Raw genomic sequence first — 288,358 nt, 5'->3', positions numbered from 1 at the left:
ACTGAAAATATTGCTATATTTATTTCACAACCCTGTCTCAACTCCTAGTATCTTGTTTAATTATTTCTCCTTATGAGATGTGTGTTCAAACATGGAATTTTTTGTTGTTAATGGAAAGATATTGGTTGAACTTAAACTTCGCGAGTATTCTTTCATACGAAACATACATGAGGATGGCTGCACCGTAGACTCTACAAGGTTCATATTTATGTCGCTGGAGTGAAAAGCGTTTTCAATACTTAAAATTGCGTCGGTTAGTCCAGAGGAAAAGCATGATCATTCCTTTCTCCATTTGCGCGACTTAGCACCCATCTTAATTTATTGTTGGCTGATTGAGATTTACGGTGATGGTGTTATGGATGTGAACAATGTGTGCCCGTGGACGAGACTGTTCTAAGAAGGCCGTTAGGCGACCGACGCAGAGCTCCGTATTTCCGGGGGCCGAAACAAATTCTTACGCATTCATTCTCAGCAGCCATTGAATTATGACGTCTTAAAAAGTGCACGTTTACAGAGAGATTATGTTGGGAAGGAACAGCATTTTCAACTTTTTGATGTAAGTTGTTTTTGCCTGAAAAAATGAGAAAATGTTGGAACTTGAACGTTCCACGTTTTTATCGGAAAAGGCATTCAGGTGATATACTCACATAAATAAAATCACTTGCGGATCAAAAGCACACGCAGCTTGTTTGGTATCGGATTGCGTTTTATTTTTTTTGTTGCTTCTTATTTCGTCATGAAATTTTGATTCCAAGAATCTTAGTAAGAACTCCACTAACTCTCTACGTCTGGTTCAAGATATTTTATTACCCGTTTAGCTTTTCATCTTAAACTTAATTATCTTATCAGTCAAATACACAGTCGATCCGCTTTTTATTGTTGGAGGATTATGTAGGTAGGATAAAAGGGAACCTTATATCAGAAAACAACTCTTATTGAAATGGCTCCTTATTTCTTTGACCCCATGTATTGATTTCTAAATTGGAAAATTCTTTTGCCTGCCGTGCTCCTTGAATGTGTATGTCTGTTGGTTTGACTGAAATGATTAATATTGAGATTCTCAATGGCTCCTTCTATTCTTTGGATGAATATTTCCAATAAATCTTTTTTAAGGGATATTTTGATTCAAAAACATTCAAACTGGTAAAAATAGAGGAAAAGCATTCACGCATTGTTCACCAAAGTTTGTGACTAATTGTAAAAGATAATGTAGGTACAGTTTGAGGCTTACTTTATATGATTTAATTTTTACTATGGAACTTCATGGCCTATGAGAAACTTAACCGCTTTATTAAAATTTTAGAGGACATGGAAAAAAAGAGAAAGAAGGAATGAGACGACAAGATTTTTTGTAAAAGAAAGGAAATAAATACAAATTTTATGCAGATAACGGAGTGCACAATAAGTGGTCCTGAATTTTCTATCAAGCCATTAGTAAATTTTATGATAACGTTCCTTGTATGTGATTCCTTTAATAATTTAAATGTTTAGAGTGAAAAAATATTATATCAGACACTGAATTACACGGATACATAATGAAAACTCACAAATTTTAAAAACCTCAACACGCGTAATAAAAATTATTGTGGGAAAGCGATATTCAAGGTTCTTTGATTATTTTTCATTTATTGAACGTATTTAATTTCAAAAAAGTTGTCTGCCTATCTGAACCATAATTACGGCATCATAGTGCAAATTAACCACTCAATTTGCCTCTTCAAAAAAATATTACTTCAGCCGAATGACGTTGGGTTGACGTTTTTCATTCTACTAACCTTATTAGGCGTGCATTTCATTTATAAAATACTTCATGCCCAATACTATCATGTAGAATAAACTACCTCTTATCCGGCCAAATGTAGACCTGGACCCACGTCCTGATAATCGAATGACCGGTAAGCCATAATGCAAATGCAAGAATAGAATTTCAGGGATAGAAATCGAAGGAAAATAATTTGTCGGTATTTGGTAATGTGTATTATTATAATCGCAAAGAAAATTAATTATTAATCGTCGATTGACCACTACCTAAACCTTTATTTATTTACCTACTAAATTAAATGCAAATATTAAATATAGAAGATAAATGATGGGTATAAAGTCGCAGAAGGGAGGATAAAGTCCGACTCTGTTGCGCCGATAGTCGGGCAGCCAAAAGCTCAAAACATTTCTCCACGAACATTTGAATCACCAGTAAAAATATTTGTGTACAATATTTTTTCTTCTTTCATCATTCAAACTGTTCTCGAAAACTCTTGAAGCTTTTTGTGCCGTGAACCGAAGGATCGAGACCTGTCCGTTCCTTCCTAACGAAGGCATTTCCCCGTTTCATTTCCCCTAGATGCAACACCACTTCACGAAATGTCGTTCCCCGCACACTCCCTCATTTCTCCTCCTCGCATCCGACGGCCCCTCCTCTTCCCAACATTTCGGAAAGGAGCTCTACTCCTTTCTTAATAAACCATGCCTCGCCACTTCTGCTCTCTCCGAGTCGAAGGAAAATCTACCCGGGGAAGAAAAAATAAAGACGCCGCCTATTTCATCCAAGCGTCCTCTTTTTGTCGCGCGCTCTCTCTCCGTTATTTTCCATTCCGTAGCCCTAATATCCGCCGTCGGTGCGCCACAGTTTGGCCCGGTCGGATTCTCTTTGACCCCCGCGGCCCGGCGAAGGAGAAGGGAGCGAGCGGGGTGCGAAGGCTTTCGGCCTGTTAACGAGGAAGAGGAGAGAATGAGGCAAAAACGAAAAAAAAACTATTTCTGCGCGTCGTCATTCCTAATCGAACGTGACGCATTTCCTCCCAGGGGAATTTTGGGAAGCTTCCAGAGAGCCATGGAGTCCATGGGGGGGACCTCCTCCCTCCCGCTCTCCGCTCTCTCTCTCTCACTCTCCCAAGAGCCTCCCCGGGTTATCCTGCGGCGCAGTTCTGCTTTTCGCTCATCAAGTGGACGAGGGGAAAAAAAAGTATCCCAGCGATAGGAAAATTTCGATTCAAAGATAACTCTCGCCTCTGACGCGATCGCTACGTCAAGAAATGAGAATTCCGTGACTTTGCCTTGGCCATTCCTTTGTCCCGCAGCTTACGAAGGGAGCGAAATCTAGTGGTGTCGGTTCACTGACCGGATAATCAAACTGTCGTCGGATCTCAACCCGAATCGCCGACCGGCTCTTTGCGATCTTGGCTCGTGTTTCCTTGGACGAGAGAGATTTTTTTTATGGTGTAAAAATATTCCGGAAATCATGGACCATAGCAAAGCTGAGAATGTTGTTATTCGGTGGCAAAAGATTTAAAGAGCATCGTGTTTTGCCGCCGTATATGTATTGTAAAAGTCCTTCATTCGCTGGAAACGAGAGTCTTAAAGTTATGGAATCGGAGGCCCAGAAGATGATGGTCGAGTCGAGAACTGAAATATGTTATGAAATGGATGATGTGTTTTGCCGATCAAGAGATGCCAAGAAGAATTTATGCACGGAAAAATTACATTTTCGTATATTCGTCTGGTGTCTCAAACAATAGAATAGCCCATATTAGTCGTCCTTATGCAGCATTCTGGAAAATCATGCTGCGTATGCAGGCCTTTTTGTTTCCTTGAATAATCTCCCGTCAGTATTCCAATATAAACTCCTGTTAATAAATGGAGGCTCGACATCGAGTTTCCACATATCTGAAATTAACATAATAGATGTATATTTCGCATCAATTGATTTGCTAAATTGCAAATACATGGCTAATACATTCGAAAAGGAGTATAATTTGGCTTTCATGACTCGTGTATTCTGTTTTTTTTAATAATATTCTGGCGGCCCCTTCCTGCCATTCTAAGATTTTGGCTTTCAACTTTTATTTCATCCAATTTTATTTTCATTTTATTTACCTAACAAACGTAAAAATAATTGCGTCTATTTTATGGAAACGAGATTGGCTTGAATCTTCCGATTTTATATTGACATTGACCCTGTGACATTGATAATGAATAAATATAATTTTGAACCAAATTAGCAGCATCTTTTTGCCAATGTAATGGTTGACTGGAGTGGTATTAGGTAAAAATTCTTTAGTTCGCAAAAAGTATGTCGGATATATAATGTTATTTACCATAAAACAATGAAAAGGTAACTTTTGTATGGCAGTTCAAGATTTTCTTAATTCATACATTTCCGTGAGAAATTGCTTTTATAATATTTCGGTTTGGATTTGATTTTGATTTTTGCTATAATTTGTCGCAGTCACGCAGTGTAGATGCGGGTGAGGAGTACAGGGAAAAGCATCATTTCATAATATTTTTAATCTCTGTTAATGCACTCTTGATGCAGCGGGTTACATTATTTCTCTGTAGACGAATTTCGTGATTAGAGTAGCGCGCAAAATAAAGGTATTACAGAGAGACTTTATTTTTTCAACATTAAATTGATTTTGTTTTGGTAGACGCGGTCGTTCCGCCGTTTTATTTATCCTGGAACTTTACCAGAAATTTAATTTTGGAAATGTGCGTTTCGTTCCATGAGTTGCAAAAGCCCGATTAAAGGCCTTATCGGAGCACGCTCTTCGGAAAATTTTTAGGAACAGCGGATTGATAGATTGATAGAGGAATGAGTGAAAGAAGGGCAAAAGGAAAACCTTTCGCAAAGTATGGGCCTTTGAAAAACAGGAAATTTTATTTCCCAAGTCGTAGAGGATGAAAGCCGTTCTGGCCTTTTTCAACTGAAAGCTTTGATAGTTCACTACTCCTAGGCCATTCTGCGGAAGAAAAGTTTTCAAAAGTTCACTTCTAAAAATACTTTCGAGAAGAAGCTCATCATCGTTTTACGAAAGTTCTGTGATACATATCAATTGTTTTTATTTTATCGGAAATAGAGGAGGAATTCCTCCCCTTCAAAGCAGAATGTTGACTTATTGGCAAGCTTAAAACGAACACACGAATCCTACACGACAAAGCCACCATATATCCGTAAGTAACGTCAGTGCACCATGGGGTAATTTTAAGCGTCTGAATTGTAAACATTACCGAAAAATTCAGTTCGCTGAATAAGGAACACTTAAGCAGAGCTAGTTTCTCAAACTTCATTTATTGATGGAGCTCTCAGATAAATTTCAATGAGGACCTCACAAGTTCCACGATTCAATGAACTCAAGGAACCAAAGGTGGAAATGAAGATTCGAAATAAGTGAACTTTTTGAAGAAAGATATTAGAGTGATAAATGCACGCGCCTTTAGTTAAAGAGGTCGAACAAATAAAAAAAGCAAATAAAAACCCACTCCGGGAGTGCAAGAATTATTATTAGACGCAGGAACACATTGCAAAGTTTCCTAGGATATGGAATTTAACGCTTTTATATCGTATCCTAGTGTTATTGACTCTCAACATCCCAATCACCTAGTTTCTTGTCTATCAAGAGGATCGCATAGTTGAAGACCAACCGTCCTATCGAAAATTTGCGATGAAAGGAATAAAAAAAAACTTCGCATGAAACTTAAATTCCAGTGAAAGGCCCATCCGGGGTTTCTCAAGAAAGCATTCATCCTTCCAACCGAGTGGAGAGCACATGCTTCTGTGATCCACGGCCAAATATTTTCAACACTTGGCCCGCACTTCCCCCCCCCCTCCTCTCGTTTTCCTTCGCATTCTCCGCAATTGGTTCGATACTTGTCTTGTTTAACCTCAATGCCTACGACGTGTTTGTGATTGTTTCTTGAATGTATGTGTGTGTGTTTCTCTTTTTCGAGTGAGGAAATTCGACTCAAGGTCGCAATCAATCCCCGGCCGGCTTCACTTTCCGCCGCAGCTGCCCCCACCCTCTCGCCACCCCCGCCTCGCCCTTTATCGCCCCTCCAACCCTTATGGATGGAACACGACCGCCTTCCTTCCTCCCCGTCCTCCGACCACTCGAAAGTGAGAGGGCCTTTGTGGAGCCATATTGTTATTATGCGCGTGGTGGTGTTTTCGGAGGTGTCGGTTTTACGAGGCTTGGAAACTATTTTTTAGCGTTCGGAGTAGATCCTATGTAAAGCTGCTGGTATTCTCTTCGAATTCTCTGCGCGAATAAAATTTTAAGCGTAAAATTGTCAGTCTTCTGAATTTGCTGAACGAAGTGCTGCGTCAATCTTTATGCATTTGAACTCCGGAGAGAGTCACTTTTCTGTGAAAACAGGAAATGCGATGATGGAATTATCTATATTATTAACACGGCTTTGTGTATAGAATTGAGTTTTATTTGATCTCAAGTGTGATTATGCTTAAGTGCTTTCAAATATGGGAAAATAAATTCCTGTGTATTTGTGCATATTTTGATTAAAAATATATGGGAATATTCGGTCGTTAACCATGTATTAAGAAACCCTCTTTCAGAAATGGATATAGCTACAACTCTTGCAAAACAGGAAATGCCTACAGCAAGGGCGTTATGTTGTGGTTTAGTTGAGGTTTGTCCAATTGGCTGTTCGTTAGTTCAGTTTAGTTAGGGATTTAGTTGGGGATTCAGTTAGTTCGTTAGTTAGGGATTTCTCGATTTTGATGTCTGTTTTCAACCTTTCCTTATTATTAAACAGATGATTTCTTAAAGTATGTAATATACTACTGTACCTAGTCTAACGATAGTGTGGATTGATATTGATAGCCGATGGTATTAAATTGAAAGAAATACTCGCGATGACAAATGTAATCCATAGCAAATCTTGTTAATTGAAATCATTTTAAATCCATTAATATGGAGAATAAATTATGTTCCTGATGATTAACTATTTGTAAGGCTAGAGAAGATTAAGGAGCGATTCTTCGTACGTACCCTGGCTCGAAATATCTCCAAGTGCCAGCGAATTGATTCGAAAGGCTGCAATCGAGGATTTTACGAAAATATTTTCCGATTTCCATTCCAAAGAAACAAAACAAGAATTCATTGAGCACTGGGTTAAAAAACTGGAGTGATCAATTGGAAGTTTAGTCTGATTTTACACTATTAGCACCATGACATTATTACCTCCAAAGTTCGCAATCAATGTTTTTTTCGTTAACTTTTACTTTGCATTTGCTACGAAAGTAGTCGTGTTTTGGAATGAAATGACCCATCACTAATAATAATACGAAAATTTAAGTTAGTCATTGAAAGGAAAAGACTTTGAACGAAGAGCGATATGCTTGGCTTCTAGAAAGTACTTCATAGTGTGGGAAGAGAGTTGTTGGCGGAAATCCAAATAAACAGGGAAGGTGGATGCAGAGCAATTTAATTGGCGATAGAATGTTGATGACTGTGATGCTTGAGAGAAAGTTAGTCTAGTGTGGTGGTAGGAGGAAAAGGATAGGGCTTTTGGACCGAATGAAGAGATATAGAATGGGTGTGGAATTGCAGCAAGAATTATGGTAGGGTAGGGTGTAACAAGGTGTCATAGTAGGTGAATATTAGAAATGTGGCTGCCCCTGTTCACCCAAAACTTATCTTAAACGATAGACTAAAGAAGAATAATAAATCGCATCACATTTCACGGATATCGGAAATATTTTAAAACTAATACTTTTTGAGAGCACTCTTTAACAGAGCACTTATAATGCGTGCCAATATCAAAATAACGAAAAATAACTGACTCTTCGATGATCCTGGATGGCCTTGATTATCCGTAAATCCTAAATGGCCTGGACTTAACCTTTTCAGGAGCAGTTTGTATGGGTTTGTCAAATTAATGACTCTCTCAGACCGTGAGCTCTTTGTGTTGAGATGTACCTGAAGTAATCTTATAATATAAAAATTAGAGAAGATAAAATAATTGGAAAAATAAATCGCGGTAGCTTCAGGGCCATATTTAATTATGCGTATGATATTTATTTGCTCCAGCAGCCAAGATTTAAATCTGCAATGTCATTAATGTCAAGTGAAATCTCATTATTATACCAATATTAATATTACAGTTTTTTTTTTATTTTCTCTGGATTTATTAACTCATTGCTTTAGTTTAGATTTTAAATCTCACAAAATGTGTAGTGTAATATAGTTTCGCCAAATAAATATTTGATAGGATGGACAGCAACCTTCATCCAATAGAGAGCGAGAAAGTGTTTTAAAGTATTTGTTTAACTTCATGCGTATATACCTTAAAATAACCAATAGTAAGTTAAAGACAATCCAACTGGTTGCTTTGAATAGGGACAGACTGGTGCTATGGCGTTTATTGAGTTTTGGCTCCCCATTCCAATGACCTAAGTAATGGATCTGGGTCATGTTTTTCGATTATTTCATGGCTGCAATTTTATATTTTTTGCTGATAGGAACAATAAATGCATGTGCATCGGACGAGTCATTGATCAATCCGCTTGAGGACGCTACCTTCGTCGACTGTCATTGTGGTCAAGCTGCCGTGTTCACGGGTTTTCTCTCGCCACTCTTTTGCATTACCTTTTCCTTTTTTCTATCGATATTGCTCGCTAATCATGAACCTTTTATTTGAATACAGCGATAAATTGTTTCAAAAGATAAACTCAATTAATCCTACCCTGGATAATACAGATATCAAGCTTGATTTATGAGTATCCTACCCGCAATGAATTAATGCGGCACTAACATCCGCATTCAAGTTCGGCGGATGTATGTACAGGTACCTGTACGTCTGTATGATATTATCCACAACTTCTTCAAATCATTTATACAAAGGACTCGGTTAACTCAAAAATGTATGCAATGAAAAATAGTGCACATACGACCGGGTTTAAAAAAACCTACTCTTGAGTAAATCCTGCTGATGCGAATTGCATTTTGATCGGCAGATGCGTGTCTTCGAATTAGACCTGTTAAATGATACTATTCTGTTTCCGTGAATTTCGTTCTGACATTCATACCTACCATGCGTGATCCTGGTAAGGTGGGATCCGAGGGAGGCCCGAATGAGCTAAATCAGTAGGGGTAGGTGAATCTTTTCGTTGGTTAACCCCGCCCGTTACTCGTACTCTCTCGCCGTATTACTTCGTTTCAGAAAGGGTATGTTGGCCTTTTTGTGAGCCCTGATATCCGATTCGTCATATTTGCCGCAATGAGTGAGCAGTGAAAGGTATCTGTTTCACTAATTCCCTTTCTCCCTCTCCAAACCTACCCCTCCTTTCTCTCTCTATCTCATGCTGCCTTGTTTGGCCTCGCGATAACTTGGCTCGAGCGAAATATGGTAGTGCAAACAGTCTCCATTCCCTCTCGGGGAGGAAAGAGGGGTGATGGGAAGAAGTATGTAGTGAAGCGTTTTGCATAAAGAGTACGAATATATATATATATATATATATATATATATATATAAATTCGCACTCTCTATGCAAAACGCTTCACTACATAAACGCTATATATATAAGTATGTGTGTGTGTGTAAATATATATATATATATATATATATATATATATATATATATATATATATATATATATATATATATATATATATATATATATATATATATATATATATATATATATATATATCTCCAGTATATATTTTGGGCGAAAGGGGAGCGAGGAGGAGTCGAGGCGCCCTGTTTCTGCGCGATCGAAAGGGTCTCTCTCTCTCTCTCTCTGCCATGTTTCGCATTAATTCACTCGCAAGAACCCCGGCCTCAGCGCGCGAAGGGTCTAGGAGAGCACCGAAACGTGAGCGATATTCAAGGCGGGTAGAGTGGGATGGGTAAGAAAGTGTGAGGGAGGGATATATGTAGATAAGAGGGAATGGAATGAGGGATGCTTAGGGTTACCAACTCCGAAGGAGTTAATATTCCGAGAGGCATCCAGTCCACGAGCAGTGAGTTCCTGAGACTCAGGGAGATCTTCCTAACCGAATGTTTTTCTTTCTTAAGTAAGTGAATTGTGAAAAATTTTACCCTCTATGGTGTTGAAATTGCAGTGGAATGGTTTTATCACGAAATACTAGCATGGTAACGGATAATATCCGGTGATATTTCCTCACTCATCGTAATACTTAAAAATATAAATGACGTCACATATCCACTAGTATCTAAATTTATAATTATAAATTATGCCATTGGAAAACCTGTATTTGTATGCATATTAACCGGTGTCGCTTAGTTTCCTCTTATTTTCCCCTTCGGAGGGTTGAACTCGCGTTGGAACTTTTTTATTGTGTATATGGCATTTTGTCTTCTTTTGCATACCTGCCCAGTAATGAAAAGAAGTCGCAGCAGCTTTAGACTAGACTGGTGGGAGAAAATAAAGCTATTCAGGAAACAAAACAAAATGAATGACAAATAAGAGAAAGCCATTGCATCAATGAATATTTTATCGGTCGAGGGCATTGAAAAAATTTACGCCCCAGCAATCCATATGCCTGAAACTCGTGGGGATTTAAGGGTTTCAAACATCCTCTTTTAAATTGCGCCCGAAATTTTCCTATGAGATATTTTTACCATTTAAAGACCACAGTTCCGTTTCCTGAGAAATGGAATCGCTAAAACGAAGAGATTAATGGTGCTAAAACTCAAGAAATAATAATAAATTGCAATTTAAATATCAATTCATTCAGCAATCGTAGGTGTTTATTATAATATCCTGATGGGACTTCTTTAAATTGGAGAAATCGATCTTTTAAAATTAAAATTGTCCTGATGATCATTATCAGTACTTAAGTCTTAAGGTTGGTTTACTCCAGCCCTCCATTTTACTCGATTCAGTGTTAATTCCAACTAATAGACTCTCTATTTTACGTCCATTTTAATTTTTCCTATGCACGTGTCTCTTGGTCTTGGTCGCGGGATCATCCTTCAATTTTTTCTTATATTATGATTCTAACTAATATATTTACAGCTAATTTTATAAATAAATTTTTATTTAATTAATAATAAATAGAATTTTTAAACTTGGTACCCGTCTTAAGGTGAGTTCGATCCATTTAGTTCTCTGCAGTAGAGTACTCCTTCTGGTTCTTCTATATACTTCCTCATTCCTCAATTAGTCTACCCATTTAATTTTCAGCATTCTCTTCCAGAACGATGTTTAAATGGCTTCTATGTTCACTTTTCCAGTGCTCCATGTCTCTGATCCGCAGAGTCATGTTCCATGCGAACGGTTTGACGGACTGCTTCTTTTGCAACATTTGGTTCTTTAGGCATAGTAGTGGTCACTTCTTGAACGTCATCTTATTTTGAGGTACTATTCTTCGATTGACACCCATCGAAATCTTTCCATACCAAGTTACACTCCTGTTCAGGTAAATAAGGGATTACATTTTAACTCAAGTCTCACAAGTCCTATGGTAGTCTCCATTAATAATAGCCATCTTTGATATATTTCCAAAGAGGGTATCCATCGCTTTAACCTCGAGTGCCTTCATTATTTCTCCGTTAATTTTTCCAACTCCTTGTACCTCGCTGTTCTTCAGGTTTCTACATCCCGCATACCCCTAATGACCCAGCGTTTCATGCCCCAATCCCGCATTTATCCACCTTGACTGATGTTCCCCTCCCAATAGTCCCCACCTGGAGATCCAATTGAGGCACTATTTTACCTCCGAAGTGTTTTAAAGAGAGAAATGCCATCTCGACACATTTCAATGAAAGGTTGAATCTTTTAGGGTGACTAATTTAGTTGGCTTCCCTTTGGCTCCCACATCGCAGCACTGCGGCTTATTACGTGAATAATGACTGTCCTGTTGGTATAAAGTCCTATGTTTTCTATTTAATTTGAATAATTTTTTATGTAATGTCGTTTTTGTATTTTTTAGCGTTTTAAACATCAGTGACTCAATTGAGACTCGATTCATTAAAAGTTATGGGCCGCGGAGGAAAGATAAAAGTGTGATTATACAGAATAATTATGAAAATAAAATGAATAAACAAAGATGAACTAACGATAACGACAATGAATAAAAATGGATGTATCAATATAGGAAGTACTTCAAAGAGCGAGTGAAGAGAGGAGCGAGAGAATCTTAAGTAGAGCAATTCTTAAATGAATGAGGAAACTAATTGAACACATTTTCTGACTGTAACTGGAGAAAACATCGAGAGGAAGAATTGATGAGGAAAGTCAAAGATGAATAACGATAAACAGTCATTGGAAAGTTATGGTGCTAGAAGATACGACTGAATTAAGTAATTGACAGGGAACAGGAAATTTTGGTGAGCACCAAAAAAAATTCTCTAATTGATACCCCATGATGACGAAGAGAAAAACAAAATTGTTGTTTTAGAAAAATTAATGCAACTATTCCCTATTACTGAAGCTACTTCTCCCATGGCGATTCCGCACATAAAATCCACGCGATGAAAAAAATGTATTGATTCATGAAGGGCATTTATGATATATATTCTTCATTGTGCGATCACTGTCTTCATATTATGCTGGGAATTTCTTCATATAAACTTCTATATTTCACAAGTAATTAGTTAATTATTAGCTGAGGCGGCCGATAGCTAAGGTAATTTGCCTAATTTGGATGAGGTGAGTAATTAGGTAGGGGTATGATGTTTAGGAATGGAGGAAGGGTGGAGAGAAACCAGGCATCGGCATTAGCCCAAAAACTTAATGGTAGGCGCCAAGGGTTCCATAGATTTAAGTCCCATCCGACGGACGGGACTTGCTTAAAGTGCTCTCCAAAAATCACCCAAAGTAGGGATCGAGAAACCAATGAAAAATCCTGCCACCTTTGGGATTTGAACCCAGGGCTCAGGGTGGGGAGTTAGTACGCTAGCCACTGCACCATTCCGTACTCTCTCATTTCACGACCAGGTTTCTTCAGAGAGGAACATCTTCAGATGACAACATATTGCGCCCAGAGTTCACACCCACTCAAGCCAGGTGGGGATGATCGAAGATGGAAGTACCTTCTGGCTTGAGTGTGGGCGAAATCTTTATATTTTGTCACCTGAAGATGTTACTTTGTAACGAAACTTGGTCTTAAAATTAATAAGTTGATATGTGGAGACACAAAGTATTGATTACAACCCATTTAATCGTTGAGCTTCAGAAAGTAGGGCCCGAAACATTTTTTTAAAATTACCTTCAGACTGAAAAAACCCTTTGAAAGCTGGTGCGAATAAACACTTGGGTTGATTACCCAGGATTATAGCGGAGTGTATCTATGATGATAGAGTTAGCAAAAGTATTGACATTTTAATGTCAGTGTTTCAAATGAAACTCCAAGGCCTTTACTTTACTGGCGGTCTGTGCGAAACCAAATACCTTACTGTTTGTAAGGGAAAAGAAAAATGTCCGCATAAGAGGAGTCTTGAGTTGGAATTCATGGTAGGCTGTCAAACTTCAGTGGTGGATCGAGGAAGGTTTGGCAACCCTGGGTGGTTATGGGGGAGGGCGGAAGGGGAGAGAAAGGGGTGGGGGAGGAGTGACGACAGATCTGCCTCCAGCGAATTCGCGCTATTCTCCTCCGACGATGAGCGCCTGTCGATGCGTAAAACTGAAGATTACGGATTGTCGACTCCCGACCTCCACAGACGAGGCTTCGCTTCCCCTCGGCACCCACCCCAAACCCTCCCCACTCAACCTTCCTCTCCGCGTTCATCCCCGTGAGTCGGTTTCGGTCGGAACAATTACAAAAGATTAAGCCGGTGGCGAGAAATCGCGCGCGGAGCCCCTCACGCGAGTGAGGGAGGCTCTGTTAGCGTCTCGGCTGTAACGAAGGAGACGGGAACGTCGGCCGTGGCGGAGGGAAGCAACTTGAAAATTTAAAGCGACCCCGACGAAAGTTGGGATTGGGCGTTGGATGCGCCTTTGCTCTGGGGCCCCGTGGAAGGAGCACCGGAGCAAGTAAGCGGCGAGCGAAAGAGATAGAGAACGATCCACCGCCCTCGGCACGAAGGCGCGAGTGTGGATTTTGTCGCGGGAGGGGTTAGGGGTGACTGAATAAACACTCACGCGCAGGAGGCACCGGATAGTGAAAATAGGAACGCCTAGCAAGTAGGTAGAATATTTAATCTATTCGGCTGTAAAACTTTGTTCAGAATGTTTTGTGAAAACTCTCGCACCCGAGAAATCAAAGGATGGGTTAACCGAGCTCTTTATTATGTCAGTGCCTCATCTCTTCGTACTTATCCAACGTTCATATTTCAATTTCCTTTCCTTTTAAAAAGCAAAAACGTAAAGATGTATCAAATTGATAAAAATTACCTCAAAATTTTACTACCTTCTAAATAAATATTACTTTTGCATTTGAACCAGCAATATATATATATATATATATATATATATATATATATATATATATACACACACATCAAATTCGTGGAGTTTTCTTACAATTAGTCTTCATGGAAATTTTCATTGCAGATATTTTCAACTGGCCAAGCAGTTAAATATTGTTGGTGATTCGCAAAAACATCATAGAAATAAATAGAATATGAAGGTAGGATTGATAAGGACAAATAATTCACCTCTCAGTGAACACTAGTTCGGAGTTCATCGTAAAAAGTTATCCATACAAGATCTCATGCAAATTTTTGTTTTCACCGATCTTTGAACTGATCCATATCTCGATGAAACTACATTTTCTTATTCATACTGATTATGATGCCAAGAAGTTTACCTGTATTTAATATCAGAGGCTTTTCTTTCTAGACAACCTTTAAGAAAGTATGGATGCCTCGCTTCATAGATGGATTCGTGTAGTAGTGCATGGTAGTTATGAAGGGAGACGACCGACAGATGAAGTCATTTACGCCATTATTTATAAGTGGATTATTAGGTAGGGGTAGAATCTTCAAGAAATGGGAAAAGGAAGTTTGGAGTTATTAGAGTTTTTGAAGAGAATGAAAAGGACCCCGCGTCGGTATTAACGTACTCTTAACGAAAGACGCCATGGGGTTCACAGTGTAACGTCCAATTCGATGGACGGCATGCTCCACTTGAAGTGATCTCTACAAGACACCATAAGTGCAACTAAAGTGTGGGGATTGGATGAGTGCACAGCTGAAAAATTCTGCCACTGCTAGATTGGAACCCGGGTCCTCCAGTTTAGGAAGCCGGTTGTACACTTGCCACCTCACCAACCCGATCCTCGTTGGATTCGAGCCCATCGTTTTCGGGTCAGTCGGCAAAATCGTTACTCAACACACTGTCATGAATGATGTTTCAAAGAGATTATACACGAGCAAATGTGGAGTAGATAGTCACTTTGACACGAATCCATTTATCCGGAAAAAAGGAGCCACCCGGGCAATCCTGGCGCAGTCGCCGGTTGGAGTTGGAGCCCCGCCGAGAGAGTATGGGCGTCGAGTAGCGATGGTTGTCTTTTTGGTTGAACTGCACATGTAGTGCAGAGAGTTCCTTCGGTCGTCGGATCTCATGAAAATGTTGCGAAGTTATTTTTTTTTACACCTCTGAATCAGCCTGGCGTTTAACGTATGATATTTTAGTGACACACGACGTTTTCCACTGTCCGCCCAACTAGGACAGACGATGGGAGCGTGGGGAGGTACGAGTATTCCAATGCCTCGCTTCTTCCTTCGCGAGTATCGTTTCATTTTCGGTGCCGAAAAAAGTAGTTCATTCCCTGAGAGTGGTGATGCGGAAATAGTTGTACTATTGAAAGGTGAGTGTGATGTAAAGAGATTCGCTTGTAGCAGTGGAGAGAGGGAGGGAGAGAGCGAGAGCTCTGCAGACGGGAGTGGAATGGAAGGTAGGGACTGAGAGATGGGCCGGAGCGTACGGACGCGTAATGAGCTCTCCTCTGCCGGGAATGCCCGTGCAGCGGCCCCTGTTCATTATGCTGCCGCTGAATATTATCTCTCCGGGTGAGAGGGATGCCGGGGTGGAGGTTGGTGGGGGAGAGGAGGGAAAGAGTCAGGGAGACTTCCCAGGGATAGGGGAGCGGTTGGTGGGGAGGGGAATTGGAAAATTTTGCCGCAACGAAGAGAATATTTTATTCCTCGACATTTGCCCAATTTCCCGTTCGGATCCCGGCGTAAGCTCCGACCGGAGCGTTTAAATCCTTCGGCGCACTGGTTTCTAATTTGCGTGCACCCCGCATTCCCATTAATTGTGAAGCTCCCGGACGCGGAAGCTGGATCTGCGTGCATTGAAAAATTGACATTTTTGTCATTGAAAATATTTCCCCTTCCGCATACCCGTTTTCGAACGAGGGTGCAGGCGCGAAGCTCTGCGTTTGACGTTTTAACACGCCCCGTGGCGGGCGTGATGGGACAGGGAGGGGAGGGAGTTACGCCGCGTTTAGAGGCTGCTCCTGACGCTTCCGACTGGAAATTCGCTCCGACGAATCCTCAGCCTCCCCAAAGCACTCAGGCCGATGAAACAGGATTTTCCCTCGGTGACTCTCTTGAACTTTTTGAGCACGACGGCGGTCACGAGACAGCTGAAGAGTCGAGGGAAAGAGTGTCCTGCGTGCAAATGATAAAAATGAGGGAGACATTGCGGACCCGGCAGCAGAGGAAAATGCTGAATATCAAAAGGGTATATGAATAAAGAAATTATGTGCTATTCAGAATAATATAGCAGTTGGAGTAGACGTTATGTAGGATAAGGAAAAGAAGAATCAGATGGCTTGGGAAAGCTTTGAGACATAATGAATTTGCTAGGAATGTAATGTAAGAGAAAATGAAATGACTGATTCACGAGGATGAACACGGGGCGAATCCTTTAGGCCAAGTAATGAGAGTTATCGTGCCGCAAAGTGATCAGGGGATGAGGGAATTGGAATTAGAAAGGAGAGTGTGGAAATACTACAGTAAAACAATATTCTGATTGAAATTAAAATGATAGTCCAAGCTCTATCTGTGTACCACGTGATCTGACCGCCTTCCAACGCATTTATCGCGGATTTGAGTCGCATCTCAAACATCAATGCATACTGTACCATTTCTAACCCCTGGGCTCTCTTCGCCTGACGAGCCAAAGCTTCCTGGGATCTGAGGGGCAGACGCGATAGCTAAAGTGTCCCGAATCTGCCGAAAGCAATTCATTTGGAGGTATTCACTGTTGATAATGTTATACCTATTGATGTCTACTTAGTCTACATAGAACCCCGCAAGCTGCCTCAAGGGCGTGTGGCGGGGGTTGGTAGGTCACCACCCAAAACTTGAAAAATTGAAACTAGCACACATCATTTCCAAATGTATTTCCAAACCTATCTAATTAAGTGAGTGTAGTATTGACTGGAGTTTAAGGTCAGGTGTTTACCTGCTATACGTAATTTCAGTCGCTGACCTTGCCATAATTCATAGGGCGTTGATTTAGCTAATTTTCGTGTAATTAGATAGAAGTTAGCTTATTCTTTTTAGTATTTGAACAACTATTGAAGTTGGAAGCGTAGATTTATTTTACAATAGTTTTAGAATGAAGGATATTGATAAATAAATTAATAATGCTTACGCGATATTGTTTTTCCCATGTCGATTGAGGACTTAAAGCACCAGGATCACGTTGCTTCTCAGCTCGGTCGGGTTATACCGATGTTTTCTCCTAGACCATTGAAAATTCTTCCCAAAAATATGAAACTATACTTGCGGGTAGTTGGGAAAATTTAAAGTTCATTGAATTAGATTTTCATTGATTGGATGTTTAAACTTGTTTGTGAATAAAAGTTGGTTAGTTGATATTTTTAATTTTTTTATTAATGAATATTACCATGTAACGGGATTCCGGTTTTTATTCAGGAATTTTTATATTTTGAAAATATTCTAGTGGAAAACGGCACAATGCTGAAAATCTTTCCTTTTGAATTCTTCGGAAGCCTTTGAATCCTTTGTGTAGTGATCTCTTGATCAGACATGGAAGAGGAGATTCATCTCGAGTGGCTGCGAAGAATCTCCGGTAGGGTCTTTGGACACTTAAGAGTTATTACTCAAAGTAAATTAGAATCAACAAGGAGTTTATTAGAGTTACAGTAGAGTACAATGGCTGCCCTCTGGGTCTGACGTGACCCGTCCAAGAGCTACAAGTCTAATAATCAGAGAATGCCCCTTCTTTCCCTTTTTGGGGCGTTTAAATACACTCATCCACCGTGGGGAGAGATGGGGTGGGGGTGAAAGGAAAAAAGGGGAGGGGAGTGCAAGGTCTCTCGCTCCAGGGTGAACTTTGGCCTGCTGACCCCTCCTCGCGTCTGGTGATAGGGGAGTATGGTTTATCTCTCCCAACATATCGCTTCTTATCTGCTGTCCCGTCTCTTGGATATATATGTCGACACTTGGATATACTGTATAGCGAGAGGGGAGAATGGTTTACCTCTCCCTCCATATCGCTTCTTATCCGCTGTCCTGTCTCTTGGATATATATGTCGACACTTGGATATATAGCTGTCCTCTGTCAGAATGTCTCTGGGTCCCGTCATCGTAGCTGGGCGGCGACCAGTACACCTCCCTCCTCAGAGAAGAGGAAACACCTATTTCCAGGTGTTTTCCTCTGTATCATTAGCGTTTCCCTCGGGCAGGTTCGGAAACCGATCGTCTCTCTCTCCCAGGGGATGGTAGCACAACACTGGAAGTTAGTTCAATTTCCTCTTCTATTTGAGGCAATCTTTCATCAGACAGGTTAACCTTATTCACAAACTTTGGTTTAAACACTATGGCCTTAAAAGGTTCACATTCTTTACAGGATTTGAAATGGTTTGGAAAACATCTGTGACAACATTTGCAGCAGTAACATAAAATCATCAATCCAATCACCACTAATCCTAAAATTGTTAAATAGGACAGATGCATCACTCTGTCAGAATGGTGTAGTTTCCATTCTTGTTCTGATATTAATTTCTCTACTTCATCCACCTTATGGCTAGCATATTGTAAGTCTTCTAAATTATTAGTGACATGTTTAAGTGGTGCATATAATTTCACTTGTTCAAACTTTAGTTTGACCCCATCGTCCTCACAACAGTCATATATAATGTTTAGATCAGGTATCACATCCTTGTTGGTGGTATTTGAGGCTACACGTATTTGAGTTTGAAACATTACATTGTTACTATATCCTCTACACCTGTTCAAGAATTTCAATTTACCCGAACCTTTTAACAATACATCAGTGGCTTCCTCATTTTCACAAAGTATGGTTAATCTTTCAGTTTTTGGTGCTACAAATAACCACTCATTACCATCTAATTTGGTCCCTAGGGTCTCATTTAGCTCTACAATTCTTTTAGAACAATCAGAAGGTATTTTTCTGATGGGTTGTAGTAGTTGAGCTTCGCATTCTTCCCTGAAGTGGGTAGAATGCACGGGGAATTCTTGCTTGCACATCCTCCAATGCTCACTCACTACCTTGCACTTGGCAAACACACTAAGGGAAATTTTGCAGTAATACTGCTTATTAACATCCATAAAAATATACGGTTTCTCCGGTTGAATAAAAATAAATTTAGATCCTAAGGCTATGGGAAAGGGAATCACACGATACACATTGAACTGTACTCGATCCGTCAGCGGGATCTTCAGAATATAGGCCAGCACATTATGGTTTACAAACACATCAAATTCCACAATTTTTTGTAAGACACTGCCTATAGTCACACCCGAAGGATAGGGTAAGGATAGGTCTTTAGGTATTTGGGTATCCTCAGATTTCATTATCCTTACTATTTCGGCCGGACTTATTATGTGAGGTTGCATTATACCCTTTTGTGCATTTATAATAGAGGTCAGCAGTACCTCATACCTTCTCCTTATTTCCTCCATTAGCCTATTCAGCTGGATCATGTGTTTGTTAACAGTGATCATTACAGAAACTATCCCGAATTTCCTTCGTATTTCTTCCTCGTCTTGACTAATGTGTTCCTCTACTGATTTTAAATTTTCCATTAGGGATTCCTCATTCCGCTCCAACCCTCGAATGGTCGTGTTCACTGTTTTCAGGGTGGACTTAACTACCGTCATTTGTTCTTTTGCCAATTGCAAAACGTCTTTCTGTTCTTCCTCTAATTTCCCTATTTTTTCGCTGTAATAGCTAGCGTCTTCGTCATCCATAGTCCCAAACAATACCTTTCCCAATTCTCCTACGAAATTGAGAATTCCCCTTTTGATCCTTAACGGTTCTTCAGTCGGTTTAGCTATCTGCGCTATCAGTCCCTTAATTTGTTTGATTTCCTCTAATTTGTGCGCAGCATATTGTATTAAGGTCACGCAGTCTGTTAGATTCGCCCAGGAGGTATTTTGATATCTATTGCAAAATCCCTCCGTCGCGCTGACATACTGTTTTACTTGATTAAACTGTTCATTTAGGTTTTTTAAATCAACGTAACAAACTAACTTCCACTCAGAATGATATAACTGAGCTTCTCCCTCGTGCTCATAATATAACCCAGGGGAAACTCGGATGTGGGTAACTGTATAATCGAATCCCGCCACCAGGTAAAAGATCCACGTTGTCGTTATCAGCACGGCGGCGATCCCTTTCATTGTTCCTGCAAAACATTAGAAAAACAGTTTCAATCTGTTCGCGTGTACCTTCACACATTTGCCCTGTCTAGATATTACTACATTCACCCCTTCCACTTTAGTGACTAGATACGGTCCTATCCATTGTGCGGATAACTTTTTGGACCTACCTCTTCTGACCGACTCATCGAACAGTAACACCTTGTCACCGGGTTTGAATATTTCAACCTTCGTTGATCTGTCGTAATATCGCTTATTCTTCTCCTTTGCTTCCAGCAGGTTTTCTCTTGCTTTTTCATTCTCATCATCTTCCTTCTCTTCCCTTCCTTCTTCATTTTCATCATCTTCCTTCTCTTCCCTTCCTTCTTCATTTTCATCATCTTCCTTCTCTTCCCTTCCTTCTTCATTTTCATCATCTTCCTTCTCTTCCCTTCCAGGCTTATTCGGGGTGGAAACATGATGAACCCTACTGAGTGTGTCCGCGATTACATTTTGAGTTCCCTTTCGGTATACTATATGGTAATCGTACTCTTCCAACTTTAATCTCCATCTCATAAGTCTCGAACTCGGATCCTTCACACTGAAAATCCACACTAGGGGTTTGTGATCGGTCACAATGGTGAATTTCCTTCCGTATAGATAAGGACGAAAATATTTTGTCCCCCAAACAATCGCTAGCAGTTCCTTTTCTACGGTCGAATAATTCTTCTCGGCCTTGTTGAGCGTCCTGCTTGCGTAAGCCAGCGGTCTGTCCTTACCGATGACTCCTTGCGATAACACACAACCCAATGCCTCGTTGCTGGCATCGGTGGAGAGTATGAATTCTTTTGAAAAATCGGGGTATTGGAGAACAGGTTCATTCGTCAAGAGATGTTTTAATTTCTCAAAACTCTCCTGTTGCTCCTTACTCCATTCATACTTTACTTCCTTCTTTAGCAATGTGTGCAATGGCCTGGCGATCTGGCTAAACTCAGGGATGAACCTGCGGTAGTATCCCGCCAATCCAAGAAATCCTTTCAGTTGCTTGGTGGTCTTGGGTTCAGGAAACTCTTGAATTTTTCTCACCTTGTCTGGATCTGGTTTAACACCTTCCTCCGTGATCACGTGACCTAAATAGTTTACTTCTTTCCTCAGGAATTCGCACTTGTCTGGGTGCAGTTTTAGGCCATGTTGCCGTAATCTCTTCAATATCTAGCTCAGTCTCTCATTGTGATTCACCAGGGAATCTGCATAGACAATGATATCATCCAAGTACACCTGACATTTGATCCCTTGTAGCCCACTCAAAACAGTATTGATAAGCCTCTGAAATGTGGCTGGGGCTCCTTTTAATCCAAATGGTAGCCTCAAGAATTGATAGTGATCAGTGGGTGTGCTAAACGCCGTCTTTTCCCGGTCGTCTCGCCTTAGGGGTATCTGGTGGTACCCGCTCGCTAAATCAAGGGTGGAGAAATAGCGTGCTTTACCCAGCTGATCCAATATTTCCGCAATGTTAGGGAGGGGGAAAGCATCGCCCACCGTAACATCATTCAGCCTTCGGTAATCTATCACAATTCTCCATTTCTTCTCTCCGGAGGCGTCCATCTTCTTAGGGATCACTATTATCGGGGAATTCCAGGCGCTACTGCTCTTCTCAATTATCCCATCCTTCAACATCTTTTTCATTTGGTTGCTCACCTCCTCTCTATGGGCCTCAGGTAGACGGTAAGGTTTACTTTTTATCGCTTGGTTAGTTGCAAGGGAAGGAGTTGGAATTGCATGCTCCACTGCTTTCGTGCATGAGAGAGTGTCTCCCGGTAGGTGGAATACATCACTAAATCCTTCCAAGGTTTTCAATAATTCCATCTTTTCTTCCGCGTTCAAATGAGTCAGTCTAAGAAGGGAGATCATTAAAGCCCTCCGCTCAGACACTTGGTCAGCCTTTTCTAACCGCAAAATTTCCTTTTCCGTTTCTACCGCTTTCAGCTCTATTTCGGGGAGCACTATCTCCTCGTCTTTCTCGTTAATATTGACCATGCTAGTGAGACACTCGCCGTCCTTGCCCATGGTGAGCGACTCGGCCAAATATATCCCAGGAGCAACTGATTGTTTTTCGATAAGTCCTTCCCCAACACTCTCAGTCGGACACTTCACTATTACTTCACTTCGCGCTGGCAGCTTTAACCGTCTGACCGCTTTTACCCGTATCTCTTTGTTTATTTCCGTATCAAACGGTATCACAACATTCCCCATTTTGATCATTCTTTGCGCAAAGTTTATTTGAGCTCTCGTCTCCTTAAAGAAATCGCTACCAATTATTCCATCGTTTTCTAGGGCGACTTGTTCATCCACTAATTGAAAACGGTGGCTTCTTACTTTTGCTCCGGTCATCAGCCCTAATTTAATAATTCCCAGCGTCTCAAATTTTTTATCTGTAACCCCCTTTAAGGTTACCCTTCCCCCATAGAGGTAGTTTGTGCCCTTCTTCAATGAGGTTTCCTTTACTAAGCTTACCTCCGCGCCCGTATCAACCAATAATTTGAGCCTTCCATTTTTACTTTCCTTGGCTTCGAAAGTGACAGTGCACCCTCTTTCAATATTAACGGACCTCACTTGGCGCACTTCGCCATACGATTGGCGCGCTCTTTCACCTTGATTCTCCCATCTTTTCCTATCGCCATTTTTCCTCGGCGCCCTACAGTCTTTCATTAAGTGTCCCATTTTATTACAATTAAAACATTTAATCCCATTTAATGCCCTAACTGCTTTATTTTCAACTTTACTCTTCCTTAAGTAGCAGTCCGAAACTACGTGTCCCATTTTTCCACAATTCTCACATTTGGAATTACTTCTCGGATTAAATTTATTCCGCTCTTTTGCTGAGAGTATGGCACTCTCCTCTTCTAAGGCTACGTCAGTGGCCTCGGGAAGGAAAATTCCATCCCCTCTACTTCTTACAATCGTCTGAATTCTTTCATTTTCAAGCCCTTGCACAAAACATGCTTTAGCTAAATGATTTATAAAGGATATGGCTCCCGCAACATTTCTACTCCCGACTACTTTTGCCGCAGCATCTCGCAAATCTGTTTGCATCGTATCCATTCTACTCGCCCAATTAGCAATGCTCTCCTTTGCATGTTGGCGCGAATTGAACATAGTGCATGCATAGTAATCAAGTGTCCGCCTGGTCGCATAGTTCTCTTCCAAAATGGCCCTAACTTGCTCCCAAAAATTGGACTCGTCTCTCACCATAAGTTTGGCTCGAGCTTCACCGGTTATTTTAGCTTTAACAAACTTCAATAATTTTCCGTGTTCCTCAGGATTGACTAATTCAAAGGCAACGTCCGCGTTCTCTATAAATTCCTTCAATTTCTTTTTATCTCCCTCAAATGGAGAAGCAATTAGTTTTATTGCGTCCATTATGCCACAATACGACTCACGGCTTGCGCTAACGTGGGCTTCCAGAGGAGCCATCACTAATCAGTAATGAAATCTGAGATGGAGCAAAAGGAAAGGAAAGTTAGGGTGTGACTTACCCTCTCTATCTTTGCAGTCTTCTGCGTTCCCAAGCTCCTTCCTCCGTTCCCTTCTGCGTCTCGTGGTCTCCACTTGCTCTCGGTCTGTCGTTCGGCTGTGCAGCGGTCACCTGCCGGGGCTCTGCGTCTTTCTGCCGTCGACTCTCCGGGACTCCGCCTTGTCTCTCTCTTTGTATCTTCCTTGCTCCGGTCCGCCGGTACTCAATCCTAGTTTACTGTGCCAATACCCCACACCTGACACCAAATTTTTCCCTATGTAGTGATCTCTTGATCAGACATGGAAGAGGAGATTCATCTCGAGTGGCTGCGAAGAATCTCCGGTAGGGTCTTTGGACACTTAAGAGTTATTACTCAAAGTAAATTAGAATCAACAAGGAGTTTATTAGAGTTACAGTAGAGTACAATGGCTGCCCTCTGGGTCTGACGTGACCCGTCCAAGAGCTACAAGTCTAATAATCAGAGAATGCCCCTTCTTTCCCTTTTTGGGGCGTTTAAATACACTCATCCACCGTGGGGAGAGATGGGGTGGGGGTGAAAGGAAAAAAGGGGAGGGGAGTGCAAGGTCTCTCGCTCCAGGGTGAACTTTGGCCTGCTGACCCCTCCTCGCGTCTGGTGATAGGGGAGTATGGTTTATCTCTCCCAACATATCGCTTCTTATCTGCTGTCCCGTCTCTTGGATATATATGTCGACACTTGGATATACTGTATAGCGAGAGGGGAGAATGGTTTACCTCTCCCTCCATATCGCTTCTTATCCGCTGTCCTGTCTCTTGGATATATATGTCGACATTTGGATATATAGCTGTCCTCTGTCAGAATGTCTCTGGGTCCCGTCATCGTAGCTGGGCGGCGACCAGTACATTTGAAAGCAGGATGAAATCATTATAATGGCAGATGCTGCAAATTACCCGGAATAAATTTGCCCATTTGTTTACGCTTGTTTACTCAAAGCGACTCAAGTTTTATCTAGGTCAATGTGCTCGAATATGACAGAGCATGCAAATATAGCGTTAACTTACAATGAATTATTTACGCATCACATATCCTTTTCAAATTTAATTCACATTTACTAACCTCGATGATGCCGAAATATTGTCACCGTATGCCAGTGCGAAGGTGTCGAGTTCGACTCCTTGGTGGCTTCTCCTAATGCTTTGGCGTTTTATGGATTGTGTTGTTATTAAATATTTATATTGAAGAGTAAAACTTGTCTGCATTTTGATTAGTTAAATAAAATAATGTTTTTATCCTAATACAAGTTTTAGTTTGTCAGACTAAAGACAATATAATTTTCGAATAATTATTTATTTATTGTCATATATGCCTTCCTTCAAACGAGTAGATTTTCTGTGTGTAATTACTCTCGGGGTAATAGGTTTTATTAATGGGAATCTTATTTTTATAAAGCAACAATTTTTCTCTTGAATTCTGTCATGCATCATAATTTTTTGCATATTCTCAGAATAATACCCTGAGGTACTTTTCTTTGAATGTAGAAGAGAATAAAGAGAAAAATTGCTTGATTTTGATGAAATTTGGAGAGTAGGTATTAATTGAATCATGATAATGGCGTTAAAACTTTCGAAATATTCTAATATAATGAATGCCGAACTTACACACCACATCGCCAAGTTCCCTCGTCTTAAGCGTTTTTCATGCATTGAGAGAAATCATTTTTGTTTCTTAATTAAGTCCTTCGCAACAGCAAGAGGTACGATTTGAAATTCGAGAAAAATGAGATCCAAAAATGTCATTTTAATTGAACGAAAATAAAGCCACTAGTTTTGATATCCCTTGAAATAATTTGACCATTTCTATAGCTTGAGAATTTTTCTGAAATAACTTTATTTCAGAGCTTTTGGAGCCATAATTAAATAAAACCGAAGGAATACAGTCACTCACATATTTGAATGTAAAAATCAGATTCTCAAGAGATTCATATTTATGGACTCAATTTTATTTTTTTTAAATTAATAATACTTACTTTAACAAAATAAGGAATATCTTGGTTGACAATTCCATTGATGCGCCAATACATAAAAATGTCTTTTATATCTCTCATCGAAGCATCACAAATTCATCCGGTTCTAACACCTGCAATGAAACCCCTTTAAGTCGTGTTCATGCTTACGTGCATGTGTGTATCCTCATACAATTTACACTGACCCCTATCTTTAAGTAGGAGAGAGAGAAATTTCCACTTATCTCATTCCTGCACTGAAGGGTTAGCAAAAGCATTTATGTGGCCATCGTACAAGTTTTATCAGAACGGAGAGATCAGAATTTTGACGGACGTCCAAGCGGAAATACCAGGCCCAAATTAGAATCCTTTTGTGCTGGGACAATGTTTCCATTCATTGCTGACAAAAGAGGCATTTTTAAATCTTGATGCTCGCGCGCTTTGCCAACTCATTTACACTCGCCGAAACTTATTTTTTTGTCTTTGTTCCCCGTGTTACGTTTCCCCACTGCGCAATGTGGCTTCTCTATCCCAGTCACTCTCCTCCCCTCCTTCTTTCTCACCCTCTCCTCTCTTCCCCTCTCCTTTCATCTCACCCACCCACTCACTCACTCCCTCTCTCTCTCTCTCTCGTTCGCATACCGCTCAAATTGGCGCTACCGAAAAGAAACAAGCTAAAGCGCCTGAGCGCAAAAAGTGTGAAACGGAGTGTGGCGTTGGAAGAGTGCGTCATTTTTTTCCGACTGTCCTTTCGTACCCAACCGCCAATGATGCCGAATCACGAGCTGACGTCATGGAGCTGGGATGTGTTTCCACGGCGGTGGTGTAGAATGTGCGGCGATGATGAATGAAAATCTTAATGGAAGCTTGGTGCAGTAACGTAAAACCCGAAGGCACACCCCCGTGAAGGTTGTAAATCTTTGGCCACAAACGAAGTGGAATGTATGCCGCACTGTATGTGGGCCAATGCTGTCTATACATCGTCCCTCACGAAACTAAAAACTAGAACCGTATTTCATGGCAGAAATGCAGACTAAAACAATCCATTTCGAAATTCATTTGGAAGCAATTTAATCATTACCGCGCATTACTTGGATGAAAGGGACCCGATTATTATTAAAACTAAATTTATTATTAAAACAATAATTAAGAATTCACCGCTAAACATTATGCTCAGTTAATTTAGGGAAAGAGTGTATTGTCAGATATAATAGGCGTATTAGTCATAATTTTATATGGTATTTATTACATCGGATAATGTTTTGAATGAAATATATTGTAACATCTGAAGTTTGTCATGTCGAAAACAATATTCGCCTAATGACGGCTTTCAGGGCATATTGAAGTTGATATTCACGTAAACCTATAAACTCTAAATGATGCTGATTTAATGCTATAATTTGTCTTTCACTGAAATAGCTTCATAGAAAGACCTTAGCTTTAGGACCTCCTTTATGAAACGATCCTTACTATGTGATTCACAACCGGTAAATAACACCTATTGCGTACGGCATGAGATACCAAATAATTTTAAATACACAATTTCAATATCATTAATATCCCCCACTTTTTCGAGAAACGAATTTCGCGAGATATGACTTCGAGGAATTTTATTTCCGCGTCAAAGAACGAGATGCCGTTTCTTTAACAAGTGAAACACTTCCGTAAACAGTATTCGAACTTCGCCCATCGGTTCCTGTTCCTTTTTTCTCCCCTCGCGCGTGTTATACGGAGTCAACCGGGCCTCTCCTCCCTCCCTCAAGAAGCTAGCAATCCAAATGCGGGAGACTGAAAATAAGCCCATAAAATTTTATTGAGCCCATAATTCTATTTTTTTTTTTTTTAAGATATCCCCCTTACGATGCGAATGAGGAGTTTCCGTTTACTTTGACGCCTGCGTCTTCATCATTTTTTTTATGAGTGCGCGAGTGGCAGGAAGTGTGGAAAAGAGAGAGAGAGAGAGAGGCCGTAGCAGAGGGAGAAGTGTGGATGAATGATGGAAGCAGGACGGGAATCCGGGGATGTTGGTTTTGCGACGAGCTTATGGGGCGACGAGAGATGCATACGAGAGAGGGTGGGGTCGGTATTGGGTGAGATTCGTCACGCGGGGGGAGGGTTGGGTCGGGAGTGTTCAGGCGAGGAACATGGAGGGGAGGGAGGCAAAGTAAGGGTGGGGGAAAAATTTTGGGGACGGAAGAGTTGGAGGTCCAAGCCTTGGAATTTAATGGCCACAAAAAAGGGCAAGACGCCATGTGGACGTGTGGTTCTAGATAGCAAGTTATGGACTAAAGAGGTTCATAGTACCCATTTCTCTTTAAGGCCCTCTCTTGTCTTCTACGGACCGAGCAAGATTCCAACAACAGCCCTGTGTTATTTTAATTCCTGGTGGGCCGCATGGTCTTTGCTTCATTAAAGTGCTGTGAAACTCATAAATTCGATGCCTGTTCGATTAAGACTTGTGCGTGCAGGATTTTTCATTCCCTTGCCATAGCTCTCTTTCTCTCGCTTTGTCGTCGCTCTTCGGTACATTCACTTGATTCTCATATATGTAATACATGTATGTAGAGATATACTGATGTTTAAAATAATGAGCCGACAGCTGGGATCTATAAATGAAATTCTCTACGCATACAATAGAATAATCGTCCTTCAACCGTAATAAAAAATTTAGAATGAGTTTTCTATCAAACAGGGTTCGTCTCTTGGTCTCAAAAAATATTCAAACTGATATCTATAATCTATAGTCTTAATATTAGTCGATTATTAGAGTGATTGTCGAGGAATTTATGTGACGACGTGCCGTAAAGACAACCAAGTTTTTCTCAGGAAAACTTGAAAGCTTCTAAAGTGCTAAACAGAATAACATCATATTTCAGATAAAATTGGACGGGTAGGTTTCGCATATCATTCTTTTGAAAAAAGTCAAATACCTCGGAAGATTTTAAAGAGTCTAGGTTCAAAATAATTCACAGGACAATATTTTTTGTTAATTCATTACTTTCCATACATATGGGTTCTTAATTTTTTCAAATTTATATTATCATGCATCTCTGGAACACGTCATTTGGCGTTTTCTAGGCTAAAAAAGAAATTGCTTTAAAAGCATGAAATAGAAGTGATGTTCATGGCATCTAAAATTATGGTGGCACTCCACATTTACTTGCAAAAATCACGATGATAGACGCGGAAAAAGTAATGATGCTCTAAAGCCGCAATTCCCCTGAACTCTTCACGAATTTCATAATATAGAAGAGAAATTTGGACAGTAAATTTGATTGCCCGTTGTCTTTTTGTGATGAACTGAGGCACTAAACTCCTTTTGGTCGTGCCCACAAGGGAATATGAGAACTGTACGGAGCCAGCTATTTTAACGCGTTTCCACTAACGCACTGTGGCTAGGAGAGGTCTTTTTATCCGCCTTTCCCTTACTTCCATTTTTCAGATAATTGGAGTGCCTAGAATATCCCTTGCGTTCATGCCGCAAAGTTGTCGCCCGAAGGCAACTAACTCACGGGCGATCACAAAAGAGAGAAGGTGCGGGTTCTATTCAAGAGGACACCGTTGAGGAATATTTCGAAAAAAATGGAAAATTGCAAGTTTCTAATTTTCTCTTTGCTAAATTTATCCAATGCAACATAAAAAATTGTCTGTAGTAATAAAGGAGGAATGCATATCACATCCATGAATTTGAGGGTATTTTTTTCCCCTTCCTTACCAAATATTTTTATTTAGTGCTGTATCACTGGCCACTCTTTCGATGAGTTAGATGGATCAGAATTCCAATTTTGATAATGGCCATATTCAATTTTGTATTTTGGTGAAATGATTTTCTATCTGCTACATCATATGATAAAATAACTACATCCTGATCGGTTGTAAAAAGGACAAGGATCGAACTTATTGAGGGTGTAATTCATATGGAAATATGACATTTGTACCAAGCCTATACTTTGTGGAAACGTTTCATTTCGTAAAATTGAATTTTATCTAGTATATACCGCGTAACTATGATGATGACCTATTTTTTAGAGCCTCCTGTCATTTTTAAAATACTATAAACGGCTGGAACTATGGTCGCTATAAGAATAAATAAATACTAAGATTTTTTTTATTTTTCGCCCCGGCAAACACCTTTTTGATCTGCGACCCGCTTTCAAAAATGCATGCAGATAGGAGGGTAGGAGGTGTCATCAAAGTTCTTTCGTAATTAAAAAAGGACATACCGTGAGCAAGCAAAAAGGAAATGTGAAGGCTCACATGGAGACAAGAACCTCGGTGGGAACAAAATGTAGGGAATATGTGGTGAGCCTAAGTTAGGAAATCCATTTAAATACATTGTGATGAATTTCTATGCTGCATTCATGACCATATTTACGGAAATAGAAATCGCATATGCAAAGGTAGTTGAACGTGAATTGACTGTCAAAAAGAGAATTTTTCAATTCCCTTCATTCATCCCAGATGAATTTTAATTTTTCTATATTTTTGGGTTAAGCCTCCCAGCTCTATCGAGTTAATCACGAGGAGAAAAGTTCTACCTCGTCCGCTCTGAGTGGTGGAGATGATTACATTTTTTTAAATGTTATTATTAATAGTTATTTTACTGGTAAAGGCAGGTTTTGGATGGACACAACAACCAAATAAATATCATGTTTCTTCTAACAAAACACAGCCCAACTGCTCTCATTCTCCTATCACCAATTTAACAAATATAGTACCTTAAAAGTCTACAACAAGCCCCTCTTCCTCTCTGTATGCTTCCTTCCTCCCAACCATTTTTGAAAAAATAGACCTATATGCACGATGTTTGCAATAAATGACCAAATTTCTCTTATTTCCTAATCTTGTAATAAACAAAAGCTACATGGACTCAAATACGAATACATAAGGCCTAAATAAAGGACACCTACTACATATTTCTTCGTTCTTAAAATTTGATAAGCACAGCGTAATAAAGGCAAAATGCAATGATTCTTGATATCACTAGACCAAAGGCACCCACTTGGTTGATAATGATCAAATGAAATCCATGTTGTACAAGAAAAAAAGCTTTCCAATTTATTTTTACTGGTAATCGCAATTTTAGAATTTCAAAAAATGCTTAAACCGCAATATTATTTCCTCAAGCCTGACTGAATTTGCGAGGTTAGTGTGTTTTTATTCTAATTTAATTCTCGAACAGACAAATTAATTAGGCCACCGAGGGAAGTTAAACAAATGGTTGCATTTGGATTAAGTAAATTAACTTGATATAACACTTAGTTCGAACGTGAAGTTTCAGTCACCTTCTGATATCAGATGAGAATTCAAAGGCTTAACATTTTAGTGTACCTGCGTGCAATTCTGCAAAATTCGCGGAAACTGCAGAAATGCCTATCTTTGATATTGGAATTTTATCGATTATGGATAGTGTCGCCAAAACTTCCTTGGTTTCTTATCGGATCTTATCTGAAATGAATTTCTTTTTTCCCGATTATTTATGGGAAGAAAGGTCTCGCCCTAATTTCTAGTCCCCTCCTACTATTCTTTTTCAAAGCTTCTGTTCTCTTCACTTCCCGTGTCATGTCGAGGAAGTTTCCGCAGCAATGGCATGAAAAAGCTTTGCATTACGAGCTCGTATTTCATCTTCTTGGTACGTAAATTTAAACATTTGAATTTACTTTTTTCTATAATGCCACCCAATTCATTTTAATTCAATTAGTGCGTAATATTTAAATAAATTTCAATGATGGGAAATGTTAATTAATATTTAAATCCAATCATCACTTTTTTTTAAATTGCATGTTTCGTGTAAATAAATATTGATCTAATTCGTTTGGTGGCAATGAACAAGGTAAGGGTTAATTTAAAAAAGTGACTTATCTCATAAAGTTTGGAAAACTTTTTAATTTAAATAACATATTAAAATTAAGTTAAAAGGAATAATTTTATTCCCTTGTTTATAATCCATCCATCATGGTGGTCTCCCGTGGCCTTCCTCAACGGTGGTTTTAACGTGACACCGTCACTAGCTTGATAGATAACCCCATTAATCAACACAAAGATTGGTTTGATAGGTGACAGTAGAACTCACTTATTACTAAGCCCAATAGAATCTGAAATTCAGCGATCAGGGGAGGGGGGTCAGTCTTTTCCATATGCCGCTTCTAGTTTCCCAGACAGATCTCGTAGCCGAGAAATGGCATAGCTTGGATGAAGTTGAAGGGGCTCAGATACGTGTCCGGAAATCGTAATCGGACCCTCGGCCATTAGTTGGTTCGGTTGAATGTTGCGGGAACCTTCCCTGCTGCGATCCGAATTTGCTTTACAAAGATAGAGAGCGATCCTATGGCATCGTAATATTACGCCCTGAAGCGCGAATACCTTTGCGGTAGCCCTCGAAATTGTCTCCTTCCCTCTATCGCCGAACAGACACAGGTTTGTCAAAACGGGTCATAAACGTTTCCCACAGATGTATCGTGCTATAATCAGTGGCGAGATTAAACGCGGGTCAAGTGGATGTTTTGCTCGCAATATTCGTGTGCCGTGCCAAGGCCGTCCTGTGTCTATATTTATGTGCATGTTTGGCACTTACAATTTTGAATGCAAGGTCCTCGAGCGTGTTTTTCGCAAGACCATGTGCTGTTTTCTCCCTCGGTCACTCATTATGAAAGCCTCGAAGCTGCCTGCCGAAGAAGCGAAGGAGAAGAAGACTACACCGGTTAGTGGGCGAGATCAGCACTCTCCTCACACATTCCCAATCGATATTTCAGGTGCCCACCGAAAACAAATAAAGAGGCAATTTCCGTTCCAGAAGGTCCTGGTAGCTCAGGAAGTCAGACATTGATTTGTGCACAGAACCTCGCTAAATATTTTATTAACGTAGTCTGAAGATGAAGTGCTACAAGGCAGGGATATTTGGTCGTAACTGCTGTAGCCGCACATTCCACCAGCGAATAGGATATAAGCAGAAGTTCCATCACCAAAGTCACACGTTACCGCCTCAGTTAGGAAATTCTACTGGTTGACGTTGTAGAGCACTCATCCTATGTCTCTATACCTGTTGCAGAAGGCACTGTGTACTGCCATTGCAAGGTCTATAGTAAATACGGCATACAGATATTCTCCACTAGTCTGGACCGAAATCCTGTCCTTCATAATGGAAGGCGTGCATTTGAAATCCAGAATTACCTATGACATTCTCGTCATATCCAGAGAAATTCTCCAAAACTAGTATTACCTATGGCTATTATTTACCTTTTTCTTTTAAATCTTAAATCAATAATGTGATTTTCTCACTCATTTCTCCGGATGGAGCACATATGTAACCAATAATCTGTAATCGCACAATCTATAATTCGGAGACGACTACTTAGGCCGCTAAAACCCCTTTGTGGTATCGGAAGAGTTTTCAATCCACATTTCCAAGTCGTGACTCGGTTTCAATTGATGACAAGTTTTCCTGTAATTCATAGGAAGTTAAGTGGACGTAATGGTTAATTCTTTACGCGGTAAAATCGATTAAAAAGAAGTTAATGAGATCTAATATATATTATTAGTCACTAATTCGTCGTATTTCCCTTTATCAGTCCTCAAGCGGGTGGCACGAACTCGTGCTTCCGGTGGAAAACGGTGACTTCGCTCATTCCAAGTTAAATTACATAATTGAAGGCCTGAAAGCAATAATTACAAAATATCCATGGATAATTTGCTAAGAAAAAGTTGGCACAATCTAATTTCCTTGCTCGGAAAGGGAGCGACTGAATCTTAACCAGTATATGACGGGAGAAAGGAAGAATAATTGTAAAGAATGAATAGAGGGCGTGACTGCTTTAGGTGTACATCTCACCAACGAATTGAAAATAGTTTCTTCTTGTAATACTCGGCATATCTTGTTTCGAACGAGTGAGGTACCCCCTGACTTTACATGTATTTACAATGAATATGGCTATCCACTGCCTCAGAATCATATATATCTGATATAGAAAAGTGTAATACAGGTAATAACTTCGAAGTGTTAGATAGTAGCAATACTATAAGTAGTGCTCAATAAAGTTTGGATCAGGTACACTAAAGGATATGAGATTATTGTGGGGTTTATAAAGCAACATATGCTGCCCATCATGAACTATTAACATTTTTTGTTTGATTTATTGTTGAAAGTTTCAATCGACGAATCAAGTAGGATTATCTGTATCATGAAATCCAAACCCACAGCTTAATAACTTATTGTTTAATTGATTTTATTGAACCAAATAAACCTATGAATATATATATATATATATATATATATATATATATATATATATATATATATATATATATATATATATATATATATATATATATATATATAGTGAGTCGTGGTAGTCCAGGGATAGTGTTGGACTACTGACCGGAGAGCCAAGGTTATTCCCGTGCAAACCTCTCTGGGCACCCTCAACTCCACCCAAGGTATGACATTTTTCGGGTACCAGACCTTCCTGGGATACCATGACCGGCACAGGGAATGGCACTGGCTCCCCTACCTTCCGGTTGATAACTATGTTTATGGTTACTTTGATATATATACCAGATTAACCATTGATTCTAATGTTTTAGCGTTACATTTTGAGTACCGCGGAGAAGTAAAGATATAGGGAAAAGATGAATGCAATATTCAGAAAATACGCATATTTAATTTTTTGCATTTGATTGACAGATAAGTATACATATTTGGTTGACTAGTCAAATATTGTTTTTTTTAATACTCCATGATTTTATTGAGCACCCAAGAGTTCTCATTTATCATTAATTTTTAGCATCAAAGTAAGAGCCCATCCGAATCATCCAAATTTAGTCGCAAATCACAAACTACGTAGTTACTCTGTAAATAATTGCCAATTCTCAGATTAAATGAATTTACAACTTTAGGTGAATTTAAATTTAGGGTTATGCAAATATTCATTTAAAGATGAATGGCCTCAGGAAATCGAATTCTGAAACAGTATTAAATAAATGCATTTAACTTGCTTCTTTTTCCATCAATGGTGTAACTGAATAATAAATTTTAGAAAATTCACGAATCTTTATACTTTAATACCGAATTTTTCACGTTATAACTAGGTCAAATTCATTGCATAGCTTGTTTTACGGGGCACCACAGCTGATCCAATGTAATTTAAATATTCACCTGCAAACGTCCGCACAATGGAATTTTTTATCCGCAATAAAGAATTGACAGATATTAAACTTCCTCACAATAAATATTCACGATTCCCGCAGGAATGTCTACCAAGTTAGGTCATATTAATATGGGCGGGCAGAACCCTTTGATCAAAATTGTCATTGTTTGTTTATTCCTCGCCCTTTTAAAGTCTGCTTCAGTGTAATTACCTACTTGAAATACTATCTCTCACTTTTAGAAAAAGTTGATACCTGGATTATTTTATTTCAGCCTAATTTTGTTTTCAAATGTATCTACCAATGTAATAACTTACTAAAAAAATAACTATTTCAATATGAAATTCATGAGTATTCATCACTCATAATGAGTGGTATTCTCAAAAAGTGCTCAGAAGTTTTCTTTTCGGAAGAAAATAATAGTAATTGTTGAGAGTTGATTTGAATACATATGTTTGTAGGCCTCAAAGTTGCACTCGAAATAACCGTTATCATACTCTGGTTGAAAATTTGATCGCCCAAGAGTCTAAACCGCTGTGCTGTCATGGTCATTTATTTCACAACTGTCGCAATCTAGTTAAAGAATACTGATAATGAAATATTTGGAAAAATAGAAAAATAATTTAACATTTTGTTCTCTTTGGATTAGATAGTTGTAGAACAGAACATGTTGTGCGATAAGTCCATTTTAAATTAAACTATCCACTTTTAGAAGGAAATGACAGAGGTTACATGGCAATTTTTACACGGGATACTGTGGGAATAAAAAAGAATAATTTCATGCTCAACTCCAATTTCTCTGTTCCGACTAAATATTCCTAGCACTACCCGAATGGGACTATATGTCAAAATAGAAAATCAGTAGTCAAAGTGTCCGGGAAGTTAAAAATATGACATCGGTTTTATTTTTAAATTCATTGTTTTTAGCTGTAAGTCACCGCAGCCGCACGGAATCTTTTTTTCCCCTAGTTTTTGAAACAATTATGTAAATGAAAACATGAATTCTAAGAAAGTATATGAGTGATGTATTAAGGATAAGGATTAGTTCATTATGCGGCAAAGCCGCACTGGAATGGAAAAATATTTTCCCCCTAATTCAGAGACTGGAATCCCATGAATTGGGACACACCTACAGTTTTACTTGATTAAGTAAGTTTTGTTTGTTTTTAGAGTGACGGAATACTCTCATTTGGGCACAGGATTCATTCATCAGCATCAGAGCTGTTCACTGCAGCATCCATGTATCTCACGCTACTGTACTCCTTCCGTCTACAAAAAGCCTTATAAATACATAGATCTATAATATATAAATACATAGAGATCCTCCGTATTTTAATTTCTCTCTCTTCCACTCATTCCTTCACCCTTTACCGTGGCCTCCGGAAAAACTGGGAATTAAGAGGCATCATGAAATAATGCATTTTCTTTTTCGATCCGTTCCGATTGTGTTGGTCATGTCTTGTTTCGCCTACCCTTCTTAAAGCCTCCTCGTTTCTTCTTTATCTCGTATAAATGAGATTCATTGAAAAACGTGAATATATAAAACCCGCTTTTAATATCATATTGAGCTCCTCACTCAGTGAAATCTGATCCAAACGTCCTCTATTCTTCGATCGAATTTTATAACCTTTCCTTCCATGCTTTTATTTGTCCTACTTATTTGATCGAACGGAATTCTTTTTAATGCCGAAGGTTCTTCTTTTTTCCTCTTCCTTTCATGAATTGTTCCCAAAACTCCTGTGAGTTGCCTCACAATTTTTTCGATTTATTTTGTCCTTTGCAACGAAATCCATGTAAAGAGTTACTTCCGAATTCCATTTAAGATACAAAGACGTAAATCGTATATCCCGGAAGGGAGATATTTTCGATTCCGATGACTAAAGGGAGATTTTTTTTACTTGCACAACCACTTGCGAGAGTACTTACGTCACTGCTCTTGTACATTGTGGGTTCACGTTTTAAATTAGCCAGTTTTAAATTGGAGCTCTCAGTCCTCCCTTCGTCATCCATTCATAACATTTCATTCAATCCCTCTCGAGTTCCTGGCGTTTCGATCGATTTCTTGAACCTTTGAGACGCTGTAAGTACTTTTTTAACGTATCCGCTACCCATTTGTTTTTTAATTTTGCATGACAATGGATTTTCATGAAACCAATATCCCAGAGTAACTCATTTTGCGTAAATTTAGTTGGCATAGGTATAGTTCGATAGGAATGAATATTCCTCCCATGAATCCAATGTTCAGGTTCATTGAAAATAGGAAATCTAGGTCCCTTTTTAAACATATTTGTATTACATAGAGATATTTCAATTTTCAAGCTGGATTAATATGGAAATACTGACATCATTAATTTCCCTTGGCTGCTAATTTTTTTGCTTGATATGTAATTAACCAAATGGAAAATATATTAAAATTAATTTAAAAAATATCCATATGAGCTTTAATTTGTAATTCAGATATTTTTTTGCCTCTAAAAGCATTATTAATATGGGAATTATATCATCATCTTTTTTAATTAATATAATGGCTTGATGAACAAAATAGATGAGCCTCCCAGGCGGACACATGAAATCGCTCGAAATTGTCTTTAAACTCACCCGTTCAATACTTTAATTTTCAGAAAGCTTTTATAGATTATATGCTTGATTATATGCTTTTCTAAACTAAAATTATGCTCCATTCAAAGCATGCTTTTATAGATTATATGCATGATTATATGTTTTTCTAAACTAAAATTATGCTTCATTTAAAGCATGGTTTCAGTTAAATGATAGACCTTGAGTGATAATTCATTGAAACATTTTTATTGCAATGTATAACAGCAGGTAATCGTTTCTAGTTGACATTTTACATCATAAGAATCAGTCTTCTGTGTTTGCGTGCACGCTGTAAATAGAAAGCAAGCCTGGTATAAATAAATGAGCGTTAACATAGCTGAGGAATGATATGCCAACTTAGCACAAATATGTACACTTCAGTAATACCATTTCTATATTAAATGTGTGTGTATATTTGAATTTTATTTCGGCGTCACGCCTGTGACTACTTATATTCACTTCTGTGAACAGTTTTCGTGTATATTTATGAATCAGTAACAGCCGAAGCTCTAATGCTGAGGTCTAAATGTAAATACTCTCCTACCTACCTTTGATCGAATACTTTACCAAATCATGGCAGCGTAGGAACACGAAAAAAGAACGCTTCACCAAAACATAATAACAAGTAAAATAAAAGATTAGTAATGACCTGTCGTTTAAGTCTTGTATCTTAATTCATATTGCACTATGGTTCGTACATGCAGAATGAATGCAAAGGATGCCACCATGGTGTTTGACAGGGGGTCTTCAGCCAAAGAGAAACTGGTAAAACATGTAAATAGAACCCTCAAAATATGCAATATTTTAATGAAAATGCATTACAGTATTTGAAAAAATATATATGTGATCATTGAAAACATCATCAATTTTTACAATGACTGAGAAAAATGGAAATATATGCATGTAAGCTTTACAAGCTTGTGTTGTAACAAAATTTGAAGGAATAATTTGATAATTATTATTTATTATATTTGAGTTTAACGGGCTTAAATTTTAGCAAAGATATATTTTCCTAAAAAATGGAATCCTTCTATGAACGTTAAGATCGTGCCTCAGAGGGGAAATACGTGTAGCGTTAATTTAAAACAGGGGCATTTTATCAGGGAGCTTGCAGAAGTGTTTCTGGGTTCATTAAGGCCAAGTTAGATCGCAGATAATTTCAAAGACATTCAAAACCATCCATTACCATCGTAACACCCCAAAAAAGTAGATACATATCAGCTTAGGAGTCAATTTATTTTAATCAATGACCCTTTGGCGAGCCTCCGATAGCATCTTACACCAAATTAACACGGCCCTCCAAACTGTTAAATACATCAACTTGACTTTCCAAAAATGGGAAGAAGTATTGAAGATAGAACATTTTTAGTATTTGATGTAAATTACTGTACCATGATCTCATTTTCCCCCCTAATGTTTTGATGGAATAGTTAATTAGCTCCCTTCTATATGGCCTTCTATTACATTCCCTCAATTTCAAAACCTTCCTAAGTAAATGGAAATGTGAATTTTATAACCCCACAGAAAATTCCTCTTTTATATTCAAATTTGCTCCGTTGATGGGTCGCTGGGAAAGTCAAATCTCTACAGCGAAGGTTTTTCAATGTTTCCCAACTTACTCAGAGGTATTTCAGGCACGCGTTTTCGTCTCTAGTGAGGGTACTTAACTGATCTTCCTGTTTTTAACAGAACTTGCTTCAATTTCGCAAATGAACTGCACGAGAAGTGGTCCTCTTCAGCTCCGTTTGCACTTGTCTTTCGTTCCAGCAGCAAAAAATGTCGTTGTTCTGATTGAGATCTCCAGCGAATCTAAACGTTGGCTATTTTAAAAAACTCCAGCATAACCGTTCCACTCAGGGTATATTTTCCTCGTTCACTTCCCACTTTCAAGGAGGCGTGGAAGGCGCATAAATTCATTGCCTTTTAGTTGGTAGACCCCGAATTATTTTAAGTTACTTCAGGGTAACTTTTAATTCCAGAATAAGCCTTCATTTTTAATCATTAGCTTTAATTCTACAGTTTTTTAAATGCTCAGCATTTTTTTATGAATAGTCGGTCATATTTCGTGGCGTGATAACGTCTCTCATAATGATATATTGTACTAAAAAATATGCCATACAGGGTAGATTTTCGTCGTACATTGATGATAGAACAATGAATCATTTTATTGAAAGGATCTGATAGGTGCAAATAACGTGTTTTTTGACCATGCATGCCCTTTACCTCGAACTGCCTATCAAATCTCATCACTGCATATTTGATTTGGGCACTGTATTATATTTTTAACGGCTCTGAAAAACTCCAACATAAATCTAAAGAAGCTTATCTAATTTTTTAATAGATGATATTTAAGTAATTTGTTTTAATACTTTGACTTTGTAAAGCAGTCAATGAATATCAAGCCAGATTTACTTCAAAAGACCTGCATTTCGTAAATCCGTCACGATTATATACCTGTATAATAAATCTTAGACATTTCGCTTCCGTATTAGCGAGGAGACGTATTTTAGAAAATAAAATATCCTAAGGTACACATAATTTCAGCCTGGAAACAGGACTGGTTTTCTATTATATCCTAGCTGCTGTCTTTTTGATTTAAAGAAAACGGCATCCAAAATCTAGAGATATCAATTATGCGGGTATACATGTAATAATACAGAAGCTACGTATTTTTAAAACTTGTAATCACCTGTAATGATGGTTAATCACGTTTGATTATGAATAAATCCATAAAATAATAAGATGAGACAATATTCTATGGTTGACAAATATCAGTGTGATCAGTGCAAATTTTTCTCCCACTGTTTTTCGATCTTCGTTTACTTCTCTTACTCTTGTGAGTGAAAATAACGACGATCAAGTGAAAGCCAAGGTATGGTCGGGACCTTGTGATATATACCAGGTCAAGTTAGCCACGCGCGTGCTTAAGATGGTGTCCCTGAGTAAGGTCTAATTAATTTATTTCTTACCTGCCATTTTCGAGCCACGCGGTATTTATTCTCCCACGCTTGAACCGCGCTCGTGTTCGTCGAGGAAAGTGGTTATTATGCGATTGAAGGCGCGCGCGAAGTTTCGCTTATTTATTTTTTTCCCTCTTCTTTCTTGACCGTCGTGAAACGCGGGCTCCGGCGCAAGAGAGAGAGAGATAGCTGGGTGGAGAGGGGTAGGTGGGAGAGAGGAGGGGAAAGTACGAGTGTCATGCGACAGCGAGTGTGAAAGCCGCAGCCTCCATCTTGAGTTCTCTGGGTTGAAAGCGAAAGTGGGTAACGGGCAGCGGCAAGTAGTGGGTAGGTATGTCGGCGAAGGTCGCTGCTCGAAAGTAGTGCCAAGGGCGTCGACACGCGATTCCCGACATGAGTCGTCTTTTAGTTTTCTTTCTTGCCTCGGGGAATCCTTGCTCTCGGGTAGTCCATTGTTCACCCTCCTACCGAAGCGACGCGCTGCGAACACTCGGCGATGTGCCCGCGACCCTTTAGCCTGCTGATGAGCTTTACCCAGGTGCTTCCTTGGGGGGAGCGAGGGAGAGTGGGAAAAATTCATTCACCACCCAAGAAGAGTTCATTTCGAGCAAGTTTAAATACATTTCGAGTTTGCTCAAAGTGTAATTTACTCGACGGCGTTTGAATTTCCGTGGTCCGGGAAATTAGATTTCATATTAGTCAACATAAAATAGGTATATCATTTTAGTATCTGTAATTGAAAAATGTATGTTTAAAATACTATGTCGTTATGTCTTTGATGAACATTTCAAGGGACTCTGAGGTTTTCAAGTAACTTTGTAATGAGATTCTAGGAGGAAGCAATAGTCGAATTTGTTTCAATTGATCATAATGATGTATTTAATATGTTGAGCGAATTTAGAATAAAAATTTCTTATGAGTATTTAAGAGATGATACCGTAGACTTAGATTTTTTTAAATTTCCTCAAAATAAATATTTTTCTTTCCAATTGCAATGAACCTTGGGGCAATTAAACTCTAAATGATTTAAATGCCCTATCCTATTTTAAATGTATTTTTTCTTCAAATATTTGATTTTATTTTATTAGTCACGAAATACTGCAGACAAATACCTAAACTTCCTTGGAGTAAAATTAATTTGAATATTTGAAGATGTGTTCTTAACTAAACCCCTCTTAACTAAAATAAAATTGAAGAGGGACGGTTTCGGTTGTACGCATTTAGAGTATTTTCATACTTCACGCAATTGTGACACTTGTTCATTTTCCTGCATCTCAACATTGAAATATGTAGTTATAAATAAACAAGTAAAAGAAAATAAAAGGTTTATAAATAAATTCACGTCATCATAAATTGTCATTAATGATTTAATAACTGTGGGCCCATCAAAACATCGATTTTAATTAATTATTCATCTATTTAATAATTGATTACCATTGAATAAATAACAATATAATGATTTCATTTTTAATGCTTATTAAATAGCCTGCAGAAAATTGTGTCCGAAATAATAATCATAAAAATCATATGGCAAATACTTTTCCTTAAATTAAAACATTTCCTCGCACATTTTTTCCCATTTGTTTTACATTCTGTTCATTTTCATGTACATTTTTCCACCATGACCAACACTATTCCATGTGTATCACCCGTTAGTAACAAGGAGTTGTATTGATTGAGGCATGAAAATTCAATGAAAGAATGAAAGTATATTTCAAAGAAATCTCACCCTTAAGCCCCAGCCAAAAGCGGAACTTTTCTTTCATTTTCCAGTTCAATATCAAGCACGTCGTGGCATTTAATTTATTTCAATCCTAAGAATGAGCTCATTTGAAAGCAACTTTCTTTATAAAAAAATCTCTTCATTGCAATGAAAACACTTCCTTTGTCTCCTTTTCAAACGCTTAATATTTTGGTCATTTGCTCTCTTTTCCCTTCTCTTTGAGAGCTTCCGTTATAAAAAGATCTCTAACAAAGTGCTCATGGCTTCTTCGGGCAATTTATCCTCAAAGACCTTTCCTCCAGCCGTGAAAATTCTTTCCTAACGCCTCCGGGTTCCAATACTGCCGATGAAAATTGCCGATGCCCTCCGATCCTCATATTCACTACCTGCTGTGTAATTTGAATCAGTGCCTCTCCCCTTGAATTTCGTAGCCCTACGGTTTCCCCGTAAATTAGCTTGAGTTTTGCGGAAGTGTTAACGAAAGCCGAGATGTAAATCGTTGATTAATATTCACAGGGTTTCGCGAGCGAATATAAATTCTAGACGGGGGTAAATTAGTTGAGCGCAAGAGTTAATTGATAAAATAATTTTGCTGAAGCGTCACCTCCTTAATTGCATTACAATATCGACGGTTAATTTAATCACAACAACATTATAAATTACGGCAGTATGTTTGCAGAGTATATCATAAAGTGCGCCTCTCGTTGGATTTATAAAGATTGACTGATTCTCAAGTACCTAATTTTAATACTGAGACGAATTTGAGCTGAAAATTTGTATTGAACTCGCTTTTTGTAACCAGCGTCAGAAAAATATTTTTTCAAATGTAAATACTTTATACAAAATGGCTGTCTTCGTGGTTTAAAAATTATTTTTTTTTCACATCTATTCTAACAGTGAAAACATCGTGTTAAATGCATCAACTACAACCTTTGATTCATTAAAAACTGTGTTAGCAGAAAATACGATAGTGGAAACTGCCGTACATACTGTACTGTATTGCCCACTCTTCCAGATGCTTTGGGTTTACAATTTGAGTTCAGAATAAATATTTGGCCTCTAATATCCAGTGTCAGCTTTTGTTAGAAGTTCGCTTGATAGTAAATCTCGTCCAATGCTGTAAACAATTACTCAAGCATGGACGGGTACTGAATGACCACTCCGGGTTATGTTATTTCCAAATCAAAAATATCAGCGACAAATCAGCAACTCTCAGACGTGCTGATGTGTCTATCTTTTTACTAAATATCTTATATTCTTTCAAATATCCGACCTATTCCTCATAAAATGTTTTTGTCCATTTGTCTATAAGATCCATGTACTTATTATACGCACTATTTTTTCCGATCCGAAAAATGTCATGAATTTAGAAAAAATTCTTCAATATTTCATCCTTAACAGATGGTAATTTGGGATAATTTGTTTTTATTAGTCCGATAATTATATTTTTTAATATGCTCACCCAAGGTTGTTTAATACATATTTGTGTATTTACAACCCGATTACAATTCATGGGGCTTGAAATTATATTGGCAATATATGCTTAAGTTCTGTATTTTTAGTAATTTTCTTTAAACTAAAGGGTTTCTCACTGTGGGAAATACTTTTCTTGAATGTAATGTTCTAACGTATTGGCGTCTCTAATGGATTGGTCGAAATCAATAGATACTCTTTCTCAATATTGAAAACAACCGTCGATAGAACTTTGTTACTCTCTCGATGTTTTGGCAAAGGTAACATTTGGGCTTTCCTTCTCGCTGAAATCACGTTATATTTTGCATTTCGATTTCATTAAGGCACATCAGGTTGCTCACTTAGATCGGACAGGCGTGACTTAACTGTGAAGTTATGTAGTCGATTTGGAATGACTTTATCTAAAGTCAATCTTAAAGAAAAAATTGCAAGTATCGAAAAATTTTACTTAGGAAAATGCATTACGGCATATGTTTCATTCTTTGAGTGCATTTTACTGGGATGAAAATAGACTCATACCCGTTGAACCGTTCCTCCAGTACTACTGCGGCTTTCCTTAGTCTATTTAAAAATTTGTTTTTTGAACCTAAAGGGTAGTTTTCACTTATTGACTGCTGAAATCAGGACCAAAAATGACATATGTATGAGACGTAGTCCACATGGATGTTTTCAGGAATGAAATATCGATATAATTCTATATCTGGAGAAAACTACAAAAAAGAATATTGTTTTGAATTTTGTCATCGCTGAAGTAATTTTCGTATATCCGAAAAAGATACAATGCGGGAACATGGGAGGAAATCAGAAAAGAGACTCAGCTTAAACAGTCACATCAACCTTAAAGAGAAAGCTAGCTGGGAGTCTACATCACACAAGGACTGTCTCATGGATCATGCAAGGCACTGGAAATATTCCCAGCGAGAAAATGAACCACCGTTGAATCGCACGACTTTAAAGAATCGAACTGGGTTCATCGGTTATGGAAATCCTTGCAAACTAGCCTCCGAACTGTCTCAAACAACCTACGCCACCGATGTCGAAATGTTGGCATTCCTTCCAATGCTTTCGTCGAGTAACCCATAGGACAATGAAGAGATTATTGGAGTATTATTGTCCGTGGAAAAGACTCCAACACCGGCTTAGTCTCTCGGTAGTCATATGTATCATTGTAGCAAGTGCGTTCCCTTGACCTGGATATGGCGAATGGGCACGCCCACATCCCACGAATCACCCCTCACCTCCCATACCCTCCGTGTGCCGCCCATCGTCGTAGCCAGTGCTTTACGATATTCGAATTTGATGTTATCGAAATATCGAGAACAAGAACAAAATCCTATCGCAAGAGGATGGATAAAGTGATAAATGAGGGAGCTGAGTAGAAGAGGCGAAATGAAATCGGGAACTCATCGTGAAGCATTGGATTTGTTGGCAACGTAATAGAAGGAAAAATGGTGAGAAAAGTTCCGCAAGGAAGACCAAGGGATAAATACTATGATCAAATATAGTGGGACAGTTCGTATAGGAGAGAGGAGGATGAAAGGCTAAAGTAAAAAAATCAATGGATTTAAACAGTCATGGCTGCATCTCGCACTCTGTATCAAGTTTACCTTACGTATCGCTCTAACTCTCCGTTATGCGCAAGTTTAAAAACACGTACCTATTCAAGGTTCCGATTTGCAGTCCATAGCTCAATTTTTTTTTGTCGGTGAAATATACGTAAGAGATTAATGATATTGATATAGGTGCCACAGTCGTTCTACTAACCCGCGATATATACTAATGATAACCATATTTTTTTCACCGTGATTAGATGAGTATATCGATGCCGAGTACGGTGGTACGCAAATGCATAAGAAATGCAATAATGCGTATCCACAAATATTAGCTGAATCGAAATCGCATAGCTGAAATTAATATCGCATATCGAAACCGAAGCTTTGTGTTATTGAGCAGCCCTAGCCGCATCTCCACCCTGCCATCCCCATTCCCCTCCCAAGCTCGTTCCCGTCCTCCTCCATCCCGCTCGCCGCCCTCCACTCCTCTGGCAATTAATTTCTTCTCTCCTTTCCGATACCACACCACTTTACTCCTGGATCTTTCGCTTCCTTTTCTTATCTTCTTCGACATGCTCTCCTCTCCCCTTCTCCCGGAAAACCCCGTTATCCCTTCCTGGGTTTCCTCTTCCGGCTCCAAGCACCCTTTAACCACTCTCCCAGGAAGCGCCAATACCTCCCAATGCTTCACTCAAGCTTGCGTTCATCAAGCAGTCAAGTCACCTGGAGCCAGGGCCCAGGTGGCCTCTTATCTCATCTAATAACCAATTCCGACTTTGGCAGGCGATTGGACGTAACGGAAAAATAAGTTTACTCATTATTCTTTTTTTTCGAGCTGTTCTTTTATTGATGTCAAGTCACTGTGTTGTTGCCCTATTTCTTTCTGTTACCCAGAGAAACGGGTTGCTGGGCGGAAGACTGGAGAATTTATTTTTATGGAATCCACGTTGCTTCCCTTTCCATGCATCACCCACAAAAACGAGAGCAATAAATCACAGACTCGTGTGCTCAAAAATTTAGTCCCCTTCTATTATGTTCCATTTCTCTTAGTTCAAACCACATACCCATTATTTATTTCCGATAACTTGTTAAAATATTTCATTTTCTTGCCTATAAACTTATGCTGGTGATTTCATGAGTGGAAAAACGGATTACTTGGGTTTCAGTTACATGCAGGTTTAATTTCAATAGTTCAAGAGTCCGCTTAAAATATATTAAAACTGTTTAAAAATAATATATATATATATATATACATATATATACATATACATATATACATATATATATATATATATATATATATATATATATATATATATATATATATATATATATATATATATATTCGTCAAGCTGCCGTAACGTGCCGTCAGTTCCATAAATCGATATCAATTTCGTAAAAAGCACTGTCAGAAAGCCAGCTCGATTAGATTTGCCATTTTATCATTGACATATATAATCACCACTGACCAATTGGTGTTCATCTGACCACTCACAGTCATCTTCAAAATAAATGTGTAAAAAAGGCGAAGTGACCTATCATTTGCTACCGCTACGTGTGCTGATAACTGCCGGGCAATTACATCAGCGCCCAAAAGGGCCAAATAGTAATAAACCAACGTACTAGAGGAAACCAATAAAATATGAAATTTTTTCCCTTTTGTGGCTGACCCTCTCCTCATCACGCAAAGTTTCCGGAGAGAAATGGCATCAAATTTTAGGTTTCCGAAATGGTCCCTCGAACCTTATCCTCTCGGCTCTCCAGTCCGTGAGATATTTCGAAACTTTGAATGAGAGCACGTGATGAAGAAATATTATTTAGCATTTCATGCCTGGTAACAATTTACATATGAAACGAGGAGAACAATGGCTGAAAATGAAGAGAGTCTCGTAATTATGCATCCGCTTTTATCAGCTCCTTTCATTTTTTTTAAATATAATCAAATTAGAGGGTAATTTTTTCACGCGGACCATTAACTCATATTTCCACCAAATTACACGGATTGATCCCCTTCCCCCCCCCCCCGCCTTCTCGACATAGCCTCTGTCAATTCGCTTGGTCGCATCGAGATGGCCCGGTTCTTCTTCGTTGACCTCCTCAACATCCCAAATCCGCCGCCGTGAAGTTTCTCGATTTCCCAATATTGCATCCAGCGAAAGATAAAATGAATTATGCTCTGAGACATTTCTTTGATTTTTATATTCATTGGGGAACAGTATTTCGATTCTCCAGTCCAGCCCAACTCATCATAAACCCGTCGCCGCCGCCATTCGCAAACCTCGAGAGATCTTGGTCATGGAGAAAATACATGTGCATCATCCAACACTAGATCTTGCATTTCGTGCATTTTCCCTGAGCTCTTTGTGTAGCTCCTTGGGAATTTCTAGCTACGTTGATCTGTGCTGGTTAAATGAAATGTTGAGTAACCGACCATAAATAAAATCTGCGCCGACTAGAAATTCCCTCTCTTTCCGGTGGTCCTGGGGTAGATCGAACGCGTTCACGAAATATTTTGAAAACATAAGTTTACCATATTCTCTAGGTCTGAGATTCTTTCTCAGTCCTGGATTGGGTAGCTCCCTTGGATCCAGTTTCCCCCAGCCACCGAGTCTGTTCATCTGTCACCGGGGGAAATATTTGGGGCAATGTTGTTTGTGTTATGATGCCGCCTGCGTTTGGTCTGATTATTGTTGCCTTGCAAGCAAGAAAGGAAAAGTGGAAAAATTAGCAATAAATAGGGTTTGCCCACCATTAATATTCAGTATGAGCTAAAGTACGACTCGATAAAGACGTGTGCTCAGAAATTATTCAACAGTTACCCGAAAAACATAAGGCTAAGATCTTTTTTTTTAATACGAAGTTAAAAATACTTTCTAATAATTAAATCGAATACCATTCATATTATTAATATTATTCGTCACCATCCCAGTTCACCAAGTTCGTACAAATTATTTTTTTCCCCTTTACCAAACTTCATCGATGAAAAAATCTCACAAAAACAAATTGAACAAAGGACAGTATAAGTAATTTGTGAATTTAATATACCCAAGTTAATTGTGCGTTCCATTTAATTGTTAAGACAATCTGCGAAGTCTCCTAATCTTCATGAAACGTAATGCAATCGCCAAGGAATATTTGAGGTAACTTAAATTTACTAAAATGATGTTATTTCTGGATTATGATTGTGTCGAATGTCATAAATGTGATAATTATGTTTTCCACTCAAAAAAGTTCATTACTTCATCTGAGTTTGCGAAATTTGTGCGATGTTATCCTATAAAAATGCAAACTTCCTCCAAGATATTTCAGTAAATATAGAATTTTATCAGCTAGGGTTGGAAAAAATTATAAAAATAGGTTCGAAGGGGAAAGGAATTTGAAAATAAATCGAAATCATCCGTGACCTCTCATCAAAATACCGCATATAAAATACTTATCATACTGGTTCGCGTCGCGACTGGATTGACGACCTTGTGAATTGCATTGACCGCGCGCGTGTTATTGAAGCGGTGAAAGTGAGGTGAGCGAAATTTCTTGTTTCACTAAATAAATAAATGCGGTCAAATATGCAAATTATTGAACGATGGCGAATTTCATAAGTATGCTAATGGAAACGGGATCAGTTCCATCCGCCGTTCTGTTTGCTGAACATCAACTAAGCCAGGGAATTTCTCCTCCATCGCAGTAAGCCTTGCATTATACTTCATCCACCGGTGAATGCGATTTAATGGCACGGAATATTAAATTATTGAAAAAAAATATACTATCTAATTGAGGAATGTTTGAAAAGCGGTTTCGATCTTACACATACGCATATTTTCATTCGCACACCTTTTTTCCTACCACTTGGATTGCTTAAATATGGCACTGTGACTTTAGGTAAAAGGAGGGGCTAGTTAAAAACTAAAAATGAACTTGATCTGAATTTTCTTAAAACATAATGTCTTAATATTCGGATCTTGACTCGATCTAATATTTTCTCGTAGTAAATTAACAACATTTTAATTCTCTCTCCTGAAAATTCCGGATGAGGGTTGAAACCCATGCTGGGCTTTTTTTTCTAATTAGACGATGAATGGCGTGGACGAGAAAATCGGTAGTATCTGAACTTTTGCTAGTTATACAGCACATTTTACTTCATCAAATTTTAGTTTTCATGTAGAAATTTCAAATGGTACTTTCCCTGCCCCCATCACCCGACCCAGAGGAGAATGTTTGGTGACAAGGATCGGGAAATATATTAGCCCTAGAGCCTTATGATTCCTTAGATATTAGCTTGAAGGATATGTGAAATTCGGGGAGTTTATAACCTTAGGATTTTGTCCAAGAATTTATATTCGAAATTTCACAAACATCTATCATCCTCTTAGCCCGTTTGAATTGCTCTGCAGGGCCCAGAATTAACCAACCTCGGAGTTGGGATAATGAAAAAGACAGATGTTCCCTGTGGAATCAAGCGTATGAACATGAGATGATGATTTAGAGACTTTATAGATTTTAAATATTTTCTTGGGTTCAGAATAAATCAGATATATAACCAATGTCAAAATGTCAATATTGTTTGCCCTGCGTGCTTTTCGCAACATATCTCTTTGAAGTGGATATGGATTTATCAGCCTATCCATCTTAAAATTGCTAAAAGTGTTCACTTAACTTTCGAAAAATTAAATATATTTAAGTTCAATGTTTAACTAATTTTGGTGAGCCTCCCGTTCATTTGGCGATTCATACTCTGTCATGTCTGTCTCGTTGAGAAACGCACCGTTATCAGATGTGAGATAATTCATCCCGTCCATTAAAAATGTATCAATTTTATATCTATTAAAGACTTGATGAATCAGCTCAGGTACATACGAAAATATATTCATCAGAAGCGAAAATAATGGTGAATAAAATCATAAGAAGACCTAATTTGATTAAGGAGATAACTAGATTTTGAGGGATGTTGCCCTGGGCTGCTGTAGTGAAGAATAAACTGCAAATGCAAATGGGGATGTCAGTGGAAAAAAACTAAACATTTCGGACGATAAGAGATTGAATACAAACTAGAAGGAGAAAACAATTACATCAGATCCAAGCATTTTAGAGTTTAAACTGTGCAGAAGTGATGAAGAAGTTCATGTTATTAATAATAGTATCATCTGCATCTAAATGCAGGTGATGCGTTTAGTCAGCGATGCGTACTGTGGAATTAATATCTTCTCTATACCCCAGCAATAGCTTGCTGGGGTATAGAGAAGATATGAATTCCACAAAAGGTGTGAAGCATTAAAATCAAACATTACTTAAATATTAATTACTGATAAATATGTCGTAAAGTTAAAAAATGGAAATTATTTTTACAAAAACTACATTTATCACGGTATAAAATGTGAATAAAATTCTTCTTTACGAATGCAAGGCTAAGTTCTAGTAAAAGCCACAGTTAACAAACCAACCTTTGGGTTGATGGGTGAGGGTAGGGCTCACCTAGTACTAAGCCCAACGGCGTGTGAAATCCATATATCAGGATATTGAGGGGTAGTTTCTTTTCCTGTGCCGCCTATGGATTCCCAGGATAATCTGATACCCGAAAATTCACGCAATTTGGGTGGAGCTAAGGGGTAACCTCGAATCGAACCCCCTGGTCAGTAGCTAAGACATCTATCCACAGGAGTAACACGTCCTCCGCTGCTAGAAGGAAGATCAATTAAATTAAGATTATATAATAATTGATAACTTATTAAGGTACTTAGAATGAATGAGTTTTCTTCGAGCCCTCGTTTGCAATAATTCTGATCCTTTATCATCACTGAAAGAATAGCATTGTAAAATCGGTCGATTTTACACTTGATATCTTTTTACTATTGACCTTTTAATGATCCATAGTACGACCTCGCAACTATTACCTCTGTACCACGAGGTTAATGGTTCGTTTTTAACATCACCGCAGAGATATTGTAATTGATGCAAGGTATTTAGTCTGTAATTTAAACTTCTCTCCGTGAGTGATTACCATTCTAGTTCTAATTAACTGGATACGCTAATAAGTTTATCATAACAACATTTTTATAAATGCATCCCCTCTTCTCTGCACATGATCAAATTCGACCATAAAACTTACTTGATGAGGATTCCATTAACTTGCTGCAATTCATAAATGAAGTATAACTCATGAAAGATAGCATTGCTCTTTTGGATAGGTGATCCTCGACGCATTCCCTCAGTACCCTTTCAATAAATCGTAATTCTACTGGCTTGTTGACATATTCCCCGTATTTGATATTACCTCGTGAGGTCGTCAGTGAGAGTAATATTTATGTTATTCAATCGAGTCAACGCTTGCAAATTCGGTATTTTTCACAAATTGTTCAAAAACTAGTTCCATGCGGTCAATTTACTTTTATCAAACATGATCGAAATTAATGAAACTGTAAACATTCCAAATGAAATGGATTGCTTTTAAAGAAATCGCAGGGAGATTAAGGGTTTTCGCTTGGCAAAACATCATTCTTATTTTGTAGAACGTATATTCTTTACGATTCATATCTCTTCCGGAAATACTCCTTCGACCACCCGGTTAAATGCATAAAATATGTGGCGCGGAATCGGGGACTCCTCTCTCCTGGGCACCGGGCGATTGCTATTATTCACGAGCAGCCTTAAGACTACGGTGTTCCTTTTGTTCTTCCCCTTTCCTCTTGTCTTCCCAAAGGAGGAAATGGTGCCTAATAAAAATTTTGTACGATGTCGCAAAGAGCTTCCAGCCGCTCCCCTTCGTCGTAATCTCTCGTCATTTGTTTTACGAAAGGGGAGAATCCCGGGAAAGTCTCCCTGAGCGCTTGATTTCTTGTATCTCGTCCGGGGTTTTTCCCTCGCTACGCAGTCTTCTGCTGTTCAGGAATCTCAGGTTCATTCGAGACGAAGGAAGCCGGCTCATCGACCGGCGTTTTATTTCCAGCGTTTCAAATCAGACGAACCACTCAGGAATGCCGTGAGCAGGGAGCAGGGATCCCTCGTAAAGATTGGCGATATCGAGAGAAGTATCGATGCATTGGTAAACCATGTGCGCTCTGATTATTTTGCTATTGTTGTCTTTGGCCATATAAAATTTAATTATTCTCCTTATTTGAATTTTTTTCTCATCTTATGTCGTGCAGCGCCAGGCCAAGAGTAGGCAGAATATTTTGGGTCCGTATCCTCATCCAATGCTCTAAGCGGGTGTTATCATGCCGCCCGCCTAGTTGGCGCGAGGAAAACATAACTTTAAAGAACAGATAGCAGAAGACAGCTGGTCCCTCGGACGTGGAGTCATCATATGAGGATTTGAGCTTTTAACCCCTGACTTTTTAAATGGACGCACTGATTCTCACATAGAAGATAGATATTTATTTTCACCCAAAAACTTTCTGAATGCTCCTCTCTCACGCAGTACACAAAACTCAGGCTGGTCCAAAAATAATGTTTAAATCCCCTGGAAGGCTCTCCCCTGAGGATTATTTCATTTATCAGCGGAGCCGAAGTGGAATGCGCTCTCCTGATAGGAGCCAACTCCCATTCCCACGCTCCTATGTCCCATGGGTCCTCAACTCCCCAGAGTCTTATCCCATGGAGGACCGACTCTGTCACTCACTCTTTCTCTTAAAGACTCCCCTTCACCGAGGAATCGAATCATCAAGACACGATACCCTGAAAAGAATATTCTCTTCTCTCGAAAACCGTTTTCTTAGGGTAAGCCACAGTTATCGATTCGAAGTTTGGTTTGAACGATACTTCTCGAGTAATCAGGGACTAATGGGTGCAGGTTACTTGATTTGTACGACACGTATGTCTACGTTTTACCCTGCAAGTCATCACGAGGGCGTGTGGTAGCCGTAGGTAATTGGGTCAGCAGGTATGCAAGCAATCATTATTCGGTGAGTCTAATTTTATGTTTCCCGCTGTTTAGGTCTCAGGTCGTGTGAGAGACAAAAATGATAACTTGATAGCGATCGGTTTCCCTGAACTTGTTCACTGTGGTGTCGACTACAAAATTAATGCGACCAAAGGATTTTTCCATCCGTGTTTGCGTTAAAATCGACACTATCCTAAAATTTCAAGTCATGCTTTCAATTTTTGATTCCAATGCCGCCCAAGCAAATCCTTCTCGTGTTTTAATCTTTGGTATTTCACACGCTCACGATACCTGGGCTCTCTCATTCTCTTCGCGGACTGCAGTTTCTCAAAAGATTCTTCCGTTTCCCAAAAATAGTCACACCTTGAGCCCGGCTGGAAATATTCAAAGGCATTACCGGATTAAAATACAAGCTATTCCGATCAGCGGCCGTACATTCTACCCACTAGGCTACCGCGCATCTTATTTTTTAAATCCAATTTCTCAAATCAAAAAGGCCATTCATTTAATGTATACGACTTCCCCACCTCCACAAAATATCCTAAAAAATTAGATTAAAATTGGATCCATTCTTATTATACCTAAATTCATTTTACTATCATATATTATTTGTCTGAATGAATTATGAATTGCATGTTAAAATTAATGTAAAATGTAGTTTCTATTACGTATTCCACAAGCACTATTATTTCATTGAATTCATAACTAAAATAGAGATAAACGCCACTTACCCATTGTTTCTTTCGATGATATGGTAAGTGATATGATTTTATTGCCTATAAAATAATTTTGGTGATTTTTTTAAGTGAATACAGGATTTCAAGTAAAACCAGGATTCCTTGATTTTAAGTTGCATGCTGTTTTTAATTTTCATTGATAAATTCCGTCAAAAATATATTTCAACCATGCAAAAGCTAAAATATTTTCTCTTTTAGTTTTTTGCGTGATAGACGCAAGTTTTTAAGATCTTATATCTTAAGTAGTTCGTTGTCTTAGATCTTAAGTTGTTTGTTACCCCTGAACGACTTGTCATTGTTGCGCCTCTTGTGACCGAAAAATACCGTTAGTTCCAGAAATAAAAATACTTTCGGAAAGAATACCATTGGGGTAGCTTAATCTGATTTGCCATTTTATCTGTCAAATTTGGCATGTACAAGCTTGCATAAGTAATATCGACTAAGTGTTCTACTGACCACGCACTGTTATTTCCTAAATTAATTTTTACAAGTGATACGATGTTCTGTCATTTACTACTGCTGCGTATGATGATAATACTCAGGTAATCACATCAACACCAAAAGGGCCAAATGGATGGATACAAACCATTAAACACCTAATGCAGTGATTGCTAACGGCTGGTGGATAGGAGGAGGTGACCCAACACCTCCTTCGGTGGCCTGCTAGGTCAAACGAGATTTCGGAAATAAACGCAGCATAAGGGAATGGATGAGAAGAAATGTTTTTGTTAGAGTAATAAAAGGAGAACTCACACGGCTGGTGTTTGTTTTAATTCTGAGGTCAATTAGTTAGTTTACTCCACCTCAGGATATTTATTTACTCACTACAAGGAACAATGCAACTCGAGCGGTCGAAACAAAGAGGTGGAAGATTACTGGGAGAGGAGAAGGGATAGAGACAACTTGAAGTTGACGTTGGCCTTTTTCGGGCGAAAAGGCATGGAGTGTCTCATTGTTGGGTCTCTCTCCGTTCTGAGTGGTGAGCGTAGTCAAGGGAGAATCCGTTTCCGCGTCCATTGAAGTGTCTAGATACGAATTCAGTCAAACAGGTTTTCCTTTCGGTGACCACCTGATAGCGGAGAACCTTGTGTATGCAGCAGATGGGGATTGAGAAAGCCTTGCCTCTTGAATTTTGTTTTCGGACGTACCTGCCTATCCATGCTTGTGATAGAAGACACAGGAGAATTCTCTGCTAGACCCAAGTGTGCGTACATACGTACCTGAGCGTCAAACGTTCTCCCCGTAGCGCGAGCATAGTCAGTCTTGACTGAGAATGTGCATAGGAGTTCCATCGTATTGTGTGATCTTTTGAATGCAAAAAAAGAAATTTGTGGTATTCGACTTGGACGTTTTAATGACAGCTCCCACCAATTCGTCACTTCTTTTAACCCATTTCAATCTCGCTTCAGGAGATTTTTGTGGAAGGTGCTCATGTAAATCAGGTTATATCGAACCGCTAACCAGCGGTCACAGCACTTAGTCCGTGGTCTTTAGGACTGGTGCGTTACCGATCTGCCTAATACAATTGGTTTTCTGCTTCGTTTACAATATTATCAATGGTTCTCAGTGGATTTAAGTTCGATTCATGCTCTCCGAAATATGTTGAAATAATTCGCACGATTGTCTATGTCAATAAGTTAATCTGTGGCAATTTCTAATGTAAATATTAAGTGTTATTAAAAGTGCAATTCCGGTTTAATTTGATGGAAAATAGGCAAAAAAACGATTAATTAGGCATTTCAAATACGTTTAGCAAAACTATTTTTTCGGGGGTGGAAAAATTTGGCCAATTGAAAACATTTACATTATGCTGCTATAAAAATAGCGTTTAATCGCCATCAAAATTGAACCGTCTAAATTAATTTAGTTTTTACTATCACAGTTGCAAAGCTTCTGTCAGGCTGGTGGTAAATTAACCTTATACATTTAAAATACGAACTTAATGTTCAAAATTTGCAATTCTGATTCATTGGAGATCGAATTCATTAATCAAAAGAGATTAATAAATTCCAATTGTCCCACGCAAAACGGTGACCCGTCTTATAAAAGCAGGGGTTTCGGGGACGGAGAACATATAAATCAATCAAAAAGAGAGGGGACGGAGAACAGATCAATCAAAAGCATAAAAAAATTCAAGAAATTAATCCGCGAATCGTGATATCTCCTCCGCATGACGTTTTGTTTTCATAGAGTTTTCGTCCAACTTCACTGCTGGTTAATTATCCCAGGATTAATTTCGAGAATTTCTCCAATACGATCTATTTCCAGCTCGTTAAATCTTTTAATCTCTTTATAAATCCTCGAATATTCGTGTTCATTGTTACTGTTTCACGAATTTAACCTCCGACCTCAACCCAGTGATTCCCCTCTTCCGCCCTTCTTTCTGTTTTCTTTGTGATCGTTTTCTGAAGCATTTAGAAAACGATCACGAAGAAGAATACTATGATCAATGGATTCCCCATTCATCCTTAACGGCGTTATCATAGGGCCGCCGCATTCACTCACACAACTTCGTGGGGGAGGAATTCCTCCTTCATTATTCAACTCTTCCTGCCTAGCAGTAAACTTCAAGGTGTCAACATTTCCCCAGTTTCAAGAGGGATCTCAATGACGGATCTTTTCCTGGGGAAAGGGGTAGAGGGGGTTTCTAAAGGGTCGTCCCGGCGTTTAAAGGGTCCCTCTCAGAAGTGCGAACACTCATCCTTCTTTCTCCCCCACTGAGAAGAGCGTCCACTTGGGCCCCGGTGTCGTCAAGTCGACGCGGCTCGGCGTTCGATCTGAGCGCCGGCCCTCTAGAGGGTACGATCCCTTTGTCGTTCTCGGTTGACGACCGTTTGGGGAAAGGGGGAGAAACGTGGCATCAGGGTACTTACCCACCACCTCCTTTCCAACCCCTTCCCGTCGGATTCGGGTAGATCTTCCTTGCTCTCTTTCGTTAGCGCTCTCTCATTTCCCGTAAATGAAAAACGACCTAAACATTCCTGAACATTCTCTTCTCCGTATCTTCGGAATTGTTTCGTTCGACACAGTGTCTCTTCTTTCCGCTTTCCCTAGAAGTCGGTTATATAATAACTTTGCGCCGTAAATGAGGACCAAAAGGTGGACATTTTTGTTTAAAAAACAAACGCGCGTTGGTGCCATAACATGCCATTTTATTCTGAAAATATGAAAAAAAATGCATTAAGATAAAACTTTTATGGAACATCAAACTTAGTGCCTAGAGACAATTTTACCGGAGACTGGGCGTTACTCCAATACAATCAAATCAAAACTGATCATTCACCTTTGTTTAAATGTTGATTCTTATTTAATCTCTGATTCGTCTTACATTACAGCTACAGATAATTTTTTATACAATATGCTCTTCGTAAATAGCATATCAAAATGTAATTTTTATGAACAATAATTTTATCAATCATCTATTTAACATATTTATATTGTATATGATTAACATTTTTGTCATTTTTATAATACTTTGGCAATATTTATCTAATACTATTCTACAAACAGTAAAAATAATTTGGCATAGGCTCCCTACTAAATATAAACTGGATATAAAAGCGCTTATCAAAAACTTACAGTTGCTGGAAGGTAAAATGGGATCGGTGTTTATAATTCGCTGAGTTAATAGTGTGAGAATAATTTGTATGACTATGGGCCCAGCCCTGCTGCAGCTCAGCAAATATGATTATTATAAATGTTTTTGACTTCACATTTTATGATTAGTGATGAAATAACGAGCATATCCAAGGAGAGGAATATCCTCCGCACCCTTCCTCTCCACTTCCTCTTCATCCTCCCCCCCTATACATAAATAAGAAAATTTCGCGAAATTTACTTTTTCCCATTCCCAATGGAATTGTTCTTCAAATCTTTTAAACCTTTGAGTTATGTGAAAGCAATTAATGAATAAATGTTCATCTACCAACCCCTTGGCATTGAAAAAAAACAGTCAACATCACCTTGACATTCAAGCAAAATTGTCCAGATTTTTTGGCGCGGAGGGATGTCACACCAAACCATTTTGAAGATTACACTTTTGCTTCGATTTAATATCCATAGAGGCTTCGGTGCTGAACATCCTGACTACTACTATGAGCATTTTTAGCATCTTCAAAGGTGGGAAACCTTAACATCCAATACCAGGTGCACTGAAACCATATAAACACGCCAAAAAATTGAAATACAATCAACAATTTTAGTGGGATATTCGTCAAAAGTTGGCCTTGCTAATATAGTATGTCTGCGCGTATGGCAGCGAGCATTGCAGCGCGTGAAAGAAACTCGGTTTGGACGTGTCTCAAAATATCCATACCGACTTTATTTTCAGCTTTCTACTTGCTCTCTTTTTCCTTGTTATTTTCCTCCGATCTGAAAAAGTTTCCTAAATGAAACAGAAATAAAAATGGCTTAGAAACTAAATTCTTAATTTTCCTCTAAAAGAATGTCAAGTAATGCTCGTAATTACTCAAAATTATTATTGTACGTGAATCTAAATTATCACTGAAACTGTTACTGTCGTAATTATCTTGGAATTTATAATCAGGGCCATGAATCAAGTGCAGCCTTTCTTGGGAATTCATGACGTGTGAGTCCGCTAATCGCGATTTGACCGGTTTTTATTGTCAATTCTCACTTTCCCAAACAACCTCTTTATCAAAATTGAATGAATAACCTTCGATCTGCGATTCGAACACCTTCCAGGAGAAACGACACACCTCGTATAAATATTGTCTTAATCAGATTTATATTTTTTTAAACTCATATGATACAATATTTTGAAAGGAATTGTGATTACCCTATGGGTCCCTATGATGAACGATTGTTAAAATTTTTTACTTTTAATTGATGACATTTCCGTATTCCAGAATAATTTTATTTAATCCTACCTTCTTTGCACCAAATTTTCTTGTTATAGCTAGCAAAAACCAACTCTGTAGTACATTTTCAAACCGAAATGGATTGCAATTAGGACGGTTTGAACATATACAAAATAAGAAACCGAAAATTTAAAGGTAACCTTTGCATGTTTTATATTAGAAACTAATTTACTTTTCCATGTCTAGAAATAAATATGTTTATTTGTTAATATGTTTAGTTAATAAATAGACGTATTTATTAATTAACAAATTAAATTTTCGCTCGCGAAGAAGGGAAAAATTTTCCCAGTTCGTTTCTTTCGGAGAAACGAATTTAAAAAAAGATGAAATGAAAAAAGTACTTTCCGCACTTTGTTCCACACGCCTATTTCTGAATTGTCTCTTTGCCCCTCAATGTTCTCTCCTCAGTGAGGAGACCATTGTAAAATATTTTGGACTTTGCTGTCACATCCACTAAGATTCCCGCCCCTTTGTCAAGCAGTGTCATTCTTGAACGAACCCCTCCCCTGCATGGGCATAGCGTAATAATATATGGACTGCCTGTCACCTTCCGCCCCCGATTACATTTCGTCAAACCCTCTTCCTTACCTTCGTCCCATCTGTTCTTCACAGCCCATCGCCCACCCAGGGCAGCATTCACCCCTGCAGAGGCGAGACGCAGCTGAAGAGACGTCGGCCACACTCGGGCATCGACACCGAGGCTCCTCCCCATACCGTCCCTCCCCCTACCCCCAACCCCGCACCCCCGCGGGATAGACTGCAGCCGCCGCGTGGTGTAATGTCCCAATCCCGCGAGGCCCTCGCCATGGACGCCTCCGGCACAACCTTCGGCAAGAAGAAGGGCTTCCTCGTCAGCCGGTGTACGGCAACCTTCCTCCTGCTCGCCGTCCTCCTCTGCATCACCGCCACTGGCCTCCTCGTCTACCACTTCGCTCCATGCACCCGCGTCCCTGCGGGCGCTAGCACTCTCGCCGACTCCTCTACGGAGGAGGGTGACTACCCCTTAGGGGGCCTGGAGGGAGGCGCTGGCGGGAGGCTGAGCCCTCACGCCGGCGACTCCCTCGGCTCCGGTCGGACGCCCAAGAGGCTTGACGTCCGTCTCCCGAGGAGCGTACTGCCACACCGCTACGACCTGAGACTCGTGCCACTGGGTTTGGCGTCGGCCGCCGCCAACTTCTCCTTCCACGGCGAGGTGCGGATCCTTGTGAATGTGACTATGCCGACGAGGAACGTGACGCTGCACGTAGGCAACGACATGAAGGTGGACGAGGCTTACTCTGCCGTCGATAGGGTGCCGAGGCTGGGCGAGAGGATGAAGAGAGTGACCGTGGTGCGCCACGAGACGGACGTCGAGAGGAATTTCCACGTGGTGCACCTAGCGGAGAATCTGGAGGCAGGGAGACAGTACGAGGTGCACTTGAAGTTCTCGGGGATACTCAACGACCTCCTGCAAGGGTTCTATAGGAGCTCTTACACGGAGAACAATAGGACGAGGTTTGTTTTTTTGGAGGGATTTTTGGTATTTCCTCCCTTATTTATCTGCGGGGAATTCCGCAGGTATTATTCGAAGGACATCGCCGTCGACAAATTTGTACCGTTGACTAAGTTGAGGCTTGAAGTAGATTTGCTATGATATTCCAAAGGAGGAAACGAAACAAATTACTAGCTTAAAATTATTTTTGCGATTAATCACTACCGATGAAGTCGCTGCTTAAAACATTTCTGAGGAAACACTCCAAGTGAAAGAAGAAATAGCTTTGGGACTTTTAACCTAAAGACTAAGTAAATAATATCATATCAGTGAAAAATAGTATAAAAACAATTCATCATCTATTAATGTTGGGAATATTTCGATGTAGCTGCTGAAAATGTTTCTTGAAATATGTTAATAATCGTTCTCTTAAATATGCCCCATTAATGACATCGATTAATGCGGAAGAAACCCTCCCGGCGTTCCCTCATTGTTCCTCAAATTAATTAAATTTCATCGGTGGACACTTCAAAGGGTTTGCCAACTAGACTGAAATTACGAACGTACAATTTATTCATGTTCAAATTATATCAAAAAGGGCTAAAGAGTAACATTTTTATTGGCTCTGAAAGTTCTTTCCTCGTGTCAGAGACAGAATCACCGTGTGGATATTGTTTAAATATCCTTCCTGGTCTTTGAAAGATTCCGAATTTAATTACATCTTACTATTTTGTTACTGAAATCTCCAGCTTGATCAAGAGTGACTTCCAAAGGCCTAAATTTTTATTTTTTATGAAACTTTCATCTCTGGAAATGTTTTTTTCTTACCTCAGCCACCTTTATACGTATAAAATATCAATTGTGCCAATTTTATTCTCATTGGAACGAGCTGCATACTTTTCCACTGTTTATAGCACTAACATCCGCTGTTCCTCATGCTTGAAATATTTCAGGTGGATCGCTACGACGCAGTTTCAGCCCACTGATGCCCGGAGAGCATTCCCCTGCTTTGACGAGCCAGCGCTCAAGGCGAGGTTCAAGATCAGCATAGCAAGACCACACGGAATGTCTGCCATTTCCAATATGCCAAAAATTCAAGGGGTTACCGAACCTGTGTTAGTGGTGAAACTCCTTTGTCTTTCCACCCCTTAGAATGAAGTGGTGTCCAACCTTTACATGCTCCTGGTCACATTAAGTGTCCTCAAAAACATTGCCTATGCCAATTGGAGACAGAGGCGTGAGCCTCAACGACCGATTATTTATTTCTCCGTGAGTGGCGAAACATGAAATTTTATAAATTCCCCGTGGTTCTCCGGATATCCACGTAAATAGAGACTCACCCAACATTTCGGTGGTTTCCCTGGAGGACGACAGTGACAAAAGTTCTTTCAATTTATTTCTATCACTCCGTTTAATTTTCCTGAAAGAGCGATTTTCCCCACTCTGATGAAGACAGCACTCGAGGCGTTTCTCAGGAAAAATTATTTCCGTGGCCATACTTGGGCAAGTCCACAGAGAATAACTTGTGACTGAACCTGTAAAACTACTCAAGTAATATTCCGCCAAAATGCGTGAATTGTTCCACCCGCTCCAGTTTGCTCCGCCTACTTTGTTGTTTCACTGAGCCTTCTTGAGAATCCCAATACTTTTGTCCTCTTATGAATGATATTTGTGCCACATTTCATACTAAGGTCCTGTAAAGCACTCAAAAATGACTAAAATCTCATGGTTGAATTTTCCTTGACCCTTGGCAAACTTGTCAGAATTACCTTACTACGATTTTTTCCTGCCTGCTCCAGCCCTTACCATGCTTCCCTTTAAATTTCCTTAACATATTATTTCAAATGCACTGGAAACAATCAACAATATCCTCATTTCCCTGGCCATCCCAATTCTTCCTATGCCACCCTTGTTTGTTCCAACAATCAAGGGTGGCATTGGCCATCTGATTCATGTACAGGCTTTGAACAGGATGACTATCCTTTTAGTCTTTTCCTATAGTTAAACTAATATGGTTAGGCAAGGAGCGTTTGCATTAATTTTACCCACTCCACTCCTTGGAACACCTCCTCAAGATCTACAAAGCACACATAGATATAAAGGTTGTATTCTATATTCCTTTCTTTGAAATCTTATTAATGCAATGTGGATGCATGGTTGGTGTGCCTACATTATTCGGAGAGGATAAATCAATCTAATGTTTTACAACCCATGAAACACAGAATTCTGCCTTTAGCAGTATGCTAGAACATGTGTGGAATATTACCAACTCCTACTGCCTTATGTGCCTTGATTCATCTAGTGATCTTTCTGCCTCACTTGCTAGTATGTACTACTTGACCCATGCTATCTTAATTCCCGACCCTTTCTATGTGTATAGTGGTTGTCTGTTTGCCATACTTCATGTATTCTTTCCACCTTCCCTGAATCTTTTTCAATTCCACTAATAACTTTCATGCCTCATATCATTATGACCTTATGGTCTCAATTTTGCCCAAATAATATGGTTTATCTATCTATCATATGGTTAGTATAGCTTTCTCATTGTTACATGCTGAAAATGTCCATACCTTATTTCATTGTTTACTTTTTTACTTATAACATAGTTTACATTGTATTATTTATTTTATTTATCGACTTAATTGGGCAAGGTTGAGGCTAATAGTCCCTTCTTCCACCTAACCCTACATTCCAGACATTATTTTCCAGACAGTCACATACAACCAAGCCCTAGAACACGCGACCTTTGGGTTGGTAGGTGAGGACGTTAACCCGCCGCCACTGAGGCCGGCATATTACATGCATACAAATGTCTACTTTTCTCACTCTCAGGAATTTCAATACTTCTTCACATTGCCCTTTCTCAAAATCATTTGGTTTCATTTACAGAAATGATTGATATTAAGCAAGTATAAACAACATAGATCTTGCTAGGATTGATTCCAGCTTTTAATATATTTTATCAGAGTTGTATTGTGAACTATGATAGTCATGGCAATTAAATTGCAAAACTTTTAACAGAAATTGATACAGTGACACCTAGTTTAAAATTTGTAAATTTAAATGTTGGGTTTAATTTAGAAATACCTAAATATTCAGCACTTCAAAGCAATAGACCCTTTTTATCAGATGGAAAAGAGGGGATTACAGAGGGATTTTAGTGCTTTAGGGTCTATGAGAGAGTTGACTTTTTCCTTGACACCCTCCCTGGTTCTGCAAATTTCCTTGTGATACCTATTGATTACCAACCTGTCAAGCATAGTGTATACATGTAAGGTAGCTAACAAGTTTAGCAATAACTTAATCATCTTCCTCTTTCCTCCCCCTGTAAAATAAAACATCCATCACTGTCATCGAGGTGCATGCATGAATGTATTTGATTGGTGTTAGAATTGAGAATGAAGCTTAACTCGATATATCACTTTGGGTTAAGTTGTGTTATGTGAATTTAGATGTGATTATGGAAATATCAATAAATTTACGAGGTATTCAAGTGAAGATCTGACTTAAAAGTTGCTGGATACGAGTTACATTATCTGTAGCATAAGCTTCCATTTTATTTATGAATGGTGATGTGCTATGATGATTTGATTTTTTTAAATACATGACTGGAGTGGTGCAATTGATTAAGTGCACATATATGATTCAATGATGTGAGTTTCTGGTTCAAGCTCTTTCCTTCCTTTTATGCCATTATTCAGCCAGTCCCTTAGAAACTTATAAGGATTTGAAATTGCTGGCACCATCACCTAGTGCATTGAAATAGACCATCAGCTATATAGCATTACTGTCAAAGTATTATCATCACATTAATACTGTACTTTACGTAATTTATTTCATGAAAATATTTTACAGTAGACTAAAAACCTTTTTTGAAGGATATTCTGATGATTAGTTCTGAATTTTTCAGAGTGGACATGCCTGGATGGATTTGGGATCATTTCATGGAATCAGTGCCAATGTCAACATATCTTGTTGCTTTTGTTGTGTGTGATTTTGAAAGACGGGCAAATGGATCATTTTCTGTATGGGCTCGTCGAGAGGCTATCAACCAGGCAGATTACAGTCTTCATGTTGGTCCAGCCATTTTAAATCACTTTGAACAGTATTTTGGGGTGACATACCCTCTCCCCAAAGTTGATATGGTTGCTCTACCTGACTTTGCAGCTGGAGCAATGGAAAACTGGGGACTAATCACCTACAGGTAATTTCTATTCTTAGGGGTCCCAGTGCTACAGGTGACTGCTATACTTAATCGCATGGCTGACACCAAATTGCATGAACTTTGGTGGGAAGATTATTTCAACGTCATTTTTAAACATCTTCTCCCTCTTTCTAATTTTTTATCATAAATAGTACATTTTAGTCCTAATAATTAAAAATCCATTGAATGTGTCTTGCACTCAATTGTACCTAGGCATTAAATGAATCCATATTGGGGATAAGGTCTTGAGGAAAAAAACATTTTTAGTTTTAAATGAATGACAGTGCATCTAAACGCAACTAATTGTATACAATTCTTTAAAGTACTTATTTAGTGTAAACTTGTTCAGACAAAAAACTAAAGCATAGTTGAATGTGAAATCTAATGTCATTGACTAAGGCCTAATGAAGAATGAATGATTTGAGAGTACTTCTTTCCTTGCCTGTGTTATTAGGTGAGGATACAGTAAAATCTTTCAGAATGGTAACAATAAATTCTGCATACTGATGTTTGTTTGAGAAGGAGGAGCTACATACTGCTTGAGATAGCATTTTAAATAGATGTGTTCATTTGACGAAATTCTAGAATTTGGAAATGCTTCAAACTGAGGGTAAAGAAACTACATAGATGAAGACAAACATGGATGCATATCCTGAATTGAGCAAAGCTATCAGTAATTGAAAGTTCAGGAAAAAAATAATACACATAAAAAACCTTTTTGAAATTAATTTCAACATTGCTTCAAATGTAAATAATGGGTATTATTACACATATTAATTAAGTTAAAACGACTGAATTATTAATGGTTTTACATGCCCAACAGTGAGTATCAGGTTGCTTGTATAGAGAGTATTTCAGCATGGTCATTTGCTGTCATTCATGAAGTGAGGGCCATTGGGAAAGTAGTACCCAAATAAAAACAAGGTTTGTATAAAAAGTATCGGGAAAGGTTTTGGAAATGGTTTATTTTAGATATTACTGCAATCAAAGTTCTTCACAGGACATCCCTTGCGCATCAACACACTTTTGCCAGTGGCTTTTCCTCGACTTGAAGGCTCCCTGGTAGGCAGATTTTGGAAGGTCCTTTAGGGTACGTGTGCAAGCTTCTTTGACTGCACTTGGGTCCCATGGTGGTGACCCTTGAGAGAGGATTTCACTTTTGGGAGTAGGGAGTAGTCTGCTGGTGCCAAGTCAGGACTGTCCAAAATGTCGGGGTCCTCTCCAATGCCTTGCAGGTCTTCACTAGCAGATACTCGACTCTCCTTTCAGTCGTCCATCAAGACCTTCGGTATGAGTTTAGCACAGATCTTTTGGATCGTCCGATTTCGGTGACGATTTTGTGAACTGTCATCTTATCAATGCCAGTGCAATCTGCGATCATGGGCACACTAAACCAATGGTCTGAATTCAGCACTTCATGCACGCATTGCACATTGTTGTCGATTCTTGATGTCAACGGCCATCCAGCATAGGGTTCGTCCTCCACACCCTCTCAGCCATCTTTGAAGAGTTTTTGCCTCTTAAAAACTGCGGCTTGTGACATGCTTTCATCCTTGAACACTTGGTGAATCATGTCCAACATCTCCGTATCCGATTTCCCTGGTGCAAAACAAAATTTGGACGCACCGCTGCTCAATCGTTTGCTGCATTTTCCACTTGCACTGAGTCACTCGACAGGCTCCACTAGATTAGCAGGTGCTTTCAGGTGCATGTTGAAGGTCAAACCTCCCACCACCAAGCCTGTGCGGTGTGATGTAGAGACACGTCTGAAAAAAATTGTTCCTGATATTTTTTATCCAAAAAATCTAATCTATAATTTCTTGAGAACATTTTTTATTTTTTAATTAAAAACCTGTGACTACTTCTTTTTGTAGCCACCATACAAAGTAATATATTTGTCATAACTTGTGATGAATTATTGTATTCCAACTTCATATTCCTCTGCTGTTTACCCATAAAGAAAATTAGTCACCTCTTCATTCAGTTTTTAATACCTTTGGGACACACCTCGCACGAGTTTTCCCACACTTTAGATGGTCTTTGGCAATTTAATGAATAATTGCACATGAAACATCTGGTAGCTGTTCACTGACTTCATCAAGCATAATACATTGATCATTCTTTATGAGTTCGTCAGCTAAACTCTGCTGGTCATCCATAATGACAGACAAGCACCTAGAGTATTCATCCTCATAGTAGTTCTTCATCCCTAAGTTGGAATTTTAACATAAATGCCAAACAGATAACTCATCAACTACATTGTCTTTATAAACCTCCTTTAATTTTTGTGAATATTGCGTAGTCACACATTTCTTGTGTTGGGAACTCTGATCTCACATTTCTTGTGTTGAGAACCTTATCTTCACAGGTAATGGCATTTTCAAATTTATTAAACAATTAATAACACTCCAAAAAACAACAAAACAATGAAAGCATTATGGAACTCCACAAACAATGAGCAGATAAACAATTGAAGGTTCTTGAGATTGCATGGCAGTTACCTGGATCACAAGTTCTCCATATAGAGCAAACAGGTACTAGATTTCCAGATAACCCTTGTATTTCCATATAACCCTTGTATTTCTGGCATATCCTCAGGAAAAACTGTTATTAGATAAGTCCTGTCCACCGATGTGGTATTTTGCCATTAATTAATCAGCAAAAATTTGAATAAAGTTATGCTAATTGAGTTTCAGCATAAAAAACCTAATCACGTGCACTACCTACCTATTTTAAAAATAACAACAGGCAATGACATCAACAAAATATGGTGACTATCCATTAAAAATCCCACTTGTACATATGCAAATGATCCATATTATCCCCTTGAGATATTTCTGAACCCATATAGTTACATTGTCAATTTTAAATCAAATGTAATTATTCAAGCTTATTTTGGAAAATAACTGATTTCCTAACAGTATTTTCTCATATAATTTGGATGGCTACATACCTCTCCTATCACATTCATTTAGCAATAAATGCTAATATATACCTGATTAGTAATGGGAAATTTCTGCATAAGTAGCCAACTTCATTGGATAACACATTTCCATCTTTATGAGTATTGATGTATGCAACAGTGTTGTCTAATATAATTTGGTTGGCTCTTCCATCACATTTATTTACCAAGAAACGCAATATGTAACTGATTAGTAACAGGAGGTTTCTGTATAATTATTCAAATTTAGAGGATAGCATACTTCCATTTTTATGATCAATGGCAATAGGAAAGAGTGCCAGATTTTACCTAATGACATAAATGACAAACATTTCATACATGAGTGGTGTATTAATTAGTAGTTGAGTGCATATTTAATGAGATTCATAATGAAATCACTAATTCATTATATATATATATGTATATGTATATATATATATATATATATATATATATATATATATATATATATATATATATATATATGTGTATATATATATATATGTATATGTATACATATATACATATATATATATATATATATATATATGTATATGTATATATATATATGTATATGTATATATATATATATATACATATATATATATATACATATATACATACATATATATATATATATATATATATATATATATATATATATATATATATATATATATATATATATATATATATATATATATATATATATATATATATTATCTGTTGTAATATCATGCAATGAGATTTCCAGCAGGTGACTTAATTCAATGTATTATCTCCTCAGGGAAACAGCTATGCTTTACCAGAGGGGAGTCTCTACAAATAGTAACAAACAAAGAGTGGCAACAGTTGTGTCACATGAAATTGCTCATCAATGGTTTGGAAATCTTGTAACGCCATCATGGTGGACAGATTTATGGCTGAATGAAGGATTTGCTAGTTATGTGGAATATCTTGGTGTTGAAGCAGTAAGTAGAATCAAATAATTAATAAATAGAAATATTTTGTTTCACTTTTATCGCAAAGAAATCAGTTTTTAATAAGGATTTATCATAGTTGGTAGTTATGTTACTCTTCTAATTGGAAAAATTTTCTATAGCATTAGATTTAGACTTTACAGAAAAGTATGTACCATATTTCCTGGCCTATATAAGATGCACCAGTGCATAAGACATTCCGTGGTTTTTCAGGCTGGAATTTATGAAAAGTACTTGGATCAGACAGAAAAGGTCAAAGTATTTTGATGTTGACACTCAATATGAAGAAAATTGAACATACATTAAAAAAATAAGCAGCTTCACATTTGTCAACATTGGTTCCACATAGAATTGCAAAAATTCGACATCACTGGACTAAAATGCCTTTAATTTGCCTTTTTCTGTATTCAGAAGTGTAAGTCACAAATTCAAGTTCTAATGTGCATCTAAAGTAATACTGTGCGACCATATTCTATCTAAAGATCCCATGAGGCTATTACCAATTTAACTTTTTTGGCACCCATTAGTTTCTGTCATTATTTTAATACTATCAAAATTTTCTTATAGTTCTTATAGTAATTTTCTATTCCTTTACGAAACTATCATACTAATTGAGGTCGGAACCCTGTAGACCACAAGTTAATCAGGAGAGATACAATGTATGTATGTATTAGCATAGGGGCAACATCCCCATTAGTCCTTTGTGTATTAAGTTTTACAGTAGTTCCACAAGTGAGATGTAACAAAACGCACCACAGTGTCCGTATACATCTACAGTTTATTGGATAATTTTTCAGGAAGTACTTTCAATGATATATTTAAAGTTTGTAGTTACCTCTTACTCAAAACAATGGTATCATGAAAATTTTCAATAAAGGTAACCATTTTGTATGCCTTATGTGCAAAAAAAATTAATAATTAGTATTTTTCCAGCCAATCCGCTTGTGCTTATAGGTCAAATTAATGCTCATGTACCCCCAGCCTCTAAGACAGGCTGATTTTAGGGCACACTTTGGAGTAAAAAAAGTGTCTTGTTGGCCAAGAAATATGCAGTTGCAATATATATGCAATTATTGTTATATGCCAAGCGGAGCCTTGTTCCCCCCATAATTCTTAGGTAATGAAATATGCTAAAATTCTCTTGCAATAATTTTTTTCCTGCATTATACCTAATCCTTCTCCTAGGATTATCTTTGCCATTCCTATTATATATAATTTATTATAAATTTTTACCTACTGAATAACATATTATAATGTTTGGACGGTAAATACATTTCAAGGTTTAGCTACATACATTCTCTGCATATATCATTTTTTATCTCTACCCGCATTATTTCATCACATATCCATTTTTAAAATAGCTATCATAAATCCACTTTTTAGTTATAAAATTTTAATTCTCTATAATTGGGAAGTGGTTAAAAATTATAAATTATGTTTGGAAATGTATTCACTTCTTCCAATATCACAGATAATTAATAAAGTTTCGTAAATGCAACATTAATGTATTTGATGAATTTATTTTGATTGTTGTTCTCAAATCATTATTAATTAGCTGGATTGTTATAATTATCTTTGCATTTTGGTTCCTATTTTGCGATTCATTCTGCAAAAGAATGGCTATTTCTAAAATATAATAAGATGGCATTACCAAAAGATTATTACCATCCTATCAAGGAATATCAGAAAAAAATACATTATTTTGTTCAAGATTTAGTGTTGTATTTAAAATACAGCAAACAAATATATGACTACGAATGCCTGTGACATTGTATGTATGGTATTTTGTTGCAACGTCATGTTCCATTAAAGCCCCCAAAACTCTGAGCATAAGACAATGCATCAGTAGTGTAGCTGGCTGAAGCTCTTGGTCAGACCTCATGAAATCCAGATTCAAATCCCAGTAAAGGTTAATGATTTTTACGCTCTAAAATTGTTGCTTTTAAAAATATATGTCATTCAAATTTTCAATTTTGTCCCATTTGGTGATAACCACTGCTACCTTTTTACAGTAAAAATTTATGTTTGTTTTATTATTAAATTAGTTAAACTTATAATTAGGTTTAATATTCTATTCCAAAAATTTCAATATTCCTTAAATAAAATATTAAATATAAATTAAATTAATAGGTTGAGCCTTCTTGGAAAATAACTGAACAATTTGTCGTTGATGAACTTCAAAATGTTTTTGCTTTGGATGCCTTGGAATCATCTCATCCCATATCAGTTGAAGTGGGGCACCCTGACGAAATTAATGAAATATTTGACAGAATATCTTATGGAAAAGGTGAGTTGATGAAGATTATTGAAAATAAAAATATTTACTAAAGCTCAAGTCCATGATTAAATACTTTACAATAAAAATGTGAGATACTTAATTACTTAATTGACATAAATATGCATATTATGGAAATAGTAAATGCTACCAAAATGTTAATAAGCCAATTCTGACAACTAATTAGCATCACAGATTATACGGTAATTTAATTGCACTGCTGCAGACCTTTCTCCTTGAAAGTTGGATATTGTTGTAACATAAAGAATCAAATTTAATACATGAGATATTAGATTAATACGTGGAAAATATGCAGGTAAACAGTTTTAGTAGTTTTAATTCTATATCTTTAAATGAGAAAATCATATATTTTTCTCTTATGCCTATGTTTTAAAATATTTTTTTCATTCTTAGGATGATACATAAATATATTTAATAATTTTGTAATTTCAGGAGCATCCATAATTCGAATGATGGATCATTTCCTCACCACTGATGTCTTCAAACGAGGATTAACAAGTTATCTTAAAAGCAGGTGCGGAGTATTATGTATGAGGGTACAATTATTCACCTTCATCGCATTGAATCAAAAGAGAATAAATTCCAACTTGGTATATAAATACCTAGCTAACACACCTCCATACATTGGTTTCTGCTTTGTTATTTATGCTTTTGAAAATGACCACTTATTTTATTAATCAATAATGGGATTATTACTAATATTTTTTAAACTTTGTCCAAATTTTTTGCAAATTATAGAGAATAGAATTAGTAGGATATTATATGGTTGTAATCAATCATATATACTCATAATACAACCATTAATATTTACTGTAATCAGTATACTATTTCTGATGTATTACTTACTATATTTGATATACTAAAGCATAATTAAAAAGGCGAACATTTTTGACTAGTTATTAGAACATTATGAACAATACTAGTACAATGACTAATGATATTTTCATCATAAGTTTTTTTAAGTAACAAGGCCTCTGCTCTAAATTAGCATGTTTTTCTTATTCCACCTTCACATGCTACACAATATCCTACTCTTGGTTAACTGTGGCAAGTCAGGGCGTACCAGAGTGCAACACAAAATGATCTTTGGGATGCATTAACGGCTCAGGCGCATCAAGATGGCGCTTTGGAAAAAAATGTAAGCGTAAAGTTAATAATGGACACATGGACACTTCAAATGGGATTCCCAGTCGTGACAGTGAAACGAGATTATGAAAAGGCAACAGCCAAACTGACACAGGTAAGGAATAACTACTCATATTCATTATTCCCACCAAAAAGTTTGAATATTTTAAATGTTGTCATTTTTAAATATTAAAGCATTGATAAAAAAATGGAGCAAGAAATTGTCTCATAATATCACCACTAGCAAAGTTAGACATTTATTACTGCCTAACTAATGCATTACAGAAAAATATTCTTACTAGGTAGATACTTATTTAAAATAAAAAATTACTTCATTTGTATTTATTTTTCGTGTCCAAGAACCAATATAATTGTTAATTTAATGATTTGTTTTTAATACTTTGCAAACAATCGTAAAAAATTCCAATTGTGAGTGATCATCAGGTAATAACTCAGTTACATTCACAATTTTTATCTCAATGAAATGTCTGCTCAAACAGTGATGGGCTTGAAATAGCATTACAGTACTTATCCATTAGATGAGACAGCATTTGCAGATACCTGACCATATGGTTGTACCTTTAGAAATAAGTACTAAATCTACCATCACATGGGATGTACTTTTGTCCCACAAAATATGCATAAAAATGGGGTGCATCTAACATGTTGGCAAAAAAATTATTAGTTGAAATTTCAGTCTATCTAAAAGCACTGGTTTATATTAACATATACATATTTCAGTATTCTACTGCATTTTGTCCTTTTGCTGGGTGGTTTCTAATAATCATTTCCATTATTTTTCTTTTCTGTAATATTAATTAGTTACATTATATATTTTATGCTTCACTACTGAAAGAGGGAGCATTCCATTAAATTAAGAGTTCAGATCCTCTGGTATTTCAAGGTTACACTTCACCTAATGTGTGTATATATGCTCACAATTCAACAATGCGCTGTAACCAATCTGTAATTTATCCACTATATATGTAGAGGATGCTGGCTGGCCCAGAGCATTCTGATTCCCTGTTCCTTGGCGGTAAGGAGGAATTACCCTTTTCCACATAATTCCTGGAAGCAACATGAACATTTAATGCACTTTAACATTTAAACTTGGATTTTGGTAGATTTTTCTAGAACATCATCATTGTTCTGTGATATTTTGTATTGAGATTTTGCTCTCAATAATAGATGCCTCCTTGTGGCTGGGAGTGGGCAGGTGCTTTGACACTGGTATAAGTCCACTAAGCAGTGCTAAACACTAAGCTAACTTCCTCACTTGTTTTGCTTTCTGTCCAATTCACTTTTCCCATTCTTCAGATACCAACATTTCAAAAGTCTCCAATCCATGCCCATACTTGCTTCAATTACCATATTTCCACGCCATATAACTCCATATTTTTTTAAGAAGCCTTATCTTAACAATCTTTCTCAATGTCCCTGTCATGATTTCCCTCCTCCTTGAGAAAGCTTCTTTGTTTGACTCAATCCTTCCTCTTACATCCTGACTACTTTGGCTATTTTGATCCAAAGTAATTCTGAGGTCGGTAAACTTTTCCACCTGCTATAGCTCTGAACTCCCACATTTATTTTACCTTTCCTCTTTCTGGGAAACCCCAGGACCTTTGTTTTGTTTACATTTATTCTCATTCCATATTTTTAAGTCAATGAAGCGATTCAGGTTAACAGATCATATTTTTTTATTTCAATCTATGAGTGTCTTTTGCATAAGAAGCAATATACTTCTGGCAGAAACTATTTTTTTAATAAGGCAGAGGACAAATGGGCTTCTATTTTAAATTTGGAGGAAGGCTATTTCATTGGTACTTCTTGCTTAAAGAAATATTCTCTAGAGATGAATTTTTTCTTTTTTCATTTATAGTATTATTATTAGTTCTAACTACGACCTGAGTAACTAACTAAAACAAATGCATTAAGCATTGATTTTCAAATATTATTAGTATTAATTTGAGACTAAATAGTATTTAATATAAGTAAAAATAATATCTTCCATCAATAATTTCTAATATTGAGTAGTTATATGAACTATTAAGCTTACAATTGGATATATGTGGTTAATTAAATCAATGTATGATGCTACATGTTTACATATAGCTGGGTTTTTTAAATGAAGTGGGCAAACCTTCTTCTTTAAAGATGCAATAACAAATGATATATTCTTTCCCTTAACTAATATCATTTATCTGTTTAAAAAATTAAAGGAACGGTTTCTGCTCCGAAAACAAGGAGCTGGAAAATTTGTTAAAAGAACTAATCCCAGTGAGGGTCAAGAAAATGAAAAGGACAATGATAAATACCTGTGGTGGATTCCAATAACTTTTACATCACAGGATGAAATTAACTTTGAATCTACTCGACCCCAACATTGGATGAAAATGGAGCGCTCAATAACTTTAACATCAGGACTTCCCCCTGCTTACCACTGGGTTATTTTTAACATCCAAGAAACAGGTAGTTATATTCAAGATAGTTTATTCTCAATAAATTCTTGACTTTCAGTGAAACAAAAATGTTGCATTCATAGAAAAATATTTATTGATACTCATGCTCATCAAGTACTTATTACCTGCAGCATTATTTGTCTCATGTTCTTCTAACTTACACCAATAGAGACAAAGATAGTGCACATATGTCTTTGAGAGACCTTTGAGTAGTGCCTAATGGTTTAGGGATAGTAATTAGGTTGTCTAAATTCCAAGAGATTATTTTGCTGATATATTGAATTTTTGACGCATTGTTTCAATGATGTTGAGTAATGTTTTCCAACATTACCAAGAATTTACTACCTTGGGTATTCTTTTATATCACGATAATTGTATGTCTGCTTGTAGAATGCTTCCAGGGTTTCCTATAGTGGTTATTGCATGTCACAAAAAAATAAATATTCATATTGCAGAATGAATCGAATGATTATATTTCTAATGATGCATTTAGTTAAAATTGTTTTTCTTTTTTAACTAACCCAGTGATTGTATTTTAAGAGACATACATTTTGATATGATTTTGAAACATTTCAGGAGAAATAATTTGTATCTTAATGGCAGAGGCTACATACTAAATAAATAACATATTTCACATTTTATTTTTCTGCTATTTTATTTCAGGATTTTATCGTGTTAACTATGACCCTACCAACTGGAAAATGTTAATAGCTCAGCTTGAAAGTGATCATTTCACTGACCTAAACTCAGTTAACCGGGCCCAACTATTGGATGATGCCCTTAATCTTGCTAGGGCAGGGCTTTTAGATTATGGCACAGCATTAAGTGTCACTCGTTACCTCTCACAAGAAACAGAATACCTACCTTGGAAAGCAGCATTTTCTGCTCTTGGGTATATTGACTCAATGTTGGTGAGAACAGGAGGATTTGAAAAGTTCAAGGTATGAGAGTATGTGGGATATTCGATTTTTTAGAATAAATTATTACTCATACAAAAACTTTTGAGAGAGTAATGAGGAATTTAAATTTTCAGAGCTATATGCTTAGTCTTATTGATAACATCTACAAGCAAACTGGTTTCACTGATTCTCCAAGAGATGAGCAGTTGACTGTTTATAAAAGAGTAAGTGTATTGGGATGGGCTTGCTCATTGGGTCATGAGGACTGTGTTCAAAACTGCATCAAGCAATACAATAATTGGCGAAGGCTGGAAAATCCAGACAGGAACAATGAGTGAGTCTTTCAATACTATTCTTGCAGTGGTTTAGAAAATTAGCTAAACAAAAAAAAATTGAAAATTGTGAAAATATTTCATCGAATTTTTCAACAGAATTTCACCAAATTTGAAAAATGTGATTTACTGCACTGCAATCAGACATGGTAGCCAGGCAGAATGGGATTTTGCCTGGGAACGATATCGAGCCACAAATGTTGGCTCTGAAAAAGATCTACTTCTTGCTGCACTTGGTTGCAGCCGAGAAACATGGATTTTGGGCAGGTAAGGATTTTAATTTTTTCTCTCTTAAGAGATGAATGAAATGGGATTTATTTCATAATGATATGGCATTTGCTTTAAAATGACACAGGCAACACACACTTTAAGAATTCCATAGCATTCTTGTTAAGGACTATCAGTTTTGCTCCGAGATCATCATCAGGTACCATGTATTCAAAAAGGTAAAATCTTGCTTTATGCAGTCTCCCATAATCAAGGAAGGGTAACCTCAGTGGGGTACGATAGCTGTTGGACTAGATGATGCTGTGTTGTTTGGTTTTACAGTTGGATTTGAAGGCAGGGGATAAACAGTGGTGAAGGGAGCAGGAAAATAAGGCATCATGAATTAGATTAGAATTGGATGGGAGAAGGAATTTGTTCATTTGAATTTTTGGGGCATTATAGATCCTATCCCAAAACATAAAAATTCCTTATTGGAATATTTTGGTTTTAAAAATTCCACCTATTTTTATGGGGAAAAGAAGATTTTATTGATGAACATAAGAACTCCTACAATTTGTCATAAAACATGCACTCTATTTCCAAGTATTTCATTCTTCTACATGGATGAAAAATAACTATGATTCAAATAAGGTTTGTTAATGTTATTGATTCTCTGTTTACTGATTTTGTTTGACAATGTTATGGTCAGACACACCCTTTGTGTGTCAAGCGTAATTGCTTAAATTCATGCAAAAATTGCCAGGGCATTTTATGGAAAAATACATAATTTATGAAATTTTGGGAAAACATTATTTTTATACACTTTTAAATTCATAATTATCAGAAAGTTAATAAAGCTTGTGTAATGAGATACACAAAAGAGAATAAAGCATAAAAATAATTATTATTTTGCTGTTATTTACCTTTATAGCCATCAAGAAAAGAGTCATCCAGAGCAACACTGGCATTTTCGGGAAAACTTGTCAGTATCACTCATAGCAACTTTAACACTTAAAGGGTTAAGAAGAGCTAATTTTGTTAAATTGTCTTTGTGAAAATAATAGGCTGATCTGATAACAACTTCTTAATAGGGATTAATTCAACTTCATAACAATGCCGATGAAATCATAAGCAGTGAATATGTTTTAATTGGTTACTCTTTCCCAGCCTAAGGAATAGTGTTAACAAATCTGCATTAGGCAACTTTGCATGGTTTAGAATGTTCCTGCAAATTAATATGACATAAGTCTTGATTAGAGACTTCATTCACATGTGACTTTACATTGAGTCAATATTTGACTTAACACATATGATATGGGACTCAGTCACGAAAATGATAATTTGAAGACAATATAGTCAACTTGTAATACAAAAAAGAAAATGTTATAACAATTTTTACTTTTAGAGAGGTGAAAATCCATGCTTATTTAATTAGGTACTTACAGTTAATTTTAATTAATACTACATATTTAATGTGCTTCCTCCTTGTAAGAGTAAGATTTAAAAAAATGTTAATAGCATTTAATGATGGTGTATTTTTTGTAGATACCTTGAATGGTCAGTGACAGAGAACTCTGGCATCCGTAAACAAGATGCAGCTAGAGTGTTTGCTGCGGTTTCAAGCAATGTGATGGGACAACCACTAGCATTCAATTTTCTCAGGGAAAAATGGGATAGAGTGAAAGAATAGTAAGCAAAATTTTTATTCATTTTCTTGTTCTCATTACGCTAATGTGGTCCAAAAACTACCAGTCATATTTAAACATGCAGATTTTATACAGCTTAGTGATAAGTATTTAAATTCTCTTTTTATGTGCGGTTTTTATACCTAAGTCATAATTCCATAATAATAAAGTAGTTTCAGAGACTTTCATGGTAAATAGCTGCATTATTTAAAAAATGATAAACTTGATAAAAATGGTGACATAACTAACTTAAGGCACTAATAAAAATAGTATAAAATTAATACAAGATAATTAAATTTAAGCTAATTGGTGTTTTCATTTAATTTATAGCCCAAGATGACAAAACCATAACTGTGCAATCAACTTTATCATGATTTTCTTTTCAGCTTGGGCTCCTCATTATTTACAATCAACAATATTGTTCGAAGTTCTACGAAACGCATGAATACCGCATTTGAGTTAGCAGATGTAAGTATTATAAAATCTGTGGGTGGCTTTTTCCATATGAAAATTAATAAAGGTTGATATTAATTCATATATAACTGACAAGGCACTCAAGGATATGGCAGAAGAGGAGATGTGAAAATAGATTTAAGGGATTGGATTAGGTATGTGAAACTTGATGCTGTTAGTATATGTATTGTTTAAGGGATAAACTTGTTCCCTGGCTCTATTCTCTTTGGTATCCATCTCAATTATTTTCATCCATAATTCACTTTGCAAACATAGCTAAGGTAAGGGATCAATATTTGATTTCACTTCAGATATAAAACTGACAACCAAATAATTTCAATTTTTTCACTCTTAAAAAATAGGATTCAATAATGATTTAGGAAAATAAGATTTTTCCTCTGAGGGAGGGAATATATTATTTCCTCTCTTCACCCCTAAGCTAGGTCTTAGAGCATTGCAGTAACAGTTACTATGGCAAACAAAACAAGCATAACGAGGAAGACTCCCCTCTGAAAATTCTCTGAACAATGAATTAAATGTTTCTATACCAGATACAATATTATGGACATATGTCAAAAAAGGCACCCGACAAGATAAAGATGGCAGTATCCCCTTAAAACCTTCTCACCTATTATACTATGCATCTAATTTTAGGAAATTTTCACAAAAATAGATTGTTAAAATATGTCATTTTACATTTCGTACCAAAGAATGATTTTATTGAGTTGACTGAAAATAATCTCACTATGTTATCTACATTTACATTGTACCCCGCAAACCTCTGCAAGGGCATGTGGCAGGGGTATTAGGTCACCACCCATAAAAAAATGAAACTACATGCAAAACCCACAAATTCATAACAACTTACACACACAAAATTGTATACATTCATGCAAAACTTGTACAACACATGCAGATACAGAGTTCAAACGGCTTTGATTGAGTAGGACCAATGCATTTGATGTATTAGACAGAACCCATGTGTAATTGATTCTAGGGATAGCCTCAGGTTATTCTTATGTATGCACATTTCACCAAAAATATTTGAACATACTAATCCAACAGACCTTATTCAGCAAAGGTGCAATTCCTAGGCAATGATAAAAAGATGTAATGTTAATGCTCAAACTTACCTCGACTTGCTACACACTTCCATTCTACTTGTCATACATATACTTCATGGAATGGATCAATTTTTCTACCAATAAGATGGCATTAAGGCAGATTACCACAAATAGAGGTGAGTATATTTAGATGCAAACTTTCTAAGACACTGGTTAGGACAAAGAGGTGCAGTTTAGTTCCCTGTGCATTTTTCTAATAAACACCTGCAGACTTTATTTATGGGGAAATTCAAAATATGTTATGCATCATGGTGTGGTCCTTAAAGAAGAAAATTTTAGTGTAGAAATTCAGAAAGTGTACTTTAGTCAACATTGTCCAAGCAGTAGTTCACCATACTGATGTGCAAGTCTAGATGTTAAAGGCCATCACTCCAAGTAACTCCTGCAATTTTAGAGGCCTAAGCTAACTCAAGATGTCAGAATTAATTTAATATTAAAATATTATTTCTAATTTTTCTTTTCCTTAAATGTTTATCCATTTTTGGTTGACTCTCTATATTGCCCACAAGTATTACCTTTGGGCTGCTCTTTTGAGAAAGAGCCAAAGCTGTAAATAACATCACACATGGTAAAAATAGATTCTAATACCTTCCCATATAAATTGTGTGTTTTAATGCTGTGAAATTATCAGAAGTGCCAAGAGGCATTCAATGTACAAGAACTGCTCTAAGATTTTAATACCTGCCCCCTCCCTCAGTCAGCATCTAGAGCACATGCCTTATCTGATTTTTTCTCAACATTCATGCATGTTATGCTTTCTTGTCAGAAGGAATAAATAGCAACCAGAGTGTTTACAGATGATACCCATTAGGACTAAGCTATAAGAGCACAGTAGAATGCAATAAATGAAGTTTGACCTTCACCCTTTGCCAAATGTTGTTACAGCTTGTCTTGCTCATGGAGACTGTTTGTTATTAAGCTTCCAAACATAGTCATTCCACTGAAATTGGAATTTAAGCATAAATAAATCATTATTACTATAATGAGACATGAAATCATCAAGAAATTTTATTGTTTTCATTGATATTCAGGTTGCATCAGAATTCCATTTTTCAAGTCCCCAGTTTTATTATGTTCCCCAGTTCCCACAGTGTTCCCCGGTTACCCAATATCCGTGGCAATGAATAGTATTCTCATAATAATAAAAATTTTCTAAAATTTGGTGAGGAATCAAGTATACCAAAGGCAGTGTTTTCTACCAAATTGTTAATAATGCACATGAAACTTTTTAATTGTAATGTGTAGACTTCTAAGAAAATGATTGAATAGGTATCCTCTAGTATCAAAAATAAGCCTGAATAGATAAATGGAATCTATACAAGCATTATTATTTTTTGAATGATGTCATTTAAGTTAGGTGTAGCATGGACTAAATCTGAGCAGTAGATTCATATTAAAATGCTTATTACGAGAAATGTCTCAATATTTAGTAATCCTGGAGGATTAAATGAAGAATTATCTCATTAGCTTTCAAATATCAAACTGAAATCACCACTTTTTTGTGTAGCCTAAAACCTTTGACCAAAGATTGTATAATAGGCTATATTTTACCTTTTTCTTTTAGCTCAAAAAGTTTGCTGCTGATCATCGAAGAGACCTGGGAACAGCAACTAGAGCTGTTGAACAAGCACTGGAAAAAGCTGAAGCTAATGTTGAATGGATGAAAACTCATTACCAAGTAATCATTGAGTGGTTATCAAATGCTACAAACATAAATTCCTTGAATAGCTAATACCAAATGCAAAGTGAACTTAAATCTCATTTTAAAATAAATGAGAAATGTGCTAATTGTATCTGAGCCATAATACCTCATCAAATCTGTGCAATTACAAGTTATTCAAATATTTGATGAATTGATTCAAATTTTCAAAATGCAAACAGTTGGGCTCAAACTTTTGGTAAGCAAGAAGGTAAAAACGAGTTGCACAACTGGACTTTGGGTCACAAATCATATTCAAGAGAAAGTTATTCAAAGTTTCAGACACCAAAGAGTATTTATTTTAACATTATGTACGTATTAAGCTCCATTTGGTTTCTTTTACGACTAAATATATTCAAAATTTTATACTTTTATAGGTGCCTTTAACCAAATACACGTTTATGTAAACGTTAAAAGTTTTGTGATATGCCTTTAAATATGATTTAAAATCAAAAAATTACTCACATTCACTTTTTCTGATGGAATTACAGAATTTAGCATATTTAAATAATATTTTGTTGAAAATATGCTATACATTCCTTTATTTAATGTAATTACTTGAAAATCATGAAATATTCAAATTATAATTCACTTTGGGGGTCAAAGATTTTTCCCTTTTTGGAGTACTTGCCTGTATTCAATTATGCCACTGTAGAAGTATTGATGATCGAAAGAAATTTTTATTTGAAAATAATTTGATAAGTGTGTACCTAACACTTTCCATGCACGTGAAAAGTTTATCCCTGAAAATCTTATATTTTGGAAATACGAGCAGCCATCCATAGTTAACTTGAACACTGCTTTTGTGATGCTTAGGTATATCTCTTTCTTAACTCAGTCCTCTAAAACTTGTTATGATTATTATACTTCTTATGAATTTAAATTTGTATTAAGATATTATCAACATTTGAGAAGGTTTAAGATTTTTATAACTGCCCTCCAAATTTTTTATTCATATTAAATGAATTCATCCATAATAACAAAATCGAAAATCAGTTAAACAAATAAACAAAATAATGTGAAAACATTCTGTATTTTAAAGAGATCCATACTGCTCATAAGTTGTCTTATTTTGTGACCAATGGAATCTAATTTTTTTTATTGAGTATGTGTATTTATTTTTTTATTTCAATAAGTATTAATAGTTATTTGCTTTGGAGTCATTCCTTAAAAATAATTTGCTGTTGGGATCCATCACAATTAATTATTTAAAGCAGTCACCTATGAAATTGAGAATACAAGTCCAAATTCTAGACCTAATTATGGCCTAGTCTATCTTTGCTAATAACAAATGAATTGTTTTCATCAATAATTACACTCAACCATCCATTTAATCGTAGACTCTATTGTCCATTATCATAAAAATCCATTGCATTGCAACTCTTACTTCTTTCGTAACACCAAGTAACTACTTAATATTCATTCAAAGGTTTTTACTGACTGAAATAATCATGTAAGGCTCTTTGTTTCATCTTAAAATGTAGGTTAATCAAAGATAACTCTACCTGAAGCCAGAGAAATACTTGTAATGATAAAAGAGATTGATTGTTACTTAAAAAATGGTGTTAAAATTACAAGGCATAACATGATTGTAATATTAAAACATTATTGTCATTTTTTTTGAGGGGATTATGTTTCTTTATATAGCTAATACCACTGAAAGAGCAGGGGATTCAATCTTTTTTGTAATAAGTAACTATTCTTGCATGAATGAAATTTTGACCTACCATGAAATTCCTATAATTATGTAACCTGGAGTCTCCTTCAAATATGGTGATGCATTGCAACACAAATCAACAAAAGCTAATTTGATTTTGGGAATAAGAAATGTTTGTAGAATAAATTGATTTTTTATTGAAAAAACTACTAAAGCATCTGATTTGATGCTTTCAAAATTGTATTCTACCTGCTCTTCGTAGCCAGAGCCTTATGTATGACCATTATTTCAGTAAATATTGGTGAAACAGGAGCCAATTCATCTTATCTTTTCACATTCTGTATTTATTTTACATTATCATGATGAAGTGAAGTCTCCATTTGTTGAAAGAATTTTGATCTTTTGTACCATATCACTCATAATTGCACTATCAAGTTATTCTATTTGGACATTATATGGCCGTAAATAATTTTCTTCATCTGTAAAAATAGCTGATTTGTTCATTAACAATAGTGATTACTTCTTGCTTTGGTCTCTTAAGAAGGAATATGTGAGAAGACAGTGGTGCAGCCAGGATTTCAGGCTGAGGGGTCAACCAGTAGAATGCTTGGAAAACCAAAGAAAACACTTAATTATCATGTTTTCTTTGTCATGGGTCATTGTTAAAGGTTATGTACCATGACAATATAGTCATCTTTGAAAGAGTCATTTGCACCAGGTGGGCTAATATCCCTGTAAACAGACCATTACATTGAAAAATGTCTTATATTTTCATGTAAATGGTTCCTGGCATACATTTTCCTTTCCATCTGACATTGTGTTTGAGCCAGATGGTGTAATATATTATGTAATTTAGTTATTCGTTACATATTACTTTTGGTGAATCTTGAGCAAAATTTAAACAATATTCTCCTTGAGTAATGCATAATTAATATCATCTTACTTAGGTGTATTATATTTATTTAGTTTTCATAAAGATTTTATATTTTTTTTGTTGGTTGTATGTGACCATAATATGGTAGGATCATATGATGTTGAAATGCACAAGTGTTTAAAATAGAAAGTCTTTACACATGCCTAGGTACTTAACGCTTGGACAATCATCTGAAAAAATATGATAGGTACAGTGAATAACAATTTCTAAGGAAAATTAATGTGGTGCAACTACTCATATATATTCATTTGTGGCTAATTTTATGAAATATGTAATCTTATATCATGTAAAGTTGAAATGTTGTTCAATTTGTTGAATTTCTTTATGATGGTGAGCTATGGTAATATTGCTAAAATTTTGGAAATGATGCCAAGTTCCAAGTGTTTATGGATGAACTTGTTATTGAATTAAGGGTTCTGCAAAGGTTTATATTGAAATTTGGTATGTAAGATGTTAATAAGAATTTGTTGTGTAAAACAGGTTTTCTAATTTCTACATCTGTCAATGCTCGAATAAAAAAAAAATTAAGGGTGCTAAGAAGAAGGGAGTTTCACGGATCAGGTACTTGCCCTTAAACACCTCCATGTCTTGTTAGTGAATTTAACAAAAGTAACATAATTTTTCTCAGGAATAATAAACAATCTAATGGAAGAAAGGCTAACAAACACTTCCCATCAAAACTTAACACTGATGGTCAATGAAAATTGCTATTGAGACCAGTAATAATATATATTTCTCATTAGAATATCCGTGATATGATTACTGAATATTGGTCATAAAGTCAGAGTGATACCTGAAGTAAGACTAAGATTATCACAGTGACAGCTATCTCTATAGATGGCATTTGCCTTCCAAAAAGGAATTGCCTAAAAATGTAGTGCCTGTGACAATTAGCTCAGAGAAGAAAGCTTTCCTTATGTAACAGATTACAAGTATGTCAGTATGTCTGTGTACTATCATTCAACCCCATTTTCACCTTAGATAATTTGTAGAAATCAAAAACATTTCTGACTCCGCCAATTATCAACATCCTCTGGTCAATTTAATGTGAAATCACAATAATGTTCTCAATTGGTAGTCAATCGGCCATTAGCTTCAGTGCTGATAGGAAGTAGTATATATCTACCATGAACCTCAGTCAAAGTTGGTTTTCTAAGCTCTCTCAGTTGACTTGTTAATATGCAGGTGCAAATGTAGGCATAAAGATGAAACAACTTGACTAGCTGACTGTTATAGAAGACATGAGCTAATTATCACCAACACCATTTAGGCACCACACAAGGCATAGCTGTACATGGAAAATGCCAGGTAACTCAGAAATGTATCAGCTAGATTATATTATGGTTATTCACAGAATTAGGAACAGCATGATCAAGTCACACAGTTTCCTGGGAGCACATCTGTGCAACATGTAATAGTTATGAAGTGTAGCATCCGGTTTAAAAAGATAACAGGCAGAGGAGGTGGGTTAGGTAATGGAATGTAGAAGCATTAATTGGATTGACCAGGAAGAAGTATCAGCAGGCTCAGCACTCATGAGTGAGTGAAAGGAGGTGAGTACTATTGATAAATAATGGTAATACTACCCTACCCAATAAATACACAAACTGAGGCAATAAAAACTTTATACATATACACGTATATCAAAAATGGGATAGCAAAATCTGCAAAAGAAAGTATAGGAACTGTTGATAAGAAAATGACGAGTAAACCATCAATCACAGATGAGATGATTAGAAAAATAGATTGGAGATGGAAATAGAAGAAGGTTTTGAGAGCAATTGGAGGCTTTTGAGATGTGAGCATGGAGAAGGATGGAGGTGAAGTGGACAGAAAGGAAAACAAACAAGGAAGTTCTACGTATGGTGGGAGAGAAGAGGGGATTGTTAGGAGAAGTCATAAGGAGACTTAAAAAATGGATGCAAAGCACATTGATCGGCAGTGGGATGTTGAAGACTGTTATAGACGGGGCGGGAGAATATTGGGCAACCAAGGAAAGAATAAAAAGTATGATTGGGATGTTGGACGAAATAAAGTTAGGAATGATGCATATGTAGATGAAGAGGGGCTTGCTGTAGAGTAGAAGGTTGGTTTGTATTTTGTTAGGAGAAACAAGATATTTAATTGGTTAATCAAATCCATCCAAAATCTACCTTAACCGGTAGATTACCTAATAATAATAACTGTTATTAACCAAGATGCTATTGGAATGTGGTTTTTTTAATGAGTTCATAAATCTACAGGTAAGTACTGCTTTACTTTGGCCTAGACATATTAAATCAAAAGTCATATTGAATACAGAAAAACGTTCTACTTTCTCGAGAATAATGAGCTAAATAACCTCTCTCATTGTATTGCTCTACGGAGGGAAGGCCTAGGATCTTCATCAGACAGATTTGTTTCACTGTAACTTCCATAGCTTCTACTCTCGGGGGGAAGAAAATTTTGCGGGAACAGGGGTGGAAGGAGGAGTGGAATCGACTGATCAAAGGGCGAAAGGACCAATTATATTTTCATATGTATTCGATGCTATCGTCAATACTCAAGTTGACAACCTTGAAGGTTTTAAAAATTTCCAGCTCATCTGACAATGAATGAGATATTTCCTTCATAGAAATAAGCTAGCTCACGGCAGTAGAGGAGTGGTAAACATTTAGATTAATGACTGAAATTATGATAATGTATTTAATATGGTGAAGGGGAGTTAACTGTAATACAAGTGTGCAGCTATTTCAGTAAAATCGTATATAGTGCGTTCTAAATGTATCTAAAAATGTATTTGACGTATATATAGATATTTTAGTTGGTATAGGTAGTGCAGCATTTTTGTCATTTTTTTAACGATCTTTCAAGTACTTCAAAGTTTTTCATTAATATTTTTCCTCTAAACCTGTAAGAGTGAAGGAAAAATTAATTCGAATTTTGGCGAAATTAATGAAATTAAATTATTTATAAAATTATTCATGTTTCATTGATATCTTGACAATCTTCTGGCTATGACTTTTTACTGTTCCTATAGTTTAATGATCGGCTTTTGATATCCATTATTTTATATGCACCCATTTTTTCTCTGTGGTTCATAGGTCCCATTCGTCATTCATGATTTCCTCTTCAGTCCATTTCCGGAGGCACATTAATTTTAGTACTCGAAAGAGAAGTCGCCAATTAAAATTCCCATTTTCAAAGTTGGAGAGTTATAACCGGAGAGAATTTCAATCTACCATAAAAAGAAAAAACTGCAATTTAAGAGTAGGAGATAACGGCACGGAGCCAAGCGAGTCACTGCTTCGTGCCATACATCACACTCGTCTAGCCAGTTAGTATTAACATCTAGCAGAGGAAGTACAGGATCTCTTGGCAACATATTTATACGAAAGTGTCTTAATGCAGCAACACTTAAAGACATTGTGACCACAGAATAGAGCTTGTTTATGTTAATTTGATTACTAAGAAAAATTAGAAACTCAAAAGAAAGATTTATTTGTGTGTGAGTAAACAATAATAATGAAACATTCGGTGAATATTTGGACAATAACCCTAAAGCATTTACGTCAATTGTACGAGAGGTTCAGGGAAATAAGTCGACAGTGCCATCACTGACTAGTAGCGGACAAAAACTTACCACCAGTTTAGGAAAAGCTTGTAGACTAAACCACCATTTTCACAGCGTTTAAATAGTCGTTCACAGGAATAATGCGAGTTTCCACTGGATCGCTTCCATGGCCCTCTGTCTGAAATCGTAATATCTTCTCCTGAACACTAAATTAAGGACTCAGTCCAAACAAATGACCAGGCCCCGAATAAATCCTTATCTGTGCATGCGAAACAATGGCTTTAGAATTAATTCCTAATTTGGAAATAATATTTAATAAATCCCTAAATGGTTGCACAGGATCCAAAAACTGAAAAGTAGCTAAAGTCACGCCCCAAAAAAAAGGCGACAGAGAAGATCCGCGCAACTACCCATCTCTCTCACATCCATCTCATGCTAAATCTTAGAGTAAATAATTGTAGGTTCAATCATGATATATCTTGATTCTCAGTTTACTTACAAAAAAAACAACACGATTTCCGAAAGGCTAGATCTCGCAAGATCCAACTGGCAATTTTTGTTCATGATATGCCAGTCCCGGGTGATAATAATGTTTAGATCTATGCTATATTTCCGGATTTAAAAAAGGAAATTGGCAAGCTCCCTCTTGGAAAGCTGTTCGAAAAGTAAGGAAACTTCGGGAGAGATAACTGTGTAATTAGACTGGATTCATACATTTTTAACAGGCCGCGAGCAAAGGGTTGTAATTGACAGAGCTTTATTCGGCACAGTAACTAGGGTTGTTCGACACATACTCAATGTGTGTCGAACCACCCTTCCTTGATAATGTCCTTCTTAGAATCACTTATATCTCATCCCTCAAACTACCTCTATCCCTTTCATGTCCCCTTGCCGCTTAATGCATCTTTATTCTTTCCTCCGTCCTACCGCCAGAATACCAGCTACCGTCCTCTCAAATTATCACCACAAGTGCTTATCTCCCCCTTCCTTCTTTTTACCTCTCCATTTCTTTAGTTTCCCTGTTTCTTTGGGATTTCCATATTTCCTTCTTTGTCCCCGCCTACCTTACTCCTCACTATTTTCTTCCCCCAGCCCTTTCCTCAAACAGGTTTAAATATGATGTATCACAATTTGAATTTTATCTTGTTCCTGACGATGGTTCGATGAACTGAAACGTGTTGTAGGTTACAAATAAATCTGTTGAAAAGTACAAATTTGTTTTTCTTATATTGTCAAAAGTTGTATGAACAAGGTAGCAGTGTCACAAAAATATCGGAAGAAATAAGATGTGAGCCACTAGTTGACCATGGGCTGAAATACAGGTTAAATTGATTACGTACATTTGAGGCTGGTTACTTATCTGAGGATTTTAAAGACAAATTACAGGCCCTGACGTACTATAAAACGGATTGCTTTAAAATGCCATTTTTTCCCCGTACCCTTGAAGATAGATCATTAAATTTATTTTTTGAATACCTCTCCCCAATCCTGGAAGTATCTCTTTCCTTCACATATAGTATAGACCCAACAACCCCCCGCCCCACTGTGAACCCACCAATCTCCTTTCCTGACGCTTAACCCTTCCCATCTACGCGGATCGCAACCCCACCTTTTCCCCTCCTTTCCCCCCTCTTTCACCCACCCCCTCTCTCCCACATGAATGGTATATAAATGTACCGCGACTTGATTTGACGTCTAAGCGTTGAAACTAGTTGTACGTAAATAATGACAGAGGAAATATACATTAGGTTTTTCATCAAATGAACATGAACTTCTACAAAGTTGAGCCAGGAACAATTGAATCAAAATAGATATTAAAGCAATCGCGAAGGAGATGATTAACATTGGCAGTGTATATATTTTGTCGATACCCTGTATGTTTTTTATATCATTGATTCATCTTTTTAACAGTTCTCCCGCATGATTTGAATACAATTATCTTGCTATTGAATATTGCTGCATGGAAATACCTTTCTTCGTATGATTAACTTTTTCCAGTGCATTATCAAACTAATACTTGTGTAGAGGTGTCATGGTTGGGTTCGTGTATGCATGGCTGGTGATCTAACATGCCCCGCCACACGCCCTTGAGGCGGCTTGCGGGATATTGTGTAGATATATACCCTACCTACACTTCTTACATTTTATCTGGCTCCTACCCTTCGACCTATCGGAATTTGGTGACCATACCAGGATCCAATATGTAACACCTCCAGCCAGCACAACGTTAGTGTTAATCACAAAGCGCAAGCACTTTTGCCTTTCACCACGTCAAGCTAGTAGTTCAGATAATTGTGATTCAAGCATTATCGTCAAAGGGAACCCATCATGGCCTTCCAAGCCTAAATGATTAGTTATTCTTTACACACTGGTTGAAATAATACTTACCGATCGACTGCATTTTCAATGAGAGTTTTCATTGAAAAACATACGTTTTCCTAACACATTTTTGTTTTTGAGTGGTTCAACAACAGGTAAGAGAATTGGGTTCAAACAAAAATAATAGGTAGTATTTTGAAACAACTCAATGTATCCTCGCAATAATTGGGTTAAGCTGTCTATGGTGAATGTTATTTACAGTGGAGAAATAATACTTATTTTTGTAAACTCATTACAGCAGCGGATGTCATTAGAAATATTATTCTAAATTTCTAAAAAAGCAATCCTGTCTCAAAGGAGGATAATGAACCCTAAACATTAAATTGTGATAATTTTAAAGGAATGGAACATAGATATTAAAATGCTCAATATAATTAGTACTATTAAAGAAAACTATGGAGTGCTAAATGGTTAAATTAAATAAATAAAATCATTCCTGTATTTCAAATATAACTCTCCAGCTTTCTAAATCTGATCCGTGGAAACGAGTAGAACACTATGAATAATAATAATAGTAGTAATGATAAGGGCATGAAAAATCAAAAATAAAATACTGCATCTACTTGCATGTAGCAGAATTCCATTTCTGAACATGAAACTCTTTTTTATGCCAATATGCTACGTCCTTATGACCAATTACGCTTAAAAATGTGAGAACGGTTTGACAAGAGAAAACGATATCAATGTATTAAAGTAAGTAAACTCAAACGATCTTATGAGTGACTTTTAGCCACGCTATGACAGAAAGTTAAAGTAGGTTAGTAAAAGAGAGAATACGACAAAAAATCAAAAAAGATTATAATTTGCAAGCGTCAACTTTACCGAACCTCACTCTAACCTTTCGAACTTTGAACAGCGTAGGCATGATGTAAACGTAAAACAAACGTACCTACGGTCATGGAGCAATGGAAAAACGAATTAGCCAAGGCGGTAAACTTGATTTGCACTGGGCTGGTTTTAGGAGTTAGGTGAAAAAAAGGTGACAAGTTAGGGAAAAATTGAAAATCACACTCTTAAATCACTCAGGTGTGTTTGGGAAACAGTGACCCTCGTCAACCTCAATCACATACAAACAATGCAAAACTAAATAAAAGGAAACAGGCTCACAATCACTCGATTACTCGGACCAGTGGATCCATTTACACTGCCCTAATTACGAGAATTTTCGGCAAATAGTTGTTCAAACTTCTTCATTTTCCCCAAAAATATTTACCTTCGTATAAGAGTACCTTGGTTACCAGTCGAATCCCATCCCATTGGTTCGCGGTTGCGTAATATTACCTTTATTATCGCGAATGAAAAGTGTAAAGACGGTTTGATTGACTCCCATTTCACTCCAGTTTGTTCTCGTCAAATTATTATTGAAAAATATTTATTAATTTATATCCTCTCGTATTGACAAAATGAAGGTTAATGCCAAGACTAAAACTGAGGCTAGACTTAGGCCCGTTGGAGCGGATCCAGCTTAACTATATTTCCTTCTCCCGTCTTCTCCGGAGGGAATGAAACTAGAGTGTTTTTCTTACGACTTGGTTGGTTGTCGGGCGAAAATCAATTATTCAGGTTTGCAGTATTTTTGCTCACTCGAACAAACCTCTAATGGTTCGTCCGTTGTGAATATCAATGTGTTGCAGGGAACGATCAAACATGAACAGACACCACCCGTTTAGGCTCATTAGTTTCGTCCAAAAGCGCTCTGGCCGAGGGGTGCAGGAAGAGGAGGAATGCGGAGATTCGAACGCGCGATGATCGCCGGCCTTTGGCCACGTGAAGAGTCGTGGAATGTGAAATGTGCAATGATCGACGATAATCCCATTCAACGATATTGTTTGCACGCGTGGTATGAAACGCGAGTTATTGTAGGTAAACCATTTTCCATGAGCCCTGGAAAATTGCCCAGTTAAAAATTGTTGAATGTAGTGTATTCTCGACAACCGGCCGATTGCACCTCATTCAATTGAATTACCGATCTAATACCAAACCCAGGACACGGAGTATACTCTGTGCCCCGGACGCCTGGCCAGACTTTATCCTCAAAGCCCCTTCCCACGTCCACTAAACCTGTGCTCCTCCACCCTCCCAAACCCTAAAACTGCTCGTTTTCTTTCGCGCATAGATGCTCGTTGCACACTCATCAAATGCAACCTCTCTCATGGCGGATGGATCCCTAGTACATCCCCGGAACTTTCAATTTCACTGGTGCAGTGCCACCTTCTGTCTGTCGAGGAAACCATTCACTTGGTCGCTCAAGTCGAGGCGATGGGGATCGTGAGGGGCATCGTAAAAATTCTACGGTCCGGATTTCCCACTGGAAGCTAAAAGTAAGTTTATCCTCGTGAAAAATACGATTACAATAATATATATAGAAAAACAGCCATTTAAGGATATTTTTTAATAATAAATAACCCCAGCCTTTAAAAAAATTTAGATACAGTAATTCAAAGTTGGTCAAATTGGTTCTCATTTTTCGTTTTCTTTTCTTCCATCCACACATTGGAAGAGGGGGAGACTTCATGCAGTCGTGCTGAAGTCATCAGTCACCGATCCGCGGGGACGTTTCCTGCCGAATGCCGTCGGTGAGTAAACTGAAATGCCTCCCTCCGCCCTCAGATAACTAATCACACATTCACTCGTTTTTTAGGTCATAATCAGAGGGCGTAGTTCTGATTTAAAAAATTGATAATGAGTCCTTGAATTTACCAGGCTTAAGATGAAAGATTTTGCGTATATCAATTGACGTCAAATATAAGATAATCCTACTTTTCTCTTTCTCGAACTGGTTTCCCCTAGATGACACGAAGTTTAAATATCTTTTGACCATCAATTTCTAGGTCACTATAATTTGACGTAGGAATCAGAAGAGGGAAATCACCGCAGTTTCATATTATTTTATTTATCTTAGGATATTTATCCATTTTAACTTGTAACACAAAGGCAAAAGAAGGTAACACAACTTAACGAAAACAAAGTTACCTTCTTAAAAGAAGGTAACTTTGAATTTATCCTCTACATAATATTCACATAATTTGTCTTCCATATATACTATAGTCACAGGGTTCATAAAATTACTATGGTTCCATTTCCTTTTATGTCGATATGTAATCTGTGGGACACTAATTTTTATTCATAATTCCGACCTGTTTATGTGTTATATGTAAGAGTATTTGTCTCTCTATAAAATTCTTTGTAGGGTTCGATTTTTAGACATTGCTACTTGAATCTAAAATTACTACAGCAGCTGCTTTGACTCCGTAGTAAAAGGCAAGGATATTAGGAATGTTAAAAATTGACGTTAAATCTAAGAGGACATGTACAAATGTGAAATCTAGAGTACAGGGAAGGAGTCGAGGTGTGATAGTTTTCTAAGGGCCGAGAAAGAATGGGTCAATGTATGTAAGATACCATTACCAGTGTATAGTTATGCGTGAGTGTGAGAAATAATATCCCTGGATGGACACTGGTTAATGAGAACGGTGGGGAGATGCGCTGTGGTCTTTTTACCCTGGATGTTTGGAATGAGTAACTGTGAGACATGTTGAATGGCGTAGTTGTGTCTCAGATGGAAGGTGAAAGAGAACATTTGAACAGAGAAGGTAAAGGAAAATGCATTAGGAGGAACAGTTTTATTTCTTCTCACCGAAAGGCAACTACCTATGGAGTGCTGTTTGAGTTCTCTACTAGTTTGAAAAAATGGAATTAATATTTTCTTTCTCCTTTTAATTAATGCTATATTGTTCTCAGCTTAAAAAACATTTTCGAATTATCTGTAATTTGTTTGGTATGTGGTTGGCGGCATCTGTACTGCTATAAATAATGTTTTAGGCAATATAGAAGGGTTTGAGAATGAGTTCTAGAGCGCTCACTGGCTAAAAAGTCAGCGCTCCAATTATGAGCGTAATAAAGGTGATAGTAACACTGTTGTGTCCTCGTTCACAGAATGCTCTTGCTCGGTCCCGTGGTGTGTAGAGTGTATATCGCTTTGGACTGCCTTGCATTGTCATGCTCATAAATGAAAACCTCAGGGTTTCGTACATGCCGATGTCTGTTTTCATAACTCACCAATTGATTCCAGTGAATAATTCGAGACCACGTTACCTATACGACTGAATATGCAGATAATTGTCCCCTTAATTAAAAATTACGACATCGTCAATTATCTTTCCAATGATGCACATGTTCTTATTGTAGGTGATATTTAAGTAATTTTTCGTTAACCAGTAATAGAAATGAACAGAAACATTTAAATGTGATTTATCGTGGTCAGTATTATGGCGTAATAATAATAATAATTAATTCGTGCGCCGGCCTCGGTGGCGGCGGGGTTAAGTCCTCGTCTGCCAACCCAAGGTTCGTGGGTTTGATTCCCGCCTGGGTGGGTTTTCCTCCTCCTAGGGCTTGGGTGTTTGTGATCGTTTCCGATGTTTTCACTGTTAATAGTAAGATGGAAAGGCCAAAAAGTTCTGTTTTCGGAATAAGGCTAAATAAATAAGTAAAGCATTGCATTTCTGAAAGCAATTTATAGTTGTTTAGCCAAAAATGTTTACTTGTATGCATACATTTTTGCCTGAGTGGTCCGTAACAATATATGTATACATATCTTTACACCAATACCTATATGTAATATGCGTGTTCATTGCACACTAAATGAACGCCAAAAAGGTGTTATCCCTTTAAAAGCTTTATCCCTTTCAGCTATAAAACAATAGTTTTTCCAGTCTGTTGGTGGCAAATTGATATCCACTCCGATTGTAACTCTCGAACTGTGTAAATGGGAATTCAAATTAGCAATTTCTTGTTCTAAAATTGATGTATCTCCGTAATAGGGAGGTTCGTAGCAGACCCAAATATAGGCTCTTCTCGACCTTGGGTCTTTATGGAGCACCAAATATTTCCAAGTTACTATTAGAGAAATAATCACTTCTGCGTTCGTCGATATCTTTAACAGCTATTAACACTCCACCTCCAATCCTATTTTCCTTGTCCTTTCTCTAAATTCTAAAGCCTGTCGGTAAAATCTCCTTGTCCACAATGTCTTGCTACAACCAGCTTTCGGTTCCTATTGGATTATATCGGCTTCGGTACTTATCATACAGTGACATTCAACTATTTTGGTTTTCAAATTTCGGCAGTTGATTAACACTACGGAGATAGCTTTATTATTGTGCAATTCTTTGAAATTTCCCTTTCCAATGGTACTTACTCTAGAAATTATTTTTTTCCTGCTCATTCTCGTGCGCTAAGTCTAACCTTTCATTGCATTTCCCGTGATTCTTGCTGGATTTTTAATGTGAAGGAACCGTGTAATACTTGTTTAGTGAATTCCCACTACTTGACAGACTCTCTAACCTACTAAATGCACTAAAATCTCCTTTTATGTTCCTGAATCCTACTCGCTACCTTCTGCAATGCCTCATTTGTATATGTACTCCCGAACACTTGAGGAGCTACCGACACGATGCAAGGCCGCAAGTCTACGATACATTATAAGGCATAATCACGTATGCTCCTGAAGGGAAACATGTAAAAGTGATGGGAGATGGGAACGCGACGGTAGACGACGGAAAATATGGACGAGAAATGGCCATGGTTTTTGTTACAGTTTGCGATCAATTAGTATGAAAATCTTCTTCGCGACAAAATTCCCTCAGCTTAGCATCGCAGAGTATTTCAACAAAGTATGAATAGAAAAAACTCAGTCATAGGGTATAATACTTGACTTTAGGAAGGGTACTAATGTAGGAAACCTGCCATTTTCTTCACCGTCTTCAATGGAAATATCAATGATTATGTTGTCCCTTGCCTAGGTTTTCATAAACACCTTTTAGAGGGAACAATATTTCTGCTATGAAATGAATTACACCATTTTCTTCAATGAATTCTTAAACAACACATTTATTTTCTGCAATAAATGTTGCCAGCAAATTGGAAATATACTAGATCTGAGAAAACTCAATCTAATGGGGAAGCCAATGCAATGATTTTTTTATGTGGAGATATTGATGTGACCTCTTTAGCATGGATGATCAATGATGATTTTATATGTTTACTGCAAAATTAATAGAGGATATTAGTCTGGCTTTGGTGATAGATGTAAATGGTTAATTATTATGAGGTAGATTATAGTGAATGGATTATGCTAAATGGGAATGTTTCAGTGAGAGCAGTTTGTAGGAAAAAAAGATGTGACAATTATTGAAGAAGTAGACGAAAAATCCTGATTCTAAATACTTACATTTAAGCTTGGAAGTAGTCAATTTATTTATGTTTCTTCAAGACAAAAAATTATGGCAAGGATGAAGTATTTTATAGGCCTACAAATGTTATCTTTGAATATATATTTCCAAATATCTGCACAGGATGAAAAGGTCTTGTGCTATGCATCCAATTGTTAGATAGTCTTTTATAAAAAAAATAATGACACATTCTAAATAAACAATAACAATATTACATCCTAACTAAATATACAAAGGAGCAAAAATTAATAGCATGGTAATCACACTCCAGGATAACTGAAATGCTGTCGAGTGGGCACTATATTTTTTCTTCAACCACGACTCAATTTCTGGTCCATAATTTTCAATCCATGCTAAGTTGCCAGCAACTGTTTTCATGGCTACCTGGGCACTGGTTCTTAATGGCCCACTGTCGATCTTCATTAAAAAGTTCCTCATCTGAAATGAAATGTATACAAAAAGAGAGCTGTGTTATCTGAACATTGGATTTTTCACTAAAAAGTGACCAAAGTTCTTAGGGATCTAATAACAATAATCACAACTACAAACTATGTGTTACTGTATATCCTTGCCTTATCAGCTTGCCCTCGAGAAGATATACGATTTGACACTTCTTTAATTATTTTTCCTACTTGCTTTGCACCAAACCTGAAAATCATTTTCAACACATGTGTTACTCATTGACAGAAAAATGAATATTTAAGAAGAAGCTGCTCACATACATTTTTGGAAGGTTGATTCATAGCTCAGAAATATTTTTGATGTTTATTTTGGAATATAACTTGTTACTCCTTGCCTCTTACCTTTTTATGACAAATAATGTTTTTCACATATTCGTGCTAGAATACTTATTGAGAATACTAAGTAAGAATTAAAAAAAATTACCCTAAAATGTTTCCAAATGTTTCTTTTAAATTCAATAATGCAATAAACTGAAAAAATACATGTTTTCAAATTTTAACTTCTGAATTAATATGTAGAAGATGCTAGGATGGTTTTGGTGATAAATGTAATTGGTAGACCATGACAAGGTAAGCTCAGAATTTGATTTTTCATGGGACATGGAATACACATCATTTATAGGGTTTATACTATCATTTAAATTTTCCCTCTCAGCACCTTTTCTTAGTCCCAGCATTGGTTTATAATTGAGTATCTCATCACCATAGGTATATTTCATTGGTCTACAATTCTGTTTGAGAATGGGAAATTTAAAAATTTTTCATGATAACTTGTGCAAAATTCCTGCAGTATAAGTACGCTTATGGAGAAACTATTTACAACTGGAATAATGATGAGAGCCAGGGCATATCTACTTAGCTACCTTGAGACATACTAAATTTCCACTCACTATCAGATGAAAATATTGTTTATTTTAAATGAATGATGAAGTCTATCTGCAGTACATGCTTATTAACTGTAAGATAGGGACAGTGGTATTAGTAGCCCATGACCATGAAAATATGATATTTTTAAGCTAATTATCAATATCAATTATCTTGGCACATTATAAAATGTACTCCCTTTTCATTGAAGAAAATCTTGGCCAAGTTGTGTGAGGTGAAAATGAGAATAAATTAATGGAATGTTTACAAGCTACAATGAGAATGAATGACATATTCACAGACCCAGTGAAGGGGAGTTAATAATAAAGCAGTGTCAAGTTTCATTATGCAGTGACAATATGCTAGAAACTTCTACTATATGTATTATTATCATTGGAAGTCAGTATTATCAAAATTGTAGGCAATAGCTTCCTGCTCAGAAGTGACTTTGATTCTGAATCGGAGATGTTGACTAAAGTGTTGGGGATATGATAGTCCAAATGGACCCACAAGTAATCCAAAGATTATAGAGTATCTTCAGGTCGTTAAGGGAACCTTCATGATGATGTACATATTGCATACATAGTTTATTTACTTTATATGGTATAGACCCAAAGAAGTATTAATAAGAAATACAAATCTATTGGTTTTTGATTCCCGTGTTTAAATCCTCCACATTGTGGTATTAAAAATTCTAAATCATTGGTCTTATGATTCTACATTATACTTACAATCTCAGCATCTCTTCCCATCTATTTTCTAAATATGTAACTACGGTGTTTAGGCCTTCAAGTGAATTACATACTGAAGTGAATACAGTCAATATGTCATGTTTTCGAATTCCAGATGCAGTATTCATTGCCATCTCCAGAAAACTGAAATAATTATAAAAAAGAGGATTTATAACCAACTTATGGGCATGCTCATTCATAAATAGTGTTTATATGGAAATGATAATACCCATCTGGTCAACATTTTGTTCATCATTTGTTTCAGGTTATTTAGAATTCAATCCAATCTATCCCCTACTGCTTTTAATTATGGGCATTTGTTTTTTCACAATACTAAGAAATATTATGCGAGAAATTTACTAGTCATACTATTTAACATTATTTTTCTATTTTAAATTAAAATGGAAAATCCACAAATAATCTATCTAAAGTTTTGAACAATTTTTTATTGCATTTTCGTAATTTTTATCACTTCAGTATTAATTAAAACATCATCTTTTCTCAGGTAACATATTTAAATTCTTTCTTTTATCAAAAGAGTGTATTTATTTAGGGTTTCCAAAAAGATACCAGAAAAATTTCTTTAAACCTCTCACTTTTATGTACATTACATTACATTTTAAGTTAGTGATTGACTAAAAGACATTTTTTTCATTTTATTGTAATATAATATTCATTTTCATTTTCTATTTTTCAATCAAAATAAAGTTTGTTCTTGAATCATGGGCATGAGAATCTACGGGAATTTTGAAAACAGGTCTGATGAAGGTTGATATTTCTCAATATAACTGCGACTTTATACATTTTGATGCTAGAAAACTTGTGCTTAATGCTTCTAATTACGTTCATTAATTAAAATACTATGGAATTATCCCAGAAACAACACAAACAGGGACATATGGGAATTTTGTGACAGAATTCATGTGGTTGGCAAGTGTATAACAAATTTAAAGAATGTCTGTAAAACTTTTACATTTTACAGTTTAGAGCTTTCTAGTTATTCTAGAACCCTTTACCAATAATAACTTACCTATGAATTGTGGTTTTGTTTTTGGTGCATCCAAGGGATTTCAATAAAACGTCTTTTTCGGTTGCGACAAAAGATGTCTGGTAAACCTTCAACAGGTAATTCCAATCCCCAATTCCTCCATTTCCAACTCCAAAGCAATAAACCACATTCTTTAAGTCTGAAGGGATACTAAAGGGACAAATAATAGGGGGCTTAAATCCAATAGTTCGTCCATAATATTATTGTATTAGAGATTCCACATATTTGTAAAGACAGAGTTGCCACAATTAATTTATCACTTCACCTCAAAAAGTGTTTGTTGGCATCAATATTAAATCAGCTCCAGTGAATGCATTGCTTCTTATAAGATGTTACAATCATTGACAAACACTCAGTAGATAGAATTTTTTCAAAAGTTGATATTTTTCAATTCATAGATTGCTCTTTGAATCAATATATGAACATTAAATTAATTTAATTTGTGATTTGGCCAGGCTTTTCTTTGGCTGCGGTATTTGTTAACATGACGAACATTTCTAAACTTTTCTAATATATATCTTGAAGAGAGATGTCAGGAGATAATTTTCCATTATGATTTAAAATTCACCAATGTTAAAACATAATGATAAGAAAGCTTCTATTGATGTTCTACGTACCTCTTTGTTCTGTTTTCCTTCCACTCTTGGAACAATTTTGATGCCTTTGAAGCACAGTTGCCATAATTATATTTGCATACCCAAGGTAAGAGGGATGTTCGGCTAAGTTTAGTTATGTGGTCATCTTCAGGTGATTCTTCGAAGCTCTGAGTATTGTAATAAGTTTTCATAATATGCCGCATGTGTGCCTGAATTATGAGAAAAGTATAAATTATATTAAGTTAAAGTTTCTAATCACTTCAACCATGAAAACACATTGTAATAATGATTTATAATAAGCGGTTTGGATATACTGACTTTGGTTATTAATTTTAAATCATAATTTTCTGAAATTTTTCATATTAGGTGCATGCTGTTTTTCATATGGTGTTTGTTGTTTGAAGTTGAAATAATTTCATGATTTATCACCCATATCTGGTTTTCCTGGGATCATTTATGTCAAATTTAAAAAATGTCAAATTTTTTAATATGGCATCTCTGCTGTATCTCTTTTCCTTAAATATGAATGTGCCAATTGCATGTCATGGGATTGATAATACACACCCAAGGGCCTTCCCCTTTCTCTTCATTGAAGGTCAGGAACTGAATGATTAAATATTATCCGGAAGAACCCACACAATCGAGGAATGAGTATGAAAATGTACATTTTCTATTTTGTTAACAATCTCTGGATAAGATGTTATGCTACACGTGACATTATCTCAAGTTCTCAAATTAGGTTTTGATTAAGTTACTGTTGATAGCTTTGTAACCCATCAATTCTCACACCACCCACATTTGCTGATTTAATTTAGAACTATTTATTCGATGAAGAGAGTACCCACTTTCTGTGTTCAAATCTGCATGCCATTAGTGTGAGTGTGAGGTCACATCGCTAGTGTAGCTAGTGATGTGACCTCACACTCACTTCTCCCTCCCTCATTGGCCCTCTTGTCTATTAGACCTCCAGAAACGTCTCCCGTTACAAATGGACTGGTTACTTATGGTACACACTCTCTGAATTGCCTGATTTCTATAATATACTTTTGTTTTAGTTAACTTTTAAATAAAATCATTTTCGAGGTAGACCAACAAAAAAATGAATGCAGTACTGCATTCATTTTTTGGGATTGAACTTTTTTTTTAGTTCCATTTTTTCGTTCTGTTTGTGTTTTGGTTTCCATTACCATGCTTTTCATTGAATTACTACCTCTGATTTGTAACACAGCCCTTTTCTCACGGGAATATAGTGTAGATGTTTAATTCCCCCTCAATACATGTATATCTGGTTATCTTCCCTAATATCTCATCTAAGTCTATCTTAACCATGCATACTCATGGTTGAATATGCACTAATTAAGTTTATCTTCAGTTTCATCATCATCTTCTAAAGGCATAGCCTTTTCATTGCAGCCATTTTTCTCTCTCAATTGCCGTTTCTCAGTTTATTGCATTTTATTTAAAATAGAGCATGATTATCTAGCATGGATAAGGACATATTTTTTCTCGAAACTTAAGTCCTAGCATTTACCGTAGCTCAATAAATGTTATAAGAATTAATAATATTATTTTATAGACATACTTGAACATTGTAAAAAGTGTTTACCTTGAAATTATCCAATTCTATGGATTCTGACATCCGGGTTTCCAAGAAGCTGAATCCTTGGTAGGCAGAGTACAAGGGTATGTAGTCCGATTCACGGTCCAAGTAAGACGTCAAGTTAAGAGCCACGCTATAATTCAAGTAGCCTGCCCTAGCCAAATTGAGAGCGTCGTCAATCAACTGTGCCCGATTGACTGGAGGAATATTATGGTAATCATTTGTGCTCAAGTAATCACTTAAGAGTCTCCAGTTTTGCTCGTCGTAGTTTACACGGTAGAATCCTGAAAGTGAGAACAATGGAAGTCAAGGTACTTAGTATGAAATCGATTAGAAATTTCCGTAATAGAAGAATAATTTTCCGTGTAAAGCATGCTACCCAGACAGGTAGTCAGAGGTGGAAGGGGCCTCTTGAAATGAAAACCAATAGAAAATACTGTAATATTTGTATTAATATAAACTTTTTTTAGCAATGAAATTACTCACTCATTCAAACGAATGACCTCGTCTCACCTGACCAGTCATTTTATTTCTTCCCTCCCCTTTTTTGTTCCTCGTATAGATGCGGGTAACCAATCGGGTTTTCTCGAGATTTCTAAGACCAGCACCGGTCATTATCTTCAACTTATCGTCTACATATTAGGTTTACTTCTTCATCTACCAATTACGTTTCGAATTCACTCCAGCCCCACACAACCGTTTACGCAGTATATTATCAGCTGATACAGTTCCCAAGTCCCTCAAAGCGACCACTAGCACTGACCGCTACCTACTTACCGGCTGTCTTCAGCACGCAGAGAGTACGCGTTACGCTAGAGCTCGGCCAGATAATTTCCAACCCCTCTACCCCTCTGTGTACGTTCATATTAACGAAGGACCACATTTTTGCGACTGTTTGCGTTGTTTCAGGGATACTTCCATAGTATTTCAATTGATGAAAGTAATTAGAAGCATAAACCACAAGTTTAATAGCATTGAGATGAATAAAATCGCGTTTAGATTGAGAATTAACAACCTTCGTTCAACCTTTTTTCAGACTTCCCATGGATTCTCATGCCCACGATTCGAGAACATTCTTTATTTTGATTAAAAATAGAAAATGAAAACGAATATGTTATTACAATACAACGAAAAAAATGTCTTTTAGTTAATCACTAACTTAAAATATAACGTACCGGAATGTTGAAGATTGAAAATAATCCACTCATTGTCAGAGGAAAAATCTTCCAGCATTATGGAGGCAGTAGGTGTCTTCAGCCAGTACGTAGGTTTTGTCTCATTGAAATTCCTCGAGTGCATCCAAGTATAGGTAATTGGAACCCACCAGATATCAGTCTGATTAACATCAGTTGACGGGTGTAATGAGAACCTTTCCTACAAAATTTTGCAAAAGTACGCGAGTTTTTTTGCATTAAGGAAATACTCAAAATGAAAAAATTAAATACTGAATGGAATAAATAAAATACAAAATTTTTAGTCTTAATTCCAAGGGAAAATGAAATTTTCATCAAAACTATGCAATTTTTTCCAATTTAAACATAAAGCATTAATCATTGCATCGCATTTTGCATTAACTTCACCAAACTTGTTAGAAATTGCAATTCTACTCCTGACGGTGTAGGATTATTAAAATAATTTGTTATCATTGCATATCTAAGGTGATATTATACGAAGCGGCATGTTCTTATATGAACACATGGTGGCATCCAGTTTTCTAAAGGATAAACAGGGATGGAGGAAATACTTATGTATTAGAGAAATCAAAACGTACCTGCTCCAATCCGGCTTTGCCGCCGACTTTCCTTTTTACAGTGACGACTGGGTATCCGGCTTGATTCGTCCAAGAGTTCATAATATCCGAAACTGTGTAATTACCTGGCAATACTTTGTCAATTAATGCCTGGGCATCCATTGCTTCGAATAATTCCGCATCATTTGCTGAATTATATTTCCTAGGAATGGGGAAAAAATGGAGAATTTTCATCGCTTTTTTTATGAGTGACCTTTAGTCATGTTACTTTGCATCCACTAATTTTTGAGTATGTTGACAAGATATTACTGGAGCAAACAGTGTCATTAGTTAGCATTAAAGCAAAGATAACCCTTAATAATTACGGTATTTAGTTGTTTATTCTTTTTAGGGGGAATATTTCAAGCTCCCATTTATTCCTCTTGAACCTGAGCCATGAAACAATTAAATTTTCGCTAAAATATCACAGGTACAAAGTAAAGTTAGAAGCACAAATATTCAGAGTCAACGAATGGTATCCATCGACCAATTGTTTATGTGTGAGGACCTGATGCAGTATGAAGTGATCATAATTGCAATAACACAGCCAGTGGTTGGAAAGAGCAATTCTGAATCTTAACTGGGTACAAAATTGAAATCGACAATAAAACTCACTTCCTTCCATTTAGTATATTTTGAGTAATATTAGTATTAGTATGGATATTGCTAAAATAAATGACCTGTTATACTATATACTCATTGGAAATTGAGAAAACTTCTACATGTAAGACAATTTTATAAAAAATAAAAGTAAAAAAATATTGTTGAAGGAATTAACGTAGGTGGCTGACCTTCTGTCAAAATAGGTGCGGAGGCCACGGGAAAAAGTATACTCAGAGAGGAAGTTGGCCATCATCCTGATTACGGACCCAGCTAAACGGCAAAAATAAAATGTATCCATTAATGGCCTAATTAATATGGGAAATGCTACAAATACTATTTCACTTAATGCTATTTTCTTTAGCACTTTCATAGAAGCTTATTAACATTTTATAATGGAAATACGAGTACTTGATCTTAAAAACTAGAATAATATGCCGATAAAATTTTAATATTAATAGCTTTTGAAAATTAAAAAATGAACTAGACGATGCATATTTAAAACACAATATTTTTTATTGTCAAACGTAAATACTGGATTTCATCAGCTTCATCATGATATATAATACTAATTTCCCGTATTTAAAATCAATTTTATGTCAGACAAATGAAGAGTGGCCGTAGAAGATGAGGAAAAAGATTACAAGATAATGAGAACGAATGGTATTACATGACTTGAATAGTGTAAGTTCCAAGTGATCATTATTGAATGTGTAGTATACTGGCTTCATTACGAAGGCACTCAATATATAAAGTTACTGAATATGGTATATATAAAATTTATAAAATTTAATGAATACCTTGCGCATAAAACATTCCAAATCAGAAAAACTGATTCATTTGACATATTATTGCTTAAATTTTAACGATACGAAGATGATAATATTATTGGTCTCTGGTAGACCTAGGAAAACCTAGAAAAATGCTCAAATGCGTTGATTACACTAAAATATTCTATTGTGGATTACAAATATATTTTATCGAGTCTTTATTTTTCCTTCCTTACCTTTTTTATATGCAATATCATCAAAAGATTCAACTATATCCGTAGGATTTCTAACGTCGTAGTTCATTGGGTGGGTATTCTTTGAATCGGCGAGCAGTGCCGGCTGTAGGTCTTCGACAACAAACTGTTCCATCATCCTCCAAGACGGTTCGATCTGAAATAAAACAATTGGTGTGTCAAAATTTGTACTGGGTCAAAGAAATGGGTGCCACCAGGACTCTCTTACCTCATCTACGGCTGCCTTGGCGAAATATGTCGCAAATCCCTCGTTCAGCCACACCCAGGTCCACCATTCTGGGCTCACCAGATCACCGAACCACTGATGGGCCAACTCATGTGCCACAATGGATGCCGTGCGCTGCTTGTTTGCCGATGATGACGTCTCATTGTTGAATAGCAGTACCGACTCCCTGAAAAGGTCAAATGCCATTATTTGCTTCCGAAAATCAAATGTGATAGCTCAACGTTCGGTCCTACACCTAGCTTATTCTGGAGAGTTTTCAGATGTGACCTGGGTGGTTATTATTTTACTGATTTTATAGGTAAGCCGACAAACATGAAAATATTTTCTTCTACTTTTATCTTAATTCCACAACCGGAAAATATACAAATTTTGATAATACTTGGCATACATAACAATGAAGGCTCAGTAATGGACATACTGTTCGAGTCGTACCTTTATCTTTCACTGCCTGATTGGCTCGTTTTATCGCATCTATCCTAACCGGTCTTGATACCTCGATGCTCCCTTGGCACTCTTTTGCGGTGTTATTTCATGTTCTTTCTCATTTTAAACTTTTCGCATATTCGCCGCGTTCCCTATAAATGAGCTGTTTAATTGTTCACTTTCACACCGCTTTATTCCCAGCTTTTTCTGTTGCAATCTTATCCCCTCAGTTTTCAGAATTTGTCTCCCGTAGAGAGACCATTCGAAGGCCAAGACCCCAGCCTCTGTAGTGAACTCAGACATACGACTAATGAGGTAATCCGAACCGTTTAGTTCATAGGTACGAGTATGTGAGCTAGTGGATTACGTTGCAACAGTATAAAGAGGAAGCTAAGCTGCAGCGTCATAATAACTCATTCAAAATGAAGACTGATTGATTACTTAAAAACTGTCTTCCCTCTATTATACCCCGATAGCACCCCTTTCTTAACACCAGGGTTTGTGTAGTGGGGAAGGCTCGCATTATGTCCAACAGCGTGAGAAATTCACATTTCACTCACGGAGTAGAGATGGATCCGTTCCATGCTCTGTTCCATCAGTGGTTTACACAGGCTCCACCTTAGTAAATCAAAGGTTTTGAAATACCCAAAAAATTAAACAAATCCGCTCAGATGAGGAGGTTCAGGGGGACAACCAGGATTGAAACACCCAGTTGTCTACGCTGCTCCTTTTCGTTAAAAATCCTCATTAATTTGGTCGCTATTTATTTTCCATCATCCTATCTTATGCTAAGTGGTGTTTAACGATTATGATTCAATACTTTTCCCTCTGTATCTCTTGAGTGTTCGCATTTAAATTGATCAGCCCGACAAACAATACATAGTCCTACAAATGTTCTCATACTTATGTATAATGTATCTTCCAATAATCAGGAAATACATTTTCTTATATCACTTGAAATCGTTTTAATAATATTGTCCGCTTTTACTTCGAGCACCTATAATACACTTGTCAGCCAATGTGTCTGTACTCAGCGGGATAGGTATGCCTACTGAAAATTTGCACCCTGAATACGTAAACGAAAAACCGAATCTTAGGTGGAGCGGTTGAAACAATACTCTGTATTTGGAATTCAGTACATACATGTGTCAAGGTTTGATTAATGTTTGCAGCCACAGGTCAAGTGGGAACTGGAAAGCTTCAATTTTTATATCGTTTTTATTGAATAAAATAGTGCCAGTTTTATCATAAAATCATTTAAAATCATAATGATTACAAAAAATTAAATTGAATAAATTAATAATGAATTCTCATAAGTTCAAAAAACAAACCTATTAGATAGTTTAGGATAAAATTAAAAATTCCGACAAACGTTGCGTATTTCAAAATCGCAACAACAGAAACGCTTCACGTTTCTTCGATTTGAATTATTTCATATTTAATTATTATGATTCGTGGACGTAACTGTATTTGCACTGTCACAAAACTAATTTTGAAGCCTATCTCGGTTGAGAATTCGTTCTTGTCTTGAGACAACTCATTCACCGATGAGTTTGCTCCTACATTTTTTGCTACTACATGATATGCATTGAGTTTTGCGTAATTTAGGTAAATAATAAGTAAACATATGTCAAATGACCTAATCACTTTTTCAATTAAGTTTCATCTCCACCACCCTTGTTTCTCAATGTCCCCCTATCTCTTAGAGGCAACCCGCCAATCTTCAAAATATTCTGCTTCACCACCCTCTTTACACAATTCCTTCCTCCGAAACCCCAGGGTCTTATCCCTTTCTTCGGCCACGTTGTGAAGCATACCCCCTCATCCGCTCTCTATCCGTTTTCACCAGGTTACAATCAGTTTCAGTTTACATCAGGGTTCAATTTCATCACACAAAAACTGCACTAGAAAAACGTCGTTTACGTATTGCAGTGTACCTTCTTTGATGTAGTTGAACATTTTTAAATTTTTTATAAAAATTTGAGATAAAGGATTGAATTTATTTAAGGGAGAAATAAATATCCTTCGTGCAATTTTTACGGAAAAGGTGATTTTAGTAATTATGATGTTACTATAGTTTTTCATGCTCATTCATTATTTCATGCTTACCTTAATGGAATATGTTCCTATTCAGTGGAAGCACAAACACAAAGTTATTCCACAAAATTTTAATTTGGATACGACCTGAGTTCTGGTATAAATCATCATGATCGTAAAACGTCATACCTGATGATGAATGCTTACATCAAAACTCGGGTTGAGTTCAAATTAACATTATGTGAAATAACTACGGAAATACTACTATAACTACTAACTACTCATAGATAACTTCAATGCGGTTTGCATTTTCAGTAAAATACACGGTGCTCTAATCTATTAGAATTAAACCGAAAAATGCCATTCACAAACCTGTAAGTAACTAGTCCCCAGTTTTCCATGGCCCCTCCATTGAAGTCCGGTATGGCTATCATGTCCATTTTGGGCAGTGGATATTCCGTCAGAGTGATATTGTGCATTACTTCTAAGACTTTCGGACCAATTTCCAGGCTATATTCTGCGTCGTGAATGTACTCTTCTCTTGCCCACACCCTAAATTCTTGAGCCTTCGCTTTCCTTGACTTGAAGTTGGACACGACAAACGCCACTAAATATGTGGGCATTTTCGGAGTTTCCTCGTAGTGATCCCAGACATAATTTTCGGGAAGGTTTGGGCTGGAACATGGAGAGCACATGAATGAGGTTGAGACAAAATTAAAAGGCACACGAAGGATATACTTTCTTCACATTTCATTATCTCTGGCTATTTTGATTGTAGATATTCCATCAAATGTATTGTGCAAATGTGATGTAAATATTGCAACCATTTCAAGATTCCCGTGACCTTAAATATTGCTAAGGTGTGGACTATTAGAGTATTCAAAAACAACATTTATTTTGTTTGCGATAAATCATTTGCGCAATATCGTTTCATACATGTTGGGACAACAAAATATGAATCGAAATAAAACTCTCTAACTCCTAATTAACCACGAGCATGAATTGTATTGTCACGCACTCATACTTACTCGGCTACGGGGGCCCTCTTGGTGTTCATATTGCTCAGTGTGTTCATTCCTCTAGGTCTTGCAATGCTTATAGAGAAATTTGCTTTCAGCTTTGGCTCATCAAAACAAGGAAATGCCATCCTGGCATTCTGTGACTCAAATTGAGTCGTAGCCAGCCACCTGTTAGGAGAGGTGAGGAACATTTCATGAACATACATGTATGTACAATGGGATTCCGGCTATTTATGAAGATAATACTCGGTTCACATCAGGGTTAACGTTTTAGAATATAAGACACGTCTGTTACTGGCAGTATGCCGAATTTTTACTGGGCCATAAAATTAATTATGGCTGATTTAATTCAAATATCCTATAGGAGCTTTGCGTTGAATTTACGCAATCAATTCTATTTCTATTGCATGTGCCCTAAACTAATTTTTATGATGAAGATACTGCGAGACAAGGAGATTGAGTTAAAAGAGAGAGAGTTCGCCGTCAAAATTACAATAAGATTGTTGCATTGCAGGGAAAAGATTCACTTACTGTAATTTTCCCTCGCTGTCTAAGTAAGAGCTTCTGTAAAATCCGGCATTGTTTCTATTAAGTTTTCCTTCAAATTCCATGTACAGCGCGTATGTTCCGTTTTCACTCAGAATCATTTTTGATTCCACTACGAGTAAGTCGCGGTCCTTGCAGTGGTGGAAGTTATCAATAGGGATTTCAACCTTTGGTCCAAACTCAAAAATCTTAATTTCAGAAACATTTAAACCCTTAGAATGTAGAGTTATGCTTCTTGTGGCGGAATGGACAAGTATTTTTATGGTAACATCCCCTTTGAACCTCATGTTCTCATTTTCGAGGAATGGAATCATTTTTAGATCGTATGTTTGGGGTGAGACTCCTTTGGGAAGCCTATAGTAATCGGGGCCTTTTTCTTCATCCGCTCCACTTGTTTCCCCAACAGTCGCCAGCTGCCCTTCGGTCACTTTCTCCGACAGCCTTAACCCCCATGCGTGGAAAATGACTAATGAACCCAACACACAAAGAAAATATGCTTTATCCATGCTGCTCGATACTTCCTTTACTGTTGCCACCTGCAAATCACGAAACATGAATTAACTACAAAAATTCCAGTAAAGACTTCCCGTGATATGAACAAAATTCAGAACCAGTAGGAAAAATGAAATTACTTAAAAAATGTTACGATATCGAAACAATTTTGCAGCAATAGTTCATATAGTGAATAAATAATGTGCTTAATCTCGTGCTAAAAAACTTCTAGTATATTAAATAGCTAAATACAACCCACCAGTCAAATGCGTAAGAAATTTCATGCACAGTGACAATAAATTACGGTATTTAAAATAATAAAAGCCTAGGGTGAAACAAATGCAAATCAAGTTAAAGAAGCAAAAATCACATTAATAAATATCCTCAGCAGAGCATTTTGTAAAAATTGAAGGAGTTATTGTACTTACAAATAAAGAGTTTAAAACGGCTACCCTTTACAATAAATGCAGTATTGCTATCATTTACGTGGTGTCAACCTTCAGCTTTTGGCATCGCCGGGTGTTGTATTGTGCCACCTTACCTCAGCACTAGTTGTAAGGTCTGACAAATTTCCCTTTCATTCCCGATATGACACTCGAATCCGCGGCTCTATTCGGCAGTCAGGTGTGCTACGGACTTGGCACCTGCGGCAGACACTTCTCAACTTCCCAGATGGGTTCAGGTTGTGACGATAGCGAAGAGTCATAAATTTATGTTGATTGAATTGTAAACCCGGAAATGTCTAATTTATTTTCCCCCGCACATTCTTTTTACACGTCACAATCAGTGTATCACTATCACTTTACTCGTTCACCACACTTATTAATGCGATTTAAGGGATACTACCCGTTTTCAATTTCTTGTTCTCTACTCCAATATTCGGGAACTGCAAAAATGAGTATCACCTTTACTCGGTACACATTATGCAAATTGTACCTTCCACTGTTCTTGTACAGGAGAAGCACCCGGTCGCTTCCATATAGGCCGAGAGGTGAAGTGAGAATAAACGGATGCACTGCTTCGTCACTCGGCTGTCTTCCTCGCATTCGTCGCCGAGTCTCGCAGTCAAACGCGGCCGTTTGCTCGCTAGCTTTTTGGCAAGAAGCCATTTCGTATAAAACCCCCATATCTATCCTCGGATCTCTGCCACTAAGTCATTCCCTAAAACCATCACGTACACGCTTTCACTATCTCGTGCGCCCAACATAAAATGTGGTAGGTTAGAAATTATCGCACGCCTATTAATTGCTTGTTTCCAAGTCTATAATAAGTACTAGCGCCTTATATTACTTATATTATTATATTATATATTATTTATTCATAATGGTGGAGAAGAAGAAGAGAGCGTTTATGGGGAAAGATGCAGTATAAATAATATGTATCCTTTTTTGCGATTAGGTATCATGTTCACAAAGTTTTTTAATGCCACTTTTTTAAATATTACTTTCTCTCGGAAAAATACCTCGTTAGTTACGCGTGATACTCCCTCGAACTGAAACTTAACGTTTTTAAAATTCATTCTTTAATATCCCTCATAAAATACATATCCCATATGTAATGCCCTTAATCCTCGTCAATAAAAATTAATAAAATTACTCAAAGAGGCTCTCGTTAACCTTCTCATCTTACCTTTATGAGACTTTGCTGCCAATTGGCGCTGGAAACAGGAACCCTTTTCCAGGCACCAGAATTCCTTTCTCATTTTAGGTCGGAACTCGTATTTCCTCCTTATCTCCCCGGCATTAAAACTTTTGCTGCATTTGATAACGCTGTTTACAGTCGGGAACCGGCAACGATGTACTCTCAAATCCCGTTGATTGCCATGGAGAAAAATCAACAGGATGTTATTAAAGAGGCTTATTTTTATGATTTTTAACATTTGGCGTAACACTTGACTGACTTTCGAACTGGCTGTCAGTTCCTTTTTTTCTCAAAGTGTTCTCACGATTTCGATAATTCGCCCGATGTAAGAAAATGATGACGCCTGTCGTCTGTGTCGTCGTCGTTGCCTGTGTCTGTTTTTCACATGAAATTTTCATGCACCTCATTCCTCCTAGTCAATTAATTCGATTCTTCCGACCATCGCTTCTCGCCTCACTTATACCCTCCCACCTCCAGTACCACCGCTGTTAGAAAAAATTGTTGGCCTTCTTCGCCATTGGGCGTCTGAATGCCTGCAGCTGCGTCCATTCTCACGTGGAATCTGGGTTTCGGGTAGCCTGTAACGCTTCCATTACTCGCTCGTCTGTATCTATTTTGAGTCTGTCGTGTTCAAAGAATGAGTTTACAGTGACAGTGAATGGAATTACCTCATAGGTATGTTGAAGAGCCCGATTCGAACTTAAGGGGCCCTGAAAAAATATTTTTTTACATTCAATATTATTTACGAATTAATTCGTTTCAGCAATATAAAATATCCCATTTACCCTAAATGATCGCGATTTCTTGCAAAGGTGATACGATATATATTTCATTATGCAGTTTGATACATAATTAAACTGAACTCATTTAGTATAATTACAAATTATCAGGTTAACTGACATGTCGTAGATTCACATGGAAAGTGCGTGTAACATGATAGAGGGCGATAAACAGACCGAGCTGTAAAATGTTTATTTTTAATCATCATGAAATATATTTTTATTATTTGCCCAAGAAATGTTTCACCATAATTAATTTTTTCATTCGAGTGAATAATTTGTAATGTATATGATTAAATCTTGACGTGGTCATGGCGTAATTGTAACAACTTTGACGTTTATTTGGACATTTTAGTTCAAATCACTGTCACTTGACAGAAGTTAAATGATTTTTATTGGTGAACCAAGCCTACACTAGACTGTATTAACCTCAACAACGCATGGGGCTGCATCCCACTGCTTCATTTCATTTACCCATTTTACCATAGCTAATGGAACGTGGTAGCAAAATGGGTAAAGACGATAAACTACTGAGGTCTAGTGCTTGGTTCTCAGATTCCCCAGTTTAATTCAAGGTGTGTAATTTTTCGGGTACCAATTCACTTTGGAAACTAGAGAAGGCGCTGGAGGAGGAGCTATGCCACCATACCCTGAATGCGGTAATATGTGCATTTCAGACGTCGAAAGACTCAGTAAGAGGTGAGCTCTATTATCACCTATCAAAACATCCTCCATGTTATTATTTAAGAATTGACGAGAAAGAAATAAGTTCCAAGTAGAAGAGGTTGGTGCCGCAAAACCGAAGCAGAATCAATAATGATCTGTATATCCATCAAGAATGCGTTTCCGTCCCTTGCTTTCTTGTGACGTGTACTGGTCCCCGTATAATTGATTGACCGTAATTACTCGTGCACAAGAGCAGTCAGAGCCTGCTCAACTGCAGCTCGAAGCAGGGAGTCGCTTCATTCGTTGGGAGTGAATTCGCGCTCGGCCCTGCGTTCCTCCGTGAAATCTTTGATTTTCCCCTTGGTCCAAAGATCCTTGGGCACAGGATTTGGAATCGCTAACTCATCTAATCATCGCGCTTCCCACTTTCATTTCCAGCTCAAGTCCTTCCCATGCTCTTCTTAATGTTTCCTAAGCATATATGTTGAAAACGCATCCCGATTTCCCTCTGCTATCTTTATCTTTGCCGTCTGATTCTTACGAGTGCACAATTTGCGAATCAGTCGCCTAACACTCTGGTGAACTCCCATTTGTCGCAATATATTTATTAACTTTGGCCATTCTAAACGGTCAAACATCTTCTGAAAATCCCCGAAATACGCAAAGACACTGATTATATTCGATCTTCCAATCTAATAATATTCTCATCATTTCAATGGCATCACATGTTCTTTTTCCCTTTTGGAAGTTAATTTGTTCTTCGTCTTGTAGTTGTTTGCATTGTTTCGTGACCTCCTTTTAATGATTCTTAGAACTACCTTCGTTGAATGTGAAAGTAAATTTATCGTCTTATAGTCCTTACATACAGCTGCCATGCACTTTTTCGGGATCTGGATCGAAATCGGTCGAAGGAAATCTTATGGCCCTATTCCGAAACCCTTCCTTCCATTTGTCACTGAACTTTAGTAACTCTGCGAGGCTAATATTTACTCCTCGCCTCCCTTCTGGACGTAGTTTCCATTAGTCCCTTTTCTATCTCGCTTTCTGTTTTTGAATTAGCAAAAATTAAGGAGTGCACCATATAAAGAAAGAAATAATTTTCAAGTGGATGAAATTGAACTTTTCAACGAGTTTCACTATTTTATTTGGATTTAAGTAAATGAGCGTTTTTTAAGTAGTGCATACGCAGTGAAGCAAAACAAATAAATTAAGCCTCACTCAGTTATTATATGGTTAATCAAAATTTTTCAAGGGGCATTCATTTTTGTTCTCTTTGTTGAGATGAACCACTTAAATAGTCATATAAAATAAATATGCAATATAAATTAAGAAATGATTTCGAAAGTACATGTATTAAATATGCTATCTCCAAAGAAGTTTTTTTCTACCTAGTTTTTCCAAATTTGGCTTACGGGTTCCACAGTTACTTCGATTGTAAATTTTGGCAGGTATTTCGACATTTGCCGCGACTATATGGAGGTCTTTATGACTCTCTAGAGGGGTCGTGGATTATTTTTATCGCATTCGGATGAGAAAATCACCAGCGGTAGACAATTTGTAGAGATTAAAAACTAGAGCAAATCAGAGATAGCAAGAGGCCTCTTTGCCGACAAAGAGTTTACAACTATAGTATAGCATCCTCTCCTTTCCAAAGAGACACCTACGAGCGATATTTGCCTACCTCCGCGTTTTCGACGTTTCTTTCTCAGGGTTACGACGGATTAGGACCGTGGTAAATACTGCACCCAAAGAAAATCCCTCAGCAAATGCATCTTTACCACTGCTCTTATCATCGAGGAAGAAGCCATTTTTATCGAAAACTCAATTCGTAGACAGCTAACTACCTGCCTGGTTAACTCCCGGGCCGAAATAGATATTTAAAAATATTTGAACAATCTTAAACTTAAAATAAATACTAATTTTCATACCATTATAGGTTTCACGGAGTTGATTTTTTGCAGATTTGATAGCGTAGGATTTTGTTTATGCTGGTGATGCTAAAGTCAAAATAACAAATAACAAAATAATAATTACAAAATCATGTTCAAGGGATCTGTTCACAACGAGTATCATGTTGACTGTGCAGTGAGGTAGTACTTCTCTATAACTTGGAGTGGTCTGTCAAAAAAAGTAATATTTGCAGTGAAGCATAAAAAAGCAATCAAAGATTTAACATAAACAAAAAAGCAACCCAAACAAAACATCCCTCTGGCCCCATCTCTGTTTCCACAAGTTAACGGGGTCAAGTACACTTTAATCATTGCTTTTGTCTATGTTTGCGCCGTCTGATACTTCGGTTTTTGCGCAAATTTCCTATTTCTAATAACACGGGAAGAACGTCTATTCATGACGTGAGCGTATTAATCCCATCTTCTTCGAGGGTTAGAACATTAGAAGTAGGGATTTATGACGTATTCCTCATTATTCTATTTGGTGATCACCCTATATTTTGAGAGTCTATTTTAAAATGTAAGTGGATACTATTTCACCCTTTGTGTAACATTTTGTTGCATTCCGACTTTAAACCAAAAAACTTTGACTTTGGATAAACTAATAATAATTTGACTATGGACAAATAATTTAATTATAAATCCGATTCAAGTGGCGTGTATGTTTCTCTTGATGTCCTCCTCCACCCTCTTTCTCCACAGGTTTCTCTCAAATGTGATTCTAATTGTAGAATACACAATGAAACACGCACATTTAGATTAAATGGTCTTTCCCCATTTGAACGTAACTGAAAAAAAGCAGACTCTGAATTAGGATTATATTTCGAGGCGAATACTTCTGATACTTATTTTTCTGGACCGAACAATTTCGTTTATAAATGGAATACACACTATAATGGATGGATAGAAAAATCACGATTCTCATAACTTCAAGTGAGAGAGTTTTAGTGCCGAAAACATCAGCGCCTAAATTTGGCATTACCGCCAATTAATTTCAAAAGCAAGATATCCGACGCTATGGCGATGCCGAGCTAATGCAGAGGTAACCTCATGTAATCAATTTTCATGAGAACGAAACTAGATTGACAAATCCATAGATAACCAAGTAAAATTCTAGAAAGCCCGCACTGGCATTGGATTTAAACAAGGAGATAACACGTTCGCAATTGTAAAGCTGCATTGAAAAAAGTTTGCTTCGTCAAAAAAAATAATGGAGAGATACGGGAACAGAAAACAATAAAGAGATGGATTATTTCACGGTAGTTAGACCTCATTTTGAATACGCTAACAGAATTTTTAAACCTATGGATGATATTATTATTGCAATGAAAAGCACGCAGTGAAAATATGATGGTTTATTTTTAAATCGCTACGAATGAACAGAAAGGTTGCTGGAACAGATGCTGGAAAGCGTGGGCAGGAGTCACAGGAGGTATGGAGATTGCACGTACGCCTAGACACACTGAATAATTAAAAATAATCATCAGTTTAATACTGTGCTAGAGGCTATAATTCTAGCTCGGCTATCGATTGCCTATAGAACGTTAATTAAATTGATTGTCGAAAGAACCGAAATACACAATTCCTTGGTTTCCCAAAAAATACCTGACCTCAACAATAGGAAAAAAACACGTACATTAATTTGATTAATTGAAAAACAATCATCGGTCAGTGGCTGGTGTGATAAACTGACCAATTATTCTAACGGCTAATGACCTAACACCACCTGCCATCAATCCTTATGATGGTTCGCAAGGTAATATGTAGATGTCATTAGATTAATGATGTTCCACTAGAAGAATACCTAATTTTAAAACGCCCACGTCCACTTTTTAGTGTCGTAATTTTCAATTTGTTCACTTTGTCATACTTTTCTTGTAAATAAATCGCGAGAGGGCTAGAGGATACTGTAGTCACGTGGTGTCTGCATCAAGTGTAGTGTGATGATCAATGCATTTTTCAGTCTGAAAATGTTGATCGTTTTTTTTAGATATGCATTAAAAAAATTGAAATGTGATTGTTTTTATGTAACGAGATTAAAAATTGTGTGGTTTAATTATTATGCCATAATATTATTATTGTTGTTTAAAAATGCCTGAATAACAAAATTTGAACCTTTTAAGTTAATAATATATAATGAACATAGTCGCAGTTACAATTTAAAGCCTCCGCTTTACAGCAATGAATTGGTTAGGGAAACGCAGTTTACGTAATCACTAGTTTTTGTGATGTGAGCAGCCTACTCTCTGTTAGTGGTTTTAACTGTTTGAAAGCCAATCAGGGAATCCTAATGTTACACATCACCTTAGGGAAGCGACAAGTAACAGTACGGTTTCTATCAAACTTTGAGAAGAGTACGTGATGTCTGAAGCTGTTTATGACACAAGTATTAAGTGGAGACGCTGTTTTCATAGCAATAATACCCTAAGGCACCGTACTAGTCAATTCGTTTATTGTTTCTCACATCGCCTTTCAAAATTGATATCAGTGTAGCAACTTTCAGTATAAATGTGCTTATCACAAAAATATTAGTTGAATATTTATTTTGCTCATATAATCGTAGATGCTTGAAATATCGAACTTAAATACCTTTGGGTGAGTTAACGGTAACTTTTACGAAATCACTCCGGTGATTCACAAGTGTTTTTAAAATAGTTTTTGCATGGAAGCTAGCATATCAGGAGGGTCCCACACAAATAATAGGCAACTATTGAGACTTAGGGGGCCCTAAAATCAAAATTAGTGTACCATTTAATATAGAAAATGAGTAGATATGCTCTGAAAGGAAAATTTAGAAATACTCCCTGGTTATTTAATTCTGTCTAGCCATAAAAAAATCAGTTGCCTCTAACATACAAGTTTATTAAATATGTTTAAAATGGTGGTGTTCGCAGGCTCGAGCCTTACCAGACTTGGTAGCCCCCAAATGGAAAGAGTCCTGAGCTCTTTAGTAGCACCGCTCACGTCCCTTCAAACACGATCCATGGTTTGTTCCGCTTGTTATGCTTCCGCCCGACACTTTTCCTTCATTTATAGGCACATGCATACTACCTTGATCAAAAAGTTCCCGGAATAACCACCGTGTGGCGCTCCCATCGTTCCGATTTGAGTTCTGTTTTTTTTGTTAAATTGGTACATCTGTTGTTGATATTCCCTTTAAATCTTAGTGTCATAACTTGACATTTGCAAAAGTTACGGTCGGTTTTCGGTATGTCCATCAGTGCTTCCTGCGATTTTTCCATTACTTCCTCTCGGCTGCTAAAACGCGTTCCCCGTAATGGTTTTTTAACTCGATTGAACAGAAAGAAGTCACAGGGAGCCAAATCAGGTGAATTCGGTGGCTGTTGGATGGTATTTGTTGCATTTTTCGTCAAAAAATTACGAATAATGATAGCACTGTGCGACGGTGCGTTATCATGGTGCAAAATCCACGAGTTTTCTGCCCACATTTCTGGTCTCTTTCGGCGAATTGCTTCACGCAAACGTCTCATAACGCCCAAATAATACTCTTTGTTTACTGTCTGGCCTTCTGGCAAAAATTCATGATGCACTACACCGTTGTAATCCATGAAAACCGTCAGCATTGCCTTCTTTTTTGACTGAAAACGACGTGGTTTTTTTGGTCTCGGCTCATTCGGTGAACGCCATTCACTTGCCTGATGTCTGGATTGCGTGTCGTACTCATAAACCCACGTCTCGTCTCCAGTAATGATCCTTTTGATGAATGTGGGATCGGATTCAGCCTCGCAAATCATGTCTTTTGCGACGTCAACACGGTCTCTTTTTTGCATGAAATTGAGGTCTTTCGGCACCAACTTTGCTGCTACACGACGGAAACCCAAAGCATTAACCACAATGTCTTGGGCGGATCCATAGGCAATGTTCAAGTCCTCCGCTATTTCTCTGATGGTTAATTTGCGGTTATTGACCAACATTTCTTTTACTTTATCAATTTTTTCACCGACTTTCGATGTCGATGGTCTGCCACTGCGTTCATCATCTTCGATTGACTCACGACCACTTCTGAACCGCTCGTGCCACTGGTAAACGACCGTTTTTTTTAGAGAATCGTTGCCGAAACACTTTTCCAACATTTCCAACGTCCGTGCGCCACTAAATCCGTTTTTTACGCAAAATTTAATACAAGTTCGTTGTTGCAAATTTAAATCCATTTCTGCAATTGTAAAAAATCGCCAACACACACAGAGATAGATGTACTCTTGGCTACGTAACTTTTGCAAATGTCAAGTTATGACACTAAGATTTAAAGGGAATATCAACAACAGATGTACCAATTTAACAAAAAAAACAGAACTCAAATCGGAACGATGGGAGCGCCACACGGTGGTTATTCCGGGAACTTTTTGATCAAGGTAGTATGCCTATCTTTGGCGTCCCGTCTTTCCCTAACCCAGCCGTTTATCGCGAATTTTCGACTAGCAAGCTCTCGGAGGGCTTTGATCTCAAGAGCCGAAGCATTGTCTCGGCCTACACGGGAGGTGAGGAGGAATCGCTGTCACAATGGGTCGGTCGGCCGGGCTCTCCTGGTGGTAGGGAGAGGGGCAGAGTGGAATTTAAGTGCGCCAGTTCGAGCGCCCATTTCATCGAATGGGAAACGTGCCTTCCGCCGGCCAAACTTCGGCAGAAAGGAAGACACCCTCCCAGTGGTACGCCACTCGTCATCTGAGTCACGTACCTCTCGTTGCGTCCCGAGTTCGATTGTGCGATTGGAAAGCTTGTGGTATGCTGTGAGAGTAAATTTCCTACGCGTCATTTCTTTCAAATCACGGGAGTTCTCACATTAGCTGCCTCAACCTTCAAGAATGATAGGTATTTTTTGCATTTAATTGATTCATTGCATCACGCAGACACGTTGAAGTAAATATCTGCGGCATACGATCCGCTGGTGGCATCATACCTGCAAATAGCTTCAAAATCACACGCCAAGTGGCATTAAATCCCAATGGCTTTTCGTCGTATATTTTGCTACAGTGGCGAGGCAATAGGCTTATGATGCCTGCCAATGTTTCGGTGATTTTTTCTTTACCCTGTGGATCGAAAAGGTTTCCATAATAACATAATTATACTTTCCCGCTAGTTCCGGATAGTGATACAGTATGGTAGAAAAAACTTTCCCCTTGTCCGTTTCTTTCCCGGCACAGAAAGTCTTAAAGTTATTTCATCTTATTTACAAAACTTTGGGTATTTGAGGTTGAGGAGCATAAAAAACCGGTATCTGCTAAGGTGGTTGCAGTCTATTTTTTAATCAGTTTACATGTTGATGATGTGGGGCATGGAATGAATAACATCTTCCTCTCTTGCATGGCTCCAGTCTTTCAGGAGATGCAACGCGTTGCGCCCACGGGCGAAGTACCAAATATCTACGATGATTCGACTTGCAAAATGTATAAAACATGTCTTGCCGATTGTAATACGGCCCGTGACCATTGAGAAAAAGTGGGTGACTGTGATATCGTGTTGAGAACGTTGTTTCACTGCCTTATTCCCTTCCAGACGTGGGTATTCCTCAAACTTGCAAGTTACCTGGTGTTTTCTTAAAAGGATTCGCCCCCCTTCCTCCCCTGAAGCTGGGACGAGGTTGCCGTCGACGCTCTTCCGAGTGTGATGGAGAGATTGCATAATCCTTCGCAATGTATACTTATCCAGAGAGGTTAGTTTTGCCACTAGTTGCTAATTGTGTGCCCGCACTTCGCTTTCTATGTTTTTCCGTTAGTGCCAGATGTAGAAAATGAAAAGTATTATCTGAAAGAAAAATTGAAAAAAATACCTCTTAGTAAAGTAATTTTGCCTTAAATCAGAAAATGAATTGCATCTTCCCACGTCCTCCACGAGCAGCAACGCGATTCCGGATTTTATTCTAATGCTACATATTGATACCCGGGAAGTTTATTCATTACCCTGAAGAATATCAACATATTATCCATGTGAATCCTTCATTAGAATCTCGCGTTTCTTGTTTATGTAAGGGTATTGCAATGTTGAAGAAAACAATGAGCCCTATTCACTTATGTGAAGGGAAAGATTTCGAATCTTAATATTTGTTGGCTGTGCGTTATTTTTTCTAAAAGTTTCCATCGCTTCCTTTCACCGAACTGTATTTCTTAGTAGATGCAAGTGCTTTGGAATAAATTTTGATGCCGATACATGAGAGTTTGAGTACCATCGTTCCCTGTCATCGATGGCGGTGGATGATGAGGTACATGTACATAGGCCCCAGTAAATGATAGAACAAAAGGAGGTGAGGTGAAACCGAAAACCGAAGCAAAGTTTAACGTTCCATTTCAACAGGAATGCGCTCAATTTGAAGAATTATTCCATCCCACAGCCTCGTTAAATATGGCACCAAATTGTCCCCGTGTAAGAAATCAGTTTCTGTTCATGAAACGCAGCCTCTTAACGTGGGAAGCCGATGTGATAGCCAGTGTAAAAATAAGATCTGCGGAAGTAAGCGCCTTTTGCAGGGAGAGGATCAAGACAGATACTCTCATATTTAATTACTGGGTTAAAATCACGCCCAATTATATATGCTCATGCCAGTTGTTGCAGTATGTATGGTGCCCATCTCTTCATAAAATATTAAAAATAATTTTATTTTTTCGACTTGAAAATACATCTTATTTTTTTCATTTTCCTGTTTCGCTTTCTTTTCTCTCCTACCATGGATTTGGCAAGAGAGTACGAGATTATTTTTTTTAAGTTTCCACATTAAATTGCGTAATATGTTTCAATGTTTTAAAGAAAACAAGGAGTTAGCAATAAATATGCATGTACTACTTTGCGCACAATTTATGCTCCGATGCCTTTGTTTCTTATGTTTGATGAGCATTTATGGCATATCACAACATGAGTAGCCTTAAATGCTGCCTTCCAAATGCCCCATTGACATTACCTACTAATTCTTTTATCCGCCAGTCTTCAACAATTTCACCTTTCACAGCACTTCCTTCCGTTTTCTCCCCTTTCACTCCCTCCCTCTCCGCAGCCCATCTCACTCTGCCTCCGGCGCCGAAACCATTCCACCCACGCTTCCTTTGAAAGCTGGGGCGAGAGAGATGAAGAGGAAAGGTTGAATGTTAATGTCAACTCTCTCATCCTACCTTCACCACTTCTAGACTATTGATGGAAAAATCTGTTCAGAAATTCTTGTTTCACGTGATCCCTTAGTGTCCAGGAGTCTTAAATTGGTCACCTTGAGCGCTGAACATTGCGCACAGTACTGTACTTGCAGCCTTGTTAGGCTAAATTGACCATTTCAGCTCACACCTTGTTCTTTATTTGGTAGTATTGAATGAACCAATTATGCCAACATAGTATTTAATGACAGTTTTTAAAGTGATGTAAATATCAGGAATGATAACTTGTGAACATTTCTCAAGTTACAGTAGTCCCTCATAATATACTTTGACTGCAGACAGCGTGGATGTCTTACTGTCTTATGGGCAAAAATTATTAACCCAAATGAGTGTTGTACGACTTTACGAGGCATGCGTTTAAATGTTGAAATTTGTCGCACTGGCTGATAGCCGATTACGGCTTGTTCAAGTGAACAGATATGAACGTGTGATTTTATTTGGTGCTTGATGAAATATAAACGCATATAAACGATTCCTTCAGGAACAATAACGTCTTCATAATAATCCCATTAGTACAATGCTAAAGACAGTGGCTCTAGGCCCACTGCCAATGAAATGCGGTAGTTTTCACAAAGTCAGCTAGATTTGTACAAAGACAATATTTATTCAATCAATGGTACTCCTGGGATGGTAGTAAAATATGCTTGTATCTATTATATTGCAATATATCTTCCAGCCAAGAAAACTACTTTTTAGGTCACTGCATGGAGAGGGTCCTTGATATTTTCTTTATGAAGGCAGTCATTCTCAAATATTTAATTGAAATTATACCTCTAATTCCAAAATTGTCTCATTATTACAGTGTCTCTCTGCTCTCTCATAAATTCATTTGTATTCAAAAGAGTGCATTCCTTTATATTTACAGTTCATTTTATTTGAATGAAATGATTTTGTTTACATTACATTATAACCCTATTATGTATTTCAAGATATTCATGTACTTCTTTGCATAGTGTTTGAAAAATTCTAGAAAAACGCATTTATTTCATTACCGAATTCTAAATGCTAGTTTAAAATTAATTACTAATAGTATTAGAAGTAGTAATTAAGCACTAATAGCACATCAGTAGATGTACTATTAGTGCTTATGTATATGACAGGATTAACCAAAGATTTGATGAACACTTCTCCATCCATTCCCATTATCAGTATATTTCCTCAAGATAAAAAAACTTCACATTCACCTTTATTGCCATAGTTATTTTAAGACTCTGCATTCTTTCCAGTATACTTCTCCATCTTTCATTCATAAATATCGAAATTTTAACATAATTACTGTTCAGATTTTCACCATCAGCAGTTCCCAATTTTCTTCAAACTGCTAAATGCAGTCATTTTGAATGATCTTCATCATGTAATTTTCAACTCATCTATGTCTGTTTCTTCTGAATTAAATGCCTAAATTCAACATATTTTTGGACTAGACTTAGACGTAGACTGGACATGATCTATGTAGGCACCGATATTATTTCAAGAGAGAAACATATGTTTAGGTAAAAAAAGAAAGGAAATAACTTAATGCTTTTGCATTTCAATTGCAGTTTCAAGTGAAGTTATGCCTAAAACTGCTAAAAGTCCAGCTAAAAAAGTTTCTGTTCAGCATTGACATGTACGTAAATAAAAACTGCTTTGCACATGTCTTTCAGAGTACATGTACTGTATCCAGATTCAAAGTTTGACTGCATAAATAGGGTCTGTCCCAAAAGTAAGCTGAATAAATCAGGAATAAAATCTATTGCAAAGTACAGATTACTAAAATTCTTCAAAATACCTGTTACAACCTTGTGTATCAACACATCGATGTCAGTACCTTTGCCAGTTGTAGTATGCTTCCTTGAAGGCATCAATGGCAATCTTCTTCGGGCACTTCATCACTTCCACTTTGGTATTATCCAGCATTCCAAAATGATTGCTTTTCAAGCTCCATTTTATTTATGGGAATAAAAATAGGTGTTGTAGTGACACTGTAGGGCAGCTGGAGCTGTGTTGCAACCTTTTGCTTCACCAGGTACTGAGTCACCCAGAATGTGGCGTTGGATGGCACGTTGTCATGGTGCAGCCTCCAGCTGGCAAAGCTCTCCTACCTAATGGGTGCACTCTTTTCCACAGCTTTTTCGGGACTTTCACATAAAACTGACTCTTTACTGTCTCTCTCTGAGGCACAAACTTTATGGATAGTGCCTAAAAGATAAAAAAATATTAAAAAATCATACTTTATTTATGGAGCAGATCCTTTGCTACAATTAACACTATCAGCAAGCATTAAATCATCTAATTTAGATTAACAAATAAGAGAAACACAACTGATATAATTAATTTTCTACTAATGAAACTATTTTGCTGATCGTAAGGACATGTCTAGAGGAAAAGTAATGCATGCCAATCAAAAAAATTCTCCCTAAAATAAATTATCACCAAATTCTAAAATGTATTAAAATCAAAAAGTCATGATGCGCACAATTTTGATCTTTTTAGAATATTTAAAAATGAGCTGTCAAGAGAGATTTAAAAGATTATATTAAAAAATAAGGTTTTAGAGAGCTTTCATCATTCATGAAACCGTGTCTGTTTATGTTTTTGTGTCCTTTAACAAGGAGTGGAAGAAACATTTTGTAAATAATAGGTTCAGAGATAGAGAGATGTCCCAAAAGTCAGATGAACTTACAAATTTCTAAAACTTTGATTGGAATTGGAACACTGAAAGCAATGGGTACGAAACCTATATAGTATATGGGATGATTATATTGTACTTGAAACTGAATAACTCAGTGTTAAGTAGCAATACTATGTACAGGGTTCGTCCGGAAAATAAGTGTACTGAGCTCAGGAAAAAAAAATTTATTACACTTTTACATATCTTTAGCTAATATTCCTCAAAATAGGACCCTTGTGAGTCGATACACTTGTTCCAGCGGCATTCCCATTCCTGGAACGCTCCCGCGAAGGCATCATCGGGAACCTCTCGAAGACTCGTCATCGACCTCTTCTCTGCCCTCCACGAACATCTTGTGCCACCAAAAGATCATGTTTCTGGACATGGCTGACTCCCCGTAAACCTGGTTAATCATACCGACAGTTTTGGTAGACAATTTCCCAAGCTTTACCGCAAATTTGATGGAATAACGCTGCTCCAAAAACTTTGGCATCGCGTTCCATGACGTGGGTCGAGTGTGGAGGTTCGCGTTAACAAAGCTCCTCACTACACCACAGTTCAGAGCCGACTGCCTTTTTCAGCGTCGCTTGCCAGCATACCCCGCTCCAATGGCAGCCCGTCAGAGCAGTGCTGGGTGCGCCTGGAGCGGCATGCCCAGCCCAGGAGTCAGTACACTTATTTTCCAGACGAACCCTGTACGTCTTCACTGTAATATTAAAAAATAATAGGCTCCATTTTCTGAGATCATATTTTGCTTCATTTGGAAACGAGGTTCAATGCCAAATTTTTTAAAAATAAAATGCAAGTCAGTTTGCTTGGTACTTGGACAACCCCATCTTATTATTATCAGTGAATGAATAGCAAAATTTTCCACTAGGTGGATGGACTAGTGTGGTCCCTCGCCACAAATAATTGAATTTGAGCATGGAGGCGGCATGAAACTGTAAACCATCCATCATGGAAAAGATAAAAATTTAGCCTTAAGGCTTAACTTCATAGTAGTAATACATGCCCATTATATCAGAAGGAAAAACATTCTTTTCCACATAGTTTTTATTGATAAAATATTTCACCATGATAAAGCATCTTATGATGTACTATCATAGTAAAATCCACAATGCCAGTTGAATTTCTTTGGGAAAATCCATCGTATCTTGTTGTGTTTTAGAAAATAAAGACAAGTCGATTATTCAATATGATGCTGGATCCAAAAAAAGTCTTAAGCCTGGATCCAATGATAAATTGGAGTTGGGAACAAATTGATCTCGAAATACCCTAGCATTAAGTTAGTGATAAAACAAATCAAACGATTAAAATGGAGAAAGGTAAAAGAAATGTTAGATTGGACATGGAAACTGAAGAAAATGGTGGGGGTATTTTGAAGAAGAAAAAATAATCTGTGAAGAGGAGATATTTAGAGTTGAAAAGATGTTCAAAATTTATTCGGATGAGGAAATCAATAAGTAAACATGAAGAAGGAGATTGTCATTATAATAGATGTCATGTGATAGTAAGTACAGTCCATGCATTATGGCCCTTACAGCAATACATAATTAACTGATTAAGGTGTCATTTATTTTAAACGGGTCAATTTTTTCAACTTCCATGTCACTAATGCTGCCATTTAGCATGAAACCTAATGTAACAGGAATAAATGAAATAGATAGAATAGGGCAGTGGTGCATTACAAAATCTCAATACTTTCATGAATGACCAAACAATTGCTTACTTTCTTCATACTAAATGAAATATTTCACCATTTTAACAGTAAAAGTCATAAGAAATCACAGAAATTCCTGGAGATATTTTTGAATTCTTGTACTTGCAAAATTTATTGAGAACCAAGTATGTAAAAATAAGTGTGAAATTACATGGAAGGAAGTTTACAAAAACCATAACTGTTGGCCATTGTTTGCACAAATGCAAGTTGTATGGAGGACTTTGATAGGCCAAAATACAAAGTATTCCATGAAAAAGTAATAATATATACCGGTTTACTATTTCATTTAAATTTTTGTTGCCATGAGAATAGGCCGCCAAAAGCCAGTAGATAATTTGGAAATGACCATACACGATGGTACTTTTTCCTCAAAATCCATGAAACCAGAGCTGATTTAAAGGAGGTTAATGCTTTTACGGAGGTACCCAGATTTTTTCTTCGCTGAGCTAATGTGGCATATAGTAATAGATGTGTGGTTTATACCCTAGTAACTACCATAAAACGGTCCTCAGACTTCAATCCAACTACAAATAAGGAATATTCCTTATTCAATGTTAAAAACATTTGCATTACGCTACACTCATATAGTTGGAATTGCCAAATAAACTTAGGGTAGATTTCCCATTGTAACTCATAGCAGTGAGGGAAAAGAAAAAAGATGGTCAATATTTAAATTTATGCAAATATATTTGTGTTTTCACAGCACAAAAATATTTCATGATCTGCTTGGTCATGTTCCATTGAAAATAATATGCACTCCACTTCTAACAAGATAATTTTTCATTTCCTGCACCTTCTCATAAGTGAAGGCTGGTTTCAAATCATATAGATATTTTCATATGTGACGTGCTATCACAATGATGAGTGCAATTTCAAATATCAGTTTATGGAGCAAATAAATGAATTAACTGTCTGGGTTATGACCAATTAAACATAAGAAAAATTAAAAAAACATTATATCTCAACAGTGGTATATACACAGAAAACTGACATGTTCAACCAGTCTCATTTAATGAATACCAAGATATTTGGAGAATTTGAATCAGATGTAAGCTTGCAAAGAATCAACATACTTCTAGTCCATTTTAATTCATCTTTGGTATACTATACAAAGGATATTGAAACTTGGAACAACTGCAGAATCATAAGGCGCAGGTTGTAGCTAGAATTATTTGAAATTAACATCATTTTTTAAAGGAATTAAGTGGAGGAAGAATTGTGATAAGTAGGATTTCCAGGGGTGAGCTGGATTGCTAGATTTTTTCCCACTTTGCCTTGCAGAACTTCTGACCAGATCATATCGACACTTTCTCTTCACCCTTTGAATCCCTCTTCCATTATGGGCTGCAGGTGCATACCAGCGTTGACAACTGAGATTGAGAAACTTGGATTCCATAAGCGGATGATTAATTCCAAGTATATGCAAGTTCCAATAGCAGTGAATGAGACAATGAATTCAGTAATCATGCTAGAGGGACTCTAGAGAGGGAAAATAGTGAATAGTATCTCCATTTAGGACTTGGATCTTTGCAATTCTTTGCTATATTCTTGTTAAATAATCCAATGTAAAGGTAAAAACATGGCTCTTTTTCCATTAGCACCAAATTTTAAAAATAAAAAACAGTTTTATTCGATAGATTTTTGTGCCAATTAATTCAAGTGGCCCTACATTAAAATTAAAATACCCTAAATTGCCATTGTAAGTTATCTCATTGGTGAAGAGACATTGAATAATGATACAGGAGAGGATGTTTGGCAAGTAAGGAATGGGAAGGAAAAGGATAGGTGTGCTAGTCAGAATGAAGGGAGGAAGTAGGAATCCAGAATACCAATACCCTATATTGCTAACAAAAGCAGTAAAGAATGATTAGAAGTAGTCAAAAGTAATGAGAGACAATCAGAGTAATTTATAATGTGCTACAGAGGTTGAGATCAAAATACATTGAACAATAAATATAATGGAAATCATTACATGACTATAAATCATCAATGCCTAAGTGGAAATTGAGATCATCGCCTATTGTTTTTCAGGCAATGTATGGTAGGAAGCTGTGAAGTACATTAAACACAGTCCACAGCACACATTTATGGAGAATAAAATCCTATTTAGGAACCCAGACCTTCAGGATTTAAAGAAGAGCCATTGATATTAGGAATACTCTTTTACAAGGGCATGCAATTAAGGGCACATTCATGGCACGTGCCGCCATGAGTACCACCATGGCACGTGCCACCATTGGCTTTCAGAAAAAGGTTTCAAGAACATTAAAATGTGGCTTAAAACAGGTTTACCATAGATTAAATATCCTAATGGTTTTCCTCATAAATAATTTGCTGGCCTGGCATAGATTTTATCAACCTCTGTTTCACTCTATCAATGCCCTGCATGAATATGATGGTAATGATATCGCATAATTACATTTTCTGTCATTTTCATCCCCAGGCTGACATGATAGATTAGAAATATGCATTTTAAATAGATCAAACTTATTGTTTTTAATAAGGAAAAGTTCTTGCGGTTAAAGTAGAAACTTGAGATGAACAAACTCAAATGCTGTATGTCACAGTTGCAATAATCCCAGGAATCTGGAAAATGACATGCAGCTTAACATCATAGGAAAAGAATTCTTCTTCAAACAGTAGGTATTGAACAAAAACTGGGCAGTATCACAAGACTTTAATTTCAATATTAATAAACGTACCTATTGGGTGATATATATTAAATAAGTACACAAATCTAAGTAAAAATGTCATTAAATTGCAATAGAAAATAGTCTCAAAACAAATTAACATTAATTGTTATCAATTTTTTCAATATAAACCAAAGAAATTAGAAATAGATGATGTGACAAATTGCTCAATCTGATTAATCAAGTAGTATAAAATAAATAACTAGTACTTGACCATTTATTCCTACTTCATCTCTGAAAATGAGTAACGCTCCATATCAAAGTTTTAACGAGCCTTTTCTTAGCATCCTTATCCAACATCCCTGCCATCAACTCCCTCCTCCTTGTGAAAGCCCCTCTATCTAGATCAATTCTTCTCCTTACGTCCATACTACTTTGACCGTGTTGGTCCAAAACACTTCCAAGATACGTAAACTGTTCTATTTTTTGCCCTCCTATTTTAATGTTTAGCTTAGACCTTGTCTTTATGGAAAATCGCATAGCCTTTGTTTTGTTTCTTTTGATTCTCATCCTGTATCTATCGCATTGAAGTTCTGTTTCACTCAGTAATGTTTGCAACCCCTTGGCTGACTGGCAAGCTAAAGCTTGGTCCTCAGCAAACCTAACTGAGTTTACAAATTCCCAGCCCACTTTCATTCCTACCTCAGCCTTCCCATGCCTCTTTAATCATTTCCTCTGTATACAGGTTGAACAGCAATGGTGACAATGGACAACCCTGCCTTACACCTCTTCCTAAAACTGCCCATCAGGACTCCTCGTTCCCCACTCGCACCCGAGCAGTCTGAGGCATGTATAGGTTGCAGATTAGCATCCTGTCCCTCCAATCTATTCCTATTTTCTGCAATATACTTAATAGTTTTTCCAATCCACTCTATCAAATGCCTTTTTGAAATCTACGAAACAGGCAAATATGTCCTGATTTTATTCTATATTCCTCTTGATTTGTGATCTGATTACTGCAATGGCGCTGTGCGTGCCTCTCTCCTTCTTAAACTCAAACTTATCATCCCCTAAGTAATCATTTGCCTTGCTCTCCATCCTTTTGCTGATGATCCTGAGAACCACTTTAGCTGCAAGGGTTATCAAACTTATTGCTCTTTAGTCCACATATAATGTAGCCTTTATATATTTCGGAATAGGAACTAACACAGATGTCACAAAGTCTTCCGGCTAGATTCCTTCCTCATAGATAATACAAATCAGTCAATAAGGATGCTTCCCCCCACATTTTCCTAAACCTTTCAGTAGTTCCACGGGAATGTTCTCTTCCCCCAAGGCCTTTTTTAATATCATCTCCCTTAAAGCCCTTTCTATCACATCGTCGAGTATGCCTGGACCTAAGCTACTATATCTCCCTCTACATCATGTTTTCTTTCTATGTCTAACCTAGTAGGTCTAAGTTCTTCACCATAAAGCTCTATATATTCCTTCTATCTCTCTTGGATATTTTCTGTGTTAACCTGTGTTTCTGTGTTGTGTGATAGTTTCTGTGGTGTTTCTGTGTTATTATCTTGCCGGATCTATCTATAAATATTGGCACAGAACTTCCCTTCTTAATACCCGGTAGTGATTTAACCTTGCTGTATAGCACACTAATTTCACCCCTCTTCTGCAAATTTTCCATATCCTTGCTTGGCATCTTCCACCATACTTCTTTTGCTTTATTTGTCGCCTGCCTCAATTTATCATTTAACTCTGTGTACTTCCCTTTGCCTTACTCTGTCTTTACTTTCTTCCATTTTCTTATCTCATCTATCATTTTTATCATCTCATCCGTGATCCATGGTTTCCTCGTCCTTTCCCCATTTATGGTTCCCATAGTTTCATTTATGGCTTTCGATATCCCTTTTTTGATCTACTACCATTTTTCCTCGGCAGTACTCGACTCTTTACCATCATCCAATGTTTTCTCTACAGCCTGCTGATACTCCTTCTTTGTCAATTCTTTCCTCAATAGTGTTTTTAAAGTGACGCCATCACTCAATGGCCGCCCAACTCGGGTCACACGCATTTGAAACCTACCTTTCGTCTGGCTCCTAAGCTTCGACCTATCTGGAATGGGTCTACCAGGAGCAATTTTTATTACTCCCGCCAGTACATCTCTAGGGGTCATCGGAGCGCACAAGCCCCTCCACCACGTCAAGGCTGTAGTCCATGGGAGGGTCCAATGTAATGAATTCGAAATTATAATAATTCTTTACGTGTGATTCATATGTGATATCACTTCCAATAGTAGACCCCTGATTGAATTTACTTCGATTTAATAAATGTTTAATTGTTTATGTGCTAACTATAGCACTAAACATTTTAGGAAAAGAAAATTGGATTCAGCAGGTAAAAGATGTCATCGAATAATTTTACCTATCTGTCGTGCTTCCGTAGAAATAAATTATTTATTAAGGGCCAGCCATTAAAGAGTTGCGACCACTCGCCAACGCCTAGGTTACCCCTCGGTCGTCGCGGAGGACCCGACGGAAGCGAGGTCGGTCTGCTGGGCTCTCCTGGGGGGAGGGGGGGGGGGCGTAAATTTGTTCGGGTGGAAATCAAATAGGGTTATTTACGAAACTCAGCCATATCCTTGGCCGGCTTGTGAAGTCCTGCCTTTGTTCCAGCCAACCATAAAATCCTGCCCCGTGATTCTTTCAAGTGTGCCAGTTCTGTCATGCTTTTCATTCTGTATCAACCCTCCATCAAATGTGACTTGGGAATTCGGTAGCGCGACTCCGTGGATCACCTCGTACTTGACCAGACAATAAGCTCGACTCATCTATTGTGACAGGAATCAGATAAGCAATGCTATCAACAAGTTTACGTAGAACAAATTGATGTCTTGTTTTGACCACGTTGGCGAGGAGAATGGAAGTTTCCCCTCACCTCTACCAACTATGGTCCAAGAGTTTCGCTGAATAGATTTCATTTTTTCTCGTACATACTCGTTAATGCGTTTTACTTTCCATTTTCATCGCTGGAATGTTTTCCTTCTCACCCATTTTTTCATATGGAGAACAGCGTCTGAGGAGAAATGAAATAGCTAGATTACGGAATATCCGAAATTCAGGAATATCACATTTAATTTAGCAATATAAAATGAATACTTGTGCTTTAGAATAATGAGCGGCTACGAGGGTAGAGGACGGATGTACCATAAGAGCATTTCCCAAATTTGCATCGCGTACGTATGATAACCCATTGGAATGAAATTTTCGCGCCGAGAGCAAAATTTTACTTTTGACCGTAAATGTGAAAGCCCCTCCTCTCTTCCTGCTATTCCTAAACTTGTAAGAAATTATATACTAAAGCTGGACCATAGAATAAACTGGAAACTTATTTCCAATGCTTTCTAACTATAACTGTTAAATGAAGGATGCGTCGTTTCAAGTACGTAGTGAGACAAGTAATAACTATTTATTTCCGAGTTGTAAGACGGCGGGTGGATAATCCATTCAGAACCAATCCAATTTGAACAGGTTATGTGACAAAAGTACATAGCTAACGTGAGGTATGGCCATGAAAGAATGAATGAGTGGACGAAATGAATTTTCCGGTACCAAATCGAAACGTTCCGATGCAAAGAATCTCGTTGAATAATTCGTTGCAGTGTCTCTTTCCACAACACTGCAACCCAAGAACGTAAATTTGGTGGGGTGAAAATCATTTAGAGTTATCCACGAAACGCATCAACGTTTTTGGAAATTGTATTGACAAAGGAATTGCCTTCGTTCCAGTTCACCGAAAGTTGTTTCACCGTCCGTGATTCCTTCAAAAACTCCTGTGAAATGACAAAAAATGCTGGTATGATAATAGTTGGGAAAAGAGATAGCGCATCCCTCCCATGCTACCCTTGTCCATCCAACTATGTACCTACCGAAGTCAATGTGCTAGGGATTACCCAAAAAAATGTCCATCGGTACGCAAAGAATCTTGTTGAATAATACGTTACAGACCCCTTTTTGCAAACAAACATTTCCTCACTCCAAGGCCATAATCTCGATCATAATTCTTTCAGCGATGCACGTGAGCCGACCAAGCAATGATTGCTTCCTTAGGGCGACGCGGAGTGGGGTACACTGTACGCCCACTCGAAATTTTGAAGGATGAGGGTATCCAGGGGTTAGGTATGACAGATATCCAGAGGTTAGGTTTATGTTGGGAGTAGAGAAACAGAGTTTCGACCATTCCCATCCTCTGGAGAAATACATCAAGATAAGAAGGGAAGTGAGGAAAGTAAAGAAAGCGAAAGGAGGGGAAGGTGGAAAATAGGCATAATGCGGGAAAATAGATCATGGAAGATGGTCAAATGGGAAGTAAGGAGATGTGGACTGTATCCTGAAACTTCAAGCGCGGTCACCCCTTCCCTTCTGACCTGGAGTTGTCTTTTCTAAGCAAATGAAAGCAACGCTCCACTTTCAGTATCAGTCCTTTTAAAAGGCCGGCCTTTAACGACGTTTTTTTCTCTCACTTTTTAGTTACCTCCCCCTGCCGAAATTATCGGCGCTTTCAATAATATCGATCTATAAAATAGGAAAAAAAAACATTTTTGTCTGAAGAGATTGTTTTCTTTAAATGTGATAATGATAAGTTCAATCCCATATTTGTACTGATAAAGTGCCCGACCTTTGAATGCTATTTGTTCTGTTTTATTGGAAAACATACAATGGAATGATAAAAATCTATTCGAAAATCTTTTTATGGGTTGGTCATTGCTGAAATAATTCCAAAGGATTAGCTAGTTTAGCGAATATTGCACCATGCGTTCTTTGGCGATCGAGGGTAGTGACATTTATTTTTCCATAAACAATTGGAGAAATAATGCACGAATAAACATAGCCTAACATTATTTCATAACCTCACATCTTTTTCATTTCCCTAATGTAACAAAAAATCCCCCTGAGACACGTAAATACGAACTTCTCGAGGGAAACAACTGAAGAGACCATTTTAGAGTATAATGTCACTTCTTTAAAATTTTTTCCATGCTTATTAATCATGTTAACCGAGCTATTTACGCTCCCACGGAAATTTTCTCGAAGATGGGAGAGTTTAATACAATCCAGCAATATAGTGGTCGTATCTGGGTAGTTGAGAAATTTATAACTCTAAATTGTACTTCTCTTCTAGTTTTTACTTTCTACTGTTTGAAAAAAAAAGGAAGTTGGTTCGTCCCCCAGTTAAATCACATGAAGTAATACAAAAATACCAGTCGCATGGAAAACAGAACGACGGATTAAAATGAAACTTGGATCCACCTCAAAGGGCATTGCAAAGCGGTACCCGGGGATTATACGAGTGTGCGCGTGATCGCACACTTAACCGACCGATCGTATTGGCATTGATAAGAAGATATTGCACACCATTATCACTGAAAATTTGGAAATGCAAAAGATCTGGGCTAAACTCGTTCCGAAGATCTTGACGGACAACCAAGAGCAGAGTCGAGTGTCAGCTTGCGAAGACCTGCAATGCGTTGGAGAAGACTCCGACTTTTTGGACAGTCCCGACTTGCCACCAGCAGACTACTCCCTACTCCCAAATTGAATTAATTCCTCAAATGACGCCACCACGGGACCCCCAAATGTCGTCAAAGAAGCTTGCATACGTACCCTTAAGTACCTTTCGGAATCCACCTACCAGGGAACCCTCAAGTCGCACGACGCGGAAAAGCCGCTGGCAAAAGTGTGTTGACCCTCAAAGGATGCGCTTTGAATAATTTGGAGGGATTGTAGCAATGTCTGAAATCAATCATTTTTTTCGAAACTTTTCCCGTTACTTTTTATAGATACCATGAAATATTAATAATCAATAAAAAATGCATTTAAGACGCCTAATAAGATAAAACAATAATTTAGATGTCAATTAGTGCATAGATATTGCAATGGAGTACACCGGAAATCTTCAGTGGAAACAATCGTAAATCTTCGCAGGCAAAGGTGATAAATTGGTGAAGCGATCACCACTCCAGTTCATCTCAAGTCATTGTTATTTATCGTACACTGAGAAAGTGAATAAGATAACAGTACAGATAACTAAGTGACTCTGCTTCCCACAAACAAGCGAAAAGAATCAATGAGTCTAATTTCATGAGGGTTCGTTTTCTGTAGCCGCCGCTTAATCAGCATTATCTCCATTCGAGTTTACACTACCATTATTGGTCGCGTCATCAGGACCACAGCAGAATTTTACCATTTCTCACTGCGCAAACAATTAAGACTTCGTTTCTTCCCAGTCAGGCCAAGGTCGGGCATCTCATTTCTCTTTTATTTCATTTATCTTTCCTGGCGCGTGCCATTCCCGTGACACGGCAGTACATGCATTATGAGAAGACAAATGAAGAAACATCATTGAATTTTACCCGACTATATTTACTGGTATGAGTGGCATTTCGTGGACGTCCTCCAGATTGTGGTCCGCGAATTTGAGAACTTAGGTTTTCACACCGTTGATAGTAAGGAGTTCGAGGATTATTAATTCGAGCTAAAACTGATAAAATTCTGTTCATTACACTCCACCTTCCAATCTGTCGAATGAAATAAACCCTTTGTTATGCAATCTCTGAATAAATAGGAGTCAAGGGAGTCAGAGGAATATTCACTACACCACTGATCGGAGGTACAAAGTTTGATTCAGATTGAGGCATCTTTGTACCCACAGATTTTAACAAACTATGTCATTTTTTGGCTAGAGGAACTACCTGGGAAACCACAGACGATACAAATAAAATAACTGGACCCCCTTAATCTGATGTGTAAATTTCATAAGTTGTAAGGCTTAGTACCTTAAGACGTACCAAAAGGACCTTCGGGTTCATTACTGTAGTTTTTGGGTGTGATAATTCTTTTCATGCAAAGCCGTTAGGTTTAAATCCAGATTATCCAAATCCGCCACGACAGTAATGAGACATTCATCATCAGTATTTTAATCTTAGGATTGGTTTACTGCTGTCCATATCTTCCATTCTACTATATTTGAATGCAAGGCAAGGCTGCATTTTATTGGGAGAATAATGTGGTGGCTTCCCGTTGCCTTCCACATCGCAGTACTGCGGCTGACCGTCACGCAGGTCGCGGGAATCGAACCATAGACCTTCGTCTCCACAGACATGCGCTACGGCTGGTCTACCCCCCCCCCCCCAATGAGACATTATAGTTGTTTAAACCAGTTATTAAGACCTAGCAAGTTCAATGCCGCAGAACTTGCTAGTATTTTATATTCACATTTTTACCTTTTAGTACCCTGAAAGCCACCGCTAGGGTGTGTGGCAGGGGGTGAGTACACACCCGAATATTTTTACCCTACCGCGGTAGGAAAATGATATTCTGACCCCTTATCGATAGTGAAAAAAACTTTAAATCCATCTGTCCTACACTTATTCTCTTTAATTTTACTGATATGATCTCGCCTACCGTAGTGCGATGGGGGTAATAATAGTACATTTTCAACATTACTGCTATAGAGACCTCCTCCCAATTTATGCAAGAGCTTCAATCTGTAATTTAGCCTTCGCTCTGTGAGTGATTCCCAGCCCAACTCCTCAAACATTTTGATTACGCTACTAAGTTTATAATTATAACGTTTTACAAATCCCAGCTCCTCTACACTGTACGCGATCCAATTCGGCAATTAATCGAACTTCGTGAGAATCCCATATTCTTGCAGCATATTCTAAATGAGGCCTAACCATGACAAATATCATTTCTCTTTGACCTTTTAATTACATTTACCAAGTTTCATCTAAAAAATCCTAATTTTTTGTTACCTTGTCCACATATTTCCCGCATGTGTTTCACTCAGGAGAGATCATGATCGAGGGTAACGCCTAGGTATTTAAATTAGTCTGCACATTCCATTTCGGTGTCCCCAATGCAGTAGGCGTTCGGGTGGGAATTGCTTTTTTCCAGAAATTTATGAATACGCAATTTTTAAGTTTAATTCTAATTGCCAAATATCGCACCAGCGTTGTATAGAATTAAGGTCATCCCACAAAGCTGCTGCATCCTCAGGATCACGGAGACCTTTGTAAACCATGGCATCGTCGCCAAATAAACGTATCTTACTAGTGACTACGAAGTCAATGCCGTTAACGTAAAGTAGGAATAAAAGAGGTCGGATGGCACTGCCCTGGGGAACGCCTAAAGTAATTCCTACTGAGTTTGAGCTAACTCCATCTATTACTGTTCTTTGAACCCGATCGTACAACAAGTCTTACATCCAAATCAGGATATTTTTATTTATTCCTTGTGCTTCTAGTTTTGTGAGTAGTTAACTATGAGGTACTTTGTCGAAAGCTTTATTGAAATCTAGAAAAACCGCGTCCACTGGAACATTACTCTCTCCCGAAATAAAAATATCATGAAAAAAAAGCGCAAATTGTGTCTTGCAGGATCTACCTTTTCGGAAACCGTGCTGAAATTTGATCAATAACTCACAACTATCTCAGTCTCACGAACGAACTAGAAATTATATGTTCCATGACTTTGCACGAAATGGATGTGAGGGAAATAGGTCTGTAATTACTTGGCTCCTTGTCTCCTGTGTTTTTAAATAATGGTGTTACATTAGTCGTTTTCCAGTCCCTGGGAAACTTGTGATCTACTAGCGACTTCTTAAATATGATTTCTAAATTCGGTGCAATTTCCGGCGCTAGTTCCTTAAATGTACGAACGGGTGTTTAATCAGGCCTGGAGGATTAGGATTAATATTTATTTATTTTATGTATATATATATCATATTTATATATTTATTTTTTTATAATATTGTTCAGGTATATACACACCCGTATTTTAGAATTTATGTATCTATTTTTTTAGTATTATTAGGTTTAATATTTTTCAGCACACGTCCTATTCCACTCTATGAGATTTCCATTTTGGGCATCAGTTGGCCAGCACGATTTATTAGGCTATCGGAGTGATTCGGTGAGACATTGGTGAAGATGCTATGAAAGAAGGAATTTAATGAGTAAGCCTTTACCAAACTGCTGGCTGCTCTTTCGCCTGTATCATTTTTGAGTAATTTAACTGTTGACTTAATGCCCTAAACCTCTTAGACGTAGGACCAAAATTCTTCCGGATTCTATTTCAAATTTTGGCTAACCATTTCCTTTTGAATTCGCTTTACGCTTTCCGAAATTCATCCTTGGCAGTTGCCCTAGATATCTTGTAATAATAAGTCATCTCATTATTTTTGTCGCTGGAGATATCGTCCCTAGTAGAACTGGTAGTCTCGATGAGCTGCTCTCATTGGTTCCAAATGATCTCAACATGATACTAAAATTCATGCGGGGTAATACTGCATGCTGAATACGTTTACAGTGGTATCGTGAGTTTTATGACATCGTGATGCCATTTTACCAAAAACAAAACGAGGTTGATAAGATCCTCACGTGTCCTTTGCGTGGGACATTTGAGGGTCTTAGGGCAAGAAAAAAAGAAATAAGAGCTACGAATAGTTTGAAAAATAAGAATATGAGCATCAATACATTCCCTTTAAACGTTCAAAGCAAATTTTATGCTTACCATTCGTCAGTTTTTCATCGTTCCGACGGCTAACAAATTTTCTGAGGATGAATGTCTCGCGCTATGCACTATGAAAGCCGGAATTTGCCATTTTGTTACGTAGTATCTTTCAACTTTTAGATATTTCTCATTTTGTTGTATTCTCAACCATTCTATGTAAACCCACTAGTTACTATTTTCTCTTTTATAAATGTCGAATTTAGTTGCTTGCTGTGCAAAAAAAAACCTTTATTCTCGTATATTCAAAGATGTAATTGGAAGGTATTTTGGATAAATACAGATTTCCATCCAGTGACCAGAATTTTTTAAATTCTATAATGAAAAAATATATATTTTATAGCAAGATTCAGAAACATGGATGTGTAGTGATAACATAATTTTTATGTAACATATTTATTTCGCCGAAACATAAAATGTCAATAATACTTTTTTTATTGAAAATCTTCATCTTCAATAAAAATAGCGAGTCAAAATCGCTGCCACGGCAACACACACCATGCTAGCCTGTAAGGTGACCGATGAAGACGGAGGATAATTCATATTCAACCAAATAGCAATTTTGTATTCATTATTTTTCAACCAATTTATGTTATTTTCGATGTATTTTTTTGCCTTTTCGATAGATTCTTCTGCTCCAGCGAGGTTGCCTAAGTTGTCATCCAAAAATGATAGCATCTGTAAGGAAACATGATGAGGAATTAGAATAAAAACATAAAACGTCACCGGTTCCGCTTATATTTATCAAGGTTGAGTGTTGAGCATCTTTATCGATCATAAAATATCTAGAAACACATTTTCCATAGGAAGTATAATTTTTAGTCAAGCAACAGATCACTGCAAAGAAAATGTGCACCATCTAATAATATAAGATGCATTTAAAACAGATGATCTGCAAGTATGATATGCATTTAAAAATCTGTTCTCTAAATTACTTTCTAAACTACGTAGATTTCCTAGATTCTTAATTACTAAAGGATAGTAATTAATATCACCAATAGATGGCTCGCTGAGGTGTTAACTAATTAAATTACAAATCAAGTTTTCCTGATTGTCAAAAACGTTTGTTTTTCGTTGGTCAAAATATGGTCATGTTTGACAAATATTCATCTTTAAACCACCTAAACCCAATTTTTCTTGTGCCAGCATTTCCATTACCATTATGTTATAAGTTGTTATTTCCTTCACGTAGGGAGAATTATCAAAATAAGCACGTTTAGAAAACCCACCTGATATCCATTTGTGGCGCTTGATATTCGGCTAGATATTCCTGAGATAATGCTTCCAGTCGCGTCTATTCCACATCTGAAAAAAACAAACAAAATTAGTTTTCGTATATGATATCACTTCTCAAATAAATTAAAAGAACTTTTAGTCTTTCTTTTAGCCTTCAGTTTCATTCGGATAGTGCACAATATAATGGATGAAAATTGTGCCTGAATCATTGAGGTTAGTGACGTAATACTCGTATTACGTTTCATATTTATTAAAATATTCGCGATGCATTACTCAGATCATATAAACCTTGAGTTTTAAGTACAAAATATGACTCATTTGAAATATGCTTAAGCGGACAGATAAAAGTTATATGAAAATACCTAAATGACATATTTGAAAACATTGTCATGTGTTTTCATTTTTAAGTCAGTTAACATTTGTAAACAAAATCATTAATTTTCACTAATAACCCTTTTAAGTGTCATTAAATAGCACTTGACAAATCTAAGCTCTTTTAAACTCTGTGTTTCAACACACGTTAGCAAGCTTATGAACAGGAATGATATACTATTATATGATATTATATGATATACTAGTATAATCAACTATTTATGTAAAAAGAAGGGTACACTTTCAAGGATTTACAGCCTTACTTTTCTTTGATATCGTTGAATCTAGTCGTCAGAAAATCAAGGGCAACAGGTAATCCTTCAGTCCTTGTATACACATATTGGAACACTGATTTTCGATCTTGAAGTCGTATTTTTGAATCGTTTTCCACTGTTTTGTTCAGATACCTGTGAATGAAAAAGAATGTACTAGTAAGCGTCAGCCATTCCATTTCACGTTACACACGCAGGTAAGCGTTAAAAATATTAGGCATTTGAAGCTTACTAGGCATTGGCTCACTATCGTTTGACTTATATATATTTTCAGCTTGTTTATAACCACAAAGTTCACAATAGTTAGTATAGATACCAATCATCTGATATGAAACGACCCCTGCCTCACAATATTTTGGTGCCTTCGATTTTATAGACTACTCAAATTAATGGCAATGGAAAGTTTACCTTTGTATACTTATCTGTTTGAATTAGATTTATATTATATTCAGGTGTGTATTTGGGGTAATGAAAGGCAGTTCCCATCTGAGGGCGGCTCATTTGCCATCATCAACAGTTCCAATCCACACGCATCCAATTCCTTACCCTTCCCTTCCCCTGTCTCCTCTTCCTCTCTCTCTTACTTCCCTGGCCATCAACTTCCTCGTAATCTACTCGTGACCCTTCCCTCCCAACTCCCTCTCCAGTAGTGACGGATCCAATGGGCGTAGGAGGCCACGTCAGGTCTGTCCCCTCCCCTCCTTCGCGAAATATTTTTGTTTTCATAAAATTCAATATATATATTGCCTTATATACCTGACACTAATTTCGGATGCCATTTGCTCCCCCGAAAATAAAATTACCCACAAAAAGGTGTGCTGTGGTCTCTAAATTATTGTGATTAATTTAAAATGTGACATGATTCTTGGCAATCTGCGTAGAAAAAAGTTATTAGGTTATTTCTGTCCATTTCTAAAAATACCCCTACCCTCATCCAAAGATGTTCCTATATCCGCTAATATTCCCTCGTCTAATCTTTCCTCGGGGATCGGGATGGTGAGGTGGCTAATGTACTAGCTTCCTACTCCGAGGTCCTGGGATAGAATCTCGGAGACGGCAGGATATTTTATCGGTATCCAAATCTATAATCCCCCCATACTCCCAACGCGTGGAAGGGATTGCATTTGATAAAAGCATTTCGAATTTGAGTAAGCCTGATCACAGAGAAATCGCTCACGCATACAAATAAATTGCTTGGAAGAAAAGAACTAAAAGGCAAGAAGTAAACTAGACTTAAATTATGTTACTCATGCCATGGTCTTGTAATTCAATAAATTGTTTGTGCTGCTTACGATGGGAACAGAGTGGCATAATTGCAAAAAAATATGAACATACCCGGTTAGTATTACTCCGTCTCTGCTGCACGCCAGAGCTTCCATAATTATTTTCTTTTCGGAAGCTATGGTTGTGTTTTCATACGCTGACCACAGGAAATTCCACTCTTTCAGACCTCCACTGGCGATCCCGGTGCAGTACACGGCACCCTGAAGATTTGGGGGTATGCTTGAAAAAAAAACGATACGAAAATGTAAACTATCTGGGCCAACTCATGGTTTTTCATCTTGTTGGCATTAAAAATATTTAAACAATTGTACAGGTACAAGAGGGATGTGGTGGGCAGGCAGGCAATAACACTAGGTTACTGACCGAAGGGTCCGAGCTCGATACCTGGGGACGTCTTTGTGCATCCCAAGTTTCACCCATGTTGTGTGATTTTTTGGGTACGAGTTCTTCTTGTAAAACCACTGCCTGGACAAGGAAAGGAAATAACCCCCCTTTCCCTGATGTGTGAACTTCACGCGCCGAGGCCGTTGGGCCTAGCATTGTAAGAGCTATGTCCTCACTCATGAAACCAACCTTCCAGTTGACAGCCGTATGGTTGAGATATGTTAGATTGGGAATATAAATGATTTTAACTGAGAGTAATTAGGCAAATATATCCAACGGAAGTAGTATTTTACGAGTAGGATGAAGAGAATGGTTGCAGAATGACGATAGAGAAATAATTGAACAAGTGGGCAAGGTATTTTCGTAATAAACTATATTAGGAAAGTTGCTGGAAATACGTGGAGTATGTACAAAATAAATCTGGTTCTAAGTCACAAGGAGCGGCAATTGATGCAAGTGTATTCCTCCCATAATTACTGCATGTAGGAGTAATTTTGGTATGACAGAATAAGCTTGAATGTTGAATGAATACCCTGTGAAATGGTTAATTGAGGGGTACTTGTGATTAAATTAGATGATAAAGGGTGAGAAATGAGTGAATTATGAAAAAATAATGGATTTGTTCCATCTGTAATAGACATGCACCATGAAGTGAACCACGCTGATTTGATCTTACCGAGAGAATGGATGAGAGTCAAAACAACAGAAGGTTTAAAAGAGAAGAATGAATCGCATGAAAGTAAGAGTTAGACCGTGGAAGTTGGAGGTGAATGCCGTTGGAAGGACTCTTTGAAGTTCAGGAGTATTCGAAGTTTCAGTTATAGTTGCTCATGCTCAAAACAGTGTGTGTGTGTGTGTGTGAATGCGGTAGAGGTGAAAAAAATTGCAAGAAAAAGACGGTACCCATTGAATGAATAATTATGAGAAAGAAATTTACAATTCACTACTCAATTACAGACTTTTAATTTTACAGCGTTTTGCTCCCCTACTTCGAAAGTGAAATGCTTGTCTAATTTTTAGCCTTTTGCAAATAGGGCAAGAATTCGCCGTCGCATGTAATGGTAATTCAATGACACAATGTTTTTTTGGATCCAACTCTAAAAATGTTAACCGTTGTTTTTTGCACCTCACAAAATTATACAGGTGGCCATATATCCATTTGTGTTGCTTTAAAAAAATTAGATACTCACCATTTTGAGAAACAATAGGAATTAAAGCAATTCTTCAGTAATATAGGAATATATGTAAATATTACGGCTCCTTGGTTCGATTGAGGATACGTTTATCAATTAAAATTTGAAAATTTTGGTGATAGGATCCTTCATGAGAATCCTATTGAACTTCTCCTTACGCAGAAAAAGCTTTTTCCAGGTTAAAGGAAGATTAATAAGGTAGAATAGCCTTCCAGGGTCGATCTTGTTATAATAGCTAGGATCTTGCTCTAAATGAAGACAATAAAATCGTGTTGTCTAATCAGAAGATAAAAAGTACACGGTGTAGCTGAAATTGCAAGTTTAGGACCCCTTGAAAAACGTTAATTTTCAGGGAGTGCTCTAAAATGGTAGAAAATATGTAAGGATGAATGAAAATAAAGATATAGATGAACTCCTGGAAAATGTATACAATGTATGCGATGAATATCAATGTAACGGAAAAGAGGGAAATGTTTTTGTTCGGATATATTTTCAAGGATACCTATATCACTAATAAAACTTTAAGACCAAAATTAATTTGCCCGTTTTATACTTACGTATTTACTCTCGTGTTTTGCCACTGGCTAAACAACGTTATTGCTTGTTGTTTACAATCTCCCACTGAGTACTTGCATGCCCTAGGAAGTAGCATGGAACGGCTCATGCGGGTTACGTGATCTTCGCTTGAGGATTCATTGAATTTTAAAGTTTCATAATGGGTTTTCAATAGGTCTGCCATGTAATCCTGTGGAAAATGTAATGTATTCATTAGAGCTACCAAATAAATTCTATAAATATAAATATATATATATATCATGTTTTTGAAAATAAAATGAAAATACGCTGTAATTCTCTAAAACTTAAATTTTAGCACAGTTCAGCTGATTTCCGCTCTAACTAGACATAGACCACTTGATAATGATGCTGAAGAATTGAAGTCATTTGAGTGAGATACATTACATTCAAAGTATGGAACATTAAGAGTTTAACGAAAAAGAAAATTAGGTTTAAACAAGAAAGAATGCAACGTGTTCTCTACGATTTAGTTTTAAATTCGGCGCGAATGAAAGGCAAAGTGGTCGTTTTTAAACCACAGTGACGGTGTTGAATAATTAGTCCTGAGCTTAATGTAAATGGATGCAAAATTTAAATAATTAAAAAAAATTCATACTGTTTTTTCTATCGTGATTTCATATTTAATTGATATTTATGTAAGGTTTAATTGAGGAAATTGTTTGAAAATTGACAACTATAATATCTAACGAACTTAAACAAGTAGATTGACGATTAATTTGAAATTTAAGGTGACTACTTACCTTGAAAGCAAAATAGCTTAACGTCGATGACAATTGCATATCAAGGAAATCAAGTAAATTGTATGCAGTATACCAAGGAATGAAATCAGTCTCATTGGCCAAAAACTGACTTAAATTGAGCGCCAAATGATAATCTATGTATCCTCCTCTTGCCAAGCTTAAAGCGTCATCCAGGAGCTGACCTCGATTTACTGGATGAATATTGCTGCGGTTTTGGCTCTTTAAGCAAGAAATTATAAGCCCCCAGTTTTCCTCATCGTAGTTTACTCTGTAGTAGCCTGATATTCGCAGTTTGGAGGAAATTGTGTCACAACATAAAAAATTCAATGGATATTCACTTATTAAATCATAACATGCATTGCAGATATTTTGCCAAGCATATTTATATGATGAAAATATTAACTGACCCTTTTTTCATACTCGCAATTCAACTCAAATGCGCAAATTTCATTGGAAAAGGAAGATTTAATTATTATCTATTCCTTACTTACCCGTCGACTGTACGTTAAAAATCACCCAACCCGCATTCCTTGGAATGCCGCCGATTGTGATAGATGTCTCATTTGGGGATATCCAATTCTTCGGTCTTGTTCCATTGAAATCCGGGTGGACCTCAGTCGTGTATGAAAGTGGGATCCACCATCGTTGTTGCTTATTGTAGTCGAAATTTTCCAAAACGAATCTTTTCTGAAATATTTATTGCAAAACATAAATCTCTGGATCATAATATTTACATACTTTTTGTTGGTTACTCCTTGGTTGCTCTCTCAAACTTTGAATCATCAAAAAGTTCAAATATTGACTGAAAACATAACCTAACAATTGGGATATTTTTCATCTCACTCATTCACAAAAAACTTGTGGAGCGAGATAAGCAAGGAGAATGTCTCTCCATCCGTAATCTAAATATTGTAATATTGATCTAACTTTCCGCAGTGGAGGAAAAATAATTGGCTCCCACTGAATAAATACCTGCGGATTCTTGGATCTGAACCCGTTTGGATCATTCAGTTTTCCTCCGAAAGGTATACCATTGAGTGGAGCCCAGGTTGCAAAAACACGTTAGTATTCTTATCTCTACAATTAGGCTATTGACTTTGTTAATACTGGGATTGAACTCTGAAATTTTCTCCTGGATGCCGTAAGTACTCGGTTAGTCTTCCTATAGCTACAGATTGTCTTGGAGACTCTTGAATAACTTTTTAGTGCTCTTAAATTCTCCAGAATAATGTTTAAGAGAACTTCTACCAAAAAGACCTAAACTTAGAGCATGTATAACATTGTGATTATTACAGACTGCGTAAGGTTTGCGAGTTAATACGACTTACCTGATCAATAATTGCTTTGCCTTCTTCATAATCCCGGTTGACCGTGACTACCGGGTAGCCCCTTTGTAAGGTCCATGTACTCCAAATGTCACCAACACTTGTGTTTGCTGGTAGAGTATTGCTATTGCCGGAGCTGTTTACTTCTTTTTGTAGGATATCAAAAAATATGTCTTGATTTGCTGAGCTGAACTCTCTGGAAAGACAGGTTTAAGAATATATTCGTCCTCCTTACACTTCTGCACACCGAAGTAGATATCCAAGAAGTAAAAATGTCATACGAAACACGAATAATTCCATCCCTCGTAAAATATTTGCAGATTAAAGGCGCGGCTTTGAACCCACGATTTCAAAGCTCTGCAGTAATTTAAGAGCGAAAGAAAATGCCCGGCGGAGATGACTGCGAAGTCAATGAATGTGTGGACACATAAGAGAAGTTTGAAAACGAAGCTAGTAGCTTTACAACGATTACTTTTGGTGTCAATAAATTATAAAAGGTGTCAATAAAAAATTTTTCAAATAATTATAGATGCATATAGCATCTGGAGATAGTTAATATGTCAAGTCTCTCACGGTTAAAAAACTGCTGATTTTCCGAATGCAATTCATCGCCCAGAATCACCAGGTACCACTGATGTGACGTATTGGGAGGAAACAATTCTTCGTATAGAAGTATTCCTAAACTCTAGAAACAGTGTTATAACACTATAAGCAAAGCTTACTCTTACTTTGTGTACCCCTAAGATATATTTGGATCTTGAGAGAATATTTAAAACAAAATAAGAAGAATGTAATATTGAAGTAATATATGATCGTACAGATAACCGAGTTTTGAAATTCTTTAATTCATTATTTATTGGAACAATTAGAATTTCGATGAAGAATTCTTACCATTGAATTAAACTCGAACAATGATAATTCATATAGTAGTTATGACTAAAGCAAATTTTTCCAAATTCTTCTAATAGCTTAAAGTTTTTCTGAATGACGGTCGAAGTAAAAACCTCTTAGTCACTTTATCCTGCCAAATTTCAGTAGATCTGGGTTCACTGAACCGCTCTCCTATGCTTCTCATTTTAGCACCTATTACAATAAGCACCTTCATTAATAACTGATCATCAGCTTTGTCTACCGTAAATGATTATTTTTTAAATTATTTTTATTGAAGGTTTTGGAAACTTTTAACTTTGAGTAGTCAAGTGGTTATATGTACATATTTTATCTAATATTATATTAAAATTGCCATGTAGTATTTCATTGGCAATAAATTCTTCTTCGATAATATAAAAAATATTTCATAGATATTTAATTTTACCTTTCCTTAAGATATCTGCTCAGTCCTTGGAAAAATACTTTCCTAGTCAGGACATGTTCCATCATTCTAATGATTGATGAGCCTGTATGGAAGAAATGAGTGATTATGAATATATTTTGGCGATAAATATAACATAATGACAATTAACTTACATTTTTCAACAGATATATATATTTATTTATTTAAAAATAAACCATAAACACAGTAATCAACACGGAGGTCGGTCTTCGCAAAATTCGTGTATGTATCTGTGCATATATGTATCTGTGCATATATCTATCTTTTCTACCTCCTTTGAATGTCTACCCGCAGTCAGTCTCCTCTTCCCCCACCATGCCTAGTATTCCCTCATTTGTTTTCCTTTTTGTGCACTTCACTTTTCCCATCCTTCTCCACACTAATATTTCGAAAGCCTCAATTCTACCCCTACCATCTGGCTTCTATAACCATGTTACCACATCTCACAAAAGAAGTCTAGAATTTTTCAGAAATATATTATTATAACTTAAGATCATTAAAGACGCATTTTTTTAGGCCGTATGATTGGTATATCATAAGCCTTGCCACACCACTAGATAGCCGTCTTTATTTTGGGATGAAATTGAGAATATTGAGTTAAAACCTAACCCCAAAGTAGGTTGGTTGAGGGTGAGGTTGGACAGCAGCGTCAACTAGAACCGAACCCAGACCCAACAGTCAGGAGCTCAGAGATCTATCCATAGGTCCACTGCGCCCCGGAATCAAGATTTTTCCGATAGTAATAATTACATATAAGTCTCAAAAACAATGAAAATAATATTTATTCCGCAAAACATGGAATCCTAGCCACCAACACTAAGTATTTGAACTTAATTGACTGAGAATGTAAATACATTATTAAAAATTAGAAAAGACCGCGAACAGACAAGTAGGACAGAATACCGATAGTCTTTAAAATCAAAAATAGAATCTATTTATCTATGCGCCTATTTGGTTCAACACTTATATATTCAATATGTTTAACGGATTTCGTCTTCATTTTTATTTATTTTCAGTTCATAAACGCTAATATTTATTGTGCTTACTTTTTTAATAACACCGTAGGGCAAATAATCATAAAAATAAGGCAAAAATGGCTTCTCTCATCCATGGAGGGAGATAATCGCTAACAATGCTGGTTTTTATAAAAATTTCCCTCGAGTTAACACTGTCACAAGTTTATTTATTCTGTTATTTAGGCTTTTGCTCTGGAGTTTAATACGCACTATTCCTCCTTAATGGGTTATCTCAGTATTTAAACAATATTTGTTTTTGTTTTGATTTAACTTGGCTTATAAATGAAATGGTTGATCATCTAACTTTTCAGAACATATTTACCTACTTGGATGATGGTTATGAAGCTTATTAAATTTAGGTTATTAATATGCACTTTGAAATGCATTTGTAATTGACTATCATACACTAACCTTTTCCATATGTGATATCACTGGATGAATAATCATTAATGTTCGGATCGATAACGTTATAAACGATTGACTTCGTGTATTCCATGGCATCGGAAATGAATGGCGTTTGCATGTTGTCCTGAACGAACTGCTCCATTAGTCTCCAGGCTGGTTGAATCTGGAATAATAACAGCGGAGCATCCTTCTAATATAAGTTTACCAACACATATTTTAATATTGTGCTTGAAATAATTGCATGGACACATACTGGCTGCCAGATCTTCTTTGTCTATCATATAGAGAAGGAAAAAGGCATGGTATGGATAATAGATTGTAAGAAGGGAGTGAGCAAGTAACACGCCAGAAGGGGAGGACCTGTGCCTAACTTTTCACGTGGCAAGGGTGTCTCCCTTCACCATTTCAATCGTGAAGTTTGTCCTCATTTTATCATAAATAAAATCGTGATTTCTTTTCAATCCATTTTAGCCATGTTCATATTCATTCATTTTTCCACCCTTAGATTTGTCATAGCTGTTCTATTCAGAACTTTTGCGATGCCAACATGGCTGTTAAATGTTTTTATCGGTCAATGTGTAGCTATGGATGCGAAGTTAAGGATATTGGCAGAAGATGTAAATTTACCAGTTATTTTGTACCCCAACGTTATTGTTGGCTGACAGTCTTTCTGGCTTACAAAGGCCTTTAGACCTCAGACCTCTTTGTGAGAGCCCACTATACCTATCGCGTACTACAAAACATCCTGAATAGCTTCAACGATGCAAGAAGGGGTATTAAAGTAAGTGTAAATGCGTCCAAAAAAAATGAGTCGGGTACTACAAGAAGATTGGGACGACGTACGGTAACAATAAACCGTGAAAAAATTGAATGATTTTGCATATAATAATAGGATGTAATGAAAGCCGGAGGATGGAAGCGAGTGGAATGAGTCGAATTCCAGCAGGAAGGATTTTAGTGACAAGTAGATTATTTAAAATACTGAATCTTTTTGTAGACAGTACTTTTTTTAGATTAGCAAAGTGGTTTCCCTCCCCAATATTGACTGGAAAGGAAACTTAGTTATGATATAATTAGCATAAATTTCAAATGAATGCGCTGGGTATGAGGATACCTGAGGAATGTATGCGATTGAAATAGATGATACAGGGTGGGGAATGAGTGTCTGTAGGGGTGATTCAGAGGTAAAATTCGAAGTTACGGGTACAGATGATCATATATGAAACAGAATGTGAATGTGGCTGATGCGAATAAAGTATGCTGGAATAGATCAGATGACGTGTGACCTATTGTCTGCGAATGTGAAGTTACGTAAATTCCTATGTGTAATAATAAAACTTTAAAAAGCTCCAATAACGTTATTTTTGGTCCAGTGGCCATCAACAGAGTGACGTAAGGGCTTGGATGTCAGTACTGAAGAGAAGACGTCAGTACTGAAGCACTGTTCGATGTCAAGTGAAAAATGAAGTTGGCGATGGGGGGCGAGAGGGGGAGGTGTAGCAATGTCGGGGAAGGGGTATGGAGAGATGGGCAGAGGGTGCATTGTTAGAAATGTCCGTTGGTATATTTTAAATTCTGGCCAGTTAAAAACCTTTTGCTAATTGGATAAGTGGGCTGCTAATGATGCCTGGCTCGTCGTTCATCACATTTTCTTGTCAAATGTGTATGTGTACGCTTTCGGTGGCGTTGAGTTTTAAGTTATCTCTCTGATTGATTAAAGTTGAACATATAATTGAGCGTGATTACGTGGACAGTTTCATTTATGAGTTTTGCACCAGCTGATCGGTTAAAACGACCGTTATTGTAATGAGCTAGGTGCTCTTTGAACCTGATGCTCGGGTTTCGTCTAGTTAGTCCTACATACGAGCGTTGGCAAATGGTACATTTAATCTCGCAACAAAAAAGCAGTTTATAAGACATGCCTGCCAACTCCAGATAGAGCTAAACGTTGCTAACCTCACTCACAAACACAATCGTAATAAAACAATCATGCAACAACTCAAAGACAAAGACTGGTATTACCTCAAATCAGACAATGGAAACTACTCCACAGTCATACTCGACAAATCAGAATAATCGAACGCACCATAAACACTATCCCTGACGGTCCATATGACGAAATCCACAAGAATCCACTCAATAAGATGAACACAGACACTAACTTTGGACTTAATCACTGAATAAAAATTGTAGTAAAAAAGTTACGCTTTACATTAAAACCCGAAAACAAGAGAATTCCCAAACTTTATGCACTATCAAAGACTCACAAATTCGGTAACAAAATGGCACCTATCATTTCACCCATAAAATCTCCCACCTACAAACTAGCTAAATGGCTTACCTCGGAATACAAAGCGCTTGGCTCCGAAGAATCATTCGAAGTCGAAAAAAAGACTTCGCACGCAACATACAACATTTACGAGTACACCTTCAAGATTTACAACTTCACAACGAAATAATTGTATCGTGTGATATTAAAAATCTCTTTCCCAATGTCCCCATACCCACGTCACAGAGGACTTTTTTAGCACGGAGCAAATTACCCCAGAGAAAATTAAAGAATACATAACACAAGCAAAACTATACACATTTTCAATTTAATAACACATACTATACGCAAATATAAGGTCGGCGATGGGTAACCCCTTATCTTTCTTCGTCGCCAACGTATTCTTCAACAATTTTGAGAAAGCATGCTAAAAAAACTTCAGTTATTTCCCCAGCACATGATTGAGATATGTCGATGACATATCTGTCATATTTGATACCAGCAAATGCGACATCAACAGCTTTATCGACGAATTGAACAGTAAACACGAGATAAGAAAGTCTACATGTGAAATAGAACAGAACAATTCACTCTCATTTTAGACATACCAGATATCAGATGTAAATGTGTGCTAGAATTCGACATTTATAGGCCACGGACACACACCGAAAACTTCCTAAAAACCGACTCAACAACCGCACAGTCGCAACAACCATACAAATATGGCGACCTTCAAGTTATTTATACAGCGACTACTTATAGTACCCCTAGACAAATAACGGTAAATCAACGAGCTAATGCATCGCCAAAACCAACAAATACAAACTTCTAACTATAGAAAAAATGCCACAGCAAAAAAAATAAAGTTAATAACAAATACACTACGCACACAACACAATATAAGACTCTAAATAAGAAATTCATTGCTATTCCCAACTACCCCATCCTTACCAATGGACTACAAAAAGAGTTCAAACAAGTCGACACAACACCACACAACTAAACCCGAACATACTTAAGAATCTCTTAGGGTGCCCTAAAGACCAAACTCCCACGTTAGAAAAATCAGGGATTAACGAGATTAAATGCCGCACTTGCCAACGCACGTATGTAGGACAAACTAGACGAAACCAGATCATCAGGTTCAAAGAGCACCTTGCTCATTACAAAAACGGTCGTTTTATCCAATCAGCTGGTGCAAAACGGGTTTGGATTAAAGACTTTTCGAATGGTCGGGCTCAAAGAGTAATGATAGATGGAGTTTGCTCAAATGCAGTAGAAGTTACTTCATGTGTTCCCTAGAGAAGGGCTATCGGACCTCTTTTATTCCTACTTTACCTTAACGACATTGACTCCGTAGTCACTAGTAAGGTTCGTTTATTTTCCGACAATGCAATGGTTTATAGATACATCCGTGGTCCTGAGGACACAGCAGCTTTGTGGGATGACCTTAATGCTATACAACGCTGGTGCGACACTTGGCAATTAGAATTAAACTTAAAAATTGCGTATTCATTATTTTTTTGGAAAAAAGTAATTCCCACCCGAACGCCTACTGCATTGGGGGCACCGAAATGGAATTCGTAGACTCAATTAAATACTTAGGCGTTACCCTCGATCACGATTTCTCCTGAGTGAAATACCTGCGGAAATATGTGGAAAAGGCAACAAAAAATTAGGATTATTAGATGAGGCTTGGTAAATGTAATTAAAAGGTCAAAGGGAAATGTTATTTGTCGTTGGTTAGGCCTCATTTAGAATATGCTGCAAGTATATGGGATCCTCACGAAGTTGGATTGATTGCCGAATTCGATTGCGTGCGGCGTAGAGGAGCTAGATTTGTAAAACGTTGTTATGATAAACTTAGTAGCGCATCCAAAATATTTGAGGAGTTAGGCTGGGAATCACTCACAGAGCGAAGGTTAAATTACCGATTGAAGCTCTTGCATAAATTGGAAGGAGGTCTCTTTAGTAGTAATGTTGAAAATATATTATTACCCCCATCGCACTACGGTAGGAGAGATCATGTTAATAAAATGAGAGATTAAATGTTAAACAGATGGATTTAAGGTGTCATTTTTTCCACGAAATAGAGCGGATTATAATAGCATTGATTGACCGCGGTAGGGTCATTTTTGAGTATAATTATTCTGGCATGTATTCACCCCCTGCCTCACAACCTGGCGGTGGTTTCAGGGTATATATAAATAAAAAAATAAAATAAAACTCAAAAGTGAAACAGGTCACGCAATCACGCTCAAATGATTAACGTTAATCAAAAATATTTGACGTTTTATTACCCCCATCGTACTACAGTGGGAGAGATTATGTTAGTGAGATTAGAGAGATTAAGTGAGGAACAAATAATTTTAGGATATCATTTTTGCCACGAACGATGGGGGATCATAATAGTATTATCCGACCGCGGTGGTGTCATGTTCGGGTGAAAGTTGGCCTGGTGTGTGTTCACCCCCTGCCACACACCCTAGCGGTGGCTTGCAGGGTGCCTGAATAAATGAATAAAATAAATAAATAGACAGAAAATTTCAAACTCCACGCCACCGAAAGCGTACACAAACACATGCGGCAAGAAAATATTATGAACAACTAGCCAGGTATCATTAGCGGCCCACTTATCCAATTAGTTAAATATTTTAAAGAGGTCAAAATTCAAAATATATCAACAGACATTTCTAACAATGCACCCTCTTCCCGTCTCTCCCTACACCCTCCCCGACATTGCTACACCTCCCCCTCTCCATCCCCCCTTCCCGCCAGCTTAATTATTCACTTGACATCGAACAGTGCTTCAGTACTGACATCTTCTCTCTGTCAAGCCCTTACGTCGCTCTATTGATGGTCACTGGACCAAAATAAAGTTATTTAAAGCTTTCTAAAGTTTTCTTATTATTGCATATAGGAATTGATTTAACTTCACGAAGATAGATCAGTATGGAAGAAAATCAGCGAGACCGGCTTAGTTTCCTTTTGTAATATAATTTCACGTTTTTCTTAATGGCACTCGCCTTTAGAGTAAAACAGTAAAGGGCGGAGTAATGTAGTTGTCAAAGTTAATGTACAAGATTATCCGCTATGGTAGGTTTATTGAACTCACTATAAAACTATGACACCAGAATAAAACTGTTACTGGAAGAGGGGATGCCGATGTATGGAAAATGATTTCGGGAGATTTGTTGATGACAATGCTCTTGACGATTTGCATTCCTTGATAACGATTAGTGAAAAATTGAAGCACAAAGAAACGAAAGAAGAAATTATGACTGTCAAAAAATTGCCATTATCTTTGTGCTCGACGTAGGGTTGGAGACGATAAATTATTTTTTTCGGAAGTACGCTTGAGTTGATGCGATGAAATGGTAGACTGATATGTGAGTTAATCATGCATGTGGCGATACTATTTTAAAATATATCCTCATTTTGTAGAAATACGGTCACAATCGTTTTTTTTTCCTTTTTGCCCTCTGGATTAAACTATCATGTCTGGTCACGGTGGTAGATACGGTTCCATCGCCCACATCTGGCCTTGTCACTTTGACTTTTTATTGATTTGCAAAGCATCTTGAACTATAAATACACCGCTTACATTTAAGGTTATCTCCCATCGCTATCGTCAATATGATATACCCATGGGTAAATGCCAATGAAAGTTGAAGGAGATTTTTTGGTTTGTTGGAAGGAGTAGAGAAAAAGAAATTGGAGGAGACGAAAATGCGATGCTACAGAAAAAAAGAAGAAAAGAGTAACAAATCTCTAAGTTCTTCGGCGAGTGAGTGAAGAGAGAAGCCAATGGAGGGTACCTAAAATAATATGGAAGGTAATTGGGCATATTCGAAACTATGATAATTTACTGAGGATCATGATTGAAGGAAAAAATGGAGGATAAGAATTATAGAGGAATGCCTAGGATTAACAACGAGGAGCAGATAATGGTAAATACAGGTGATATAAGGGAGTTGAGGCAAATCAAATCGCAAATTGATAACCCATAATGATAAATTAGGATTTTACTGATCGATTAAACTTTTTTCTCTCCGGGATCTTCAATCAATCATGCCCCCTGGATGCATAAACATTTTACTGAATGCAATGGCAATTCACATGTCGTTAAATTGGACCGTTTTCTACGATGAGTGAGACTACGTTAAATCAAGGAATAAGGGTAAAAGGAGCCATACAATAAGTGCAAGTTTTAAGGTCGACAATAACTTCATGGTGAAGTATCTGTTGCCATTCACATGATTGCATAACTCTCCTTGCAAAGCACTCACCAAATCAGTGACTACATACATCCAGTATTCTGCGAATCCCTCGTTTAGCCATAAAAAGGACCACCATTCCGGGCTTACGAGGTCACCAAACCATTGATGGGACAGTTCGTGTGCCACGACTGTGATAACTTGTTGTTTATCGAGGCTAGTAGATGTATTTTCCTGGTAGAGGAGATCGGTCTCCCTTGAAAATAGAAAATTAACCACTCAATTAGTCGTCACCATACACTCGTGTGCTGGACTGAAGCCATAATTTCATAAAATGATAGTCACATACATTTTTAAGCCATTTATGTAAAATTGCAGGCTATATTTACAACAAACCAACCTTTATGCACATGATAATGGTTGATATGTTCCCCGAAATCGTCTAAAATATAAATTTTAAAAATAACATTAAATATAAATGTGGTGGCTTTAAGAGGTGAATGTTCATCTCAGTGACCCTTCATGATTGTCATTAACAATACTTGCACATATATTCCTCATGTTTCGATTATAAAATGCCTTCACAACTGTTGGAACTCTTACGCAGAAAAAAAACTTCATCGTGCCCTTTGTACCGTAGGAAGTTGTATAAAGCACTTGAAACACGGTACCACTTCATTTTTTTGGGCATAGAAGTGCCCAATAGCAAGAAATTTCTTGAATTTTTAAAGGATAAAAACAAATTTTTGGCGTTTGTGTTCCGAGTAATTTGTAAATTATTTCGTTTTTATTCCAGTTCTTTGGCGAGATTTACACTCACTGGATCAATCTTTGTGTTCGTTGGTAGGTTGGCGTTAACATTTTAATTTGCAACCCTTCCTGCTCCTTGAAATGGAAATTGATTTGTCATGCCTACTTTCATGCCATAAAAATTGTTTGATTCTAGAAATTAGCACACCAACACGGTTTTGAAAACAATTTAATGATATTTGTCCACGAATTGAACAGTCTGACATAGTTTTAATTTCTTAAGAAAACCCACATAGATTAGTCCGTGGTCAAATAATGAAATTAATCCTTTTTCAGGAAAATCCAAAGGAAACCCCCAGCGCCTTTAAATATACACGCATGTACAATTTGAAAAAGCATATCGTACAGACCTGAAGGTTACCATACCCCAGTTCTCCATTGCTCCGGCAGCAAAATCAGGGACCGCAACGAGGTCCATTTTTGGTAAGGTGTAATTTATGGATGTTATACTCTTCATCACATCTAAAACTTTCGGTCCCACCTCCGCGCTGTAGCTGGTTCGACTTATAGCCTTCTTCCTCGACCACACCCGGAATTTTTTGTCTGCATCTGGAGGGTTTGCTGCGAATTTAGAGACGGCAAACGCCACCAAGTACGTGGACATTTTCGGAGATTGTTGATAAATGTCCATGACGTATCCGGGAGGCAAATCAGCTCTACATTAAAGGCGTGCATGAAAAAAAATAAAGCAAATCATTGTGGAGGTTATTTGCACGGGTACAGACTCTCATCCCAGGAATATGAGAGGATAACAATCAATCTGGCATATTTATCGGGGCAGTTGTTAGCGTGAAAAATATTCTTCTAATGCTTTTGACTTTTAAAAGAGCTTCCTATCCATTGATTTTATCTAAGGGCGCAGATCAATGCTAACCCAAAGCTGGTGTCCACATTTCATGCATTTTCCTACCGAACCCGAAGATGTATCAAACTTTCAAATAGAGACAACTCTTTATTTTTTACATATTTAATTAGTTGCTTCAGGCTTTTCTTTCGTATCAATTTCTTATTTTCCAACAATTACGTTTATGCTCCTCACGATTATAATCTTCTTTACAAAGCCTCAAAATCATTTATTTCTTCTTTTTAATGCATTACTTTCTACCCTTATCGCCTCTTATCTTCCCACTTCGACTGTCTTAGAGTAATGCTATTTTTTAAATGTACTCTTATGTCTCATTCACTGTTTTTCTTTCGTCAACAATTGCGTTCCAACCGAATTCGATCTTATTTAAACAATTTTCAATGCAAGCTCGCCTAGTACACTCTTCCAATGTCTATAAACATTTCCTCAGCTATAAATCTTTATTTATTCTTTCCAGCGATTTCATGTTGGCATTAGGATATTGATTACAACGAATTCATTAGCTTTCGATACACGTACCTACTTTTATAGACCATCACATCTTTTTATTAGACTAAATAAATATATCAGAGTATTTTTCTACATGTAAGAAGACCTGTTCAATCATGTGACAATCCAGTGTTTATGCAGGCAAGCGGTCATAAAAAGGAATAACTAAGTGGCGTATACAATTAACTACATGAAATAATTGCAAATGTACCTGGAAGTAAACACTGAACGGAGATGAGGGAGGGATTGAAATCAGCGGTTGGCGAAGGAAGAGATGGAAATTGATACGATAGGAAGCAGATGCAGATTGGAATCACAATTTAGTGTCAATGAACTGCAATGTTAATTTTAGAAGAAATAACCATGGGATGAGGTTTCAAATGGAAACTTAAACACTCAACTCTGGCGAAAAGGAAGGAGTGTGAGGAGACTGTTGATCTGAAAGAAATCTGAAAGAGGATAAGGGGACGAGTATAGTAGAAAAATGTTGGAATTACCTTTAACTAGGGATAATGAAAGGTGAAAAGGAAGTATTGGGATTGATAAATAGGAAAAGCATTAGGAAGCCAAGGATTTTATACAAAACTATTAGAAAGATAGATGAGAGAAGGAAATGGAAAAACGTGACTAAACAATAAACTAAAGAACTAAACAATAAGCTAAAGTGAGAAATAAATTGGGCAAAAATAGGGAATGATAGAACGAGTAGTGTAAAATATGAAGAGTTGACAGTGACAAGGTGAAATGAGCGCACTATACAGATAGGTGAAGGGACTTAAAGAATTTAGGAAAGGAAAAATCCTTTCATACTATTAGAGATGCAATGGGTTATATATCAATCGAAGCAGAAGGGGTCCCGGCATCCTGGAGAGAATATATAAGGAAACTAGAAGGTAAAGATAGAGGAGAGTGAGCTTGTATAAAGAAAGGAAATATGATGCCAAATAGGATAGCTTAGGACCAGGAATGCGAGATGCCATAGGCATTAAAACACACGAATTTGAAGAACGCTGTGGGAATATATAGAATATCTGCAGAAATACTCGAGAGTTTAAAAAATACCGGGGAATCGGAGAGTGTTTATGGATTTACCCATAATATTTATGAGGAAGGAATTCGGCCAGAAGAATTTGCTGGGTCAGTGTTTATACCATTAAAAAAGGGGAAAAGCAGCGGTATGAGAGGACTATAGGGCAGTAAGTTTGACTGCACATGAAAAATAGGTAGTACCTAAGAATATCATAAAAAAGATGGAAGGAGAGCAAATGATTACTTACGAGAAGATTTCTTAAGGTTTATAAAGTGGATGGATAGGCGTGATCAGATATGAGTCATTCCATTATTAGAAAGCACTATAGAATACTATAATCAAGTAGTATAGAATGCTATAATCATGATGTATTTGTATGCTATGTGGATTTTAATATGTCGTATGCAGAGGAAATATTAGAGGAGGCATGGACAGGGCTTGAGGCAGGAATGAAAGTAAGTGGGGAACTTATCAATAAGATTTGAGGATGGTCAAGCGTTAGCTAGTCAAATGATACCAATTATAGCTTAGCACATTAAAAATCATGGCGATAGGTATGGGATGAGGATTAGATATACAAAGATAAATTAATGAGGTATTAAAAATACTATATATAATAAATGATAATAAATACGTAATAATAAAATAATATGTTTACAAAGAGATTGGATTGAACGTGGATTCAGTGACAGCCATTTAAACAATAATGAAAAGATATAAATAAGAATATTATAGCTGAAACTTTGATATGGAGTGTAGTTTAATATGTCTTGGAAACTTGGTCATTTGGACAACAGAATAGACGTAGACTGGAACCTTTTGAGATATGGGTGTGGAGAAGAATGGGAGAAGAATGGAAAAATTAAATGGGCGGAAAGGGAAAAAGCGAAGAAATTCTAGGTGAAGTGCACGGTAGGGGAAGGGAGGATGAGATACCAAGGAGTAACGCAATTTTGAAGACGGCGACCAAGGGAGAATGCAGGCGAATTGAAATGGAGTGGAGAAAAGAATAGTTACGTATTTTGGATAATATTAAGGAAGGTAGAAAGAATACAGAGCTGAAGAACGAGTTAATGTGGTATTTAGTATGAAGCTCAAGGATATTTAGTACCTTGTCACTTAGGGCTACATATGTAAGTAATATCTGGGTTCATCTTACACATGCCCTTATCCAGTTGACTACTGCTAATGATAAAAATATATTTCTAATGCGAAGATGATTAAGGACCACCAAGTGATGCCTAATTAATTTAAGTTTAAGTCCGTCTTTAAATTTATCACATGCACTCATCTCTAATGTAACTTAGCTAATTCATATTTGTTATCATTAGACCCAATGCATTGGTCATAGCTATGACGCCGATTCTACTCTCCCCCGCTATAAAATCCACTGTTGCAGTAACTCCAATAAATCCCGCTATTTTTCCAGTTCATATCACGAAAAAGAAACTTGTGTGTACAGCTTCCCTCCATTTCTTAATTGATGTATTCAAATTTTCTTGTTCGCGGTATCGTTCAAAAATGCTGTTTCTTATTCTGGGGGTCACTAATTTTTTTCCCTCCCTGTGGCAAACTGATTGTGTGTGTGGTAAACACATTTCATGAGGGTGATTGCCGAGGTTTTGCCTCCCCTGATACCAGCGCTAGTGTTCTTAGTGATGTAGTTACTAAGGATCATCATTTCCTGACCGTTTTATTTTCATTTAAAAGAATTGAGTTGGTTCCCATATACTTTGTCTATATTGTTTTTGACGTGATCATTACTTGGGCGATAGCTGCTCAACTGGGATGAACTGCTTTTTAACCGCATGATTGATATACGGACGCGTATGTTCATATGTTAATCATGCGGTCTACCTTTCGTCACGCTGCCATCGGTCAATCGGCCAGTGGCCATCGGTGGTGGCCAGGAGCAACAAGCATATCTCCCGATTGAAGTTTTCAGCGCCCTAATATCGAAAAAGTGTTTCCACCAAGTCAAAGTGCACATGAAGGATAAGTTTTGTACTGACTGAGATCAAATGAACCAAGATTAGAACTGAAACGAAGATTTCGTCGGTATATTATAAAACATTGATATCGAAACGTTTTACAATGGATGACCTACTTACCCCTTCGTAGTAGTCCTTACGATGGGCATGTTACTCAGAGTAGTCATGTTCTTTGGTCGGGCAATGCTGATGGAGAACATAGCCTTGAGACGTGACTCGTCAAAGCAAGGGAATGCTTTCCTGGCACTAATCGCTTCAAATTGGGTCACAGCCATCCATCTTTAAAGAGAGAAAACAAGTCTATGGGTATATGTTTCAACAAGATAAATCTTATGCTTTCTCTACTTCTTCGGTGTGCCATATACAGACATACTTCGGAGTCGTGTATATTTCTCCGTTAACATTCCAGAATTTCCTTATGAAAACTGAATATCATTCAATTTACGCATTTTGGTCAAGCCGATACTTTAAAAGTTAAAAATTATTTTGCGGTCATTCATTTATGCATTCTTTTCAAGCTCAAGGAGTCACATTTTATCTGTAGTGGTTATATCATTAAGGAAAGAAATGGCGGTGTTTTTAATTTAAATTAGGGCAATGGTCAAACTAATAATCGGCAATGAGAGAGACAATTGGCAACATTAAATCCCTGAAATCAATCTCTTTCGAAAAACTTTTAGCTTCTTATCCTGTTTTTCCCCGGTAAAAAAATTAAACTCTTTCATGGTGAATGAGAATTCTGCAAAGTATTTTCAATCAAGAGGTTAATTAAGAGACAGTAATATCACGAGAGGAAATGGCAATAAATGAAGAACTCGAAAAAGGAAGGAAAGGATTTAATCACCAAGGAAGAAAAGAGTTATTGTTAGAATATTTTTATATCTTAATTTTGTTCTTTCGTCTTAGCATCTTAAAGGAAAAATGTTTACATACTCTATACCCCCAGTCTCGTTCTCGTAAGAGCACACGTAGAATCCATCCAAGTCTTCCTGTAACATTCCTTTGAATTTCATGGTTAATGTGTAATTGCTACCCTTGGTCAAAGGTTTCGTCAGGTAGAGGACATGGAAATCTCTGTCCTCGTAATTGGTTGCATTTATTATACTAATGTTTGTATTTGGAGAATTCATATCGTATAGACTATGCTCTGTGACGTTTAATCCCTTGGTGTGCAAAGTTATAGATTTGGTGCTGTTTTGCACGAAAAATCCGATTGTTACGGTCCCCGTGAAGGAGAAATTTCCCACCTCCATAATAGGTATCATTTTCAAGTCATAAGCCATGGGTATGATATCATTAGGAAGCCGATAATAGTTAGGATCAATTGCATCTCCATTTCTCACAACTGTTTCAAGTGGTTTTCTGTGTACATTCTTTCCGAGTACTGTGGCTGCTTCAATCAGAATTCCAAAGATTATCAATGCCTTTAAATGCATTTTTGGAAGTGATTTTCATCAACTTAATGGGTCTGAAAGAAACGAGAATATTAATATGTTAAAAAGAACGTGATAATTAGTAAGTTTGCAAGTGTATCAGAATTTTATATGGTATAAAAATGCATAAACAGGGTTGCACCCAAAAGTGGTAGGACTGATTTTCTCTGGCGCGAACGGAGCGGTGGAGAGGGGTCTGCCTGGCAGGGTAAGGTGAAGGGGGCTCTTAGCAACAGACCAATACCAACCTCAGTCGCCTGCGGGCTGTCGTTGAGTGAGGATACCGTTTTTAGTGAAGGAAGTTTTTTGTCCGCGTCGAAAAACAAAATGAATCTGAATTTAGAGCAACGTTATTCCGTGAAGTTTTATGCGAAACTCGGGAAGACGGCAACTGAGACCCTCGATATGATCAAGCATGCTTATGGGGACACTGCCTTAAGCCGTTTCACAGTATTTGAGTGGCACAAGTTGTTTAAAGAGGGTAGGGAGCTCGTTGAAGACGACCATCGCTCCGGACGGCCGTCGACGGCAAGAACCGACACGAATGTGGACAGAGTGAGGACACTGTGAACACAGACCGACGCTTAACCAGCGAAGAAATTGCAGACCAGTTGGATCTGCCTGTATCCAACGTTCAACGCATTATTTCACAGGATTTGGCCATGCGCAAGGTGTGCGCCAAGATGGTGCCGAAAATTCTGAGTGTCAACCAACAGGCAACGCGTGTGCGCATTTCCGAAGAAGTGTTTGCCAATTTGCACCGAGATGAAAATTGTTCGGACAATGTGATAACTGGTGATGAAACATGGGTTTTTCAATATGACCCCGAAACGAAAAGACAATCCGCGGAATGGCACACTTCCGCGTCCCCACGTCCAAAAAAGGCTCGCATGAGCAAATCAAAAATCAAAACGATGTTGATTGTGTTTTTCGACCGTCATGGAGTGGTTCACAACGTGTTTGTCTCACCAGGGGAGACTGTGAATGCGAACTTTTATGTGCAGGTGCTCACCCACCTCCGAGAACGCGTGAAAAGATTCCGACCGGCCATCGCAAACTGCTGGGTGCTTCATCATGACAACGCGCCGTGCCATGGCGCGCTCGTCGTCAGACAGCTCCTGGCCAAATACGGCGTTGCCACGTTGCCGCACCCGCCCTATTCTCCCGATCTGGCACCACCGGAATTCTTCTTCTTCCCCCTGATGAAAAGACAGCTCAAGGGACGACGTTTTGACTCGATAAAGGCCGTTCAAGAGGCTTCGACGAGGGTCATCAACGGCATCCTCAAATTTCCAGCGGGCGTACGGGGAATGGGAGCAACGTTATACTAAGTGTGTAGCAGCTCAAGGAGCATATTTTGAAGATTATTAAGTCGATGTAAGAATATCGTCAATAAAATTCTTGTAAAAAAATCAGTCCTACCACTTTTGGGTGCGACCCTGTATACAGGGTTCGTCCGGAAAATAAGTGTACTGACTCCTGGGCTGGGCGCGCCACTCCAGGCGCGCCCAGCACCGCTCTGACGGGCTGCGATTGGAGGGGGGCATGTTGGCAAGCGACGCTGAAAAAGGCAGTCGGCTCTGAGCTGTGGTGTAGTGAGGAGTGCTGTTAACGCGAACCTACACGCTCGTCCCCACGTCACGGAACGCGATGCCGAAGTTTTTTGAGCAGCGTTATTCCATCAAATTTGCGGTAAAGCTTGGGAAATCGTCTACCGAAACTGTCGGTATCATTAACCAGGCTTACGGGGAGTCAGCCATGTCCAGAAACATGATCTTTCGGTGGCACAAGATGTTCGTGGAGGGCAGAGAAGAGGTCGATGACGAGTCTTCGAGAGGTTCCCGATGATGCCTTCGCGGGAGCGTTCCAGAAATGGGAACGCCGCTGAAACAAGTGTATCGACTCACAAGGGTCCTATTTTGAGAAATATTAGCTTAAGATATGTAAAAGTGTAATAAATATTTTTTCCTGAGCTCAGTACACTTATTTTCCGGACGAACCCTGTATGCTTAGATCCCATTCCCGAAAATTCTGTTCAAGCAATCATTTAAAATTATGCCACTTGGGAATTTAAAACTCACATTTTCGGTGCATTCGACAGTTTATTCCTTGCAGAGAAGTGTTCACCAGGGAGTGGACAAAAGCATCAGGCGATTGTTTATAAGAGAGCCGAAATCTGCCGATTTTATCTCGGATGTAAATGATAACGCACCTATGTACAATATGATAAGATAAATCCGGATAGACTCGCTCTGAGCATCAAAACCTTTGTGATAGCTTGTATGAGTTTTTTTATGAACCTATTCATTTTGCGAACGCAGAGTTGAACTTATCGATGAGGGTGAGCCGACCTCTTGAAATTCTTCCATTTTTCTGCATTATTTTTCCCATTTTCTTACTCGGATTGAAGGTATATTATATTCGCTATCGATTAGAGGCATTTTCTTTCTTCCTTCATCGATAAAAAAGCAAACTGAGGAAGTTCAAGTATCGCTCTTCCTCGAATGATCACTAAAGAGTAGACATTTCGGCTCGTAGGTGATTATTTTTTTCTCAAGCGAAATGTTACTACAGGCATTTACGTTATTATAACATGGAGAAAAAGTCCCATTGGTGGAATTCTTTCACCTCTTTTGCAAAGTAGTCCCAAGTAGACTGGATTCACTGACATCGCCTACGAATTAATAATTATTGGCTTATCCCGATTTCGAGAAAATGTTCCATTTAGATCTTCGGCTTAAGACACTTTCCCTTTCAGATTCATCTGTGTCATTTCCTGTCAGAAGTATAAAACGAGTATCTTTTTGCTTTCTCACGGAAATAGATTCATGGATGTTGGAGTAAAATCTCTCTGCTCCACGCCACTGGTGAGAGAATTCCCATATTCAAACAAGTGGCCACAGCTGTAGTCTTATGCCTGGCAGTCTTGCCATAGACTTTTAGTCTTAAACTTAGCAGTTGTAGTGTTGAACTATATATCATGATACTAGGTTTAAAGTCGCCCTTACTCTCATTCTCGGCCACCAAAGGTTACCAAAATCAAAGGAGACCCTTCATTTTTTAAATAAATTTGACATACATATCAGAAATACCAGCGTTAGTTATAGCTAATAAGTTTTGAGTAGAGTTTTTATAAGAATAACACAGATTAAGAAAATAAAATTCGATGATGTAGTCAAAAGTACCACCTTGACAAAAAGTAAAGGACGGGTTATATGAAAAGGAAGAAAGTACATATTAGGAGTTGACTGTATTTAATATATTTGTATTGTTTTTATTAAACGTTTCTTTTCATATATAATCAAAATAAACTTAACAAATACCCGAAGTGTAAGCACATATTTATTCACTGGTGCATTTTAAACACTAGAGCTTTATTTAACTCTAGTTTCGATGAAAATACGTCCGAGCGCTCTGGGCGTAATGGAAAACTATTTATAATGAAGAACCACATGCAAGCTAGTTGCGCATCATTAATTTATCTTATTAAAGTGCATCCAGGAAAAGCGTATGGGCTTCTGGTAAGTGCGATGCAGCCCTTTTAAGCAGTAGGATGCTTCATCCTAAGAATTCGACTAGAGCGCTGGCAAACCTGTGTTAAAGCCATTATAAGCGGATGAAATCACGACTGTATTCACCAAAAATGTATCACAGAAGCCTTCACTTACGTGATCTTAATAATACATTCATACAACATTTATATTATATAAAGTATTTCCTGGCGGTAATAAGCTTTTGATACACGTTTAAAATTTATCTTAAGTCCCCGAATTAAGGTTGAAATTGATTACGTACTCAAGAGGCCTCTTTTAATAAATTGTTCCAAAAACGTAAACAATTCATTCCTTTAATTTTATCCACCCCACATTTTCGGCATTTTTGGTATAGTTAATTGTTGATATATTAAGTATGAAATATTGGAAGACTAACAAGCTTGAAAATTTCAGGACTAGTTTGTTTCAATAGTGGAAATACCAGGCATTTTTCCGTCAAAATATTTCCTTACTCATATTTTAATACGAAATAATTTAGATAGAAGCATGAGAAATAAATTTAAATGTTGCTCAGCAAATTTGCATTTTAAGTCTTCGAGTTTTAATCTTAAACCACCGGAAAGACATTAAAATTTAGTGTTCACTCCATGAACTGGTGATGCTTTCCAGTACACAGCACATATAGTCAGCGAGTTCTTTCTACCTGTTATTTTACCCAACATCCAATCGAAAAGGTGATTTTTTAATATCGTGTTACCGTAATTGATATAGGGACCGTTATTAAAGGCAATGATTGATCGGATCATCGGCTGAAAAAATGTACATGCACTCATTAAATATGGAAGTTACACTAAAAAATAATTCATTTTTCAGCATAATATTCGTAGTTGCGTCGACGAAATTCAACCAAAGCACCCGGTAGTAAATAATTTCTTAAAAAGCGAAAACTGAAGACTGTTAATCATGTCTCCTGAGCCCCCTTTTAAGTTGATACACTTTTTCCAGCGATGCTCTAAATTCTTTAATTATTCCGAATAATAGTTAATATCTTTCTCCGCAAAATAGATGTTTACGCATGGGACAGCCTCCTTGTTCGATGAAAATTTCTGTCCTACAAGCGAAACTTTAATATTACGAAACAAGGTAAAGTCCATGGTGGCCACGGTGACGTATCGTACAATTATCAAGATTACAAATTTTGTTTGAAAAAATGCCTTTAGTATCACCGCTTCGCCTCCCCGTGGACTACATTTTTGACTTGGCGGAAAGGCTTGTACGTTCTGATGACACCTAGGGATATGCTTGCGGGAGAAATGATAAGTGCTTCTGGTAGGGCCACTCATACACGTTGAGCCAAAGGATAGGGGACAGACGAAAGGTAGTACGCCCAGCACCTGATCCTCAGTGTTCAGGTTGCAAAGGCGCCTAACCCCTATGGGTGATCCTTCTAGTGGTGGTGTCACAATAAAAGTACTGTTGATGAATGCAACGAAATTTAACCTCAATTTTTCATCTCAGGACTATTAGAAAATACGCCATTTTGACAATGAGTCCTGGAAACTACAGGAATTGGTCTAACTTGTCAGGTTTGTCTTGCCAGGGAACGGGAAAGGCAAAGATTCTGTAGTGGTCATCTCGCAAAAGTTTTGCAAAGAAAAGTAAAAACAACGGCGCAGAAGAGGATCGAATTAATGAGAACTAGGACTTTAAATATTTTAGAGAGTTTGAGAATTCGAAAATTAGACAAAATAAGTGAGAGATGGAGCGAGGAAATACAGTTATTTTACGACTGTCCGGGTTGACGTGAAAGGATAGCGGGAATTACTGTAGCGATATTTACAGAGTAATATACAACGGAATGTAAGAGAGCCAACGGTGGAAAGTAGGAAGAAGCATAGTATACATAGAGAAAGCGATTAATGGCATATTGTTAGTAGAATTAAAAGCTGAACCAACGAGATTGGCTATTGTTCAGGTGTACATGCCACCTAGAAATCATAGGGAAGAAGTGGTCGACAGGGTATACGATCAGTTTAGAGGACATATATGCGAGTGTTTCTGGAAGGAAACATTTTATGATGGGAATTTGGAGGATAATGGAAGGTGAAGGGAGATATGGAAGTGAGGTAGGGGACTACAGTTTAGGAACAACATTGACCGCGAGGAGAGAGCCACTCAGCTCGGCAGGAAACAGCGCTTAATCATAACGAAAACTTGATTTATACACCACAATAGAAACATATGAATGAGGACATAGAAATGTATGGAAAATGCACGGGGAATCAGAAAGGTATTATGCTTAGGAAAAGATTTTGGAACAGTATGATTAATATTCATTGTTTCCCTGGAGCGGATGCAACTCAGATCATCATTTATTTCTAATAAAATGTAATATCTAATTCAAAGGATGAACCTAAGTTTGAGGAAATAAAAGTCAGGAAAGGGAGACGGTTGCAATAGGGCAAAAATGGTAACATATCAAAAGAGGAATATCGAAATCCGCATGCGAATAAATCGGAATGTGAATAGGAAAGGGACAATGATACCATAAATTACGAACATGATGATTACAAAGATACAGGACGAGAGAAAGGAATGGAAAAATGTAAATTCAAAATAGATAGAAGGAAGGGCAAGGAGATAATTAACCGAATAAAAAGAGACGTTTCAGGCGTGATATGGTGGAATATCATGATTAATTGCTACCTGTATTTTTGAATTAATAATTCACCGAGTTGAGAAACTATTAGAACGAAATAAGAGTGGTGGAGGACACAGTGTGAGAATGTGGAAAGTTTGCAAAGGGTATGATTGATGCGCTGCATAGAAATGTGAAAGCACTGTCAGAAAGTATGAAGGGAAAACGCAAGCAAGCAATCAAAGATACGTAAGGAAAATTAAGAATTGAATCAGGAAAGTTTCAGAAGAAATGGAAGGTTGATCGTGTACAGAGGAACTATGAAGTAAAAACATTAAGCCAACAAGGTTCAGGAATTAAAAGAGAATATGATGTAGACGAGGACAGCTTAGGTCCTGGCACGCGTGATGGGGAGACAGAGGGGGCATTAAGTTAATTGAAATCAAGTCTATAAGGGGGGAAGGGGGGTGAATGACATTCTTGCGGAACTGCTCAAGCCTTTAGGAAACCTGGGGGGGGGGGGGAGGAGTTTTTATGGACTTATTCCGAGCATTTTTGAGGGAGGACTTTGGCTAGAAGTTTTCGTCAGATCAGAAATAATTCTTATCTCGCAAAATAAAAAGATGACCACATGGGAGGACTATAGAACTATGTTTGATTTCGCACGAATCTCAAGTGATACTCAGGATTATAAATAACAGTATGGAGAGCAGGACTAATGATGGGGAATGAGCAGTTTAGGTTATGAAAGGAGTTAGGCACGCTTGATGCCACAGCAGTAATTAGGTCATTAATGAAGAGGAAGGTGTGTTCAAAAAGTAACAGAAATTTTGTCATTTCGCTTAGGGAATGGCATAGTTCACCATGAGTTCACGCCCCAAGGTCAAATGATCTATAAACTACTTACAAGTTCAACACTGTTTGCATGAAGTAAACTTCCGCATTTGTGGTGAAACAAAATCATGGCTTTTATACCGCGATAATTCTTCCTCACTTCCCTTCACTGCTTGTTCGTGAATTTTTGGTCAGAAACAGCCACGTATGGCAAATAATGCGGGCACAGCCTCAATATTTGCCATGCGTGGTTTTACACTGTTCCAAAAAAATAAAGAGAATCTTAAAGGGCCGTCATTTCAAAAGCATGGATGAGCTTAAAAGCGTATCGCAGAGATAGCCAAAAGCTCTACCAAAGATTGAGTTCCAGAAGTGTTTTGAGGATTGGAAATGGCGCTGGCATAAGTGAGTAATACGAACATGGCATGCATCTAGTGGAGGCTACTTGGAAGGGGATAATATTGATATATTATTATTATTAGGTAATCTACCGGTTAAGGTAGGTTTTTGGATGGGCACAATGACCAAATAAATATTTTGTGATCCCTAGCAAAACACAACATGCTACTTTACATCAGGTACCTCTTCATCTCTGAATACTTTCTTCCTCCCTTCATCCCGTCCAACATCCCTATCCTGCTCCTTCTTTTTCCTCGTTTGCCTAATATTATCCCCTCTATTAGAGTCTTACACATCCCACTGCCGACCAATATGTCCTTCAACCATTTTTCCTGCCTTCATAGGATTTCTCCCTACAAACCCCTCTCTTCGCCCACCATACCAAGTACTTCCTCATTTGTTTTCTTCTCGGTTCATTTCACCTTCTCCATTCTTCTCCACACCCACATTTCAAAAGCCTCCAGTCTAAGTCTATCCTCCTGCTTCAATGACCACGTTTCCGCGCCGTGCATAGCTGTGACGAATAAATACAATTCTTTCCAAATAATTCAAATTCTCATTATATATTGAACGCACCTCATTTACTGGAACACAACCATGATATATTATTTGGATTCATGATTTCAAGAAGGCTTGCCTAAGTTGGGTATAATAAGTGAATTCATGGCAGAAAATAGAAGTAGATTGAGGAGACAGGCGACCTGTACATGTCACTGACAGGTCAGATCCGAGTGGAAAATGAAGTCGGAATGGGCAGTGTTAGAAAGAAGGGAGAGGCGGGTGCTCATTTTCACTCATGCTTTTCAATTTATGTGTGGAATAAATGGTTTAGCATACTTGAGAAAACTTGAAGATAAGAATGAAAGTCGGGTAATAGTTCATAAAATCGGCTTGCGAATTTTCAAGTTTTAGTTTGCCAGTTAGTTTGCCAAAACAGTAGAACACTTCCGGAAGATTTTATGATCAAATTAGTCAACAATGTAGGGGCATCAGAAGGAGAATTTCATTTGGTGGAGAACCTCTCGCAAGGAAGAGGGAAACAATGGAAAAGATTTTTAATAAGTATGTTAGGAAAAAGGCTCGTCAAAACATTATATGGAGTGATTTTTTGGACGGTACGGAAACATAATCATTAAAGTAAGACGATAGGCATAGATTGTTAAGGTAAAATTGAGCGTCCGGAAAGCGTGGAAAAATAGTTTATACTCGTAGGATGAGCATCTTGGACGGAATGAAGGGAGGAAATTTACGGCAGTTAACAGGTGAATATTGTAGTGTCCGATTTCAGGCTGTGGTTTTTTAGGAGAGGCTAGTAAATGTTATATCGTACCTTTGTAGAGTCTATGTTCATTATAAACCTTCCTTTAACGGTTGAATACCAATAATGGTAACCACGGCGCGTTCCTATCGCTCTTTTCTGTTATCTTTCCAGGTTAAGGTACCTCTGAAATGAAAAGGATGCACATTTCGAGATAAATGTATCTGCGAGAACTTAACTACTCTCACTAGTAGATCACATTAAACGACATTCATATTGAGGAAGTTTACCTTATTATCAGCGGTTACCTGCAGTTTTTATTCTTCATAGTGTTAAACAATGATACCGAGGAAATATTGCGGTTATCGGTTTCTGTCTTAAAGCGAATATGTCTGGAATTGGTCGCATAAAGTTTTATTAACAAGCTTCATTATGAGCAATATAAGGACCAAATATCATATATTAGTTTAAATTATTGAGAGATGCCTTACTGGGAGCATATTTCTGTACCGTGTGTCATTAAGTACACGTATTATTTCGGAAACACGAATTTACTTCGAAATGTAGTTATGTATCCTATTTATTTCTTTTTAAAGACTCTTCTTACCGCTCAGAATTGGATGCGAAATGTTTGCCAAAGCATGTGTGTGTGTAATGCAAAGAAATGTGAAATATTTAACTCAAAATGCGTCATATCTTTCCCTCGATATTCCGCTCGGCTATCATGGCAGGACATCATGTGGATTTTGAACGATGATGTCCCAGATATAATATGATAAAATTCTTCCGATGCATTGGGACTTACGTAAATACATTGATTCTCCATAAAAAATTGGTTGTTTTGATTCGCTGGATTAAAAAAAAACATTTCGCAAGCAAAAAACTGAAGTACCAACCCATTTTACGTAAACTAAAGGACTCCAGGGAAGTCTTGAGCAATCTACTCAGCCCCTAAAATGGCTATCCTGGCTAAACCCTTTAATTTATTTTACTGCTATTTCCTCCATTCTTCAACACTAATTTAAGTCATAATTCAGTTGGAGGAATAATCCAAGGAGGCAAATTGGTGATTCTCCTAATTATTCCTTAGCAGATTAATTGAATATACTCTCCTAGTCTTGGAGAGTATGGATTTAATTCTTAAAAGTAAAAGACATCTGAATATTTGGGTATTCCTTTTTTAATTCATAGTGGCAACAGGAGTCCGTGACGATAAGTTTTTACCTACCCCTTGTTTACGCAACTGCGACCATCTCCACGGTTCATGGATTACAACCAGGATTGCTTGGATGAGCGGTAGCTACTCCATTTACTATGAATTCTGATTAATTTAAGCAAATGCAGTGACTGTCAGAAAATCGAAGGAAACCCTCAGTAACTTATATTGACATGTAGCAATAAAAATTTAATTATAAAATCCACTCCTAATTTTCGAAAATTTCCAAAAAAAATATAATTCATTTTGAAAATTATCTAAATTTAATTTGATTTTATTGAATAAAAAGTATTTGGATGCTAGGGAAGTTAGTATGCCTGCCAGTGAAAAGTAGAAAAGCCTTTGCACATCATTTTAAAACGATGATTGAGCCCAAGGGAGGTGGAAAAATTTAAAGTGTCATGTATAAGATGTTCTCTAAATAAAAAAAATTATAACTTTTTATTTATCAGCGTTTTAAAATACGCACAAATATTGTGGGTGTGTCTCGGTGCCACACACGCGCGTGCAGACGTCCATACACGCGAGACATGAATGTGAACGGACCTAATTCCTGCTCAGCCATTGTGTTTCGCTCGAATCGATGGATTATTCGTCAAACAAGGATGAAGATGATCGAATTTTTTTCCGTGTCCACTTCACTTGGCCACGTATCCTTGGTTGAGCCCACCGAAATTAAATTTGCTTGTTATAATGATGCCGGTAACAAACGAAATAATTCTTTCTTTAATGGACGATTCCCCCTTAACCCTGTAATAGTTGCTCTACAACGTTGGTAATCTTGGGCATGGTAGGAGGAGCCCCTGTCACGAACGTATACGGTTTATTACACAAGCCGTGCATATTGTATACCTTCTCTTGACAGTAAAATAATTTAATGAATTGAAACAGGCAAAGTTTCATTATTCTATGAAAATATCGGTTTTTCCAATCAGAGAAGGACATTTAGCGGGAATACTGAAATCGAAATCTCAGTAACGTCATTTTCTATTTTTTTAAACTGTGAATTTAAAAAAATCATTTACAGAAGTTTCAACACCACCACACATGTAACATGTATATATATATATATATACACACACACACACGAGGGTCATCCGGAAAGTAGTACCCGTTCGTGAAATAAAGACACAAAAGTAAATATTAACAAACATAAAAAATTTTATTTGAAAGAGGATACTTTAAACTACTTCTCAACATAATCTCCAAGCAAATTAAGGCATTTGTCATAACGTGTGACAAGTTTCTGTATTCCTGCTGCATAGTCCTTCGCCGCCAGCTCATTGAGATACGCGAGGGACCCATCTTGCACAAATGTTTGCATAATGCAGATGGTGTTTAACAATTTCATGAACAATTGTTCGAGAAACATTGGGAAAATGCTCACAGATGTCATCAATTGTGACGCGCCGATCGTTCCTCACGAATTCGTCAACTGAGCTCACCAGTTGGTCTGTAATGACAGACGGTCTCTCCGAACGCTCATCGTCGTGTGTGTTCCCCCTCCCCATGTTGAAGTTGCGACACCACCGCCGAACAGACGACTCGTCCATTACATTGTCTCCATACACCTCCTTTAATTGGCGATGAATATCACATGGGCGAACGTTTCTTGCATTGAGGAATTTAATCACTGCCCTCACTTCACAACTGGCGGCGTTCTCAATTTTTTTAAACATTGTAAACAATCACAGAAACAACACAGGCAATGCTAGCGTCACGCAACTTGGCTCAGAGAAGGCAGACAAGCCACTGAAGCTATCTGACCTCGTCCAGCGGCTACTCGCGTCGTCAGCACTTCATGCGGCACGAACGGGTACTACTTTCCGGATGACCCTCGTGTGTGTGTGTGTGTATATATATATATATATAAACCATAAACCATCAACACAGTAATCAACCCGAAGGTCGGTTTAGTAGGTGATGGTAGAGATCACCCAGTACTAAGCCCTATACGGCGTGTGAAAATTCACACATCAGGGTAGGGGGGCCAATTCCTTTCCCTGTGCCGGTTATGGTTCCCCAGGAAGACCTGGTACCCGAAAAAATCACTTCAGCTTGGGTGCAGCATATATATATATATATATATATATATATATATATATATATATATATATATATATATATATATATATATATATATATATATATATATATATATATGTACATATATATATATATCATTAAACATATATGTATCATTAAAACTAATTATAGAATATAAATACATGCATTTTTAATAATCATGAAAAATATATTGAGGTCTGATGATGATTTAATGCATCGAAACCCGGTCGTGAAACAAATTTTATCAAATGGAAAACTGCTACGATCAGTTATTCATTATGTTCGAATTCCACCACACCACGCCTGAAGGGACTCAAAATTTATTGAGTTAGAAAACACTATTGAAATGATGAGAATCATTCTGCCTTATGAATGTGTTCATACTAACACTACGTAGTTTTCCTTTAGCCAAACCTCAACAGTTGCTTCGTTATTGTTCACCTATTTCAGGTTGCTGTCAATTTATTAATGAGAATTATTAGTAATTTTTTCTGTTCCATTGCTGCTTAGCCCATTACTTTTCAGACATTAGCTGACAACTCGCGGGATTCTCTATTGCAGCGCACATTTGACAATTCGCAGTGATCAAAGTAGAATAGCCGCAGTCTGAGAACTACCACGGCAGGATTCATAATGAGTGTAAAGACATTTAGACACCAAGGCGGTGGCTCTAGCCCTACCCACCGCCGCGCTAGGACTAAACGTAAATTACCACCTACAGTTCTTGTCAGCCCTGGTAATTCATTTCAGGCGAAGCAGAGAGGTTAAACTCCGCTGCAGGTGATGAGATATTACAATTGCTTCAATTGCTTAAACCAGCCATTAAGATCTAGCCGGCTCAAGTAGAGACTCGTGGGACTTGCTAGTTGAAGCAAACGGGAAGCATCCCTCACCATGTCATTTCAAGTAGTACATGTTGCTAGTTATGACTGGTAGTCTCGATTAACTGTTCTCAACATGAAGAATGAAATTTATACGAGGTAAAACTGCGAACTGTATAAGTTTAAAGCGATATCATGAGTTTTATACGTCGTGGTGCCATTTAACCAACGAGAAATCGAGGTTGATACGAGAAAACGCGTAAAATCATTACTTCTTCTTTGCGTACCAGCAGAACATTTGGCGGTCTGAGGGTAAGGGGAAAAGAAATAGGAGCTACAATAGTTTGAAAAATAAGAATTTGAGCATAAATCCATTCCCTGTAAACGTACAACGCACATGTTATGCTTACCATTCAGTCAGTTTTTCATCGTTCCTACAGCTTCCAAATTCTCTGTGGGAGAATGCATCGCTTTAAGTACAATACTACCTTGATCAAAAAGTTCCCGGAATAACCACCGTGTGGCGCTCCCATCGTTCCGATTTGAGTTCTGTTTTTTGTTAAATTGGTACATCTGTTGTTGATATTCCCTTTAAATCTTAGTGTCATAACTTGACATTTGCAAAAGTTACGGTCGGTTTTCGGTATGTCCATCAGTGCTTCCTGCGATTTTTCCATTACTTCCTCTCGGCTGCTAAAACGCGTTCCCCGTAATGGTTTTTTAACTCGATTGAACAGAAAGAAGTCACAGGGAGCCAAATCAGGTGAATTCGGTGGCTGTTGGATGGTATTTGTTGCATTTTTCGTCAAAAAATTACGAATAATGATAGCACTGTGCGACGGTGCGTTATCATGGTGCAAAATCCACGAGTTTGCTGCCCACATTTCTGGTCTCTTTCGGCGAATTACTTCACGCAAACGTCTCATAACGCCCAAATAATACTGTCTGGCCTTCTGGCAAAAGTTCATGATGCACTACACCGTTGTAATCCATGAAAACCGTCAGCATTGCCTTCTTTTTTGACTGAAAACGACGTGGTTTTTTTGGTCTCGGCTCATTTGGTGAACGCCATTCACTTGCCTGATGTCTGGATTGCGTGTCGTACTCATAAACCCACGTCTCGTCTCCAGTAATGATCCTTTTGATGAATGTGGGATCGGATTCAGCCTCGCAAATCATGTCTTTTGCGACGTCAACACGGTCTCTTTTTTGCATGAAATTGAGGTCTTTTGGCACCAACTTTGCTGCTACACGACGGAAACCCAAATCATTAACCACAATGTCTTGGGCGGATCCATAGGCAATGTTCAAGTCCTCCGCTATTTCTCTGATGGTTAATTTGCGGTTATTGACCAACATTTCTTTTACTTTATCAATTTTTTCACCGACTTTCGATGTCGATGGTCTGCCACTGCGTTCATCATCTTCGATTGACTCACGACCACTTCTGAACCGCTCGTGCCACTGGTAAACGACCGTTTTTTTTAGAGAATCGTTGCCGAAACACTTTTCCAACATTTCCAACGTCCGTGCGCCACTAAATCCGTTTTTTACGCAAAATTTAATACAAGTTCATTGTTGCAAATTTAAATCCATTTCTGCAATTGTAAAAAATCGCCAACACTCACAGAGATAGATGTACTCTTGGCTACGTAACTTTTGCAAATGTCAAGTTATGACACTAAGATTTAAAGGGAATATCAACAACAGATGTACCAATTTAACAAAAAAAACAGAACTCAAATCGGAACGATGGGAGCGCCACACGGTGGTTATTCCGGGAACTTTTTGTTTAAGGTAGTAAAGGCAAGGATTTAGCACTTTATTACGTATCACCGTTCAACTTTTAGATATGTCTCATTTTGTTGCGTTCTTAAGTGGGTATCCACTAGTTACTATTTTCTCTAATGTAAACGTCGACTTTAGTTGCTTGCTGTACCATAATAACCTCTACATATTTTAAGATGTAATGGGAAGGTATTTTAAAATATTATAGATTTCCATCCTGTTGCCAAAAATTGTTTTATTCCATATTGAAAAAATATATATTTTATAGCAAGATTCTGATACATGGATGTGCAGTACTTACACAATTAGCATTGATATTATGTAACCTTTTTGTGTCGCCCAGTGGCAAAAATATGGGTAGGACTTTTTTTATTTAAAACATTCATCTTCAATAAAAATAGCGACTTAAAATTGCAGCCACTGCCACAAAAACCATGCTAGCCTGTAGGGAGGCTGATGAAGACAGAGGGTAATTATCTGCCAACCAACTGGATACAATATTTTCATAATTTTTCCCCCAATCCATGTTACTGTTGATATATTTTTTTGCCTTTTCGACAGTGTCTTCTCTTCCAGGGAGATTGTTCAAGTTATTTTCCAAAAATGATAGCATCTGTAAAGAGGAAGGGTGACAAATTAGAATAAAAACATGTCAATTGTTACTGGTTCCGTTTCTATTGCTCATCGTTTAAGTGTTAAGCATAGTTATTAATTGAATAGGTCGGCGATGTAGACATGCCTTTTGCTATCAGAAATATAAGAGTCAAACAAATATTGAAGACTAAGGCACCTTTTACAACAGATGACCTTCAAGTATGATATACATACATCAACAAAGATGAGATACCTAGAGAATATTCACTGGAAAACATTTGTACCTAATTGACTAAAAATTACGAGCCTGTGTTTTTATTATTATTCGTCATTGTCATACGCCCTTTGTAGTTCTTCCTGTTCAAGAGTGAAAAATATGTAAGACGTCGTAGATTAGAAATCATGTAGAAAATAGTAAGGATAGGTACATTTCTAAGAGAAATGTGGAGCATAAGGCATCTCTTCGTGATACAGATTGCCTTAGGATCCCTTTTACCACCAGGTATGGGAATGAAGATTAATGCCATATGCCATAAAGATAAATGTATTCTAAAACTCACCACACTTACTTTACCTGATGGTACCTCAAAAATTACTTTAAATAGGCTAATGACTCGAGAGTATTAAAGTTTTACGTATTTGTGTTCTTTAGCAATGTTTTGCGTAAATTTTATTTGGAATTGCTATAACTTTTTATCCAGTTTTAGTCTGTCTGAAATGTATTGGAACTTTATTTAAATTAAAATATATTTTTATTTTACGATACTCCCAGATAATGTTGCCACACCTCGCACATTAATTACACTTGTGAGGTGTTATATATAATTGTTTAGATAGTGTTTTCTACAGCTAGTTAGCATTTCTTAAATCCATTGGTACACTCCTGTGATTCCAACCTCAGCCAACATTTCAGTGAAGTTGTTCCAAATACTCTTCTACATTTTGTTTTTACGAATGACCTCTTCCCTTATATATCTTGAGTATAATTTTGAAAATAGCTCTTTAACTTATGTTTTGTGGTATTTTTATCACTCACCTGAGAGGCTTTCTCTGTAGTTGTTATTCGACTAGATATCCCCAAGATAACGCCACCAGTTGTGCTCATTCCACACCTGAGAATGTCAAGATATAAATCAGTGTTTTTACAATGTAGTAGCTTTTAGGAAGAATAAAATTGACCGTTTTATACTTTCATTTCAATTAACTGTCATTTGTGGCATCTTCATCGAACCACTGGTGGTATATGAGCACATCAGTAAAAAAACATCTAGAAAAAAGCTTTGAATATTTGATTTATACTGAACAAATATATAAAATTCTAAACATTGTGGTAAAAATACAGTACATTTTAAGTAATATGCTTTCATAATCACAGGAACATCTTGGATAAAAGAAATTGTGGTGAGAAGTTGGAAAGATAAAGCAATGCAAATGATTTTAGAAGGAAAATATTTTTTATCAGGTCAAAGGTGTTGGAGTGACTCAAAATGAAATGGTTAAAAGCATTACCGTTTAATTTCATTTTAACTCATCATCACACTGCAAACCTGATTATTCGTTTTGAAAACTGTGAAAAAAAATCATATGGTTGCTAAATTGAATAAAAATTGGGATGGAATCAACAAGATCCCACTTTAGATGTATGGCATGGTTTTGACAAAGACAACAGTAGAAAAATATTCACTCTTTCATACTCTCTCACAAAAATCCACAGGGAGGCAATCAAAACATTTAATTACATGCAAAGAGCATAACTGTTTTCCAGTGTAGAAATAAGCATGTTTTTAATTTTGTGTGAACTTGAAGAAGGTATTAAGTTTCAAAACTGTGTTATTGTTTATTATTATGTATCTGGAAGATTATTATGCTTCATATTTTACGCATATTGTGAGCTATCTAGATGTGTAAGAATTTCACTCACCGACCTGAGGGCAAAAGCTTTATTCTTGGTGACTTTAGGCAGCCCCAGATACACCCAATTTTTATGATCTTTTGAGTACAAGATCTTCCTGTTAAAACAGAGGCAGCACAAGCAAAAGAGTGTCTTCCTTACTCTCATATGTGAATTTCAACCCCCCACCCAGTGTTCTTTGTGTGAGGTTAGGTATCCGATACAACCCATACTTCGGTTGAATACTATATTTAGTGGCTTTTCTTTTTGCTTAGTTTGTGGTTGGAAAATAAAATAAGATATATTTATAGTAAGCTAATACTTTGCACGATTTATTGGAATTTCTCATGATTACAGCTCTCACAGGTAGGATGGGCAGAGTGAAATGAAGGTCTGGTGGCTATTATTGAAATACTTAGTATTATTGGTAGTATTGAAATACTAATAGTAAATTTAATGCAGTGGAAATTGGTCTTTTTGAAGAATTTAAAATTTATTGTGATGGATCAGCATATCACTATTGATATTTATGAAGAAATGAAGGCTGGTGATAAGATCACCAAAGTAAAATAGTACATGAACCATGAGATTGGCCATTGGTCATGATGAATTCAGACATGTTTGAGGCTAGGGGTGGGCTAAAGATTTTGTCATTACAGATATTAAAGGGTTGGGAACCCTGGGAATTAGGAAGCTGCAAGAACTAGTAACTGTCACAAATAAGTGATTGCATTAAAACTTAACATTGAATTGAGAAATAAAATGATGAATGAACTGCAACCAATGGCCTGATTCCACAATTATTTTATATTTTTTATCCATTATGATATATATCAGTTACAGGAATAATTTAAATGCTGCGTGGGTTTGTGGTCAACAGTGCTTTTCCTTTCATCAACATTTGAAAGACTAAATCATAATTCACTTGTATTCATCAACACACCAACAGCTGAATTATATTTCCCAAATTAATTGATCTAAAACACCAAAAAAGCTTTCATGCACTTACTTTTCCATTATTTCATTTAACCTAGCAATCAAAAAATCAAGGGTCACACCCAATCCATTTACTCTTGTGTACACAGAACTGAATACTGCTGCTTGATCCTGCAAACGTATTTTTGAATCCTTTTCCAGTGTTTTATTTAAATACCTACAAAAAAGAAAATGAGATTTTAACTCACCAAAGATTTAATTAAAATAATTCAATTTAGGCTTAAGTGATTCATCCCACTCCATTGAAGAAAGTGGATTCATAATGAAAACAATGACATCATCGCATAGTTTACCAGATAAATAGGCTAATATTACATCAAATGAATCAATGTGTTCACTCCTCAGATGGAGCAGTGCACTTGTAGTGAAGATGCATTATTTTAGCACAGCATTAGCTTTTTGATATGACACTAAAGAATCAACCAACTCCAGCCTGCCTCCTCTATCAAAGATGAAACTTCTTAGGAAGAGAATCATTATGATGGAGGTTATGCTCCGCACCAATATATTCCCTGAATCATAAAAATCAATTAAATATTTTAAGATATCATTTAAATATAAGAAGTCGTAAATGGCTGACCCAGGGAGAATATTTCAATTATCATTAAACTCCTATATGATTCGTTATCCCTTTCTTTAATGTAAGAATGTACTCAGTGAGAATTTCTGGATCTCTGCTGCATCCTAAAGCTCCCATGATTCGCTCCTTCTCTGAAGCTGTGGATGTGTTCACATATGCACTCCACAGAAATTCCCACTCTTTTTTTCCTCCCATGGCAATTGCATAGCAGTAAACAGTATCTCGAAGATTTGCAGGTATTCTGGAAAAAAGAATCAAAGGTGTCATTTCATAGAGATATATATATATATATATGTATCTTCTAAATTGAACGCTCTTTGGCGATGCACAAATATATAAAAACACGGATGTAGATTTGTAGAATATAGAGACACATAGAAAGGGCACTCACAATATGTTATTTGACGTTACGACAGCACGGCTGTCGTCTTCAGAATGGCATTCTCGGGGAAGAGCGTAGGGGATGTGCGGGGGAGAGGTGGGGGAAGGAGAGGTAAAGGGCCCAATAGGAAATGAACAAGGGGGTGGGGGGATATGTATATAGATATGTATATATATATATATATATATATATATATATATATATATATATATATATATATATATATATATATATATATATATATATATATATATATATATATATATATAGGGAAAACCAGCAGCAGCAGGACAGAAGACGCAGGAGAAGAAGACAAAATTAGTTAGAATAGGAACGTGGAATGTTAGGACAATGATGAGGACGGGGAAATTGGAGAATGTTAAGCGAGAGATGGAAAGGGGAAATATAGATATTTTAGGTCTATGCGAGGTGAGATGGAAAGATAGCGGGGATTACTGGAGTGAAAAGTATAGAATAATATACAGCGGTGGGGACGAGAGCCAACGAGGGGTTGCCATAGTATTAAATGAAGAGGTAGGAAGAAGCGTAGTCAACATAGAGCAGGTAACGGATAGAATACTACTAGTGGAGATAAAAGCAGAACCCACGAACTTAGTTATTATCCAGGTATACATGCCACCGAGCAACCATAAGGAAGAAGAGGTCGATAGGATATACGATCAGTTAGAGGACATGATTGCATGTGTTCCTGCAGGGAAACATTTGATAGTGATGGGGGATTGGAATGCGACAGTAGGCGAAGGAAGAGATGGTGATGAGGTGGGGGACTACGGTTTAGGCACGAGGAATGACCGCGGGGAGAAAGCAGTTGAGTTCTGCAGGAGACAGGGCTTAGTTATCACCAACACTTGGTTCAGACACCACAAAAGACGCAGGTATACATGGAAAATGCCAGGTGACTCGGGAAGATATCAGCTAGATTATATCCTGGTTAGACACAGGTTTAGGAACAGTGTGATAAATTCCCACAGCTTCCCGGGAGCGGATGCGGACTCAGACCACAATTTAGTTGCAATGAAATGTAGCGTACGTTTTAAAAAGATAAGGCAGGGGCGGCGAATTAGAAAATGGAATGTAGAAGCATTAAATGGGTTGAAAAGAAAGGAATACAAACAGGCGGTAGAGAAAATCATGGAGGACGGTAAAGAGCTAAGTACTATTGAAGAAAAATGGGAATGTGTCAAAAAAGGGTTGTCTAAAGCGGCAAAAGACACTATTGGAACAGTTAACGCTAAAAGGACTCGTAAACCATGGATCACGGATGAGATGATTACAAAAATGGATGAGCGGCGAAAATGGAAGAATATAAATACAAAATTAGGCAAAATGAAGTACAAAGAATTGAACAATAAATTGAGGCGGGCAACAAATAAAGCAAAGGAAGCATGGTGGAAGATGCAGTGCGAGGATATGGAAAGTCTGCAGAGGAAGGAGGAAATCGGTGCGCTTTACAGCATAATTAAATCTTTATCGGGAAGTAAGAAAGGGAGATCAACGATAGCAGTTAGAGATAAGGCCGGTAAGGTAATAGTTGACGCAGGAAAGATCCAAGAGAGATGGAAGGAATATGTAGAAGAACTGTATAGTAAAGAGCTTAGACCAACAAAGTTAGACATTGAAAAGGAACATGACGTAGAGGAAGATAGCTTAGGTCCAGGCATACTAGACAATGAGATAGAAAGGGCATTAAGGGAGATGAAACTAAATAAGGCCAGTGGGGGTAGATAACATTCCCGTGGAACTTTTAAAATGCTTGGGAAAATGTGGGAGGAAGAGGCTATATGGGCTGATCCGTAGTATTTATGAGGAGGGAATCTGGCCGGAAGACTTTGTGAGATCAGTTTTAGTTCCTATTCCGAAAAAGGTAAAGGCCACGTCATGTGAGGACTATAGGACAATTAGTTTGATATCCCACGCAGCTAAGGTTGTTCTCAGGATCATAAACAAAAGGATAGAGAGTAGGGCAAATGATTACTTAGGGGATGATCAGTTTGGGTTTAGGAAGGGGAGAGGTACGCGTGAGGCCATTGCAGTAATGAGATTATTAATCGAGAGGAATATAGAACACAACCAGGAGGTATTTGCCTGTTTCGTAGATTTCGAAAAAGCGTTTGATAGAGTAAATTGGGAAAAACTAATGAGTATATTGCAGAAAATAGGAATAGATTGGAGGGAAAGGAGGCTAATCCGCCACCTGTACATGTCTCAGACTGCTCAGGTGAGGGTGGGAAACGGGGAGTCAGGATGGGCAGTGTTAGGAAGGGGTGTAAGGCAGGGTTGCCCATTATCACCGTTGCTGTTCAACCTGTACGCAGAAGAAATGATCAAAGAGGCATGGGAAGAACTCGAGGTAGGAATGAAAGTGGGCGGGGAATTTGTAAAATCAGTTAGGTTTGCTGATGACCAAGCTTTAGTTTGTCAGTCAGCCAAGGGGCTGCAAGCATTGCTTAGTGAATTGGAAATTCAGTGCGACAGGTATGGGATGAGAATCAATATTAAGAAAACAAAGGTTATGCGATTTTCTAGAAAGAAAAAGGCCAAGCTTAACATTAAAATAGGAGGGCAAAAGCTAGAGCAGGTAGAACAGTTTACGTATCTCGGTAGTGTTTTGGACCAACACGGTCAAAGTAGTAGGGACGTAAGGAGAAGAATTGCGCTAGGCAAAGAGGCTTTCACAAGGAGGAGGGAGTTGATGACAGGGACTTTGAGTAAGGATGTTAAGAAAAGACTCGTAAAAACTTTGATATGGAGCGTAGCTATGTACGGAGCGGAAACGTGGTCATTGAAGCAGGAGGATAGACGTAGGTTGGAGGCTTTTGAAATGTGGGTGTGGAGAAGAATGGAGAAGGTGAAATGGACAGAGAAGAAAACAAATGAGGAAGTACTTGGTATGGTGGGCGAAGAGAGGGGTTTGTTGGGAGCAATCCTATGGAGGCAGGAAAAGTGGATGAAGGGGGTGTTGACCGGCAGTGGGATGTTGAAGACTGTGATAGAGGGTAGAATGTTGGGCAAAAGAGGAAAGGGAAGGAACAGGATAGGGATGCTGGACGGGATGAAGGGAGGAAGGAAGTACTCAGTGATGAAGAGGGACTTGATATAGAGTAGGATGATTGATTTTGTGTTTTGTTAGGAGTAATAAAATATTTGTTTGGTAGTTGTGTCCGTCCAAAAACCTACCTTAACCGGTAGATTACTTAAAAAAAAAAAAAAAAATATATATATATATATATATATATATATATATATATATATATATATATATATATATATATATATATATATATATATATATATATATATATATATTCCTGTGTGTATGTACTCACAAATACAGGTTTACAGGCTTCTCGCATTGGTCCCCAATATATTTTCCAGAAGTGAGGAAATGATTGATTTTTCTTTAAAACTATGGCCCAAATTTTGTTACTTAAATCAGTTAATACTCACGTATTTATATTGGTCATACTCCAGTTTTTGAATGAATTCACGGCTGCCATTATGCAATCCCCTACATCATACTTGCATGCCCGAGGTAAAAGCAATAAACGGCTTAATTGGGTAACATGGTCATCACTAGGTGATTCTTTGAATTGTAGTGTTTCATACGTGACATTCATTATATTTGCCATATAAGCCTGTGGAAAAATTATATAAATATAAAGTCCAGAAAAATTTGTTTTGCCAATGGTTAAGATCAAAACTGAAGTATTAAACAATGTTATTTGGTGACAGATTGCCCATTCCTGTCATCAAGGGCATGTTGATGCCCACCTCTCTTGATTGAGACTATTAAGTAAGTATTAATGATTTGAAAATGTTTTGTAAAGAATCTATACAATTACATAATTTACATATTTTCAGAAACATCAGAGATCCCACTAAGCATTAGCTCCTAACAACCTAAAGAGCTAATGAAGTATGCTTTTGCACAGATATCATGAAAATGTGACCTATATGTTAGAATGCAAGTTAATACACAATCCTTCATATATAATTAGCTGTCATCTTCCAAAAAATTTTGGCTTCTAGATTAGCTTTATAATGACAATTTCATCTTTTTTCAAACAATATTCAGTCAATCCTTTCAATTGATCAAATTTTTCATAAATTTTAATTTAAGACTAACATGTTAGGTCAATTTAAATTTAATATTAGTGTCATCATCTTGTTTTTTTAACTTTATTTGAGTTGAACCTCATTTTCCATGCAATCCCTTCCTCCCTTCTTCCCCAAAAAAAAAAAGTTCAAAAATTTCTTTTCTGTTGTGAGTTACTGAAGGAAATTTAACCATTCACTTTAGTTTAATAAGCAGAACTACACACAATCCGTCACAGCAACCTCTACACTTTAAATTGATGCATGAGTTTGGTATTGGTCATTCTGTTTACCTGGAAACTACCATAAAATTTTGACTCTGACATATGCATGTCTAGGAAATCGATGAGAGGATAGGCAGAATCCCAGGGTATGAAATCTGTCTCCTGAGCTAAATATTGTCCAAGCTCCAGAGCTAAAGTATACTTCAAATAGCCTCCTCTAGCCAGGTTTAGTGCATCATCCAGTAGCTGTCCACGATTCACTGGGTGAATTTTTGTGAAGTTTTTACTCTTCAAGTATATTGTTATAAGTTTCCAGTTTTTTTCATCATAGTTCACTCTGTAGTACCCTGAAACATGCAGTTTGGGTGCATAATGATCACATTAGTTTCTGTGGAAATGATGTCAACTCCCTCCAAAAGACAGCATAAGAGCAGCTCTTAAAAAACATGATTTTAGGATATGATAGGATTGAGGTATAGTGGGATTGAGATATATGTTTATTTTAGGTTAGATTATGACTGCATTAGTCAATGTGTTGCCTTAGTCCATGCAATAATGATGAGTGATGAAATTAATGTATTACCCATTCATACATATTTTGTAAACAAATATGGTATGAATATAGAGTTTTTAGAACTTTGAAGCTTTCTTAGTTTTTTCAATGTCCTTTAAAAATCAAATTGTTTTTTTTTTGGAGGAACCAATTTTTGAAACTATGTGATTTTGGTTATTTTCCCCTCAAATTGATTGATATAATTTGAATAAAAATGAATAGATGCTATTATGTTGATGTCATTACAACAATTGTATAGTTAAGCACATAATATCAGTTTTTTAATGAGAAAGGCATGCATTTCTGTCCAATTAAGTTATAATTATTTCTGTGAGAGTCCTCCACTGCCATAAAAGCATGAATGAAATCTTGAATTTTGTTCAAAAATTGATTTGAAAATTGACATGATAAGACCCTATTTTATGCTTTTCATTTGATAGAGTACACTTGGGGCTATACATAGTGGGAATTTTATAAAAATTACACGCACTTGAGAACTTGATGCTACCTTCTTTAGAATTAGCGCGTTGAGAAAATCACTCACTATAAATGCAGGGCCAATATCAATAAGGGCTTTTTCAAAAAGGAACTTAAATTCAGTATGGATTTCAACTTGCTCTATTTCTTGAGCAGGTATTACTGTTCATAAGCCAAATCACATGGGAACATATAGGGGAAGTTCTGTTTGTTCTTAACTCACCTGTTTGCTGGATGTTGAAAATCAAAAATCCAGAAACAAGTGGAATCTCATTGATTGTTATTGTTGGAACAGTTGGAGACATCCAATGTGATGGCCTTGTCTCATTGAAGTTCATTGAGACCTCAGTTGTGTATGAAATGGGAATCCACCAGCGTTGCTGTTTGTCATAATCAAAATCCTCTAAAACAAACCTTTTCTGAAAATATGAAATGATAAGATTTTGATTATGTTACTTCAACCTTAACATTGTAATAATATTGGGATAATTTTGTATGATTGCTAACCTCTGCTGATTTAGTTATAAGTATATCCATTTATATGTGCTAGTGCGATCTGTTAAAAATCAGTTGTTATACATGGAAAAGTAAACCTACCACATAAGGTCAGGGGCTCCCAGTCTTACATACTGTTGGGTTAATAAATGATTTTAAAAGATTTAGAAAAAGAAATAATCAAATTTAGAGTTTTTTTAAGTCCCCATGCATTTTATGTTTGTTGTGGTGCATAAAATTTTCAAACCTTGAGGTTGTTCATTATCCCTTAAAATTCAAGTCTCGCCTTTCTGTACCTTGAAAAAATCTTTGTGGGCCAAATCAGTTAGCAGTCAGCATGTCAAGTCTTAATAACCCTACAGTAGCTAATGGGAATAGAAGACTGAGCTAAATGGGTACTCTTTCTGTAAGCCATGTTAGATTACCTTAAAAACTTCTCAATATATCTATTCTGTTGAAGTTTACCAATTGATTTGAACTCAACATATATCACACTCACTGGCTCATAATACAGAAGGAAGAAGGAATAAGTCACGAAATGTTCACACATTGGGGTATTGTTCATTGTTCTGGCTCAATTTAAAAAATATTAAGGCTGCAATATCTGATTTCTGGTATAATCTCATGCGCAAATTCCATCCTTCCTTGACTCTGAGTCCTAATCCTTGGTGATAAATTTACCACTCAGCAGCCATAGCCAAAAGTCAGGATTTTATCTCATTATATAAGTACTTGCAAACCTTAAATATTCAAAGTTTTCCTGGCATGTTTGTAATGGCCTTGGCATTAAACACTATCTATTCTTAAATAAAAATAAATAAATAATAAACTATGTAGTTCTAGGGTCCATCTACCCTTTACCTGGTAGACTAATATATATATATATATATATATATATATATATATATATATATATATATATATATATATATATATATATATATATATATATATATATATATATATAGGGTAAAGTATTGAAATAAATTGTTGTGAATTCCCCAGCAAATAATCTGATAAAGCATCTGAATAGCAATGTTTCTAAAGCATGCACGATCATTACAAAATATGTACCTGATTGGGAAAATGAAAATAACTAACCTGATCAATAACAGCTGTGCCTTCTGCATATGATCTAGTGACTGTGATCACTGGGTAACCACTTTGAGTAGTCCATGTGCTCCACACATCATTGACTGTTACATTTGGAGGAAGTGCATTAGAACCGCTTGCTTCGGCCTGTATGGCATCAAACAGCATATTTTCATTTGCTGAATTGAACTGTCTGAAAAGGAAATTTCAGAAAATAATCACAATTTCTACTGACTATCATGAAATTCCAGGTACTTAGATCAAACTTCTGCCCATATTATATGAAAGAATAAAATTGAAGTTAGGAGCATTGTAAAAAAATGTTTCATTTCTTCAAACTATTTTAGACTTTCCTCAGGCTCATACAAAACATTAATGGTGTGATGTATGATATGCTTAAGCATATTTTTGTGGTATGTTATTACTTTTTTGCATTGAAAATATTATCAATGGCTACATATTCCATGCATAGGCATTATTTCCGTATTTCCTGGCTCATAAGATGCACGTTTTGTACTCCAGAGTGTGTTATAAAATTAGCCTTCATCTTATAGGCTGGGGGTATACAGGTATACTGGTATGTATGTGCATGACTTTTTCATATTAGGGCAAGCCGGTTCATTGGAAAAATACTGCTAATTATTATTTTTTCCTGCATCAGGCATAGAAAATGGTTTCCTTGATTACAATTTTGATTATATAAGGTCTGTCCCAAAAGTAGTAGGACTGAGTCCATCAAAAAAAAATTTATTGCTAGGATTGATACATTCATTTAAAAGACTTTTAAGGATAACCCTTATGCATCCACACACCGCTGTCACTGGGTTTTCCATGCCTTGTATGCCTTAAGCGTAAGTGTTGTAGCACTTCCACCGAGCCATGGCGACTTCCTTTCAGCATGGATTTGAGTTGGGGAAGAGGAAGAAGGCTGGTGAGGCAGTATCAGGGCTGTAGGGTGGCTGAGGTAGGGTTGCCACTTTGTGCCAGGCCAGGTAGTCCATTACTCCCTCCATTACTCAAGGAGCACTCGTGGCAACAACTTTGCACACACTTTTCTAATGCCCATGTTTTCGCTAATAAAGCAATGCACATCACTTTCAGGGATGCAATTATGGAATTACTTAATCTGTGATACTTGCCCAACAAAGCCTTCCCTCTTGCATGATTTTTGTCATTTTTTGAGGTCAAAGGGCATTCTGAAGGTTCAGCATCTTCAACAACTTCTTTACCTATCCATAACAATTTGCGCCAATGAAAATCACCCGATCTTCCAATGGTGTTATCACCATAAGCTACCTTGAGCATGTTATGAGTCTCTTTCCCAGTTTGCCCAGTTTCATGTAAAATTTAATGGCATAGCACAATTCCAAAAACCGGTCCATGACATAGTCTCACAAGGTCACGTTATAGTGGTTTCGAAAATGAACAATCCCCTCTCCACAAAGGCTGGGAGCCAGCTGCCACTAGCATTCAGTCTTTCCCAAGATTCCCATCTCTTGAACCCAGCCAGAGAAACCACCACTTACTTCTCTGTCCATCTACCCAGGAAAAAATAAGTTCTACTACTTTTGGGACAGCTCTACTAACTTGTATTATTGTTTTAAGCCAGCTGCAGTTATACTACAGAATTTTAATACTTGAAAGTACTTTCTAAAAAATCACAAATTAATCGTAAATGTATGCAATGCAACTTATTTAGTTTCATCTCACAAGTGGTGCTGCTACAAAACTTAATGCGTGTTGGGTTAAGGGGTATGTCGCCCCTCTGCCAATGCATAAATACATTGTATCTCACCTTAGAGTCTGCAGTCATTCAACCCTAAGTAGTATGAGTGTGTCATTAAGACTGAAAATTGTTTTAGTACACTATTGATAATATCAATATAATAACAGAAATTAGGTATCACATAAAAAATTAAAATGATGATAACCTTCCTGCAATCTTAAAAGAGATGATTTTCATACAGTATTGCATATGAACTTGAATTCATGATATACACTTCTAACAGAAACAAGGCAGTTTAAAGGCATTTTGATCCTGTGACGTTAAATTTCTGGAATTCTGCATTGAAAAAATATTGACAAATATGTAGCTGCTTATTTTTCAATGTAACAGATAAATTTTCTTTGCATTGAGTGTTAACATCAAAATACTTTGATCCTGTCCTTTCTGAGCCAAGCATTTTTCGTAAATTCTTATCTAAAAAATCAGGGTCCATGTTATGCACCCGGAAATGCGGTGGTATTTTCTTCAGTTGTCATGTACCATTCAAAATTTGCTGACCACCTCAGTTAGGTGAGTGGCTAATGGAAATAATTATTCCCAAATTCCCAACTTCAAATCATGCCAAATGGAATCAATACCCAGAAATCAATCTACAATCAAGAAAATTATGAAACAGCAAATACAATATATTTCCCTTGTGTTGCACTTTTGATGCTAGCATTGAAGTCTCATTGTGTAAATTTTGTTTGCTGTAGGTTAATAAAAAATTGCTCTGCAATCATGATTCATAATTGGCTTCACCTTTAGAGATTCACATTTTTATCACAATAATAACATCAGCATAGGAGAGTTTTGTCACTGTATCAAATTCTTTGGAATCAATTAGGACTTCCTGAATTAAAAAGTGAGATTTGAAATGATTATAAAAGACAATTAGCATTAAAGAGCAAGCACTAAATCGTTTTGCAATTTCCCCTTTGTCTGAATTTACCTTTGCGTGAGGTATTTTCTCAGTCCTTGGAATAGAACTTCCTTCGTCACCACATGTTCCATCATTCTAATGGTTGATGATGCTGCAAAAAGGAAATTATAAATATACATTGTAATATATGCATAATAATATACTCCCATTGCTATATTAATTAATTATAAATTAAAAATTTGAGCAGTTGAGCTATTTGAAATTGTAAATTTATGCCAGTAATTGTAGATCGGAGGCTTTCGCAGCTGTTGAGAGATGCAGAGGTGGTTCACGGGTTAGACTGCGTGAGAGACATTTTTAGCTCAACGCTTCTCTCCCACTGCAGAGAGCGTCTTCAGGAGCGAAGTCTTTGCTCCTGAAGATGCTCCCTGCAACAGGAAAGAAACGTTGAGCAAAAAATGTCTCTCACACAGTCTAACCCGAGAACCACCTCTGCATTATACCAGTATTAATGGAATATATCAGCCCATGGAGACAATAAAGTTGCCAATTACACAATAAAATGTTGACACAATTTCAATATTTCCTTATTTTCTGTATCTAATAAGGAAGTAACAGAAAAAAAGGAAAGGGGAGTTATCCCCTGTAGTTATAAGGGGATACAACTGACAGCTGATATCATTCCACCTAGGGATAGGTGGATATTAATGTATGGGCATAGGATTTCAAGGGATGGAGGATGGGTGAAAATATACCCAGTTCCAACATTAGCCTACTCTTAACATTAGCTACCAAGGGGTTTGCCTCATCTGACAGATGGTGTTCTATTCTTAAAGTGCTCTCCATATAATACCCCAAGTAGGGATTCTAATACCATTGCAAAATCCTGCTACTATCAGAATTTGAACTAAAACTATTTAAAAAATTAAAATATTATTTACAATAAACTTAATGGTAATTACAGTACAGTTGCATGGTATGGTAGGCCAGTGGGTAGAGTGCTCAGCTACGGGCAGGAGAGTCCCAGGGTCAAATCTGTTTGTGAGTGAACCTAATCCATTCAAACCACAACATCTTCCTAGATAATCATAGGTAGAGCAGGACAAGGAATTTCTACCACCACCCAAGATGTGTGAAGGAAATATGCCATAGTTTCTTGTGGGAATTCAGCTCTACCTTTGCCTATCAAAAGTTTGGGTAAAATAGTGTGGTTGGTGCTAGTAAAAAAAACTCAAGCTCACATTCTACAAAGTAATTCACATGAATTAGTATTACTGTTGCCTTTGTAGTTAAAATAAATTATGGCAATTAGAATGATATGTTCATTTTAAAACAAGAAGTCACCCAAAACATGTGCATTAATAGGTTCTAGGTCTTTATCTGAAAAAATAAATGCATACACAAACGATAATGAATGAATAAGTGAGCAAAAGTTAAAGGAGCAAACAAAGAAACTCTATAATATACTTGCAATATGCCTACACAACCGATTTTCTCCTTCTCTAGAGTATGCAGTGGTTTTACGGTTTGACTGTAATTCCTAGTCTTCTGTTTTATTTTCGCCATAATTTGGAGCCTTCATTTTTGAGTACTATGAGCACCATTACCTTATTCATTTACTGCTGCCAATGAACTGATAATTTGTTCTTTTTTCATCTGTTTAATTACATCATTATCTAAGTACGTGAAAACGGCATGCAGCCTAAATTAGTGGTAACAAGTAGTGCTCAGCGTGCCTTTGTTATATGCGATGTCCTTGGATTCATAATCTTCATCGATTGGGTTGACAACATCGTACACCATTGGTTTAGAGTATTGCATGGCATCTGAGACTAATGGTGCTTGAACTCTTTCCACCACAAATTGCTCCATTAGCCTCCAAGTGGGTTCAATCTGTAAGTGTAGGAGGATTTATATTGAATATTTATAGTGAAAACCATTTGTTGTAATGGGATCAGCTTAAAAAGATAGCTTCCAGCAAATAATTACATCATAGTTGTTTTCTATTCAAGCAATGGACTATCTATAAGTACATGTAGTTTTATTAAACTTCAGAACTTTTGGCAAAAATTTTATGTAAGAAATGAAAGCTTCAGCCTTTTCAAAAATTAATCATACAGATTATTAATTAATATATTCACCTCATCCATGACGACATACATACAGTACGTCGCGAAACCCTCGCTCAACCACATATAGGACCACCATTCCGGACTTACAAGATCCCCGAACCACTGATGGGACATCTCGTGCGCTGTTACAAGGATAACCATTTGTTTGTCATAGGATGTGGATGAATCTTCTTGGTAAAGGAGAAATGTCTCCCTAGGGAAATAATTTTTTTTAAATAAATAACTATCTTTATTAATAAGAATATTAATAAACATTGACTTAACTAGCCGCAGAAGCAGCATTTCTTCCTTTACTACTCATCAATTTTTTTAGCAAAATAACATATTTCACTGCCCTGTTGATTCTGATTTTCCTGTTTCATCACAAGGAATCGTTCTCAGCATAGAGAGGATCATCCTATCAAAAGATCGTGATCGATGTAATTTTTTCCGAAGCCCCTGCTTCTGGTCAAAATAGAATAACTGTCACCATGCACCTAAGTTAAAACCGATGTTGCGAAATAGAGTTTGAAAGTCGTAGTACATAAATTTACAGAACACCGCCATGTGGGGGGGCAGAAAACGAGCACCGACTGTGTTAATACCAGAAAAACCAAGCATATCAGAACAGGAAAATAACTTAGCCTTAATCACGAAAATCAGTAGATGTGGTTGGTCAGCTTTGAAGTTCATGTCCACAGCCAACTGATGTCCTCGCCCTCCACTGTCCCCTATCGCCATTTTCTAAGAATTAAAGCAGGATGCGTTTGGCGCACTATTATTTTTTGAAGGACGATATAGTATATGTTTGAACAAGGTATCTTTTCTTCCGCCTAGATATCGGTTACTGAGACATCAAGATACTGGCATACCGTTTCAAAAAGAAAAAAAGTACGCGTCTTTTATACTACATTGTGCTTCTCATAATGCAGTCATCGGTTGTATCCCGAAGAGTACGCTAAAAGAATAATGGTCCGCATATAAAAGCATATAAAAGGTGCCACAAGAACATATTTTTACTTCCAAGAAACTGCGGGAGATGCCGCAACAGTAATTTTTAACGGAGCCATCCGCTAAGTGTGCATTACTTATGCACACTTATCGGATTGACACAACAACGTCTTAGTATTAATATCATTCCCTTTAACCGGGATCCGAACCCGGGAATCCCTTGAATTCCGGTCGAGTGCTTCAGTGTTGCGGGTTACGGTCACGTTGGTGTCATTAAACAGATGTTAATAATTACGCCTTGTTCGTCCAAAGATGCTGCCTTTTTACATTAGACAGTTAGACATGTTTTTTTTCGCTCTGGGTTTTACTGCGCTAATAGTAACATGAATAGACTTCCGTGTCATGTTTGCAAATATATTAAAGAACCGTATTTGGTTGCGATAGGCAATCAATGCACAACCTCTAAAGACCCCATCAAAGATTTTCCATTTTGAAATGAAAAGTTTCACCGTTATGTTTGACAAGCATCTTTGTTATCATTAAATATTTCATCGTCGAAAAATGGTGAAATATTTAACGATAGCACAGACATTCGTCGAAGAATGGTGAAATACACTTATGCATTTATCTCGTCTGAACGCAATATGTAATTTCTTTCGTAATTTTTCCGGAGGAAGACATTTAAATATGTGATTTGGGCGGATATACATTTCTTAACATTTGTAACAGTCTTTTAAAAATTTTATATTTTTGACAATGTAAATGTAGTACCTAAAACTCAATAATAAATCGATGGAATTTCACCGATGATTTTACCCAGAGTAAGACGCCTCAGAAAAGCACCTTTAAATAACTTTTCTCAGTCACGAAAGTTTAGTTCTGCGAATGTATTTTAGCTTCATGTTATATGAATCACATTGATGAAATATACTTCTACGTCTATCATAGACTACGTGATACATGATCACGACTTCATGCGGTGTGTTAGAGCACGAGTTTTCAATACCACTCAGAAAATGGATATAATTTCATTTATGCAACTCACATCGTTTATGCTGCACTAACCTGAAAGTTAGAAGACCCCAGTTCTCCATTGCTCCAGCGAAGAAATCCGGAACAGCCACCAGATCCATTTTAGGTAGGGTGTAACTTATTGAGGTTATGTTCCGCATCACATCCAGGACTTTAGGGGCTTCTTTTACGACGAAATTGGTTTGATTTATTGCATTCCTTCTTGACCACACTCGGAATGTTTGCTCTGCGTCAGGAGGATTTGCTACAAATTTGGATACGGAAAATGCTACCAAGTAAGTGGACATTTTTGGAGTTTGTTCATAATGGTCCATAACGTAACCAGGAGGTAAATCAGCACTGAAAAATACATGAAAATAAGAAAGAAAAATCAATTTTGATATCCAAGAAAAGTTTTTAACTATATGATTTAATTAAAAACTCCCATCACGACGTAAAACATTATGTTAATGGTACCAAAAAGATTCAAACCATGGTTTTTGGACTCAAAGGAGTAGTAAAAACACTCTTGTTTTTCAATATTAAAACACTCGATTCTTTTTATGGGTGGAAACATTTTCCTTCAAAACATTTCTCTTCAGAGGCCAGGGACTAAAGAAGTGCAATTCACCAAGGAGGTTTCATTCTCCTATTTTTTCAATTTCATTTTAATTTATGTTAAATTACATATTTCAGTCTTGTACTGCTCAATTACTTAATTCTATTTTATTTGAGTTTGTTTTTCTATCACCTATTCTATATTATCCTCGCAGGGAAAACATTGAGTGAAATGAGAATGCGTTTGTTTGTTTGGCAGATTTTGTCAAGAGTTTTGATACAATAACTTGGGAAGAACTACTGATTTATTACAAAAGATGGAAGTCGATTGGAGGGAATGGTGACTTACGGCAGCATGTACATGTCTAAGGCTGCTCAGTTGCGTTTGGTGGGTGATGAGTCAGGACTGGTAGTGTTTGGAAGAGAAATAAGACAAGGGTGTCCATTCCCCTGCTTTTCAACGAATGTGTGGTGGAAACGATATAAGAGTGGTGGGAAAAACTTCATATAGAAATGGAAGTCTGATGATAATTAATAAAATCACATAGGTATGTGAACGATCAATCTTTAGTTTGCCAGTCAGAAAAGGGGATATAATCGAGTATTACCGCAGTAGTCATGACGTTACTAATGGAGAGAAACATGGGATAAAATCAGGATGTATTTTGCTGTTTCGTATTTACCCAAACGACGTTCGAGGAATGAATTGGGTGGAGTTAATTAATGTTTTGCAGAAAATTAGAGTAGATTGTAGGAAGAGATGTCTCGAACTGCTCAGGAGCTAGATGCAGATTTTGTAGTTTCCTAAAAGGCGTTTGATAGGGTGGATTGGGAAAAACTCTTGAGTATATTGCAGAAAATAGGAATAGATTGGAGGGAAAGGAGAATAATTCGCAACCTGTACATGTCTCAGACTGCTCAGGTGCGAGTGGGGAACGGGGAGTCGGGATGGGCTGTTTTAGGAAGAGGAATAAGACGGATGTCTATTATCACGTGTGCTTCTCAACGGTGGAGGAAATGGTTTAAGAGTCATATGTATACCTGGAAATAGGAATGAAAGTGGGTGGAGAAAACACAAAGTCAGCGTTTGATTTGGAGAATCGAAATTAGGTAAGCGGATGATCATTCTTTAGTTTACTAGTCATCCAAGGGGTTTCAACCATTGCTTAGTGCATTGGAAAGTCATTGCGATAGGTATGAGATGAAAATATTTGCAATCAAAATAACGGGTATGAGGTTTTCGAAAAAGAAGAAACCTAAGTTAAGTATTAAAGTAGGATTTCCTAAATAATACCTATTGAGACAGTTTATCTATCTCGGTAGTGTTTTGGACAAAAATAGTCTAAGTAGTCAGCGCATAAAAAGAAGAATTGCATTTGAAGAAGAACCTTTTAAAAGAAGGGGCGATATCATGATAGGGACGATGAAAGAGGATGTTAAGAAAACGCTTCTTATATTGATTTGGTTCCCTGTTTTTTGCGAGGTGAAAATAGTCATTGAAATAAAAGATTGATGTAGTTTGGAGACTTTGAAAATTGGGAGTGGAGTTGGACGAAAAAGGTGAAATTTACTGACTGAAAAGCAAATGTGGAAGTCCTAGGCTTGAGAGGAGAGGAGATTTTTGGGAGAAATCCTAAGGAGGCAGGAAATATGGATACAAAGCGCTTCAATTGGCGATGGGATGTTGAAAACTATAATAGAGGAGAGAAAATTAGGAAAGGGTAGGAATGGAATAGAACTGTTAAACGGTATGAAGGGAGGAAGGATGCATGTGGAGATGGAGTATTTATTGCTGTCTCGTATATGAGGTTGACTATGTTAGGAGAGGTAGGGAAATATATCGTTCCGTTGTATAGTTTAAACCCATCCAAAACCTACCTTTAACGGTAGAGTTCCAGTAATAATAATTGTCCTAGAGAGAGGAGAAAAAGGTGAACACAAAAGACAAATAGCAGACAATACATTTAATAATTGCTTTACTTACATACTCACTCATCTTTAGTAGTTGACTTATTTGGAGTGTATTCATGCTCCGGTCGAACATTCCTGGCAGTTAAGTTAGCCTTTAGGTTATTAACCGAAATTTATGCTGCAGTGATAATTACGCATCTGTATTCTTTAAAATATAGACATTTTGAGCCTACCGGTTTATAAAACAACCGTTTTTTTTGTTAAAAATTCCTGAACATTGTTGTTAACTTTCAATTTTTAGTGAAACTAAATATCTTATCGCTATAATGTTCCCGTATGCTCACGCTGTCCTACTCCAAAGACTTACTGTGAATAGTTTCATCATTGTTTCCTCGATAATCCCAGTGAATGACTAAGAGATGCAATTATCAAATAATAAATCGGATATGGAAAATATTTTTTGAATTATTTTTACGAGAGCCCTTAAATATTCATACGTCACGTATGCGAAAGGGCTATAATTAATCGCTGAAAAGAAAATTGCCCGATTCAAGCTCGATCGTAGAACGGTTGCTTCAGCCTGAAAGGGAAATAATACCATCCGTAACCTCAACCTCTGCATACTTACTCATCTTTAATCGTTGACTTATTTGGCATGTTGCTCAGCGTAGTCATATGCTCAGGTCGAGCAATGCTGACGGTAAAGTTGGCCTTTAGATGGGACTCGTCGAAGCATGGGAATGCTTTCCTTGCGCTAACAGGTTCAAACTGTGTCACAGCCATCCATCTAAAATGAATTGATTCATTAGCTCATTATATAGAATGGCAAAAATATTTAGTAATGGAATTAACCGTGGAACCTCGTTACTCCGCACCATATTTAAGCCTGGTGGTATTGACACTACCCCCGGTTTAGAAATTACTTCGGCTGTCACAGACATATGAGGTAGTTTTTGAGAAGTTGAGTGCCCCAAAGGGTGTTTCGCAAAACTCAATATAAGGTCATTTGCTCAACCTGTGGTACATTTATTTATTTCAAATATTAAGATGCGGCGACTAAATATTGCACGCAGATACAACAATTCATCTGATTTAAACTAAGGGGATGCGAATGAATACATTTTTGCTGTACTTCGGCATGAAATTGACTCATTGATTACTTGATATTTCACTAACCATGTAATGATCAATAAAAAATGCACATTTATATTTCCACCCATTTCAGAAGAGCATCTTATATAGTCCCCTTCTGAAAGTTAATAATACAAAATTAGAAGGATCCATCATGGGATTCTGTGGGATCATATGGATCATTGTTGGAAATGGCGCCCCATATCAAGCATTTTTATTCCAAGATATCTTTTGGTTGTTAACACCAGACAGTATTTCTGTCCATCACAAATCAGAACGTTGTTAGAAATGTATACTATGCGTCTATTTTCTCTTGAATCAAGTAAAGCTCCTCCTGCCTGGGGTCATTCGACCCATTCTTCACGGCTATTTAAATGGAAAGAATGCGCACTGACAATCATAACAGATTTTAATAAAACAAATCGCTGTTCACAGCAACTTAAAAGGTTTCATGCGTTGCCACAAGGATTTATTTCCATTTTTACCCTATTTTACATGTAAAATCAATTTCGCTTTCTCCCATGTAGAGTTTTAGCTTTCGTCCTTCTCTGAGGCCTTTTTCTGGTAATACTGGAAAGTTTCGGGCGTAGGGAATGCGGGGGCTGTGGCAGGGGGAGCGCTGGGTGTGCTGGAAACCGGGAGAGGGAAGAGGTGGAATCTAATGGTGACGATTGAACCCGGAAACTACAAAAGATCGGAATGCTAACATCTACGCGGTTTCGCGCGTTCTCACTTTATGCTGGTGATGGAACCGGGTAGGTATTCTAGAATGGTTAGGGAGAAACACTGGTAGAAGGAAAGGTTGTTGGCATTTGCGTGTTAAGGGAATGGAAGACCTGAGAGTGAGGCAGAATTTCAGGAGTTACAGTGATTGCTCATGCGGATGGACAAGGGGGCAATTCATTCGCCCATGTAAAATGAAGGGCATTGATTGCATATTAGAGAATATATGAAGTTTTTGGAGAGGCAATTAGCGCGGGAACGAGTTGGGAAGGCAATGAGGGGATGTGGGGAGAGGGAGGAGATCTGATAAGCAGACATGTTTGACATCGGGGGCGGTTGCAAGTAGGAGAAAGATGAGAAAATTTTTCAGGAGGGGAACCAAAGGGGATGATGGTTCTCAGAATTTTTTTGAGGTTGGCGGGTCGCTTGTATGCGAGAGAGGGCTATTGGGGCAGTAGAGATGAGGTAGTGTCATTATCGTGTAAAATAGGAAAATGTTCTTTAAGAAAGGTTTTCAGTATGAGAAATCCTGGGAAATAGGTGAAACAAAGATAGAGTCCTGCGCCAGATATGGGGTTGTTTTTCTGTGTTGTGTAAGGTCGGGTGGAGCGGCGGATTTTATTTTCAGGTAGTTTTTTGGGGAAACCGCGTTTGTAAAGTGCATTGTGTAGATTGTGAAGGTATTTGTTGAGGGATGCTGTGGTATTGGAAATCCGGTGTCTGTGGATAGAGAGAGAATTACGAATCAAGAATTTGATACGAGTAGGGTGACAGCTGGTTAAGTAAAAGTATTCCTAATTGGGTTTCTCGTTTATACTGCGGTAGTGAATTTGTTGTTGTGGAGTGAGATTTCTCTGTCAAGAAAGGTGATGGCGGAGTTTGAAATGGAAGGAGTGAATTTAACAGTGAAAGAAAAATTTAAGGACGATAAGAAATTGCTGAGGGACTCGTGTTCAGGGAGTCGTTTGTCTACAGAATAAAAATGTCGCCTATGAAGCGGACCCAGAAAAGAGGTTGGAGGTTGTTATGAAAGGAAAGTCTCTTTAAGGTGGCCCATGAAGAGATTGGCGTATGATGGAACCATCTTCTTCCCCGTCGCTGTGTCTTTGGCTTGTAAGTAAAAAAGCTTTGGAACAAAAATGCATTTTTCATGAGGACGAAAGTGGCTAGATTGAGAAAAATTTCGGTTTAAGGACACTGCAGTGAGGGGTGTAGGGAGACATAATGTCGGAGAGAGGATTAACCTTCTGCGTGGGGAATGGACGTTTGGAGAGAAGTAACATCTATGGTGGCCATAACTAGGTTGGATGTAAAGGGAAAAGAGACAAAATTTAAACGGCGGAGGAAGTAGTATGAGTCTTTTATGAAGGAAGCGAAAGATAGTACAAGACGTGGCCAAGGTGGTGTGGGTAGTGGCCAATAAATGCGGAGATTTTTTCAGTGGGAGAGTTGAAACTGGAAACTATAGGGCGATAGAGGATGTTGCGTCTTGGTATTTTTGGGAGGAGGTACTATTTGACGGGTTTTCGTGTTTTATTGTGCATTTGATGAATTTGGCTCGTTTCCTTCTTCTGGCAATGCGTGCCACGAAACGCACTGTTCGAAATCTTTAAGGGTTTGTATGATTACTTTCCCTACTGTTCTTGTGTCATCCATTTCTCCTTTGTTGGGTGGAGCAGCTCCTGAACGCAATTTCCTGGCTCAAGAATTGGAGCACTAGTTTGCATGAACCTCCCGCAGATTTCAGCGTGATTTACGTATCCTCGATAGATCAAGTGGTTAAGAGTATCGGTCAGGCAAGTCGAAAGTTCTGTGAATTAATATGTATTCGCTATTTGCGGGGACTTCGTGTTTGATAGAAACACACCTATATGTATATTTATATGTATATATATATATATATATATATATATATATATATATATATATGTATGTATACATATATAGTTATCCCTCCCCTGGACTACAACCTTGACGTGGTGGAAGGGTTTGCGCGTTCCGATGACCCCTAGAGCTGTGCTGGCGGGAGTAGTAATAATTGCCCCTGGTAGGGTCACCCATGCCAGATAGGTCGAAGGTTAGGAGCCAGACGAAAGGTAGTCCACGCAGCGTCTGTTCCTCAGTGAGGCGGCTGCAATGGTATCTGACCCCAGTGGGGCGGCCAATAAGTAATGGTGTCACGTTAAAAACCTTATTGAGGAAGGCAACGGGAAACCACCTCAATTATCATTCCCAAGATTTAAATTGTGGACAACACAGAGATTTTGAGTCCTGGTAACTACGGGGCTAGGCCCAATCGGCCGCGTGTCGTGCCTGGCAGCGGGGGAGGCAAGGATTCCGCGGTCGTCATCCCACAAAACCCTTGCAAGGGAAAACCGACAGCAGCAGGACAGAATACGCAGAAGTAGAAAACCACATTAGTTAGAATAGGAGCGTGGAATGTTAGGACAATGATGAGGACAGGGAAATTGGAGAACATCAAGCGAGAGGTGGAAAGGGGAAGTATAGATATTTTAGGTCTATGCGAGGTGAGATGGAAGGATAGCGGGGATTACTGGAGTGATAACTATAGAATAATATACAGCGGCGGGGACGAGAGCCAACGAGCGGTTGCCATAGTATTAAATGAAGAGGTAGGAAGAAGCGTAGTCAACATGGAGCAGGTAACGGATAGAATATTACTAGTGGAGATAAAAGCAGAACCGACGAACTTAGTTATCATTCAGGTATACATGCCACCGAGCAACCATAGGGAAGAAGAGGTAGATAGGATGTACGATCACTTAGAGGACGTAATCGCGTGTGTTCCTTCAGGGAAAAATTTGATAGTGATGAGGGATTGGAATGAAACGGTAGGAGAAGGAAGATATGGTGATGAGGTGGGGGACTGCGGTTTAGGCACGAGGAATGACCGCGGGGAGAAAGCAGTTGAGTTCTGCAGGAGACGGGTTAGTCATCACCAACACTTGGTTTTGACACCACAAAAGACGCAGGTATACATGGAAAATGCCAGGTGACTCAGAGAGGTATCAGCTAGGTTATATTCTGGTTAGGCACAGGTTTAGGAACAGTGTGAAAAATTTGCACAGCTTCCCGAGAGCGGATGAGGACTCAGACCACAATTTAGTTGCAATGAAATGTAGCGTCCGCTTAAAAAAGATAAGGCAGGGGCGGCGAGTTAGAAAATGGAATGTAGAAGCATTAAATGGTTTGAAAAGGAAGGAATACAAACAGGCGGTAGAGGAAATCATGGGGGATGGTAAGGAGCTAAGTACTATCGAAGAAAAATGGGAGAGTTTCAAGAAAGGGTTGTCTAAAGCCGCAAAAGACACTATCGGAACCGTTAACGCGAAAAGGACTAGGAAACCATGGATCACGGATGAGATGATTACAAAGATGGATTAGAGGAGAAAATGGAAGAATGTAAATACAGACATAGGCAAAATGAAGTACAAAGAGTTAAACAATAAATTGAGGCGGGCAACAAATAGGGCAAGGGAAGCATGGTAGAAGGCGCAGTGTGAGGATATGGAAAGTTTGCAGAGGAAGGGTGACATTGGTGCGCTGTACAGCAAAGTTAAATCTTTATCGGGAAGTAAGAAAGGAAGATATATGCTAACAGTTAGAGATAAGGCGGGTAGGATAGTAGTTAATACAGAAAATATCCAAGAAAGATGGAAGGATTTTATAGAAGAACTGTATAGTAAAGAACTTAAACCAAAAAAGTTAGACAGAAAAAAAAACATGACGTAGTGGAAGATAGCTTAGGTCCAGGCATACTCGACGATGAGATAGAAAGGGCATTAAGGGAGATGAAACTAAATAAGGCCAAGGGGGTGGATAACATCCCCGTGGAACTATTGAAATGCTTAGGAAAATGTCGGAGGAAGAGGCTATATGGGCTTATTCCTAGTATTTATGAGGAAGGATTCTGGCCAGAAGACTTTGTAAGATCAGTTTTAGTTCCTATTCCGAAAAAGGTGAAGGCTACATTATGTGAGGACTACAGGACAATAAATTTGATATCCCGCGTAGCTAAAGCTGTTCTCAGGATCATAAACAAAAGGTTATAGAGTAGGGCAAATGATTACTTAGGGGATGATCAGTTTGGGTTTAGGAAGGGGAGAGGTTCGCGTGATGCCAAGGCAGTAATGAAATCATTAATCGAGAGGAATATAGAACACAACCAGAATATATTTTCCTTTTTCGTAGATTTCAAAAAAGCATTTCATAGAGTGAATTGGGAAAAACTAATGAGTACATTGCAGAAAATATGAATAGATTGGAGGGAAAGGAGGCTAATCCGCAACCTGTACATGTCTCAGACTGCTCAGGTGCGAGTGGGGAACGAGGAGTCCGGATGGGCAGTGTTATATATATATATATATATATATATATATATATATATATATATTTATTTATTTATTTATTTATTTATTATTTGGGGTTAGCGGCGAGAAAATTAAAAATAAGAATTCACTGATACGATGGTTTGACTATGTAGCTGAGACTTATATCAAAGGTTTTAATCTAAAATCATTAAAATTTCAATAAAAATGGTAATGATTTAAAACCCGTGCTTGACTTATGAACTAGTTTCTTTCGGAAGAGAAATATTTACTCTATCTTACTCTACGGATAATATAGAATTTCTCCAAAAAACCTCTGAATATTTTTGGGTTATAAAGGGATAGCGACTTTTAAAAATTATGATATCAATGATGATCGAGGTCATTTAAATTAAAATTCTGAAAATTAAATTGAATTTTTATGAATGATAAATGATATTTACTATCCCTCTATTAAGTTCTAATATGCCTAGAAAAACACTGAATTCTTTAAAGTGTTCTTGGCTGCTTATTTCTTTTTAAACGTATGCTTTATTGCAATAATTTTCATATTAGCTTTTCAGAAGAGAACGCTACTTGTTTTGAGGAAGTTGTGCAGATCAAACGAATCTAATGCTTTCAGATTTACCTTGTCGGCTAACTGTTACCAATGATTCTCCTCAATTCATTCTCCTCAAACCTCAATGATTCTCCAAATTCTGGCTGTAAGATAAGTTTTAGCACAGACGAGGAGATGGAGGGGTTAGCTAATCCTCTTTTTTAGAACTAAGGCTTAGGTACTTTTTTTAACTACTCAAATATTGATATAATTTTTCTAAATATTCATTATGTACCAATAACGTATGGACATTATTATTAGCAATCCATATTGTTAGTTCTAACAATTCACAGCAATAATCATTTACTTACTCTTTATCTCCAGTCTCGTTCGTGTATGAACAAATGTAGAATCCATCCAAATCTTCCTGTAATATCCCTTTGAATTTCATAGTTAAAGAGTAATTGCTACCCATGGTCAAAGGTTTCGTCAGGGAGAGGACATGGAAATCTCTGTCCTCGTAATTGAGTGCAATTTCTATACTAATGTTTGTATTTGGAGAATTAATATCGTATAGACTATGCTCTGTGACGTTTAATCCTTTGGTGTGCAAAGTTATAGATTTGGTGCTGTTTTGCACCAAAAATCTGATCGTTACGGTCCCCGTGAAGGAGAAGTTTCCCACTTCCATAATAGGTATCATTTTCACGTCATAATCCATGGGTATGATATCATTGGGAAGACGGTAACGATTAGCAATATTCCTACTTCCTTCAGCTACTTTAGACGATCTTCCATTTTCATGTTTTCCAAACACCGACACCACTTCAAACAAAACGCCTATGATTATAAATGCCTTTAAATTCATTTGAAAATGTGTCTTTCTTCAACTTGGAACGCCTGAAAGAAATAATAAAGGTTAGTTGCATATTAGTAATATTAACGTGTCTCTTTTCAAACATTAAAAATCAAAGCCTCAGATATTATTTTAATATAATATATTGCCCTGCAATATGTATAGCAATATGTTATATTAAAATCAGTACTCTCACTCTCTCTCTACTCTTACCCTCATTACTTTCACTTCTAATTCACAAGAATTAATTCAAGAATATTTCTGGAATCCAGCAAGTAGCTAATCAGAGACATTTACGTGTTTTTCTATCCCGAGTTAACAAAATTGTTATTATGATCGCATTAAACAATATCTTTTTCTAAAAGTAGCGTGTCTGAAACGCTGCTATCCCCTATCATGAAAGTATTTACGTATGATAAAAAAAAAGAAAACCCGGTATTAGAATTTTGGAAAACAAACCGTAAATATGCGAAATATAGAATGGAGTTACCGTGCTTTACTTTGAAGAGACTGCTTGTTTGGCTTAAAATGTTATCTCTTCGAATTTGGCTTATGTTTCACATTACATCTAAAAAATCGTCGATATTATTGTTGTCATTTCATATGCACCAAAATGTGAGTATTCATTGTTTTGTTATGGCTTTTCCTTAAAGATGCATATATATATGTATATATATATATATATATATATATATATATATATATATATATATATATATATGTGTGTGTGTGTGTGTAAATAATTTTTAAGTACTCACTTTATCCGGGCGTAAGACGCAAGAGTTCTTTTCCTTGCAGAGTGCGAGCGTGTGGAAAATCAACACTACAGTTATATATTTCTAGAAAAGTCTGCTTCTCTTTGTCAATTAGTCTCTTATCTCACAGCTATTCCAAGATAAGTTCAACGCATATCGTTGGATTCTATCGTAATCTTTGAGGAAGTTATGAATGGTAAAAATGTTTTCGTGAAACTCATGGTAACGTAAAAACTGAAGATAATTCTATAACCTCAATTATAATGACAGATACCTGCCCTTCTTTTTTTTCCTTATCATCAAGGTATATTATCATGTTGTCATTATCATCACGCTGTCGAGAATGGAAAGTTGGCATGTTGAGAGAGATTTAAGAATTGCATAGAATAGAGCATTGGATTAACGAAATCGAAAGCCTTTGTGAGCCACCGTTTATTTACAATTAAATAATTCAAGTACTTTATTACTTATCATTGCTGATAAATCATTTAGATTTTGCAACAGGGCTCAATGATGGTACACAGAGTAAAATCCTCTAATCCTAGATATATGAACAATGCATTGAATTCTGTGCGAGAGTAACGATAACATTTTTAGCTATTTTTGAGTCTCATTCTCTTAGGTCTTTGTTTTCAATAATTAACAACTCTGTCTAAATGCACGGGACCTCGCGAGTTGAGCACGTGGATGGAGGGACACCTATCAGGATAGAGGTTAAGAGTGATATCGCCTGTGAAGTCTACATGGGTTCTAATGCAGACCATCCCTTAGGGACACCTGAAAATAAGAAAAATTTCTTCAAGGTGGGTGCCTCGAATGCTGACCGATGAATATTCAAGGCAATTCTGCGTGGATAGCAATTTTTCAGGCGATTTTAACCCGTGATGGTGCTTTATTTTCATAAATTGTGAAAATGGATGGCGCATGGATGGTGTTTTTCAAGTCTGGAACGAAACGGCAATCTGTGCCATTGAGAGCAAATTTTTTTACATTTCATATTTTGCGAAATGAAAACAAACCAATCTGCGCCATCAAAGAAATGGCGGGGTGCCCAAATTGCCGACCAGTTTTGAGAACATGGTGACTATATTTTGAGACGAAAAAGGGGTAATTCTCACCCATTGTTTTTTTTAGAAGGGAGCTACGGTGGCGGTTGAAACCTACGAACATTTTTGATGTTGAAAATCCTCATAGTGATGCATGAAAAACGATCTCAAAAGGCTCCATGTGTACTTTTACATCAAGATAACACTCCCCATCGATCGATCTTTACCTTGACGTTTCTAGGTAATAAAAACGTTATAATGGTATTTCGTAATCCCCGTTCTAGCAACCTCACTCCTCGCAATGTTTGGCTTCTTCCTAAGATGAAGGTCCAAATGCGTGATCGCATATTTTCCAGTCGGATTTCACTTGCATCAGGAATTTTCCGGTGGGCAAAAGTGACCTTTGAAGAAGCGTTTTCCGCAGCCATGTCGCTGATATCGTGAAAAACATGTCTGTAGGGAAAATGTTGAGAATCCCCTGGATAATTTAACTTTTTACTAATTTATCAAAAAACAAATTAGAAGAATTTAGAACTCGTACTCATCTAATGTTATTAGTACGCGTACATTCCTTACCAAAATTTACTGTTTACTTTTATCTTTGGCTTCATCAATGTGACGAATCTCATTCCAGCTTTACTTCAACTTATTCCGGTAGTGAAATGATATTTATTCTGAAGTGGATCTATGGTGTATAATAAATGAATTTTCTGCTTATTGCGACATGGACCCCTTTTTAAATAACAATATACATGAACCTTAAATTATGTCATTTCAGGGCGTTTTGCATGAATGAGTTCCTCGTAAAACAGCGAGATAAATGGTAAACAGGTTTCTGTGCCGCAATTGTTTTGATGTTTAGCTTATTTGTGTCTTCATTAATACTAGGTTTTTTTGGCTTCGTTTAATGCTAGGTATTGTCAAAAACTTGCTGCGTTTTTCGTTTAATTATTATGTACTAGTGCAAAGACATATGTGCGTTTGTATTAAGTGTGAACCTGATTGCAAATCTCTAATTTCAACTGAGAAATTATCTTGAAAAGAGATAATTGACTCTAAGAAGGTGTAACTACTGTTCCATTTGACGCATGTTTCTGTGGTATTTAGATACATTTGTTATCAAACTGATGAAAATTATATTCCGGCAAAAATATTTCAGTCTGAATATTTTGAATGGTAACAAACATCTTTATTGGTATGCATGTACTGTGGAGGAAGTTCAATATGAGTTTTTTCATTAAGCATGTATTTATTTTCGATGGGTCATTTTCTTCATCATTGGTAATTTTCATATTAAAGTAGGTTTTGAGCGTTACATAGCAGTACGAGTATAATACGTTTTTGGTGGAGCTTCATTTTTTTCTCTGTTTTCGTCCTCACTTTTATGTAGTTCCTACTGTTCACAGTATCCTCATACCGTCTAAAAAGCTCATCGTAATAAATTCTTCTTCCAGTACCCCTTCCCCCAAATATTCTCCCTTCTTTTACGATTTGAATTATTCCGCGACCTCTCAACCTTCCTCCTTTCACGTTTTCTCTTCTTTGGGTCTCACCTTGTAAGTTCCTCTTGTCTCCCATTGTATTCAAAATTTCGACTGTACTCTTGCTTTCTTTCCAAATTATTTTTTCCGTTATACTCCACACGGACATGTCAAAATCCTTTAATTCAACTTTGCCGTCTAGCCTTCAAGACCACGTTTCGGATCCATAGGGCGGGAGAAATAACTAGCCAACCATTTAAACTATGAAAATACTTATAATTATAAACCTTATCATAAGATTAAGCAGCTATATTTGCAGGAAAAGAAGCGTTAACATAAGCCTAAGCCGTTTAATTTCTTGATACAAATTTAATAAACCATTCCTTGGCATCCTTCTACGTAAGTGAAGCTGATTTCTTGAGATCCGCTTCAGGTATATGTATTATTTGATTATTTGCCGAAATTTAACATTCTTAGCAAACTTCATCGGACTCAGCTCCATAAGAATCAAAATGATCTACAGTAGAATATATTGCTTCATATTCATTCAGATGCATAAATTGTAAACTTTGAGGAGTTTTCACTAAACGATTTTATTAAATAAGAAGACCCTGGATATAAGCCTCCCCATGCTAGGCTTATTAGCTCCGTCTGCAAATGCCATTTGAAATATTATAATAACATTTATTCTGAGCATTACCATGGAAGATGTGATTGACTATTGTAGTTTTCTTAAGAGAGAGACAAAAAATTTTACGACACAATTTGAATTTCTTATTCCGAATTCTAAAGCGTATTCTTATTCGTAAATCATTCATTCCCATCAGCATCTTCTGGTAATACTCCATCCTCTAAAATCAAGTTCCATTCAAGCAAATTTTGACACGGATTTTGAGTGCCTTTTCCTCCACACAGGAAAAAGTAGAAACTAAAATAATTAATCCTTTGAATTTTATCACCCGTCCAGGTTCACACTTCAGTGGTGCCAAATATTATTTTTTCCTTCAACAATCATTTTGACAACCATTGCATATGAATTGTGTATAAAATACCTCGTAACAAAATGATTTTGAGAAAACTTGGCGAAAATTATTGATAATCAAATTACTTTACATCTGGATTGCAACTAGACTGGGCATTCCCTTTCCTAAAATTAACTCTACCTAAACTATTCTTCCCGACATTACGTCATCGATAAAAATGTAACTCTGCGCGTTTTCATAGCATCCACAAAGTTATTTTAGTATCATTTTATCCACTTCACGATCTTGCTGTCACCCACTTCCTCTTGCCCAAGTGTAATTTCCCGATGTGGGAAATGGGCGCTCCTCGCCTCCGTTTCCTTTTTGTACCGCTCCATGCTCAGAGTTTGCCGTTGGGCAGTTAGTGCTGTTAGTGACGTACTTTTTTTTTGTAAAAAGCCGTTCCCTGTCGGCGTTCCTTTCTTATTAGGATGAGAATTCATATATTATTCCTAGTTTCAAGTTTCTCCTTCTCGCAAACCGCACTTCCACCTCAGCTATGTTTCTTTCTTCAATGCCATGCGTTTCTTATGTACAATGACCGGTAAAGGTGGGACTTCACTAACCGAGACGGTTTATACTTTCCCGCTTGGGCAGTCAATAAACATTTGTATGCTAATTTTATACCAGTTAAATACTTCCAACGGCCAAACAAAATACAGATACTCCATTCTTCCCCAAAATGATTTATGAATACATATTTTTACTAATAATTTATTTACGTCTGCACTTGGCGTAAATTATATGAACTTCTTTCTTTTTTAAATGTTTCTTTGACCAGCGTAATTTTTCTCCTAATTTTGTTGTTAATACGTCTATTTTTCTCAAAAAATACTTACCAAATGTGTAAAAACGGCTCTAGTTTAACCCCCTTCGAATTTAATATTTAATGAGTCTCTTGTCAGTTGCCAGAGATGTTGACCAAGTCATTCCAACACGTTATTTATATCAAATTATTATTTTCAAGTGATGGTCATAACAATTCTTTTGAGTCACAACTTTTGAACTTATCACTTAACAGACTAGTAAAAATTATTCCAACCCATTCAATGTCAGATCATTTAAAATACAATAATTAGTTACTAATTGTCCGAAGTCCGATAGTGAACTTTACTCAATTAAACCAAAAATAACTAATTCACATTACGAAAGATAATTTCAAACGAGTAGGTTAGTTAATTATATGAGAAATATGCCACAATAACCCTTCTCTTAGGTGTAAAAATTAAATATAATATATTATATTTTTGCTAGGATTATGAAGAAAATTTGGAACATAACGAGTCAGATAAAAGTATCTATCCTCATTGCAACAATATTAAAATTAATCATATTTTAATACCAAGTTATCTATTTATAATAAATACCTTAAAATTTATTTTTCTTGCGGAAAATGATCATTGCAAACAAAGAGAACTTCATAATACCATTCAAGCAGCACCATTCTCAAAATATTCTCATCATTTTACTATCTAAATTTTCCAGTCTGCTTTCATTAATTATTCCCTACATTTTCAATAGACCGTACAGAAATTCCCTGAATACTATCACGCTCTCGAAACGGGTGACCGATGGAATACGTTTTTTCTTTCAAAGAATATATGAAATTTTTATTTTCCTGAAATATTTTACTTCATAATCTAATTTTTCCAACGCGAGAACACCCCAAGTGGACGAGAGTCGACTGGAAAGTATACGTATTTCTTTGTATTTCATTAAATATACCCATCCTTCCTCAGAAAATTCATCCAATTGAGTATTAAAACATGACCACCCTAAAAACTGTTTATTTGAGACTATGTAAAACAAGAAATATTGGCATATAATGCATGATTCTAAAATAAATTACATTGCCATTTATAGGGATCAGAAGAGAAGTTTTCATTGCATAGTTAATAAAAAATTCCAAAAGACCTTATGTTAAGCCTCGCGTGGCCCCATAATTGCGAAAAGGTATACACGTTAACTTCGCACTTACTTTTAATCCCACTTATACCCATCGCTAACAACTATAGGTTAGAGGCTTTCAATTAGTTTTGATCTGCAGTAAAATATAGGGTCTCATCTCGTTCTGGTAAATCATCAATAATTACATAACACAATCACCCCATTTTACTACCTTCAATACTATCTAAATCGCCAAGTACCTCATCTTATCCCACAATCCCAAATCCGTCACACAGGCCTTCCACCTGTTACGGGCAATTCCCTCTCCTGCGGTAATTCCCTTCCCTCTCCCACCACTTATCACGTATTTGCTCTACCCTCCATCTGTTGACAAACGTCACTAGGTTACGGTGATAAGCCATCCGAGGAGGTCGTAACGCTACGAAAAATTTATCTGTCGACATCCAAAGAAACCATAGATTTATCAGGTTTAAGACACCATTCTTTTCCATGTAGGTCAACATTCAGGGTGCCAAAAATATCAAGTGTTACTTGTTCCCTTTTGAAACGCAGAGTGTATTTTATCACAATGTTTCCAACTATATTTAAAATTTGTTTTTTTTGCGTCATAAAATTCACTTAGCGTGACTGTATGGTTTCCTCTGGTAAAATCGTGAATTTTATAACTTTTAAGACTTTCAAATAATTTTATTAAAGAATTATGTTGCTTGGGACATTATCTTTTGAAAATACAGGTTATGACAGGATCCTCAGATTACGTCAGTGCATGATTTTCTCTGAGCCAACCTTCAATCACGGGTACGTTCACGTCGTTCCAATTCATGTTGCTATTTATTAAGCGTATAGCTTGGCGAACTGCTTTCTCTGCATCGGCCATTTTTCCCATGGTGATCTCGAGGAAATATTTCATCTGCAAAATTAAAATTTTAAGGTTTTTTATCAAATGTATTAAATGAGTTTTAATATTCTTTAACTGTATTTAAATATATTTTCATTGTAATTTGAATTGCCGCTTTAATAACAGTGATGAATGATGAATCTTGTCTAGCATTGTAAAAATCTCGTGTTTTACTCACCTTGGTTGCTTGTTCTGTGGAACATATTCGATTTGACATTCCTCTTATGATAGATCCAACTGATTGCATGTGAAGCCTTGGAACGAAATATTTAGAGGAGTCAGTGCCACATCCTGTAAAACTTTAACCCAAGTGTCCTTTTCTTTTTCAACATTCGACTTCTTTTCGTATTTTTCAAAAATCCTAATTCGTATAATCTTATGATTGTTTATTCGAATAATTTACACTTTTCAATTACCAAGTTGGGGCAATTTTTCCAGAGGCCGGAAACTTTTCAGACCACCCTCGTATATATTATGGGGTAGCTCTTGTAAAATTAAAATAAAATATCCTCATTGTCCCAACTTGGTAATTGATAAGTGTAAATTATTCGAATAAACAATCATAAGAGGTAAGATCATCAGTGGTCTGAAAAGTTTCCGACCCAAGAAAGATACAAGATATTTTTCCTGAAATTTTCTGAGGTCGGAAACTTTTCAGACCACCCTCTTTTTTATAACAAAATATTTAAGGAATTGTTCCATAAATGAAATCTACCTCTAAAAATAGTTACTCTTAACCTTTCATAAAAAGTTATAAAATTTTTTGAGCAGCTTTGTGGACCAATGACCATTGCTCCAAGGTCAAATTATGGTTATGGACTGGTGGCTTACCTGTTCTTCATTTGTTCAAAGTTATCTATCATAAATTCAAGGGCAACATCCAGGCCCTCAGGGGCGTTGAACACCGCAGAGAAAACGCTTATCCTGTCGTGATGCCGAATGCCGGAAGCATCCTCCAACGCCATGTGCAGATACCTAGAAATTCCATGGGTCATTTTAGCATCCAAGTTAATTTCAAGACTACAATGTTTTAAAAAAAGAATCGGTAACAATTTTTCCCTGACGTATGCGTGAAGTGCTAAATTCAGACCGTCAGTTAAGTATGCTTATGATCGCAGATCGTTTTGTCATTGACAAGATGACAGTGCACACCATTATTACTGAAAATTTGGCGATGCGAAAGACCTGCGAATGGGAATGAAACCTCTCGGTAGGTATAAGAAAAAAATAATTTTTATTGACTTTTCTTAAAACTTATTGGATCAGTCAGTGAAGCAAACATTATGGTCAATTTCTTAGCCATGGTTAGCTTAATAAATTCAATAATAATTTTTATTAATAAGATAATGGAAAAAACGAACCTTTTGAGTACATTTTTATCTTTACTGCACCCAAGAGCTTGCAACATGAGAGCCTGTTCTGTTGCCACTGTTGTGTTTCGGTATTTTTCCCACAAAAATTCCCAGTTTTCATTATCACCAGATGAGATTCCGTGGCAGTAAACGGTGCCCTTCACGTTTACAGGTACACTGAAAATAGTAGCAATAAATATTACTTCAGAGCTGCAATTAATTTTTTAAATCATACGAGGGATTCCACAAAATTTTCGTGCTGGAGAAAGGGAATGACAGAATGAACAAGAAAATTTTATAATGTTATTAAGTCTTGAAATGTAGAAAAAATAATAAAAAATCATCAAAATAACGCAGATAAATAAGGGAAAACAAATTAAGCCCATTTGCGGATCAAATGTAATACAACTAACCAAAGGTAATACTACTTAATTTGACTTTGAGAAATAAGAAACCTACCTCTTAATTACCCCATGTTTCCATTCTTTAAATATTTTTTGTGCCTCCTCCACGCACTCCTGAAGCTGGTATTTGCATGCCCAGGGCAAAATCATCGAACGGCTAAGGTGGATCACGTGGCCATCTTGTGAGTATTCGGTAAAATTTACCTTGTGGTAATGGTTTGACATTAGGCTCAGCATGAATGCCTAAAATAAAATGCACATATTTATTCAATTAAGAGTTTTGAACGCTGGTATTTGTTATTTTGCGTATAAATACGAGGGTAAATCAATAATTTAGTCGCAAACGTTATCAAGACATAGAGTATGTAGAAGTACGAGGGTCATCCGGAAAGTAGTACCCGTTCGTGCCGCATGAAGTGCTGACGACGCGAGTAGCCGCTGGACGAGGTCAGATAGCTTCAGTGGCTTGTCTGCCTTCTCTGAGCCAAGTTGCGTGACGCTAGCATTGCCTGTGTTGTTTCTGTGATTGTTTACAATGTTTAAAAAAATTGAGAACGCCGCCAGTTGTGAAGTGAGGGCAGTGATTAAATTCCTCAATGCAAGAAACGTTCGCCCATGTGATATTCATCGCCAATTAAAGGAGGTGTATGGAGACAATGTAATGGACGAGTCGTCTGTTCGGCGGTGGTGTCGCAACTTCAACATGGGGAGGGGGAACACACACGACGATGAGCGTTCGGAGAGACCGTCTGTCATTACAGACCAACTGGTGAGCTCAGTTGACGAATTCGTGAGGAACGATCGGCGCGTCACAATTGATGACATCTGTGAGCATTTTCCCAATGTTTCTCGAACAATTGTTCATGAAATTGTTAAACACCATCTGCATTATGCAAACATTTGTGCAAGATGGGTCCCTCGCGTATCTCAATGAGCTGGCGGCGAAGGACTATGCAGCAGGAATACAGAAACTTGTCACACGTTATGACAAATGCCTTAATTTGCTTGGAGATTATGTTGAGAAGTAGTTTAAAGTATCCTCTTTCAAATAAAATTTTTTATGTTTGTTAATATTTACTTTTGTGTCTTTATTTCACGAACGGGTACTACTTTCCGGATGACCCTCGTAGTTACGAACGTTTCATCGGGAACGCTTGGAACATGTATGGTAGTCTCTCGACTTAGCGCTTAGTTATTTCCATCTAGTCGGGCCGCTCAGTTTTTAAATTATATGGAGTTTTGGTGACCGATGAGGTATTTCTGATCCAAGGTCAAATAATGATTATGGGCTTGTGGCTTACTTACGCTTCATTTACGTAGCTCACATTTTAAAATTGATGATGCAGTTATCCAAGAGGGTACTCGTTGGCTGCGACGGCAAACAAAAGACTTCTTTGCTGGCGGCCTTCAAGGAATTGCCAAGAGACGGGATTGGTCTCTGAATATACACGGTGAATATATCGAAAAGTGAAATAAATTCCAGGATTTTACATTGATTATAATTGCCTCTATCCAGTATTGTGAGTTATTTATTGACTTACCCTATTATATTAAACGAATATGGAGGCTATAAACTCAAAGAGTAATCCAAGTCCCCAACTGATAGACTTAAGTAATTAGTATCTTAGTGAAGAAGGGAGGATTGAGATGGCCCGTGGGGGGCAGAGGGCCCGGGTTCAAATCCCGGCGGTGTTGAAGAGTTTTCAGTGGTATCTAAATTCCTACTTGAGGTGCTTTGTGGAGAGCACTATGGGACGTTAAGCTGCCCTTGGCGCCTTTCGACAAGAGTAGGCTAATGCCGACGTCGGGTTTCTCTCCACCCTTCATCCTTTCCTGTCCATCCCTAATGGCACAAATGACCTCAGCTGTCGGACGCCTCCCCCTAAATACTGCTACTACTAGTGAAGAAGCGTACTTTTGTGTGACTCGGAAACTCGGTCGTTGAGGCGAGAGGATGAGCAGAAATTGGAATATTTTGGGACATGGGAATAGAGAAAAATGAGCAAATTAAAATAGATGGAGAGGAAAACCTCCGATGAAGGTCATAGCAGGGGAAATGAGAAGGTTGTTGGAAGAAATTCGAAGAAAGCAGAAGTGAATGAAGGAGTTACTGAGAAGCAATACTAAAAGCGGTAATGAAGAGGAGATTGCTGGGGAAGCGAGGTAGAGGGATGACAATGGGCATTTTTAATGATAGTGAAGGAGGTAGAATGTATGCAGAGTTAAAATACGAGTGTTTTAGCATATAATTTAAGGATTTCTTGTGTCATGCTGTTAAGGGTTTATGAGTGTATGGTGTGTTCTGCCAAGTTTAATAAAAAACCAGCCCAAAATCTGTACACTAATTCTGATTGTAATAATATCTACATGAATATCATTTATTTAACTTCAGGGGTACTATTGTTTTCATATTTCTAAAGAAATATATACCAGTGGAAACATTAAGTGCAAGTCAATTTTAATACAGCTTTTAAATAGGTAAGAAGGGGAGTTTCTCTTGATGTTTCTTTGATAAAGAGAAACAATCTTTGACCCTAACTTCATTTGGCATTTAATTATTTCTCAAATTTTGAGTGATCGTCATTTTTTTATAGTAGTTTTATAATGAAAAATGTATTTTGTCTTACTTTGAATCGAGGATACTCCTCGGATTTCATCAAACGGGAGTCCAAGAAGGCCAGTGACTGATAGCTGGAATACCACGGAATGAAATCCACCTCCTGCTTCAAATAACTCAGCAGATCGAGAGCGATCACATAATTTAGATAACCTCCTCTTGCCAGGTTAAGGGCATCATCAATGAGTTGAGCTCTGTTCATTGGATGAATTTTGTGAAAGTCTCTTCCGTGAAGAAAATATATGATTCGCTTCCAGTTATTTTCATCATAATTCACTCTGTAGTATCCTGCTTGACAAATTTTTTTCATTAGCATATGTTATCCTCAAAGGGAAAAAAACTAGAAGAAATGGAAGAAATAGAGACAAAATAGCCAAAAACGTCCAAAATGAATAGCAACTGAGGTTGAGAAAAATATTCTGATGGAGAGAATTTCTTTGGACAATGTGTTTTTTATGTATTTCAGACCGTTTTAAAAGTACAATTTTGACATAAAATAACACTTCTCAAAATCTGTTCCTTACTGTCCATTCTTAAAAAATATTTTCATTATTTCAAGAGAAACCATTCATACCAAGTGAGCACGAATGACTCACAATTTTTCCATTCGAGGGGGCAATGTACCCTATACGGTGGTAAACTGGAAAGGTGCTAAGGTAAATTTCAAATTTTTGGAACCTATAAACCATGATTATAATTGTTAGCGTTTTTATGTTTTATTTCAAAAGTCTATTTCATCTGGTTACTCCACTTTTCTTTAGTCCCGAAAACTCATTCACCGTAATGAAGAGTGCAGGCAATTTTCTTCCATCAATTGAAATATATTTTTCGGAAAGTTTGCCTGAATTTCAATATTATCTTTAATCTTAAAATAGAGAGACAGCTTACCCGATTCCTGTAAGTTGAAAATAATCCAGTCATCTCCCTTTTGTAGTTCCTTAATTACAAAAAGATCCTCTTTTTTGGACAGCCAAATAGAAGGTAGAGTCTTCGTGAAGTCCAGTGTAGACGCTGTGGTGAACGTTAGTGGCAACCACCACGTGATATTGTCATCCACGAACGCTTCCTCTAACACGAATCTCTCCTACGTTGTACATATTAAGAAAATGCTAACTGTTGAAACGGATTGAAAAAAAAATTCGTAAACATTTTAGACTCTACGACACACCTGTTTAATTTTAACCTGGTCACTCTCATTATTTCTCTGTACAGTGACAACAGGATATCCACTCTGAGTCGTCCACGAGTCCATGACTTCCATAACGTTAATGTGTTCTGGTAAAATACCATCGGCTTTAGACTCTGCATCCAGGGAACTAAAGAGTTGAATGTCACTTCCAGAATCGTACTGCCTGGAAAAGTGGGGGACAATTTATGTGTTACCTGTCAATTGAAAACATGGGAACCTCATAATTAATGTTAAATAGATCGCTGAATTCCATGCTCATGAAAAAAATACGACCAGTTGAATTAATATTTTATCGGATCATGTTAGGAATCAATACAAAAATATATGTTGTATCTCTCGAAGCAAAAATTAAGTTAACAAGTGCTTAAAGCATACAGACTGGCGTTCAGAAAAATTATCATTCTCATTCATATGTTTATTATTATTATTTAGTATAATATACCATTTTATCAGCCATATCTGATTACTTGTAAGCAAGCAGTAAGTGTTACGGTGCAAACGAAATTCAAGAACATGCAAAATTACTTTGGGCTAGGATTTTTAGTTTTTCAAACCGTTGATCATACAATGCTGATGCTTGAGGTCTTGAGACAAGAAAGCAATCTTATGTCAAATTCTTTGTTTTTGACTGATCTTTACTGAACTATAACGGATATATCAAAAATATTTTTCTCGAGGAAAGTCGACCTGCCGTTGAGAAAGGAGCATATTATTATAATTACTCATTCTTGCCAAAGATGAACTTTTTTAAATCACATTTGGGAAAAGTTTTGCTCCGAGAAGTCATGCTTACCTATTAGAAAGATAGCGCTGAAGTCCATGGAAGAACACATCTCTGGTGAGAAAATGTTCCATCATTCTTATAACCGATCCCGCTGTAAAAGAAAAAAAACATTGACGTAATTACTGACACAGTAAGACTTATCTTTAGTTTTGCCTTTCACAAATAAATTACCCAGGCTATTACGTTTGTCATAGTTACATGAATAAAAAGAGAAACCAGCCACAAAGTCTCTTTGATTAAAGGTTTTTAACTTCGCGAGCGAGCAAATGGTAATTGAAATAATCGAACTCTAAACTAGCATTACAATGCTAGATCACTTACCTTTGCTGTAGGAAATTTCATCAAAAACTGAGGAAATTTCACGGGGAGACGAGAAATCGAAAGTAATGGGATGCGTTGATCTAAAAGAGTCGACGAAAAATGCTTTGTGTTGATGCAGTATCACGAATTGCTCCATTAGCCTCCACGATGGCTCGATCTGAAACATCATTTTAATAGGATTGACAAAAAGGAGTAAAGGGAAGTCGTTCCATCCAGAAAGTCTCCCCGAACCCTATAATAAGCCTGTAAATGTGTTTGATAATTGAGGGGGCAGCTCACCTCTTGCGTGTCAAATTCGCACATTCGCGAATATGGAAAAGGCGAGTGTTATTTCTTTTCCCTTTACCTTAGGGCTTCTAACCAATTTTGGATGCTCAATGTCTCTTATTGCTGTAAGTCCACGTAAGTGGTTTGCTCATAATGAGCATTTTATTGAAAATTAATTTGTTCCACTCTTCACATTTCATAGGATTTTGATTTTGGATGGTGATTTGGAAAGAATACATTCGTTTGCAGTTTTGGAGAATATATTAACCAACATTTACTTCCTGAAATCCAACGTATACCCTGATGGCATGTAGAATATTGCTTCACTTTGGTAGTTGGCGTCCAGATTAAACCTCAGATTGTCCAGAGGATCCAATCCAATTTGAACCCTGCACCCTCGAGTCAGCAGCAAATCGCTCGCCCCACTAGAAATTCAAGCGGTTACCTAATTCCAGGGTTTAGTAGCCCACATTGCAGCCCATCCATTGATGCATGGAGTTGTTAGCATTCGTCAATGAAATTCAGAATGAGAAAGGGTTTTCAAAAATGGGAATGGGCACGGGAAACTTGTGTTGGTATAATGTATTTTTGGGAAGAAATATCTCGACTAATTATTTTAGGAGTGAGTTCAGGACTATCTGTGCTGCAAAACTAATGAATCTTTGACGTATTACTTTCAGGAATCTATTACTCTAACTTCTTATCTGTGGTCTGGCCGTTGGACGTATGTAAAGTCCGGCTACAAATAATCGTTTCGTCTGAAAACTGGAGTCCACTCACCCGCATAACATAAATACCTATTCTTGAAATCACATCTAATAACAAATCACGTTCATATAACCTAATTTATGCTATTATTTTGTATTTTGATGAGAACAAAATTCGCATTCAATGGGGCCTTATAGGGTATTTGGGATATTTGATTTATCCAGCGTACGTGACCTAATGACCACTTATAATGACCAGGTATATTTACCCAATTTACAAGCTAAATGGGTTTATTTACAAACGAAATAGTTTATTGTCACCAAGATTTTTCCCATGGTCCTTCAAATATAATTTTTTTGCAATTTAAATGTGTTGTAGTTAACTTTACCATTTAGCAATGGTATATTTTTGTAATTTGGCGCATTTCTAGTAATGTATGTATCTCAGCTACTAGATATGGAAAATGGTACTAAGTAACAATGTTAACCTCTTTAGGCATGTATTAAGGTACCATTTAATCAATGAACGGGAATCATAGCAGAAAATCTGCTAAGGATTTTGAATATTATACGTAACATCAGTTTAGGCTTACAAAATCTGCTGCAGCACACTCGAAAAATGTGGCGAAACCTTCATTCAACCACGTGAATTTCCACCATTCTGGGCTGACGAGATCTCCAAACCATTGATGGGCCAGTTCATGAGTGACAATGGTCGTGACGTGCTGCTTATTTAGCGGGGTTGACGTCCCATTCTCATAAAGGAGAGCCGTCTCTCTGGAATCCATGATGTTTGTGGACGATGGAGTTCAAAGGTTAATTTGAGATGGAGAGATTCGTATTAGTATTCCTGCCATCAATAGGTGACAAAATTTAAAAATTTTAAGGCACCTTATAAAATTGAAACATTTTTAGACAGAATTATTTGCATGAATTAAAGTTAAATCCTAATGAAGTTCATTTTAATACGCATTACATTCAGATGTTAGGCGAAAAACGTAGCCTGTGGTTTCACCTCGAAATCAGAGTCAAATATCGATAGAAGGATAATGAACACTTTAATGCAGAATTAATAAATACTATTTTCCATTAAATTTATTCTCACAATAGAACAATTATAAAACTATATTTTCAAAGCGTTCTCGGTAAAATCAAGTTATATTTGGAGTCAAATAAAAGCGCTTCACCCCATTGAGTGGTTGTAAAATCATTATAACACAGTTTTCCACTAAAAGTGGTGTTCTTTTCTTTAAATTTTTCTGTAAAATATTCTGTAATAACTTTATAAAAAGTAAAAGAGCCGAATTATATGCGTAAGTATACAATATTCAAATGAAATAAATTTAAGCTTATTTTTATGACACTAGAAATTATTATCTAACCGGAAGGTTACGAGTCCCCAATTCTCCATAGCACCGGCTTCAAAATCGGGAATACCGATCATATCCATTTTTGGCAAGGCATACTTGATTTTTGTGATGCTATACATAATATCCAAGACTTTTGGGCCCACAGCAAGACTGTAGTCAACTTGATCGATGGCGTCTCCTCTGGCCCAAACCGTGAACTCTTTTCCTTCAGCTTTCTTATATTTAAACCTGGAGACCACAAATGCGACCAAATACGTGGACATTTTCGGCGATTCAGCGTAGTGGTCCCAAACAAAGGTTTCTGGCAATTGAGGGCTGTAAAGGAAATATCAATAGAAAGTCCATTTAGTTGAACATCTAGGTGAATTAAATCATTTTTGCGCGTAAGTTTAGTACACACACCGCATGATCACGCGTAATGTTCTGGAATAAATAGATTCATTACTTACTCCTTCTCTGGGAGCCCTACTTGGTGCATATTACTCAAGGATGACATTTCCATGTCTCTTCCGATGCTTATTTTAAAATTTGCCTTTAGATGCGGTTCATCAAAGCAAGGAAAGGCTTTTCGGGCACTGGTAGCAGCAAACTGAGTGACTGCCATCCACCTAATTTCACACGGTAGGGAAAAATTTTAAATATTTGAAAATTCACCATCCGAGGAAATTAAGAATAAGATCCAAGCTACGCTTCACAACTTACTCGGTGAATTTTTTCTTAGTCTATATGGTTTTCTAAGTTGCGCTCACCACTTCATTTTATTTTATGAGTGTTGTGATAAATATTCAGTGAGCAGTTTGTGCAACTTTACCCAGATTTAGGGTTCAATATCCTTTGACGAAAAGTATATGTGAGGATTAAACTTTCACTTGGATATTTCATGAATCTGCTCTTCGCTCGCTGCAAATGGTTTCTCCAACCGAACAAGTTCTTAATTATGAGGATTAATTACTTAGATTGCAAGCGTTACAAAATTTATTAGACTTTATTTCATGTCACTACTTTAGAGTGCAAATAAAAATATTCGTGAATGATGGGCTCAATTAATATAAGATGTGATAGATCATACGTACTGAGTTCTGCCATTTTCGTCTTTGTAGGAACTTCTGTAAAATCCATTCAGGTCATCGTTCAGCTTCCCCGCGAACTTCATTGTTATCGTATAGGTCCGTCCCACAGACAGTGTCTTTTTCAAGTACAGCACGTGAAAGTCACGATCTTTCTCATGTGACACCTTCTCAATCTCCACTTCGGCTTCGGATCCATCTTCAATTACTTTCTCGTCTTCAATCGTCAATCTCTTCGCGTGCAAAGTCACATCATTACTTTCTTCATATACGCTAACTTTGATCTTCACCTCTCCCATGAATGTGAAATTGCCTTCATCGAAAAGAGGTATGATTCGTAGTTCATACGTTTCTGGTTTGATACCCTCTGGTAGCCTATAATAATTAACTGGGCTTTCTTTCCGTTCGATGTACGGAAATTCGTCTAATGCTAAATACGGTTCCGCAGTAATGTATAATTTGTCCTTATGAATTAGCGGAATGTTTCCATCAGTATTTTGAAGAAAATGACAGATAAGATATAATAGCGTCAGTCTGCACATTGTAGCATAAGTCATTCTTGTCTTCTCACCTTCAAAAAAAAAGTTTGAATCAGAAAATGAATGAAAATGCATGTAATTAGTATATTGCTATTAAATTGACAACATAATAACAGAAAGGACAACATACTTTTCCATAGAATTTTACTAGTGTGCGCATCGCGTTTCACCGTAATAAGGCATCACAAATTAGGTATGAATGATAACGCAACGTTGTAATGCTGTTCCTTCTATTATCATGCATATATACATTTGCACGATGTGCAGCCTATGTGTATAAAGCTTTTCATTTGCATTGTTAATTTGCGTATTAATATTTTTATTTCTTTTTAAATTATCCTCTTAAGCCTGAATGTAATCATTATGGGTACATTACTTTTCGATACTCTTAAATAATTAAATACCTGGAGTAATTTAGTCAATATTTGTTCGGAACCATATGATATGAATCCAATATAAAAGAATGCCAAACTGTATGTGTAAAATATAACAATCTTCTATCCTTATCGCCATCGATCGATCTAAATGTCATTAAATAATGCAAAGAATGGTAGAAAACTCGAAAATTCCACAATTCATATTTTATCAAGACGTGACTATGGTTTCGCTGCCGCTCATCATCATCAGGTGTTTAACGATATGGAATTTCTCCATGAAGAAATTCCACATAGCGAAGCCTGAGAAAGGCCGTACATCATTAAATAAACATGAAAATATAATAGGACAAGGTTAGTTTTCTCAGGGAACAGATTAAAGTGAAAAAGATTTCCTGTATTAATTATTAGAAAAAAATAATTGAATTCAAAGATGAAAAATCGGTCTTAAAATTGCGTCAAACTCATTTTAAATAAACTGAAGACCGGCCATTGAAATTTATTGCAATTTTCAAATGTACTTCGCATTAAAGCTCCCATGCTACTCTTCAAAAATAAATTACATAAAATTTTTAAAAATATCACCAAATTAGCTATATTAGCTAAATTTACTACATACTGATTAAATATAAGAAAGCTTACCTAATTTTATTTTGAGAAAAGAAAATTACAAATTTATCAAGGATCCCAGTTCAAATCAATGCAGCTTCGGCATTTTATACTGACTTCTTAATACTCTCTCATGAAAGAATCTTATATACCTACCTCTTAAATGGTCTGTCGTCCTAACAGATTGAGGAGCTAAAGTATTTGTAAATCTTATCTCACGGAAATATGTCACATTCTGTTCAAGTCTGTTTGTTCACCGGCGAAAAATGTTATAGTATCCGCATTGCCCCCTGGATTGAATAAATCTACCCGTGGCCCCATATTTTCCTCGGATTATGTCTTTTGATAACATTTTCTCTCGTTTCGACAGAGGCAGGTCAAAAATCTAGTGAGCACACAAGACATTTTTTTCTTAACTCATCCAATAAGATCAAGCGTCCACCGACCGAGAAAAGTCGTTATCTTTCAAAGAGGCGCATGAAAATCAGAAAATGAATATCCTTAGCAAATCATTAATAATATCAGCCAATTTGTTTCCCAATTTAACTAATTCTTGATAGTTGATAATGGGAATAAATTATCTTTTAAATTGTTTTCTTTATTAAATAGTCGAAGAAGATTTATCTGTAAAATTTACACACCCTGTCAGATTGAAAATTAATTTCTAATTAAATCATTTCCTTCATTAAATCAGGAGAAGAGTTATTCAAAAAAGTTCAACGCTTTTCTTTATTTAAATTCATTCACATAAATTTCATTTTACAACAGGTCTTGCTCATATCTTTTAAATTATTTTAAAAATGAATTTCTGATCCAAAGGGCCAAGCCTACCGAAGAGTATTGCTTAATTAGTTACTTCCACCCTATCACAAAATTAAACCGTCATGATTTCTAGCACCTTAAAGTACTATTTGAGGAAGATTCCCCGGGAAATTGTCATTTTATGTCTTCGAAAATAGTAATTTCCCTTTCTTATTCAAATTCAAGAGTTGATAAATCTATTATCTCGGCATTAGTAATCAAGTTAAGAAAAGAGCAATTACTAGTACAGTCTCTCGGAAAGCTATCGGCTTACTTATATTCGGCTACTTATCTGAATCAGAGAAGTGATATTCCTATTTACAATATGCCCAAACATATAACTTTACGAACTACATTATTTGTATTTGAACTTCAACGTTTTCAACATTGTACCGATATCCACCCTTTGTATCTCTGGGTGTCGTTATTTCCACTTGCTAAAAAAGCACAACAGATTAATTCAGGAACCCGATATTTTGTAAAATAGATTTGACAAAAAACATCACTATTTAATTTAAGAATTTTGACCACTCAAGAAAACAATAAATTATATAATGCGTTTCGGGAAAGCGTACTGATATCTCGTATTCAAATAAAATAAGGATAATTGGTGGAGACCATGGGGTGCGAGGAAAAAATGGGGTATGTTTTGTGTATAAGGAACTGTGTACACGTCGTCAGGGAAATGGGATGCTGCTCGTGCAATTCGTGGGAAAGATATTAATGGAGGAAAGAGGGATTGACGAGAAAGGAGAAGGAGAGACGAGGGGAGGTGGCCGGCTACTCTGGAATTCCAGTTTCCCTTCCTTTCAGCCTCCCTCGCTCCTCCAGAGTGTCGTACATCCATAAGCAAGAGAGGCCCATGCCTAAACACACGACCCGACTTCCTTTGTCGCTGAGGAGAGGGGACGCGAAAGAGAGGGCGAGGGAGAGAGTCCAGGGTTCTGGAGAATGAATTTACCGTGTGTAAGCAACGAAATACGTTATTTTGAGTGCGTTGCCATGGATGAGGTCGTGCCTGACTACTCAATGTCCTCCTTTCGACAGCGAACATTTGCCCCGCGCCCAGAGAAGTATTAAATCGTATTGCAAATAAATGAGCTGGAGGTTTGAGAAGTGGTGACCCGCTTAATACAGGTGTGAACCGATTGCATAATTGAAGAGTCTAACTGGCTGAGATAAATCCACAGTGCTGGTAAGAATTGATATTGAAGTGTACATTATTACCCAAGCAAATTATTTCCGAAATAGGTTAATGTTTAAACCTGAAGCTCGAGCACTCTCCTTTCATTATTTATGAAACTTTCCACAGAATTTAGAATGAGATTCCATCGGAGACCGAGGTGTACGAATACTTCCTTCCTCATTTCATTCTGGGGCCCTAACTCTCACTGGCGCACGTCCTCGAAGACGCCAGCCGTTCACGTTCAAATGTGTGTTCATGCATGCACACGAATATCTTGTAAATTCCAATCATATGTTGAATCTCCAATAACCACATAATTATGTTTTTTAAATATTTCAACGCCGACAAAACAAGTAAGAGTACGCGCAACCGCGAAAATTCACACACTCGTCGAACCACAACCACACTAACACAATATTATTATTATAGGAAATCTTCTGATTAAGGTAAGTTTTGGATGGGCAAAACTACCACATAAATACCTTGTCTCTCCCAGCAAAACAAAACCCAACATCTTACTCTACAACAAGCCCCTCTTCATCTCCGTATACTTCCTTCCTCCCTTCATTCCGTCCATTCCTCTCTATTCTCGCACCTTCCTCTCTTGCCTGACATTTCCCCCTCTACCACTGTCTTGAACATCCCATTGCCTCTCAATATGCTTTGCATTCACTTTTTCTGTCTCCTTTGGATTTCTCAAAACAATCCCCTTTCCTGCCCCACCATACCTAGCACTCCGTTTGTTTTCCTATCCGTCCACTTCACCTTCTCCATCCTTCACCACACCCACATTTTAAAAACTTCCAATCGACGATCGCCATCCTATTTCAATGACCATAGTTTCTGCGTGGTACATAACTAAGCTACCCCTTGGCTGACTGACAAATGAAAGCTAAATCATTTGTGTTACCATTTTCTTCACACATAAATTGAACAGTACAGATGTTGATGGAAATCCGTCTTAATCCTCTTCCTGAAACTGCCCTTTCGGATATTCCAGCCCTCACTTATGCCTGAGCAGTCTGAGACATGTACAGTTATAGGATGTCTTCTATCCCTCCAATCTAACCTTGTTTTCTGCAATGCAGTCATTTATTTTTCCCAATTCACTCTATCAAATATCTTTGCGAAATCTAAAAAACAACCAAAAACATCCTGATGATATTCTTTGTCTCTCTCTACTGTTGACCTCATAACTGCAATGACATATCCCCTTCCTGAATTATAATGATGATATCCTTAGTATTCATTTGCCTTGTTCTCTTTCCTCTTATTGAGGATCCAGAGGATTACATTAGCTATCTGCGAAACCAAACTTTTCGTTCCGTAGTCCTTACGTGATGTAGCCTTTACCATTTTTGGAATAGAAACTAACACTGATATGATGAGGCCTTCCGGCCGAATTCCACTCTCAATAATTCTAAGAATTAGTCCCTAAACACTTTCTCGCACCATTTACGTAGTGTAGTGGGTATGTTGTCTAAACCCAATGCTCTATTTGATTTCGATTCCCTTATCTCCTATCTATCTCGGAATCTATCGAAATCCAGGACCTAAGCCATCCCCATCAACGTCATATTCTCTCTCTTTGTCTAATCCCGCTGATATAATTTATTTATCACAGTTCCTCTCAATGGTTACCATATTGCTCCTCTTCCACCTCTCTTGGATCCTTTCTGTTTTAATTAAAATTTTTACTAACCCCCTAATTTTTAACATAGCTTTTCCCTTCTTGTTTCCTGACAGTGTTTTAATCTTCCTGTATGGCGCACCAATTTAATTCTACCTTTGAAACTTTCCATGCCTTCATACTGCGTCTTCCACCACGCTTGAGTCTATTTGCTACCCGCATAAATTTATTTTTCAATTCTTTATTCTCCCTCCTACCCAACTCTGAATTTACCTTCTTCAACTTCCTTTTGCTGCCTATCATCCTAATCATCTCGTCCGTAATCCATGGTTTCCTAGTCCTTTTTCTTTAAACAGCTCCCATAGTATCTTTCGCAGCTTTTGATATCCCGTTTATGATAAAATCCCATTTTTCCTCGATATTTCTTAGCTGCGTTTCTTCACGCATGATTTTCTCTACAGCCTGCTGATATTTCCACCTTGTCGATCCAGTTACTGCTTCCACATTGCATTTCCTAAAATCCTTCCCTGCCTAATTTTTTCAATCGGACGCTACATTCCATAGCTACTAAATTGTAATCAGAGTCAGCATCCGCTCCCGGGAAACTATAAATTGATCACGCTGTCCCTATGTCTGTGCCAAACCGTAATAATATATCTAACTTAAACCTTTCTGAGTTACGTGACATATTCCATGCATAGCTACAGCTTTTGTGGTGTCTAAAATAAGTATTGGTGATAATTAACTCTGTTATCCTGCAGAAATCTATTGCTTTCTCTCCGCACTCATTCCCTTTTCTTAAACCGTAGTCCCCCACCTCTTAACCATATTTTTCTTTGTCTATCTTTGCTTTTCAATCTCCCATCACTATCAAATTTTCCTTCCGAGAAATCGGCGATTTTATCCTCTAACTGATCATATACTCCATCGATTTCTTCCTCCCAATTGTTGCTTGATGATGGGGCGTATATGAGTTCTGAAATTCTTAACTCAATTGTAGAACAAGCGAAAGTGGAAGAAGCTCAGGAATAACCTAACAGGGACTCCAAAAATACAAATGAAAGATTGTTAAAAACAAAAAGTTATGAGGTGGTGGAAGAGCTCAAGTCGTGTCCAGGGGAGGACGGAAGCTGCTCACGCGTGCATGCACTTCCGTGGTTAGAGGAAAGTAAGGAAGTTGACAGATGAGCGAGAGAGAGTTCACATAAGACAGGGAGGCAAAATAGGGGAACGAATACCTGGAGACACTTTCAAGTGAAAGAGAACTAAGCGAGAATGAGATGGAGGAGGAGGAGCAAGTCAAGGGAAAGTAAGGTGCGATTACAACTTGAAGGACGAGTTCAACCTTGTGATTCATGTACTTATGGTAAAGAAAGCACCTGGAAGCTATGGAATCCAGGAAGAAATGATTAAGGCAGCTGGAGAGCTCACGCAGTCCACGTACAAGCTGGACTTCCAGATACACAAGATTGAAAAAATCCGCACTAGATCACTCAATATGCCTCAGTCCCCATCCCCAAGAAATGGATTAGTTTTGTCAGCGCAAACACCACCTAACACTCAATATTACATTTCATGCGCTTAAATTCTCGACATATGTCTTGCTCCGGAGAATTGAAGGTAGGATTGAAGAAGTATTATCGCGTGACCATTTCTGGTTTGGATGAGGTAGATCCACGGGAGGGGACATTACGGATTTAAACTGATTCAAAGAAGAGAATTAAGGATAAGCCAACATAATTGACAGCCGGACTAGGACAAGTCCTTCGATAATATACGCGAATCATGGAAAAGGCAGTTCTAAGTACAGTACAGTATTTCTAATGTAAATTCTTGGTCAACATGAGGCTCATTTAATTTCACCTACTCTAACACTGTTTGCTGAATATTATGTGAACATTCTTTTTATTTAGCGGCATTTGTGGTGTCGGAAACATTCAACTATCTCTATGTTTTGGTTCAGCGATTCATAAAACAAATTTTTCTTGCTAAAGGGTATCATGAAGTTTCGATCACTACTATGTCTGTGCTCTTCAAAGAAACAGGATAAAGGGCAATGCAGAAGTAAGTTTCGTTTCCTAAGGCGATGATTTTATTTTTACACAATATAGGTCAAATGAATAAGAGTTGTATAATTGTTACAATCATATTACATGAAATATTACTAAGCAAATTGTGAGTTAATTTATTTCGTTTATGCATCATATGGAACTAACCAGGACGATTGAAGTATTATTAGCTACAAAATATGGAAAAACATTCATGAGCAGGAAAAATTTAGTCTGACTAAACCTATTAAATATACAGTATTATATAATATTTATATCATATAATAATTAATTTATGTTTATCTTTCAATATACTGTATGCACATATACATATACGTATGTATATGTATAAATTATGATACAGCTTCAACACAACGTGGAATCATCGTCAGATGTTCCTCACGTTCATTTTAAAGCGACTAAGTATTTAATGCTAAAATGAAGCGAAACGAAAAAATATTTAATTATGCGTCTTCTTTATTTTTGTGCTCCGTCTACATCAGGATATTTTGATTTAAACCAGACTTCTATCACAGGTATATGGAGGTCAGCCCATTTCATGTTACTTTCCATTGTCTGAATGGCTTGCTTGGCAGACCTTTCAGCGTCCCCTAGCAGCCCTTCATAAGATATCAGGAACTTTCTCATCTGTAAAGAAAAATTGAATTAGAATGAGAATATTTGAAGCTGATGTTAGTAAAACAACGAATCTAATCCAAAAAGTAGATGTGCACTTTGTGTTTGAGCCTTAAATAATGCAAATAGAAAAAGCTAATGATATTCCCCAAGGCCCAAAGGACCTGAGGGAGTATCACTAGATTTTCATTTGTGACATTGATTTAGCTCTCCCAGGTGATTGATCATCACTTAATTGACAAATTATAATTGCTTTCCTTTGCACAGGAAATCCATTTAAAAAGGTTTTACGTTTTCACAAAAACTCGATTTTTTGCAGCCTATCGATGTGGATCTTATTTATGGAATTGGACCCTTGGAATTACTAGTACCTCAAGGAAAATCTAGCAATTTGATCCCTATCTAATTTTAAAGGAAGCAGAGTTTACATATTTTAAGGGGAAATACGGCTCTCTTTCGGAAATAATGTCTTATCAATTCCTGCGCTTAAGAATGGAGGAATAGGAAGAAAGGAACACCTAATGTTAATGCATTTGCGTTCGAGGAACTTTGGCAATGCACAGAAGCTTCTTTGCGTGACACGAGAAGCAAATCATGCTACAGAATGTAGAAATAAATTGATGACTATTTAATTTGAGGAATGCCTTCAAAATGTTTCAGAGGAAAATATCACTTGACTCGGCTAATTAAATAGATAAAAGAAACGGTTTTGTACATGAGATTACGACTAAAAACTTGAATTCTAGACTTTGCGTTTGATTTTTACTTGCATCAAGACACCTCAAAGTTAATTATTCTTTAAATCACGCCAATAGTTTCATTGTCTCTGAAGATGGCCACCTGTTCACAGAAATGCTGATACTTGAATAGCTCTTCTGAAGAAAATTATATACTAATGTTTTTCATATTTTTCTTAAGAGATTATGCATTTTACTTTGAATATGACTCAGAAAGTTAAGTCTAGTTTTCCTTATAGTCCTCAGATTTCTATAAAATATAAAGAATATTAAAAATTGAGGAACCGGTGACTGATGTTATCATGCAACTCACTTTTAAAATTTGTTGTTTAGAAGAGATTCTGGAGGAGATTCCTTTTAACAGTTGACCAATTGATTTTGATGTGTACCTGAAAAAGATCATATAAATCATGAGGTAATTGTTTACTTGAGGAGTAATTTTATTTTAATTATGTTAATTGCTCCAAAAATACACAGATTGAGCAGGTATGTAGCAAAGAGAGTTACCATTACAAGTATATTTTTCATAAGCAATCAAGCTTATCGTCGACATCATATTCTTACACGTTCGTCCTTTGGTCTGCTTAAAAGGTAAACTTGCTCTAGTAATTCATACTTCAGTTTCCAAAAGGTATTTTACTCGTATTATCTTATAAAATCTCAATGCATTGATATCCCCGTATTACCATGTAGATAATGATTAATCGTCGTATGCTTTTCATTAAAGGACTAATACTCACTTCACTCTAATATCTTCAAATTTGTCAATCATGAAATTCAATGCAATATCCAATCCATTGGTTCTGCTGTAAACTGCAGCGAACACACTCGCGCGATCCTGTCTTCTTATACTTGAATCTTCAGCTATTGTTTCTTGCAGGTACCTGGTCGATTTAAAATTGCGGTAATTAATAACTAATTAATTGTTAGCATTCAATTTTTTACATTTAATAGTTTAATCCAATAAATAATTCATGCAATTAGTACTATTTAAGGAAGACGATCGACAGCTGAGGTCATTTGCGCGATTAGGGATGAATGGGAATGGAGGAAAGGTGGATAGACAACCCGACGTTAGATTAGCCTATCCTTAACAAAAGATGGCAATGGGTCCTTCGTTTAACGCCCCACCCGACGAACGCGAACTCACTTAAAGTGCTCTCCACAAAGCACCTCAGTGAGGGTTTGAGATACCACTTAAAAATCTGGCCACCACCGGATCCAAATCTAAGGCTGGATGCTTTGCACCATACAAAGCACTATTCGATATCCCTGAATTAACTTTAGTATTTAGATTCAAAGAGGATCATCTGCATATATTAAACAGCTGTTTAAGGTTTTTATGATCAAAACTATCGAAATGTATCATGTAACATGCAGTCAAGAGCTGAATTCAGGAGGGGATTATCAATTTCCGTGCATGTAATGTAAAGAGGAAGAGATATCTGGGTGACATACAATGCTCGGGCGTGTAGGTATTTATTTTCTCGTGCGGAAAAAAATCTGAGCTCTAATTTAGGGGTATTACCTGGAAAAAATCAAGAAAATAACATATCCACTGTACTTCATGTGGTTGAATTCTACGAGAATTGTGTAAGCTAATAAAATATATAAATATAAATTCTGGAACTCTAAGATCTCACCTTTCCAATGTAGCCTTATCCTTGGAACACCCCAGTGCTCCCATAATTAGAGCCTGTTCCGATGCCACTGAGGCGGATTTGTACCTCTCCCAAAGGAAATCCCAGCCTTCCTTTCCTTCAGAAGCCATGCCATAACAATACACAGTACTTTTCAAACTCGCAGGCACACTGTAAAGTTATGTTAAAATTCAATACTCCTTATCAATTCAAACATTAGAGTCAAGCATATTGCGACTGAAATTTTCCCTAAAGATGAATTTTTCTTGTCATTATTCCACTTTCCATAACATTTTTGTCATTATCTTTATTCTGGCTAATAAAGTAACAACTCTTAGAATAAGTATAATTAAGATATTTTAAAGTATTACCTCTGCGTTGGGTTCTGCTTCCATTCGGAAAACATTTTGGTGGCCTCCTCAATACAATCCTTATGTTGATATTTGCACGCCCATGGTAGAAGCATCGATCGGCTAAGATGCGTTATATGGTCATCCGAGGGGGAATCCTTGAATTTCACTTTTTCGTAATTGGCGTTTATTATATCCAGGATAAAGTTCTAGTAATTGAAAAAGATTATTTAATTGTTTTAATAACTTTTTGATACGCTTCAAGTGAGTCTAAATCAAAGTATCAAGTATTTACCATCATCCCGTAGGCTTAGGATTAGTTGAGAAAGTCTCCATATTTTAGTTAACGTCCGCCCGTTAAGAAATAACTTAAATAGAAAAATTACCATATACTTATTATATCCAGCCGTCGCAGCCAAACGCGCGTCCAAGAACGCGAGTCCTTGGTAGGCGGAGTACCAAGGAATAAAATCTGTTTCTTTGGCCAAATAACTGGTTAAATCAAGTGCAGTGTGGTAATGTACATGTCCCGCTCGTGCGAGGTTGAGGGAATCGTCGATTAGTTGTGCACGGTTAAGCGGATGGACGTTTTTGAAGTGCTCGCCATGTAGGTGATTGATAATGAGCCTCCAGTTCTTCTCATCGTAGTTCACTCTATAATATCCTGAAAGAAAATAAGTAATGAAGGAAAAGTTTACATGAACTCTAGGATTTTTTATTAGTTTGATGCAACAAAATTCTCTTTGAGTAATCACATTTAAAATTTTACTTGCGATCCAAACTCCTAAATATAAAGCTTGAGTATAAAACAATGAATAAGAAAAATAAGTACGATGCGAAAAGAATTATTCGAAATGTATTTCATTAAAATAATTTCAGATTGACATTTTAGTTTCCTAAATATAGTCGGAAACCTGGTTTTTACTACCAAACTTTTCACCTCGGCATGGTTCTTGACATTCCTTTCATCTATCCTTGGTATTCATACCACTATTAAAACCAATTTAATTTCATTATGCCTGAAAAAAAACATGGCAAATGACTTATCATATTTTTGTTTTTAGGCCATGGAAAAGTGGAAGGTTTTCAATCGTGGGCTCCACAGAATTTTACACATGGCCCCAACGTAGATACGTTCTGCACTACTTTTATGAGTCAATTTTGGAGGCTCAAAGTGTTGAACCATGCCTTAGGTCATGATCGCATTGAAACCACTCCTCCGCGATGACTTTAAAACCAAAATGGTGGAGACACAGAAGTCACTGTGACTTCTGAGTCTCCGAATTTGAAAGGCTCGTTCGATGGGTTGTCCTTAGGAAACGTGGTATGTCAAAGGATTCCCTAATACGAAATGAACTTGAGAAATTAAAACGTGATTCTTACCTGATTGCTGCAAGTTGAAAATTACCCATTCGTCTTTATTTGGCATTCCTTTGACAGTAATGGTTTTTTCGCTCTCAGGCATCCATTGGGTTGGTACAGTGTTAGAAAAATCTGCTGAAGACGCGCTTGTGAACGTTAATGGAATCCACCAATTATCTCCTCGACTACCATCTTCCAGAACAAATCTAGACTACAATAAGAACCATTCATTATAAATCGTTTTGTGCAACCCAAATGATATAAATAACTAAATAAATAAATATATATATATATATATATATATATATATATATAATTCATTATAACAAAAACTTTAGAAAACAATTTCAGTAGCTTCCATCCATCTTGAATGGCCACAAACCTGAGTTACATGGGCATGTCTCTCGTCGTAATTTCGTTCTATTGTGATCACGGGGTATCCGACTTGTTTCGTCCACGTGCTCATAATCTCGGACACATTCGTTTCCTCGGGCAAGGCATTGTCAATTTGAGCTTGTGCGTCCAAACCTTCGAATAGCTGGATGTCATTCCCCGAGTCAAATTTCCTATGATAATATCAAATTATGCACATTTGAATTATTCCGCAGGATTTTTGATAAATATGAATCAATTACAAGTTTAGGAGGATAACAAGCTTAGGTTTGTTCTTCCTCTAAGTTTAGCTCATTCAAGAATTTTTATATATGTGATAAAATGAATTCTTCAATGAAAATATTTTCAGTTGGTTACCTTCCTTGAATGTCTGATGCATGTAAATAGACTTAAGAAATGTTTAGCTATGATGTTGTAAATCAAGCTTTTATCGGTAGATACATACCAATAGTTAAGAGGTAACCTGGCTAGAAAACTATTTTAATGTCTTATAGATTTTTCGAAATGAATGCACTCATTGAAATTATACTTTTATCGTTTTTACCTAGCTGTTAGGTATCTCTCCAGCCCACGGTAAAATGTATTTCTGGTGAGTGACTTAGCCATCATTCGAATAACAGATCCGGCTAGAAAGGAAAGGATGAAGACCATTACTCATACAGTGAATGTATGCATACAATACATACAAAGAATGTACGTCGCAAATGCAGACATTTATTAGCACTGATATGTGAATAAGTAATAAGCGGAGTAAGGAGCGGGTCATCCAGTCACAAATTCCTACCTTTACTGTAGGAAATTTCGTCGAATACCGATGATATTTCGTCCGGAGTCCTCAGCTCTGAAGTTATGGGATGTGTCGATTCGAGAGCGTCTATTACAAATGCCGAGTGCATATGCTGCACTACGAATTGCTCCATCAACCTCCAAGAAGGTTCAAGCTATGGCAGGTCCAGAAGAGAAAGAGATAATCATGAGACACTTTTTCCAATGGGAAAAAAATTAAGAGCCATTGAATCAGTAATTAATACACGTACATACACAATGTAAAATCTAGCCAAATACCTAAGGACTCTGCAACTGAAAGCATTCGGAAATGGGGATTCTTTTCAAAAGAACTTTTCGTTGGAATTCATTTATTTTCAGTCTACTTAATAGCAATAATATTTTTGTCATTTTTTTGCATTAATGGAGCATAATTTATCACAAATTTATCTTAGAATTCATTCCTTTTTTCCCAATTCGTTGGAAGTAGTACTTAATTACATTAAGTGAATAAATGACTAAATAAAATGAAATATTTGTTGAAGAACAATGAAAGAAACAAAGCAATTCCCGGTGTTAGGATCTTTTTGCCGACCTAAGCTACGTTACAAAACAGCAACATCGGGTGGAAAGTGAAGAGTATCAACTTTGTAAATTCCACTGTTTTCTATTTTTAAAACGACCTGTTTCGTCGAATAATCGACATCATCAGGTACAATATACAGGACTTTTTGACATTTATATATGCATGGGTGTGAGAACTTAAAACCATTAAATTAATTGCTTCCAATAATGGCTGCAAACCCGAACTCATAGACAATATTTTACGCAACAAGCGTACTTCATACGCACATTCACTTATTTATAAAGGGGGTGGAGACGGAGGAATAGAGAAAACAAAATTGTGTGAACTAACATTTTTAGGGGAAATTTCCGATAGAGTGGCCAGTTTTTTCCTAAGTATTAGTACAAAGTGACTTTTCCCAACAAAAGAAATTTGAAGAGTTCAATAAATAAAACAAAAGACCCAGTTAAACAAAATGAAAAAAATGGTGTTTATAAATCAAAATATAAAGACTGCCACGCGATTTATATAGGGTAGGTGGGAAGATTATTTAAGGTTAGAAGTGAAGTACACAAACGGTGTTTTTACAAGGCAAATATTTCACAATCCTTCTTTGCCAAATACTTGTAGGAAGAAGGACACACGAGCGATTTTACTCCCGAAGTCCTCCATCATGAAACCAAGGACCGAAGAATGGACGTCTTAGAACAACTGGAGAGGAGGAAATACGTTGGAAATGGATTCCTGGTTAATGATAATGTCTTTTCCTTACATTTCCCTCTCCTCGATATCTCTTACACCCAGTATCTCTCTACAACAAGTAATCTCTCATCTACCTCTACCCTACCCAGCACCACCATCAACCCCCTGCAGAGAGTCAACTCAACCGTTCGTGGCTATTTTTTTATTTTTGTTTTGATGATAAAAACATTTTTAGCACTCAAGGCTAGCATGGAACTATGGAAATATTTTGCAGATGTTGCCAACCCCAGTTCAATTGGAGATGATGACTTGAAAACCGTATCGCCCATGGCGGTACACAACGATATTCTCTTTTCGCATAACGCGATCTTTATTTATTTTATGAGGTGACTCTGTTATGATTAAACGGGCTGATATGATGAGTAATGACTAATACCTCAACATTCTGAACAAGATATTTAGTCGTAGCAAATTAAGTTGATGCATTGCTTTCGGTTATAAATTGAGCACCTATTTATTCATGAAAAGTTGACATCCAATCAAGCCCCGAGAGTAAGTAACATTCGCAATCCCAGTAGGCTACATTACATTTGATAAATAAACAAAAATATGACGCAACTCTCGCAAAAGCTTGTTGCATCAAAAAATCTAATCATCTAGCCCAAATAGCCCTGATTCCAACGCGTAAGTTGGGATTTCCCTCATTTCTCATATTTTTTGTATCAGGAAGCTTGCATGGAGAAACAATAAATTATGCTTTGTCATTTCTTTCTATCGCTTCCACACTCACCAAGTCAGTGGCCGCACACTCGAAGTAAGTTGCAAATCCCTCGTTCAGCCAAGTGAACTTCCACCACTCGGGGCTGACGAGATTTCCAAACCACTGGTGAGCCAACTCGTGCGCGACGACAGTCGCCACGCGTTGCTGATTGCTCGACGTGGAGGTTCCATTCTCGTACAGGAGAGCAGTCTCCCTGGGTCGGATAATTAAGCCGTTAAATCTTATTTTGGATAAACATCGAAGTTATTATCCATTTCACTGTTGTAATTTCTGATTTTTTTTAAATGGCCCAAAAATAACCGAAAATTAGCTTTTAAATGGTGTAATTGAACAAGATATACCTCTACATTTACACAACCCCCCTCCCCCAAACCACCGCAAGGGTGTGTGACGCGTGGGTGTTAAGACGCAATTTTTCACGAATAAATTTTACATTATACATGTCTATAAATACTAACCGCAAAATAACCACATACGCCCAAGTCCTAGGTGGAGTAAACTAACCTAGGCAGGAATCGAATCCGTGACTACTGATTAAGAAGGTGAGGAGGTCACCCGGCCGCCACCGAGGTCGGCTCAGGTATAAACAGGACTAAATACGAGTAACCAATGCCTATTTTGATTTAATATGTGAGTTTAGAGTCTTAAGGCACTTAAGGCATCCAGCCTAAAGGCAGTCATAATCAATACTTCCGTGTAGTTGGTCACCAAGTTACCTAACAGTCACCAAGATGCTTTCCCTGTTTCATCCTGATAGCAGAAAAATTACACCGCTACAGTGAAGCTAATGGTGACCAGAGTCATCACCTAGGTTTAAATCCGAATCCTCCGGTTATTAGAGAAACGTTCTTCACACTAGGCTACTCAGCCAAGAAATCAATCGTATGTATAAAAATAAGGCCCGACCGCCGTGGAGGGAGAATGGCATGAGGGGAACTAGAAAATGACCATAAAAGCATAGAGTTCGTGAATGCAAAATTTTTCTACCGTTATATATTCGTACAATTTCGGAATAATATTTATGGCAATTAATTAAATCACATTTGGCAACCGCCGATATTTTTGTCACTGTGATAGGAGATGAAAGGGCTCTTTTACCAAATAGACGGTGAGCACGCACGGAGAGGTAAAAGGCATTTGAAAAGTGAAAAGTTCGATGATATTACCGAGTATTATTTGATCAACAATACATTTAATGGAAAAATTAACGGAAACTATTATTTTTTGCAACATACAAAACAGTTTTACTGACTGAACATTTTAATTTCCATGAGTTAACAGTTTCCTAAATTAAGTTCTTCTATCTACTCTATTTAATAATCGGCTTGCAGTCACTCAAAACATTTTACGGTTTGAAAGATGTTTATAAATGGCTAAGAGTTGAATGGGGATCGAGCTGGGAAGGTGATATTTGATGATATTTAGACGAAGGAATTAAGATTCTGTAGCAATAAGAAGGTTAAGTAAAACAGCTAAGTAGGAGGGTGTAAATTAGTGCAGGTATAAAACTCCACTAAACGAGTAACTTACATGACACTGGGGGAAATTGAGATGATATTAGAACAATTGCATTAGATAAAGAAGCACTTCCAGGAGAAATAGTTGAAAAATAGTTGACGTTAAGTGAAGACGGAAAAAATTAAAAAATACTGAAAATATTTACTTGAGATATGATTCTCTATGTTTCCGAAACTTTTTCAACAACGAAAAAATTAATGCTATCATTTGAAGGTTTTGAGAAGTGGGTATGGATAACTTTGGAGTACATAAAATGGACGAAAGAATACATACGAATAAGAGCTAGGTATAGCAAGGAAGGAAGGAAGGTTTTCGGGATAAGTTCGAAGGTAGGAAAATTGATGCAGAATATTTGCGAAAGCCTGGTAACCTTTTGGAAAGCGGGTTGCGTGGGAGTAAACGATTAGATAGTGTGGACAGTATGAGTGGAGTTAGGAATTACTTGGAACTGATAATGGGTAAATTATATTTCAAACGGATAAGGTGTTAGTGCACTATTAGTAAACTGATGGTTAAAGATACGTCAAATGAGCTATGAGTTCGCTACGCAATATGGTTAAATTCTTCGTCCAACGCCTAAGACACAGTGACTTGAATAGTGTAGTGTAAGAAGGCTAGGCCAAATAGGATGGTTGGTAAGGAAAACCAGCCTCTCGCAGGACCTAAAGTTATCCTGGCTACACATTTTCCACAGTCAACGGGCCCGCAGTCACTGCAGATGCCTAAAATAAATGCCGCCTTTGACGTGAAACTTACATTTTACTGCCCGAAATGTTCAACATTTGGTAACCGTTAGTCTCAAGCGATCGCAAAGTCTTAAAGGATATTTTTTGGAGACTCATCTTGATTTGTGTGTTCATTTCAGGCTTGGCTTAATGGAACTTATCTATTACACAAAGGAAAAATTGCAGCCATCAATTCCACTCAATGTTTTAATTGTACGACAATTCAATACATGGTAACATCTTCAGATTGAATATTTACACCTGAACACTAGAATAATATCGAAAGATTATAAACAATTACATTGAAATCTAGAATCATTATATTCAATAGAATTTTAAACTTTTTCTTTCATTATGGATCGTAAACTCAAAACAAGTCGAGATAAGACTTATGCAAAACCCTTGAATACCTAATTGCTTTTAGTGTCGTCTTTGACAGATTAAATTCCTAATCTAGACTGATAAATCGTCATTATAGTAGCCATTGAAGTTGTGTTTCCCTGTAAGGAATTTTTCTTGCAATATCTGGCGCGATTTGACCTCAACCGTCGGAACACTGTATCAAGCAGTGACTACCACGACCTTCATTAATTTTGTTCACTCTCAGTTGACATTTACTTTTACTGTAAGGTGAAACATAATTAAATGTGAATACATTTGGCCATTTGAACCCTTGAAGTTTCATCATATCTAGAGTTTTTGCCAAATTAGTTCAATGATACCTATGTTGATTATGATGGCCCATGAAAATGTTAGTAGGGTAACAATTTTTCACTTGCTCACATTTGTCTGCATGTAATGCAATATTTAAAAATGTTTGACAATAATGTATTAATCTATACCAACCTGAAAGTTACGAGACCCCAGTTCTCCATAGCCCCAGCTTCAAAGTCAGGAATCGCGATCATGTCCATTTTAGGAAGAGCAAATTTAATGTTAGTGATCTTGTACATAGCGTCCAGAAGTTTCGGTCCGACTTCGACACTGTAATCTACTTGGTCGATGGCTTCTTTCCGGGCCCAGACTCTAAAGTTTCCCTCTTCCGATTGCTTATGTTTGAAGTCGGAGACGATAAATGCTAATAGATAGGTTGACATCTTAGGAGTCTCTTGATAGTGGTCCCATACATATGTGGGTGGCAGCTCGGGGCTTAAATGTAAGGATTAGAATTTATCCATTAATATTCCCAGTAGTTAACTTTTCGAGATGGAATAGTTTTATGCAAATATTTCTACGTGCGAAAGTAGTTGATTATCAAACAGATATCTTTCCAAGCAATTTAAAATTATTAATGCCAGTTCTGAAATGATGAAAAATAGTCTCATTAGATTATTGATTCATCTATTGCGAGGCCAATTTTTAACTATCTTTAATCATCTGAGCATTATCAGGCAATCGCGAGGTAACAGAGACCGATAGCAATTTCAAGACAGCACCAATATGTATTCCAATCACTTTCAAATCATGGTGATTGTTCAAAACCCGATAGTCGAGCTTTAGATAACGAGATATCCATGACTTAACACTTCCAAACCAATGATTAGGCACTATTGATTTTTCATGCTCTTTTTGCAGTAAAATCCAAAATATTAATAAATGAATCAGTAGTAAAATTGGTTGTTAAACTTAACGAAGAATTAAAAAAAACAGTGATCGTACATTCTTAATGGTATCATTTAGCGTATTAAGGTTTAATTTTATGTTTTATTGTTATTTTATATGCTATGCTTATGCAGTAAATGTTACATTGATTTGTTCTCTGCGTTGCGTTAGCGGCAACTACTTTAAGCAGAAAGCTGTTCAAGTTGCCTTCAGCAGCCATTAAGGTAACACGCGACAAGCAATACGCTGCATTGAAATTTGCTTTCGCATGAACAAATCGTCAGCCGAGGCCTTTGTTAAGCCACAGGAGCCTCATTAATAGTATGTTATTTCCTAGAGCATGGTTAAAAGGCATCAAATATCTAAAATGTTTTAAATGGGGAGACACTTTCAAAGAAAGGTGGTCACGGAGCTCCAGTCATTTATTTCACTCAACCACATTGAGGGTTACTTCAGAAATATGAACATTTTCATTAGTTTCCAACCACAGATTAGTAACAGGAAAATTTGACGTTGGCAGAATTTTTGTGGTAGATTCCGTGAAATAACAATTATTCCGCAAAAAAACCTGAATTGTGCTCGTCATCCTCCCGATAGCCAAGACCTTAAAGTGACTTTTTTTCTGTTCACCAACGTGAAAAACTCCTTTGTGGAAAGCATTAAAAGAAGGAGCAGATCCACTGGATATATTCAACTTGGAATGCAGAAGTCAAATCAATGAAACTTGAACCTAACGTTTATACACATTACACATGAAGTACGCATTACCAATGAAGCTAAATATACAATAAGAATCAATTTTTTGCGCATAAGTTACGGAAATAAAAAATGCACGATGACTAGTCAGATTGAAATGCCTTCGTACCACAAGAATTATTACCAGGAAGCCAATTTTACATTATGAATGCAATTTTATTCTTTATGTATACAATTTTAAAAACCTATTTAAGATGCTTTAATAATGGTTAAAATCACTAAAACATTTTGCGGAAAAATTGACGACATCCACCACAAAAGTAAAATAAGAGAGTAACTAAAAATGCGAACAAAATAATAGAGAAACCAAACGAAGAAGTGAAACAAGCAATTTGCTCATAGTCACCTTAAAATATCATCCCCCTCTATGTGCCAGAAATGATCAGCACTTTGAGAAGTACTTATAGAATTTTATAAATGGTGGGATTACTCACTCTTTTTCTGGTGGCCCTTTGACATCCATGTTACATATGGTGCTCATGTCCTCATTTCTTGCAAGACTTACAGTAAATTTAGCTTTTATGTGCGGCTCATCAAAGCAAGGAAAAGCCTCTCTAGCTTTTGTTGCCTCAAAATGCGTGACTGCCATCCATCTATAAAATAATTCACGATTACCTTTATAAACCAAATTGTGCCTGCCTTGAAAATGTTGTAATTATGAACCAAAATCGAAAATACCGTAAAGAAATGATGAAAGACTTTTTTAGGGAATGAGCTGTAGGCGGCAATACTCAAATCCTATCGCCCTATTCAACTCAATTTAAAAACTATTATTTCTATAAGTATGCATTGAATTACTATATAGGGATATTTTTAGACCATTGGAATATATTCAAATTTAACTAAAAAATCGAACTAGAAATTATAAAAGTAAATTGATGAAAGAATATTTTTAGTGTACATTGGAGGAGCGAATGTACCAAAGAATAATTTAAGGTTTTAAGGCATTGGTTTACCATGCGTTAAATATTTAATTTACACGAAATTACTGGCTGTAGAGACTTTTCTCAGCAGGCAGTAAATACAAGCATTGATAGAAAAACGATTTACTGATAAAAAACTCATTAAGATAACGGAGAGGAAAGAGTATTTTTAGCTTAGATTATCTTTGACATTTCATTAATAATATTCACTCCGATAGTCTTATAAATCTATGAATATGTTGAACATATAATTGTTTACACTTCCCTCCAGTGTTTTAATCGATGAGGTTTAGTGATGAAAAATTTGTAAATAAATTTCAAAAGCTTACCGCGTGTTTCCCTCTTGATCCTTGTAAAAAGTTCGGTAAAATCCGTCGAGCGCTTCATTTAATTTTCCCTCAAATTTAATGGATATCAGGTAAGTACTCCCCACAGCCAGAGGTTGCTTCAGATGAATCACATGGAAGTCTCGGTCTACTTCCACTGAGCTACCCTCAATTGGAATTTCATTATGGGTTCCATCTTCAAATACTATCTCTTCGATAATATTCAAATTCTTTGCGTGCAAGGTAATTTCGTTTTTCACCTCTTGCACGTTGACCTTTATCTTCACCTCTCCCTTAAACGTGAAGTTTCCTTCTTCCAGAAATGGTGCAATCCGTATTTCGTATGTTTCTGGAGTGATTCCCTTGGGCAATCTATAGTAATCCGGATCGATTGAATCCGTTTCTGAATCGGTTTCCAAATCCGTTTCAGGATAATCCTTTGAGTACTGATTTAAATCCCAGGAAATTTCATCGTGAAAACCTTCATTTATTAAGGGAACTATTCCATGGGAGAATCCGATTAAGGCAAATGATGTCAGAATTACGGAGTACATCGTTGATCTCACCACTTTGTGTTGCCAGTGACCTAAATCAAAGATTTTTATAAAAAAACGCGGAATATGAGTGTAAAAGTTGGAGGAATTATAGAGCTGTGAGCATATGTATCGAAGCAAACTCTCGTTAGAACTACAACAAGAACACCTTAATGCACACAAAAATTATACCGCTGGAGCGATTTGTGTTGAAGTATCCATATTCAAAATGTTTAAATGCGAATTTCGTTTGGATGGAAAGATCGATCCCTTTTTCAATATAAGGAGGGTTACCTGTAATTATTATTTATTGTCAAGTTTTTCCATCATGCTGTTTCCAATTTTTAAAAAAGCGAGTATAATCAAAAGTAGAATCAAATCTAACAGATAAAATGTAACAATACATATATTTGTAGCTTGCTATGTTGCCATGGATGCAGTACCTATATGGCATTTTCATGTTAAAAAAATAAAGAAACATTTGTAGTTATGTATAGATAGAAAGAAAATATCAGTGGTTCAAGAATTACAATCAGTCATAAGTACGAGAATTTGTATCGTTCCTAAACATTAAACATGATTTACTTATACACTATACTTTACTTAATTGCATCACAAAATTTGTATTCATAAACGCCTTAGGAATAATTGCTGGTGCTTAACCATTTAGAATAGTATGAATTCGCTTTGTAATGATAAGTGAAGTCCCAAGAAGACGTTACTTTTCAAAGCTGTGCGATAAAACTAAGTTGTAATTATGTGAGAAGAAAATTCATTGCGCTCACCAAAGAAGTAGGGCATTTGCTTTGATCGGTCGAAGGAATACGGCGTTGCCTGGACAACGGAGCGATTGATGATTTTATTTCCTTTGTTGGAGTTGAAAAGAGCTTGTGTGCGGTCTGAGGAGGTCCTGCACGTGCTTTGAAGAGCTCACTCATATTTATACTCATGCCAAACATCCCACCACCCTCTCATCAAATTCTTATCTTTTATGCAGCAAATTGTAACATAAAAATGATGGAGTCCATTCACATCGACCCGGAAGTCCCATGAATTGTCATGTGAGACCGTAGTGGAAAGTTACGCTTATTTTTCATCCCTTCTCCATTTACCTAGGGCTATTCGTCGCCGCCTCGGGCGGCTGATCTTCAAAGGAGTATCTCCCCCACGATTGATGGAAATCTTTTTTACGAGAAAATCAGAAAAAATCAATTTTTTAAAGATTTAGTGTTCGATGACTCCAGAGGGCAACCACGCGCAAATGACCCAAACCTGGCAACTGGTAGCATCAAGATATATCATACTCCTCCAAGCCTTAGGTAACCGTTTGCATCACCCCTTGCAGTTAGTGTCATAAGTAATCTGTTGTGCCTTATTAAGACTTAGAGATTTAATCTGTCCTCATGATATCATTCGGGTGCTATTGACCTGACTGGCTTTAATAATATGCTTTCTCAACTTATAGTTCTTCTTTTCGGTCAAAAGAAACATTTCAAGGGTAAAGAACAAATACACCAGAATCCACTCCTTTCAACTAATCTCGCGAGAGTCGTAACGTGCTATATCTGCGAGGGCATATGTCAGATGAAGTAGAGGCCATAGGCATCTGATGCATCGTTTTCTTCAATGATATACATGCTCAAGCAAATAATAATTAGAAGTCTCTGATTTGATTCGATGATGCCCGTACCCTGCTGAAAATAAACTCAAGGCTTCCACATAAACCCAAAAATACATGTCGCAGTTTCCGTGAAAATCAATGTATAACTAGATAATTTTCTTTGGAATCCCTCAGCGAATCTTCTAAAATTTTTGGTATGGGTTTTCTATCTATAAACTGATGCCATTTGGCCATATCAGGCAAGAGTAGATTGGTTTGATGCCGGAAAGCTCATCTAATTAATCTGCTTCGCCCGTAAGACTACTATGCCACCAAATCCAAAACTGCTCGTAATGCTCGCCACATTATCGTACATTACTCGTAAATGCACGATTGTCATTGTTTAATAGTCGGCATACACTCACACAATGTTTTATATGAATATTATCAAAGCGAGAAGTTCCCATTGATTCCATTTCTCAAAATTCATTTTCAGTGAGGATTATTAATCATCAATATTTATTTATTTACTGATTTAGTCCCAAAACAGCATCACGCCAATTACAAGATAAATAACAAAGAAAAACAAGTGACAATAATGAAAATTGAACGCATAAAACCAAGTCAACAAATAAATTAACAAATTAACAAAGAAATAAAAGCACCACATAAAAGACATTCAGTTTACATACATGAGAGAGACGAAATGATTAGTGAAGGATAAGGAGGTCTGAAGAAAATGAGGAGGAAGTAAGAGCACGGCAAGGATGGACGGAATTGAGTGTTCGGGACGGGTCGAAGTCAGGGAGGCGTTTGATCATTGCATTACAGGCTGATGGAAGTATCCCGCGGAAGTACGCAATTAGGGGAAGGGAATTCGAACTGGGTAGGGCTAGGAAAAAGGGTAAGAGTGGGGTGCACATTATCATATGTGCTTTTCAATGTATATGTGAAGGAAATGGTTAAACAGACACGAGAAAAACTGGAGATTCGAAGGAAAGTCGGAGGGTAATTCTTAAAATCAGTTGGGTTTGCGGATGATCAAGCATTACAATGGCTTGCTAGTTAGCCGAGGGATTAAAAGTATTGCTGAGCGCATTGAAAAGTCGGTGTGATAGGTATGGGATGAGAATATAAACGGAACAAAGATTACGTCGATTGCGAGAAAGAGGGAGGCTACGTTTACGTTAAAATGGGAGTTCATAAACAAGAGCAGATGGGGTAGTTTACTAATCCAGGAAGTATTTTGGACCAAACTGATAAAGCAGCAGGGACATAAGAAGAAGAATTGCATGAGATAAATAAGCTTTCACGAGAAGAAGGATTTTACGACAGGGTCTTTGAGTAAGGATGCTACGTGTAAGAAAAGGCTGGTTAAAACTTTGACATGGGGCGTGATTTTGCACAACATGGAAATATGGTCGTTGAGGCAAGAAGATAGACTTTTGAAATGTGTGTGCGGAGAATGGAAAAGCCGAATAGAACGAAAGGGAAGCAAACGAGGCTAGGTCAGTGCTAGGGGAAGTGCTAGGCATGGCCAGGGAAAAGAGGGGATTGTTGGTAGAAATCTAAAGGAGGCAGGAGAAATGGATGAAGAGAATTTTAATCGGCAATCGAATGTTGAAGACGGTGATAAAGGGGAGAATGTTAAGCAAGCGAGGAGGAGTAGAAAAACGATACGCATGCAGGACGAAACGAAGAAAGTATCATGCGGAATTGAAGAGATCTAATGTAGTATCGGATGTCAGGTTGTGTTTTGTTAAGAGAAGCAATGATATAATCGTTTAAACGATATTGTTTTGAATTTTGAAGACACAAAAATTATATCTTGCTATCGTTCATTTGATAAGTTACGCACTTAAGAGGAAGGCGGAAAGATTTCATTTCTTTGAAAACATGGCTGAAAGGGACAGGTGGTGATATTGAAGTGAACTTACATTAATCCGTCAAACTCTGAATCACTCGCCGATGATTGAGTGTTGAGACCCAATGAGTGTTTTATTTTTAGCGGCAACTCCACAGATTCACTCAGATATGATGAAGCGGCTTAAGACTTTATCCAAAAAACATGTTCTTCCACTTTAAAAGTTTTGTGAGTGTCTCAACGTCCTTCACTCTGAAGTGAGCATCTCCATATCATACAAATGAAAAATTAGGGCTCGTCGATTTTTCCTAAGCTTTCGTGTTGTGTTTGTTTTCCTTAACACCCAACTTTTGTAAACCCTCCTCGCCAGTTTTATGTTCGACGGCCCCCGGGCCAAACGTTTAAGTTCTAAGTTAAGGCCCACCGTCAACTCAGATTCACTAGAAGCCATATAGTATATGATCGTTCCAAGGTCCAGTGTACGGCCTCAACCGAGTTTATTAAAGGCCAATACGAGTTTCGAATTAGCCTTGCTGGATTTTCAATTGCAAAATTCCTCGGAGGGCTTCACATTGATTACCTTAATGGTTTTTTTTTAAAGGGTATGCACTCGTAAATTGACTCATCGCTTTGGGAAACTTCCCATACCCTAATGGCTTTGATCTAATAACTTCGGAAGTTACTCTATACTCAATGTTACAATATTTTTGTAAATAATCGATGCAAACACTTTATTAAAACTTAAAAGAACTTTTGCTGCCACCAAGAAAAATATTGTGTCCTTTCACTAGTTTAGTTTCATGGTTTCAGTACTGGCACTAAACTAAAAGAAAAATCTCGGGTTATAATGCACATTCTATTGAAATGCTCTTAATCCTCGCGTCCGTTATACTCTTATTTGTTCAGGTTATCATGACTCGTACACTGTTTAATATTTTTAATTTAATGAAAATAGGAGAGGATATGTGTCAATCCGTAGGTTCCCCATGTGAGCCTTATCCACTAATGTTAAAATGTTCACTCAGAATGTGTACCGGTGAACTTGTTCTGTTGGCAAGTAATTGTCAACGGAACAAGTGATGACCTGCTTCGTGAGTTGTTTGAGATTGAACTACGGAGGGCATAAAAGAAATGGTCCAAATTATCGTTCGAAATGGATGGCATTTTGTTTTTATAACATATCCAACTCCCAGTTATAAATTTAGATTGTATATCGAGACGTTTAACGGAACCTCATGGCGTAATGTGTAAATAAAGCTGGGGTAAATATTTGAAAATGATCGTTTGACCTCGAAGCCAGGCATTTACTTAAATAATGATAAACCTGGAATCGCGATTGAGGATTTTTTTAAAAAACTGTATTTTGAAAAATATTTTATCTAAATATAACGAAATTGAATAAAACTGTCCCATCCAGTGAATTTTAAGGAAATTTAATACAGCTAATTTTACACTAAAATTAAACTGCAAAAACAGGAAATTAGTAAATTCTAGTAGGAATGTACGGCTCAAATGCTAGTAGTATCGACGAATTGATTCCTAATTTTTCAAATTAAATTTTCTCAAGTCAGTGACTATTTGAAGAGTTATTTCATATCAAGAATTTAAGGCGTAAAGGAAAACCTTTAAGGTGAAGATGGCCGATTAATCATATCATCACTGCCTCATCAGAGTCACTTTGACGTTATCCAGATTTCCAAAATGGTTGCCTCTCAGACTTTTTTTATATTCTTAGGAACTAAAGGAAGTTCATCGTGCCCATCTGGCGGCTGAGGCGAGATCCAAGAGATCACGCGAGATTGTCACACGTGCTGATCTTTTGACAGCAACTTGGGGAACATTTCTCATGGCTAAATCCTCAGTAAGAATGCTATGCACATTGGTTTTCAGAATTTTACATTCTTACGATATCATCCTGACCCTCGGGTGTCGATCGGAACTGAACATGTCTCTCACGTTTCGTACATTTCCCCGCAATGTGTCGTTAACAGACGTCCAGTGCGTTCCACGTCGTCAACCACCTGTCTATCCTCACGAAAGAAACATTTTATGCCAGCGGGAAGCCGTTGTTGGAGAAATCACTTGACCATGGACATTGCCTCAGAACCCGATTTTTCGACCTTAATTCGAAATTTTATAGCATATATTATTTCCAGTTTCCATCGTGAATTTGTGGCGCGACCCTCGAACAGGGTTATAATCTATCAGTTAACCGCACACTGTAACAGACCACAGACGACTGACGGGGTGGATCGCGCACCACCTTTCCAGTCACTAATTGCACCACCCCAGCCGTTCGCGTCGGCTGGAAAAAATAATTCTGCATGTTCTTTCGGTTGACCCCATATATAACGCACTCCGTTCGGTGGAGACCAATGTTTATCAATGTAATTTCTCTCATTAGTTAAGTAAAAATATGTAAATTTTAACCTCAGGTTTTGACATGCACAATCAAGAAAGTCAAATTTGTGAGCAGCTTAACAAGGTATTTTAGGGTTGATCTGGGTTGTAAGGAGAGAGAGAGAGAGGTTGTGAGGATGGTCTGTTGAGAGTTGCTTGGTGGTAATTTTAGCAGTGAAATAGGTTCTTCTCCCCAAGGCAAAGCCACCTTATGTTCCCTGGGTTGAAACGAAAATTTATCCAAAAATGGCCATTTTTCACAAAGAAAAATTCTGCTCTTGGCATCTCTTCCCGCCTTCTTCTCCACCCATCTGCACTTTCCCAACACAATCAAATTTCATCAGATTTACTTGCTGTTCATGCTGCTGTGCTTTAAAATAAAAAAATATCTGAGGATTCCCTCATTTTATTCGATATTATTGTTATATGTATTCTAATACTTGAGGTAGTTTATGGGTATGATGGGCATCTCCCAAAACGCAGGATATACAGCAATTTATTTTATAATTGTGTGTTTTAACAAAAGATAACCAGGCATTTGATTATACAATAAACTCCCTTCTTCCATCCTGCTTATTCTTTTCCTCCCTTCATTCCATCTAACTTGCCCATCCATTTCCTTCCCCATGACTGCTTGCCTAATGCTCTCCCTTCCATCACAGTCTTCAAAAAACTATCATAAATCAAATGTTCTATGGCTATCTTTAATACCACCTTTGGATTTCTCCAAACAGTTCCCTATCTCCTCTCACATGCTTAGCACTTTCTCATTTTTTTCTTTTCGAATCATTTTACCTTTTCCATCCTCCTCACCCAAACTTCAAGTTACAAATTTATGCCAGTCATCTTGCTTCAAAAACCATGATTCTACACAGTACAATAATTCCTGCTTTATTTCAATCTTTCAATCAGTCTTGACTTATCAAATTTGGTCAAAATCCTTCTCATCGATTCCCTGCTCCATATAAAAACTTCTCAACCAAACATGCTCACTCTTCTTCTGATGTCTACAAGTGCATGTTGATGGTCAGACCCCCCCTCTCCTCACCGAGCCTGTGAGGTGTGAGCGTGCTGTGACATACATACAGTCACATCAGGAAAACATTGGTTAAGATTTTTTTAATACAAATCCTCTAATACTTGGACTGGTTTTGGTCTAGAACCCTTCCAAGATAGACAAACTGTTCCATTTGCTTTAGTTCAATACCTTCTATTTTGAAGCTTAACTTAGGATTCTTCTTTCTCAAAAACCTACTAACCTTTATTACCCAACATTGATTCTCATCCCAAACTTATCACACAAATTTAATATACTCAGTAATTATTGCAACCCCTTTGCTGACTGGCTTAATAAAGCTAGATCATCCAAAAATCCTATCGATTTCATGAAGTAATTTGATAATGGATGCCTCTGCCTCACCCCTCTTCCTAGCAATGCCCATCCTGACTCTCCATTTACCACTCTTACCAGAGCAGTATGAAAAATGTACAGGTTGTGAATCCTATCCCTCTATACTCATATTTTCTACATTGCATTCATTAATTCTACCCAATTCACCCTATCAAATGCCATCTTAAAACCTATGAAACAAATAAATAATTTCTAGAATGTTCCACTAGATTACTGACCTCATCACTGCTATGAAATTACATGTACCTCTCCCATTTCTTAACCCAAGCTGATTATCCTCTAAATAATAATTGGCCCTCCTCTCTGTCCTCTTATTGATGATCCTAAGTACCACGTTAGGTCCATGGATAATAAAACTTATTGTTCTATAGCCCTCACATATGGTTACCTTTCCCTTTTTTGAAACAGGAACTATCACTGATCTGATGAAATCCTCTGGCCAAATTTCTCCCTCATTATTGCTATGCATTAGTCCATAAAAACTCTACCTCTCGTATTTTCTTAAACCTTTAAGTACGAACTTCTTCGGGAATACAGTCAACCCCAGCGGCATTATTTGTCTTTGGTCATGATGGAAGTTTTTCTCAATGCAGCAACCGGGTCAAATATATCCAAATGAAACAAAATTAGAAATAAGGACCATTGTCATTCTAATCAGAAACATAAGTGTCATAGACAGATTCTTCAACAGTCTAAACACTAATCATTGACAAAAGTACAAGTTTGCCATTTCAGCCCAAGTGCTTGAGTTAAAAGAAAGTTTTTCGATCGCTTGAATAGGTTTCGAATTCATTAGAGAGCAGAACAAGTTTTGAAATAATAAGGTACCATTCCCACTAAAGTTAGCTATTGGCATTAACATTTATATATGGAATAGACTTCTACAGGTGACTGTAGACATATGAGGCAATATTTTGTCACATGGGACATCCTTACTCTTCACTGAGTAGAAAGTTATGCATTATCCTTAGGGCACATTAAGGAATCATGTTAGTCCTTTGTGGGGGTCCTTCCGGTAGATTTATAAAATTTTGAAACCTCTGCATCCGTCTTAATTCATAACAACTATTTCTGCCAATGGGCTGCTTTATAAATAAGAATATCCTTAGGGTTCTAATATATGTCACATTATTTAAATTCTTTCTCACAGACTCAGCATTGAATGATGCATTTGCCTGATATAAACTCACCATATTCCCCCAAACAGGATTTAAAATTCATGAGTTGGTTAAAGAAATGAAATTATTAACCAGACAATTATTGGTGCTATGATGCCAGGGGTTTCATGAAGTTATCATTTTCAATAAAAATCTTTATCTATATTGACTTTCCAGAAGGAGGTAGTTTGCCTTCCTGGGAAAGCAAATAGTGTCTTAATCCAAAATATCATTTCCCACAATGATCCAGGTAAACACTTGACTCTCAGATAAGATAAGCTGAATGCCACATGGGCTTAGAATTTTCGTCATTCCTGACCAATTTTCTTCTGTCAGACCAGGATCCAAGGTGATCAACCTTTTCCCCTACTCCACTCCTTGGAAACTTTTCAGGTTGAGTAAATTGACAAAGTGAGCAGCGGCCGTCATAATGATAACTCAAAAGATATGATGCATGAATGTGATTTGGTCAGTTTCTACAGAAAATTATTGACGAAAGTAATTTCAATAGGCATCCTGCTTCAAAGTCCACCATCTTCAATGAGTCGGCATAAGCTTTCAATTGTCACCTGGCTTACCCGGGAGATATGATGCTCAAACACTCACCGAACTTTGGTCAATTATATGTAGAAATATTTCCAACCCTGGATTTTAAATATTTAAATGAAGAATAAAGGGAGCTTCTTAGCAAAATAACTCAAAATTTGCCATGGATTTAATTAGGAAAAAAATAAAAAATACAGACAAGGTATGTGATCATTTACCAATTTGTCACCATTCATACCAAAGATTTTTGCAAGTTGGATATATTTTCAACTGTTGACTGACTGTCATATAGATTTAAACATGACACAATTACACATATGATATTTTAGTGGGAATAATGGTAATGCAAAAGACACAGCAATCAACCTGAAGGTCAGTTTAATAGGCGAGGGCAGAGCTCATCTAATACCAAGCATAACAGTACATCAAATTCACTCATCAGAGCAAGTTTCTTTCACTCTACCAGAATTGGTGTCCCACAATGATCTGGTAGCCAAAATATCACACAGCTTGGGTGAAGCTGAGTGTGCCTGGAGGTGTCGCGTGGAATAGAACCCGAGCTTTCCTTTCAGTAGCCCAGTGGACTCACTGGACCACCATTGCCCCATAATGTATAAACTGAATCCTTTTAAGAAAACTTCAAAAACTTGAAAACATGAGGAATGCCTGTGCATAATATGAATGTAGAAAGGAAACAGGAAGGGGCTCAATATTCTCTTATTATTAATTATCCCTCATGTGAAACTGGCATTAAATTATCATGGGCCAAAATGATACAAGAAATATTTTTGCAGTGAAATGTTTGCAGGTTTTCCACCAGGCCAGGGCATCAGCTGGTGATATTTCAATAACTAACTCTGTCAATGTTGATGATGTGTCCTTTGGATGATGATGTATTTAGTAATGACAACATTGAAAGTAATTACAACAACATCAGCAATCCAGTGCAAAATACACAAAGACATCCACAATTGTGAGCCATAAAAACACCTAATTTGAAAAGAAATTAGTTATTCGGATACATTCACTCTAGTTAGATTCCCCATCATTATTTGGTACTTCATCTGTGGGAGCAACACATTACCATAAAAGACATCACTTTGGGATATTGACTGATTACCATTTTACTAGAACAATGTGTTTATCAACCCATACACAACTACATCAGCAACTCAATGAATGACAAATTACAGTTTCTCAACCATGTTTGAAGATTCTGACATTTTTTGCTTCTCTGCCTCAACTATTTAACATTCTAGACATAAAATAAAACTCATTGTGTAATTCTTTGAATGAAGCAAGTTAAACTTTAGGTATTTTCCTGTCTCATTCAAAGAGTCTATAATCTATCACTGCACATATATATGTATATATGTGTATAATCTATCTTGCTTTTTAAAGGATTAGCCAACACAGGCATAGAGATAATCATCTAAATCATAGATAAACATTTGAGCAGGAAAATATAAGTAGCCAGTTCAAAATGGTTTCCTCACACTTTTCAAACTCATCTTTGAAAGTGAATGATGTTGAATTATTTTTGTTGCATCCTCTCAAACTGATAAAGTGATTACTCAGATAAAGTTTTCTTTGGTGAACTGTCCATTATGCAGAGCCCTTATTTCAATAGAAGCTACATTGACTATAACAGTTAATAGAAACTATGACAGTTATCTATGGAATTCCATAAAAATTATTATTTCCAATTTGTCTTGGGGATCCACATGAAATGGTATTCTTGGAGTCATTCCAAGGTCAATGCATTTGAGAACGCATCAACATGCACAATGAAATTGAAAATTGGCATTGCTTAGTAAGGGTTGAAAACACTTGAACTATTTTGCCATGGCACTTTTAAGGAGGAAATTATTTCTTGAATATTACTACTTTTTGTTATAACATTTAAAGCTCCAGCAGAAAATAATGAATAAAGTTAACAATTTTGGCAAATCAGTATCATCTCTCATCATCATAATATGCTATCAATCCAAGGATTAGTTTGTAGCAGCTCTCCAGACTACACTACTTCTTCCCAATCTATTTATCCCTGCATTACTTCTTCAATATACTTATCCTTTCTCTGTACATTACCATTTATATTTTCCTTGATCTCATTAATTGAAACTATTTATCCTAAATGCAAGGTTTGTCTAATAAGTATCAGCAACAATTTTTTCCTGATATGTGGATGAAGTGCTGAATTCAGACTGTCAGTTGAGTGTGGGTATATTCGCAGATTATCTTGCCATTGATAAGATGACAGGGCACACCATTATTGCTGAAAATTTGGCAATGCAAAAAATACTCCAAACTCGTCCTGAAGGTCTTGACGGATGACCAAAAGCAGAATCGAGTGTCTGCTTACAAAGACCTTCTGCAACGACATCGTGACCATTCCCCAACCTCCTTACAGTCCCATTTGTTACCAGCCATCTATTACCTATTCCCAAAAATGGAAAATAGTTGCTTTTATTACAAATTTCGATAATATCACTGTTTTGGGTCAGTAGTAAGCAAAAGTATTTCTATATTTTGATGAACATATCTGGACTCTTCATTTCCCTTTCTGTACCTGTACAGTTTAAAACATGTAAAGGTTCCATACACGTCATATATCTCCCCTGCCAACTCCTCTCATTCACCAAGTTAAATGACTGCACTTCGTTGAATGCATTCTCAAAATTCATGAAGCATACAAATGTATCCTGGTTATACTCTTTACACAAGTTCCCTCATAATTGCCATACCCATGCTCTTTTGAAACCCAAACTGATTTTCTCCGATCTCTTCTGCGATCGATGGCTTCCCAGCCCTTTCTCTATTTATCGTTTCTATTGTTTCATTCAATGCTTTCTTCATTCCATGTATATGATATTGAAATTCTTTGACCATTCCCATCCTCTTATCCTTACACAAGAATTTTACCAATTACCACCAGTTACGTTTTAGCCCCCACTATAGTGCCCTTAATTTTATTTTCCTATACTCATTCCCCCTCATTCTCTTAACATAAATACTTAACTTCACAGCAACTTTACTCATCTGAATTTGATTCCAGGATAGGGTCATAATCATCCTGCTATCCCTAAATAAATGCCTAGCCATAATATAATCTGATATCTCCAGGCCTTATCAATGTGCAAGTAAGTCTACTGAAGTTTTCAAACCAAGTAATAGCTTTGTTTAACTTTTTCTCTAGGAAAACTCCATAGTTTCCTACCCATAATCATCACTTTTTTCTAAAATACCTACCTCACCACTGGCCTACTGTTCACCTACTAATTCATTCCAATGTCACCAACAAGTATTTTCTTCTAAGTACATTCACAATCATGTCTTCTAACTGATCATTACACTTTCTACTGCTTTTTCACCATGACAGTTTCAACCATGTACACCTCAGGATATGGAAGATTCAGGAGGAATCAATCATGCTGGAGAACAAGAGGCAAGGGCATTCAGCACCTGGCTTGTTACCCATGACATTCCAAGAAGCTAACTTCATACCAATACATGGCCAAAGTGGTGGCTAAATTGTCTCATTCCTTTGATTGCAATTTTTAAAAATTCATTCAATTCAATACATGAAGTCTATTATCTTGGGAGAAAATGTGGAATCTGGCTGGATTGCGAGAGGTGCACTTTATGAAATAGACACTTTATACTATTAGCACAAAAAAACTATAGGGATTGAGTAATTTTCCACTAAAATACAGTATTTCTAATTAATTGGGGAAAAATACCTTGCGGCCAACAAAGAATTTCATACTGCTACATGGCAAAATATCAGTAGGGAAGGTTTTTCTTCTACTGAAGTTATTAAATTACAAAAAAAATAAATTCTCAGTATGCAGCCTTAACTGTTAGGGTTTATCTCCGAGACAATTTCCTCTATAGTGCTCAAACTTATACCATTTGAATATGATAAAAATTAAGTTTTTTAAACATTAATGACAATTTTGACATATGATTTAATATTTGTGATATAAAATTATTTATAAAAATGCAGTTTTTGATATCATTGGATCTGTTTGAACATCAGCGTGAAAATTAAAAAAATATGTATAAATGTCTCTACTACAACACAAAAATTTCTTGCTCAATACATAAAAACTTCCTGAGATAAAAATTATTTATCAAATGTATGATTTTGCCAAAACCATAGTTATTTAGGTCTAAGAGATCACTAAACAAATTTGAGTCTAAGAGTTTCTTGCCCATTAGGTATTTTTTAATTTTACTGCTTTTCATCATGAATTACTGATTTCAAAACCATTTTAAAATGTTTATCTCAGAAATAATACAAAATATAGAGCAAAATATAAAGGTTTTATTATTAGCAACAGTAATGACTTGAGGCAGCACACTGCTGTTCCATACATGATAATGTACCATGACAAAATGTTTAAAAATTGTTCATCAAGAAGTGCATTAACATTGTAACAATTCAATATATTAAAGAACTAGCAATAGGCCAAAACAAATACATTTAATGTAATAATTAAGAACTTTAAAGTTTCTTTTATTAAGGCATAAGCAAGAACAGAGATTTCAATGCATTATCACAGCATTTATAAGACTTTTACCACTCTTTAAAAGACTTGAGAGACATGCACCATTGATGTAAGAATTTCTTACACTGGACCTTACAAAATGTCAACACTGCTATTACCTCTTGAGTTAACATTTCAATTTGACATTGCATGAGGTTAAATTCAAATAAAAATTTAATACATTACATAAAAGTTTGGAAGACAATTGCCTCAATTGATGACGTTTTAATTTGAGAAAAGACAATATTCTCTGAGCTAGGAAATAGCCCATAGAAGAGTGATCATAGAAATAACACAAAACTAGCAACTCTTTAGTATAGATAACAAATTTAAGTTTCAATTCCACATCTGAACATAGGTAAAGTTGGAAAGCTAACGTTTGATGGCAAAGATGAAGTCTTTCCATTTATTTCCATGAAAATTAATAAATGGACTTATTATATTTAACTGGTATTCTATGAAAATAACAAAACTAACGATAAGGCTAAAAAGTTGCTACAAGTATTTCCTAAAATATTGCATTTTGCTTATTTATTCCCATAAAACTTATCAAAATATTACTTCATTCATTTAGTGCCGACCTATAATTCAAAATAAATCAAGATACATATGTCCGAGAAACATATTTAAGATTTTCTATATCAGTTGGCCTGAATGTCCCTTTCTCGGTAATGATACCTGTAATTAACTCAGCTGGAGTAACATCAAAAGCAGGATTCCAACATGATATTCCTGAAAAGGTAAATAAATATATTAGGAAAAGTCTGAAAAAAATACAAAAAAATTCATTATTAATTCTTGGATGGTCAGTCAAGCAAAGGGTATCTGGTGAAGAGGTGCAATAAATTCTCAAGAATAAGTTAAGAATTATTTTCCTTTTTTAGGTCAAGGAAAGAATGAATTTGACTTTCAGTAAATTCACAATATAAGGTGACATTTTTTAACATGGTCATTTAAAAAGCTCATAGGCTCTGGCTTGAAAATGGATTACTTTCAACAAACACTGCAACATTACTTCATTAAAATCTATTAATTATTTATGTTTTAGGAATATGAAAGAGATAGTACACCCAAAATACATTGTCTCTCATTACTTCTTTACATTAATAATTATTGTGGCCCATATTGATTGCCTGTAACAATATTAAAACTTCTTTAATGGGGTGAGTTTCGGACTAGATAATTCAACCTTCTATCTAACCCATGCAATGAGACAGTGCATGATAGGTGATGTTAGCACTACCACCAATATCAGAAGAATATATACCCATAGAAAACCAAGTGGATTTTATACACGAAATATTGGTGAGGCAAATAAATTATACAACACTACATATTTTGACTTTTAGATAAATTAATTCCAGCTATACTCTACACGCCATGAGTTTAGAGTGATAGCACTGAACTTTTTGCAATTATTATCATATCATAATATCATTATTTTCACGAAAACACATCTCTCTTCTTTCTCTTTAAAACCTTCATAGTTCATAATTCAAGGGAATTATGTATTAGAAATTTTGGAATCTAGAATCTTTCTAATCTCTCAATAGAGAAATGCCATAATGCAATCACAAATATCTTCAGTATTACTCAAAAACTTAAGGTGCATAAGGAAAAATAGCAGTTACAGAGAATGGGTCAACAAAGAATATATTTATATTTTATTATCTGTAACCTAAAACCAAAACAAAGCATGAAAGTAAAATAATTTAGGAGATTAGACTAAAATAGCAGAACAAGTGGATCTTTTTATTTAAATTTACTAACACTGGGCTGAATTGATTTAACACCTGGCAAGATAATTACACTACACAAGGCAATGAAAAAGAAACACATGATAGAATTTAAAAACATCTGATGACTTTTGGCTTGATTATATGGAATTCTTTCATGACAGAAATTGAAACTGAAATACAGGTATACAGCAATCTCACTTTCACTTTTTAATTTATAGTGTTTTATTATCATAATTATTCAATGGGGTGCTGCTTTGAGGCTGAGAGTGGAGAGGCAACATAACATTGAAAGCATCAACTCTGCATTTTTAAAGAGATTTATATTACTTGCAGGATTACCCATCATACTTGAATTGTAACAGTGGAAAGTTTGACAAGAGGCATCTGTTGATGACTTGACAAGCATCGACTTTTTAAATTCCCCTCCAGATTACAAATTAAAAGGACCTGAATTTTCCTTACCAGGAGCAGCTATACGGAAATCTCCAATATGAGTCATTTCATGATCAGGCCTCTCTTCAATTACTATGTGGTCTCCACTGGGTATTTTAAAATCAATGGATGTCAGAGGAGCAGCAACATAAAATGGTACTCCATGATGCTTGGCTACAACAGCAATCTATATTACATGGAAATTAGATAAATGTTATCAGTAAGTTTACCACTGCAACAGGCTTGTAAAATTATTACATTAATTGTTGATGCACCAATGATATTCAAAATATTTTCAGGAAAGTAAGGTGGTGGGGAGGGAATCAATAATGAAAGGCCTTTATGGACATCCATTACCTTAGTAAAACCAATTTAGGTAGACAAGCTGACCAACAAATTTAAAGTGATAATAAGAATATATATTTTCAACAACAAAGCATTCTCTAAATTAACTCTTAAACCCTTTCAAATTACATTATTTCATCAGTGAAGTGGCTAACAATTTCAAGACTCTCCCTTCTTGAAAGTGAGAATGTTAGAGAACTATTTGACTATAAACAAAAAGTTGCATTGAACTGATTTTGAGTAAAATGTGAAGAGATATTGTGAATGCATACATACTGAATGGTTTTATCCTAAGTTTTGTTCATTTTGTCATTTACCTTTAGCAAGAAAGAGTAATATTATCCATTTCTGAAAAATTTGGCTGGGGTAAAAATTTGTGGAAACACAAAACCTTAATAGTAAAACAAAGATTTGCCCATGAAAATTAAATTTGAATATTTAACAGGAGAAATATAATAAATGATTCGTAAATGAATTCCAAATTATTTTTTAACCGGCTGTAACTAAAGCATATGACATCCAGACATTGCAATGTTTTTCATTAGATGATGTAACTCTTTTAGTTATCCTCATCACATCTTCAAGCAATTACAATTGCCAATTATAACAAGTCAGCATCTTGGTATGGTCTCAAACCAATTGGTGATTACTCAACAGTGAAAAGATACTCATTTCAGTGACTTCATGTCCACTTTGAAGTTAGTGACTTACAAGCTGAAATACTCTCATCTGACTAGCTATTATTGAGCCACTATAACTGGGATGTATAGCCATTTATTTTGATGCTCTAAATTTTTATTGTAAGGATATATCAGGGATATTTCATTTCCTGACAGCTGAGAGATGTTTTGGCCCAGTGATGATGAAATTTCCATGATTTTGCAATGGATAAACATTATTATACATGTAGCTGCTACTGTTATAATGATATAATTCAACTTTCTTCATATTAAGAATAACATCAAAATAATTTGATTATTTCTGTCTGATCCAAGTATTTTTCTTAAATCATGATCAGAGAGACATTAAAGTTTTGAAGACTTACTTTTGAAAAAGCTTGTCCATGGATTGCTCATATACTGGCTTTATCACAGCTGCTCCACTAAACATTTTATGATCATGTTCAGTGTTGGATGAGATGCATTATTTGGTTGCATCTTGCAGAACAATTTAGCTCCATTATGATGGCCAATTGTTAAAAAACATGGTTGTAAAAAAATTCCTATTTCACAAAGGTCCAATGGAGGAGGAAGAAGTTGTAGATGGCTATTGTGTGATAGTTTATACGAATTGGGAGGTAAGAAGATGAAGGTGAAATATAAGGCAACGTGATGATCAGCACAGGCTATTGGACAAATCTTTGAGGGCATATAGAGTACCACCTTACCCAGAGGATCTTAAATATCCTATCCACATTTTTAGCTTTTACAGGCAATGCTCCTGAAACTATACTTAAAATTATAATAGCTACAATCATTTTCCGTGACATTTTGAAAAAATTGAATGAACAATTGAGTCTAGACTTCTTTTTAACTCCTTTCACTTAAATTATGTATGCATGATATTTGTTTTTATTTTCATATATTTAATTTACCAGTTACTATTCTGTTGCCTTTTATTAGATCTCCCTCAAAATAAGGGTGTGTGAAGTAGGATCAAGGGTAATGAGAGATACACAGAAGGGCAGCAATTAATGGAGCAACTGATAGGAGAACAATGAGCATGTACATGTAACTTCAAGGTCATATGTCAATCATAAATATTAACATTTCATTTTAAGTGAAACAGCTTATAAATTTACTGTATTATACCTTAGCTGGAAAATAACTTATAATTTTGCATTCCAGGCCATGCCAAACCAATTTCCAAGGCCTAAACCTCATTAGATGCTAGATTAAAACATAATTAGTCATTATGAAGTTACATAAAAATTAAACATCTCAAGTTTTTTTTTAATTATGAAGATAGATTTCTCAATAAATAAATGAGACAAAGGAAATATTTCACAAAATGGATAAAATCCATGCAAATTGGAGCAGCTAACTTTATCTAACATTGCTTTAACTGTTTACTTTCACATAAACAATTTTTGGCTTCACTTATTGAAAACACTATGCTGAGTATATCTATCATACCAAATTTACATAATTTTATAAAATACATTCATAGATCATGCTAGAAGTAGAAATTTGACTAGACTAAAAGTCGCTGAAAGTGGTTCTAGTTTAGTTGTAAATTATAATTAGAACATAAATATGCATGAAAAGGGTGCAAAGGGACCAATATATATTCACTTGTTCAACTTCTGTATTTGAGAAGCACACATTAAAAACCATTTTTCAAAAGTGCAGGAGTTAAGGAAATTTTATACTTCTTGTCACCCTGAGTGCAAAGCTTTAAAGGTGATGCATAATATGTTGAAACAAGAGAATCTAAAATTAGCACTATACTACAGTACTTTAAAGAGTAAGACATACACCTAGTGGGCTAAATAGGGAACTAATACAGAATGTATCACATGGATTAATTGCTTTCCCCAATCAATAGATGAAAGTGAGATTCCTGTGGGCAGAAGAAAGACAATAGTGCATAATATCAGTTCACTAAAGTACTCCCCAAGCAAACATAGATGGCTAGGGTATGGATAACTTGACATGCATCTTGTACAAGATAATAAAACACCAACTTGGAGACTATGTTTTTATATATCTGGAAAAGAAAAAAAATTAAGAACAATGTTTTCAGCGCAAACTTTTCAAGTACAAGTCAACTATCCAAACACTGTTAACATTTATCAGAAATGTTGGAGAGTTAGAATTGACTTACTTTAAGTTCAACTTAACAGGGAAAAAAATGGGCAGCAAAGTTTCTCACAGAAAACTTGAGGAAAAAAAAGGAAACATTAAAATGTGTGAGGGGAAAAATAATTGGATCACACAATAAAAGTCTGCAGACCAGAAGCTACTTTTAATGCCAAAATAATGAACCCGATATTTAAATTTTTGAGTGAGTGAGAGGTCAAGAAGTTACTGTCGCAGCATCCCCCATAGTTCCTTTGAATAAGACATTCATGAATAAAAAAGGTCAGTATAGAATTCATTTTTGATAGTAAAAATATAGCATTTATTGGGGCAAGATTGATATTAGATAATCCCTTCTTTCCAACCTAGACCTTATCTTCTCTACTTTTACAGTCAATATTTTAGTCACTGGCAATATCATCCAAGTAGTGCTACACACTGTGTATGTGCAGATAAACATGTATTTCTGAGGAGGTGTTCATGAAGGATAACTATCCATAAATGAAGAAATGTAGAAGTTAACTTGATAGCAAGCATTGCAGATTTTAGAACTTCAACTACTTTTTGAAATAAATACAGCCAAACCTCAAACTTAAGTTTTTACAAGGACCAGTAAAAAAAACATAAATGAGGCAGGTGGAAATATTTTTAGTTCACATAATTTGCATTAATATTTATATCCACATAATTTATTATTCATAACTTTAATTTTTTAGTACCCAAGAACATAACCTGTAATGTATGTGTGACAGAAGTTTCACCACAGTATTACGTAATTGGCAGCTATGGCAAGTTGAAATGTGTTCGACCTAGCATACTGATGCCATGTGATTGTGCATTAACATTGCCAAGGAACCATTTAAGTTGAGGAACTGTTACATGGATATATTAAATCAATTTATATGGGTGTATTCTGATTGCATTCCTTTAAGGCGAACAGCAGTCCAGGCATCATAAAAATTACGTATAACCAAGGATTAATTGAATTTAGGGTCCATAAAATTATGTTTCACTTAACATTACCACGTGTTAAAAAGCTTAGAAAGTTATATGATAGGTCCAGCAGAAGATAATTTATGCTAAAAGATAGCTTTAAGGTTTAACTTGAAGTGCTGAATCACCTGATAGGTTCCAATTTTATTGGCAGTGTCACCATTAGCAGCTATTCTGTCAGCTCCCACAACTACAGCTGTGATATGCCTCTTTTTCATTAAAGCTGCCACCATGCTATCACACAAGAGTGTGGCCGGAATCCTCTCTTGAACCAATTCATATGCTGTCAAACGTGCACCTTGGTTGTAGGGCCTCGTCTCAGTACAGTAGACCTGGTCTGGGAATTGGATGTATGCAGGTTGGCCCCAACACCAATTGTTTGATGTTCAGTACTTGAAGAATGAGGAAATTAGTGGTCCCTCTAGGACACACCAAGCAAACTTAAAAGATAAAAAATTATGAAAACTTTTCATACTGAAAGCAACATTTGCCTTCACAGTTCCCCCGCTTCTTTTTTATGACTTTGAAGACTGGTTTCTGCATAAACATCTAAGGCATCACATTTGACAAAACTAATGATGAAGGTTTCATATGCTTCATAAGAAAAATTTCACATACAAAACTCAAAAAGGTACCTACAACACTACAGTTTGCAAAATTTTCAACTAAAAAATAATACGGTAGATCTTGCTGCAAATATAGGGGCAAAAAACTTGCACATTTGAAATAACATGCATGTCTGTCTATTGCATCCAAATATTTTCATTTCAAATCTAACTAAATACAGTAGATCAGAGGTCCGTGTTGTTGGTATTAATGAGAGTTAATATATTTTAAAAAGATCACTGAAACAGGAAAATGAAGTAGAAAATGCTTACTAAATTAGATAAGCCTATTTAATGCTTTAGCATGAATGCTTCTCTTTGCTTGCAAAAGAAAAAGGTATATCTTGTCCAATAATCATTGATCGTAGATTAAATCACTATGAAAATAAAATGCTTATTCTTTTAACCAATGATTGACTTTCAAACTAAAAACTTTCAAATCCTGCATGTTGTGCACAAAGTTTACAGGCAAAAATGAACTGACATATTTGTAAAGAATATACCCCTACTAATGACACACTGCTTCTCCTAATAATATTCATCATTTGTAAATAATTTTTCATGGGTTAAATTAGCTTAAAATTCAAAGCATCATTTTCAGAATAACTAAAACAACTGAGGTATAAATGCTTAGCTTGCAATCAACCACCTGCAATTACAAGTGACAGAGAAGCTGTGTAACCCTAATAAAAGAATAAAACTGATTAAAAGCCTAACAAGGGAAAAATAAGTAAATAAAATATGTATGGAACTTTCAGCGTCAGTATAATGCATGCATGAGCTCTCAGAATAGACATTTCTGAAGTAAGTTCCCAGTTGTTGCATATTGATTTACAAGAGAGACAAAAATTAGAAGAAACTTGCAAATTATCATATTGAATCTCAGGCACCAGTACGCTTCCTGTACTTCAAGAATGGCTGTGTTTATCAATCAAATACCATTTAAGTGGCACATTTGAGTGCAGCTAAACATTTCCAAAACCTAAACAGATCCTTAGATTTTTACACAAATTATTTCATCCTTCTCAGTTTCACTGAACTTTCCTAATTTCGAACCCGGGCCCTCTGGTCAGTAGTCCAACGCTCTGCCCCTTGACTACCACGACCCAACCCTCAATATACTAACCTAAAAACATGGGCAAATAGATTGGCCACCAACTACTTTAGCTCATGCACCAGAAACAATAGATTGACCAGTACTAAAAATATGCCAAAGTTAGGCTGAATGCTACGTGTTAAATTGTCACAGATAGTAAGTTTGCAGAATCACTAAATAAATATTTCAGTTTTTCTTTGGCCAATTTTAAAAGCATTTAATAGTATTCACACTGAATGCATATTGACATTAATTGAAAATGTAATTTCACGTCCAGTCTTTCATTTAGCCAATATTAACCCATAAGATGAGAATTGGCAAACAGCTCATATGTTCATTAGTCATTGTCAAGTCACCAATAAAAATTGATTCTTTCATTAACCCCTTTATTCACTTGTGATTTATTACCAGGCACATAATGCCATTTAGCATTTTGATCAAGTGCTAAGCATTTTATTCTTAAAACTTGAATTAAGGAAAATTGACAGGAACAGCAGCCAAGATTGTCAAAAAACTCCATGGAGAGACCATGGCTTTTGCATATTTAACTACCAATATATCAGTCTACCACCAATGTCAACACGCAACTCATTGAAGAGAGTCAGTTGTTACTGCATCAGCTTTTATTCCAGTTCTCCCTTTGGAGGTTTACTGTGCCACATTATTTAATTTCATCGCCAGTATTTCACCATGCATGATCTTCAAGTTCAAATGTGAACCAAAATGAAAAGTATTTACAGTCAATAGGATTTACACAATGAATTGGTTGATTGGTACTTCAAATCAAGATAAAATTCTCTCAGATGTTTGTCCAGGAGAATCTGCAAGGTAAAATAGAATGTTGGCACTTAAACTTGAATAGGCAGCTGCTGACCAAGATATCCCAGTCTCCTTTGACTAAATTTCGAATTCAATTCTGTTTCACTAAAAGAGTTGACCCTCCAGTAGGCTAAAGCTAATTTTATTTGATTCCATATGTTGGCCAGCATGTAGCATTTATCTATTATTTATTTAAGAACCTATCTCACACTTGAGTTACTATGGTTTGGTTCATCTTATCAGTTTTCATTTCTCGGGTATGTATGAACATTATCAGTATGTAAGAGAAAAAGATAGCTCATTTGAAATTACAGTGCATGTTATCTGTTTACATTACATAAGGACTCAAAAGAAAATACGAAGCACATACATAGATTGCAATGGCGGCGTTTTTTTCTGGTCTTCTCACTAACTCAGCCAGTTATCACTCATTTAAAAAACTTAGTCATAAGTTCCACATGATGTTTAAAAAAATAAGTTTGGTTTTAATAGGAAACTTACAATGACAAAGAACTGGGGAAACTTTCACTGCATAAACTGATTGAATTATTCAGAACACTGCCGCACGTTGGGACAAGTTAAACACAAAAAAATGATATTTTAAATACAGAAGAATTATCTATAGGGGCACGGCAGTATGATAGGAAATGAATACATGACATGGGGATTCAAATATTTGGTTGAGATACTCAGCGTTTTACAAAATAAAGAGTGAATACTAATTATAGAAAAACTGAAGCTGGTTAGTATCTCAAATATAAAAAAGCTGAATTAGATGGGTATGCACTTACCAATTTTTCCATTAGCATAGAGAGAGCGAATGACACCCAAGGCCGTTCCATAGCTAGCCGTGGCCAATGAGCCTGTATTACAATGCGTCAGAATTCGGACGGGTCCATCAGTCTTTTTCCCACTTAAAATCGCTGATGAGCCATTATCCCCAATTGCACGATTATCAGCTATATCTCTATCAAGCATGTTCTCTATAGCTTGGATAAACCTAAATCAAAAGAAACGACCATTTATGTTTAATCAGTGGTTTTGTAACGGTAAAAATAACTGAGTTTTCATTGTATGAGAATATCTACTTCAGTTTCATTGTGTCAACATCAATGGACTCGTTTTCGTCTAGAGAATTCACAAATGCTATCAAATCGTCCGCTGCAATTTTCATATTAACGGCAGTCGGTCTTGCTGAGACTAAATAATTTAATCTTCCTTCCACTTCTTGTCGCAAAGTTTTTTTGGTGTTGTAAATCTCTTGCTGTAGCTCCACTGCAAGACTTAGACATCCTACAATGGCTATAGCCGGGGCTCCACGAACCTACATTTACACAACAAACAAATTGGAAAATATCATAACAACAAGCTGTAGTCACAATTGACAGGGCCTCTAGAATTTCATGACGCAATATCATCAGTAACAAACTAAGGGTAATATTACACGCACCTGCATTTTGTTGATTGCATGCCACCCATCTTCCACACCTTTAATGTTCACATATTTCGATTCTGAAGGCAGTAACAATTGATCCAAAATCTCAAGTCTCCCATTGCCATACTTTATAGCTTTCAGGGTCATTACTTCAGAAATAAGAACTCTTATTTCTCAGTCACCTAGCCAAACAACGACAGACCGACCGGAATTACCAAAACAGCACAGCAGTTTGAGAACGTTGAGAAACTTTCATATTGTGCTGGTCCCTGGCGGCAGAAGATTCGCGCGCTTATTTAAATACCCTTATAGAAACAAGATCTTCGTCGGAAAAATGTAGCGTCCTCACGCAGGAAGGTTGGAAGTAAAGAATTGTTTGTCTGTTTCTCGTATTAAATTGAAATAACTTGAGATTGGTTAACTTCAAGTACTCTTACGCACTGAAAATGCTCTAAGTAGTTCATTATTTTTCCTAAACTTTAAATATTTTAATCAATCAACTGGAGCAAAATGTGAGATATTGGATAGAAGGAAGGTAGGTAGAATTTAAATTAGGGTGAGGTATCAGCTAGCATGTTGTTAGGTGAGGCTTAAAAAGTATAGTGTTAATGTGTCCATCTAAATAATTCAACAGGAAATAAAACTAATGAAGGATGACTTGCTGAATTATAAACCATGCATTGCATAATGATTCCTATGTATACAATTATGCCAATCAAGTTCCAATTTCCTCAGGAATATGATCTTGGGGTGATTTCTGGTTCTTGAGAGCGAAATTAACTAATTACCAACTTCCCTAATTAAAAGCAAATTAACCGAAATTTTGACTGCCTATGATGATAACTATTTTTCCTATGAACAATTTTATGTAAGCCCTTCATTTGAAAAACAGAATGAACTTTCAATGTATTTATTGGAGAAATTTACAATAATGTATGTTCTTGTATCAAATAGAATGATTCTAAACCATTGGGTAGAAATGGAAAACATATATAAGGAAGCTCTTAGCTGGATATTATATGGCAACTTCAAATGATTTGTGATCACCTATTCAAGAAAATTGGATAAAAAGTAGGTATAAGATATACTGATTGGATACTCTGACATTGTAGTGCAGTTTTACTGCTTGTTTTTGTTATGTATTACTACTAAAAGAAAAAAAAACAGAAAAATAATATCCATATACATGCGATAGGAATGGATTACTTAGGATGAAGTTGTGGGATAAATATGCTTGATCATCCATTAAACAAAGAGGAAAGAAAAAATATATAATAGTGCTGGAGAAAATCAATAGAATTAAGATATAATGACTTTAATGGTATGGACAAATAAGAAGAATGGAGTATGACATGTAACCCAGAAGAGTAGGAGTTAATACCATTGGGAACAAGAAAGCGAGGATGCTCATGTGCTGGAAGCTTTCATTTAATTTAAAGATGGGCACCTCAAAACTACAATGAAGTGCATCGGGAAATATTTCTGGCCAGAAAATGTGTTGGAAACATGAATGCAGTGTGGTGTCATAGTTAAATTCCCTCAAATTCATAGTATTAAGCAGTCAGTCATATTTCCTAATGGATTTCACATGCAATATTTCACACTAAGCTATTGGCTAAGGCTGTTGGCCTAGTGATTAAAATATATATCATAACCAATCCTTCACAATGATCTACTTTGAGCTCTGCTCTCAGATAAGTTCAAGCAATTATGTAGTGTGCAAGAAATTTTACTGCAATAGTGATGGAAGTACTGCTTTTTCTGAAGGAAGGATTTCAACTCACTGGATATTCAGGAAGGATACCTAGAATCAAAACCATAACAAAGTTGGGCACATTCCTCAATGAATTCCTGGATGATTATGTAAAAAATTAATATTAGTAAGAATTTGGAAAAATCCCTTTTTGAAATACAGCAATAATAATTCATGAAAAATTATTGATATCTAATGGGAATAAAAAATAATTTATGAATATCAATAATTTACTTTGAAAGCCTGAAAAGCCGAGTACGTGAGCATGAAACCCTGGGAAAAGAATCAATTTTCCTGATACAACTCCGAAGTAAAAACGACCATTTTGAATTCTAAGATCCATTGCCTCTTTTCTAAGACAGTTCAAATTTACGGCATTGGCTTTTTTGTTTTCTATTGTGTCACGACTGTAGGTACATTCATCACAAGTTTACAATAATTTACCTTGTTCGTGAAGCTGCAATTAGTTCCATTGGAAAGAGTTCATGAGAATCACCTATTTTACTGTTGAAATTCAAATGTTATTGTTTCTATTCCATCAATATTTTGCCCACATATATGTCTATGCTCATCAAAACGAACTCCACGTGTGTCTGGCATTTTTCTGAGAGCAAAGAAGTGGTTGTTAGATATTGATAAGGCATAATAGAATTATGAATGTTCTCATATTGGTTTATTTAATGTTGGCATTAATTTATTGAAAAATAATGGTGGCTTAAGTGAATATAAGCCAGATGAATTAAGCTTTGGAATGAACAAGTTGTTGCTAATTTAAACGATTTAAAATGATCTGGGTCAGCAAACACAATTACTGGATCACATCTTGTTGGAAAGTAAAAGCTAGTGCTGGTTTTCTTTTGGAATCTTGGCGCTGACGGAAAGTTTTGTGGTTTTAGTGCTTTGACTTTTCAAAACCTAACACCAAAAATAAGAAAAAAATAGTTGATAACACTCAAAATTGCAGAGTTAAAATGGTGTACTTTGTTGCTAATTATCAATTGTATAAGCATAGGATCAGCATTCAATTATTATAGTTGCTCTTCTCAGAAAAACACTGGTCAGATACTTTTCATTGATATGTGCATAGTAAGTTGGCAGACTTCTCTATTCTCCCAAAGTAGAAGGTTATTTTCTAAATAGCATTTAATATACTAAACTTAATAAAGGTTTTGTCAAATAAAATATTTTTTTATAGTTATTTTGCTTCTGCAAAAATAGCAGATTTGGTAATACTTGCTAACATGATATATAATTAGTCTTTTATAGTAATAATATTTCAAAACCACTACTCTTTTCATCATGCAAATTCATAATGTGAACTGGGGTTGATAACTCTTAAGATGGATTGAATAACTCTGAATATAATGTTCACAGCATTTGTTACTATTATTGTCATAATGATTAGGTATTTCTGTTTGTTTTATAAGAGCCATAGGTTACCTTCCTTTCCTTGGCCCTAATCTAAATTCCAGCAAATAATATAAACTGGAGAATTTAGATTATCTTGGCAAAATCCTAGCTAGAATTCTTTTTGAAATATACCTGTGTTCAAGTCATTAAGACTATTTTCATACTTTAGCTTTGTGTATTTTACACTATATAAGGTATGGTTTGTCTCCAAATGGAGTTAATGAAAATGCACCTTACTTCTTACATACTTCAGTGTGAATAACAATGTTTTAACAGTTTTCTAATAAAATATGCACTGCACTATTAAATTGCAGTATCCTACCTCAGTATGTTTTTCACTACTCATCCATGCTCATTTGATGCATATTAAAAATAATAATCAAAAGAGTTATATGAAAAAATGCAGCTATTTAGATGGCCAAGTGTATTGAATTAATTAGTAGTTATCAAAAGGTTTTTTAATTTGTTTCAAAATATGCTTCCAAAATTAGGGAAATGCCAGAATATATGCTGCTTTATGGCAGAAAACTACTGTATATATTTATTTTGAAAGCACAATGTGATTTTAAGTTTGTCTTATAATATTTTAAGTAAGATTGCTTCAAAATCACTTGAATGTTGTTCTATATCATTTTAATTATTGCTTATTCATATCAGTGCAAGGAAATTAATCCAGATTTGAACACCGAAACAGAGTGTCCCAGTGCTCTACCTACAGAACAATCACCCCTCATGTTCCTCATTTATATTAATTGAATTCATTTTCAAGCTGAGAAGTACATTATCGTACTTTTATATATTTTGTGACTTATTCAAGAAGTCTAGCATATCATGACACTTCATGGACTAGAAAGTGTCATGCTCCAGCATTCAAAATGTGTTATTTCCTGGTGTAAAAATGTTGTCTTTGAGGTAGACCTAAGCACCTTTGTATCATTAGGATATTAGGAGTGAAGTATGGAGAGGGAGTGAAGAGCATGGTCACAGTATTTTGACATTTTCAGCACTTTAATGTTGAAACTGCCCCATTCCCTTACTATTTTATTGTAGCGATCATCAAATGAGGAGTGCCGTATATGCCCACTCCTGAATGGTAAGGGACATGATCTAAGTACTTTTTTCTAATAATGAATTAAGGTTTTTACATGATTTTGAAATGTTTTAATTCTCTAAGGTCTATTAACCATTTACACATGGAATTTTTTCCAACCACATTTTGATGCTTCATCTACATCCCATGCTTTCAGAATCTGGACTGTTCCAGAGAATTTTAAATTTCGACTTCCATAATCTGAGGTGCATCATCCTTCATTAAACTTGTTCAAAATTTTGCTCCATTATTCCTTGAACTTAATCTTCATGCCTTGATATTCACTGGTCGATAACAAGTTATGGGAATGACTATTCAAACAAAACTTTAGTTCAAGCCTATAATAATGTAGGAGACAATATCTATTATGCATTTTCTTTAAGACATGTTAGTTCTTTCATTCAGAATCAAGCCTATAAGGTAGCAACTATATATATAATCATCAAATTAAGACATTAACAGAAAACTATCGCCATCAGAGACAGTACAATCACACCATTTATGCTGTTTCACATACACACAGGTCAGTTATTCATCTCACAATCACTTCAGCCACATACCTTGATACCTTAATATACAGTTTTCTTACATTCCAAGTATCAATTACATAAGTAGCAATGCCATAACCATTGATGATGGCCCATTCTTATGGGATCTCATCCAGCTATCATGGCTTTGATTATTCAAGACTTTTCTTTGTCTGTTACTAGGGTTATATACATTAGATCATGATATGTTGCAGCCTTTGTATTACTTGTGACACTTGATACATTCACTGCTAATGATGATGGTACTTGACTGGTCAGTTTTGGCACATATTTACCGGCATGCCAAATACTAAACCAAAGTTTAATGATACCCTAAGTATTCACTGCATACTCTAAATAGAATGGTGGTCCTTTCTTTAGGAAGGGACTACCATGTCAGTTAGTGCACCATTGTCCATATTCCACCATTATAAAAAGGGTATGTGAAGTATAATTATCTACCAAGATTCATGTATATTCATCTGATCAGTATTATAAAATTAAATCATTTCTAGTAGGATCATATTGTGCTCAATTTTCCTTTAAAAATGTACACTTCCAGGGTAATTATTTTAAATTTAACCTTAAAATTAGTTAAATATTTTATTTATTGATCCCAAAGAAAGAACTTTACAGAAATGTTGTGCGTCACATAAATATTCCATATGTATGTAATGATTTTTGCACCACTATGTAAGTTACTGCACCTCATTCAGCTTCATTTTCAAGGTAATCCCTTGTTTAATTTGATGTCCTCTTAGAATATGTAATTCCAGCTGCTATTGGGAGTTTTGAGATGAGGAAATTAGTTTTTACATTTAATTTTTCATCATGTTTATATGAAAAAATTTTACACTTTGCCATCACTTTTACAACCTTTATAAATGTATGTATTTATTTGATCATCAGTCAACAGCATATATAGAATTTGTAAAGTTTGGAGGTATCAAGATCTAAATTAACATGTATTTGTTATTATTATAAGAGTTTTAATTTATCATTTTTGATGCTGAAACCATGTTTATATTTTTCTCTTATAAAATAAGTTTCCAAGCTAGGAATCACTGAATAGCGACAGCTTGACATATAGTTTATTTTCCTTTACAAGTATTATTTTTAGGAAAAAATATTAGGAACAAAATCATGGTTTAGGTGCACACATATACCTTCAAATGTGATGACATGGCCAAAGAAACTGGAAATCACAAATTTTGGGGACAGATATAGCAAATACATATTGCAAAAATGAGGATTTTGAAAGGGTAGGGATAACATAAGTGATAAAACAGAGCTTGCTAAGGTTCTTGATAATATAATATGTGATAAACTTAGGAATTTTTTGTCACCCTGTTTAATATTCCTCTCTTCAAGCATCCTGTCGTGAGGTAAAAACAGTAATCAGTGTGTGTGAAAAGTGATATGTACAGATGACAATTAGCAGAAAGTAATGAAAAGGGTAGACTGAAAGAAATGTGTCATAGGAAATCAGGCTTTGAAAAGTTGAGGGTACATATTGGAAGAAACTCCTCAAGAAATACATGAATATTTCAGTGAATTTTACTTTCCAGTTTCTATTTCCAAAATGAATCAGATTGTGCCTCTTTTGCAATTATTTGTTTGCATTAAAGAAAAAAGAATATATTTTCTGTATCCTATTGTTAGCTTAAGTGTCTAATTTGGACAGGTGCATTAACTATGGAAGTTTGACACCTAGGAGATTTTTGAAAACTGTGCTAGTCCTTATTATATTACAAAAACTACATTTGCAAACTAATTTGTCACATGCTGGCTATTTATCAGTTTCACGCTACCTTTATTTTCTTTTACAAACACCAACACCCACATACTTTTTCATAATCATATGAAATTTATAGATGTATTTACAATATAATGTATGAGCCCAATGCCTTTTAAAGATATTTTTTTTATCTTCTTCACCCCAAAGTATTAAAATCTATTATATCCATTGATCTGGATTAATCCATATTTTAAATATGTTATAATAAATAATTTACCTTTCAGTTTAGTATAAAAATACCTTGGGAAAAACAAATTGTACACACATAGATATTAAAATTTTCTTAAAGAGTATCACATCAAATATTTGAAAACATTTATGAACTCTATAAATCACCATAAATGCTTAAATTTGTGTATAATTTGAAAAGTGAGATCCATTTAACATGATAGCTCACATGCGAAAAGTTGAATTCCTAAATTATATAGTTCCATGAAATTTGCACCCAAGAATTAGGAATTTTATTTATTTCAATTTTACACATTCTCTTGAAAACTCAGTCTGTTACAAATAAATTAAATATGTATAATGAATTTATATGGAGGTATTAACATTCAGGCTGATGGTTGTCCATATGCTAGTCCTTAGATGTCAAGAAAAGAGTACATGTTACATTGGCCATTCCTGAGGTATCTTTCAAAACAAGTTGGTACTTTTTGTTTCTGTTGTCTCATCTTGTGTATAAATTTGGCATATTTATTTGCAGGGGCAATCAGTTTTAAAATTTTGTTGAGGCATATTTGTAAGATATTAATTCATTGTCTTCCCAAGTAAAAATCATGAATTGGTTTTGAGATGCATAGCCATATTGAAATGAGATGAATACTCACCAGCTCCCTAGAAAAGAAAATTTTTTCCATATACCTAGTTGCTTCCCATATTTTAAAAAGGATTTGAATATGATATTTGAGCTGAAAGTCATACAACTTTGACAAAATCAAAAAGTAGTTGTTGGAATATATAGAAAAATTTTACTCTTGGTTCATGTCTGTAGAAGAATGCCCCAATGGAATTCTGTAATTTTTGGTATATTAGTTCATATTCATAGTTCTGAAGGAGTCAAACCTTCATAATAGCCATTTTTAATGTGAACGAAATCTTGATGATCATGTGCTTAGTGTTTAATTATGTATATGGGCTCTCATTATGCTCGTAGTGTCTTTAAGTAGTTAATTGGACACCATGACCATTCCTTCTCATTTCAGTCTTCAGTATGTAAACAGCTTATTTCTGGGGATTCCACTCTTTTTATATACACATCCATGAAAAACAAAGAAGGGATCCAATGTTATTGGTCAAAGTACTTGGATGAGGGTAGAAAATCTGCAACATTAATTGCTCATCCTTGAAGGTATGTATGTACTTGAAAGGCCACAGGCATTAAATTTAACATTAATGGTGCATACCACTTCTTTGACAGTCACTCATGCTGATGATTAGCGGGCGATTGCTCTGAAATCGTATTATATTATGATATTATATTGTTGGGTTATGATCATATTAATTGAATTTTGTTACATACAAATAGCTGCATGAAGCTTTGAAGCACAATGAGGCTGACACTAACCAAGGGCCATAAGAATGAAATACTTATTTTTCTGAGCATGCCTTTAGTAGGTGTCTAATGGAATAGATATGCAAATATTATGAGAAGTCAATAACCTTTAAGATAGGAGCTCAAAATAGTTGCTTTTTATATCAATGCATTCTTAAATACTGTATCATGCATTATCTCAATGTATGCAATTCCCTTATGTTAGCCTGTATCAATTTATGCTGTTTGCAACAAAAATCTTCCTTTTAAAATTCATGTATAAACATCAACATTTGTTTTGGGAATGATAAATTAGCTTTTTCATGGCTGGACGGAAATATTCTATTTCTTGGTTTTCTAGGGTTAGTTAGATATTCAAAAAGGTGGTTAAATATTTCTATAAATTGCATTGAAATAGTTTTTAGAACTAGAATTTTATGCTCAGAAAATAAAGTTGTCCAAGAAAGTTTAATTTGTGGCTACTTAGGTTATTTTGAATTTTGATACGGTTTCAATAATATATAAATGAAAAAAATAAATTTGAGATTCATAATCTACAAGGGTTTCTATAATGTAGAAGGAGCTTGAATTTCAGTCAGTATTACCTTTCCTTCACCATAATTCTTTTGTAATCATCATTTTGGTGTAGATTTCAATAAATGTCTGTTCAATGAATGGGTTTGTTGTTAAGAAGTAACTTGCCAGACTTATTTCAATTAAGTACCTAGCATTAGTATTTTGATTCTTAGGAAGATATGCTATAAATTTGGCATTTTGTCCAAGTTAATTTCTGAGGTATCATGTATCTTTTACACAAATTCACTGCATGTTAATGGCATTGAGCATTGATTAATAACTTTATATTTGGAGACTTTTTTATTATTTCATACTTTATTGATTTTGTCTCAGTTTTCCTTTACTTCTTTCTATGGATAACATAGATATTCATTAAAGAACTGAGGCATGACAGACTGTGCCTTTAACATTATGTAGCTTGGTTTTAGTGTATCAGCTGTGTCCATTTTGAATGAATATTTAAGCAAGCATGTAGTATGGCCAGTAGAATAAGTTAAAGGTTGCAAAAGCCAAAGGGAAACAAAACCTAGACCATTCGTCTATTTTGCGGGCCAAGATTTTTGTGTAAATTGGCATTTCTCGATATTGTGAGATCTGAGGGAGGCGTGAATCGTAGCAAGGGACAGCACTGACAACTCCCATGATGCCTGATGTGCCCATTACAGCTGGATCAGATCCAACACGTCTCATCTGTATGGGAAGAAAAATTAGAAAGCACCAGTTAAAAAACGATTGTGAGTCAGCTGCATTAGCTATTTATGTGACGATAGGCTTATGAGTAGATGAAATAAGGTTTGATCAAACAGTGCCCCTGAATTGGAGAAGTCTACTCAGAATCAAAATCCACTTATGTGTTTGAAATTGACAGTTACAGATGGTACCTTTATCATGCAGCTTTGTTTGAGAGAATTCTCTGTAGATCAAATGAATAATCAGAAAACTAAAAGTTTGATCTTGTGATGAAGTGCCAAGTAATCTTTCATTTTGTTGAAGTGTGAACTGGTTTTGAGCTTTGAAAATTTCAAAAAAGTCACCACTCTTAATGTAATTCAAAATAAAGCTGCATTTTTTCAGATAGTTTATATTACAGCCAGAGTAATGAATTCTCTATGCATGTCTAAGTAAAACAATTTCAAAGTTTATATATCATTCATCTTGACCGTGATTTGAACCTGAATCCCTCAGTGACTGGCCGAATGCTTAGCAACTGTGGCATCCTTTTACAGTCAGAAATTCTTGAGGGCTCCAAAGGGATGAGTTTTTATGACGAAATAACATTTTAATACATATTAGTGGATGACTCTGTTAGAAGCTACTGTGGAGGCATCTCCCACAGTTTTTGAGGATGTCTAAATAATTTGAATAATATAGGCTATAGTTTGTGTGCAAGGAAAAGTGCATCCATGCAATTCAGTTTTCAAGGTGAAACACCCGTGTTCTTGAAACTATTGAATGGGATATACTTGATGGTGAAAGTTTTCTTTTGCTACACTATATAACTATTCAGAATGATTATTACAAGCAACTTTTTACGTTGTTACGAAGAAACCTTTGAGTGAGAAAACTTAGTTACCAGAGAAATTGCTGAAGCTCCACTGTCTGATGCCTTATCCTGAGAGCAAGAAGTTGGTCCATCTGGATAAGGTACCTTAGAAGGAGGACCAGAGCCTCCATTGAGTGGGGCTGGAGTCACTAATCCTCCCACACCTGTAGCTGCTGCTGTCGTTGCAGCCGCAGCTGCTTTAAAGTTAACGTCAGGCTGTTTGCGCCACATATAATTGACAATTGTGAATTCCAGGAGTGCACAGAAGACAAAGGCTGTGGAATAAAAGTAAGAAGAAGAAGATAAGAATCATAAAAATGCAATGGATGAAGGAGGTGCGCTATTTTTAGAGCATAAGATCACAGTAAGGACTTGGCTTACATGTACAATGGAAGCACTATTGACTCAGGAAGGAACCAAGGCAACAGGGATAAGTTAGTTTTCCTGCACTCTTTGACTAATTCTGGAATCATCTATAAAATTTTTGTAATGAATCTGATTATAATCCATAATGATCTTCATTTACTTATTTTTATATTCACGAAAGAGTAGTGGCATGTTATTATCCGAATCCTTTAATTGCAATTTTTAAATTAGTGAAACGATTTTAGTATCATTTAGGGCCAAGAATTCCCTTACCTGCACAAGTTCCCATCCACACGTCAATGGCTTTCACGTAGCTCACTTGCGGCAGTCCACTCTGAATTCCTGTTGAGAAAGCAGTTCTTTTAATATGGCAAAGGTCATAAGACATTCTGTGGTAGTAAATATTTAGCATGAGAAGAAAATGGAATGCATATTAATGCTGCAGGCATGAAGTTGGTAATGAGTGAATCAAAGTGATAAATGATTAGTGAATGAAAAAACTAGCAGCCAATGGTTCGAAAGATCTTAAGAAAAATGACTGTTAATGAGCCAGCTCCATTGTGAAGAAGTGAAAAAAGCCATCCAGTTTTTGGAGTGAGGTGTCATTGTTTTTATTTGCTCATTGCCACATGAGTGTGGTGTAGTCATCACTTGGTTGCCAGTTATCTACAACACAATTTTACTAATTTTGCACATGAACAAGTCAGCTCATGACCTCATGTAGTTTAGATTGCGTGGTAAATATCTTTTTTGTATTGTTTTTGTGTGATTGCGACTGATATTGTCAGTCGTTTGTATATTCCATGGAGTCTTTCGTGTAGCCTACCATTCCTAGCTGCTTGCTGCGTATTAAGCCATTGAGATACAGGAGGAGGAGGAACTAGACCTGAAGATTGGGAGGAGACTGCCAGTAGGGTTGTGACTCCTAGAGTGGTTCGTCCGGGGACTGAATCGACATCCATCCAGAAGGAAACCCATGAGATGACCACAATGAGGATTGTAGGAAGGTAGCTCTGGACCAAATGGAATCCAACAGACCTGCTCAGATAGAACTCCGCTACCAAACAGCTGTAGTTTCCTGTAAAGTAGACAGATATGGACATCATCCTCACAGTGCGGAATGATATTGTCTATGGATAAGATGATGTATTACTGACTCAATCAAAGAACTTCATCTTTTAAATATGCATCAAATCACTATTCTCTCCTTTTTGAACTCAAGTGTGCTTGCTTGCTATGGAATGCGATTGTTCAACTTATGGTTAATTTAAATGACCAAGATTAATTCAAGCTTTTTACTTCTGCTAGGGAGTTGTTTTTTCTGTTGATTTCAGCAAGCCCTATTTTGATTGGCCTGTACTTGGAAGTTACTGAACAAACAGTAATAGTATAATAAGTTGTTTTAGCCAAAGAAATTTATTTACCGATCTGAAAGGATTCCTGACAGTCGGAAGCCACAATGTCCACTATTTCAAACTGTGGCATTCTTAGTCCTTTCCCCATTATAACAGGATTTGTAAGCTTCCATTCTAGCCTCAGCTCTTCTATTGTCTTGGAGACTGAAAAACAATTTAGTAGTTAGCGGCTAGTCTATAAAATGTTTAGGTATGGATTAACCAATGACAGGCAATAATTGTTTTTTATTGAATCCACTAATCCCTTTTGCTGCATTAGCAACTGATGAAACTTACTGTCGAGAATTTTAACGTTCATATCAATGCAGATTCAGCCCACGGGTTTCTTATTTTGACAGATTAAAGCCGCCTCGACGATGAACGATCATTTTTTAAAATTTCTTTATGCATTTATGAATAACTTTAATATACTAGATTCATTCTTGATGCCGTCAATGGAGCAAAAATTAAAACGTACACTTTTCAGGAACCTGCGAATCTAAAAATGGCAAATTCATTTTCTAATCGAAGGGGTGAAAACTCTTAATCAGTTTCCAATTTGTTTTATTATTCCGGGCGAAGTTTCTCTTCCCCATGCTCGCTGCACTCAATTCTGTCAGAAATTTGCCCAAATTTCGCTCTCAGTATTGCGTATAGGTTATCACAAAAACCATTGCTTGAAGTACTTGGTGGAACTCTATAAACTTGTCTTAAATTTCCACACCTCTTACACGCTCTCCTCCCTATTGTCTCTTGCTCGGAGGACGCGTGCGGTGCGCAACGCGCTGAGGTTAAACCATTTTGCCGAAGTTTTCCTCCAACGGCACACCCTCTAATTATTTCCCACCCCCGTCGCCTCGCCCTCCTCACCCCGCTCTCCCACATAGCAGATGAGTGATTTGCGTGTGAGGGGGTTGGTTTGTGGAGAGGACGTGGGAGAAGTTAGGGGACGTGGGGGGTTAGGGGGGTCGGGGAGAATGTTCGGCTCTCCTCTTCCCCCCGCTCGCAAACCCGAACCAGGGTCCTCTTCCTCGCGATGGGGAGAGGAGGGGGTGAGGGTGGTCGAGCGTCTATACTCGGCGGTGTTACTTACCGCCCTTGGGCGAAGTCAATATTTGCCAGCGCATTAAAGGCGCTCGTGTGCTCGTGATGTAAACTGGATTGCCTCTCCTTCCATCTTCATTCGCCCCCGTTCCGTCTTTTACTCCTCCCTCTCCTGCCTCCCAACCCTCGCTCCTGTTCTTTACAACAATCCCCCACTCCCTCCTTCTCTTCTCCGAAGACTCAATTTGTGTTGTTTCGCATTCCTTGAAGGAATGCCTTCGCCATTCCTACATCAAAATCATCCAACGAGGACCGACAACCGAGTCCAATGATTGCTTCCCCCGCCTACACTTCCCCTCTCTCCTCACTTCCTAGTCTTCCCCCACAACTCCGCACTCCCTTCCCCCCTCTTCCTCTCTCTCCCCAATTCGCACCCCTCGTTCCTCCTACCCCACTCTCCAAATCTGCCGGTTGACACCGATTTTAATTCCCGCTGCGAGAGCACAAGGAACGGCGGTAAAGGGTCGCCGGAAGCGTTTTGAGTTGCTAATGTACGCGGAGAACCTAGCTATTTTTGGGGTGCCCTTAATGGATTTTCGATTGGAATTCCATCGGATTGCACGGCGGAGAGCAGCATTCATTGGCTTCAGAGATATTTTCCGAGGCCTGCTAGCAGCATTGAATGTATTCTCTCGGAAATTGCTGCACCGTGGGTCCTTGTGTCTGGTTTTAATGAAGTCTTGCAGTGCGGCTGCTTGCTTCTTTGGGACGAAACTGTTACCCATCAGAGAATGATAGATTAGTTTTCAACAAGGCTTCTTGATTTATTATTGAACACCATTAAGAACTGGAGATGGAAAAATCCTTGGAAAAACAACCTTAAATGGGACGGATGTGACAGAGAACACGCGGAATTGAGGATAATGTGTTATTTCCGCGAAAATAGTTGAATGTAGTTTGTGCAAAGGTCATTTCATTTTTATCTGGAAATTATTTGCATATTGAACTCAAGTTTTAACGCCCACAGGCAAAATATTCGTATTCTATTTGACAGCAAACATCATTTGAAGGAGATGACCGTGAAAAAATATTCAAATATCACTGAAAAAAACAGTTTTTTCGGGAAATAATCCTTGCTTCATCTTTAAAAGCTGGAAAAAGTTCATGACTCAGATAAAATCTGATTTTTGGCCTCCTCTTACATCAACATGACCTTTTGCGTATTTTGTTTGACGTAAATAAGGCAACAGTTTATATTTTATTCAAACGAAATGTCAAATTACTTTTCTTATATGATAGTGATTAAAGTTCATGAAATATTTTCTTGGATAGTTTGAAATGTGATTCTCTGGTATTCATTGTCTCACGTATCAACTTTGTTAAAATATTAAAGCGTAACATTATTGTCATACCAGTACCCTTTATTGTTATCCATTTTAGCTTGAGCTTGGATCCTTTTGGAAACTACTATTTGTGAAAATAAATCATTATACTTACAGCTTGCAACTTCCATGGTACAAATTTGGCTGTCGAGAGGAAACTTTGCCAGGTCCATCATACAGGAAAAAGTGAGTTTTAGCCTGAAAAATAAAAAAAAGGCTATTAATTTGAGCGAACCTCAAAAGAGTTTCTGGTTTAATTGAATTTCGGATATTTCGACGGAAATTTGTCCAATTTATTGTGAATTGTTTGGTGCATCGGGCAGTTGTATTGAATAATTCGAAAAACAAACTAGTCTAAAAGAGAATACTTCAGGAAAACAACTTTTTTCATTTTAGGTTACTCCACATATCAATACCAGCACTGTCAACAAATTTCTGTACGTTGATGCGTAGTGCAAAGGTCATCCCTAAGCGGAGATAAAGGCCGATTTCCACCGAATTAAGAAACCATTACAGTCAATACAAATTTTCTGCCATTATCGTTACCTTTAAGCCACTATGCATTGGCATTATGTATTAAAAGTACGTTTTGAATGCATATTTTTGTGGAGATCTCACGAATTGAAAGAAAGTTTTGCTCATATGATAAAAGTGCATGTTGATATGCTGTACTATGTATGTATATTTCCAGCTACACTAAGAAAATTCTGTAAAAATGAAACAATATCTCTGGTAGAAAACTACGGCAATGCATATTAAAAAGGATTCTTACGCGATAAATTTGTCAAATGTTTTGATAGGGAGATGTGTGCGGACTTGCCCTGGTAGCATGCTCTACTTCTAACACGCGTGTAACATTTGATTGCTGCATTGGGGAAGAGCATTGATACTTGTACCGAAGGCTTTCTAAATTACGGCCAAGTGTTACATTTCAAAGTATACAAATCTATAGCGGAATCGTCCACCGCATTTTTCACTATGGTGGGCAAAATATTCACGAAATTTTAGACTCGGAATATTTTAGTTTTAATATGAAAAAGATCCGAAGGGCTGTCCTAAAATCTATCATTCCAGCAATGACGCTATGGTCCTCGGTCTTCATTATGCTTCATAACATTCCTATCGTTATACCAAGATTAAACAATGCAGTTTTAACTAGAAAGGATTTTGATAGTGCTTTTAAATTATTCATCTAGTGATAGAATGACTGATTAGCATTCTTTTTCATTGGTGGTACTCTTAGTTCAGTTTTTTCGACATATCACTCTGGCACGCTACACAGTGGATGGCCGCATTGTGGAATTGAAGCGATGAATGTATTACAGGAAATTACAGTCTGTGTTTCATTATTTCTGGATCTTGTTGCGAAAAACAAAAGGCAAGAACTAAATTGTATACCTGAGCATGTAGAGGATTCCCCCATCCGGATTGATTCTCACGAGGACGTTGGGAACGGTGACGTATTGAAACTCGGCATGCTTGGCGTTGGGGAAATAAACCTCGGGCTTCCAGATGGCCTTCACCAAATTGGGGTCGTTCAAATCTAGCGCCTCCGTAATCTCCGCGTGCTTCAGCCTCTCGTCCTGCCACTTCTGCCTCAGGTACAAGTCCACTTCGTAATCCTAAAAAAAATGCATTTTGACATATTGAATGGCAACGTCACATGGTTTCATCGAGAGTTATGTTATGTAAAGGATGTTATGGTCGTAGTGTTAATGGAGCCCTCTTGATTGGGAGTGAAATGGTGGGAGAAGAAAGGAGATATGTGCGGATGCTTTCAGCGTTTTGGGAAAGGTCTCTTCCGTGAGAAAATAGGTTTTTCGTTCAATTTTCATTGCATCATATCCGTCATCATTTTTCCAGTGTCACTGTTGTAATGGCTCTGTCTTGAACGACCTAATCAATTTTCCACAATTTTATTGGGCCATAGAAAAGCATGTTTCACTATCCTGTAGCATACTATTTATTTTTACACACGCACGGACATTCAACATGCACCGTGATGAAATACGTCCTGATGCCTAGCAATAAAATAGTGGATAGCAAAAAGTTCGTTTTTACTAGGGATACGAGAAATAAATATTTCCATAAATTCACGTTTCATAAATTTCAAATTTAATTAATTTTATTCATGGAGTGGGCTTGCCATAAGTATTATTTGATTCGTCTAAGCCTCGAGTTTAAAAATCAGGAAAATACAGGGAAAGATGGGATTTCAGGATCAAGAAAATTAAAGTGTTGGGATTCTCTTGTCCCTCGTGAATATTTTCACTGTTTTATCTGTTTTAAATTCAACGATTCTATAATACACATTATCTCGAAATATATCACCGTAGATTGGCATCGCTACTCAGTGAGGAGTGCATACTGACTATTCTGATACTACTAGTATCAGAATAGTATATCATCTTTGCGTGGAATAGTGAATGTCTAATAATTTTGATTTCATTTTTTTGGGCAGCGTACGTATACGTATGTATATTTGGAGTTCTGTGGTGGCCTTTTTCACCGGATTTCCTCGAAAATTCGAGTTAATTCGCCATGTAAAGAACTAAAAAAATATTTTTCCGTGAAACGTGGTAATTTTTACGGGATATTATTTCTCAGTTTTGGTAGACACTTTGCGTTGGGCATCTGCAGATGAAAACTCACAAGGCGGGTGAATAAAGGTTTCGGGTACGCCAAAAAATTTTGATTTAATCAAACGAATTATTGAAAGAAATTATTTATCGACAGGCTAGGTAACGTCAATAACTTTCTCTCGCTGGAACCTTTGTAGAGTATTCGCCCACTATGTACTTGGGATCCTTCTGCGAAGCAGATTTTCATTCGTGACATCAGGGAGGCTGCAACTATTCGGGAGACATATTCGTTAAAATTGTCACGAACGAGGAACTAGAAGTTTCACTACGATGTATGCACACTTGGGCAGGGAATCATCAGAGGAAGAGGAACTCTAGATAGAGAGTTTTGAACAGAAAATTTAAGAGAGGATTTTTTTCACTCCCGAAGTGCTGTCGGGTTTTTTTGTAGCCCAACTTTTATTTGTTGATCGAAGCGCGAGCACAAAACAGAAACATATACGCCAAAACTAATGGATTTAGGGACTCCTTTTGCGACCGAACAATACGTGACAGCAATAACTCGGGAGGAGGGGGGTGTAAGGAACGTGCAAGTAGAGACAAAATTGACAGCAATGAGACTCCACGTATTGCATCCAGGTCGTGCACGAGGCCGGCAAATCCGAATGGACGGGAAGTCCGCCAACAGGGCTGCTTCCATTTTGACAAATACTCAGATCTCGGTGCGCATGCTACGTGCACATTCTGCGTTCTTTCTGCTGCTGTTTGTGAATTTCTCTAGTTTCGTTCCTCGAGAGCGTTTTTTGGTACTTGCCTCTGTTTTATAGATTTGTTTTGTATATTCAATGAGTTGATTATAGTTTCTAAAAGTAAAGTAAACTAAACGTAACTAATTTGTCACTTTCAAATATTGTCTTTCCACAACTAAAGCTTGCGTCATCCTCTGGTACATGCTAATAATTTCCGCCAATCCCGGATGCCTGTAATTGGCAGTGAAGGGAGTACTGGTTAACCTTTTGATCGTGAGGGTAAATGCACAAAGGGACCTCCCCCTTAAAAGGTTGCCCTTTGGCATTCCCTTCACTGCTTTCGAACATCTGGAACTTGCGGAAATTATCAGCACATACCTGACGATGACGCCATACGTCGAAAATGAGGGAATGAAGAGATTGCCAGGGGGCAGGATAATTTGGAGGGCTGCTACTAACCAATCCTTAGATTGATAACCCGTAATCACGAACGCATTCAGTGTAATTTAACATCAAATAGAGAAATTATTTGCCCTCCTATTTCAAAATTACTCCGTCCCGAGATGAAGCAAACTTAGTAAAAGATGCATCCGATTCGGTATAAAAACCATATAGATCGGTCAGCGTTAAACAACGAAACCCCCTGTGCCCCGCGCCTATGATGGGAACGATTGTACGGTATTTGGTGCGCTGCAACCCACGCCGTGGTCGCCGGGCATTTCGGCTCGTCCTGAATGCTTCTACCCCCATTCAAATATCATATACACTTAAACCCAAATTTCCTTCCATGCACCGTCAAGTGACGCTCTCAGGTTTACGAATAGCTTTCCTCCTTGGAACCTGAATGAAGTTGATGTGACGCTGATGGAGTTATGTGACGAAATTATTATTTTATCAAAACCAAAACCGGTTTGGTAGTCAGCTTAACAGGGCACTTTGGCTACACTTCTGAGGTTCTCGGGTTCAAAAACTAATTATTTCTGCTGGACATTCTCTCTCATACGCGGTCTGTTATCATAAAGACCTTGGCAACTATTCGTTTCACAAAGAGACGAATCTTTCAAAAGGCCATTCTTGGAATTTAATCTTAATTTCTAAGACAGAAGAGGATGGTTTGGGTACGACTATAAATCAAATGATTTGCTAATGCTAAGCGATCATCAAGGCTTAAATGAAATTTGTTCCAAAAATTACGCCATATGAGGAGTTGCAAGTTAAATGGAAGACGTATTAATACTTTCTTTGTGCATTTAAATAATCATCATGGGTGATGAAATTTTTATGATTCGAAAATATCTTCTTTAAGTAAATCCACTTAAAAACAGTTAAAGTTCGAAACCTTAATGAGCTGTTTTTCTCCTTACTTTGTAAAATTTAGAAAACTGGTACTTAGGTTTTTTACTTTATGTGCATACTTCATAATGGTGTCAGAATATGCAAAAGCCATGGCTAATGTTCATTTATGTGAATAGGTTTTTTAAATTTTAAAATTTAAATTGTATTATTCTTGTTAACGCCTAATCTCTTTCGCAATAACTTTACCCTTGTGGATGCATCCCGTTTTCTTCTGGCTCTTGGTGGTGTCCTTGGTTTGGTTGTCATAATACGGTTTCCTTTCAAATGGTTCTTGCAAACATATTTTACGGCTTCATGCTTGTGAAAATGAGATACTGTGTATTTTCTTCTTGTGCCTCTTTCCCGTAAAACATGATTTATGAGCTCAGAAAGTTGTGCGTCAGCCATGCAAAAATGCTTCATATCCCTTCGCGTGTATGCAAATTAGGTCTCACCCTGTGTTTGCCGTTGCGCTAAATCAATTAAGCCATCCAAGGCCTTTTCAATCCTTCGTAAGATTGAGTCTTCACACAGGAAATGTTCCGTGAAATCCAGTCCGTTGTTGAGGTCGAAAAAAAAACTTGATGGGAAGCTATCTCTTCATAATTTAGAAGCTGCCCTTTCATGTTTTCCCCCGCCCAAAATCGACGAGGTATCCGAGATATTGCGATACTCGCCCATCTCCGCCGCAGTGTATGGCTGGGGATGCCTTTTGAAAGACCGAGATCCATTCAAGTGTAAGCAATTTTGCCGGATAGGTTTTTGTGTGCGCAAGAGTTGTGGGTTGAACTCCAATTTTCCACTTGGCACTTACTCATCTTTCGATGATGACAGCGCATAATTCGAAATTCTTCGTAGGGAAGGATCATAAAGGTGGCGTCAAATTCATTTTGACTTGGTAGACATAATATAGACCCGTGTTTATAATTGTCTCCAGATCTATTTCTCTCTTTGGAGCTTGCTGCGTCAAAAATCGCGCGGAAAATTTTGACGTAGGAGTGTACCAAAGGAGGGAGGTATACAAGACCGACTCCCAAGCGTTTTTGTCCAAGGGCCACCTTTCCTCGCCGTGTTACCATTTGTATAAGGGGCGCGCTTTCTACTAAAATGACGCACAAAAACTTTTCCTAGATACGATATTTCAAAGAGTAGCATATTAGACGGTATGACCTAGGGTCATTGGATGGTGACACTGGGCCCCGTTTCCAATGACATTCTCCATTAAGACTAATGCGGATAAGCCGTTCAATGCGATCTTAGTACAAGCAGTGCGTTGTTTTTTTTGCTTTCATCGTAGAAGAATTAACATAACCACGGGTACTCAATCCAAGAATCGATTAGTAGCAGCTCTCCAAACTATCCTGTTCCCTGCCAATCTCTTCAATCCCTTTCATATCCTTGCGCTGGCATCATCTTCAATTCTATTTGCTTCTCGTAGTTAATCGTAGGTCTTCCTCTTCCATGCTTCTTTCAGTTATGATCTTCAGTGAAGTGTTGTGCCTCACGATATATCCAAATAATTTCTTTCCTCTTTCTGTAAATGTTATCCTTAGGCTTCTCTCTACATCCACCCTTAGAAGTACTTCATTTAAATGTCAATCTATTTTATCTCAGCATTCCTCTCCCTCTTGCTTCTTTTGTTAGGGGCGATCCTGCTACTTAAATAGCTAAATCCTTCCCATTGTTCCATTATGGCTTTCCCTAGTCTTCCTTGGAGATTATTATCTTTCCTCACTTCGACTTCAGACCTTTATCTAAGTTTAAATCTTTTTATTCCTGAGGTAGTACTTTTTTATCGCATTTTCCATATTCGTTGGTACCCTTGTAAGTTCTTATTTTTTCTCTGATAGTATAGCTATGGTATGTCGTCCGCTGATTGCAGCATACTTTTCTTTTTTCCTTGAAATCTCAACCCATCTCTTATCATTTTCTTGATCTCATTAATTGCCAGACCAGACCAGAACCCCATTTTGTCTGGGCGTTTGCCCTATCTTATAAAACTGCTTCGGTGCGACATCGTCCACCCCTTCAGCTGTAATGGTTGTACAATATGCACATAGGATATAATAACGAACGAAAGTGTAAGTGACGAACGTGTACCTTTCCAGTGTTAGTGAAGGAGAAGTTGAAAGAAAGACCACTAGTGGGTTGGCAATTGGCCGTAAATTAAGAAGGGAAACTTAATTAAATTAAATTACCTTAAATTAAGGGCTGGAACATGTTGCCCATTAACACGTCAACACGACGTAACATATTTACTAATCCTAAATCTTTTAAAATTAAACATCAAACTATAACTCTGGTCTACAAATTACTTTTTTTTCTGTTTTGCATAAAAATATATATTTTTTTAACTTTAGCTTTTTTCAATTTTTTATCATTCATTTTTTTCTGTTTTTTCTTTTCTTTTCTTTTTATTTATTTACTATTATTATTGTTGTTGTTGTTTTTTTTTCGAGAACCATCTTTAGGCATTTGGTTACCCGACAAGCCCGCAACATTGGTTCGAGTCGGGGCCAATTGGCCAAAATTTTTTTTTTTTGGCTACATGATGTAATCTACATATGATATGATTACAAGTAATAGTGAAATATTTACAAATTGAGAACCCTTGTTTAAATACACTAACAAGTATTGTAATACTTAAAAATAAAGAATAAGAAGTAAAAGTCATAGGAAAGAATTCGGTTTTGTTACCGAAATATAATTTCTTTTGGAAGTCTGTAGCTCGGACGGCGTTTTCTGTGTAGGGAGTAATCCCATATGTTTTTTGTAAGCGTGTTACGTGGAAGGGACCTCTCGAGTCGTTCAGCTTGCGCTCGAATGAAGTCGTGTACTTTAGGTAATTTGTGTGCGTTTCTGATCTCCTGCATTGGCACGAGTTTACTCTGGTTTGTTTCTCAGTATACACATTAAATATAGTTGGTGTTAATGAGCACATCTGGCCTACTCCTTTCATTATTTTAGCTTCTTCCCTACTTTTACTCTACCTAATTCCTGCTACCTGCCTATTATATAGGGCTTGTATCAATTTCCTGCCGTTGCTGCTAATTCTAATTTTCTTTAGGATAAATTACATCATACTCCAGTCCACGTTGTCAAAGGGTTTCTACAGATCAAAGGTAGTGATTCATGTCGTTCCATTTTTCAATATCCACTTCTCTATGATGAGTCTGTGAGAGAAAATAGTTTATCTTGCTCCTGTTATTCATTTTAAATCCAAATTGGGCCTTACCGTAATACTCTTCCGCTTTCTTTTCTATTCTTCACGATATTAT

At 36.8% G+C, this 288,358-nt stretch overlaps 5 protein-coding genes across 5 annotated transcripts in view; 1 reads left to right on the top strand and 4 right to left on the bottom strand.

Annotated features, from left to right (window-relative positions):
• The first annotated feature begins 59,500 nt into the window (after positions 1–59,500).
• superdeath (Suppressor of ER stress-induced death) lies at positions 59,501–80,983 on the top strand. Its single transcript, XM_071587812.1, has 14 exons — positions 59,501–60,216; positions 61,147–61,308; positions 64,104–64,397; positions 68,126–68,309; positions 70,449–70,605; positions 71,047–71,128; positions 71,671–71,854; positions 73,959–74,208; positions 74,862–75,139; positions 75,232–75,431; positions 75,529–75,696; positions 77,182–77,325; positions 77,708–77,789; positions 80,463–80,983. The coding sequence occupies exons 1-14, from the start codon at positions 59,501–59,503 to the stop codon at positions 80,628–80,630; spliced, it is 3,069 nt and encodes a 1,022-aa protein (XP_071443913.1). The 3' UTR covers positions 80,631–80,983.
• Positions 80,984–95,696: 14,713 nt separating this feature from the next.
• On the bottom strand, positions 95,697–242,222 carry LOC139690069 (uncharacterized). The gene is made up of 51 exons (XM_071587267.1): positions 241,672–242,222; positions 240,854–241,012; positions 238,908–239,210; positions 235,828–236,011; positions 233,790–233,946; positions 233,550–233,631; positions 232,995–233,178; positions 232,634–232,823; positions 231,637–231,914; positions 231,272–231,459; positions 230,904–231,071; positions 230,001–230,144; positions 229,574–229,649; positions 228,454–228,535; positions 220,707–221,013; positions 220,083–220,241; positions 219,646–219,948; positions 218,857–219,040; positions 217,290–217,446; positions 216,978–217,059; positions 216,164–216,347; positions 215,884–216,079; positions 215,006–215,283; positions 212,434–212,621; positions 211,984–212,151; positions 211,454–211,597; positions 196,544–196,702; positions 193,501–193,806; positions 191,593–191,698; positions 191,110–191,266; positions 189,443–189,524; positions 186,735–186,918; positions 185,362–185,557; positions 143,628–143,905; positions 142,869–143,056; positions 140,786–140,953; positions 138,800–138,875; positions 108,303–108,505; positions 107,781–107,939; positions 107,125–107,427; positions 104,275–104,458; positions 104,049–104,202; positions 103,234–103,315; positions 102,425–102,605; positions 101,829–102,027; positions 100,660–100,937; positions 99,075–99,262; positions 98,440–98,607; positions 97,410–97,553; positions 95,913–96,001; positions 95,697–95,791 (listed from the first exon to the last, which is right to left on the bottom strand). The coding sequence occupies exons 1-51, from the start codon at positions 242,220–242,222 to the stop codon at positions 95,697–95,699; spliced, it is 9,423 nt and encodes a 3,140-aa protein (XP_071443368.1).
• On the bottom strand, positions 144,376–160,390 carry LOC139691016 (aminopeptidase N-like). Its single transcript, XM_071588730.1, has 8 exons — positions 160,311–160,390; positions 159,498–159,656; positions 155,353–155,658; positions 154,265–154,448; positions 147,713–147,869; positions 146,268–146,349; positions 144,956–145,148; positions 144,376–144,399 (listed from the first exon to the last, which is right to left on the bottom strand). The coding sequence occupies exons 1-8, from the start codon at positions 160,388–160,390 to the stop codon at positions 144,376–144,378; spliced, it is 1,185 nt and encodes a 394-aa protein (XP_071444831.1).
• Positions 242,223–255,489: 13,267 nt separating the features above from the next.
• Positions 255,490–266,226, bottom strand: LOC139690758 (methylthioribose-1-phosphate isomerase). Its single transcript, XM_071588296.1, has 6 exons — positions 266,013–266,226; positions 265,651–265,886; positions 265,354–265,562; positions 262,171–262,379; positions 257,934–258,090; positions 255,490–256,464 (listed from the first exon to the last, which is right to left on the bottom strand). Exons 1-6 carry the CDS (start codon positions 266,142–266,144, stop codon positions 256,331–256,333), a joined length of 1,077 nt encoding a protein of 358 aa, XP_071444397.1. The 5' UTR covers positions 266,145–266,226; the 3' UTR covers positions 255,490–256,330.
• Positions 266,227–274,673: 8,447 nt separating this feature from the next.
• LOC139690602 (glycine receptor subunit alphaZ1-like) overlaps positions 274,674–288,358 on the bottom strand; it is a 314,341-nt gene continuing 300,656 nt past the window's right edge. Inside the window, exons 5-11 of the mRNA XM_071588085.1 lie at positions 281,813–282,036; positions 280,530–280,612; positions 278,019–278,153; positions 277,481–277,672; positions 276,868–276,936; positions 276,259–276,503; positions 274,674–275,375 (exon numbers count right to left, since the gene is read on the bottom strand). Of these exons, the coding sequence (XP_071444186.1) occupies positions 275,145–275,375; positions 276,259–276,503; positions 276,868–276,936; positions 277,481–277,672; positions 278,019–278,153; positions 280,530–280,612; positions 281,813–282,036 (1,179 nt within the window). The 3' untranslated portion in view covers positions 274,674–275,144. The remainder of the gene's footprint in view (positions 275,376–276,258; positions 276,504–276,867; positions 276,937–277,480; positions 277,673–278,018; positions 278,154–280,529; positions 280,613–281,812; positions 282,037–288,358) is intronic.

This window comes from Hetaerina americana, unplaced genomic scaffold (genome assembly GCF_022747635.1).
Source record: "Hetaerina americana unplaced genomic scaffold, ioHetAmer1.1.p SCAF_3, whole genome shotgun sequence".
Taxonomy (NCBI): domain Eukaryota; kingdom Metazoa; phylum Arthropoda; class Insecta; order Odonata; family Calopterygidae; genus Hetaerina; species Hetaerina americana.
Note: the sequence above shows the minus strand (reverse complement) of the source record. Positions and strands in the feature narration are given on the sequence as shown.

What these genes read in the sequence shown, in the direction of transcription:
- LOC139690758 (XM_071588296.1), bottom strand. Translation starts at nt 266,144, where the DNA reads ATGACCCTGAAAGCTATAAAGTATGGCAATGGGAGACTTGAGATTTTG. An exon ending in GTTGACACAATGAAACTGAA is followed by an intron (nt 265,563 to 265,650) that starts GTAGATATTCTC and finishes CTTTTGATTTAG; the next exon opens with GTTTATCCAAGCTATAGAGA. An exon ending in CTATGCTAATGGAAAAATTG is followed by an intron (nt 262,380 to 265,353) that starts GTAAGTGCATAC and finishes TCCAATTCCCAG; the next exon opens with ACCAGGTCTACTGTACTGAG.
- LOC139691016 (XM_071588730.1), bottom strand. Translation starts at nt 160,390, where the DNA reads ATGAAATTCAAAGGAATGTTACAGGAAGACTTGGATGGATTCTACGTG. An exon ending in TGATATCACATATGGAAAAG is followed by an intron (nt 146,350 to 147,712) that starts GTTAGTGTATGA and finishes TCTTCCATACAG; the next exon opens with GCTCATCAATCATTAGAATG. An exon ending in GCAAAGCAATTATTGATCAG is followed by an intron (nt 144,400 to 144,955) that starts GTAAGTCGTATT and finishes GATGATTCAAAG; the next exon opens with TTTGAGAGAGCAACCAAGGA.
- LOC139690069 (XM_071587267.1), bottom strand. Translation starts at nt 242,222, where the DNA reads ATGTACTCCGTAATTCTGACATCATTTGCCTTAATCGGATTCTCCCAT. An exon ending in TGGGGTCTTCTAACTTTCAG is followed by an intron (nt 191,699 to 193,500) that starts GTTAGTGCAGCA and finishes TTATTTCCCTAG; the next exon opens with GGAGACATTTCTCCTTTACC. An exon ending in GCGCCACAAATGGATATCAG is followed by an intron (nt 108,506 to 138,799) that starts GTGGGTTTTCTA and finishes TCTGAAATTAAG; the next exon opens with ATTTTTGAGTTTGGACCAAA.
- superdeath (XM_071587812.1), top strand. Translation starts at nt 59,501, where the DNA reads ATGTCCCAATCCCGCGAGGCCCTCGCCATGGACGCCTCCGGCACAACC. An exon ending in TTTTAACATCCAAGAAACAG is followed by an intron (nt 74,209 to 74,861) that starts GTAGTTATATTC and finishes ATTTTATTTCAG; the next exon opens with GATTTTATCGTGTTAACTAT. An exon ending in GAAACATGGATTTTGGGCAG is followed by an intron (nt 75,697 to 77,181) that starts GTAAGGATTTTA and finishes TATTTTTTGTAG; the next exon opens with ATACCTTGAATGGTCAGTGA.